This window comes from Oncorhynchus kisutch, linkage group LG28, assembly GCF_002021735.2.
Source record: "Oncorhynchus kisutch isolate 150728-3 linkage group LG28, Okis_V2, whole genome shotgun sequence".
Lineage (NCBI taxonomy): Eukaryota > Metazoa > Chordata > Actinopteri > Salmoniformes > Salmonidae > Oncorhynchus > Oncorhynchus kisutch.
The window spans coordinates 2,433,906-2,715,402 of record NC_034201.2 but is presented as its reverse complement, the minus strand read 5'-3'; the positions used below and the strand labels follow the sequence as shown (position 1 = coordinate 2,715,402).

The window sequence follows — 281,497 nt, the reverse complement described above, 5'->3', positions numbered from 1 at the left end:
TCAAATCCCCGACACGTTCCGTCGGGCGAATTCCATGCAAAAAGCACCAACACAGCAACTCCCTCATTTCTCTCTCCTCCAATTTCCCCATTAACTCCTTCACAGTCTCTGTTTCGCTCACCTCCAACACTGGCTCTGGTTCTGGTCTCCTCCTTGGCTCCTCACGATAAACAGGGAGAGTTGGCTCAGGTCTATCTCCTGACTCAGCCACTCTCCCTCTGAGCCCCCCCCCAATAAATTTCTTGGGGTGACTTTCGGGTTTCGCTCTGCGCCGCCGTGTCTGTTTCTCCAACTCCATTCGCCTATAGCCCTCTTCGCACTGCTCTAGCGAATCCCAGGCGGGCTCAGGCACTCTCTCTGGGTCGGCCGCCCACCTGTCTATTTCATCCCACGTCGTATACTCCATGCTACATTCCTCCTTTCGCTTTTCCTGCTGTCGCTGCCTGTTACCACGCCGCTCGGTCCGTGTGTGTTGGGTGATTCTGTAATGGCGTTCTTCGTTTGTTGAAAGAGAGTCGGACTGAAATGCAGCGTAGTGGTTACTCATGATTTTAATGAAAAAAGTGACGATACATGAAATAACTTATGAATACAAAAAACAACAAACGGAACGTGAAACCTAATTACAGCCTGGTGAAACTACACAGAGACAGGAACAATCACCCATGAAATACAAAGCGAACTCAGGCTACCTAAATACGGTTCCCAATCAGAGACAAAGTGAATCACCTGACTCTGATTGAGAACCGCCTCAGGCAGCCAAGCCTATACAACACCCCTAATCAGCTAATCAATGTTTGACATGTTTCTACGAACTTTACGGATACTATATGGAATTTCCGTCTGCCCGGTCGTGACCGCTCGAGCCTGTGGATTTCTGAACATAACGCGCCAACCAAATGGAGGTATTTTGGATATAAAATAATCTTAATGGAACAAAAGGAACATTTATTGTGTAACTGGGAGTCTCGTGAGTGCAAACATCCAAAGATCATCAAAAGTAAGCGATTCATTTTATTGCTTTTCTGACTTTTGTGACCAATCTACTTGGCTGCTAGCTGTTTGTAATGTTTTGTCTGCTGAGAGAGATGTCCTTACATAAACACTTAACACACGCAAAAAAGCTTTTTTGAAATCTGACATGCCAGGTGGATTAACAACAAGCTAAGCTGTGTTTTGCTATATTGCACTTGTGATTTCATGAAAAAGTAAATATTTTTAGTAATTTAATTTGAATTTGGCGCTCTGCAATACTGCAGATGTTGACAAAGATGATCCCGCTAACGGGATGGGTTCATCAAGAAGTTAAAAGGTTAAGGTTGGGGTTAGGGGAAGTGTTAGCGAAAAGGGTTAAGGTTAGGGGAAGGGTTAGCTAAAAGGGTTCAAGTTGGGGTTATGGGAAGGGTCAGCTAACATGGTAAGTAGTTGCAATGTATCTAAAAAAAAAGTAGTAAGTAGTTGTAAAGTTGCTAGTTAGCAAACAAAGTTGTCCGTGATGAGATTCGAACTCGCAAAGTTTTGGTACGCCTGACCAACCACCCTACTTTTGTTTTGGATTAAACAACCGTCTGTCTTATGTTACCACACAAAGCATAATACTGTATATTATACTAATTTCAGTATTTCTGATTATACATGTACTATGTTACGTCTTGTCTATGAGACCAGGCTGAATGTAGGGGAATATAAAACTAATGACCATCAATCTAATTATCTAATACACTCGTTCAAACAGGCATCACTGTCCACTCACGTTTATCAATCTAATGATCCAATAACTCGCATGTACACGCACGCATACACCAAGTTTACCCCTGTTAATGTCAGACTAAAGGCATACACTCTTCTAACCTTCTAACACACTCTTCTAATGGTGGGTTAAGAGCACAATCAAAAATCGTTTTGGGCACTGTCACTGAATGCGAAAAGACCTGGGGTTGAGTCCCTTTCAGTCTTCCCCCCGAATTTGCCATACAACGTTCTACTGTGTAGCCTAGGCAAACTTGTAAAAAAAACTGTGCATAATGGCAATTATTAACGACCTTATCCGTGGTGCTTTACCAACATGTGTCCCATGTCAAACTACTCTCCAAATTAGCTACAATACCGCTATTTTGCAGCCCATTATAAATCTATAGTGGCACACTAGATCGAGTTCCCTGTAGGTTAACCTGTAGGATAATCGCACATTGCACAGTGGGCAAGTGAAAGTAAATTATAGGTATTAACGGCAGCGTAGGAATGAACAATGAAGCAGGGGTGGGAGGAGAGGCAACTCAAACACTCCTGCATGCGCAAAGCAGCTGATCTGAGGCACTGTTTGAATATATTCATGGGTGGATTCTCCCTCTCTTTAAACTGTCAATTATCTAAATATAGGCCTATTAGATCAATTATGATAGGCTATATACAGTACCAGTCAAAGGTTTGGACACACCTACTCATCCAGGGTTTTTCTTTATTTTTACTATATTCTACATTGTAGAATAATAGTGAAGACATCAAAACTAGGAGATAACACATTGAATCGTGTAGTAACCGAAAAAGTGTTAAACAAATAAAAAAATATTTTATATTTGAGAATCTTCAAAGTAGCCACCCTTTGCCTTGATGACAGCTTTGCACACTCTTGGCATTCTCTCAACCAGCTTCATGAGGTAGTCACCTGGAATGCATTTCAATTAACAGGTGTTCAAAACCTGAGGTGACAAGGTTGTTTTGTCCCTAAGCAAGGCATTAACCCACTGTTCCCCAGGCGCCGAAGACGTGGATGTCGATTAAGGCAGCCCCCCGTACGTACCTCTCTGATTCAGAGGTTAAATGCGGAATACACATTTCAGTTGAAGGCATTCAGTTGTACAACTGACTAGGTATCCCACCTTTCCTTTCCTTTCCTTGTTAAAAGAACATTTTTATTTCCTTCTTAATGTGTTTGAGCCAATCAATTGTGTTGTGACAAGGTAGGGATGGTATACCGAAAAAAAGCCCTATTAAGACCAATTCCACATTATGGAGAGAACAGCTCAAATAAGCAAAGAGAAATTACAGTCCATCATTACTACTGGATCGGTGTCCCGAAATCGGGCTGTTGCTCAATATGCGATAATGGTTTTTTATTAACATTTCTTTATTTCACCTTTATTTAACAAGGTAGGTCAGTTGAGAACAAGTTATCATTTACAACTGCAACCTGGCCAAGATAAAGCAAAGCAGTGCGACAAAAACAACAACACAGAGTTACACATGGAATAAACACACTTACAGTCAATAACACAATAGAAATATCTGTATACAGTGTGTGCAAATGAAGTAAGGAGGTGAGGCAATAAATAGGCCATAGTGGCAAAGTAATTACAATTTAGCAATTTACACTGGAGTGATAGATGTGCAGATGAGGATGTGCAAGTAGAAATACTGGTGTGCAAAAGAGCAGAAAAACAAAAACAAAAATGGGATGAGGTAGGTAGTTGGTTGGATGGGCTATTTACAGATGGACACTGTAAAGTCCATGGAGAATAAGAGCATCTCCTCCCAGCTGCCCACTGCACTGAGGCTAGGAAACACTGTCACCCCCGATAAATCCACTATAATTGAGAATTTCAACAAGCATTTCTCTACGGCTGGCCATGCTACCCCTACCCCGGTCAACTGCCCGGCACCCTCCACAGCAACCCGCCAAAGCCCCCACCATTTCTCCTTTACCCAAATCCAGATAGCTGATGTTCTGAAAGAGCTGCAAAATCCGGACCCCTACAAATCAGCCGGGCTAGACAATCTGGACCCTTTCTTTCTAAAAATGATTTGCAATAATTGTTGCCACCCCTATTAATAGCCTGTTCAACCTCTCTTTCGTGTCATCTGAGATTCCCAAAGATTGGAAAGCTGCCACGGTCATCCCCCTCTTCAAAGGGGAGACACTCTACACCCAAACTGCTATAGACCTATATCCATCCTACCCTGCCTATCTAAGGTCTTCGAAAGCCAAGTTAACAAACGATTACCAACCTTTTTGAATCCCACCGTACCTTCTCCGCTATGCAATCTTGTTTCAGAGCTGGTCATGGGTGCACCTCAGTCATGCTTAAGGTCCTAAACGATATCATAATCCCCAGCGATAAGAGACATTACTGTGCAGCCGTATTCATCGACCTGGCCAAGGCTTTCGACTCTGTCAATCACCACATTCTTATCAGCAGACTCAACAGCCTTGGTTTCTCAAATGATTGCCTCGCCTGGTTCACCAACTACTTCTCTGATAGAGTTCAGTGTGTCAAATCAGAGGGGCCTGTTGTCTGGACCTCTGGCAGTCTCTATGGGGGTGCCACAGGGTTCAATTCTCGGGCAGACTCTCTTCTCTGTATACTTCAATGATGTCGCTCTTGCTGCTGGTGATTCTCTGATCCACCTCTACGCAGACGACACCATTCTGTATACCTCTGGCCCTTCTTTGGACACTGTGTTAACTAACCTCCAGACAAGCTTCGATGCCATACAACTCTCCTTCCGTGGCCTATAACTGCTCTTAAATGCAAATAAAACTAAATGCATGCTCTTCAATCAATCGCTGCCTGGACCTGCCCACCAGCATCACTACCCTGGACGGTTCTGACTTAGAATATGTGGACAACTACAAATACCTAGGTGTCTGGTTAGACTGTAAACTCTCCTTCCAGACTCCCATTAATCATCTACCATCCAAAATTAAATCTAGAATCGGCTTCCTATTTCGCAACAAAGCATCCTTCACTCATGCTGCCAAACATACCCTCGTAAAACCGACTATCCTACCGATCCTCAACTTCGGCGATGTCATTTAGAAAATAGCCTCCAACACTCTACTCAACAAACTGGTTGCAGTCTATCACAGTGCCATTCGTTTTGTCACCAAAGCCCCATATACTACCTACCACTGCGACCTGTACGCTCTCGTTGGCTGGCCCTCGCTTCATACTCGTCATCAAACACACTGGCTCCAGGTCATCTAGAAGTCTCTGCTAGGTAAAGACCCGTCTTGTCTCAGCTCACTGGTCACCGTAGCAGCATCCACCCGTAGCACGCGCTGCAGCAGGTATATTTCACTGGTCACCCCCAATGCCAATTCTTCCCTTTGCCGCCTTTCCTTCCAGTTCTCTGCTGCCAATGGCTGGAATGAACTGCAGAAATCCTTGAAGCTGGAGACTCATATCCCCCTCACTAGCTTTAAGCATCAGCTGTCAGAGGAGCTCACAGATCACTGCACCTGTACATAGCCCATCTTTAAATAGCCCATCCCCATACTGTATTTATTTATCTCGCTCCTTTGCACCCCAGTATCTCTACTTGCACATTCACCTTCTGCACATCTTCCATTCCAGTGTTTAATTGTTATATTGTAATTATTTCGCCACCATGGCCTATTTTATTGCCTTACCTCCCTTACCCTACCTCGTTTGCACTCACTGTATATAGACTTTTTTCTACTGTATTATTGACTGTATGTTAGTTTATTCCATGTGTAACTCTGTGTTGTTGTATGTGTCGTACTGCTTTGCTTTATCTTGGCCAGGTCCCAGTTGTAAATGAGAACTTGGTCTCAACTAGACTATCTTGTTAAATAAAGGTGAAATAAAAATATATATATTTTTGAATCTACAATGTAGAAAATAGTCCAAATAAAGAAAACCCTTGAATGAGTGGGTGTGTCTACATTCTTGACTGGTACTGTAGGTTATAAAGAAATAATCACTTGTCTGACATGACTTGGTTGGTAGCTTAGCATATTATCTCCTTTCACTATCCATCTACAGTGGGGCAAAAAAGTATTTAGTCAGCCACCAATTGTGCAAGTTCTCCCACATAAAAAGATGAGAGAGGTCTGTAATTTTCATCATAGGTACACTTCAACTATGACAGACAAAATGAGAAGAAAAAAATCCAGAAAATCACACTGTAGGATTTTTTATGAATTTATTTGCAAATTATGGTGGAAAATAAGTATTTGGTCAATAACAAAAGTTTATCTGAATACTTTGTTAAATACCCTTTGTTGGCAATGACAGAGGTTAAAAGTTTTCTGTAAGTCTTCACAAGCTTTTCACACACTGTTGCTGGTATTTTGGCCCATTCCTCCATGCAGATCTCCTCTAGAGCAGTGATGTTTTGGGGTTGTTGCTGGGCAACACGGACTTTCAACTCCCTCCAAAAAAATTCTATGGGGTTGAGATCTGGAGACTGGCTAGGCCACTCCAGAACCTTGGGGCAGCCAGCGGAAAATACAGAACATAGGGGTTGTTATTGTTCTCTAGTTGCGCTGTGATTGGCTCAATGTTCATTCGCTCATGGGGACGCTACATCACCGCAAAACATACAGGGAGAGATAAAACATTCAAGCCACTTGGGTGCTGCCATTGAGCTACAATCGAAGTGCCCATCCAAGAAGGCTCAAGGGCATTGTCCACAGATAGAACGTGATTTGACTTTATTTTATCTACATTAGCTTTGATTGGACTAATCATGTCAACATCATACTTTTGAAATCTTAGCTAGCAAGCTTGCAGTTATCATCATGAATCAAGTCGACAATCTACTGTCAAATCCTTTTCAATCCTTGTTATATGAAGAGAAATTATAGATAAAACGTGACGGTGTTCATCAGCCATTGGACATAAACAACAAGTTGGAAATCGCAAATTCAACAATGAGTTGTTTGGAAGGAATCAGCGGCTAACTGCAAGCATTGCAAAGCAATCACTAGTCTGCTATTCAGTGGAGTGGGTTTGTGGTCCAAGTCTTGGTTTAAGGGTCTCTTTTCCAAGCTTAAAACGATAAACATTGAATATTGGTCATGCTGTCAATCCAGCATGCTGTCAATCAGCATGACTTCTGCCGTGCTCAAAACAACTGGAAACTCGGAACTGGGAATTATCAGACTTCAGTGAGTTCAAGACAACTGGGAACTCGGAAAATAACAAGCTCCGACTGGGATAATACATTTTTGACAATCTTCCATTTTGGGGCAGCAGATAGCCTAGTGGTTAGAGCGTTGGATCGAATCCCAGAGGTGACAAGGTAAAAATCTATCAGTCTGTCCCTGAACATGGCAGTTAACCCACTGTTCCTAGGCTGTCATTGTAAATAAGAATTTGTTCTTAACTGACTTGCCTAGATAAATAAAGGTTCAATAAAAAAAAATGCAACATTTTAAAAATTCAATTGTAAGTAGGGAACTTTGGCCTCTTCCTTGAGCTCCGACCTGAAGATCACTGATGTCATCATGATTCAAAAAAAAATAATCTTAGTTTCCAGTTGTCTTGAAAGCACCACAAATCCAGAGAAGGCCAGACTTTGATGACCAAATTTGAAAACAAAATTTGCCACGAAGGACCACCGCGCCACCTTGCTGTTCAAGTGAGCACAGCACAACAAGGTGAGTCCAAAAATGTCTTGTATGCTGCTGCATAAATTATGTAATATACCAGGGAGATATGTATACTGTAGCTAAGAAAGTAATGCTAATTGTATGTTGTGTAGTAAGCTGTTAGTAGCCCATGTGCCTCACCGTAATAATTTGGTCCCTTTTCCCTACATAATTTAGCCTACTGTTCTGACTTGGTGGTGCACATGTAGCCTATAGACTGCTTTAGAGAAATGCAATCATTGAATATTGTAAGAGCTTTCATTGTCTGCTTATATACCCCCTTTATGTATCCCATGGTTCTGACTTTGTGTACAGGGAGAATACTGTAAGAACTCTACCGCTGCACATTTCAAAAGTGCTGAATAAATAGTTATATTAAATAGTTATATTGACTACGTTGGTCCTACCTCACTCATTAATGTCTTAATCGAAATTACGGATTGCCTCGTATCTGCTCGTCATCCCCTCATGCCATAGTTTGTACATCTCAATTCTCAGTAGAAACCACATTTGTTTAAACAAGTCAGCCATATCAGCTGTTTTTTTAAAGGCAGTAAATGAGGCTGAATGAACTGTTTCGCCCGACAAGGCTCTACTGATAGACAGGTGTAGCAGTTATAAGCTGTTGGGACTCTGGTGTTGGGACAGCTTTATGTAGGCCCTAAGAGTTTGTGGGCACCGTTTGTCACCATTACAGTGCAATTCATATATTGTTTAGTGTGGTGTTGTGTAGTGGATTTTCTGTCATGCATCAAAACTATTTGGGGGGGAGTTTTCCCCACCAAGACTTACATGCTAAAATCGCCACTGTCCATGACAGGGGTTTGAGGCAGCTCTAGAACCCGACAGGGACATGCAATACGTGCATGCAATACGGATAAAAATAAGAGATAAAAGTAACAAGTAATTAAATAGCAGCAGTAAAAAAATGAATAACAACAAATACAGGGGGGTGCCGGCACAGAGTCAATATGCGGGGGCACCGGTTCATAGAGGTAGTATGTACATGTAAGTAGAGTTAATTAAAGTGACTATGCATAGATGACAACAGAGAGTGGCAGTGGTGTGGAGAGGGGAGGGGGGGGGGCACAATGTGAATAGTCTGGGTAGCCATTAGACTAGATGTTCAGGAGTCTTATGGTTTGGGGGTAGAAGCTGTTTCGAAGCCTCTTGGACCTAGACTTGGCGCTCCGGTATCGCTTGCCGTGTGGTAGCCGAGAGAACAGTCTATTACTAGGGTGGCTGGAGTCTTTGACAATTTTTAGGGCCTTCCTCTGACACCGCCTGGTATAGAGGTCCTGGACTGCAGCAAGCTTGGTCCCAGTGATGTACTGGGCCGTTCACACTATCCTCTGTTGTGCCTTGTGGTCGGAGCCTGAGCAGTTGCCATACCAGGCAGGGATGCAACCAGTCAGGATGCTCTTGATGGTGCAGCTGTAGAAGCCAAATATTTTCAGTCTCCTGAGGGGGAATAGGTTTTGTCGTGCATGCTTCATGACTTGGAACATGTTACTTTGTTGGTGATGTGGACACCAAGGAACTTGAAGCTCTCAACCTGCTCCACTGCAGCCCGTCGATGAGAATTGGGGCGTGCTCGGTCCTCTTCTCCTGTAGTCCACAATCATCTCCTTTGTCTTGATCATGTTGAGGGAGAGGTTGTTGTCCTGGCACCACACAGCCAGGTCTCTGAACTACCTATAGGCTGTCTAATTGTTGTCGGTGATCAGGCCTACCACTGTTGTGCCATCGGCAGATGTAATGATGGTGTTGGAGGCATGCCTGGCCATGCAGTCATGAGTGAACAGGGAGTAACAGGAGGGGGCTGAGCACGCACCCCTGAGGGGCCCCTTGTGTTGAGGATCAGCATGGTAGATGTGTTGTTACCTACCCTTAATTAACAACTGGGGGCGGCCTATCAGGAAGTCCAGGATCCAGTTGCAGAGGGAGGTGTTTAGTCCCAGGGTCCTTATTGATGAGCTTTGAGGGCACTATGGTGTTGAACGCTGAGCTGTAGTCAATGAATAGCATTCTCACATAGGTGTTCCTTTTGTCCAGATGGGAAAAGGCAGTGTGGAGTGCAATAGAGACTGCATCATCTGTGGATCTGTTGGGGTGATATGCAAATTGGAGTGGGTCTAGGGATTCTGGAATGATGGTGTTGATGTGAGCCATGAAAAACCACTTCATGGCTACAGACGTGAGTGCTACGGGTTGGTAGTTATTTATGCAGGTTACCTTAGTGTCTTGTGCACAATCACTATGGTGGTCTGCTTAAAACATGTTGGTATTACAGACTCGGACAGGGAGAGGTTGAAAATGTCAGTGAAGACACTTGTTAGTTGGTCAGCGCATGCTCACAGTACACGTCCTGGTAATCCGTCTGGCCCTGCGGCCTTGTGAATGTTGACCCATCTAAATGTCTTACATCGGCTGCGGAGAGCGTGATCACACAGTCTTCCAGTACAGCTGGTGCTCTCATGCATGTTTCAGTGTTATTTGCATCAAAGTGAGTATAGAAGTAGTTTAGCTCGTCTGGTAGGCTCGTGTCACTGGGAAGCTCTCGGGTGTGCTTCCCTTTGTAGTCTGTAATGGTTTGCAGGCCCTGCCACATCCGACGAGCGTCAGAGCTGGTGTAGTATGACTCGATCTTAGTCCTGTATTGATGATTTGCCTGTTTGATGGTTCGTCGGAGGGCATATTGGGATTTCTTATAAGCTTCCGTGTTAGAGTCCCACTCCTTGAAAGCAGCAGCTCCAGCCTTTAGCTTATTGCGGATGCTGCCTGTAATCCATGGCTTCTGGTTGGGGTATGTACTTACGGTCACTGTGGGGACGACGTCATTGATTCACTTTTTGATGAGGCCAATGACAGATGTGGTGTACTCCTCAATGCCGTTGGAGGAATCCCGGAACATATTCCAGTCTGTGCTAGCAAAACAGTCCTGTGGCTTAGCATCTGCTTCATCTGACCACTTTTTTATTGATCTAGTCACTGGTGCTTCCTGTTTTAATTTTAGCTTGTAAGCAGGAATCAAAAGGATGGAATTAGGGTCAGAATTGCCAAATGGAGGGTGAGGGAGAGCTTTGTATGCATCTCTATGTGTGGAGTGTAGGTGGTCTAGAGTTCTTTTCCCTCTGGTTGCACATTTAACATGCTGATAGAAATTTGGTAAAACTGATTTAAGTTTCCCTGCATTAAAGTCCCCGGCTACTAGGAGTGCCTAGTTGAATACAGCTAATTCAATGCTATCTTAGTGCCAGCCTCTGACTGTGGTGGTATGTAACAGCTACAAAGAATATAGATGAAAACTCATTCGGTGGGTAATGTGGTCTGCGGCTTATTATGAAAAACACTATCTCAGGCGAGCAACAGCTCGAGACTTCCTTAGATATCGTGCACTAGCTTTTGTTTACAAAAATACATAGACCGCCGTCCCTTGTCTTACCAGATGCTGATGTTCTACCGGTACATCGTATAACCAGCCAGCTGTATCTTTCTCCACCTTCTCTTCACGCAGATCGCTGGGGTCAGGACCTGTTCCCGAGGGAGCCTTATATCCTCTGCCTTGGGCTTATCAGAGTCATGAAACTAGAAAAAGGATTCTGCTAGTCATTGGTGAGTAATCACAGTCCTGTTGTCGAAGTTATTTTCAGTCATAAGAGACGGTAGTGGCAACATTATGTATAGAAAGAGTAAAAAAATCATTTAAACAACGCAGATAAACAAAAAAACACAATTGGTTGGGGGCACGTAAAACGTCTGCCTTCTGCTTCGGCGCCATCTTACATGGTGGTGAATGTTGCAACACAATCTCACACTCAATTCATGCAAATATGTACAAAATGTATTTTGTGGCTTAATTCATGTGAAAATACAAAAAAAATGTTTTGACTTCATTCGTAGGAAAATACACATTTTTGTGCGACCTCATATGAAAATACATTTTTGGGGGGCAAACTTTGTAAAAATCTTTTGAAAGTTATTGGAGAAATGCAGAAAACAAACCCGTTAGCAACCCAATATTGTTAATCAACCAGTGTCACCGAAATACTTATATAATAGTAGCCTTACGTTTATTTTCTGTATTTTTATTAATGCCAATACTGTTTTCTATGCTTGTTTTCACTTAATACTTTGGGGTACTGGTGCTATGTCAGATTTTATGAGGGTCGCCAAAAAGCTGTATTTGTCTTTCTTTTTCGAGTCTCTGATATTTATTATAATCCACGGGACAACCAAAAGATCACAAGGTCAGAGTCCAGGAGGTACAGAGTGGCAGGCAGGCTCGAATTCAGGGCAGGCAGTGTGGTCAGGCAGGTGGGATCAGAGGCAAGGCAGGCAAGGGTCAAAACCAGGGGGACTAGCAAAAGAGAGCTAAGAAACAGCAGGAGCATGGAAAAACACACTGGTTGATTTGACAAGACAAACTGGCAACAGACAAGCAGGGAACACCGGAATAAATACCCAGGGACTAATGGGGAAAACGGGTGACACCTGGAGGTGGGTGGCGACAATCACAAAGACAGGTGAAACAGATCAGGGCGTGACAGGTATTTGATTGGGGAATGGGGATACAGTTTCATGGTGGGAAATTAATTAATCAATAAATCTGTGGAAACAGAAGACCACAAAAAAAATTCCCCTGGTGCAACCACATGGTGTTTGCACTATAACGAGTTTGGACTATGATCAATTAAGCCATATCAACGCAGTTAAACAGGTTAATGTAAAATAATTAATTATGCTGGCTTACATTTATGGAACATCCAAGGCCGTTTCATGGTGATTATTATGGTCGTGTCAATCATGTTATATACTTAAACTATTGTAACAAGGCATATGCCAGCATTGTAGGACTCCTGCCTCTGCCCAGAGGCCTACTAGGCTTTCATGGCAATGGCCGTTAGAGTTCACTTTGCCACGAATGAGCCCTGGTTAGAGTCCCTGTTGCAGCTTTCAATTTCTTCCGCTACACTGGTGGCAGTGTTGGGATCACTTCCAGCTCACGTCTAGTTATGTGATCTAGTGGTGGGAAGCATTCTGTTTTTCAACATTGTGTTGGGTGTAATTACATTGATATATCTAGTGAACAATGGATAAGCAACAATGGGTGTGACAGATAGAAGTAGTCACTACAGGTGTGATCAAAACTTACATCAAAGTTGCCTGAAGCTGAATGGAAAGTGCTATGCCCTGTCCAGTTATTCAGAAGAAAATCCTCAGTGACTGTCTAATTTACCAGTGAAGTCAACTTACCAGTGAAGACCTAAAACAAACACATTCTACACATTTACAAACTACCTGTTTAAAGTGTTATTACAACCATGGTGTTCTTCTGTTACTGAAGCTTACACATCAAATAACCTGACAATGATGGGTAGGCAAATAATGTAAGTGTGTTGTGCAGCAAAACACAACTATCTTTTTTTTAGGATGCAAACCAGTAATATGATTCAGTTGATCCATCCTGTTCTGATCTAATGAGATGGATGTACGTAGGATTTCCTACGGCCTAGAATTGAGGCCATTCCTAGTCATGAAGGACAAAGCTAGGCCCGTCTTGGTTCTTATTGGCGAAGACTGCACTCAAGTTAGTATCATGTTTTAGGGAATGCCCAGATGCAGACAGTGTCGAAGTAACAAAAGTTTATTACTAGGACAGGGGCAGGCAAAACAACAGGTCAAGGGCAGGCAGAGGTCAGTAATCCAGATCAGAGTCAAAAGGTACAGAACCGCAGGCAATCTCAGGGTCAGGGCAGGCAGAGGTCAATAATCCACGGTGGTGTGACAATGGTACAGAACCGCAGGCAGTCTCAGGGTCAGGGCACGCAGAGGTCAATAATCCACGGTGGTGTGACAATGGTACAGAACGGCAGGCAGTCTCAGGGTCAGGGCAGGCAGAGATCAATAATCCATGGCGGTGTGACAAGGTACAGAACGGCAGTCATGATCAGGGTCAGGGCAGGCAGAATGGTCAAAACCGGGGAAACAAGAAAACAGGAACTATAGAAAAAGACAGGAGCAATGTGAAACCACTGGTAGGCTTGACAGACAAAACGAACTGGCAACAGCCAAACAGAGAACACAGGTCAGCAGCAATACATTGGGGATAATTGGGGAGATGGGCAACACCTGAAGCGGGGTGGTGACAAGCACAAAGACATGTGAAACAGATCAGGGTGTGACAGTTAGGGGTTATGAGACTCTCCTATAGCACTTTGCCCAACGTGTTGTTAATAAAACCATTTTCAGGTGATTTAACTTGTATAATTTTTATAGGGCTATGAAACCCATAGCCGAATGACTTTAGACTGAGCATTTTTCACTGGAAAATTCTGCTGACAATGAACATAGCTTAGGGTTAGTGTATTTAATCAATTTCTGAATCTCTTATTCCACTATTCTCAACATCTTATAGGTTGTAAATAAGCTTTTTTAAGTTGATATAACGTGTATCATTATTATACTGTAGGGCTGTAAATACATGTGTCTAACATAATTTCAAAGCTTAACATTTTATTAATCCAGGTGCTGTGTCAGATTTCAGAAAGGCTTTACGTCAAAAGCAAACCATGCGATTATCTGATGAGAGCACCCAGCTAACAAAAGTATTATTAGCATTTTCCAACCAAGCATTAGCGTCACAGAAGTCAGAAATAACAATAAAATAAATTGCTTACCTTTGAAAATAATACTCTGGTGGCAATGCCAATTGTCCTAGCTCCACAGTGAATGTTAGTTTTGTTTGATAAAATCAATTTTTATAGCCTAACACGAAACATTTGTAAACCGCTTGCGTCGTGATTTCCGTCTCATTCAACTTTGGACGAAACATTCGTGGTAAATACACACACTAAACACATGTTTATCCAGTCATGGTTGGTTTCATTGCAATCCTCTGTTTGTTAGTAACACAATCACACTTGATGGCTCTTTTCCCGGGACATATTGACCGAAACAAACCGATTTGAAGACACCAATCAATGACCTCATTGCGCACCAATGGTAGGAGCGGTCTATCGTTGATTGACTGTATTTTGGCCCAATGACCACTGATCATCTTGAAATCTAGCTTGGAAGATAGCCAATGAGCTGAGGTAAACAGCAGTATTGTCACGTTCTGACCTTAGTTCCTTTGTTTTGTCTTTGTTTTAGTATGGTCAGGGTGTGAGTTGGGGTGGACAGTCTATGTTCTTTTTTCTATAATTTGGGATTTCTGTGTTTGGTCTGGTATGGTTCTCAATCAGAGGCAGCTGTCAATCGTTGTCCCTGATTGAGAACCATACTTAGGTAGCCTGGTTTCACCTTTGAGTTGTGGATGATTATTTTCTGTTCAGTATTTTTTGTATTCACCGTTCAGGACTGTTTCGTTTCGTGTCGTTCTCGTTATTTTGTTTTGTGTTCATGATAATACATTATCAATATGGACACTTACCACACTGTGCATTGGTCCTATCTCTCCTACTCCTCTCAGAGGAAGAAGACGAGCGTTACAGAATCACCCACCAACCAAGGAACAAGCAGCGTGGTAATGGGCAGCAGCAGCGATCTCCAGAATCCTGGACATGGGAGGAGATTTTGGATGGCAAAGGACCCTGGGCACAGGCTGGGGAATGTCGCCGCCCCAAGCCAGAGCTGGAGGCAGTGAAAGCGGAGAGGCGGCGATATGAGGAGGCAGCACGGCAGCGCGGCTGAGACGAGAGGCAGCCCCATTTCTTGGGAGGGGGCACACGGGGAGTGTGGCTAAGTCCGGTAGGAGACCTGAGCAAACTCCCCGTGCTTACCGTGGAGAGAGGTGGACCGGGCAGGCACCGTGTTATGCTGTGAGGCGCACGGTGTCCCCGGTGCGCAGGCATAGCCCGGTGCGCTACATAGCAGTGCCTCATATCGACCGGGCTAGAGTGGGCATCGAGCCAGGTGCCATGATGCCGGCTCAGCGCATCTGGTCTCCAGTGCGTCTCCTCAGCCCGGAGTACATGGCACCAGCCCTATGTATAGTGTCCCCGGTTCGCCAGCATAGCCCAGTCCGGTCTATTCCACCTCGCCGCACTGGCCTGGCTACGGGGAGCATCCAGCCAGGTAGGGTTGTACAGGCTCGGTGCTCGAGACCTCCAGTGAGCCTCCACTGTCCGTTCTATCCGGTGCCTCCTCCACGCACCAGCCCTCCGATGGCAGCCCCCCGCACCAGGCTGTCTCTTCGTCTCCTCCCTACAGGTGCTCCCGCCTGTCCAGTGCTGCCAGAGTCTTCCTCCTGTCCAGAGCTGCCAGAGTCTTCCTCCTGTCCTGAGCTGCCAGAGTCTCCCGTCTGTCCTGAGCTGCCAGAGTCGCCGGTCAGTCAGGAGCTGCCAGAGCCGCCGGTCAGTCAGGAGCTGCCGGAATCGCCCTTCACTCCGGAGCAGCCGGAATCGCCCTTCACCCCGGAGCTGCCGGAGTCTCCCGCCTGTCCGGTGCTGCCGGAATCTCCCGTCCATTCGGGACCCGCTGCTAGGGTCCTCAGTCCGAGGTCGGCGGCGAGGGTCGCCGCTCTAAAGAGGCTACGGAGGCAGGTTAAGAGGCGGACAAAATCTATGGTGGAGTGGGGTCCACGTACCGCGCCAGAGCCACCACCGCGGACAGACGCCCACCCAGACCCCCCCCTATATGTTCATGTTTTGCGGCCGGAGTCTGCACCTTTGGGGGGGGGGGGGGTACTGTCACGTTCTGACCTTAGTTTCTTTGTTTTGTCTTTGTTTTAGTATGGTCAGGGCGTGAGTTGGGGTGGGCAGTCTGTTCTTTTTTCTATAATTTGGGATTTCTGTGTTTGGCCTGGTATGGTTCTCAATCAGAGGCAGCTGTCAATCGTTGTCCCTGATTGAGAACCATACTTAGGTAGCCTGGTTTCACCTTTTTAGTTGTGGGTGATTATTTTCTGTTCAGTGTTTTTTGTATTCACCGTTCAGGACTGTTTTGTTTCGTTCTCGTTATTTTGATTTGTGTTCATGATAATACATTATCATGAACATTGGTTCGCATTGGTCCTCCTCTTCTTCCACCTACGACGAACGTTACAAATATGTAATGGTTATACGTTCGAAGAGTGTCAAAATATTGTCTGTGAGTATAACAGAACTGATATTGCAGGCGAAACCCTGCGAAAAATCAAACCAGGAAGTGGCTTCTATTTTGAAAACTCCATGTTCCATAGCCTCCCATTGCTCCATTTAAAGGGATATCAACCAGATTCCTTTTCCTATCGCTTCCTCAAGGTGCCAACAGTCTTCAGACATCGTTTCAGGCTTTTATTTTGAAAAATGAGCCAGAACGATAACACCATGTCAAGTGGTCACATGGGTTTTACTCGTGCAACAGACTTTGGATAGGTATTGCTTTTCACTCTCCTACTGTGAAAGACATTTGCAGTTGATATATTATCGATTATAAAAAAACGTTTGACACATTTCTGTGGACATTACGGATATTATTTGGAATTTGTCTGCTTTGTCGTGGCCCTTTCCTCTGGATTTCTGAACATAATGCGCCAAACAAACGGAGGTATTTTGGATATAAAGATAATCTTTATGGAACAAAAGGAACATTTGTTGTGTAACTGGGAGTCTCGTGAGTGAAAACATCCGAAGATCATCAAAGGTAAACGATTAATTTGATTGCTTTTCTGATTTTCATGACCAAGCTACCTGATGCTAAGTGTACTTAATGTTTTGTCATGCGATCAATAAACTTACACAAACGCTTGGATTGCTTTCGCTGTAAAGCATAATTTCAAAATCTGAGACGACAGATGGATTAACAAAAGGTTAAACTGTGTTTTGCAATATTGCACTTGTGATTTCATGAATATCAATATTTTTAGTAATATTATTTGACTGAGGCGCTATGCTATTCAGCGGTTGCTGATGACAATTATCCGCTTAAGGGATGGGTAGCGTCAAGAAGTTAATTCGCCATTGAAAATCATACTTGACGGAGCTACGAGTGTTAAGCATAGCAGTACATAGTGAAGAGCATTTTTAGAAATGTTATATTTTAAAATTATGGTGAATAAATCAGGAAAAGCTAAATCAAAGTCTAGATATACAGATGCAACCCAAATTATAGAAGAAATTGATAGAGAAAGCGAGTTGCTTCAGGAAGATGAATCTTTCTGTGTGTGTGTGTGTGTGTGTGATATTTTTATTTTTTTATTTTATATAAACATGGAATGGAACAGCACTTCACCATAGTGATTATGTTCCGTGTACTCTATATAATACACCTGTTTATTTTACGTGTTGATACAGGGCCCATACGTGAAAGTATACTTACTGAAACAATTTTTTTCTCCCACAGTGGCAGTGATTTTGATTATGCGCCACTAATGTCTAGGTGTCCATCCCCCTCTGAAGCTTGTTCATCCAGCCGGACCACTGCTGTCTTTGGCTTCACACCTACCCTGCCATCTAGAGGTTTGAAGTCAGTGACAAAGAAGCGGAGGTGGGGAAGACAGAAATCTGCAGACAGAGGGCCAGAGGGTCGTTGGCACTCTGTGTTGGAAGATGATGCGGAACCAATTCCATCATTTTTTAGACCAAAAAGGCAGCCAGGACCTCAACTAGACATGACTGCAAAGTACAGCCCCCTTCAACTTTTTCAACTGTTTTTCACCTCATCAGTTGTTGATTCTCTGGTGGCGAACACCAATAAGTACAGGGCTAAGAAGCAGGCAGGAAAGAAAGAGGCGTGGAATACCATTTCCATGTCAGACCTTTTCTGCTTTCTTTCACTGGTCATTTACATGGGGCTAGTGAAGTTCAAAACTCTGAGGGACTACTGGAAAACGTCAGCTCTCTATCAACTGCCTTTCCCCACCACTGTCATGTCTTCTTAAAGGTTTCTGACTATCTCACGGGCGCTTCAAATCAGTGACCCAGAAGTTGATGGGGAGAATGACAAGAAGAGAGGCACAGTTTCATAGGCTCTGCAAAATCAAACCTCTCTACCCCAGCATCGTTGAGGCCTGCAAGACCTTTTTTCAGCCTGCCCAGAACCTGTCCATCGATGAGAGGATGGTAGCCTCAAAGGACAGAATCAGCATCAAACAATAAATGCGTAACAAACCAACCAAATGGGGTTACAAACTGTTTGTTTTGGCTGATTCTGTGTGCCTACACTTGAAAATGTTTTGTTTATGAGGGGAAAAACAGTTTTGCTACTGGTAATGGACTGAGTTATGATTCCGTTGTGGAGTTATTGTATTTTCAACTGCTGGGGAAGGGCTGCAAACTGTTTGTGGACAACTTCTACAAAAGCCCTACCCTTTTTACAGAGCTGAGGAAGCTGGAGATGTGGGCCTGTGGCACCATTCGGACCAACAGAGTTGGCTTTCCAAAAACAAAGGTGAACAACATGCCTAAGCGGGCTGAGCGGGGTACCATGCGATGGATTCGTGAAAATGGCCTGCTCTTTGTAAAGTGGATGGATACCAGAGAGGTGGTCATGTGCACAACTATCCACAAGTCCTTCAGTGGCGATCACATCGTCAGGTGTGTGAGGGACAGTAGCGGGACAAGGACCACAAAAAAAATTCCCCATTCCAGCTGCTTTGAAGGACTACAACAAGGGCATGGGAGGTGTGGACCTGTCAGATGCACTGATAGGATACTACAATGTTCTCCACAAGACCACGAAATGGTACAATACATTTTTCTATCATTTCATTGATATTGCTGTGGTGAATGCCTTCATCCTCCAGGAGGAAATGTCTGAGAGCTGTGGACAGCCCCCCATCTCACAGCTAGCCTTCAGGGAGCTGCTCATCCAGGAGCTTGCTAGCTACAGCAAGTCCACTGTAGCACCTTCTGTCCCCTCTACCTCTGTCCCTTCTGCTCCAACCAGTGGTGTTCACCTGTCCAGATTAATCTCTGCAGGCATGAATGTGCCTCAGGGCAAAAAGGGCACAACGACGTCTCCCTACTGTCACAGGAAGTGCCCCACCACCTGCACCACCTGTTCAGTAAGCCTCTGCTTTACAGCAGAAAGAGACTGCTATGGGCCACGGCACCAGCAGCACAATATTTAGTAGAGGACTGAGGGTCTTCACAATATTGTAAATAGAAAATGTGTAAATAGTTACCCTTGTAATAATTTTTTTTTAAATTATTATTATTTTTTAAATATTTTGTATATATATTTTTGGGGTGTGTGTTAGAATAGCATTTATGTATTTTGTACATAGTTATTTCCTTCAAAATGTATCACTGTACCAATTCGGCCACTTGGGTACATTTGTATGGGACACCTGGGTGACTTCATGCTCAATGTCGTTCATTTTTTAAAGTCTAATACTTTGCTCAGCTATTGTTGCCATCTTATGTTCTTCATTCAAATCATCCCCAGCATCCTATCTGTATGTTTGGCTGTTCTTGGTCATTTGAAAGATGCAGCAACAATAAAAAACAGAAAAAGTATGTTTATTTCCTTGTATTTTCTTCCACCAGATCTAAATTTCATCAATTTTAGAATAAGACTGCAACATAACGAAATGTGGAAAAAAGTAAAGTGGTCTGAATACTTTCCGAATGCACTGTACATAGAGTCATGACTTCATGGAGCTCTCTTCCACATCAGTTAACTCACGCTAGCAGTGAAATCAGATTTTTTTTAAACTAATAAAACAACACCATGGCACAACACAAACTGTGAAGAGACACACACTAGTGATGCGCAGGTCAGCTTTTTGTTCACCCGCACCCGCCTGCAATTGCTAATAACCTATCCACAACCGGCCCACTATATGTGACTCGTTTCAGGAAACTAGGCTTGTGTCGCACTTCACAGGAGCGGCATTTGAACGTCAACATTTATTTTGAATCAAAATGTGTTTTTCACATGCCTTAATAACAAACTTGTGTTCCATCCATAAATATGAAGATAAAAAATAATTATGAGCCTAGTTGGTTTCGGCAATGGAAAAAGGCAGGAATCTTCCCGCTAGCCATTGGCTGAGAAATGGATGGGCTAGACATGCCGGGAGATGAGTTTGGATTGGCCTGCCATGTAGCATGCTTCTGTCTATAAAGTGAGCTGTTCAGTACTTTCTACCGCACCATTTTTGAAAGATATAACGTTAGCCATCAAGAACTACAAAAGTTTTGCTACTTTTCTCAACATTGATGCCCTGAATTTAGCAGGCACTATCGACGGATCAGTTATGAGCTACTTTCTGCACACACCTCGATCAGTGTGAACTGGAATGACTTGACACAACGCTGGCCAAATAAGATGTAGCTACAAACAGACTGAGTTAAATGGTTCCAGTCTGTTGTGAAGGTATACCTGTTGTATACAGGTAAGAGTCTAGCTATATTTTTCAGATATAATTTTCTAATTTTGTCAGTAATTTTTATTGCAAGTTAAAGCATACTGTTAGTTAGCTAGCGAACGTTAACTTGCTGGCTTGCTAGCTAACGTTACGTGTATGATCTATGTAGTAATATTATTTGTTTGCATTGCTAGTTATAGGCTAGCAAGCTAACATTGAACCTAGTTTGTTAGCTTTAGCTACCTGCAGATTCATACTACAGCTATGACAATGTTTGTATTGGTAGTAGTATTAGTTGGGATTTTGCCGGTTCATTGTCTAGCTAGCTTGCTAGCTACACAAAATACTCCACTTCAGTCATATTATTACATGATCCATCATGTATTGCATTTCATGAACATTTGTACAGTACATGTTCAGACAAAAGTGACCCATCCACTTAGCTAGATGTGGCTTGGGGGTGGTTAAGAGGGTGTGAATGATTCTGAACAGGTGTAGACTAAACTGCTCTCCAGTAGGTGTACCAAAGATTCAAGGGCCAAATTTCTCAAAGCAGAATTACTTTCCTATTGCTCCCCCAACTGCAGTGTATGATACACAATTTTCCACTGGTGGAAAAAGTACCCAATTGTCATACTTGTAACGACCGATGCTGTAGATGAGAAGCAGGTACAGGGAGTTGAACATTTAATGAACGGACAAGTGACAGAACAGGAACAGCATTAAAGCAGGGGAAACAAAATGAGCTGACGACAATAATGCTGAAGTGGGGAACAACCTCGGGAACAGACAGATATAGGGGAGGTAATGAAAGCAGGTGATTGAATCCACCAACGATGTTAGGATGAAACAGTCAGAGATCACCAAGCGCAACATAGCTTCTGCGTGTAAATCAGCTAGAAAGATGTGTCGGCATCAAGTAATTGTCTCTGGCCCCCTCCCAGTTAGGGGGAGTGATGAGCTCTACAGCAGAGTCTCACAACTCAATCGCTGGTTGAAAACTGTTTTCTGCCCCTCCCAAAAGATAGAATTTGTAGATAATTGGCCCTCTTTCTGGGACTCACCCACAAACAGGACCAAGCCTGACCTGCTGAGGAGTGACGGACTCCATCCTAGCTGGAGGGGTGCTCTCATCTTATCTACCAACATAGACAGGGCTCTAACTCCTCTAGCTCCACAATGAAATAGGGTGCAGGCCAGGCAGCAGGCTGTTAGCCAGCCTGCCAGCATAGCGGAGTCTGCCACTAGCATAGTCAGTGTAGTCAGCTCAGCTATCACCATTGAGACCGTGTCTGTGCCTCGACCTGGGTTGGGCAAAACTAAACATGGCGGTGTTCGCCTTAGCAATCTCACTAGGATAAAGACCACCTCCATTCCTGTCAGTATTGAAAGAGATCATGATACCTCACATCTCAAAATAGGGCTACTTAATGTTAGATCCCTTACTTCAAAGGCAATTATAGTCAATGAACTAATCACTGATCATAATCTTGATGTGATTGGCCTGACTGAAACATGGCTTAAGCCTGATGAATTTACTGTGTTAAATGAGGCCTCACCTCCTGGCTACACTAGTGACCATATCCCCCGTGCATCCCGCAAAGGCGGAGGTGTTGCTAACATTTACGATAGCAAATTTCAATTTACAAAAAAAATATGAAGTTTTCGTCTTTTGAGCTTCTAGTCATGAAATCTATGCAGCCTACTCAATCACTTTTTATAGCTACTGTTTACAGGCCTCCTGGGCCATATACAGCGTTCCTCACTGAGTTCCCTGAATTCCTATCGGACCTTGTAGTCACAGCAGATAATATTCTAATCTTTGGTGACTTTAATATTCACATGGAAAAGTCCACAGACCCACTCCAAAAGGCTTTCGGAGCCATCATCAACTCAGTGGGTTTTGTCCAACATGTCTCTGGACCCACTCACTGTCACAGTCATACGCTGGACCTAGTTTTGTCCCATGGAATAAATGTTGTGGATCTTAATGTTTTTCCTCATAATCCTGGACTATCGGACCACCATTTTATTACGTTTGCAATTGCAACAAATAATCTGCTCAGACCCCAACCAAGGAACATCAAAAGTCGTGCTATAAATTCACAGACTACACAAAGATTCCTTGATGTCCTTCCAGATTCCCTCTGTCTACCCAAGGACGCCAGAGGACAAAAATCAGTTAACCACCTAACTGAGGAACTCAAATTAACCTTGCGCAATACCCTAGATGCAGTTGCACCCCTAAAAACTAAAAACATTTCTCATAAGAAACTAGCTCCCTGGTACACAGAAAATACCCGAGCTCTGAAGCAAGCCTCCAGAAAATTGGAACGGAAATGGCGCCACATCAAACTGGAAGTCTTCCGACTAGCTTGGAAAGACAGTACCGTGCAGTACCGAAGAGCCCTTACTGCTGCTCGATCATCCTATTTTTCAAACTTAATTGAGGAAAATAAGAACAATCCGAAATTCCTTTTTGATACTGTCGCAAAGCTAACTAAAAAGCAGCATTCCCCAAGAGAGGATTACTTTCACTTTAGCAGTGATAAATTCATGAACTTCTTTGAGGAAAAGATTATGATTATTAGAAAGCAAATTACGGACTCCTCTTTAAATCTGCGTATTCCTTCAAAGCTCAGTTGTCCTGAGTCTGCACAACTCTCCCAGGACCTAGGATCAAGAGAGACGCTCAAGTGTTTTAGTAATATATCTCTTGACACAATGATGCAAATAATCATGGCCTCTAAACCTTCAAGCTGCATACTGGACCCTATTCCAACTAAACTACTGAAAGAGCTGCTTCCTGTGCATGGCCCTCCTATGTTGAACATAATAAACGGCTCTCTATCCACCGGATGTGTACCAAACTCAGTAAAAGTGGCAGTAATAAAGCCTCTCTTGAAAAAGCCAAACCTTGATCCAGAAAATATAAAAAACTATCGGCCTATATCGAATCTTCCATTCCTCTCAAAGATTTTAGAAAAGGCTGTTGCGCATCAACTTACTGCCTTCCTGAAGACAAACACTGTATACGAAATGCTTCAGTCTGGTTTTAGACCCCATCATAGCACTGAGACGGAACTTGTGAAGGTGGTAAATTACATTTTAATGGCATCGGACCGAGGCTCTGCATCTGTCCTCGTGCTCCTAGACCTTAGTGCTGCTTTTGATACCATCGATCACCACATTCTTTTGGAGAGATTGGAAACCCAAATTGGTCTACACGGACAAGTTCTGGCCTGGTTTAGATCTTATCTGTCGGAAAGATATCAGTTTGTCTCTGTGAATGGTTTGTCCTCTGACAAATCAACTGTAAATTTCGGTGTTCCTCACGGTTCCGTTTTAGGACCACTATTGTTTTCACTATATATTTTACCTCTTGGGGATGTTATTCGAAAACATAATGTTAACTTTCACTGCTATGCAGACAAATAACTGCAGTACATTTCGATGAAACATGGTGAAGCAGAGATCCTAGTTCTCGGTCCCAAGAAACAAAGAGATCGTCTGTTGAATCTTACAATTAATCTTCATGATTGTACAGTCGTCTCAAATAAAACTGTAATGGACCTCGGCATTACTCTGGACCCTGATCTCTCTTTTGACGAACATATCAAGACCGTTTAAAGGACAGCTTTTTCCCATCTACGTAACATTGCAAAAATCAGAAACTTTCTGTCCAAAAATTATGCAGGAAATTGAATCCATGCTTTTGTCATGTTAGTTAATTCTCTGACATTTCTTCTGTTACTGCAAGTTATTGCTAGTTTGACTACCAGAGGGCATCTTTGAGAAACATTTGATAGTATTCCGTATTGGCATTACCAGAGAATTTAACATTTTTGTAATAACATAGTACATGGAATTGATTTTAAGAAATTTGGCTTAATTAATTTGATTAATATTATGGTGTTTCCATTCAGAGAAAAATAGTTGGTTTGTAAATTCTGATTGCTTCGCTCTCGGAGCTCACACCGTGGAGTAGGGTTGATTTGGCCGTGGAGTAGGGTTGATTTGAGCATTCTGGCCTTACAACTTCTATCAAGCACCCAAGCTAACGTTGGCTAGCTATTTCCAGACACAAATGAGACCACTCTGACCATTTTACTCGCCCTAGCAGAGCTGGTAATGCAGTTTTCATGTTAACCAGAGCGTTGGTGACTGTAAATGTAATGCTGGAAACAATTTAATTCTGCTTTTTTCCGACGTTTATTGACACCAGCCATATTCAACGGGTGTTGGGCGCTCGTAAAGTAATTATTCTGCACTCTGGTATACTCAGACAAGAGTGCTCTGAAATCCGTCTAGATAGTAGGCTGGACACATGACATATTTAACAAAGTTATTTTCTGATAAAAACTAGTTCATTGCATCCGCCGTGGAGCCCAATTTTATAATATGACCATATTTCCCAGCTGCTTGCCGTCGTTTTGAAGTAATCACAAAAAAACAGGCCTTATTTTAGTGCATTTTTCCCCCTGCCAGCTCCTATTAGTTCTATTGAGCACCGTGGCACCAACTCTCCTTCCGAACGTTTTATTCCCAGCTTATTGTTCAACGTCACAATGCCTGCTTCGCTATTGTTTGCAATGAGACCTGCTCACATTGTTTTGTAGTTAAAATGTAAACAACAAAAATAATATTGGAATGGTCTTCCCATTGTTTCCTATGGGGGAAATATAGGCATGTCTGTCTATTTCGCCAAATATCTCGCAATGTCACCTACAAAACAAGCAAGATTTCTGGCTCTCACAGACCTGTAACTTCTTCTTTAAGAGGCTCCTCTGTCCTCCACTCGTTATCTGTATTAATGGAACCTGATTGAACTTGTTATCAGTATAAAAGACACCTGTCCACAACCTCAAACAGTCACACTCCAAACTCCACTATGGCCAAGACCAAAGAGCTGTCAAAGGACACCAGAAACAGAATTGTAGACCTGCACCAGGCTGGGAAGACTGAATCTGCAAAAGGTAAGCAGCTTGGTTTGAAGAAATCAACTGTGGGAGCAATTATTAGGAAATGGAAGACATACAAGACCACTGATAATCTCCCTCGATCTGGGGCTCCACGCAAGATCTCACCCCGTGGGGTTAAAATGATCACAAGAACGGTGAGCAAAAATCTCAGAACCACACGGTGGGACCTAGTGAATGACCTGCAGAGAGCTGGGACCAAAGTAACAAAGCCTACCATCAGTAACACACTACGCCGCCAGGGACTCAAATCCTGCAGTGCCAGACGTGTCCCCCTGCTTAAGCCAGTACATGTCCAGGCCAATCTGAAGTTTGCTAGAGAGCATTTTGATGATCAAAAGAAGATTGGGAGAATGTCATATGGTCAGATGAAACCAAAATATAACTTTTTGGTAAAAACTGAATTTGTCGTGTTTGGAGGACAAAGAATGCTGAGTTGCATCCAAAGAACACCATACCTACTGTGAAGCATGGGGGTGGAAACATCATGCTTTGGGGCTGTTTTTCTGCAAAGGGACCAGGACGACTGATCCGTGTAAAAGAAAGAATGAATGGGGCCATGTATCGTGATATTTTGAGTGAAAACCTCCTTCCGTCAGCAAGGGCATTGAAGATGAAACGTGGCTGGGTCTTTCAGCATGACAACGATCTCAAACACACCGCCCGGGCAATGAAGGAGTGGCTTCATAAGAAGCATTTCAAGGTCCTGGAGTGGCCTAGTCTGTCTCCAGATCTCAACCCCATAGAAAATCTTTGGAGGGAGTTGAAAGTCCGTGTTGCCCAGCAACAGCCCCAAAACATCACTGCTCTAGAGGAGATCTGCATGGAGGAATGGGCCAAAATACCAGCAAAAGTGTGTGAAAACCTTGTGAAGACTTACAGAAAACGTTTGACCTCTGTCATTGCCAACAAAGGGTATATAACAAAGTATTGAGAAACTTTTGTTATTGACCAAATACTTATTTTCCACCATAATTTGCAAATAAATTCATAACAAATCCTACAATGTGATTTTCTGGATTTTTAGTTGAAGTGTACCTATGATGAAAATTACAGGCCTCTCTCATTTTTTTAAGTGGGAGAACTTGCACAATTGGTGGCTGACAAAATACCTTTTTGCCCCACTGTAAGTCTTGGCAGCGAGCACGTTTGTCATCGATCGCTAGACCAGAAATAGAAGTTTAGATTTTTTTCCCCTACTTTTTCATTATGCAGACATAAGCACAGTTGACACCATTGAGGTGCGGATGTTTACTTTCTACACAAGTTGTTTTTGTCCAGTTTCGTCCGACGAACAGATTGTAGTGGTAAAATAAAAAGCGATACATTTTTTATGGAATTCTAAGCATCACTCCAGTCAAAACAGGCTATGTGAACGTTTGATTCCATTAATTTGCTATTGTTCCAAGTTTGGCCAACGTTCTTGAGCCATTTTTCAGCCTTTGGTGAATTTTGGCTCATTCTATTGTCCAGCCTATAGATAGCCAGAGCAAATTTACGAAAGCACCCGAATGTCCATTGAGAAAGCACAACGACTATACCATTTAGCTAAGAATGACGAGAATAATCAAGTCAATAAACGTTGGGTAGTTAGCCTATAGTTAATATACTGGCAAGTTTTATGTATAACTACTAACGTTAGGTAGCTAACTAACATACCGGTACATACTGCTGTAATGATATGCTATGTGGTTCGTAAGGACAGTGTAGCTAGCAAATTGTCAGCCAACATAACGTGTAAAGTAACTTGCTTGTGGGCGTGCTGGCAGGATATGGCAGCACCTTCGGTTGTGCGTCAAGAATTCTGCATACAGTAGCACGTTTGTATGAAGGTGTGGTTATTCACAGGCAAATTGTTATATGTTATGGATGTACATTGGTGTCTTTTTGTCGAGAGCAAAACCTTTTTCATTTCCAATCAAAAATAAATCTTCTGAAAGCAACTTTTTTCCAACAAAAAGGAAGTCAAAGTGGAAACCTAAGAAGAAGACATCTCAGGAAAGCAGCACTGGGCTGTATTGACGTATCCTAAAAATGACATGTGCTGCTTTGAATTGAATGGTCATATCTCAGTTATTGTTTTCATATCTATAAAAATAAGCTGTTTTCTTTACTTTACACTTTACAGCGAGCTGACCAAGGGATCGAAAATGTAGATATTGCCAGATGTTCACTGTCTGAGGAACAGGCCGTGGAAGCTTTATTGCTGGCAAAAGTGTCCATAACCAGAGGTAATTAAACTGTTCTGTGTTATTTTTCTCCATCTCTGCCTGTCTTGTTGTACATGGAACCTGTCTCACATGCATTAATTTAAAAACCTTAAGATGTCAGCTGCTAATTTTCAGATTTACACCACAAAAACACACCCATTTTCACTGGACCATCTGTTGCTGCCAAGTCATGATTTCCCTGGGGGTTAGTCTTGCAATAACCAAGTGGTGAGACACATAGCCCTCTATATTTAAATGTTTCAGGTACACTCCGATACGTGTCTGCGTCACATGCAGTATCTCCTATTGACATTATCTTCTATTGTTTGTCCTCATGTGTCTGTTTTTCAGCATAAAGTACTCTGTAGCCACTTAGTGTGGACTTGGTGACTCTGTCTTCTACGCCTCTCTCCCCACCACACCATATGTGAATTGAAGTACAGATTGAACTTGTATTGATAATTATACAAATATCATAATTATAATGCATTTAGGTATTTATAACACCTGGATAATGAACTTCTTTCAATAAAGCGTTTTACATTCTCCTCTGGTTTAAATTAAGTATCTCATTGAAATACTATCCCGTGTCCTCAGATTAATGCAGATGAAGGGAGTTAGATATGCATAGTTTTTTTTCTGTATATACGAATTACAAATCAATAATGTTTATAGTCTATTGCATAGTTACAATGTGTAATCATTGATGTCCCAGGAGCAGGAGTGGTAAACATTGTTGAAGTGTATAATTGTAATATATACATGCAGACACAGCATCATTCAAATAATGGAGTTTGATATGACTGAAAAAGAGATTCATACCTGAACCGCACCTTTATTTGCCAAGGAAGAGTACATGATCAGTGAATATATTCAATGTACATGCTACAATGTGGGAATCTCATGTGTGGTAATAACTACAGTACATGTGTACTTGCATCCTTGGCACAATAAAGTTATTATATTCTACTCTATCCATAGGCTTCATTAATGCCATTCAGACATGTTGTTACAACAACTATGATAGCTGAGGTTCATAGATTGGTAGGAATATTAGTTAGCTACACAGTAAGCAAGTAAATAGTTAGCTAGCTATGTTACTTCAGCTGCATTGCAAGGCAAGCTTACACAATTGTACATGACATTTGCAGTGAATGCTTTAGCTAGCTAGATTCTTTACATCCACTGTTTCACAAGAAGACAGCCTGGTTTGCTGGTTTTCTCAGGAGACCCTAAAACATTAAACAACACGAATTACAAATTCATTCTCTTAACACTAGGTAGCTGGCTAATGTTAGCTAGTCAGATAACTTGCTAAATAGAGATTTTCGTAAATTAACTTTATGACAAAAAAATATGCACAAACATTTGTCTCTACATTAACTAACATATTCCTCTCAATTGTACAGTTTTTGCTTGACTCGTTATGATGTCATAACAACTTACATCTGGTTCCACTGTAATGTTTTGTCAGCCATCTTTGTTGAAGAACGCCACAAGGCAAGGGCTCGTGTCAAAATTCGTCATTGGAGCCACTCGATATGATTGGTCATATAAAAACCTTGGGACCCAAATGCATAATGAGTGCTCTAACTCCCCCTTGTGGTGGGCTGGAGCAATGAAGCCCTGATGCTGGGTACCTCTACGTCCCGCAGTGTAAGCTCGCAACTTTAAAGGAGGAACCACTGTATGTGTCTAAAAACCATTATCCCCAAAAAAGTTCAATCACATTTACCACAAAAACCAAGATATGAATACTGTCGTATTATTTGTATAATTACTCTTTTTTGGATTCACAGACTTCACCCTCCCAACACCTCTGATGAATATAACAGGAAACTTGTTCGATCACCATGCACCGCAAAATCTTTCTGGCTATAGATACAGAGAACATTAACACATTATCATCAACATGCCAGAGGATATACCAACTGGACTTGGGTCTCTGCTGGGAGTTTCCCTCATATTTAGATTTTTTCATTCTGCTTTGCCACTAAAACATAATAAACACTGACAACTAAAATATTGTGTTATTGTTGTTATGCGTATTATTAACATTGGTGTAAAGTACTTAAGTAAAAATACTTTAAAATACTACTTACTGTAATTTGTTTTGTGGGGTATCTGTACTTTATGTTACTATTTATATTTTAGACAACTTTTACTTTTACTTCACTTACATTCCAAAAGAAAATGATGTACTTTTTACTCCATACATTTATCCTGACACCCAAAAGTACTCGTTACATTTTGAATGCTTAGAAGGAAAGAAAAAAGGTAAAAATTACGCACTTGTTCAACACATGTTCATCCCTTCTGCATCTGATATGGCGGTTTCATTGGTTTCCTCCATTTAAGAATTGTTAGGTTCTAAATTAACCTTGTAATAATTCACAGATGATTAGTGTAATAATTCTGATAGGGGTCAGCTCGATAGGGATCAGGAATAGAGATCAGTAGGGGATAGCTAATTACTATTCTTCAAATCTGGCGCCGAGGGAATAAATTGTAATTTTATCCCGTGACCCGGTATGGCTCAGTCTGATATAAATTCACTGATAAGGATCGGCTTTCAGGGGTCAGAGATATAACATGTTGTTTTGTCTTGTTTTGTCTATTTGTAACTGTTTATGTTATGTTAAAATGCAATGTGGTTGTAATTGTTTCCATTAAGATTGTTGGTGGTTAGATAGAGGGAGAGAGATAGAATTATAATAAGGGATATTGGCTAAATCCGAAACTTCTATATTGTATGTACCTATTAACATAGGTACATGTATAAATGTATAATCAGGAACGAAATGACTGATGTATAATTGAAATAATAACTGAATATAATATTTAAATATTGAGACTAAATAGTCGAATAGATCCCTTGGTTGTGCGCTCCACAAATGCTATACCAGCCCATGCGTTTTTTCTCAACCTGAATATACGAAGGAGAAGCTCTGAGATAAGGCAGAGTACGAGCAATAGTGTCTCTTCGAATACATCGTGGGTATTAATCAACGTCGGGCGAAGTATATGCTAACTACATTCAGATAGAAGGAGAGAATTTCGATTAAAACTACGATTAAATTCCGATTGAATTAAATTAAATTACGTTTAAAGCAAATTCACAATGGCGACTCCCAATACTCCAAAGCTGAGGTTTAATGAGTTCCTAGAACAAAAAATTGAATATAGATCAGGGGGAAAGGAACGATGGACGCCTATAAAGAAAGTTTGGGAGGGATTGAAGTTAAGATGGACACAAGCAGGTTATCTAGGGGGGTGGCCGCCAACAGGGGCCCAGCTGAAAACAATGGAATGTGAGTTGAGAGGGACGTAGCAGGAGGCCAGAGACAAGGAAGCTGAAAGAAATAAAAGCCATGTATTTAAGAACCAAGGGACCAAACAGAGAATGAACAGAAGGCGGGGCCATTGCGTCTCCCACTGGTCTGCTTACTGGCGTAAATGAAGATTTGTGAAAATCAAATCCTGTGCATGAAACACGCTTGATATTCAGTCGGGGACTAATATCGATATGAATGAGGTCGGGGACAAAGCGAGTGTGGTACATTAGGTGTTTCAGTTGGAGCTGGAACCGGTGAGAATGTTGAGAAAGTCGCAGGCTTGCTGATGAGAGTTATATCATAGAATATTGAGGGGGGTGCATGACTGTTGGAAAGAGTGTTAAACTCTATTAACGCAAAATTCTTTTTGCGGATTTATATTATGAGGTTTGAACTATACTAATGTTGTAGAATTACATAATCAACATCTGAACATACTTACGTTAAACATTAATTGAGCCACTGAGTAATAGATAAGCTGTACACTAGGTACGGGGCGAAGGGTGTGGTCGATGTAAGACGGGAGTGGTGTTCTAACCAAATGCTGAGAAATAAGGTAGATTTATTTAGTTATTTTAATTCATTTACACAAGTACTTCCCGGGTATTGATTTTGGTTTGATTGTTCAGATAACATCATTGAAATTAAACAGGAGGTCAAAGTATACTAACATTAGAATCTGTTTTCATTATGGAGAACAATGAAAGGCCCGCAGAGTGGATTGCAGGCTGAGGTTTTTATGTTAAAGGGACAGTGCACATTTATCACAGTTGTGTGTGTCTGTCTAATGGCTGGGTATTTAAGAAGTATGTTGGGGAGACAATTTGGAGAAACACGAATAAGACATGAAACATCGAGACAAATTATTTGAGTTTGAGGGGATTATCATAATTATTAGGTTTTGTTTTTGTAGTAAATGTTTGGGTTAAGGGGATTTCCATGTTCCCAGAGACATGATATTTTAAAGAGGCACGCTCACATATGGAACCTTTAGGAGTTTTTTATTTTATGATTTTTAATTACACAAGTAATTTTTATTTTATTTTAAGGATAAAGGGTTCTTTAATATGTCTAATATGGTATGGAACACGAATGTGGGGGGATGGTGTAACCCGTGACCCGATTTCATGGCTCTCTCGGGTGGTCCAATCAGCCACAAGGGGGTGCCATTTGAATAATACATTTGTGGTCATTTTATTTTTAAGGTAACTTAATTATAGTGGAGTTTACTTAACCTATATAAAGACTTTAGAAATTGCCACCATAGACATGTTTTTCTAAAAATACAAATTTAGATAAAGCCAAACAGTGAGACATTTAGTTAAAATGTGGAAACATGGGAAAAGGCAGACAGATGAGCCCTCCCCCGCACTGCAGAGACCTTGACGGTTGGAGAGCAGAGAGGAGAAGTTTTAGAAGGGAGCCAGGACGAGCAAAGATAACGGAGTGTGTAGATAACAGTCACTGAGTGGAGACAAAAGGGAGAATTGGACATGTGGGAAATTAAAGGGGCGCTCCTACATGATAATGTCAGAACAGAAGGATAATATACTAATCTTACCTAAGTCATTATTTAGAGTAGGTAAGGTTGTTACCTGGGCATAGCCAGGTATCAAAAGGGGGATAGGTAAATTGTGGTCTAGGATAGGATGGGGCCTATTGGATAAGAAACTAATATTTAAAAAAAATATAGTTAACAAATGGGCATAGAAGTTAAAGATAGAATCAGATAAAACATGAGAAACTGTTTGTTAACCAAGCCTGTATGTCCAGCATTTTATGCATTATAGGTGAACTGCAGGTGAAGTCACTCAATCCAGTCCCAGAGGCTTGTTGGGGGGACCATACCAAGGTCTCCCGGTGACAGCTAGCTCAAAGAGCTACCCGGATTCATATCGCACGGTGGGAGGGTAAGACACACTGACACTATCGAACAATAAACAGTGTTCGAGAGAAGAACTGGAATTAACAGAATTCCGGGGGCCATCTCTCGAATGAAGAAAATCCTCCCTGTCCTGTCACCCCTGTTTTTGTTCATAGAAGTGAAGATGTGTCTGGCTCTTGCTAAGTGATGTGTTCTCGGGGAAAGGGTGGGGCTTCACATGGAAGCTGTTTGTCTGAGCTGTCTTATCGTGGGTGACATCCCAAATAACACAGCTCCGGATGAATCAGTACCCGAAGCCTCAGCTGGTTTGACCACCCTGGCTCACGGGTTGACAGAAAACACTGGGGTGGATACTTCTCTGATTAATGGGGTTTGATAGTATGTTTAGAAAATGGGGAAAATATTATGATCACTGTACTATGGGCTACATTCACCTGTGTGACTGTTTTAGTTTTATGGGGCTGTTGTCTAATTCTCTGTGTATGAGGCCTTATTTCCAGGACTCTGGAGAAATCGATGGAAATAGATGGTGATGTACCAGCGGATTCCAGGTTCTGACCCGTGGAGTGCTGAATGTATGTCTACAGAACAAGTGGACGAAAATTATAAATGAAATTATATTAAATTGGGAGGGTGTCCGTATGGGGATTACAGGATAACCGACTTGGGACAGTTCTGGGATTGGAAGAGAGGGTATCCTTATAGCATAGGGGATCCCACAAAGGTGGATAGGTTTTCCATAATATGGGAAAACCTGGGAGCACTGTTGAACTTTGTAAAGGTGATGAAATCCTACTAACCATCAAAACTATTAAGCTCTCTGATGCAGGCACTTACACCCTCGGACTACAAAGGACCGGGACAGACACGATGGGTGTGTTTTCTATTAAGGTGCTGCCAAAACCAGAGGTCCCAGATGAACCAGGGCCTCTACCACCCCTCTACCACACTCCTCTACCACCCCTGGACCGAACCTGCCACCACTGTGTTAAAAAATCCCATTCAGGTAATTAATGTTAGACTATTCAGCTATTGATCAATTAGGCACTGAGACTGGTGTTATTGGTAGGGACAATTTGTGGCTTTCTTATATGAGGTATACAGTTAAGACCCTGAAAAGAAAGGACTGCATGAGTTACATGAAACATTGGTCATGATAGACCTGTTCTGGCTACACACCCATTTGCTATAGGAGAAGGAGAGGGGTGGTTGTGTATTCTGAGAGGTTTTTACCTGGTTGAGGCCAATTCAACTCTCTGTTCCTCTTTGAGCCTTGTGTTTCCTACAGTACCTCCTCATCGGGCCCCTTGGGGTGTTGGGGCATATGGGGGCAATTACAGTGGCATCACGGGTACAGGTAATGGCATTGATTATGGGAGATTGCCTGAAGCTGATTGCAGTAGTAACATAACCATTAATTCCACTTGGCCAGTTACAGGCCTAAACCAAACTAGTGGTCTGGCTGATGTGTGGTGGATCTGTGGACCCAAAAGAGTGCTGAGACCCATTCTTAGAGGAGACTGGCAAGGTACGTGTGCTCTGACCAGTTTGATAATTCCACTGACCATTGTTGATGTTACTGCTGAACAGCTGTTGGGTTCTGTATCCAGGGGACCTGAAAACATTCCATCCCATGGGAGACATAGAAGTAGTGCTCCATGGACAGAGGATGTAGTTGACATACACACTAACCTGTTGGGAGTGCCGGTGGGGGTTCCTCATGAGCTTCAGGCCTTGGGCAGGAATGATGGATTATAGGTCCAGCCATAGTGGATGCAAGACAGACTGCATGGATTCATTACATCTACTATGATCAACAGCGTTTTGTTAATTACCCCCGTGATGCACTCACTGGTATGTCTGAACAGTTTGAGGCCACATCTAGGGTTGCCAGACAGAATAGACTTGCTTTGGATATGCTTCTTGCCAGTCAGGGGGGCGTATGCAAGATGTTCGGTGAACAATGTTGCACGTATATTCCTAATAACACCAGTCCAGATGGTAGTATATCTAAGGCCCTTAGTGGGCTTGATGCACTATCTGCTGAGATGAGGACCATGGCGGGGGTGGAGGAGTCTGGCCTGTTCTCTTGAGTGGGAGCCTGGTTTTGGTAAGTACACTAGAATGGTGGTTACTGGATTTCTGACCCTAATTTTTGTATTTTTGTTATTTGACGTGTTGTGCTGCTTGCATCATACCGTGTTTCAAGAAGTCTGTTACAGATGTGGTGAAGGCTTCAGGCATGATGATTCCTTTGCTTGATGCTCCAGTTGGAGATGCTGATACTGAAGCATGCTTTCAGGGGAGGATGAGACTGACTGAGGATGACCCATGGTATGCTGTGGGTGAGGTAGTAGAATAAATCTTACACCACCACAGTTCCTTGTTATACATCTTTATGATGGGTTTTCTTTCCAGTATGTTTGTTCTCCCTGTTGTGAAGGTTTTGAGTCCCTGGGTGGCATGAAGCCCAACTGGTGCAGGATAGGAGTAGCTGAGAGGACCAGATGGTTTATAATAATGCTTTGCTTTGCTTTACTCTGTTTTCCATGACCAAAGTTTTATCCGGTATCTTACATGTCAATAAACAATAAAGTGTTATCCTGTTTTTGCTAAGTGACACCCTTGTGGGTGTCAAAAGGGGGACTTAAATTTCACACCATTTTTTTTTTGTTCTGTTTTTGAATGAGCTGTTCTCTTTTGACATGAAGGTATTTTAAACTCTGTGACTGTTATATGATTCATTGCTGAATTTTTGTTCACACCTTTGGGGGTGTGAAAAAGAGGGATTATTGGTTCCTGTGTTTTACATTATAGCCATTACCATATATATGATTGAATATTATCTGCTGTTGGCTTGTGTTGATGTATGCAAGTGTTATGCAACATAGCTGACTTGAAACATTGTTAAAAGTGTCAGGGCCAGGGGACTTTCTCATGCTGAAAATAAAATATATATACAGAAGGGAGGGCACATTCAGAGCGTGGGGTTGCGAGAACAAGCGGTCTTTTGTTAGATAACAGGAGCCAGGTGTGTGATAACGGTATGGAGCATGAGAGCCTGGCTGCAACTTCTCTTATGACATTCCAGAATCGCATTGCAGTAGATATGCTACTGGCGGAGAAAGGTGGAGCTTGTACTATGTTTGGTGAACAGTGTTGCACTTTCATCCCTAATAACACAGCCTCCGATGGTAGCTTGACCATGGCCCTAGAAGGTTTGAGGACGCTTAATGGTAAAATGAAATCTCATTCTGGGATGGATACCTCGATGTGGGACTCCTGGATGAGTGCGTTTGGTAAATATAAAACCCTGGTGTCCTCCATTTTGGTATCCATTTCGGTGTTCGCTGCCATTTTAGTTCTCTGTGGATGCTGTTGCATTCCATGCATCCGTTCCCTTGCCACTAGGGTTATCTCTAGAGCCATTGACCCTTCCTCCCCCTCCCAGATGTTTCCTCTGCTGGATAAAGACCTACTTGAATTCGAGGATGAGGAGGAGAGTGCCTATTTAGGTTTACATTATATCTGCTGTTGCCTTATGGGGATGTATGTATGTGTTATGCAAGTGGATCATTCCGCCTGACTTGCCTAGTTTAAGTCACATCTCTTTGGAGATGTGAAGAGAGGGAATCACAACTTTTTCCTGCGGGAAAAAAGTTGGCTTATGTAGACAAGCATTTTACTTTTATTTTGAGCTGTTGTTCTCCGCTCTGTTAAATGAGGGTTGTAAGTTCCTAGGTGGCTGGTAGCCAACTTAGTACATAGTGGGATTGAATGGAGAACATGATGTAATACATATATCTATTTCTGTTTAATACCGTGCCTTATTTCATAGTCCCCTTGGGAGAAGTTTCTCTTTGTGTCTGGATCCAGTTAGGTTGTGTCACGTCTCTGGTGAGACGTGAAGAGAGGGTTTTGTAGAGAAATGCTATTTCTTATGCAGGTGACCAAACTATTGTTGATAAAGGGCTACAACTCAGAGTAGAGCCTGTGGGGTCCCCTACAGGATAGCTCCCGCATTACACTAATGGCCAAAACCAGCGCACACACACATGATCTCCGTTGTAGCTGAACGTTGAATGCCCGAAGAGGATTCTACGATGACGGACAGACAACTGAGCCAATGGCGGAAGACTACAGACTACACCCCAGCTGAACCAATCCAAAGATCCGATCTTCCAGAATCAACCTACTTTCTGTTCTATATATAAGTGGTGTACTGATTGTATCGGCCTCTTCTTCGTCTGCGTTTCCGTACGAACCAGCGGGAGAGCCGTAATTACGCTGTTCTAGATATCTTCACTCTGAATAAACTGTAGCTTGTCATACAATTTACCACCTTGTCTGAATCGATCCTTGACCGACTCGCCCGTCTACATATCCAATTTCTAACATTAGTAAAGCTCAAATCAAGTTTTTTCACCCATTGGATCATACAGCTGCAAAGATAAAGACATGGTTCCACCAGTGGTAGTATGTACTGTATATACCCCCATTTGGGTGACATCCTCATTCTCTCTAAACATTACATCTTTATTGCAAGGCAGAAAATTAAGTGATGCGAGCCATAAACTGTTCCTTCTCCATTAATGTGACCTGAACTGACCTCGACCCCCTTCCTCACTAAACCACAACTCTCCACTATTGTCAGTGCCTGCCACATGATTGCCCTTCCTTTACTCAGTACATTCCCCCTGCAGATAACCATTAACTTCTGGTGTAGAAACTAGACTATGGTACTCAATATTCCAATAGGATACCTGATCATTAACAATATTTCAAGTTTAGAACTCATCAGAATGATGGAGGACACTGTGTTCTTGGGGACTTTCAATGCTGCAGAAATTTTTTGGTAGCCTTCCCCAGATCTGTGCCTCGACACAATCCGGTCTCGGACAGTTCCTTCGACCTCATGTTTTGGTTTTTGCTCTGACATGCACTATCAACTCTGGGACCTTATACAGTATAGGTCCAAATCATGTCCAATCAATTGAATTTACCACAGATGGACTCCAGTCAAGTTGTTGAAACATCTCAAGGATGATCAATGGAAACAGGATGCACCTGAGCAAAATGTTGAGTCTCACAGCAAAGGGTCTGAATAATTATGTAAATGTTTTTATAAATTAAAAATGAAATGTTTTAATACTTTTGCAAAATGTTCTAAAAAACTGTTTTTCGCATTATCATTGTGAGGAATTGTGTGTAGACTAATGATGAAAAATGTGTATTTAATCCATTTTAAAATAAGTCTGTAATGTAATAAAATGTGGAAAAAGTTAAGGGGTCTGAATATTTTCTGAATGCACTGTATAGCCCGCTAGCTGTCTGAATCGCTGTGTCTCCGGCTCGCCTAGCTACTCACTGGACCCCTATGATCACTCGGCTACGCATGCCTCTCCCTAATGTCAATACGCCTTATCCATTGCTGTTGTTGTTAAACCAGGTGACCTCACCAGGTTTAAATGATGTTTCTAGAGGCAATATCTCTCTCATCGTCACTCAATACATAGGTTTACCTCCACTGTATTCACATCCTACCATACCATTGTCTGTACATTATGCCTTTAATCTATTCTACCATACCCAGAAACCTGTTCCTTTTACTCTCTGTTCCTAACGTAATTGACGACCAGTTCTTATAGCCTTTAGCCGTACCCTTATCCTACTCTTCCTCTGTTCCTCTGGTGATGTAGAGGTTAATCCAGGCCCTGCAGTGCCTAGCTCCACTCCCATTCCCCAGGCGCTCTCATTTGTTGACTTCTGTTACCGTAAAAGCCTTGGTTTCATGCATGTAAACATTAGAAGCCTCCTAACCTAAGTTTGTTTTATTCACTGCTTTAGCACATTCTGATGTCCTAGCTGTGTCTGAATCCTGGCTTAGGAAGACCACCAAAAACCCTGACATTTCCATCACTAACTATAACATTTTCGGACAAGATAGAACTGCCAAAGGGGGCGGAGTTACAATCTACTGCAGAGAGAGCCTGCAGAGTTCTGTCTAACTATCCAGATCTGTACCCAAACAATTTGAGCTTCTACTTTAAAAAATCCACCTTTCCAGAAACAAGTCTCTCACCATTGCCGCTTGCTATAGACCACCTTCTGCCCCCAGCTCTGCCCTGGACACCATATGTGAATTGATTGCCCCAGAGCTCGTGCTGTTTGGTGACCTAAACTGAGACATGCTTAACACCCCGGCTATCCTACAATCTAAGTTTGATGTCCTCAATCTCATACAAATGATCAATGAACCTACCAGGTACAACCCCAAATCTGTAAACACGGGCAACCTCACAGATATCATCCGAACCAACCTGCCCTCCAAATACACCTCTGCTGTCTTCAACCAGGATCTCAGCGATCACTGCCTCATTGCCTGTGTTCGTAATGGGTCTGGTGTCAAACAACCTCCCCTCATCTCTGTCAAACACTCCCTAATACACTTCAGTGAACAGGCCGTTCTAATCAACCTGGCCCGGGTATCCTGGAAGGATATTGACCTCATTGCATCAGTAGAGGATGCCTGTATTCCTTAAAAGTGTTTCCTCACAATCTGAAATAAGCATGCACCATTCAAAAAATGTAGAACCAGGAACAGATATTGCCCTTGGTTCACTCCAGACCTGACTGCCCTTGACCAGCACAAAAACATCCTGTGGCATCCTATTAGCATTGAATAGCCCCTGCGATATGCAACTTCTCAGGGAAGTTAGGAACCAATATACACAGGCAGTTAGGAAAGCAAAGACTAGCTTTGTCAAACAGAAATTTTCATCCTGTAGCACAAACTCAAAAAAGTTCTGGGACACTGTAAGGTCCATGGAGAATAAGAGTACCTCCTCCCAGCTGCCCACTGCACTGAGGCTAGGAAACACTGTCACCACCGATAAATCCACGATATTTGAGAATTTCATTAAGCATTTTTCTACAGCTGGCCATGCTTTCCACCTGGCTACCCCTACCCCAATCAACAGCCCTACACCCCCCACAGGAACTTGCCCAAGCCTCCCCCATTTCTCCATAGCTGAGGTTTTGAAAGAGTTGAAAAATCTGGACCCCTACAAATCAGCCGGGATAGACAATCTGGACCCTTTCTTTCTAAAAAATTATCCGACAAAATTGTTGCAACCCCTATTGCTAGCCTGTCCAACCCCTATTTCTAGCCTCTCTTCTGTATCGTCTGAGATCCCCAAAGATTGGAAAGCTGCCGCGGTCATCCCCCTCTTCAAAGGGGGGATACTCTAGCCCCATATTGCTACAGACCTATATCTATCCTACCCTGCCTTTCTAAGGTCTTTGAAAGCCAAGTTAACAGACAGATCACCGACCATTTCGAATCCCACCTTACCTTCTCCGTTATGAAATCTGGTTTCTGAGCTGGCCATGGGTGCACCTCAGCCATGCTCAAGTTCCTAAACTATATCATAACCGCCATCGATAAGAGACAATACTGTGCAGCTGTATTCATCGACCTGGCCAAGGCTTTCAACTCTGTCAATCACCACATTCTTATCGGCAGACTCAACAGCCTTGGTTTCTCAAATGACTGCCTAACCTGGTTCATCAACTACTTCTCAGACACAGTTCAGTGTGTCAAATCGGGGGCCTGTTTTCCGGACCTCTGGCAGTCTCTATGGTGGTGCCACAGGGTTAAATTCTCGGGCCAACTCTTTTCTCTGTATACATCAATGATGTCGCTCTTGCTGCTGGTGATTCTCTGATCCACCACTACGCAGAAGACACCACTCTGTATACTTCTGGCCCTTCATTGGACACTGTGTTAACAAACCTCCAGACGAGCATCAATGCCATACAACTCTTCTTCCGTGGCCTCCAACTGCTCTTAAATGCAAGTAAAACTAAATGCATGCTCTTCATCGCTACACACACCTGCCCGCCCATACAGCATTACTACTCTGGACGGTTCTGACTTCGAATATGTGGACATCTACAAATACCTAGGTGTCTGGTTAGACTGTAAACTCTCCTTCCAGACTCACATTAAGCATCTCCAATCCAAAATTAAATCTAGAATCGGCTTCCTATTTTGCAACAAAGCATTCTTCACTCATGCTGCCAAACATACCCTCGTAAAACTGACCATCCTACCGATCCTCGACTTCAGCGATGTCATTTACAAAATAGCCTCCAACACTCTACTCAGCAAATTGGATGCAGTCTATCACAATGGTTCCAGGTCATCTATAAGTCTTTGCTAGGTAAAGCCCCGCCTTATCTCAGCTCATTGATCACCATAGCAGCACCCACCCATAGCACGCGCTCCAGCAGGTATATTTCATTGGTCACCCCCAAAGCCAATTCCTCCTTCGGCCACCTTTCCTTCCAGTTCTCTGCTGCCAATGACTGAAAGAACTGCAAAAATCACTGAAGCTGGAGACTCATATCTCCCTCACTAGCTTTAAGCACCAGCTGTCATAGGAGCTCACAGATCACTGCACCTGTACATAGCCCATCTGTAAATAGCCCATCCAACTACCTCATCCCCATACTGTTATTTATTTTGATCCTTTGTACCCCTGTATCTCTACTTGCACACTCATCTTCTGCACATCTATCACTCCAGTGTTTAATTGCTATATTGTAATTATTTTGCCACCATGGCCTATTTATTGCCCTACCTCCCTTATCCTAACCTCATTTGCACACACTGTATATAGACTTTTTCTATTGTATTATTGACTGTATGTTTGTTTATTCCATATGTAACCCTGATTTGTTGTTTGTGTCGCACTGCTTTGCTTTATCTTGGCCAGGTCGCAGTTGTAATTGAGAACTTGTTCTCAGCTAGCCTACCTGGTTAAATAAAGATGAAATAAAATAAATACAAATAGCGCCTCACAATCACCACACATAACATCCTATTTTTCCACTTCACCAAATCTTTCCCAAACGTTACTTTTCCAGCCCTCCCTTCTCTTTACTTTCAACTCTCTACTTGCTCTCTACTTGCAACTGACATTTTTCCATCAGTGGATCCACATGAACTTTTTCTGCAGTTCCGAAAAGCATATGGCGATTGGCGTTTAGGCTATTAGGTTCAAGTTTTAAATTTAATGTTGTACATTTGTAATGGTGGAAAAATTTAAATGTGTATAGTGCAGAATGTCTTGTGTGATGTATTGTTGTATTTATGATATAGACTTTTGTTTTGTTTCTGTTTGGACCCAAGGAAGAGTAGAGACTGCCTTGGAAGCTTCAGTTTATGGGGATTCTAATTTTACTATGCAGATAATTGTGTTTTCAATGCAGATGTGTTGTGTACTTATACAGTACAAGAGCAAGGTAATGTTCATAAGAATGTCTTTACTTCAGCATCATCAGGTGGCCTGCATACAGCTCCATTCAGTGCACAATCAATGGCTGTGTTCAGGCGGTAAGCCTAACTAAACCGACTGTAGATGAAAGTCAGGTGAGTGAAGTCGGGGGCGGTGCATCTGCGAATGCCGAAATTCGGACAATGGTGGTTTTCCAACCACACGCCTCAGCAGATCAACATGGCAGTGTCAACACAGCTGCTATTGGTTATAGACGTTTTTCTGTATAAATGTCGAACACTTTTCTATACCCCCAAATCACACACACGAACTGAAAACATAATGTGTGTACAATTAAATGGTTAGAGAGGTCTCATATCACTTTCATTGGTGGAACCTGTAGTTTAAGAATAGCGGAAAAGTTGGTTTCTGTTTCTGTCACGTCTTTGGCGAGGATCAAACAAAAACACCGTAATAATTGGTCGACAAATAGTGCCTCCCACAATGCAGGCGATGCAGGCGATGTCTGCATGGTGCAGTTGGTGAGAAGCAACTGCAGCAACTTGAATGTGACTTCATCAATAACTGCATGACCTTTGATCGCATGATTTTTGTAAAGTTCATGCAGTCAACATGTAGTCGCAAATCTGACAATATTTATAACCATAATGGAACACACTTTGAAAGGCAAATTGATCAGCTCGAACGCCTCACTTGACTCACTCATACAACAGAGTACCAAACTAAGCTACACATAACAGCAGCGCCATCTACTGTACTCAGTAGGAAACATCACGTAACACCGTAACACGGTAAGGGGTTGAGTTTGGATCCGCCTGCCTTTGACCATTGCTTGACACAGATACAGATCTCCTAATACCACTTGGGTAAATTTGAGAGACGATTCATCTACACCAGTCTTGATAAAGATAATGTTCTGTCTTTGGGCATACCATTGGAACACCATGTGTAGAACACATTGGCTGCACATTTTGTTATCTTCTATTTCTAGTATAGCTCTAGATCTATCGAACAAATTCTTAGCCTTAAGGCTCAATTTGGTAAGTCACACTAAGCTAAGGCGCTATAAATTAACTGTGTGTCTTCTAAGTCTATGACAAAACAGTAATGGATATGGCAAAACATTTACTGTTAGAGGTGTAATTACGTTGGTAACCAGTTTATAATAGCAATAAGGCACCTTGGGTGTTTGATATACAGCCAATATACCACTAAGTCCTTAGGGGGTGTGGTATATGGACAATGTACCACGGCTAAGGGCTGGGTCCAGACACTCAGTGTTGCATCTTGTTGCTTAAGTATATCACACAGACAGTATATCTGTTTTTAGATCAGTGGTACAATACACAATGGTTTTTCCTCACTGAACATAGGCTCTGAAAATAAGTGGCCCACTTTTTACACTTTTGATTAGTAACCCTTTGCGCCAAGCAACATTTTTTGTGTACATAGACCCTTGAATTTTACCACGATTGTCATGACAACCCACTGACTGAATTACCATCGTGCTGTAATGATATCAATTCACTGCTGTCACTGTTGTGTGGACAGCTGTGCAGGACATAGATGGATGTGGAGGCATAGGGTAAGAAGAAATAGCAAGTCATATTAGCACATTCATGAATATAGTACACAGTATGTGTACCATAAATTAGATATTTTTTTCAGGCAATTTCCTGGACCCAGGTTAAGCATATTACTGGACTAAAACGCTCTTTCAATGGAGATTCTCCACTGACCATGCTTTCTAGTCCAGGAGAAGGTTTACTCTGGTCGTGGGGAACTAGCCAGTATTATCCATTAGTGTACACGATCTTTAGATTGTATCTCTCCCTTTCTAATCTTACACTATATTCTATATAATATACTGTATGTCGACATGCGGTTCAGTACACTGTTTAGTACACCAAAATGAATCAGTTGGACGGGAATTTGACTTCTACAGGCAGGCCCGTTTTGTTTCCCGGGACCTGTTGTGTGCTTGTGCATGCATTTGTTAATGGGTGTTATAATAAAGATCATAGGCAGCTCATGAGTTTCGAGTTTGGGGAAGCTTCCAATTTATCCTACCATTTTGCCTATCTGCGTGCCAGTTATGATAATAATAACGTTTTCGTTTCTCAAACGCATTGTCACATGGTTAATCATAGAAATCTGAGTTCAAATGACACATTGATGCTCCATTGGCAGCTTGTAACGGTCGTCGTATGAAGGAGAAGAGGAGGACGTAAATGCAGCGCGGTAAGTGTCCATATTGATAATTTATTATCATAAGAACACTAAACAAAATAACAACGACGAATGAACGAAACAGTCCTGTCTGGTGTAGACACAAAACAGAAAACAATCACCCACGAAACACAATAGAAAACAGGCTACCTAAATATGGTTCTCAATCAGGGACAACGATTGACAGCTGCCTCTGATTGAAAACCATACTAGGCCAAACACAGAAATAGCAAATCATAGAAAAACTAACATAGACAACCCACCCAACTCACGCCCTGACCATACTAAAACAAAAACATAACAAAAGAACTAAGGTCAGAACGTGACCAAACCCAACTCACGTCCTGACCATACTAAAACAAAGACATAACAAAAGAACTAAGGTCAGAATGTGACACAGCTAAAGAAATCAGCGCATGGAACTCAGAGATAGCCTACAGGCCAATGCAGCGGTAGGCCTATAACTTCCATCGTCAACTAATTCATAAACAGTGGGGCAAAACAAGTATTTAGTCAGCCACCAATTGTGCAAGTTCTCCCACTTAAAAAGATGAGAGAGGCCTGTAATTTTCATCATAGGTACACCTCAACCATGACAGACAAAATGAGGGAAAAAAATCCAGAAGATTTTTTATGAATTTATTTGCAAATTATGGGGGAAAATAAGTATTTGGTCACCTACAAACAAGCAAGATTTCTGGCTCTCACAGACCTGTAACTTCTTCTTTAAGAGGCTCCTCTGTCCTCCACTCATTACCTGTATTAATGGCACCTGTTTTAACTTGTTATCAATATAAAAGACACCTGTCCACAACCTCAAACAGTCACACTCCAAACTCCACTATGGCCAAGACCAAAGAGCTGTCAAAGGACACCCGAAACAAAATTGCAGGCCTGCACCAGGCTGGGAAGACTGAATCTGCAATAGGTAAGCAGCTTGGTTTGAAAAAATCAACTGTGGGAGCAATTATTAGGAAATGGAAGAGATACAAGACCACTGATAATCTCCCTCGATCTGGGGCTCCACGCAAGATCTCACCCCGTGGGTGAGTCCCGCCGCCAGGGACTCAAATCCTGCAGTGCCAGAGGTGTCCCCCTGCTTAAGCCAGTACATGTCCAGGCCCGTCTGAAGTTTGCTAGAGAGCATTTGGATGATCCAGAAGAAGATTGCGAGAATGTCATATGGTCAGATGAAACCAAAATATAACTTTTTGGTAAAAACTCAACTCGTCGTGTTTGGAGGACAAAGAATGCTGAGGTGCATCCAAAGAACACCATACCTACTGTGAAGAATGGGGGTGGAAACATCATGCTTTGGGGCTGTTTTTCTGCAAAGGGACCAGGACGACTGATCCGTGTAAAGGAAAGAATGAATGGAGCCATGTATCGTGAGATTTTGAGTGAAAACCTCCTTCCATCAGCAAGGGCATTGAAGATGAAACATGGCTGGGTCTTTCAGCATGACAATGATCCCAAACACACCGCCCGGGCAATGAAGGAGTGGCTTCGTAAGAAGCATTTCAAGGTCCTGGAGTGGCCTAGCCAGTCTCCAGATCTCAACCCCATAGAAAATCTTTGGAGGGAGTTGAAAGTCCGTGTTGCCCAGCAACAGCCCCAAAACATCACTGCTCTAGAGGAGATCTGCATGGAGGAATGGGCCAAAATACCAGGAACAGTGTGTGAAAACCTTTTTTTTTTTACCTCTGTCATTGCCAACAAATGGTATATAACAAAGTATTGAGATAAACTTTTGTTATTGACCAAATACTTATTTACCACCATAATTTGCAAATAAATTGTCATAGTTGAAGTGTACCTATGATGAAAATTACAGGCCTCTCTCATCTTTTTAAGTGGGAGAACTTGCACAATTGGTGGCTGACTAAATACTTTTTTGCCCCACTGTACATCGGCCTAAAATGAACAAATAAAAACAGTAGAAAATATCCTGATGAAAATGCAGGTTCTTACAATTGCATGCTGTTTCACTACTCCGCCTGTCTGACTCCCTTTCTATCTGTCTTGATTTAAGCTATCTCTAGTAAGATAAATGTATATAACCAAATTACATGGATTTATGGTACATTTACTAAACCAACTGGTTACATATGTAATGGGGAATTTATTTTAAAAAAAAGAAACAATCAAAGGGAAAACAATTCAGACAATTATATATGCAAGGATTGGCGGGAGACAGCGGAGCACATTCTGGAGAGACTCCCATATCTTCTCAACCTTCTTCTTGTCTCAACATTTTAAATTATACTCAATACAGATGATCTTTACACATTTAAGAAGCTTTTCACTGACAGACTCAATAATCAGCTAGCCTACTGCCATGCTCGCAGTAGGCCTAGCTGATTAGTCAAGCTATCTGGTAAAGTAGTTTGAATGATTTTATTTAGACAGTAGTAATTATATAATGTTGTCAAAACATCAATTTACTTTAGGGGAAGACAACATCCAAACTGTGTAACAGGGTTGGTTATGTTTCCACTTGCCTCCAAAGAAAGGTGTATTTAATGTTCAAGCATTCTTATTGGTTGGTTCAACTCTGATGTCCATAAGGCGTGTTGTGATTGGCCCCGCTTGCAGATAGGGGGATATTGCTAACGTCAGGTCTTCCCAGTATGAATGTAAATAAGTGTGTTAACTAGCATACACCGACATAATGGTCACATAAGCGCACTGCTAACACAGTTGTCTTCATGCTACAGATTTTGCCATTGACAGCCATCAATACCGTTAAGCCCTGCACAACTAACATGCTGTTTCCTATTTAACAACAGCAATAGAAATAAATGATGCTCAACTGGAACCACTGGCTGATGTGATTTATTTGGACAAAACACAACGCAAGGAGAGTACGATTTACATCTGTTACACGTGCACTGTGCACCTCTCAACTTTCCTTTTTTATTTGCCTGTGGCTGAAACCAGAGATCTGTGTATAATGACGATATGGTCATGTCTCCATCCTAACAATGCGAGTCGATGTCCCAAAGGCGGGAATGCAGGCGACAAGCTTAGGTCTGCATATCATGCCCATAGAAACACATTTGGCTTATTCAGGACAGATTTTCGCTAGAGTTAGCTACTTCCTCTCTGCTGAAACTAGCGAGCGAAGCGGCGTCCCACTGTTTTACAACATGTAGCTAATCTATCTGATTCTGTCTGACATGACATGCCATACTCCGTTTGTCCAGACAGCATTGGATTCATAGTCTACAAATATGGAAGCAGAGGGGCGCTGCTTCGCTCGCTCGGATGCTTAATCTGAGACTGATGCGTCTTTCTGTCAGCGCTCGTCTCGGTGAGTGAGAGAGAGGGCCTCCTTACCCAAGAAGAAATGAAGAGCTGTTAAAACTCCCAAGAAGTTAGAGGAGTTCACTCTTCCTGAAACACACACTCCTCCTGAAACACACATACATACGCACAGACACACACACTTCACATGTTCTAAAACTGTCAACACGCCAATATCTTCATTATTACACTGAACAAAAATATACATGTGAAAGATTTTACTATGTTACAGTTCATATAAAGAACCATATAAACCGAACTGCAGTCAGGTCAAGACCCTGGTGAAGACAACAAGGACACAGATGAGCTTCCCTAAGACTTTTTCTGACAGTTTGTGCAAACCCTCAGTTTCATCAGCTGTCCGGGTGGCTGGGCTCAAACAATCACGCATTTGAAGAAGCCGGTCCTGGGCTTGCGTGGTTAGATGTTGTCTGCAGTTGTGAGGGCGGTTGGACGTACTGCCAAATTCTCTAAAAATGACATTGGAGGCAGTTTATGGTAAAGAAATTAACATTAAATTCTCTTCGCTTTGGTGGACATTCCTGCAGTCAGCATGCCAATTGTATGCTCCCTCAAAACTTGAGACATCTGTGGCATTGTGTTGTGATGATGCGGTCATCCTGTCTGGGTTGGCGCCCCCCCTTGGGTTGTGCCATGGCGGAGCTCTTTGTGGGCCATACTCGGCCCTGTCTCAGGATGGTAAGTTGGTGGTTGAAGATATCCCTCTAGTGGTGTGGGGGCTGTGCTTTGGCAAAGTGGGTGGGGTTATATCCTTCCTGTTTGGCCCTGTCCGGGGGTGTCCTCGGATGGGTCCACAGTGTCTCCTGACCACTCCTGTCTCAGCCTCCAGTATTTATGCTGCAGTAGTTTATGTGTCGGGGGGCTAGGGTCAGTTTGTTATATCTGGAGTACTTCTCCTGTCCTATTCGGTGTCCTGTGTGAATCTAAGTGTGCGTTCTCTAATTCTCTCCTTCTCTCTTTCTTTCTCTCTCTCGGAGGACCTGAGCCCTAGGACCATGCCCCAGGATTACCTGACATGATGACTCCTTGCTGTCCCCAGTCCACCTGGCCGTGCTGCTGCTCCATTTTCAACTGTTCTGCCTTCTTATTATTCGAACATGCTGGTCATTTATGAACATTTTAACATCTTGGCCATGTTCTGTTATAATCTCCACCCGGCACAGCCAGAAGAGGACTGGCCACCCCACATATGCTCTCTCTAATTCTCTCTTTTTCTCTCTCTCTCGGAGGACCTGAGCCCTAGGACCATGCCCCAGGACTACCTGACATGATGACTCCTTGCTATCCCCAGTCCATCTGACCGTGCTGCTGCTCCAGTTTCAACTGTTCTGCCTTATTATTATACGACCATGCTGGTCATTTATGAACATTTGAACATCTTGGCCATGTTCTGTTATAATCTCCACCCGGCACAGCCAGAAGAGGACTGGCCACCCCACATAGCCTGGTTCCTCTCTAGGTTCCTTCCTAGGTTTTGGCCTTTCTAGGGAGTTTTTCCTAGCCACCGTGCTTCTACACCTGCATTGCTTGCTGTTTGGGGTTTTAGGCTGGGTTTCTGTACAGCACTTTGAGATATCAGCTGATGTACGAAGGGCTATATAAATACATTTGATTTGATTTGTTGTGTGACAAAACTGTCAATTTTAGAGTGGCCTTTTGTCCCCAGCACAAGGTGCACCTGTATAATGATCGTGCTGTTTAATCAGCTTCTTGATAGGCCACACCTGTCAGGTGGATGGATTATCTTGGCAAAGGAGAAATGCTCAATAACCGGAGGCTGTAATCGCTGCCAAGGGTCTGAATACTTATGTTAATGTGATAATTCAGTATTTTTATTTTTTTATACATTTGCAAAAAATTCTAAAACCTGTTTTTGATTTGTCATTATGGGGTATTGTGTGTAGATTTATGGGGGGGGATTACATTTTAGAATAAGGTTGTAGTGTAACAACATTTGGAAAAAGGGAAGGGGTCTGAATACTTTCCGAATGCACTGTATGCTTTTTTTGCAGATGGAACATTTTCAGCTAAAGAAACATGAGCTTTGACTCTCCTTCTCTCTGACCACCCATACAGCAGACTGGACATATTCTGGAAGTCTGCACTGTGTCTGAGCATAGACTGTCCTAAAATAACACTTGACTATCTGAAAGTTGTAGTATGTTTAAAATGACTTTTTTAACCAAACTATAGTAGGTGTATTGTAATGATTTGAATTCAACATATGGGTTGTTCTCCTTACATTGAGCTGGACAGCAGAAACAGCTAGAGAGGAAATATTTGAGAGTGGAGAAAGATGAATTGCATGATGTGAAACTTGACTTCTGGCTTGTCAATTGGTTAAATAATATTTAGCTGAAAGATTTTAGGCGGTATGGAAAGAGGACTGATGTAGTTCAATGTAAGGATGCAAAGAGTCACCCATTTTACCCATGGTCATACTGTACTGTTGTCACACCATCCCACTCTCGACTGCAACTCTTTCAAAGGTTGTTGTTGTTGTCCTAAATTACATTCTTAATTATTTCACCCCTTAGAGAAAATAACCATATTTAATCAATACAAATCTTGAAATTCTGTATGATGACAGGCCCTAGAGAAGGAGACACTGGAATATGATATCTGGGCTGGAAATGGGAAACAGATGACTATCCATCCTCCTCTTCCTCTCTTCTGTCTCTCCCCCTCTCCTGCTCTTTCTGCCATCAGACTCCCAAGAGTCCCTTCTACCTCTCTTCTTTCTTTTTTCAATTGAGACCAGATTTTTCCTTTCCTTCTCTTCATGACATCTCCTTCACTCCTCTGTTTCCTTTTCGTCTAATAACATTGGGACTTCTCCACTTTTTTTTGAGAGGGAAGTTGTTGCGGCCGTGAGGCCTGTTTGGTGGGGTGGCTGATTGAGAACATTCATTCCAGGTCTGGTTCTCTCCCTAACACAGACAATGGTGCTTTCATGTCAGTCGGCTGAATCTCCAAGTCATGCCAAGGTCTTAAATTAGCAAAGAGATGCCTGCCAGCTCCCCGCGTTTGATACTATTGATCATAACATCCTTGTTGACTGGCTGGAGAGGTGGATGGGAATCTCCAGCGTTGCCCTCAACTGGTTCAGGCCATATTTAGAGCTGTGTAAATAGTGGACAGAACATACATTGGGTTATTTTTGACCCAGCCAGTTGGTTCACTTAGTTGGCTTATGGAGCTATAATCCACCAGGTCAGATCAGAAGACTGGAGGTATGGCTTGGTAGGGGGAGGGGGGGAGTAAATGTAATTCCGGTTCACCTGTTCTGTTCTATTGTTAGTACATGTTATGGTTGAGCACTGACACTTTTGTAGCTAATGGTGCTTGCTAAAGATGAGTTCCTAACTATCTGAAAGCCACTTCCCTACTAAGCCAAGCCTCCAGTCTTCTGATCTGACCCGGTGGATCATAGCTCAAAAACCCGGCATCAAAAACCCAACTGAAAGAAAACATTGGATTGTCTGTAAACCAACTGGCAAGGTAAAAATAGCACACATATGTTCTGTCCAATATTTAACCAAATTGCTTTTAACCCAGCATTTTGTAGAGTGTGGGTGGTTGAGTATCGTCCCCAGCACATATTCACTATAGTGTCCCTCAGGGGTCTATTCTGGGCCCCATCCTATTTTCCCTATACATGCGCAATCACAACGTTCAGTTTCACTGCTATGCGGATGATACACAGCTTTATTTACTAATCAGACCCAGTGACCAAGATAGCGTAGCTACCCTTCACAACGGTCTTGCTGACATCAAATACAGTGCCTTGCGAAAGTATTCGGCCCCCTTGAACTTTGCGACCTTTTGCCACATTTCAGGCTTCAAACATAAATATATAAAACTGTATTTTTTTGTGAAGAATCAACAACAAGTGGGGCCCCAACAGGACGTGGAACAACATTTATTGGATATTTCAAACTTTTTTAACAAATCAAAAACTGAAAAATTGGGCGTGCAAAATTATTCAGCCCCTTTACTTTCAGTGCAGCAAACTCTCTCCAGAAGTTCAGTGAGGATCTCTGAATGATCCAATGTTGACCTAAATGACTAATGATGATAAATACAATCCACCTGTGTGTAATCAAGTCTCCGTATAAATGCACCTGCACTGTGATAGTCTCAGAGGTCTGTTAAAAGCGCAGAGAGCATCATGAAGAACAAGGAACACACCAGGCAGGTCCGAGATACTGTTGTGAAGAAGTTTAAAGCCAGATTTGGATACAAAAAGATTTCCCAAGCTTTAAACATCCCAAGGAGCACTGTGCAAGCGATAATATTGAAATGGAAGGAGTATCAGACCACTGCAAATCTACCAAGACCTGGCCGTCCCTCTAAACTTTCAGCTCATACAAGGAGAAGACTGATCAGAGATGCAGCCAAGAGGCCCATGATCACTCTGGATGAACTGCAGAGATCTACAGCTGAGGTGGGAGACTCTGTCCATAGGACAACAATCAGTCGTATATTGCACAAATCTGGCCTTTATAGAAGAGTGGCAAGAAGAAAGCCATTTCTTAAAGATATCCATAAAAAGTGTTGTTTAAAGTTTGCCACAAGCCACCTGGGAGACACACCAAACATGTGGAAGAAGGTGCTCTGGTCAGATGAAACCAAAATTGAACTTTTTGGCAACAATGCAAAACGTTATGTTTGGCGTAAAAGCAACACAGCTCATCACCCTGAACACACCATCCCCACTGTCAAACATGGTGGTGGCAGCATCATGGTTTGGGCCTGCTTTTCTTCAGCAGGGACAGGGAAGATGGTTAAAATTGATGGGAAGATGGATGGAGCCAAATACAGGACCATTCTGGAAGAAAACCTGATGGAGTCTGCAAAAGACCTGAGACTGGGACGGAGATTTGTCTTCCAACAAGACAATGATCCAAAACATAAAGCAAAATCTACAATGGAATGGTTCAAAAATAAACATATCCAGGTGTTAGAATGGCCAAGTCAAAGTCCAGACCTGAATCCAATCGAGAATCTGTGGAAAGAACTGAAAACTGCTGTTCACAAATGCTCTCCATCCAACCTCACTGAGCTCGAGCTGTTTTGCAAGGAGGAATGGGAAAAAATGTCAGTCTCTCGATGTGCAAAACTGATAGAGACATACCCCAAGCGACTAACAGCTGTAATCGCAGCAAAAGGTGGCGCTACAAAGTATTAACTTAAGTATTAAGTTTAGCTAAATAATTTTGCACGCCCAATTTTTCAGTTTTTGATTTGTTAAAAAAGTTTGAAATATCCAATAAATGTTGTTCCACTTCATGATTGTGTCCCACTTGTTGTTGATTCTTCACAAAAAAATACAGTTTTATATCTTTATGTTTGAAGCCTGAAATGTGGCAAAAGGTCGCAAAGTTCAAGGGGGCCGAATACTTTCGCAAGGCACTGTATAAGATGTCTGACAATGTTTTCCAGCTCAATGATAACAAATCAGAGGTTGTTTTATTTGGCCCCCACCTGGCTAGAATCCAGATTGTAAATCATCTTGGACATTTGTCCACCAATATAAAGCCTACAGCCAGAAACCTTGGTGTCTTCTTTGACCCTGACCTAAACCTTGAGCTGCATGTAAAGAAGGTTGTCCAATCCTGCTTTTATTATCTAAGATATATAGCTAAAGTCAAGTATTTTATTTTAGTCACTGATCTGGACAAAGTTATGCATGCTTTTATTTACTCAGTGTCACGATCGTCATATGGAGGGGACCAAAGCGCAGCGTGGTGTGAATACATTCTTCTTTATTGAAGGAAGAACACTTAAACAAAACCATAAGACGAACGTGAATGCTAACGTGCCACTGAGCTAACGTATAACATAGACAACTAGACATAGATAATAACCCACAAAATACCCAAAGAAGATGGCTGCCGAAATATGGTTCCCAATTAGAGACAACGATAAACAGATGCCTCTAATTGAGAACCAATCTAGGCAACCATAGACCTACATAAACACCTAGATAGTAAACGACCCTATAAACCTACAAAACCCCTAGACAGTACAAAAACACATACATCACCCATGTCACACCCTGACCTAACCAAAACAATAAAGAAAACAAAGAATACTAAGGTCAGGGCATGACACTCAGGCCAAGATTATGGTAACTTTTTGTGTCAGTGGAGGCTGCTGAGGGGAGGATGGCTCATAATAATGGCAAAGAGTCAATGGAATTGTATCAAACACATTAAAGATGTTGTTTCCATATGGCTGATACCACTCTATTGTCCAGCCATTATTATGAGCCGTCCTCCCCTCAGCAGCCTCCACTGCTTTGTATACATGTCTCAGTCAAAAATCTCTCCATCGTCTACAGTTAGTTTAAAATTCTGCATCTCAGCTTTTAAAAGGCACCAGAAAATGTAACCATATCACACCTACAGTTGAAGTCAGAAGTTAACATACACCTTAGCCAAATACATTTAAACTCAGTTTTTCGCAATTCCTGACATTTAATCCTAGTAAAAATTCCCTGTTTTAGGTCAGTTAGGATTGCCACTTTATTTTAAGAATGGGAAATGTCAGAATAATAGTAGAAAGAATGATTTATTTCAGCTTTTAATTATTCCGTCACATTCCCAGTGGGTCAGAAGTTTTCATACACTCAATTAGTATTTGGTAGCATTGCCTTTAAATTGTTTAACTTGGGTCAAACATTTGGGTGAATTTTGGCCCATTCCTCCTGACAGAGCTGGTGTAACTGAGTCAGGTTTGTAGGCCTCCTTGCTCGCACACACTTTTTCAGTTCTGGTCACACATTTTCTACAGGATTGAGGTAAGGGATTTGTGATGGCCACTCCAATACCTTGACTTTGTTGTCCTTAAGCCATTTTGCAACAACTTTGGAAGTATGCTTGGGGTCATTGTCCATTTGGAAGACCCATTTGCGACCAAGCTTTAACTTCCTGACTGATGTCTTGAGATGTTGCTTCAATATATGCACATAATTTTCCTGCCTCATGATGCCATCTATTTTGTGAAGTGCACTAGTCCCTCCTGCAACAAAGCATCCCCGCAACATGATGCTGCCACCCCCGTGCTTCACGGTTGGGATGGTGTTCTTCAGCTTGCAAGCCTAGACCTTTTCCTCCAAACATAACGATGGTCATTATGTCCAAACAGTTCTATTTTTGTTTCATCAGACCAGAGGACATTTCTCCAAAAAGTACCATCTTTGTCCCCAAGTGCAGTTGCAAACTGAGCAGTTGCTTCTTCTTTGCTGAACGGCCTTTCAGGTTATGTTTCAGGTTATGTTGATATAAGACTCGTTTTACTGTGAATATAGATACTTTTGTTCCTGTTTCCTCCAGCATCTTCACAAGGTCCTTTGCTGTTGTTCTGGGATTGATTTGCACTTTTCGCACCAAAGTACGCTAATCTCTAGGAGATAGAGCGGTATGATGGCTACGTGGTCCCATGGTGTTTATACTTGCATACTATTATTTGTACAGATGAACGTTGGTACCTTCAGGACTTTGGAAACTGCTCTCAAGGATGAACCAGACTTGTGGAGGTCTACAAAAAAAATTCTGAGGTCTTGGCTGATTTCTTTTGATTTTCCCATGATGTCAAGCAAAGAGGCTCTGAGTTTGAAGGTAGGCCTTGAAATACACCCACAGGTACACCTCCAATTGACTCAAATTATGTCAATGAGCCTATCAGAAGCTTCTAACGCTATGACATAATTTTCTGTCATTTTCCAAGCTGTGTAAAGGCACAGTCACTTTAGTGTATGTAAACTTCTGACCCATTGGAATTGTGATACAGTGAATTATAAGTTAAATAAACAGTTGTTGGACAAATTACTTGTGTCATGCACAAAGTAGATTTCCTAACCGACTTGCCAAAACTATAGTTTGTTAACAAGAAATTTGTGGAGTGGTTGAAAAACTAGTTTTAATGATTAAAACCTAAGTGTATGTAAACTTCCGATTTCAACTGTATTTTTGCTTCTCTACACTGACTACCAGTCACTTTTAGAATAGATTTTAACATTTTATTAGTCACGTTTAAGGCTAGTCTAGCCCCATCCTATATCTCGGATGTTATTTCTCCCTATGAGCCATGACACAGCCTGAGATCCTCTGGCAGGACACTGTTGACTATTCCAAAGTCTTGGTTGAAAACAAAAGGAAATATAAGATGAAAAATTGCCAGAGGTGATCAGGTTTGCAGATTCTGTGCCTCTTTTTAAATCCCCGCTGAAGACACACTTTTATAAAGATGTTTATAATATACAGTAGGATTTCTATGTATGATTTTAATTTGCTATCTTTATTCATTCTCTTTCCTCCTGTCTTTGTTTCTTTGTTAGTAATTCTATTTTATTTTATGCTGTGATGCACATTGTTACTTGTATTGAAAAGTGCAATACAAACACAATTATTATTATTACTATTATTATTATTATTATCATTATAGCATAGTATGCCAGCTTTTTAAGGCAAGAGCAATAAAATAAAGTCTGTAAATGTAATATTTCACACAGTCTTCTATGAAAAGAAAATATTCACTTTAGGAGTTACTGTAGGCTAAATGTAATCCTATTTTTAATGTCTTCTTTCAAGATGGGAGATGGAGAGGAGGGGACTGTGATGGGAGACAAACACCACTGTGGCTTTGAGCTGCATGTTGTCCCCTCTTTTAGGAGTTTTGGTCGTTGACCTGTCAGGTACTTGATCAAAGGGTCAGTCAAGAACTTTGAGAGGAAGAGGAGGTTTCGATCACCCCTTTCAATACAACTTCTCACTTTATATGCATTTTATCACATTGAATTAGATTGGTGATGCATGTCACTGCCACGTTATCCTTGTAAGCCTTATGGTGTTTTATGGATGTAAATCACACTTTCTTCATCGTGCCACTGACTGAACCCCCAAGTCTCTGGAAGCAACAAAGACATTGGGTGCTGGCACACCCAAATGTATGATCACACGAAAGAACGCTCACATTGGTCGAAAAGCACTGCCAGAGAAAATGCAGAGAACAAACTGGTCTTGCTGCCACGGGCTTTGTGTTATTTTTAGATCATGCATAAGAAGACCAACTTCTGATTTGCATTAAAATACACCATAATACTTTTGACAAGACATGAGCAATTAGCCACAGTTCACACCTTGTCTGCCATATATAAGGCTGCATTTACACAGGCAACCTACTGTAAAGATAGCCTGCAGAGTTCTGTCCTACTATCCAGGTCTGTACCCAAACAATTTGAACTTCTCCTTTTAAAAATCTACCTCTCTAAAAACAAGTCCCTCACCATTGCCGCCTGCTATAGACCACCTTCTGCCCCCAGCTGTGCTCTGGACACCATATGTGAACTGATTGCCCCCCATCTATCTTCAGAGCTCGTGCTGCTAGGCGATCTAAACTGAACATGCTTAACACGCCAGCCATCCTACAATCTAAGCTTGATGCCCTCAATCTCACACAAATTATCAATGAACCTACCAGGTACCACCCCAAAGCCGTAAACATGGGCACCCTCATAGATATCATCCTAACCAACTTGCCCTCCAAATACACCTCTGATGTCTTCAACCAGGATCTCAGCGATCACTGCCTCATTGCCTGCATCCGTAATGGGTCAGCGGTCAAACGACCTCCACTCATCATTGTCAAACGCTCCCTGAAACACTTCAGCGAGCAGGCCTTTCTAATCGACCTGGCCGGGTATCCTGGAAGGATATGGATTTCATCCCGTCAGTAGAGGATGCCTGTAAAAAAAAAAAAAAAAAATGCCTTCCTCACCATCTTAAATAAGCGTGCCCCAGTCAAGAAATTTAGAATCAGGAACAGATATAGCCCTTGGTTCTCTCCAGACCTGACTGCCCTTAACCAACACAAAAACATCCTATGGTGTTCTGCATTAGCATCGAACAGCCCCCGTGATATGCAACTTTTCAGGGAAGCTAGAAACCAATATACACAGGCAGTTAGAAAAGGCAAGGCTAGCTTTTAAGCAGAAATTTGCTTCCTGCAATACAACCTCAAAAAAGTTCTGGGGCATGGTAAGTCCATGGAGAATAAGAACACCTCCTCCCAGCTGCCCACTGCACTGAAGATAGGAAACACTGTCACCACTGATAAATCCACTATAATTGAGAATGCTGAGGTGCATCCAAAGAACACCATACCTACTGTGAAGAATGGGGGTGGAAACATCATGCTTTGGGGCTGTTTTTCTGCAAAGGGACCAGGACGACTGATCCGTGTAAAGGAAAGAATGAATGGAGCCATGTATCGTGAGATTTTGAGTGAAAACCTCCTTCCATCAGCAAGGGCATTGAAGATGAAACATGGCTGGGTCTTTCAGCATGACAATGATCCCAAACACACCGCCCGGGCAATGAAGGAGTGGCTTCGTAAGAAGCATTTCAAGGTCCTGGAGTGGCCTAGCCAGTCTCCAGATCTCAACCCCATAGAAAATCTTTGGAGGGAGTTGAAAGTCCGTGTTGCCCAGCAACAGCCCCAAAACATCACTGCTCTAGAGGAGATCTGCATGGAGGAATGGGCCAAAATACCAGGAACAGTGTGTGAAAACCTTTTTTTTTTTACCTCTGTCATTGCCAACAAATGGTATATAACAAAGTATTGAGATAAACTTTTGTTATTGACCAAATACTTATTTACCACCATAATTTGCAAATAAATTGTCATAGTTGAAGTGTACCTATGATGAAAATTACAGGCCTCTCTCATCTTTTTAAGTGGGAGAACTTGCACAATTGGTGGCTGACTAAATACTTTTTTGCCCCACTGTACATCGGCCTAAAATGAACAAATAAAAACAGTAGAAAATATCCTGATGAAAATGCAGGTTCTTACAATTGCATGCTGTTTCACTACTCCGCCTGTCTGACTCCCTTTCTATCTGTCTTGATTTAAGCTATCTCTAGTAAGATAAATGTATATAACCAAATTACATGGATTAATGGTACATTTACTAAACCAACTGGTTACATATGTAATGGGGAATTTATAAAAAAAAAAAGAAACAATCAAAGGGAAAACAATTCAGACAATTATATATGCAAGGATTGGCGGGAGACAGCGGAGCACATTCTGGAGAGACTCCCATATCTTCTCAACCTTCTTCTTGTCTCAACATTTTAAATTATACTCAATACAGATGATCTTTACACATTTAAGAAGCTTTTCACTGACAGACTCAATAATCAGCTAGGCCTACTGCCATGCTCGCAGTAGGCCTAGCTGATTAGTCAAGCTATCTGGTAAAGTAGTTTGAATGATTTTATTTAGACAGTAGTAATTATATAATGTTGTCAAAACATCAATTTACTTTAGGGGAAGACAACATCCAAACTGTGTAACAGGGTTGGTTATGTTTCCACTTGCCTCCAAAGAAAGGTGTATTTAATGTTCAAGCATTCTTATTGGTTGGTTCAACTCTGATGTCCATAAGGCGTGTTGTGATTGGCCCCGCTTGCAGATAGGGGGATATTGCTAACATCAGGTCTTCCCAGTATGAATGTAAATAAGTGTGTTAACTAGCATACACCGACATAATGGTCACATAAGCGCACTGCTAACACAGTTGTCTTCATGCTACAGATTTTGCCATTGACAGCCATCAATACCGTTAAGCCCTGCACAACTAACATGCTGTTTCCTATTTAACAACAGCAATAGAAATAAATGATGCTCAACTGGAACCACTGGCTGATGTGATTTATTTGGACAAAACACAACGCAAGGAGAGTACGATTTACATCTGTTACACGTGCACTGTGCACCTCTCAACTTTCCTTTTTTATTTGCCTGTGGCTGAAACCAGAGATCTGTGTATAATGACGATATGGTCATGTCTCCATCCTAACAATGCGAGTCGATGTCCCAAAGGCGGGAATGCAGGCGACAAGCTTAGGTCTGCATATCATGCCCATAGAAACACATTTGGCTTATTCAGGACAGATTTTCGCTAGAGTTAGCTACTTCCTCTCTGCTGAAACTAGCGAGCGAAACGGCGTCCCACTGTTTTACAACATGTAGCTAATCTATCTGATTCTGTCTGACATGACATGCCATACTCCGTTTGTCCAGACAGCATTGGATTCATAGTCTACAAATATGGAAGCAGAGGGGCGCTGCTTCGCTCGCTCGGATGCTTAATCTGAGACTGATGCGTCTTTCTGTCAGCGCTCGTCTCGGTGAGTGAGAGAGAGGGCCTCCTTACCCAAGAAGAAATGAAGAGCTGTTAAAACTCCCAAGAAGTTAGAGGAGTTCACTCTTCCTGAAACACACACTCCTCCTGAAACACACATACATACGCACAGACACACACACTTCACATGTTCTAAAACTGTCAACACGCCAATATCTTCATTATTACACTGAACAAAAATATACATGTGAAAGATTTTACTATGTTACAGTTCATATAAAGAACCATATAAACCGAACTGCAGTCAGGTCAAGACCCTGGTGAAGACAACAAGGACACAGATGAGCTTCCCTAAGACTTTTTCTGACAGTTTGTGCAAACCCTCAGTTTCATCAGCTGTCCGGGTGGCTGGGCTCAAACAATCACGCATTTGAAGAAGCCGGTCCTGGGCTTGCGTGGTTAGATGTTGTCTGCAGTTGTGAGGGCGGTTGGACGTACTGCCAAATTCTCTAAAAATGACATTGGAGGCAGTTTATGGTAAAGAAATTAACATTAAATTCTCTTCGCTTTGGTGGACATTCCTGCAGTCAGCATGCCAATTGTATGCTCCCTCAAAACTTGAGACATCTGTGGCATTGTGTTGTGATGATGCGGTCATCCTGTCTGGGTTGGCGCCCCCCCTTGGGTTGTGCCATGGCGGAGCTCTTTGTGGGCCATACTCGGCCCTGTCTCAGGATGGTAAGTTGGTGGTTGAAGATATCCCTCTAGTGGTGTGGGGGCTGTGCTTTGGCAAAGTGGGTGGGGTTATATCCTTCCTGTTTGGCCCTGTCCGGGGGTGTCCTCGGATGGGTCCACAGTGTCTCCTGACCACTCCTGTCTCAGCCTCCAGTATTTATGCTGCAGTAGTTTATGTGTCGGGGGGCTAGGGTCAGTTTGTTATATCTGGAGTACTTCTCCTGTCCTATTCGGTGTCCTGTGTGAATCTAAGTGTGCGTTCTCTAATTCTCTCCTTCTCTCTTTCTTTCTCTCTCTCGGAGGACCTGAGCCCTAGGACCATGCCCCAGGATTACCTGACATGATGACTCCTTGCTGTCCCCAGTCCACCTGGCCGTGCTGCTGCTCCATTTTCAACTGTTCTGCCTTCTTATTATTCGAACATGCTGGTCATTTATGAACATTTTAACATCTTGGCCATGTTCTGTTATAATCTCCACCCGGCACAGCCAGAAGAGGACTGGCCACCCCACATATGCTCTCTCTAATTCTCTCTTTTTCTCTCTCTCTCGGAGGACCTGAGCCCTAGGACCATGCCCCAGGACTACCTGACATGATGACTCCTTGCTATCCCCAGTCCATCTGACCGTGCTGCTGCTCCAGTTTCAACTGTTCTGCCTTATTATTATACGACCATGCTGGTCATTTATGAACATTTGAACATCTTGGCCATGTTCTGTTATAATCTCCACCCGGCACAGCCAGAAGAGGACTGGCCACCCCACATAGCCTGGTTCCTCTCTAGGTTCCTTCCTAGGTTTTGGCCTTTCTAGGGAGTTTTTCCTAGCCACCGTGCTTCTACACCTGCATTGCTTGCTGTTTGGGGTTTTAGGCTGGGTTTCTGTACAGCACTTTGAGATATCAGCTGATGTACGAAGGGCTATATAAATACATTTGATTTGATTTGTTGTGTGACAAAACTGTCAATTTTAGAGTGGCCTTTTGTCCCCAGCACAAGGTGCACCTGTATAATGATCGTGCTGTTTAATCAGCTTCTTGATAGGCCACACCTGTCAGGTGGATGGATTATCTTGGCAAAGGAGAAATGCTCAATAACCGGAGGCTGTAATCGCTGCCAAGGGTCTGAATACTTATGTTAATGTGATAATTCAGTATTTTTATTTTTTTATACATTTGCAAAAAATTCTAAAACCTGTTTTTGATTTGTCATTATGGGGTATTGTGTGTAGATTTATGGGGGGGGATTACATTTTAGAATAAGGTTGTAGTGTAACAACATTTGGAAAAAGGGAAGGGGTCTGAATACTTTCCGAATGCACTGTATGCTTTTTTTGCAGATGGAACATTTTCAGCTAAAGAAACATGAGCTTTGACTCTCCTTCTCTCTGACCACCCATACAGCAGACTGGACATATTCTGGAAGTCTGCACTGTGTCTGAGCATAGACTGTCCTAAAATAACACTTGACTATCTGAAAGTTGTAGTATGTTTAAAATGACTTTTTTAACCAAACTATAGTAGGTGTATTGTAATGATTTGAATTCAACATATGGGTTGTTCTCCTTACATTGAGCTGGACAGCAGAAACAGCTAGAGAGGAAATATTTGAGAGTGGAGAAAGATGAATTGCATGATGTGAAACTTGACTTCTGGCTTGTCAATTGGTTAAATAATATTTAGCTGAAAGATTTTAGGCGGTATGGAAAGATGACTGATGTAGTTCAATGTAAGGATGCAAAGAGTCACCCATTTTACCCATGGTCATACTGTACTGTTGTCACACCATCCCACTCTCGACTGCAACTCTTTCAAAGGTTGTTGTTGTTGTCCTAAATTACATTCTTAATTATTTCACCCCTTAGAGAAAATAACCATATTTAATCAATACAAATCTTGAAATTCTGTATGATGACAGGCCCTAGAGAAGGAGACACTGGAATATGATATCTGGGCTGGAAATGGGAAACAGATGACTATCCATCCTCCTCTTCCTCTCTTCTGTCTCTCCCCCTCTCCTGCTCTTTCTGCCATCAGACTCCCAAGAGTCCCTTCTACCTCTCTTCTTTCTTTTTTCAATTGAGACCAGATTTTTCCTTTCCTTCTCTTCATGACATCTCCTTCACTCCTCTGTTTCCTTTTCGTCTAATAACATTGGGACTTCTCCACTTTTTTTTGAGAGGGAAGTTGTTGCGGCCGTGAGGCCTGTTTGGTGGGGTGGCTGATTGAGAACATTCATTCCAGGTCTGGTTCTCTCCCTAACACAGACAATGGTGCTTTCATGTCAGTCGGCTGAATCTCCAAGTCATGCCAAGGTCTTAAATTAGCAAAGAGATGCCTGCCAGCTCCCCGCGTTTGATACTATTGATCATAACATCCTTGTTGACTGGCTGGAGAGGTGGATGGGAATCTCCAGCGTTGCCCTCAACTGGTTCAGGCCATATTTAGAGCTGTGTAAATAGTGGACAGAACATACATTGGGTTATTTTTGACCCAGCCAGTTGGTTCACTTAGTTGGCTTATGGAGCTATAATCCACCAGGTCAGATCAGAAGACTGGAGGTATGGCTTGGTAGGGGGAGGGGGGGAGTAAATGTAATTCCGGTTCACCTGTTCTGTTCTATTGTTAGTACATGTTATGGTTGAGCACTGACACTTTTGTAGCTAATGGTGCTTGCTAAAGATGAGTTCCTAACTATCTGAAAGCCACTTCCCTACTAAGCCAAGCCTCCAGTCTTCTGATCTGACCCGGTGGATCATAGCTCAAAAACCCGGCATCAAAAACCCAACTGAAAGAAAACATTGGATTGTCTGTAAACCAACTGGCAAGGTAAAAATAGCACACATATGTTCTGTCCAATATTTAACCAAATTGCTTTTAACCCAGCATTTTGTAGAGTGTGGGTGGTTGAGTATCGTCCCCAGCACATATTCACTATAGTGTCCCTCAGGGGTCTATTCTGGGCCCCATCCTATTTTCCCTATACATGCGCAATCACAACGTTCAGTTTCACTGCTATGCGGATGATACACAGCTTTATTTACTAATCAGACCCAGTGACCAAGATAGCGTAGCTACCCTTCACAACGGTCTTGCTGACATCAAATACAGTGCCTTGCGAAAGTATTCGGCCCCCTTGAACTTTGCGACCTTTTGCCACATTTCAGGCTTCAAACATAAATATATAAAACTGTATTTTTTTGTGAAGAATCAACAACAAGTGGGGCCCCAACAGGACGTGGAACAACATTTATTGGATATTTCAAACTTTTTTAACAAATCAAAAACTGAAAAATTGGGCGTGCAAAATTATTCAGCCCCTTTACTTTCAGTGCAGCAAACTCTCTCCAGAAGTTCAGTGAGGATCTCTGAATGATCCAATGTTGACCTAAATGACTAATGATGATAAATACAATCCACCTGTGTGTAATCAAGTCTCCGTATAAATGCACCTGCACTGTGATAGTCTCAGAGGTCTGTTAAAAGCGCAGAGAGCATCATGAAGAACAAGGAACACACCAGGCAGGTTCGAGATACTGTTGTGAAGAAGTTTAAAGCCAGATTTGGATACAAAAAGATTTCCCAAGCTTTAAACATCCCAAGGAGCACTGTGCAAGCGATAATATTGAAATGGAAGGAGTATCAGACCACTGCAAATCTACCAAGACCTGGCCGTCCCTCTAAACTTTCAGCTCATACAAGGAGAAGACTGATCAGAGATGCAGCCAAGAGGCCCATGATCACTCTGGATGAACTGCAGAGATCTACAGCTGAGGTGGGAGACTCTGTCCATAGGACAACAATCAGTCGTATATTACACAAATCTGGCCTTTATAGAAGAGTGGCAAGAAGAAAGCCATTTCTTAAAGATATCCATAAAAAGTGTTGTTTAAAGTTTGCCACAAGCCACCTGGGAGACACACCAAACATGTGGAAGAAGGTGCTCTGGTCAGATGAAACCAAAATTGAACTTTTTGGCAACAATGCAAAACGTTATGTTTGGCGTAAAAGCAACACAGCCCATCACCCTGAACACACCATCCCCACTGTCAAACATGGTGGTGGCAGCATCATGGTTTGGGCCTGCTTTTCTTCAGCAGGGACAGGGAAGATGGTTCAAATTGATGGGAAGATGGATGGAGCCAAATACAGGACCATTCTGGAAGAAAACCTGATGGAGTCTGCAAAAGACCTGAGACTGGGACGGAGATTTGTCTTCCAACAAGACAATGATCCAATACATAAAGCAAAATCTACAATGGAATGGTTCAAAAATAAACATATCCAGGTGTTAGAATGGCCAAGTCAAAGTCCAGACCTGAATCCAATCGAGAATCTGTGGAAAGAACTGAAAACTGCTGTTCACAAATGCTCTCCATCCAACCTCACTAAGCTCGAGCTGTTTTGCAAGGAGGAATGGGAAAAAATGTCAGTCTCTCGATGTGCAAAACTGATAGAGACATACCCCAAGCGACTAACAGCTGTAATCGCAGCAAAAGGTGGCGCTACAAAGTATTAACTTAAGTATTAAGTTTAGCTAAATCATTTTGCACGCCCAATTTTTCAGTTTTTGATTTGTTAAAAAAGTTTGAAATATCCAATAAATGTTGTTCCACTTCATGATTGTGTCCCACTTGTTGTTGATTCTTCACAAAAAAATACAGTTTTATATCTTTATGTTTGAAGCCTGAAATGTGGCAAAAGGTCGCAAAGTTCAAGGGGGCCGAATACTTTCGCAAGGCACTGTATAAGATGTCTGACAATGTTTTCCAGCTCAATGATAACAAATCAGAGGTTGTTTTATTTGGCCCCCACCTGGCTAGAATCCAGATTGTAAATCATCTTGGTCATTTGTCCACCAATATAAAGCCTACAGCCAGAAACCTTGGTGTCTTCTTTGACCCTGACCTAAACCTTGAGCTGCATGTAAAGAAGGTTGTCCAATCCTGCTTTTATTATCTAAGATATATAGCTAAAGTCAAGTATTTTATTTTAGTCACTGATCTGGACAAAGTTATGCATTTATTTACTCAGTGTCACGATCGTCATATGGAGGGGACCAAAGCGCAGCGTGGTGTGAATACATTCTTCTTTATTGAAGGAAGAACACTTAAACAAAACCATAAGACGAACGTGAATGCTAACGTGCCACTGAGCTAACGTATAACATAGACAACTAGACATAGATAATAACCCACAAAATACCCAAAGAAGATGGCTGCCGAAATATGGTTCCCAATTAGAGACAACGATAAACAGCTGCCTCTAATTGAGAACCAATCTAGGCAACCATAGACCTACATAAACACCTAGATAGTAAACGACCCTATAAACCTACAAAACCCCTAGACAGTACAAAAACACATACATCACCCATGTCACACCCTGACCTAACCAAAACAATAAAGAAAACAAAGAATACTAAGGTCAGGGCATGACACTCAGGCCAAGATTATGGTAACTTTTTGTGTCAGTGGAGGCTGCTGAGGGGAGGATGGCTCATAATAATGGCTGGAATAGAGTCAATGGAATTGTATCAAACACATTAAAGATGTTGTTTCCATATGGCTGATACCACTCTATTGTCCAGCCATTATTATGAGCCGTCCTCCCCTCAGCAGCCTCCACTGCTTTGTATACATGTCTCAGTCAAAAATCTCTCCATCGTCTACAGTTAGTTTAAAATTCTGCATCTCAGCTTTTAAAAGGCACCAGAAAATGTAACCATATCACACCTACAGTTGAAGTCAGAAGTTAACATACACCTTAGCCAAATACATTTAAACTCAGTTTTTCGCAATTCCTGACATTTAATCCTAGTAAAAATTCCCTGTTTTAGGTCAGTTAGGATTGCCACTTTATTTTAAGAATGGGAAATGTCAGAATAATAGTAGAAAGAATGATTTATTTCAGCTTTTAATTATTCCGTCACATTCCCAGTGGGTCAGAAGTTTTCATACACTCAATTAGTATTTGGTAGCATTGCCTTTAAATTGTTTAACTTGGGTCAAACATTTGGGTGAATTTTGGCCCATTCCTCCTGACAGAGCTGGTGTAACTGAGTCAGGTTTGTAGGCCTCCTTGCTCGCACACACTTTTTCAGTTCTGGTCACAAATTTTCTACAGGATTGAGGTAAGGGATTTGTGATGGCCACTCCAATACCTTGACTTTGTTGTCCTTAAGCCATTTTGCAACAACTTTGGAAGTATGCTTGGGGTCATTGTCCATTTGGAAGACCCATTTGCGACCAAGCTTTAACTTCCTGACTGATGTCTTGAGATGTTGCTTCAATATATGCACATAATTTTCCTGCCTCATGATGCCATCTATTTTGTGAAGTGCACTAGTCCCTCCTGCAACAAAGCATCCCCGCAACATGATGCTGCCACCCCCGTGCTTCACGGTTGGGATGGTGTTCTTCAGCTTGCAAGCCTAGACCTTTTCCTCCAAACATAACGATGGTCATTATGTCCAAACAGTTCTATTTTTGTTTCATCAGACCAGAGGACATTTCTCCAAAAAGTACCATCTTTGTCCCCAAGTGCAGTTGCAAACTGAGCAGTTGCTTCTTCTTTGCTGAACGGCCTTTCAGGTTATGTTTCAGGTTATGTTGATATAAGACTCGTTTTACTGTGAATATAGATACTTTTGTTCCTGTTTCCTCCAGCATCTTCACAAGGTCCTTTGCTGTTGTTCTGGGATTGATTTGCACTTTTCGCACCAAAGTACGCTAATCTCTAGGAGATAGAGCGGTATGATGGCTACGTGGTCCCATGGTGTTTATACTTGCATACTATTATTTGTACAGATGAACGTTGGTACCTTCAGGACTTTGGAAACTGCTCTCAAGGATGAACCAGACTTGTGGAGGTCTACAAAAAAAATTCTGAGGTCTTGGCTGATTTCTTTTGATTTTCCCATGATGTCAAGCAAAGAGGCTCTGAGTTTGAAGGTAGGCCTTGAAATACACCCACAGGTACACCTCCAATTGACTCAAATTATGTCAATGAGCCTATCAGAAGCTTCTAACGCTATGACATAATTTTCTGTCATTTTCCAAGCTGTGTAAAGGCACAGTCACTTTAGTGTATGTAAACTTCTGACCCATTGGAATTGTGATACAGTGAATTATAAGTTAAATAAACAGTTGTTGGACAAATTACTTGTGTCATGCACAAAGTAGATTTCCTAACCGACTTGCCAAAACTATAGTTTGTTAACAAGAAATTTGTGGAGTGGTTGAAAAACTAGTTTTAATGATTAAAACCTAAGTGTATGTAAACTTCCGATTTCAACTGTATTTTTGCTTCTCTACACTGACTACCAGTCACTTTTAGAATAGATTTTAACATTTTATTAGTCACGTTTAAGGCTAGTCTAGCCCCATCCTATATCTCGGATGTTATTTCTCCCTATGAGCCATGACACAGCCTGAGATCCTCTGGCAGGACACTGTTGACTATTCCAAAGTCTTGGTTGAAAACAAAAGGAAATATAAGATGAAAAATTGCCAGAGGTGATCAGGTTTGCAGATTCTGTGCCTCTTTTTAAATCCCCGCTGAAGACACACTTTTATAAAGATGTTTATAATATACAGTATGATTTCTATGTATGATTTTAATTTGCTATCTTTATTCATTCTCTTTCCTCCTGTCTTTGTTTCTTTGTTAGTAATTCTATTTTATTTTATGCTGTGATGCACATTGTTACTTGTATTGAAAAGTGCAATACAAACACAATTATTATTATTACTATTATTATTATTATTATCATTATAGCATAGTATGCCAGCTTTTTAAGGCAAGAGCAATAAAATAAAGTCTGTAAATGTAATATTTCACACAGTCTTCTATGAAAAGAAAATATTCACTTTAGGAGTTACTGTAGGCTAAATGTAATCCTATTTTTAATGTCTTCTTTCAAGATGGGAGATGGAGAGGAGGGGACTGTGATGGGAGACAAACACCACTGTGGCTTTGAGCTGCATGTTGTCCCCTCTTTTAGGAGTTTTGGTCGTTGACCTGTCAGGTACTTGATCAAAGGGTCAGTCAAGAACTTTGAGAGGAAGAGGAGGTTTCGATCACCCCTTTCAATACAACTTCTCACTTTATATGCATTTTATCACATTGAATTAGATTGGTGATGCATGTCACTGCCACGTTATCCTTGTAAGCCTTATGGTGTTTTATGGATGTAAATCACACTTTCTTCATCGTGCCACTGACTGAACCCCCAAGTCTCTGGAAGCAACAAAGACATTGGGTGCTGGCACACCCAAATGTATGATCACACGAAAGAACGCTCACATTGGTCGAAAAGCACTGCCAGAGAAAATGCAGAGAACAAACTGGTCTTGCTGCCACGGGCTTTGTGTTATTTTTAGATCATGCATAAGAAGACCAACTTCTGATTTGCATTAAAATACACCATAATACTTTTGACAAGACATGAGCAATTAGCCACAGTTCACACCTTGTCTGCCATATATAAGGCTGCATTTACACAGGCAACCTACTGTAAAGATAGCCTGCAGAGTTCTGTCCTACTATCCAGGTCTGTACCCAAACAATTTGAACTTCTCCTTTTAAAAATCTACCTCTCTAAAAACAAGTCCCTCACCATTGCCGCCTGCTATAGACCACCTTCTGCCCCCAGCTGTGCTCTGGACTCCATATTTGAACTGATTGCCCCCCATCTATCTTCAGAGCTCGTGCTGCTAGGCGATCTAAACTGAACATGCTTAACACGCCAGCCATCCTACAATCTAAGCTTGATGCCCTCAATCTCACACAAATTATCAATGAACCTACCAGGTACCACCCCAAAGCCGTAAACATGGGCACCCTCATAGATATCATCCTAACCAACTTGCCCTCCAAATACACCTCTGATGTCTTCAACCAGGATCTCAGCGATCACTGCCTCATTGCCTGCATCCGTAATGGGTCAGCGGTCAAACGACCTCCACTCATCATTGTCAAACGCTCCCTGAAACACTTCAGCGAGCAGGCCTTTCTAATCGACCTGGCCGGGTACCCTGGAAGGATATGGATTTCATCCCGTCAGTAGAGGATGCCTGTAAAAAAAAAAAAAAAAAATGCCTTCCTCACCATCTTAAATAAGCATGCCCCAGTCAAGAAATTTAGAATCAGGAACAGATATAGCCCTTGGTTCTCTCCAGACCTGACTGCCCTTAACCAACACAAAAACATCCTATGGTGTTCTGCATTAGCATCGAACAGCCCCCGTGATATGCAACTTTTCAGGGAAGCTAGAAACCAATATACACAGGCAGTTAGAAAAGGCAAGGCTAGCTTTTCAAGCAGAAATTTGCTTCCTGCAATACAACCTCAAAAAAGTTCTGGGGCATGGTAAGTCCATGGAGAATAAGAACACCTCCTCCCAGCTGCCCACTGCACTGAAGATAGGAAACACTGTCACCACTGATAAATCCACTATAATTGAGAATTTCAAGAAGCATTTTTCTACAGCTGGCCGTGCTTTCCACCTGGCTACCCCTACCCCGGTCAACAGCACTGCACCCCCCACATCAACCCGCCCAAGCCTTCCCCATTTCTCCTTTTCCCAAATCCAGTCAGCTGATGTTCTGAAAGAGCTGCAAAATATGGACCCCTACAAATCAGCCGGGCTAGACAATCTGGACCCTTCTTTCTAAAATGATTTGCAATAATTGTTGCCACCCCTATTAATAGCCTGTTCAACCTCTCTTTCGTGTCGTCTGAGATTCCCAAAGATTGGAAAGCAGCTGCGTTCATCCCCCTCTTCAAAGGGGGAGATTCTCTTGACCCAAACTGCTACAGACCTATATCTATCCTACCCTGCCTTTCTAAGGTCTTCAAAAGCCAAGTCAACAAACAGATTACCGACCATTTCGAATCCCACCATACCTTCTCCGCTATGCAATCTGGTTTCAGAGCTGGTCATGGGTGCACCTCAGCCACGCTCAAGGTCCTAAACGATATCTTAACCGCCATCGATAAGAAACAATACTGTGCAGCCAGATTCATTGACCTGGCCAAGGTTTTTGACTCTGTCAATCACCACATCCTCATCGGCAGACTTGATAGCCTTGGTTTCTCGAATGATTGCCTCGCCTGGTTCATCAACTACTTCTCTGACAGAGTTCAGTGTGTCAAATCGGAGGGCCTGTTGTCCGGGCCTCTGGCAGTCTCTATGGGTGTGCCACAGGGTTCAATTCTTGGGCCGACTCTCTTCTCTGTATACATCAATGATGTCGCTCTTGCTGCTGGTGATTCTCTGATCCACCTCTATGCAGACGACACCATTCTGTATACTTCTGGCCCTTCTTTGGACACTGTGTTAACAACCCTCCAGACGAGCTTCAATGCCATACAACTCTCCTTCCGTGGCCTCAAATTGCTCTTAAATACAAGTAAAACTAAATGGATGCTCTTCAACCGATCGCTGCCTGCACCTTCCCGCCTGTCCAACATCACTACTCCGGACGGTTCTGACTTAGAATATGTGGACAACTACAAATACCTAGGTGTCTGGTTAGACTGTAAACTCTCCTTCCAGACTCACATCAAACATCTCCAATCGAAAGTTAAATCTAGAATTGGCTTCCTATTTCACAACAAAGCATCCTTCAATCATGCTGCCAAACATACCCTTGTAAAACTGACCATCCTACTGATCCTCGACTTCGGCGATGTCATTTACAAAATAGCCTCCAATACCCTACTCAATAAATTGGATGCAGTCTATCACAGTGCCACCGTTTGGTCACCAAAGCCCCATATACTACCCACCACTGCGACCTGTACGCTTTCGTTGGCTGGCCCTCGCTTCATACTCATTGCCAAACACACTGGCTCCAGGTCATCTACAAGACCCTGCTAGGTGAAGTCCCCCTCTTATCTCAGCTCGCTGGTCACCATAACAGCACCCACCTGTAGCACTTGCTCCAGCAGGTATATCTCTCTGGTCACCCCCAAAACCAATTCTTCCTTTGGCCACCTCTCCTTCAAGTTCTCTGCTGCCAATGACTGGAACAAACTACAAAAATCTCTGAAACTGGAAACACTTATCTCCCTCACTAGCTTTAAGCACCAGCTGTCAGAGCAGCTCACAGATTACTGCACCTGTATATAGCCCATCTATAATTTAGCCCAAACAACTACCTCTCCCCCTACTGTATTTATTTATTTATTTTGCTCCTTTGCACCCCATTATTTCTATCTCTACCTTGCACATTCTTCCACTGCAAATCTACCATTCCAGTGTTTTACTTGCTATATTGTATTTACTTCACCACCATGGCCTTTTTTTGCCTTTACCTCCCTTATCTCACCTCATTTGCTCACATTGTGTATAGACTTATTTTTTCTACTGTATGTTTGTTTTTACTCTGTGTTGTTGAATGTGTCGAACTGCTTTGCTTTATCTTTGCCAGGTCGCAATTGTAAATGAGAACTTGTTCTCAACTTGGTTACCTGGTTAAATAAAGGGGAAATCAAATTATAATAAAAACCCAATTCTGATATTTCTTTCACAAATTGGTATTTGCACAATCAGATCAGCTCTAAAAAATATCTTATGTGAAAAGTCATAACACAAGTAAAATCTTTCTAAAATAGTGTGTAGACACTGGAGTTTTTTGTCAAACAAGAGCAAATTGAGAACACTGCTGAGTACGTATCTCCTGTCACACCCTGATCTGTTTCACCTGTCTTGTGCTTGTCTCCACACCCCACCAGGTGTCTCCCATTTTCCCCATTATCCCCTGTATATTTATACCTGCGTTTTCTGTCTGTTGCCAGTTTTCTGTCTGTTTCCCGTTCGTCTTGTCTCATCAAGTTATCCCAGCGTGGCTTCCTTCGCTCTAGTTTGTGGTCTACTCCTCCCGGTTCCGACCTGTTTTTTGCCTGCCCTGACTCTGACCCTGAGCCTGCCTGCCCTGACCCTGAGCCTGCCTGCCATTCTACACCTGCCTGACTCTTATTAGGATTACTGATCTCTGCCTATCCTGGACCTGACATTTGTCTACCCCATCTCTGAGACTCGAACCATCTGCCTTCTGTGTCTGCATCTACATATATTCCCAAAATGTCAAAATTGTTCTTAGTATTTTAATGATGTTAAATGCTGCAAAACTGAAGATTTTTTAAAATGAGATATACAATCTATCTAGCAGGAGATTTAGAAAAAGAGGCTCAATTTGCGTCAAGACCTTGATCTTAGATCAGATTTAGCTCCTCCATAATCACATTTGAAGATGTCTCAATCTATCGCTCTAATCGGGCACAGACACAGTGACTGAGAGAAGAGAACACTGTTACGCTGTGTCTCTCAGGCTCATTTTAGAGTAATACTAACTAAAGCAACTAAAGACTAATAGTTGCATCTGAGACAGTTAGGCAGACCTGGTTTAAGTATGGGGATGTACTGTCTATAGTCTATCCAGCTGTCAAAGACATAGATGAAAACCAAAAGACACTGCAGAGCAGGCAATAGGATAAATCCATTTGACTATAGATCTCAACGTAGCAGAACAAGAGGGAAATGCAACATGACCTTTGCCTTATGGGTGCCTGGACTGCGCTCCCGTACCTCCTTGTCCGTCCAAATAAAATATAGAATTATTGATAATTTATGTGACCGAGACACACGCGGACAGAAAGATGCATCAATCTCGGATAAAGCATCAGTGCGAGCTAAACAGCGCCCCGCTGCCTCCGTATGTATAGACCATGTATCTGATGCTGTCTAGACAAACAGAGTATGGCATGTCATACTTTTTCTGTCCAGAATGTATCAGATACATGGGGTACTAAAGTAAGACAGAGAGGTGTTGTTTTTCTCCCTAGTTTCAGCAGAGAGGAAGAGGCAAACTCTCACAAAAATCTGTCCTGAATAACCCTTTGCGTACACTACCATGCGGTGCCGCGAGGTGAACGGAAGGAGAGCGGTGAGAAGAGGAATGGCTGGGGGACCGTTGGGAGGCGCGAACTTGGCATGGGAGGCCGTGAAAAAGTTCAGCATTTCCCAACTTTATGCAAATCACCAGCGGGGTCCGCTGGGCATTGACCAATCATATCGAGTGGTTCCCATGATGAATTTGAAGCTATGCGACCAAAAGCTGAAGACTTTCTTCATCAAAGATGGCAGACGAAAATACTAGGATGGAAGCAAATGGAAGTAATTAAAACATCATAATGAATCATGTAAAAAATGTACAGTTGAGAGGAATATGCAGGCTAGCTAACATTAGCCGGCTGGCTAGCTAGCTTTATGCGCGTTATGACATCAGTTTGAAATTGTCATTTGTGTTTAATGTTTTAGGGACTCCTGAGAAAACCAGGCTGTCATTTTGTGGAATTAAAGAATCTAGCTTGCTAAAGCATTTACTGCAAATTGAATGTACAATTTTGTAAGCTTGCCTTGCTGATATTTGCCATGCAATGCAGCTGAAGTAACGTAGCTAGATAACTATCTTCTTGCTTATTGTTTTGTATGAGGATAAAAAATTACTGTATGCTTATGGATGTGTAGCTAGCTATGTAACCAATCTGTGTATGGACCCTAAAACATTTGGTATAAATATTAGTTCAGAACCTAGCTATGAATCTCAGCTATCATAGCCGGTTGTATAGACTTAAAAACCTTCTGAATGGCATCAACGAAGATTGTGGATTGAGTAGAATATAATATAACTTTATTGTGCCAAGGATTCAAGTGGTATATGCATGTAGTTATTACCAAGCATGAGATCCCCACATTGTAGCCTGTACATTGGATATATTCACAGATCACGTACTCTAGCTTGGCAAATAAAGGTGTGGTTCAGGTATGAATCTCTGTGAGGCATTCTTTTTCAGTCATATCCAATACCAGGAGAATCAAACTCTAGTCTTTGAATGATGCTGTGTCTGCATGTATGTATTACAAGTATACACTTCAACAGTGTTTACCAATCCTGATCCTGGGACATCAATGGTTACACATTGTAACTGTGCAAAATACTAATAACATGATTTAACTAGTTAAAGGCTGATTTGTAATTCATATATATATATAGAAACAGAACTTAAAAAACAACATCCTACACTTCCTATGCATCATGTAAATACTCTAAAACAGGTTCATTTCAACCAGAAGAGAATGTGAAAAGTGTTATTGAAATAAGTTATTTATCCAAGTGTTATAAATACATAATACATGCATAAAAATATAATAATTGTAATATTATACTATAAATACAAGTTCAGTACGTCGATGCGCAGCGTGTGATTAATAAATTACAGTGCTACTAAACTGAATATTCTCTCAGTTCATCACAATTACATAATAGTGTCTCCTATCCAGCCTTGGGCCCCCAGGTGAGGTGGTGATGACGGGACTGGGGGTTGGCATCCTCTCTCACATCAAAACACAGCTAAAGACGAGACATATGGAGAGAGAGAGAGAGAGAGCATGATTAAGCCTTGTGTTTTTTTTATTCTAGCACTGTCAGTCATCATAATCATCAGGAGGTGAAATGCAAAACTGACCTTGGATCATTAATTCTGGGACTACTACATCTCTATCTGTATTTCAAAGTAAAGCATATTTTAAATAATACTTCCTGTTGACCCAACCAAGTGACCTCTCACGTCTGATCATGTTGTGCACTCTATGTAGCCAGTTCAGATGCGGGAGGGGTTCACCAACACAGCTGATATACAGTGAGGAAATATCACATTTACATAAGTCCCTTTACTAAATACTCTGTTGAAGCACCTTTGGCAGCGATTACAGCCTCGAGTCTTCTTGGGTATGACACTACAAGCTTGGCACACCTGTATTTGGGCAGTTTCTCCCATTCTTCTCTGCATTCTCCTCTCAAGCTCTGTCAAATTGGATGGGGCGAGTTGCTGCACAGTTTTTTTCAGGTCTCTCCAGAGATGATCAGTCGGGTTCAAGTCCGGGCTCTGGCTGGGCCACTCAAGCACATTCAGAGACTTGTCCCGAAGCCAATCCTGTGTTGTCTTGGCTGTGTGCTTAGGGTCGTTGTCCTGTTGGAAGGTGAACCTTTCCCCCAGTCTGAGGTCCTGAGTGCTCTGGAGCAGGTTTTCATCAAGGATCTCTCTGTACTTTGCTCCATTCATATTTCCCTTGATCCTGTCTAGTCTCCCAGTTCCTGTCGCTGAAAAACATCCCCACAGCATGATGCTGCCACCACCGTGCTTCACCATAGAGATGGTGCCAGGTTTCCAACAGGCGTGACGCTTGGGATTCAGGCAAAAGAGTTTAATTTTGGTTTCATCATAACCAGATAATATTGTTTCTCATGGTCTGTGAGTCTTTAGATGCCTTTTGGCAAACTGTCAAGTGCCTTTTACTGAGGAGTGGCTTTCGTCTGGACACTCTACCATAAAGGCCTGATTGGTGGAGTGCTGCAGAGATGGTTGTCCTTCCAGAAGGTTCTCTCATCTCCACAAAGAAGCTTTTTCAGAGTGACCATTGGGTTCTTGGTCACCCCCTGAGCAAGGCCCTTCTCTCCCGACTGTTCAGTTTGGTCGGGTGGCCAGATTTAGGAATAGTCTTGGTGGTTCCAAACTTCTTCAATTTATGAATGATGGAGGCCACTGTGTTCTTGGGGACCTTCAATGTTGCAGAAATGTTTTGGTACACTTCCCCAGATATGTGCCTGGACACAATCCTGTCTCTGTGCTCTATGAACAATTCCATCGACCTCATAGCTTGGTTTTTGCTCTGACATGCACTGTCAAATGTGAGACTATATCGACAGGTGTGTCTTCCAAATCATGTCCAATCAATTGAATTTATCACAGGTAGACTCCAATCAAATTGTAGAAAGGATGACCAATTGAAACAGGATGTACCTGAGCTCAATTTCGAATCTCATAGCAAAGGGTCTGAATACTTATGTAAATAAAGATTTCTGTTTTATATTTTTAATACATTTGCAAAAATTTCTAAAATCCTGTTTTCGCTTTGTCATTATGGGTATTGTGTGTAGATTGCTGAGTTTTAAAAAAAAGTAATCCATTTTAGATTAAGGCTGTAACGTAACAAAATGTTGAAAAAGTCAAGGGGTTTGAATACTTTCCGAATGCACTGTAACCTATAGGATTGAGGGAAAGGGATGAAGTGAAGGAGAGAGACTGTTATTTAGAAAATAAAGTAGTTAAAGAGAGTGTTCAACAGGAGTCTGTGTGTGTGGCCTCACCTGGTGTCCACACTAACTGACTGCAGAGTACTTTATTCTGAAAAACATGCACAGACACATGAGGACAAACAATATAGTGTAGGTATGTAAATAGAAATAACAAAGTGTCTTACTATTCTCTATGGTTGGTCCTCTTTATTCTTTGAAGGTGGAAGGAGCCACAGTTATACGCCCGAGCCTGCTTACTGCACAACACAATCCTTCAATCAGATTGATACACAAGTGTGTAGGTGTGGGTTATAAGTTGTTTCATTGTTCTAAATTTTTGCAATATGGGTGACTATCTTAAAATAACCTGTTTTGTTTTTGTACATACATCACTCTTACCCAAACAGCACCCTCACCTGAGAAGTATAAATCAAAGGGAGAGAAACTGGGGATTGAATAACGGCATTTGACATGGTTAAGTAAATGGAAGAATACTTTTATTGCTTTTATTAAAAGAGCGTTTAGTTGTGCATAGTGTATTCTATGGCAACAAGGGGTTGCCAGGGAACAGCGCCCTCTTCGAAGAAGTAGGAGGTAAAGAAGATCTCCTGCACATGGATTGCCTCCCATCCCGCATTGTTGGCCCCCATCTGTGCAATATCCTGCAGAGCAGCAGACCTCTCCTCTGGTACACGGTGGAGAGCTGCAGGTCCCCTCCGGGTCTTCGTGTCCATCCTCATGTAGTTATGCAGGGCACAGGTAGCCTTCACACACGACTGAAATCCCCCATGAGATAGCCCTGGTCACACTTGTGACAATGCACCCAACCGTGCAGTGTCCTACACGGTAACTGTAGGCAATTGTTTTGTAAGAATCTCCAATTGCAAGGTATGTGTAGGAATATGGAAGATAATGTAATTGTTAGACTTTTACATCACCGGGTAATTGTGGATTACTAATGTATGAGATGTCTTATAACAAATCATGATAGCATTGGAGAGATTGATGCATGTGAACAACTGTGTAGCATGTGACAACAGCAGGATCGTATCAAGGATAGCATCACAAATGAATACATAAATACTAGTTGAAGCTTGATGAGTTTATCAATTGAATCAGCTGTATAGTGCTAAGGCAAAACCAAAAATGTGCACCCCTTTGAGGCCCAGGACTGAGAACCACTGCTCTCAATTGGGACCTCTTCATCTGCAGACAGGTTTTCACTGCTCTCTGTATCTGAAGACAGAAAACATCACAAGAAACGGGCTTCATTATACTCATATTAGACAGCACTGAATATTATGTTGCTATTATCTCTGTCCTCAGTTTTTCTTTATAGGGACTGGAACTACACAAAAGTACCTGCCCTATCCAGAATAGCCTGCTCTCTCTCTTTTTTGACAGATGGAGCTGCTATCCTTTCACCCTCTTCCATGGCTGTTTGCTAGCTACCTACAAATGCATTTGGAGTTTGTGTTTTAAATTTACAATGACAAATACATCAAGATAGCTAGCTAATATGAAGTTAGGTATTTAATATTTAATTGACTTGGCTAGCTATCGATACAGTATGTAAAGTTGGTTAGCTAGCTACGTTAGCAGCTCATTTGAGTTAGCCTGCACTGTAGCTAGCTAGCTAATAATACATATTTTTGTTTTTTACATTTTCAAAATGTATTTACTTACTTGAATAGGTTCTCCCAGCCATGTGGACAATTGGAGATAGGGCAGCAAAGTTTTTGGTCACCAGAGTGGTTTAGAGCGTATTACTATTTACCTGTGAATACATTTGTTTAATAAACAGACCTTCATACAAACTTGCTATGCTGAATTCTTGACGCACAATCGAATGTGCTGTTATATGCTGCGAGCCACTCTGGGTGGCTGGAGCATCATGCAGTAATTTACTGCATAATAGTGTACACGAGCCGTAAACCCAATGCGTTTTAATGGGCATAATATGTCGACCTAAGCTTGTCGCCTGCATTCCTGCCATGGGACAATGACTCGCATTGTTAGTGTGGAGACATGAGCAACTCCTCATTATATACAGATCTCTGTTTTCTGCCACTTGCAAATTAAACGGGTGCACAGTGCACGGTTCGGATGCTGGCTTCCCCTAAAGTAAATTGATGTTTCTCAAAAATGTACAATTACTCCTTTCTAAATACATTTATTCAAAATACTTTACCAGAGAGCTGTATTTAGCCACAGATGATCATTATTTAAAAAAAATTTAACATTTAAAAAGCATCATTATTTTAAAAAAAATAGCTGTGGATTGTTTCAAAAAGTGCTTAGGCCTATGCCTATTTGGGAAGCCAGCGATTTGTGTCCCGCTGGTCGTTGGAATGACGTGAGGACCAAAGCGCAGCGTGGTGAGTGTTCATCATATATTTATTAAACCGAGAACACGAAACAAAATAACAAAGGCGAAACGAAACAGTTCTGAAAGGTGACATACACGTAACAGAAAATAATCACCCACAAAACACAAGTGGGGAAAAGGCTACCTAAGTATGATTCTCAATCAGAGACAACTAACGACACCTGCCTCTGATTGAGAACCATACCAGGCCAAACGCAAAAAACAACATAGAAAAAGTAACATAGACAACCCACCCAACTCACGCCCTGACCATACTAAAACAAAGACATAACAAAAGAACTAAGGTCAGAACGTGACAATTTGGGCAACGTGCATAGCTGTAGGCATAACTGATTATTGAGTTAACGCTGTCAGTGAAAAGCATCTCAAATGTGTGAAGATAATGTGTCTTGGGTATAATTAAAAATTTTGAGACAAGAAGAAGGGAAGTGGTGTGTGGCAAAGATAAGGGCATCTCTCTCCCGAATCCATGCACTCAGCTCTCCAGAATGTGCTCTGCTGTCTCCTGCCAATTCTTGCACGTTCATTGTTTCATTGTGCGAATTGTTTTCCCTTTGATTGTTTATTTTTGATAAATTCCCCATTACATAAATGCACCATTAATCCCTGTCATTTGGTTATATACAGTTATCTTAATGCATGTATTACTCATTTACCGTTCTCATTCTTGGAGTGGAAACGTTGTTTCCAGAGTTCACAACCTGCTACACTTTTGAGAAATACATTTTGGTTTATTTCACAACCAGTGTTCCCTGAAAGGAATGTTGGCACTGAACAATTGTCCGGTCTGCTGAGTGCAAACTTGAATGTTGTGAAGATTCTGTTCAACTTCTGGCGCATGTTAATTGTGAACACCAAGGCTGTACCTGCTTTAAGTTACAGTTATAACAGTGACCAAGTAGCCTGCTGTGGCTATTTGATCGTAGTGTAGGCATATCAGAGTGGCCTACCATCAAAAACAATGAAGAAAATGCATCCCATAATATTTTTACATGGAAATAGCTGTTCTATCATTTAGCCTACAGTAGCAGCCAATGTGTGGTGTTCAGTGTAGGCTTACATTTCGTGAGACTTGACATTAACCTGTTTATCCAATTGTCCTTCAGGCAAGGTGACTGAAAATGTGTTGTTTGATGCAAGAAACCACTTAACAAAATAAAGTTAATTATTATTTCCATACCATTATTACAGAGAATAAGAGGAATTATGCTTCCCTCTGCTTATTGGCAACTTCGCTTATTCAAGCCTGTTTCAATATACAAGACTGCCTCTTTAAGACAGAAAAAAAGCTCTTTACCTGACTCGCTTTTCAAAGATGGTAAGAAATGCACACATTTTGTGCTCTTTAGGAAGCAACCACTCCCCCATTGCTAACTAGAAATTAGCTATAACTGGGGGCCTCCCGAGTGGCGCAGTGATCTAAGGCACTGCCTCGCTGTGCCACTTGAGATTCTGGGTTCAAGTCCAGGCTCTGTCGCAGCCGGCCTTGACCGGGAGACCCATGGGGCGGTGCACAATAGGCCCATCGTCGTCTGGGTTAGGGGAGGGTTTGGCCTTGTCCCATCGTGCACTAGCGACTCCTGTGACGGACACAGTCGCCAGGTTTACGGTGTTTCCTGTGACACATTGGTGTGGCTGGCTTCCGGGTTAAGTGGGCATTGTGTCAAAAGCAGTGCGGCTTGGTTGGGTTGTGTTTTGGAGGTTACGCGGCTCTCGACCTTCACCTCTCCTGAGTCCGTACGGGAGTTGCAGCGATGAGACAAGATTGTAACTAAGAAATGAGCTATAACTGGGCTAATAACTCATTTAGTAGCAAAGAATGTGAACACCTGCACACATGGCTACTTGCAGCTCTCACCTTGATCGCAAAACAAGCGCATCTACTCCCAACCACTCATGCTGTAAACACAGTCCATTTCAAAGGAATGGCACAGATCCATACATGGCAACGGTCTATTTGCATATATGGATACTGCAGCTCTGATTGGTTATGCCGCACTGGTCTGTAGAGTACAGGCTGAGCCTTTAAATGAGCCTGTCAATGCAATAGAAGCCTGCAAGAAAATCTCTTGCATACTTTGTTTTGCATACTTGCATAGTTCGTTTTGTTTTGGTATGTTGCATTGAAAGTGACTAACATTGGCAATTCCTACAGTAGAGGGAAACATTGATAGTGTTATCTAGAAAGTTACATCTCGGGCTTCTCTGTGGCAGTCCAGGGGAGATGAGCGCCCGGGCACGCTCGCAGCTTAGAGGGAACATTGTTCATAACCATCATTTAGGCGTTTTGTAAATGTTTTCATTGTCTTTTGTTTGGAGGGCTCCATGTGAGCAATGAGCATGTGTGTGGTTTCTCTGTCCTGATAATGTTGAGGGAGCGTGTGCACCTGAGCACACCAACCTGCTGAGTTGATACAATGTTGCACTTCACTAGCAATAGCTGAAATCGAGACAGATAGAAAGGGAGACAGACAAGCAGAGTAGATAGATTCTTGCGATTGAAAGAACTAGAATTCTTTTATTTGTCGGCTTTAGGTCTGTAGATAGGTAGAAATTGTAGAATCAATTGTAAGCTTCCCCAAACTTGAAACTCCTGAGCTGCCTATGGTCTTTATTATAACACCCATTAACAGAATTTGTGACTAAAATGTGTGAAATAAACGGTCCGCCTATAGAAATCAAATGCCCATCCAATTGATTTGTTTTCGTGCAGGCCCTTACCTACAGCGCCTCGTGTGACTCAGTTGGTAGAGCATGGTGCTTACAATGCCAAGGGTAATTTAATTCCCACTGTGGTTTTATGCACGCATGCCTATAAATTGCTATGGATAAAAGTGTCTGCTAAATGGTATATTATTATTGTTATTTCAGCATGACAAGAATCAGAGCACGGCGTCTGCCTGTAGATCATATCAGCTCTAACTCTTAGAGGAAGAAGATGAAGTCATGAAGTGTTGTCACTGGTTTCGTGGTAATTCATTAACACCAGTAACAGTTGGAGAATGACTGTTTTTGAGTTATGCTGTTCTATGTCAGTACGTACTGTATCTCTATTTTTCCCCTCTGGGTTATTTCCTCATTTTCAACTCCAGTGGTGTTGATTTTCAGAAGATATTTTTGGCAGCCAGATCGTGTCAGTTAATGGTGCCAGAGTGCCACATAATAATCTGATCACCTTCGAAAGCAGATAAACAAAAAACTGAGCGAAAGTAAGAGGACAATGTACAGGTATGAATATGGTATGTCGTAAAACTATTTACAGTATCTTTCTCCAAGCCTGTTGTGCTGTAATATCAGTTTGATTTACAGGACCAGTCAAAAGTTTGGAACACCTAATCAATCAAGGGTATTTTCATTTTTTATATTTTCTACATTGTAGAATAGTAGTGAAGACATCAAAACTATAAAATAACACATATGGAATCATGTAGTAACCAAAAACATGTTAAACAAATCAAAATATATTTTAGATTTTAGATTCTTCAAAGTAGCAACCGTTTGCCTTGATGACAACTTTGCACACTCTTGGTATTCTCTCAACCAGCTTCATGAGGTAGTCACCTGGAATTAATTTCAATTAACAGGTGTGCCTAGATAAAAATGTATTAGTGGAATTTCTTTCCTTATTAATGAGTTTGAGACAATCAGTTGTTTTGTGACAAGGTAGAGGTATACAGAAGATAGCCCTATTTGGTAAAAGACCAGTCCATATTATGGCAAGAACAGCTCTAATAAGCAAAGAAAAACAACAGTCCATCATTACTTTATGACATGAAGGTCAGTCATTCCAAAAAATATATACAACTTTGAAAGTTTCTTCAAGTGCAATCGCAAAAACCATCAAGCGCTATGATGAAACTGGCTCTCATGAGGACCGCCACAGGAAAGGAAGACAAATCAAATCAAAATCAAATCAAAGTTTATTTGTCACGTGAAATGTCACGTGAAATGCTTACTTACAGGCTCTAACCAATAGTGCGGAGAGAAAAAAGGTATGTGTGTGTGTGTGTGTGTGTGTGTGTGTCGGTAAGTAACTAAATAAAGCAACAGTAACAATACATTTGAAAATAAGAGTAGCAAGGCTGTATACAGACACTGGTTAGTCAGGCTTATTGAGGTAGTATGTACATGTAAGTATGGTTAAAGTGACTATGCATATATGATGAACAGAGAGTAGTAGTAGTGTAAAAATGGGTTGGCAGTGGTGGGACACAATGCAGATAGCCCGGTTAGCCAATGTGCGGGAGCACTGGGTGGTCGGGCCAATTGAGGTAGTATGTACATGAACGTATAGTTAAAGTGACTATGCATATAAAATAAACAGAGAGTAGCAGCAGCGTAAAAGAGGGGTTGGGGGGCACACAATGCAAATTGTCCGGGTAACCATTTGGTTACCTGTTCTGGAGTCTTATGGCTTGGGGGTAAAAACTTGAGAAGCCTTTTTGTCCTAGACGTGGCACTCCGGTACCGCTTGCCATGGGGTAGTAGAGAGAACAGCCTATGACTGGGGTGGCTGGGGTCTTTGACAATTTGTAGGGCCTTCCTCTGGCACAGCCTGGTGTAGAGGTCCTGGATGGCAGGCAGCTTTGCCCCAGTGATGTACTGGGCCCTACGCACTACCCTCTGAAGTGCCTTGCAGTCGGAGGAGGTGTGATGATGTGGGGGTGCTTTGCTGGTGACACTGTCAGTGATTTATTTGGTATTCAAGGCACACTTAACCAGCATGGCTACCAAAGCATTCTGCAGCAATACACCATCCCATTTGGTTTGTGCTTACTGATACTATCATTTGTTTTTCAATAGGATAATAACCCAATACACCTCCAGGTTGTGTAAGGGCTATTTGACCAAGAAGGAGAGGGATGGAGAGTTGCATCAGATGACCTGGCCTCCACAATCCCCCGACCTCAACCCAATTGAGATGGTTTGAGATGAGTTGGACCGCAGAGTGAAGAAAAAGCATCCAACAAGTGCTCCGCATATGTGGAAATTCCTTCAAGACTGTTGGAAAAGCATTCCAGGTGAAGCTGGTTGAGAGAATACCAAGAGTGTGCAAAGCTGGCAAAGGCTGGCTACTTTGAAGAATCGAAAATCGAAAATATATTTTGATTTCTTTAACTCTTTTTGTGGTTGCTACATGATTCCATATGTGTTATTTCAAAGTTGTGATGTCTTCACTATTATTCTACAATGTAGAAAATAGTCAAAATAAAGAAAGACCCTTGAATGAGTTGGTCTATCGTTTGACTGGTACTGTATATGTTTGGTTCAATGGAAAACATATAAATAGGTTAATAGTTCCTGCATATTTATAACAGGTGTTATAAATTAGTTATTATATTTCATCCTTGTTAAAGCTTAACTGGAACTGATTTGCTCTCATTAATTCCTTCTAGTGTGTGTATATCACATCTATGCACTTTGTTGTTGTGTGTGTGCTGTATTTTGCATGTGATTTGTGGCTAGAAAGGGTACATCTATTTGGGTGGTTTTTTTGCTCACACAATGACCCTCGGAGACAGAGCTGATGGTGGGGAGAGAGAAATTATCTGATAAGTGAGATTTGATAGGGAGAATCATTGGACCCAATGTGATTAGGCGGGTCAGTAATTAAATAAAGACGATTGTGTAAGGATTTGCCCGTGCGTCATGGACTTGGCTCCATGTCCTGGTAAGACCTAGACAGAACCCATCAGCATATCTTGCGAGTACAAGCATAGAGAGTAGCCTGATGAGCCTTAGAGTAAAGACTGATTACTACCGTACCTAGAAATGATAACTTCCTCTCTATAAGAATTAGAATATTATTAATATGTACAAGACAGGATACAGAACCATGCATTCTTCACAGCCATCACCGTGAAGATGTCTTCCTAAACAAAGTCATAACATAATAATAATATATGTAAATAAGCAGACGCTTGTCATGCGTGCATAATTCTTTTCATGTGAGTGGCGCCGTGAATCGAACCCACAATCCTGACATTGCACGCACCATGCTCTACCAACTGTCTTGAGGTATCAAAAGGAAGATGTCCATAGACAGGCCTTAATAACTTGATGTTGAATTGAATGAGGCATGGAATTATTATTTTCAAATGGTGAGTTAAATACACAGTTCAAAGAGAACATTTGAATTTCACTTAATTTACTGGTGTGTTTTGTTCAAAGCCACTACAAATGCTCCCTTGTCTTCCGACCAAGGCATAGCGTGGTTCACATTAGTGTTTCAGGACACACCCTGAAATATCCAAAGACGTACCATGAAATGTCCTAACACACAAGCTTTGTAGTCAAATCCGTTTTCTGATTCCAAACCCAGCAGTGGCGTGCGTTTCCAAAGAGCTCTATTTTCATGTCATCTGACCATAGCACAGCCTTGAGTTTGATAAACTTGGATAGGAACTGGTGCTATTGTCAGACGACATAAAAATAGAGCTCTTTGGAAACGCACACCACTGGTGGGTTTGGCGTTGAAAAACAGAAGCATACAGTACGTACGCAGAAAAGTACCTCATACCTATGGTCAAATATGGTGTGATGGGACTATTTTGCTTCCACTGTTCCTGGACCCATTGATAAGGTTCAACAATGTGAACTTCACCAAGTACCAGGACATTTTAGCCAAAAACCTGGTTGCCTCTGCCAGGAGGCTGAAACTTGGCCGCAAGTGGATCTTCCAGCAAGACAATAACCCCAAACACAAATCAAAATCCACAAAGAAATGGTTAATTGACCACAACATCAACATTTTGCAATAGTAATCTCAGTCTTCCGACTTGAACCCCAATGAAAACCTGTAGTTTGAATTGAGGAGGGCAGTCCATACATGTAGAAAAAGGATATCAAGGATCTGGAAAGATTATGTATGGAAGAATGGTCTAAGATCCATCTCATTTTCTTATGTAATTCTCAGTGTCATTATCCTCGCAAGGGGAGGGTACTAGAGTATTGAAACATGGGGTGCCAATAATATTGATCCCTATCTTTCTGAGATTTTAAAAAGTACTTGTTAAACAAAATATCTTTCTCTGAGCAATTGAATTAGTATAAAATAATATAATTTCCAGATTCTTTTTTGAGCATACGTAGCTCAGTTTATTTGTTATTCATTTTATACAGTCTTTTTTGCTCTTCTTTATCAAGGGTGCCAATAACAATTGCCCTGACTGTATATGAAAAGACACAATCACATTCGGAGCTTTCAAGAAAATACTTAGGCCTTGGCTACATCCCATATGGCACACATGTATTTCCTACATAGTGCACTACTTTTGACCAGAGCCCTATGGGGTTCTGGTCACCACATAGGGAATAGGTAACATTTGGGAGACACCCCTACAGTACAGTTCAGTCCGCTTGTCCCCCAAATGGTAGCTCATTGAGACCTATGAGAGCTCTTTTGTTACATAAAATAGCAGTGATTACTCCCTTTCTTCTCCTCCCTGCTCTCAACAATGGCCTCTACATTCCCCCTCCATTTCTCATCCTGGAACCTTTAATAGCCAGCACCAATTACCAGACACTCCATCAGCTCTCCTGTCACAAGTTCAGGATGGGTCTGATAAGATCTCATGACACAGTCCTGAACATATGTTACAAATCATGTTAACCTTTCTTCTAAGAATGTATAATAAGGCCATTCTAAGAATCTCACACATCACAAACTATACTGAACAAAAATATAAACGCAACATGCAACAATTTCAAAGATTTGACTGATTTACAGTTCATAGAGGAAAATCTGTCAATTGAAATAAATCCATTAGGCCCTAATCTATGGATTTCACATGACTGGGCAGGGGCACAGCCATGGGTGGGCCCAGCCAATCAGAATTAGTTTATCCCCACAAAAGGGATTTATTAAAGGAAATAAAGAAATACTCCTCAGCACCCCCCCTAAGACGATCCCACAGGTTGAGAGGCCGGATGAAGTGGCCTTGGGCGGACGTGGTTACACATGGTCTGCGGTTGTGAGGCCTGTTGGATGTACTGCCAAATTTGTACTGCCAAAATCTCAAAAACGAAAAATAAAAAACTTTTTCCATGAACTAACTTAAACTACATTAACATTGTTTTTTTTCAAGTAACAGATAAGGGACTTTTGTTCCCCCTCTCGGAAACAATCAGAAATTATGAAATTACAACCAGAGCGAGACAGGGCTACGCAGAAAGATTCATGGTAGAGAAATTAACATTTAATTATCTGGCAATGGCTCTGTTGGACATTCCTGCAGTCAACATGCCAATTGCACGCTCCCTCAAAACTTAAGACGTCTGTGGCATTGTATTGTGTGACAAAACTGCACATGTGGCCTTTTATTGTCCCCAGCACAGCATGCAACTGTGTAATGATATTGCTGCTTAATCAGCTTCTTGATATGCCACACCTGTCAGGTGGATGGATTATCTTGGCAAAGGAGAAATGCTTACTAACAGGGATGTAAGCAAATTTGTGGCCAAAAAATTGAGAGGAGCTTTTTTTTGCATTTGTCAAATTTCTGAGATCTTTTATTTCAGCTCATGAAAAATGGGAACAACACATTACATGTTGCGATTATAGTTTGTTCATTATACTTTACACTTTATCCATGGATCAGTGATCTCTTCTCATCATACTGTGCATGGTATACAGGGACCTGCCGAACCAGCCTGCCGAACCAGTCTCTCCCCTTCCCTGCCAACCGCAAGCACCCTCATGGGATATATGGGTGTGAGGCTGTCAGCTCCCTGTCCCATGGCCTTAGCAGTAGCAGCACCAAGCCTGCCTGGGCTTGTCTGGATGAGGATGGATCCCCTTAGCAGTGATGAAAGACCTTCCTCTGGGCTTTTCAACCCGCACTTGAACAGCATCTTTAAACACCTTTACTGAAGACTAACAGCTGGTGCCAGAGCCCCAACTCCCCAGTCTGGGTGTGCATCCCAAATGGCACACTATTCCCTTTGTAGTGCACTTCTTAGGACCAGGGCCCATATGGCCCTGGTCAAAAGTAGAGCACTATATAGGGAATAGGGTGCCATTTGGGACTCGACTTGTGTGTGCCTTATATAGTTACTGTACTGTGTCTATGTCGGTACTGTAGCCAAGTTCTCCAGTGTCATACTAACTGACTGACTGACCCTCCCCCCAATTATAATTGTTATAAATATTATCATTATGTTGTTATTCTTATTTACTTACCTTTTAAGAACCCCACAGGTGCTCTGACACTCACGGCCCACTTTGCTAGATACCATGGGAGTCATCACTGATGCTCACAGCTTGCCGATGTATAATTTAACCAAGGGCTTTTGCTGCTCTGTTCTCCTTCCTCTAGCTTGTCTTTACATCAGCAGACTACTAATACATGCTCCATTAGTATCTCAGTTGTGTAAAAAAAAAGAAAGAAAAAAAAAACAGTATTGTCGATTTTCAAAACAGTATGGTGATCAACCAGAGACAACGATTAACAGCTGCCTCTGATTGAGAACCATACCAGGCCAAACACATAGAAGTACAAAACATAGAATGCCCACCCCAATTCACGCCCTGACCAAACTAAAGCAGAAACATAAAAAAGGAACTAAGGTCAGGACGTGACATAACACTTGACTTTTTCAGCACCTACTAGCACTGAATTTGCTGATAGCTACTTCATTGAGGAAGAATATACTTACTATGTCTGAGATATGCGCTTGTCCCTCCTAGCTCTCTTAGGATGAATGCACTTACTGTAAGTCGCTCTGGATAAGAGCATCTGCTACGACTAAAATGTAAATGTAAACATTTAAGACAGAACTCTGTGGCCTTTTGCAAAACAGTACATGTGTTTTCAAAATGAATTTGCTTTCATCAAAACTATGCTGTCAAAAGAGCAAATACTTTAATCAAAAGAACACAACTGCCTGCAAAAAAATGTACGCAGCCATATCTCGAGTCCAAGTAGATCAATACATTTTCTTTGAAGTCACTAAATCATGATTATCAAAATGTAAATACTACTATCCAAAGGTGCAGAATTATTCATAATTACTCTCCTTATATGCATATTTCAGCAAACAATTTCATGCACATCAAAGCAAATATTATTCCTGATCAAAAATACAATAGAAAAAAAAGGAATTTTGTGTCGGATTCATACAATGGTATCATCAAAATGTAATTCCATGTATTCAATACAAAGGCTGGTTTGCTCATAGTTTTGTAGACTTTCCATTGGTGCAAAAAAACACAATGGAAAATAAGGTGAATACAATGAAGGTGCACAACTGATATGAATGTATAGGCCTCAAACTACACCAAGCAAAGCTCTATAATGGAAGGTCACAATGTCAAAGATGATGACTTAGAAGCAACCCAACACATGATAACAATTAGACAGTCCCCACTGCCTAGAATGGATTGCCGGAAACATGGAACACAAATGATCTTCAGATGTGTTATGTAACAATGTGTTAATATTCTGTGAACACAGCAGTGAATTGTGTTTACACTGATTCCATTTGCATTTAACGTTTTGTAAAAGATATGTAAGTCAGGTACTAAGGCAAGAAAATGATCAGAAGTTCTCTAAAATGTATTTGAGCATTTGATCATTGCTGTTCTGCTGTAGATATGTCTAAACACAGATCCAAAAAGTTATTGTACGCAATTGAGAAAAACTGTAATTTATGCTCATTCAGGGCTGAAAAGCAACATAAAATATTATCCATAGTATACATGACAATATTTATATCAGCAAAGTATCGGAAATATTATATTTCTAATACACACAATACTGTAGGTCTTATGTGTTCGCTACATGGGTATTTCTCTGAGTTTGCACACTATTCAATGTCCTAAAGCAATTACACACTCAAACTATCCTCTGGTATTTTTATCAGTAGGCCACTGTTGATACAGTCCCAAAATGTTTTCCAAAATGCATCATGTGACGCAAAGCGCACTTTACATGTTGAGTTTATATTTATGTTCAGTATACATTTTTACATTTTTACTTCTGTTGTTGAGGCTCTGGTGTCCTCAGGGCTCTGGTGTCCTCAGGGCTCTGGTGTCCTCAGGGCTCTGGTGTCCTCAGGGCTCTGGTGTTCTCTACCAGATGAAGCCCTGGGCGGTGGTCGTCACTAGCTGGCATATCAAATTCATAAACCCTGCCTATTTCTACAATTATCTTCATAAAATCGGATTTTAAACCTAACCTTAACCCTAACCTTAACCACACTTCTAACCTTATGCCTAAACCCTAACCTTAAATTAAGACCAAAAAGCCAAATAAATAATTCATAAACGTTTATGACATACCCAATATTGACTGTTTATGTTGACCATTTCCATGGTTGCACCCCATGATGACCAAGAGTATAACATTTATGTCCCTTTGATGAATTCTTCATGAGCCAATCGGAGACTGGAGTGACAAAATTGAAAGACAGTATATCTCATTGTATCATATCCACTGGGTACACCACACTATTTCGACATGGATAATTGTGTAAGTTTTGGTTGAGACAATGATATTGCAACCCATATTTTCCTCTCAAAGAGACAGCCAAAAGTTAGTTGAATTTCCATTGTGGTATTACTATGGTTTTAAACATCTTAAAAGCACAACCAAATACCAATGGAAAAACAATGTCAGATTTTTGGTTTATTTATACAACAGAATAAGTTGTTATCGTTGTGCTTCATCGAATATCAGAACCAAAGAACCTGGATTGCAGTTGAGATTACATTAAAAGTACATTCTGCAAGTGATGAATACCGTTTAAGATTCTGTGCAGATTATTACAGAAATTGTGAAGATCTCCACATACCTGTGACGACCTATATGATTACATAGGAATAAATGTATAGTTACAGTAACCGCAAAATATGACCATGGATGCGTTACACATTTACAGTGCCTTGCAAAATTATTCACCCCCTTGGCGTTTTTCCATTTTGTTGTATTACAACCTGTAATTCAAATGGATTGTTTATTTGGATTTCATGTAATGGACATACACAAAATAGTTAAAATTGATGAAGTGAAATTTAAAAAGTTACTTGTTTCAAAAAATTATTTAAAAAAAAAAACGTAAAAGTGGTGCATATGCATATCTATTCACCTGTTTTACTATGAAGCCCCTAAATAAGATCTGGTGCAACCAATTACCTCCAGAAGTCACATAATTAGTTAAATAAAGTCCACCTGTGTGCAATCTAAGTGTCACATGATCTGTCACATGATCTCAGTATATATACACCTGTTCTGAAATGCCCCAGAATCTGCAGCACCACTAAGCAAGGGGCACCACCAAGCAAGTGACACTGAGCTCTCCAAACAGGTCAGGGACAAAGTTGTGTGTGACACTGACAAGTGACACTGACACTGGGCACCACCAAGCAAGTGAACAAGGAGCTCTCCAAACAGGTCAGGGACAAAGTTGTGGGGAAGTACAGATCAGGGTTGGGTTATAAAGAACGATCCAAAACTTTGAACATCCCACGGAGCACCATTAAATCCATTATTAAAACATTTAAAGAATATGGCATCACAACAAACCTGTCAAGAGAGGACCACCCACCAAAACTCACAGACCAGGCAAGGAGGGCATTAATCAGAGAGGCAAAAGAGAGACCAAAGATAACCCTGAAGGGGCAGCAGAGATTGGAGTATCTGTCCATAGGACCACTTTAAGCCATACACTCCACAGAGTTGGGCTTTACAGAAGAGTGGCCAGAACAAACACGTTCATTACTATGGGACACAGCATGGTAGCAACACAGCAGCACAACAGCACCTCTCACTCAAGCCCTTGTCTTTTTGTTGTCTTATGTTCCACCTACCCCAAATGTTCCAAGAATATTCCTATTATGTTACTGTATGTCTCACAAGTATTTTTTAGATTTCATTATCAACAAATGCAACAAAATTACAGTGATTGTAAAATGCACAAAAATCAACAGTGTAATGTTTGGATTCAGGTGAACTGTTGTGTCCTCGCCTTTAGTCTAATAATTTTCCGATAATCTCCAAACTGTTCCTTTTTAATTGGTACCATGGTTATGCTTTCCATATTTATTCTGTGAGAAAATAAGATGTCTAAAGATTAGTGATGTTACGGTTCAAATGGGAGCTCCGAGGCATGAGTCGAAATTGCTAAGTAGCTAACTCCGAAGCAGTGTTCCGATGCGTGTATCACTTTATCAGAAGTACGTAATCAATGATGTACAAAGCTTCATTTGATCACATGCTTTTACAAAACCTCTTCAGGACACCGTACTTACAAATATAGTTCTCGAGTTTGTACAATTAGTTTAATCTGATCAGTAGCTTAGCAGGTATAGTACAAGATGGCGCCGGAGGGTAGGGCTGCCGTCTTATCGGCTCTTAACCAACCATGCTATTTTGTTTGTTTTTTCGCGTTGTTCGTTTTGTACATAATGTTGCTGCTACCATCTCTTGCTACCATCTCTTGCGGGCTCCTATGCATATTTGTAAACAATAGCTGGTGCACGATATCTAAGGAAGTCTCAGGGTTTTGCTCGACTGAGGTAGAGTATCTCATGATAAGTTGTAGACCACACTATCTACCTGGAGAGTTTTCATCTGTATTTTTCGTAGCTGTCTACCACCACAGACCGATGCTGGCACTAAGACTGCACTAAATGAGCTGTATAAGGTCTTAAGCAAACAGGAAAACACTCATCCAAAGGCAGGGCTCCTAGTAGCCGGGGACATGCAGGGGAAACTTAAATCAGTTTTACCTCATTTCTATCAACATGTTAAATGTGCAACCAGAGGGAAAACATTCTAGATCACCATTACTCCACACACAGAGACACATACAAAGCTCTCCCTCGCCCTCCATTTGGCAAATCTGATCATAAATCTATCATCCTGATTCCTGCTTACAAGCACAAATTCAAGCAGGAAGCACCAGTGGCTCGGCCTATAAAAAAGTGATCAGATGAAGCAGATGCTAAAATACAAGACTGTTTTGCTAGTACAGACTGGAATATGTTTCGGGATTCTTCTGATGGCATTGAGGAGTACACCACATCAACCATTGTCTTCCAAAAAGGGTTCTTCAGATTAAAACGGTTCTTGGTAAAACCCTATCCCTCCGCAAAAGAACCCTTTTGGAACCCTTTTTCCTAATAGTGTACAGGCCAATTCCCACGAGTGTAAAGGGTTAAAGAATCAAATCAAACATTAAATGCACTTTAAATAATGTTTGATTTTATTTAGTGTTATTCTTTAACTTACATTTGGGGTTGAAATGGAGATGTAAATCCAACATATCAATTATTAATTTGTAGACAAACTGGATTTAAAGCCTACTAGGTCAGTGGTACAAATGGAACTATCCAAGTTGAATTTACATCTTCTTCAAATGCTTATATTTGTTTACTTTGACACCTAAACATAATTCAGAATCATATAAGGGCTAATTTCAATCTGTATCTGTCATGCCTGCTCTTGCTCCCCCTCCCTGGCGCTCAAAGGGTCCAGGCTCCCCAGCATTATGCACTCTTGCTACCATCAGTACGCACACCTGCCCTCCCCCATCACGTGGGTCAGCAACTATTGGACTCACCTGGACTCAATCACCTGTATTATTACCTCCCCTATATCTGTCTGTTCCCAAGCTCTATTCCCTGCTTCAATATAAATGTCTGTTTGTCTTTGCATACCCGGTTCTGATGCTGTCGCTGTCCTGTTTGATGTCTGTTCCCAATTAAATGTTCTACTCCCGTATCTGCTTAAACCTCTCCAACACCTGTCCTTACAGTATCACTGAATTTCAAAGTGATTTGGAAACTACGCTCACAGTAACCAGAATACTTAGCACCCTAACCACCGCTCATTTGGATTAGAAAAACAATATATATTTACACATAGATGTCTTTCTCTGTCGTATCTCTGTTGAAACCAATCGATCTGTCTATGGGTAGTGGCTCGATGTAAGGCTCTGGTTGTCCAGAATTATGTTTTTTAACAAACAAATTTTTAACAAATTAATACAAACTGAAAAGCTGAAATCAAGTCAAGTCAATAAGTATTCAATCCCTTTGTTATTGCAAGCCTAAATAAGTTCAAGAGTAAAAATCTGCATAACAAGTCACATAATAAGTTGCATGGACTCATCTTGTGTGCAATAATAGTGTTTGAAATGATTTTTGAATGACTACCTCATCTCTGTACTCCACACATACAATTATCTGTAAGGTCCATCAGTCAAGCAGTGAATTTCAAACACAGATTCAACCACAAAGACAATGGAGGTTTTCCAATACCTCGCAAATAAGGGCATCTATTGGTAGATTTACAAATTTAAAAAATCTGACATTGAATATCCCTTTAAGCATGGTGATGTTAATAAGTACACTTTGTATGGTGTATCAATACACCCAGTCACTACTAAGATAAAGGCGTCCTTCCTAATTCAGTTGCCAGAGAGGAAGGCCAATGGTGACTTTAAAACTGTTGCAGAGTTTAATGGCTGTAATATGAAAAAAACTGAGGATGGATCAACAACATTATAGTTAATCCACAATACAAACATAAATGACAGAGTGAAAAGAAGGAAATCTTCACCTTTCAGCAGAAGAATAACCTAACACACAAGGCCAAATCCACACTGCAGTTGCTTACCAAGAAGGCAGTGAATGCTCTGGAGTGGCCAAGTGGAACTTTTGATGTAAACCAACTTGAAAATCCATGGCAAGACCTGAAAATGGTTGTCTAGCAATGATCAACTATCAGTTTTAGCTTGAAGAATTTTGAAAAGAATAAATGGGCAAATGTTGCACAATCTAGGTGTCGAGAACACACATACTGAGACAAAAGGGCGCTGTTTCGCTCACTCAGATGCTTCATCTGAGATTGATGCATCTTTCTGTCCGCACGCGTCTCGGTTAAATAAATTATCAATATTTAGATATTTTATTTGGACAGGTAAGGATGTGCGGTAGGGCACCCCAGGACCCCTAAGGCCCACACATAATGCCCCTGGGCTACTCTACTGTGAAGTCAGACTATTAGACATTGTATGTAAAACTTGACTATGAAGCAGTACTGTTTGTCTCTCACTGCCAGACCTACACCAGATCTCAAGACCATCACGAATAGAGCTCCTAATTAATGGTTAATTGCTGTGACAGTTTTAGGAGCTGGGAATATTTAATTGTGTAGAGCCCTCAAACTCAAACTTTGGACTTCGAAGCCAGTTCCACTGCAGTTCCTCATTGTTCTCCTCAAATCATGGGCTGATTTAGACTTGGGACACCAGTAGGGTAAGATTTGAATACCACTGGTGTTGAGAAACAACAAATGACAGGTGGACTGCAACTCTCACTGATAAAGGCAGTTGAATGTTGCATATAGACGGAACAGTAAATGGTGCACCAGATTTCCGGAGCGAAGAAGCCACTGCAACTCTTACTGCCAACACACATTTCACTGGGTTTAAATTCCCACACTCAGAGGGGAAGAAAAAAGCTGATTTATTTTTTGTGATGTGGGGGTATCTACTGATTAATAATAATAGCTAATCATGCTGACTACGCCAAATGTATTCGTGGGGTAATTCGTGGGGTATTCTGTACTGTGATCCCCAATGTTACATGTTCATGCCTATTGCTGCATGAGGGCTGAAAGTTCCATTTCGACTGAACACAGTCTTTCCTGTTCTCTACAAAATAAATGAAATTACCATAACAACACCCATGGCACCCCTCATGTTGTTGCCCGGAAAGCCAGGTACAACATATCTTGCATTAGTACAGGTCCGGGGTAGGGTTTGGCCGGGGTAGACTGTAAGCTGACTTGCCAAAGTTAAAGAAAGGTTCAATAAATAAATAATAAATACAAATATTTGATTGACATACAACAATACAACACTGTAACCAGGTTATGTACTCTTTATCCTCACATGAGCAACAATACAGTCACTCAAGTCTTTTAAGTGCGTCATTTCCTTCAAAAGGATCCTGTCTGCTTGACTGATTGAGTTTCCTCAACCCCATCCTTAAATCAACTTCCCTTTGTCAGCGCCGGGTTACCGTGACAATGGAACAGACATTCCTAAAACATGTACAGCGTTCTTTCTGTTGTCATTGAATAATTGGTTGGCTCCCCTTTGGAATGTGAATCCGCAAGACGATTTACTAGGTATATTTTGGCTGATTCACAAGTCAAGTGACGTCTTAAGGGGTGGTGACATAAGCCGCCATAAGCCGCCCACAGTCCCACAGTCCAAATGTTTTCAACCTGACTCAAACAACCATATCATGACAGTTAATATACAATCCAAACAAAACAAAGAACATACCTCCCTTGCAGCGTTATCATTCTGACTCAATACACTGTAATATAGTATTATATATTATTGTACAAAAGACTGTGTCCATTTGTTTTCTTCTTCATAGACTTTATATCTATCAATCGTCTGTGTACATGTGCATGTACATCAACCACCTTATCCTGGTCATCCTAAGAGCATAGCTGAAGCTGGAGGCTGGTGGTGGGTTGAGGATGGGTCTGGGCTGTGGCCATGCCTGTGCACACTGCTCTCCCCATTAAAGTCTAGCTCCAGCAGCCGTGGTCTAATTCCCTGGCCCTGTGCTGGGGCCACACCAGGATATTAGCCGTGGCTCCCATCCCGCTGTGAGACTCCCTCCCCAGCCCCCTGTAGCCCGCTGCCAGGCCCCATGCGGCACCTCCTCCTGTGGAGGAGAGAGTTGTCTGTTGACAGTTGTCTGTCCTTATGATCTAAACCTGATGTCTGGAGCCTTATCTCCGTCAACAATCAACACTGGGGTGCATTAAAGCTCAAATCTGGGATTCAAAATACAACAAAACGGCAGCCCGGCATCGCCACTTGACCATTACACAGATGACCAGATCCTAGATTGTAGCTTTAACCAGAGCCCTGGATGGGGACGGTCGGTCAGCTGGCTGGAAATGTAAAGAGAGGGTTTGTTATGACCCCTTTCACTCAATTAGGAGGAGCAGGGTAGAGAGGAGGACAGAGAGGAGACACAGGGGGAGAGGAGGCACAGGAGGGGGTAGGAGGAACAGGGAGAGAAGAGAAGAGAGGAGAGGAGGAGATAAGGAGGCACAGGGGGAAGAGGAGGCAGGAAGAGGGTGGTAGGAGCAGGAGGGGGTATAGAAATAACGTGGAAGAGAGGAGGAGGTAGGGAGAGAGGAGTACAGCAGGGGGGTCTAGTCTGCCTGTCAATAACATTTAACATATTTAACCTTCGTCAGAGATAATGGCTGAGCAGCAAGCAGCGACGCTCGTCTGATCTGTCTCCTGCTGTGACTGCTTTTGTCGCTGCCTTTCACAAATACAGACTAAGAGAAGAGTTTAGCTAAAATATAGTCAGGACTCCCTCTCTCCACTATGCGGAGGGAAAAGATCTGTAACCAGAGTGACTGACTGGATGTCCATAAAACGTTAACACTATGGCCAACCGGACTCCCCACTTACTCACAAGATCATGGTTCGGTAGCATGAATGGTAAATGTGACCACCTCCATCTCCCATCATCACAACAAATTGAAGTGGTGGTGGTGCACAGTGGGGTGGGGAGAGAGGATGTGCACGTGCACGTGCATGTGCAGTCATGCTTGTGTGTGCATCCATGCTTGCATGGGTGACCAACCTCTACTCCCACTCCACACTCTCCCCTGCCGCAGGTGGCCACCTCTCCCCCATCAACCAATCAGAGGTCTGGATCCACTCTGCGGCACACCCGTCTCTTTGAACAACAACCAATTAAGGTGTTTTATTGTCGTCCGCCTCCCCGCTGCTAAATGGCTCTCAGTACACTTGACTGACCAATCTCACCGGAATTAATTGAGTGTGAAACGGGCAGCATCTGGTAATCTGACGATTAGAGAGGGAGGGAGAGAAAGAGAGTGGGGAAGTGAGAGAGGGAGGTAGAGAGAATGAGGGAGAGAGAGAAATAGAGAGTGAAGGAAGGGGAGGGAAGGGGCTGATGGGGAGATGAGAGATAGAGTGGAGGGAAGGAGGTGATAGAATGGTGAGTAATGGAGAGTAGAGTGTAGCTTTAATACCAAGGCTTTCTCATTTTTACTCTTTTAAAACACAGTAATTATCTATTGTTTGATCATTTCTTTTTCTTTCATTGTTGGAGATGGATAGATCAATGTTTCTTGTTATTTGTTCACCTCTTGAGTCCATTAGTGTTTTAAAGTAAATTGCACAGAGAGCTTATTAAATTATGTTTGTAATTGGATGGTAAAAGGCATCCTACCTTCAAGATCTTTGTGCTTTTCCAAACTTAGAAGGAAAGGTTTCTCTTTTGTGTGATAGAAACCTTATGTTATCTTTGTTCAGTTTAGCCAAATGAATAGTGTGAGATACAGTGTTTCTCTTCACATAGCACAGCTTGTATATAACTAAAAGCACCCTATACTGTCCTTTCAATGCTGCGCTTGAAATAAGTATATTATAAGTCATTAAAATAGTTTGAAATAAAGCTAAGTTTTTATGGGCAAGATATTTCCCAAATTCTGAAATCCTCCCTGGTCTTTGTGGTTGAATCTGTGTTTGAATATCACTGCTTGACTGAGGGACCTTACAGATCATTTGTATGTGTGGGGTACAGAGATGAGGTAGTCATTCAAAAATCATGTTAAACACTATTATTGCACACAGAGTGAGTCCATGCAACTTGTTAAGCACATTTTTACTCTTTATTTACTCTTATTTAGGCTTGCCATGACAAAGGGGTTGAATACATATTGACGCAACACATTACAGCTTTACATTTTAAATGAATCCAAATACATCATTCCACTTTGATATTATTGTGTGTAGGCCACTGCCAAACAAATCTACATTTGAACCCATTTTAAATTCAGACTGTAACACAACAAAATGTGGAAAAAGTCAAGTGGGTTGTGAATACTTTCTGAAGGCTGCACTTTATTTTTCTCATAGAAATAACACAATTCTCCATGCACATTCATTTCCAAATTTATAAGAGCTACTAATACGAGCTAGGTAAATTAGTAAGCCGTTTGGGTAAAGGGATTGTAAATGTAAATTCCAACTGTTTTACATCTATTTTACCTTACAATCGCTGGAGATACAGTTGAAGTCGGAACTTTAAATAGAACATTCAAACACAGTTTTTCACAATTCCTGACTTTTAAACCAGGTAGAAAATCCCTGTCTTAGGTAAGTTAGGATCACCACTTTATTTTAAGTATGTGAAATGTCAGAATAATAGGAGAGAGAATGATTTATTTCAGGTTTCATTTCTTTCGTCACATTCCCAGTGGGTCAGACGTTTACATACACTTAATTAGGATTTGGTAGCATTGCCTTTAAATTGTTTAACTTGGTTCAAACGTTTTGGGAAGCCTTCCACAAGCTTCCCACAATAAGTTGGGTGAATTTTGTCCCCTTCCTCCTCCTGACAGAGTTGGTGTAACTAACTTAGGTTTGTAGGCACCCTTGCTCGCACATGCTTTTTCAGTTCTGCCCACAAATGTTCTATAGGATTGAGGTCAGGACTTTGTGATGGCCACTCCAATACCTTGACTTTGTTGTCCTTAAGCCATTTTGCCACAACTTTGGAAGTATGCTTGGGGTCATTGTCCATTTGGAAGACCCATTTGCGACCAAGCTTTAACTTCCTAACTTTCCTGCCTCATGACGCCATCTATTTTGTGAAGTGCACCAGTCCCTCCTGCAGCAACCCCCACAACATGATGCTGCCACCCCCGTGCTTTATGGTTGGGATGGTGTTCTTTGGCTTGCAAGCCTCCCCTTTTTCCTCCAAACATAACAGTTATATTTTTGTTTCATCAGACCAGAGGACAGTTCTCCAAAAAGTACGATCTTTGTCCCCATGTGCAGTTGCAAACCGTAGTCTGGCTTTCTGATGGCGGTTTTGGAGCAGTGGGTTCTTCCTTGCTGAGCAGCCTTTCAGGTTATGTCGATATAGGATTCGTTTTACTGTGGATATAGATACTTTTGTACCTGTTTCCTCCAGCATCTTCATACGGTCCTTTGCTGTTATTCTGGGATTGATTTGCACTTTTTGCACCAAAGTACGTTCATCTCCAGGAGACAGAATGAGTCTTCTTCCTGGGCGGTATGATGCCTGCGTGGTCCCATGGTGTTTATACTTGCGTACTATTGTTTATACAGATGAACGTGGTACTTTCAGGTGTTTGGAAATTGCTCCCAAGGATGAACCAGACTTGTGGAGGTCTACAATTTATTTCTGTGGTCTTGGCTGATTTCTTTTGATTTTCCCATGATGTCAAGCAAAGAGGCACTGAGTTTGAAGGTAGGCCTTGAAATACATCCACAGGTACACCTCCAATTGACTCAAATTATGTCAACTAGCCTATCAGAAGCTTCTAAAGCCATTACATAATTTTCTGGAATTGTCCAAGCTGTTTAAAGGCACAGTCAACTTAGTATATGTAAACTTCTGACCCACTGGAATTGTGATACAGTGAATTATAAGTGAAATAATCTGTCTGTAAACAATTGTTGGAAAAATTACTTGTGTCATGCACAAAGTAGATGTCCTAACCGACTTGCCAAAACAATAGTTTGTTAACAAGAAATTTTCTGGAGTGGTTGAAAAACAAGTTTTAATGACTCCAACCTAAGTGTATGTAAACTTCCGACTTCAGCTGTAAATGTCAAACCAGTCATAAGGCAGAAAACTGAAGCATATCAACATATCACCTTTTCCACAGTGAAGTTTATGACATGCTGGCTGTTATAGTGTGGACACTATATAAATAATGACATTGAATATGTATTGTACTTACCTGCAGTATAGTATGATTGCTATTCATGTGTGCATGGTTATTATTGGCATTGACCGTAAGACTTTTCCCCTTGGATGATATCATCACCCCGAGTCGAATCTGTACAATGCGACTCTACCACATGTTGAGTGGCCTGTATTGTTTGGCTGTATTTGTACCATTTGTACATCGCTGTACACTTTTTATTTCTTGGGTTGAAAGTAAAGGAAAGTAATATTAAAATGCATGTGGGCATTCCTTGTCAAGTTACTACATTGGCCTTATACAGTGCCTTGAAAATGTACATGGTCCCCATCCAAATCTACACATTTATGAGTCTCGCAAACTACTTTTTCCATCGAGTTTTTATGCAGAGTAAAGTCATATCGTATAAACAAATGTAATCACGAACAACTGTGATGGAAACAGGAAGTTTCGCTGTAATTTTATAAATGCTGAGAGATCTGTTTGTTTGTTCGACATGGAGCAAATGCCGTTAATGCGCAAATGCTGATATAATAGGCCGCCACAGTGGATGCGTCATAATACTAATAAAACTGTACTTACTTGTAAATCAAATCAAATTTTATTTGTCACATACACATGGTTAGCAGATGTTAATGCGAGTGTAGCGAAATGCTTGTGCTTCTAGTTCCGACAATGCAGTAATAACCAACAAGTAATCTAACTAACAATTCCAAAACTACTGTCTTATACACAGTGTAAGGGGATAAAGTATGTAAATATGTACATAAGGATATATGAATGAGTGATGGTACAGAGCAGCATAGGCAAGATACAGTAGATGGTATCGAGTACAGTATATACATATGAGATGAGTATGTAAACAAAGTGGCATAGTTAAAGTGGCTAGTGATACATGTATTACATAAGGATGCAGTCGATGATATAGAGTACAGTATATACGTATGCATATGAGATGAATAATGTAGGGTAAGTAACATTATATAAGGTAGCATTGTTTAAAGTGGCTAGTGATATATTTACATCATTTCCCATCAGTTCCCATTATTAAAGTGGCTGGAGTTGAGTCATTGTCAGTGTCAGTGTGTTGGCAGCAGCCACTCAATGTTAGTGGTGGCTGTTTAACAGTCTGATGGCCTTGAGATAGAAGCTGTTTTTCAGTCTCTCGGTCCCAGCTTTGATGCACCTGTACTGACCTCGCCTTCTGGATGATAGCGGGGTGAACAGGCAGTGGCTCGGGTGGTTGATGTCCTTGATGATCTTTATGGCCTTCCTGTAACATCGGGTGGTGTAGGTGTCCTGGAGGGCAGGTAGTTTGCCCCCGGTGATGCGTTGTGCAGACCTCACTACCCTCTGGAGAGCCTTACGGTTGTGGGTGGAGCAGTTGCCGTACCAGGCGGTGATACAGCCCGCCAGGATGCTCTCGATTGTGCATCTGTAGAAGTTTGTGAGTGCTTTTGGTGACAAGCCAAATTTCTTCAGCCTCCTGAGGTTGAAGAGGTGCTGCTGCGCCTTCTTCACGATGCTGTCTGTGTGAGTGGACCAATTCAGTTTGTCTGTGATGTGTATGCCGAGGAACTTAAAACTTGCTACCCTCTCCACTACTGTTCCATCGATGTGGATATGGGGGTGTTCCCTCTGCTGTTTCCTGAAGTCCACAATCATCTCCTTAGTTTTGTTGACGCTGAGTGTGAGGTTATTTTCCTGACATCACACTCCGAGGGCCCTCACCTCCTCCCTGTAGGCTGTCTCGTCGTTGTTGGTAATCAAGCCTACCACTGTTGTGTCGTCCGCAAACTTGATGATTGAGTTGGAGGCGTGCATGGCCACGCAGTCGTGGGTGAACAGGGAGTACAGGAGAGGGCTCAGAACGCACCCTTGTGGGGCCCCAGTGTTGAGGATCAGCGGGGTGGAGATGTTGTTGCCTACCCTCACCACCTGGGGGCGGCCCGTCAGGAAGTCCAGTACCCAGTTGCACAGGGCGGAGTCGAGACCCAGGGTCCCGAGCTTGATGACGAGCTTGGAGGGTACTATGGTGTTGAATGCCGAGGTGTAGTCGATGAACAGCATTCTCACATAGGTATTCCTCTTGTCCAGATGGGTTAGGGCAGTGTGCAGTGTGGTTGAGATGTATGTATGATGGCGCCGACAGAGATGGTCGCCTCGCTTCGCGTTCTTAGGAAACTATGCAGTATTTACATTACGAACAGGAATACGAATTTCCCGAAGCGGATCCTCTGTTTGGACCACCACCCAGGACAATGGATCAGATCCCAGCAGGCGACCCAAAACAATGGTGCCGAAGAAGGGGCAGACAGAGCTGTCTTCTGGTCAGGCTCCATAGACGGGCACATCGCCCACCACTCCCGAGTGTACTACTTGCCAATGTCCAGTCTCTTGACAACAAGGTAGATGAAATTCAAGCAAGGGTGGCCTTCCAGAGAGACATCAGAGATGGTGACATTCTCTGTTTCACGGAAACATGGCTCAATCGGGATATGTTATCAGAGTTGGTACAGACACCTGGGTTTCTTCATGCATCGAGCCGACAAAACAAACATCTCTCTGGTACGAAAAAGGGCGGGGGTGTATGCCTTATGATTAACAAGTCGTGGTGTGATCATAACAACATATAGGAACTCAAGTTGTAATGAGGTCTGTGTGTAGCTGGTGTAGTCAGGAGCAGGACAGCAGATATGAGTAAATAAACATACTTTACTCAACATATACAAATGCAATACAAAAAAGAGAGCCTGCATAAACGGACCTTACTACATACAAACAATTACTCACAAACAGACATGGGGGAACAGAGGGTTAAATAATGAACAAGTAATTGGGGAATTGAAACCAGGTGTGTAAGACAAAGACAAAACAAATGGAAAATGAAAAGTGGATCGGCGATGGCTGGATGGCCGGTGACGTCGGTGACGACCAACCGGATTCCACGCTTCAAGATTGCTTCGAATATGTGGACTGGGATATGTTCCGAATAGCCTCAGACAATAACACTGATGTATACGCTGATTCGGTGAGCGGGTTTATTAGCAAGTGCAATGGTGATGTTGTACCCACAGTGACTATTAAAACCTTCCCCAACTAGAAACCGTGGATTGATGGCAGCATTTGCATAAAACTGAAAGCGCGAACCACTGCTTTTAATCATAACAAGGCGAACGCCACCAAAACCTGCGGGCTCTCCTTCACCGCAGCCAACGTGAGTAAAACATTTAAATGCGTTAACCCTCACAACGCTGCCGGCCCAGACGGCATCCCTAGCTGCGTCCTCAGAGCATGCGCAGACCAGCTGGCTGGTGTGTTTGCGGACATATTCAATCAATCCCTATTCCAGTCTGCTGTTCCCACATGCTTCAAGAGGGCCACCATTGTTCCTGTTCCCAAGAAAGCTAAGGTAACTGAGCTAAATTACTATCGCCCTGTAGCACTCACTTCCGTCATCATTAAGTGGTTTGAGAGACTAGTCAAGGATCATATCACCTCCACCCTACCTTACACCCTAGACCCACTCCAATTTGCTTACCGCCCCAATAGATCCACAGACGTTGCAATCGCAATCACACTGCCCTAACCCATCTGGACAAGAGGAATACCTATGAAAGAATGCTGTTCTTCGATTACAGCTCAGCATTTAATACCATAGTACCTTCCAAACTCGTCATTAAACTCGAGACCCTGGGTCTCGACCCCGTCTTGTGCAAATGGGTCCTGGATTTTCTGACGGGCCACCCCCAGATGGTGAGGGTAGGAAACAACTTCTCCACCCGCTGATCCTCAACACTGGGGCCCCACAAGGGTGCATTCTCAGCTCTCTCCTGCACTCCCTGTTCACCCATGACTGCGTGGCCATGCACGCCTCTAACTCAATCATCAAGTTTGCAGACGACACTACAGCGGTAGCATTGATTACCAATAACGACGAGACGGCCTACAGGGAGGAGGTGAGGGCCCTCGGAGTGTGGTGTCCGGAAAATAACCTCACACAACGTCAACATAACAAAGGAGATGACCGTGGACTTCAGGAAACAGCATAGGGAGCACCACCCTATCCACATTGACAGGACAGTAGTGGAGAAGGTGGAAAGTATCACCGCCTGGTACGGCAACTGCTCTGCCTAAAACCGTAAGGCTCTCCAGGGGGTAGTGAGGTCTGCACAACGCACCACCGGGGGCAAACTACCTGCCCTCCAGAGGACACCTAAGTCACAGGAAGGCCAGAAAGATCATCAAGGTCAACAACCACCCACTCCACTGCCTGTTCACCCCGTTATCATCCAGAAGGCGAGGTCAGCACAGGTGCATTAAAGCTGGGAACAAGAGACTGAAAAACAGCTTCAATCTCAAGGCCATCAGACTGTTAAACAGCCATCACTAACATTGAGTGGCTGCTGCCAACATACTGACTCAATCTCTAGCCACTTTAATAATTAAAAATTGGATGTAATAAATGTATCACTAGTCACTTTAAACAATGCCACTATATTTAATGTTTACATACCCTACATTCCTCATCTCATATGTATATACTGTAATCTATTGCATCTACTGCATCTTACCTATGCCGCACGGCCATCACTCATCCATATATTTATATGTACATTGTCTTATTCATTATTTTACACTTGTGTGTACAGTGCCTTGCGAAAGTATTCGGCCCCCTTGAACTTTGCGACCTTTTGCCACATTTCAGGCTTCAAACATAAAGATATAAAACTGTATTGTTTTGTGAAGAATCAACAACAAGTGGGACACAATCATGAAGTGGAAGGACATTTATTGGATATTTCAAACTTTTTTAACAAATCAAAAACTGAAAAATTGGGCGTGCAAAATTCTGCAAAAATCACTGAAGCTGGAAACTCATATCTCATATCTCCCTCACTAGCTTTAAGCACCAGCTGTCAGAGGAGCTCACAGATCACTGCACCTGTACATTGCCCATCTGTAAATAGCCCATCGAACTACCTCATCCCCATACTGTAATTATGTATTTTTCTTGCTCCTTTGCACTCCAGTATCTCTACTTGCACATTCATCTTCTGCACATCTACCATTACAGTGTTTAATTGCTATATTGAAATTACTTCGCTACCATGGCCTATTTATTGCCTTTATCTCCCTTATCCTACCTCATTTTCACACACTGTATATAGACTTTTTCTACTGTATTATTGACTGTACTGTATATGTAGGTCTATGGTGGCCTGAATTGGTTCCAAATCAGAGACAGCTGTTTATCGTTGTCTCTGATTGGGGATCCTATTTAGGTTGCCATTATTCCATTTTGGTTTTGTGGGTTATTGTCTTTGTGTAGTTGCATGTCAGCACTCGTTATTATTAGCGTCACGGTCGTTTTTGTTAGTTTGTTTAGTGTTCTTTGTAAATAAAGAAGAATGTATTCAAATCAGGCTGCGCATTGGTCTATATTGTTACGACGAATGTGACAGAATAACCCACCATAACAGTAACAAGCATTGTGAAAAGGAGGAGCAGACTTGGGAGGAGATTTTGGACAGAAAAGGATCCTGGACATGGGAGGAAATACTAGATGGAGCAGGACCCTGGACACAGCCTGGGGAGTATCGCTGTTCTAAGGAGTAGAAATACCAGAGAATAGAGGAACTGCGACGATATGAAGGTACACGGCTAGCACGGAAGCCTGAGAGGCAGCCCCAATAAAAATATTTGGGGGGGCACATGAGGAGATTGGCTGAGTCAGGTAGGAGACCTGATACAACTCCTCGTGCTTACCATGGGGAGCGTGTAACTGGTCAGGCACCGTGTTATGCAGAGATGCGCATGGTGTCTCCAGTGCGCTATTCTAGCCCTGTGCACTCTATTCCAGTTCCTCGCATTTTCCGGGCTAGAATGGGCATCCAGCCAAGACGTATTGAGCCAGCTCTATGTTCTGGATCTCCAATGCGTCTCCACGGTCCAGTGTATCCTGTGCCTCCTCCCCAGACTCGCCCTGAGGTGCGTGTCACCAGTGCCAACACCAGGCACCAGGCTTCCTGCGCGCCTCCAGAGCCCTGTACGCCCTGTTCCTGCTCCTCGCACTCGCCCTGAGGTGCGTGCCTCCAGCCCGGTACCACCAGTTCCGGCACCACGCACCAGGCTTCCAGTGCGCCTCCAGGTTCCAGTACGCCCTGTTCCTGCTCCTCGCACTCACCCTGAGGTGCGTGTTCCCAGCCCGGTACCACCAGTGCTGGCACCACGCACCAGACCTATAGTGCACCTTGGCAGTCCAGTACGCCCTGTTCCTGCTCCTCGCACTCGCCCTGAGGTGTGTGTCCCCAGCCCGGTACCACCAGTGCCGGCACCACGCACCAGGCCTACAGTGCGCCTCGGCAGTCCAGAGCGTCCGGCGACAGTACCCAGTCCAGAGCGTCCGGCGACAGTTCACAGAACGGAACCTCCAACGACGGGCCACAGTTCGGAACCTCCAACGATCAATCAGCAAAATGTATTTATAAAGTCCTTTTTACATCAGCAGATGTAACAAAGTGCTACAGTGGTTGTTTCTTTAAAAGTTGAGTCATACTGCAGCACACCTTGCGGGCTGCTGCAGCATTCTGTAGCACGTTATCTAATTTTAATATTTTCTGTTAATGCAAGTTAGTGCTAGTTTGACCACCAGAGGGCATCTTTCAGAAGCATTTGCTAGTTTTCCATATTGGCATTACCAGATAATTTAACACATTTTTTTGTAATAACATAGTACATGGGATTGATTTTAAGAAATTGAACTTCATTAATTTGATTAATATTATGGTGTTTCTATTCCTATTTTTTTTTTATGAAACCGGGAGTAGCCTACAGGATTGGAGGATTCTAAAATCGTTTGCCTTCTTTAGACAACTTTGTTCCAATATTTCTGTAAATCAGTGATATTTATTCCCATAGTAATTCGTTATGGATCCATAACTAAATCAACATCTGCATTTTGAAATAGTATTTGTATCATTATTTTATTGAGAGAGAGAAGAGTAGACAAGAGACCACAACAGAAAAGACTGAGACAGCAACAGATGAGGGCAGACAAGAGAGACAGAAATAGACGACACAGAGAAAACGATGGGAGAAGCAGAGCAGGGTTGAGCACACAGTAGACTGTGTCACCTAAAGCTGCTCTATGGATTCTAATTACTGCACAGTGTATGTGATAGAGAGAGAGAGACAATGTTTGCGTCAACGGTGTGCTTTAGGACTGCATGGACACCACAGAGCGGGCTGTGTGAAGGAAAAGCTTCTGAAAGGTTGGCTGGACCAGCACAGGAGAGTTTTGAATAGTTCAGTCTGTATGTGTTTCGCTCTTTCACTGAATTGTAAAAGCAAGCAGAGCAGAAACTGGCTACTCTTTAGTTTACTGATGTATCTGGCAAGGTAACTGCTGTTTAACTTAACAGAAAAAAACGAAACTAGTCCTGAGCTAGTATTGTAACTGACATGTACAATAACATTAGCTAATGTGTCATCCCCTCTCCACTGAGGTGAATGAATTAGCTGTGCTAGCTATTACCACAGCTAGGTCAGATCTAGCCTCTAGCTAGCTAACTTTCAGATATGAGGTGACTATTATTACTATCTAACAGCTGTTGTTTATATGGAAATGTTTTGTGTCCTTTGTTCTGTCCAGTTTCAACAGAAGCAAATTAACTTTGTTAGGTTTTGCCAGTTGATGCACCACTTGAGAGAGAGCTGGCCAAAAGTTGGCTAACGTTAGCTATTCTTTTTGCCTCAACCACACTAGACCTGAATCAAAAGATGAAACCATTGGACAAAAGATTAAAGACCGATATTCAGAAGTCTTTATTAGGCAGTATGGCATGTAACGTTACTGATGACAGTTTTCCTAGCTAAATCCCAAATTTTTACACTGACACGGTAATAAACAGCTCTAATGTTACAGGCTTCACTGTTATGTTGCACAGTAGAGGTCTGCGCGGGACTGATTTCTTCATACCTCTCCTGCCCACACCTGCAGCTTTTCATACCACACCCCGCTTTCTGCCAGACTCCCACCCACTACGGCAAGAACTGGTCCCAAACTAAACCGCAGTGTTAGTTAGCCTAACCTATGTGCATATTTGTGCCTTTTCAATGTTGATTATATTTTTAAATTGCACTTCGACTCACGCTGGTTGTGCGCCCTCCACTTCTTTCTATTATCAATATTTATTTACAGACACTAGTAAACTACAGTCTAATCATATTTAAGTTAATTTCATATTTAAGTTAACTGCCATGTGTTTATCTGCCCATGTAGGCAGCCTACTCTGTTTCAATGAGACCACACATACTAGGTGCACTTGAACTCTCACGCCCAACTAGACGAGGTAGGTTACTGAATTTGAAGCAGCGAATTCTGAGTGTGTGAATAATGCGAAAAGGAATATGTGCTTTTAATACAATAGGTAGACTAACACATACAGAGCAGAAAGAGGACCGTTTCCAAATAATCTGTGGAACAACAAAAATATTTTCATCAATATTTTCAGGTCATCTGTCTCACCACCCGCTCCTGCCCGCTGAATGAAAATGCAGCAGGGAATGCAACCCTCTAGTGCAGTCAGTACACAACACTATGCTCATCATTTCTTAGCAGGATCAGATGGTGACAGGGGTCCCAGCGGGGTCAGACCGCCAGGGAAGACCGGTCTACGGAGCTCAGGTGAATTTGACAGTATATTAACAATATCAGTGAATGATACAAGGTTCCATCTTGAATTGATGGGTAGACCTACAGTAGCTACAGGACAGCAGCTTAAGCTTAAAGTTAGAGTCTAGTATCTGGGAATAATGGTCATTTCAATTATTGAACCATTGATTCTACTCTTGGTTAATATCATGTATAAATGTACACCAAGGTAATTCTTTATCATGCCTCCTCTTAGGAGCATCACATGGTGACAGGGGTCTCAGCAGGGTCAAGCAGCCAGGGAAGGCCAGTCTGTGTGATAGCCTTGCGGAGGGAATAGCTGCACTGTTTGTATTCCGTCATGTTACCAGACACCTTGCCCTGATTAAAAGCAGTGGTTCGCGCCTTCAGTTTCACACGAATGCTGCCATCAATCCACGGTTTCTGGTTAGGGAATGTTTTAATCGTTGCTATGGGAACGACATCTTCAACGCACGTTCTAATGAACTCGCACACCGAATCAGCGTATTCGTCAATGTTGTTGTGTGACGCAATACGAAACATCTCCCAGTCCACGTGATGGAAGCAGTCTTGGAGTGTGGAGTCAGCTTGGTCAGACCAGCGTTGGACAGACCTCAGCGTGGGAGCTTCTTGTTTTAGTTTCTGTCTGTAGGCAGGGATCAACAAAATGGAGTCGTGGTCAGCTTTTCCGAAAGGGGGGCGGGGCAGGGCCTTATATGCGTCGCGGAAGTTAGAGTAACAATGATCCAGGGTCTTTCCACCCCTGGTTGCGCAATCGATATGCTGATAAAATTTAGGGAGTCTTGTTTTCAGATTAGCCTTGTTAAAATCCCCAGCTACAATGAATGCAGCCTCCGGATAAATCGTTTCCAGTTTGCAGAGAGTTAAATAAAGTTCGTTCAGAGCCATCGATGTGTCTGCTTGGGGGGGGGATATATACGGCTGTGATTATAATCGAAGAGAATTCTCTTGGTAGATAATGCGGTCTACATTTGATAGTCAAGGACCATATCACCTCCACCCTACCTGACATCCTAGACCCACTCCAATTTGCTTACCGCCCAAATAGGTCCACAGACGATGCAATCTCAACCACACTGCACACTGCCCTAACCCATCTGGACAAGAGGAATACCTATGTGAGAATGCTGTTCATCGACTACAGCTCGGCATTCAACACCATAGTACCCTCCAAGCTCGTCATCAAGCTCGAGACCCTGGGTCTCGACCCCGCCCTGTGCAACTGGACTTCCTGACGGGCCACCCCCAGGTGGTGAGGGTAGGCAACAACATCTCCTCCCCGCTGATCCTCAACACTGGGGCCCCACAAGGGTGCGTTCTGAGCCCTCTCCTGTACTCCCTGTTCACCCACGACTGCGTGGCCACGCACGCCTCCAACTCAATCATCATGTTTGCAGACGACACAACAGTGGTAGGCTTGATTACCAACAACGACGAGACGGCCTACAGGGAGGAGGTGAGGGCCCTCGGAGTGTGGTGTCAGGAAAATAACCTCACACTCAACGTCAACAAAACTAAGGAGATGATTGTGGACTTCAGGAAACAGCAGAGGGAACACCCCCCCATCCACATCGATGGAACAGTAGTGGAGAGGGTAGCAAGTTTTAAGTTCCTCGGCATACACATCACAGACAAACTGAATTGGTCCACTCACACAGACAGCATCATGAGGAAGGCGCAGCAGCGCCTATTCAACCTCAAGAGGCTGAAGAAATTTGGCTTGTCACCAAAAGCACTCACAAACTTCTACAGATGCACAATCGAGAGCATCCTGGCGGGCTGTATCACCGCCTGGTATGGCAACTGCACCGCCCTCAACCGTAAGGCTCTCCAGAGGGTAGTGAGGTCTGCACAACGCATCACCGGGGGCAAACTACCTGCCCTCCAGGACACCTACACCACCCGATGCTACAGGAAGGCCATAAAGATCATCAAGGACATCAACCACCCGAGCCACTGCCTGTTCACCCCGCTGTCATCCAGAAGGCGAGGTGAGTACAGGTGAATCAAAGCTGGGACCGAGAGACTGAAAAACAGCTTCTATCTCAAGGCCATCAGGCTGTTAAACAGCCACCACTAACATTGAGTGGCTACTGCCAACACACTGTCAATGACACTGACTCTACTCCAGCCACTTTAATAATGGGAATTGATGGGAAATGATGTAAATATATCACTAGCCACTTTAAACAATGCTACCTTATATAATGTTACTTACCCTACATTATTCATCTCATATGCATACGTAGATACTGTACTCTATATCATCGACTGCATCCTTATGTAATACATGTATCACTAGCCACTTTAACTATGCCACTTGGTTTACATACTCATCTCATATGTATATACTGTACTCGATATCACCTACTGTATCTTGCCTATGCTGCTCTGTACCATCACTCATTCATATATCCTTATGTACATATTCTTTATCCCCTTACACTGTGTATAAGACAGTAGTTTTTTGGAATTGTTAGTTAGATTACTTGTTCGTTATTACTGCATTGTCGGAACTAGAAGCACAAGCATTTCGCTACACTCGCATTAACATCTGCTAACCATGTGTATGTGACAAATAAAATTTGATTTGATTTGATTTTGTGATGGAGTTGAGGTGAATCTTTACAGATACAACACTTTAATCTCTCTGTGTAGCAAATACGGGACAAGCCAGATGCTATTTTAAGGCAGTCTGACATACCTCCAAAGTTGATTTCCAAACTGGATCAAGAGTTGATAGGCTTTTCCCAATGACACAAAACATGCAAAACAAAAATTGAGGAAGATCTGGTAGAAGCTATTGATGATGATGAATGGATATAGGTATGTTTGAATGACCAGTCATGTTCATATAATCTCAGACATAAATTACTGCAGTTTAAGACCATCCATAGAATGTACTATATGCCAGTGAAACTGAATAACAGTGTACATGCACTCAGAAATGTCATTCCTCTGCAGGAGGTGTAAAACACAAAAGGGGACATATTTGCAGATGTTATGGTCTTGTGAAGGCTGGCTGAAGGCTGGCTGAAAGAGTATGTACTTGTATCTCAGCATGTCTACAGATTATCCCTTGTCCCTGTTTTTGTTTGCTTGGAAATGTTGATACTGGAGACAGTTATCTGAAGAAACTGTGTAACCAATCATTTATAGTGGCTAAGAAATGCATTGCCCTTAATTGGAAGGTTGGTTATCCTACCACAATGTCAAGTTATGTATCACTAGATTTGATTTATTACAAGATTAAGGGTATACTGGGCAACTTTCATAAGGTCTGGATGCCTTCTAGGGAATACAGTACGACTAAAGGTGTCTGTATTGAAAACCTGCCCAAGTCAGGGGAGATAACCTTTTAGGCAATATCTAGCTGCTGGGTTGCTCTGCCCTGGCCCCGGGGGTCTGACGTACTGTGGGTTGTCACTCTGGCCTTGAGATGTTTCACTAACATCCTAAAGCTGAGTGGGGTGTGTTGGGTTGGGGCACTGCAGGGTGGTGGACCCCTAAGAACAGGACGACCCAGCTATATTGTGTGCAAGTAAAAATAGCTCTACAGTACTCTTAGGCCAATGTGTCACACCCTGATCTGTTTCACCTGTCTTTGTGCTTGTCTCCACCCCCCTCCAGTTGTTGCCCATCTTCCTCATTATTCCCAGTGTATTTATACCTGTGTTCTCTGTTTGTCTGTTGCCAGTTTGTCTTGTCTTGTCAGGTCTTACCAGCGTGTTCCCATCTCCCTGCTTGCTCAAGTTCTGTTCCCTAGTTTCCCCTGTTCTGACCATTCTGCCTGCCCTGACCCCGAGCCTGCCTGACATTCTGTACCTACCTGACTCTGACCCGTTTACGAACCTCCCCACTGGGCAGCGGGCCACCCCCGTAATCTCCCAGCCTACCCCAGTGTCCCGAGAACCCCACTTACCTCCTCCGGAGCACTATGCTGGAGATTCCAGAACCTCCCATTGCTCCCTCATTTTCGAGCTGCAGCCTTCTTCGTTCCCCTCGAACCATTCGAGGATAGCGTACATCATAACGCTGATGTCTAGGAGGGTACTCACCTGGGCCACGGTGGTGTGAGAGCAACAGTCCACCGTCTGCCTCAGTCTGGAGGGGTTTGTGGAGGAAGTTCAGAAGGTGTATGATTCTCCGTTGTCCGGGAGAGAGGCTGCTCCAGCTACGTCAAGACTCTCATAGTGTGGCAGACTACATGGTGAATTTTCTTACGTTGGTGGATGAGAGTGCCTGGAACCCGGAAGCATTGTTCGTCATGTTCCTTCGCGGATTATGGGAGGTGATCAAAGATGAGCTCACAGCCCAGGAGCTGTCCATGGACCTTGACTCCCTCATAGCCCTGACCATCCGGATCTATGGGCGGCTTCAAGAACATAGGAGGGAGAGGGAATCTGTGCCCTGTTGTTCTCGTTCGCTCTCGATTCCCACCTCGCCTCCGAAGAATCCCGGAGACCCCCGAAGTCCACATGTCCGAGTGAATCCGACGTCATCCGAAATTCCTCGGGAATCACTGAGGGCTGCCAACTCGCCTCCTTTGGAGTCCATACACCTGGGCAGGGCTAGGTTGACTCTGGCTGAGCGCTTAAATCAAATCAAATCAAATTTTATTTGTCACATACACATGGTTAGCAGATGTTAGTGCGAGTGTAGCGAAATGCTTGTGCTTCTAGTTCCGACAATGCAGTAATAACCAACAAGTAATCTAGCTAACAATTCCAAAACTACTACCTTATAGACACAAGTGTAAGGGGATAAAGAATATGTACATAAAGATATATGAATGAGTGATGGTACAGAGTGGCATAGGCAAGATACAGTAGATGGTATTGAGTGCAGTATATACATATGAGATAAGTATGTAAACAAAGTGGCATAGTTAAAGTGGCTAGTGATACATGTATTACATAAGGATGCAGTAGATGATATAGAGTACAGTATATACGTATACATATGAGATGAATAATGCTTACGCTGACTCCACACGCAGAGCCATCTATATTGTGGAGCTACGGGACATTTCATAGCTACCTGCCAATTAAAAACCAAGAAGGGGCGAGTACTCTGGTGATCTGTATGGCCCACTTTTCCTCTCCCCTTACTCACATCCCTTTCCATGCCATCCTGCTGTGGGGGAACCAGCCGAAATCTCTCTGGGTACTCATCGACTCTGGGGCAGATGAGAGGTTTTTTTGGACGCTACCCTGGCATCCGAGCTGAGCATCCCCACTCAGCCCCTTTCCATTCCCTTGGACGCTAGAGCAAGAGGAAGAGGTCGGCATACCCTCGGCCCAGATGTTTGTCTGCCGCTGTCGTCGTACCTGGAAGAGAGCCCGGCCGGCTCTTCTCAAGACCACCTCCAGGTATCGATGACAAGTGGACCGCCACCGGACCCCGGTTCCCCGGTATCGTCTCGTGCAGACGGTATGGCTGCCCCTCCGGGTGGAGTCCCACAAACTTTCCCCCCACTTTATCGGCCCTTTCTCCATCTCCAAGATCATTAGCCCCTCTGCTGTTCATCTTCTGTTGCCCCATATTCATCCCACTTTCATGTCTCACAGCCCTTTGTCTCCTGTTTTTATTTAGACTGTTTTCTACATTGTAGAATAATAGTGATGACATCAAACTATGAAATAACACATATGGAATCATGTAGTCACCAAAAAAGTGTCAAACATATCAAAATATATTTATATTTGAGATTCTTCAAAGTAGCCACCCTTTGCTTTGATGACAGCTTTGCACACTATTTGAGCTGTATGACAGGTTGGAACTTGGAAGGAAATTGTGTTGGGAGAAAGTTGAGTTATTGACTAGAATGGTGGGGGTCGGGTGTGCAGGCGGCTTGGGCTGGCTGGTCGGTCTGGCTGAAATTTGATATAGAGGATGTCTTAATAAAGATAATCAAAAGACTATTTTTTCAAGTTGTTAGACGATTGGTTAAAGCTGCAACACATTTATTATTGAATTACCTTTGTTCTAGTTCAGTCTTGTTAATCACTTAAACATATTTAATATTGATCTCTTACCTAACTTGATGACCCTCACAGACATTTTTGCTTACATTGTGTTCTAAATAGAGACGGCATGTTGGATTGTGTGAAAATGCAGGAAATTCTCTTTAGATGCCCAAGAAATTCTGGGGGAGGAGCCCAAGACCCCCATCAGGTTATGTGGTGCCCCTGGCTGTAGATTTACGTGTTCCAGAGTAGAGAGACTCACAGTAGATACTGTAATTGAGTCCTGGAAGTGTCTGCTGTGGCAGGTGGCAAGGTGCAAGTTACCTCAAAGTACACCAAATTCATGCATTTAGTTGTTGAAATTCCTTCTTTTTTTGTGAACCCCCCTTTGGGCTAAGCTACCAATGTCTTCAAATCCTAGAAACACCCCTGGCAAGAACTGATCCATTCAAATACGGCATTCTATTAGAACAACATTACCGTTGGTTCCTTATTGTGATAATTGTCACGGGATACTAGGAGTGGTGGGTGGAATCAGGCGCAGAGAGCAGGGTTCCTTAGATCTCAATTTATTCTCCGGCGCACAAAACGGTCACGCCAACATACAGGGCGCATACAATTGACCAGCCCAAACACAGGACCAAATAGTCCAGAGAATACTCATACGAAAACCAACATACGACAGAGTAACAAAAAACAATCCCGCACAAAACAAGGGCGGGACAACCTACTATATATAAGGACGCTAATTAAACTAAAATACACACAGGTGAAACTAATAAGACAAAACCAAACAGACAAACGAAAAAAGGGATCGATAGTGGCTAGTAGGACGGTGACGACTACCGCCGAGCACCGCCCGAACAGGCAGGGGAGCCAACTTCGGCGGAAGTCGTGACAATAATTCCATAAATTCAACACACAATGCAGGTCTGGAATGTGTAAACTGAAACACTTTCCCCGTAACAGCCCTAACCCAATCACTCAAAATGAACTTGAAGAAAGGCAAAGAAAAAAAGGTATAGAGAAAAGGAGGGGGGGTGGGGTTGTTCTCCAGATACACTGCCCCAGCTAGTGAACCCATCTTCCCTGTGCTGTGTCCTCGAGTGCGCTCTGGAGATAGCTCTCTGGCCCTGTCTTCTTCTCTCCCGCTGGGGAGAACATATGGGCGGCATGTGTGCTTGGTAGTGCTGCGTGTCTATCCTGCACGAGCAGGTCACATTCCTCTAGAGCCAATTCTCTTCTGACGCCCCTGTCAATTTCTCTGTCTGAGACTGGGGGGGCAGGGGCCTGAGAGCCCTCCACATATAGTGCCGGAGAGGATGTCTGCTGTTTTACAGGCACATAACCAACTGTGCTATTTTTTTTCTTCTTTTTTCGCATTGTTTGTACCTCATTTTGTACATAATGTTGCTGCTACTGTCTCTTATGGCCCAGTACATCACTGGGGCCAAGCTTCCTGACATCCAGGACCTATATACTAGGCGGTGTCAGAAGAAGGCCGAGTGCCAAGTCTAGGACCAAAAGTCTCCTTAACAACTTCTACCCCCAAGCAATAAGACTGCTGAACAACTAAAATAATAAAATGGCCACCTGGACTATTTACATTGACCCCCCCCCCCTTCCTATACCCCCTGCATATAGCCTCGTTATTGTTCTGTAAATGTATTGTCACTTTTTGATTCATTAGATTTTTTTACTTTAGTTTATTTAGGAAATATTTTAGTAACTCTTTCTTGAGCTGCATCACAAGTCCTCAACTGGCAGCTTCATTAAATAGTACCTGCAAAACACCAGTCTCAACATCAACAGTGAAGAGGTGACTCTGAGATGCTGGCCTACTAGGCAGAGTTGAAAAAAAAAGCCATATCTCAGACTGGCCAATAAAAAGAAAAGATTAAGATGGGCAAAAGAACACAGACACTGGAAAGAGTAACTTCACTGTTGACGTTGAGACTGGTGTTTTACGGGTACTATTTAATTAAGCTGCCAGTTGAGGACTTGTGAGGCTTCTGTTTCTCAAAGTAGACACTCTAATGTATTTGTCCTCTTGCTCAGTTGTGCACTGGGGCCTCCCACTCCTCTTTCTATTCTGGTTAGAGCCTGTTTGCACTGTTCTGTGATGGAGTACACAGCATTGTACGAGATCTTCAGTTTCTTGGCAATTTCTCGAATGGAATAGCCTTCATTTCTTAGAACAAGAATAGACTGACGAGTTTCAGAAGAAAGTTATTTGTTTCTGGCCATTTTGAGCCTGTTATCGAACCCACAAATGCTGATGCTCCAGATACTCAACTAGTCTAAAGAAGGCCCGTTTTATTGCTTCTTTAATCAGTACAACAGTTTTCAGCTATGCTAACATAATTGTAAAAGGGTATTCTAATGATCAATTAACCTGATGGTTGCTGATAATGGGCCTCTGTTCGCCTATGTAGATTTTCCATTAAATACAGTGCCTTGCGAAAGTATTCGGCCCCCTTGAACTTTGCAACCTTTTGCCACATTTCAGGCTTCAAACATAAAGATATAAAACTGTATTTTTTTTGTGAAGAATCAACAACAAGTGGGACACAATCATGAAGTGGAAGGACATTTATTGGATATTTCAAACTTTTTTAACAAATCAAAAACTGAAAAATTGGGCGTGCAAAATTATTCAGCCCCCTTAAGTTAATACTTTGTAGCGCCACCTTTTGCTGCGATTACAGCTGTAAGTCGCTTGGGGTATGTCTCTATCAGTTTTGCACATCGAGAGACTGACATTTTTTCCCATTCCTCCTTGCAAAACAGCTCGAGCTCAGTGAGGTTGGATGGAGAGCATTTGTGAACAGCAGTTTTCAGTTCTTTCCACAGATTCTCGATTGGATTCAGGTCTGGACTTTGACTTGGCCATTCTAACACCTGGATATGTTTATTTTTGAACCATTCCATTGTAGATGGAATTTTGCTTTATGTTTTGGATCATTGTCTTGTTGGAAGACAAATCTCCGTCCAAGTCTCAGGTCTTTTGCAGACTCCATCAGGTTTTCTTCCAGAATGGTCCTGTATTTGGCTCCATCCATCTTCCCATCAATTTTAACCATCTTCCCTGTCCCTGCTGAAGAAAAGCAGGCCCAAACCATGATGCTGCCACCACCATGTTTGACAGTGGGGATGGTGTGTTCAGGGTGATGGGCTGTGTTGCTTTTACCCCAAACATAACGTTTTGCATTGTTGCCAAAAAGTTAAATTTTGGTTTAATCTGACCAGAGCACCTTCTTCCACATGCTTGGTGTGTCTCCCAGGTGGCTTGTGGCAAACTTTAAACTACACTTTTTATGGATATCTTTAAGAAATGGCTTTCTTCTTACCACTCTTCCATAAAGGCCAGATTTGTGCAACATACGACTGATTGTTGTCCTATGGACAGAGTCTCCCACCTCAGCTGTAGATCTCTGCAGTTCATCCAGAGTGATCATGGGCCTCTTGGCTGCATCTCTGATCAGTCTTCTCCTTGTATGAGCTGAAAGTTCAGAGGGACGGCCAGGTCTTGGTAGATTTGCAGTGGTCTGATACTCCTTCCATTTCAATATTATCGCTTGCACAGTGCTCCTTGGGATGTTTAAAGCTTGGGAAATCTTTTTGTATCCAAATCCGGCTTTAAACTTCTTCACAACAGTATCTCGGACCTGCCTGGTGTGTTCCTTGTTCTTCATGATGCTCTCTGCGCTTTTAACGGACCTCTGAGACTATCACAGTGCAGGTGCATTTATACGGAGACTTGATTACACACAGGTGGATTGTATTTATCATCATTAGTCATTTAGGTCAACATTGGATCATTCAGAGATCCTCACTGAACTTCTGGAGAGAGTTTGCTGCACTGAAAGTAAAGGGGCTGAATAATTTTGCACGCCCAATTTTTCAGTTTTTGATTTGTTAAAAAAGTTTGAAATATCCAATAAATGTCGTTCCACTTCATGATTGTGTCCCACTTGTTGTTGATTCTTCACAAAAAAATACAGTTTTATATCTTTATGTTTGAAGCCTGAAATGTGGCAAAAGGTCGCAAAGTTCAAGGGGGCCGAATACCTTCGCATTATACTTGCAGGCTCTTCCTACTGAGTGAATGGCACTAGGAGGACCACACACAGGTGTTTCCTGTAATATTAAAGATATATGAAATAGTTTTATAAAGGTTGAAGACGGTCCGAGATTGATATGGGCTGATCAACGTTTCATATAGTCCAATTTGGGGTGTTACTTTGGCTTTGGGTTTGAGTTTGGCTGAGGAATTAAATATCTTCTCTCCACATCCTGATCTGATGATTAAACCCAAGACTGAAGAGAGTCATGAGAAGGTCACTGCAGTGCAGACCTGGTTTCAAATACTATTGGAAATCATTTCAAATACTTTAGCTGTGTTTGATTGAGCTTGCCTGACAAAATGGAATCAATAGAATTATAGTGTCCCAAAAGTGTAAAACCATCTTTAGTCTGCATTCCAGGCAGGCTAAAGCAAACGCTCAAAGTATTTGAAAGATCGAAACATTTCAAATCGTATTTGAACTCAGGTCTGCTGAGGTTTAGATCTGAGAACACATTCTGCATGGATTTCCAACAAGAGCCTGTAGAATCTAAATGAATCTAGCACCATTATAACTACATTATGTGTGTATAACATTGTGCCAATAACTGGAGAAGAATGTAGTGTACTCTAGATTAGGGATGTGAAGGGGTTGGGTGTCTGGTGAAAAGGTGCAAAGTACAGTGAGTAGGAAAAAGCAGCTTGCTATAGGGGTTACAAAGAGAGAGTGTCCACCAATTAATTATACAATGAATAGACAGCCACAAATATTTTCAGTGAGATCATTTATATATACATACGGCTTCAACCAACATCTGCAAAAAGATTTTTTTCACAAAATCTTACTTGTTGCATTTTTTTTGTAAATATGGCGCAGATAGAATAGTGTCAGGCACTTGCTCCTCGAGGTTCCAAGAAAGCACCATGGTGTAGCTGGCTGGTCTGAGTTGTCACTTCTCCCCTTTAAGATATGACTACTTATTAAAGGGGAGGGTGGTTGTATGTTTTTTTTAACACCAAGGCAAAAGAATAGCAGGCAACATTTACATACAAGTCAGGATAAACATGAACCAATAACAATTTAAATGTAATGAACACTCACCAGAAACAACTACAGTCAACACTAACTCATCAACATTGATTTTAAGATCAGCATCAACATTGCACAATAACCATTGACTTTAAGATTTGCCTGTGTCAAAATACAGTGCTTTCGGAAAGTATTCAGACCCCTAAACTTTTTCCACATTTTGTTACGTTACAGCCTTATTCTAAAATGGATTAAATAGTTATTTCCCCCCTCATCAATCTATACACAATACCCCATAACTACAAAGCAAAAACAGATTTTTTTATATGTAAATATCATATTTACATAAGTATTCAGACCCTTTACTCAGAATTTGGTTGAAGCACATTTGGCAGCAATTACAGAGTCTTCTTGGGTATGACGCTACAAGCTTTGCTCCGTTCATCTTTCCCTCGATCCTGACTAGTCTCCCAGTCCCTGCCGAAGAAAAACATCCCCACAGCATGATGCTGCCACCACCATGCTTCACCTTAGGGATGGTGCTAGGTTTCCTCCAGACATGACACTTGGCATTCAGGCCAAAGAGTTCAATCCAGGTTTCTTCAGACCAGAGAATTTTGTTATTCATGGTCTGAGAGTCCTTTAGGTGCCTTTTAACAAACTCCAAGTGGGCTGTCATGTGCCTTTTACTGAGAAGTGGCTTCCGTCTGGCCATGCTACCATGAAGGCCTGATTGGTGGAGTGCTGCAGAGATGGTTGTCCTTCTGGAAGGCTCTCCCATCTCCACAGAGGAACTCTGGAGCTCTGTCAGAGTGACCATCGGGTTCTTGGTCACCTCCCTGACCAAGGCCCTCCTCCCCTGATTGCTCAGTTTGGGCGGGCGGCCAGCTCTAGGAAGAGTTGGTGGTTCCAAACTTCTTCCATTTAAGAATGATGGAGGCCACTGTGTTCTTGGCGTCCTTCAATGCTGCAGAAATGTTTTGGTACCCTTCTGCAGATCTGTGCCTCGACACAATGCTGTCTTGGAGCCCTACGGACAATTCCTTCGACATCATGGCTTGGCTTTTAGATCTGACATGCACTGTCAACTGTGGGACCTGACATAGACAGGTGTGTGCCTTTCCAAATCATGTCCAATCAATTGAATTTACCACAGGTGGACACCAATTAAGTTGTAGAAACATCTCAAAGATGGCCAATGGAAACAGGATGCACCTGAGCTCAATTTTGAGTTTCATAGCAAAGGGTCTGAATACAGATGTAAATAAGGTATTTCTGTTTTTATTTGTAATACATTTGCAACAATTTCTAAAAACCCGTTTTTTCTTTGTCATTATGGGGTGTAGATTGATGAAGAAAAAAAGTAATTTAATCCATTTTAGAATAAGGCTGTAACGTAACAAAATGTGGAAAAAGTCAAGTGGTCTGAATACTTTCCGAATGCACTGTATAATCATATAAGCAGTTAACAATTATAGATACAGTTTCCAATCAGAACTCAGAATGTCAACTCTCTATTCTTCAAACAAACAAGAGCTATTTTACAATATATATTCTGGGGTCCGGAATTATTGGATCCCTTGATAAAGATGCACAAAAAAGACTGTATAAAATAAATAGTACAAATGCTGAGCTATAGTGTATAATAAAAAATGTTATGTAAAGGAAAGGGGTCAAAATGATTGGATCCCATGCTTTCAATAGTCCAGCACCCTCCCCTTGCAAGTATAATGACACTGAGCCTTAAAAAAAAAGATATATAATGAGATTGGTGAACAAATTGGGAAGGACATTCCGCCATACAAAATCTTTCCAGATCCTTGATATCATTTGTCTGTGCTTATGGACTGCCCTCTTCAATTCAAACTACAGGTTTTCAATTGGGTTCTCAAGTCCAGAGACTGAGATGGCCATTGCAAAAATATACATTTTGTGTCCAATTAACCATTTCTTTGTGGATTTTGCTGTGTGCTTGGTGTTATTGTCTTGCTAGATGATCCACTTGCAAAGACATTTCAGCTTCCTAGGAGAGGCAACAAGGTTTTTGTCCTGGTACTTGGTAAATTTCTGATGCCGTTGACCTTAACAAGGGCCACTGGACCAGTGGAAGGAAAATAGTCTGATAACGTCAAAGATCCATCACTATATTTTACAGTAGAGTCAATGTATTTTCTGCATTTGCACTGTTCTTTCAAAGGCCAAACCCACCAATGGTGTGTGTGGCCAAAGAGCTCTATTCTCATGTCATCTGACCATAGCACCGCCTGGAGTTTGCTAAACGGCATTGGTACTTGGATTGGAACCGGTGCTATGGTCATATGGCACGAAAATAGAGCTCTTTGGCCACCCACACGAGCATTGTGTTTGGCCTTCGAAAGAACAATGCATATGCAGAAAATACCTCATCCATAAAAACAAAATTGGAGCATACTTTATTGAGCATACTTTATTCAAAGAAACATATCTTTATTAAGAGATCCAATAATTCCGGACCCCACTGTAGATCATTTGTAATTCATAAACAAATCTCATTGTACTTTTATGGCAAATCTCAGACAAATATCAAAATACATTTGACTTTCCATACATAAATTAAGAAATGTAACAGGCCCAAACACTTGTTTATGTTTGAGGATAAGCAGTTTTCTGTCAAATCTTTACAGTCAAAACTAATTATACAAAACACTTCAGCAACTACAAAACTTTAGAAGTGCAACATTGTAAACGTAAATTGGTCCGACTTTTATTCACGTTATCGTTTGTGTATATGTTGTTTACGAAGTCAATTTCAAAATGTCTACTTTCACTTATTCGTTTTTTTATACAAACAGCAGCTAAGTAACAATGTCAGTTTCCAAAAACAAAAAGAGCACTTAAATCATTGCATAATCTATTAGCTGAATACTTCATTTTTTTGTTGAGTATCTAAATCAAATCAAATAGTTACAAAAAGTTAAGATAATAATAATAATAAAAAGATTTTATACGATATAATTTTCTCAAGAATGATGATCTGAAAACTGGAACTAACATAGTGTGTCGGTCCCAAATGGCACCATATTCCCTATGTAGTGTACTACTTTTGAACAGAACCCCATGTGCACTATATAGGGAATACGGTACCATTTGGGATGCAGGCAGTCTCTCACAATAGGGTCTGTGTAGGTACTGCATACCCTATCTTAAATGTTTCATTAATTTCAAATAATCTACATATTAATTTCTTATTATTTACAGTGAGGTCACATGCTGAAAGTAGGTAAGGGGTATTGTTTTGAGAGAAGAAAATGGAATCAACAAAAAGTGAAAGAAGAAATATATTATATCACTCAGTACACATATAGCTGGTAAGGTTTGTGAATGGTCCATCGTAACATCAATAACATGTCCATCCATACTGTATATCAAGAAAAAAGGTATGGATCATATTTTACATACCCAATCCCCATGTACTGTGACAGAACGGTGAGAGGTAAAATAAGTTGAGGTATGAGTGTGTGAGTGTGCGTTAACTCATCTTAAATTGCATTAATTAAACATGTTTAGTAAACAGCCAAGTGGGGGAGAGGCTGGTAAAGAGGGGAATCCATTTAGACCTCAAACTCAAATGAGATATTAATCTGGGGAACAAACAAGAAAGCATCTTGTGGGGCTGATATACAGTAGATCCCGTGCCTGGAGTTTGAGACAGCTGATTTAGGTTAAGTCCCAAATGGCAACCTATAGGTGCAGACTCTACCAGGTTACTCCAGCACTACACAGATTCTCACAGGTCACTCAGGGAATTATTATAAACTACAATGCAAAGTCTAGTAACAAATAAAGCCTTGACTTTCCAAAACTTACTTACATAAATCTGAGATTATAAAAGGTGCAGTGAATCAGCACACTGACTCTAAAACATCAGGTTATTTAGGTTACACGTTTTGGTGTGTGACAAAAAAAAAGGAGGAAGAGAGGGAGGGTTGCTAGGGAGGAAAAAAGCTCAAATCCTGTGTTCTGCTGTTGAGCACTGTTATGTGAGATAAACTAGAGTCCATTATCAGCCTCTCAAATTATCACTGCCCTCCTAATGCATACAGCGCCCTCACACCCACAGACAGAGAAGGAGAGGAAGAGGGGGCGAGAGCGAGAGATGAAGAGAGGAATTGAGAGTAATAAGGCACAAAGAGAGGTGAGTTAGAAAAGGGTAGGAGAGTGGGAGGGAAATGGTGGGAGTGAGAAAAGGGAGTCAGGGATGCGAGCTGAATGAAGGCCAGGGAGAGTGTGATCGTCACAATCAGATAGATGATGATTAGAGAAAAGTAGATGGAATTAGGAATCGTAACTCGAAAGAGACGTGAAGGGCAAGAGAAGGGAAGAGTGATGAACAGCTGAGGAAAGAATAGCCTGAGGTGTTAGATGAGTAACCACTTGCTGCACTTCTCTGATTTGTCCTGTCACTAAAATACATATATATATATTATCACTGAACTAGTCTGATTTGTCCTATCACTGTGACTTTGTTATCCCTATGCTGGCCTGGTTCCTGGGTAGATGGTTCAACATAGCATATTGGTCATTTGAAAGGTAATGAGAGGCAATGAAAAGGGAATTTTAAATGCACACAGAGAAAGGTGTAAGAATAATACAAATGTAAGAATATTCCTTTTCACAAATATACACACAGTATACATTACATATGTTTGAAGTATTTTAGCATATTTTACATCCCTAATATTTTATTCATACATAATATGCCAAATGCTTTTTGACAACCTTGTTGAAAAGCACCCTGAAGGGCGGGACTGACCCCACTTGAATGTAGAGTAGAACAGACTCCATTCCAGTTGTTTTTGAAGAGCTAAAACTAGCCCTGATCTTGTGTGATTTTGACACTGAACATAAAAAAGAAATACACTTGCAAAAACATCATGTGAGAGCCCAAAAACATCATGTGAGAGCCCAAAAACATCATGTGAGAGCCCAAAAACATAATGTGAGAGCCCAAAAACATCATGTGAGAGCCCATAAACATCATGTGAGAGCCCAAAAACATCATGTGAGAGCCCAAAAACATCATGTGAGAGCCCAAAAACGATAATAACACAATAAAAACAAAATATATTTCACAACAAAACAAAGCTTTTTGTAAATTAGGCTCCAGCTTCTTCCAGGTTCTGTTGAAGTGAATGACATTGTGCCGAGTCGGGCGCTGCTGTATTTACAAAGCCAACTTCAGGCGAGACGTTCCCTCCAAACAAGCACAGTCTCAGCCAGCCCCGATTCACTCTCTAAGCCCTTCCCCTTGGCCCTTACCCTTCGATCTTCGCAAAATGCATTATTTCTTCCACCTTACAGATCTGCAATGGATAGTGAGAGAATTGGGACGGGCTGATGATAGTGCTGTGGAGAGGGGCAATGGTTTCCTTAGACCTTTCCATTCTCTTAACGAAGGCCAGTGTCGAAAGGTGAAAAATCTGAAAAACCACGCATGTAAAACCATTAATAACTGCATTATCCATGGGTTTCAGGTTTTCAAAACATTTACCACACATGGTTTGAGACACTCACCCACAGAATACTATATTATATTTACACTGTCAAATTATACTGTATCTCTATACACTCACCTGTCTGAGAGGTGTGTGTCCTAGCCAGACACCCAGCTGTGTGTGGTGGTCTTCACCCCAACCCCCTGACTGAACCCCTGAGAGGTTACCATGGGGTCAAAGTTGAAGTCCAGCGAGTCTCCATCCATCAGCGTGTCATGAAGAACAGACTCCATGTCACACTCGAACCTCTCTATGGACATGTCGTCTAGATCACTAGGCAGCCTCTCCTGATGATGGTTGTGATATTGGTGGTGATGGTGAGCCTGGGGATGACCAGAGCTGTGGCCGTGGCCTGGACCTGGCCTCACATAACCATTAGCACTGCTGCCGTAGCTGGGTGGAGGAGCTCCGCTGTGGTGGGGACTGTGGTTTTGGTGGCCTGAGGCTGGGTGACCACCACCACGTGGCTGCTGCTGTAGCTGGTGGATGTGTGTCCTGAGGCTAGCAAGACGGGCTGGGCCCCCGGCGTGGTTCAGGCTGGTCAGGGGAATCAGGCCACAGCTGTTCATGGAGGGCCCAGAGGGGGGAGGGCCCTGGCTGTGGAGGGGCCGCGGGTGAGGGTGAGGATGTAACTGAGGGTGCTGTGGGTGTTGCTGAGGTGGGGGACTCATTATCTTCACCCCCCCGTGCCCCCCTACCTGCACCTGGCTGCTGTAGTTGGGAAGCATCCGCCCTCCTCTTCCTCTCCCAGACTGGGACACTACAGTCTCCATGGAGGGCATGGCCTCCCCACCACAACAAGGGTCGGCTACGTCAGAGGTCAACAGCTCCTTGAGTAGCCCAGCAGGGCAGTTGTAATGGCTCAGGAAGGGTGCGAAGGACCCTGGCGACTTGCTCTCTTGCAGCGTCTGCATGGGGATGGGAGAGAGATGTGGGCTATTCATCCCTGGCCCGGCCTGGCCGTAGTGGCACTTCCTATAGTCCTGCTGTTGGGGCTGGGGGTGAGGGGTCATGGAAGGGGAGCTATAAGGGCTGTTCTGAAGCTTGGAGGAGGGAGAGGACCGGGAGGAGTCAGGCCCAGACCCAGGACCACCGCCTACCCCCAGCTGGGTTTGATTCTTGGGGGACAGCAGGTTGAGGTTGTCAAGGAGGCTATCCATCACGTTCTCTGTTCCGTGGTGACCGTGGTGATGACCACCCATGGAGTCGACCAGGCCCACCTCTGATAGGCTAGGCAGGGTGGTCATGGAGGTCATCTTAGGCCCCACCCCTCCGGGGTAGCCCATGTGGATGTCGGCCTCTGATAGGTCGACCTCCTGTTCCAAGAAGGGAGAACGACGGCCAGAGAGGGTGGAGGCGTCGGAGCTGGTGCGCGTCCGGAAGGTAGTCCAGGCCTCGAAGTCGTCGTTGCTGTGGCTATGGGAGTTGGGGCTGCCGAGCCACTTGGAGTACTGGAAGCCTCCCGGGCTGTCTGCACCCCCATCCACCTGGAGAGCCACCTGGCGAGAGGAGAATCACAGAGGTGAGCTCAGGTAGACAAAGGTACGCGGGTGGACAGGCCCCTGACACAAGGCTAAAAGAAAAACTCAGCACATTAGGTAGAGAATGCTTTAGTTCCAGCACCTTCAGATTCAGCAGCATACCACCCTGCATCCCACTGCTGGCTTGCTTCTGAAGCTAAGCAGGGTTGGTCCTGGCTGGTCCCTGGATGGGAGACCAGATGCTGCTGGATGTGGTGTTGGAGGGCCAGTAGGAGGCACTCTTTCCTCTGGTCTAAAACATATTCCAATACCCCAGGGCAGTGATTGGGGACACTGCTCTTTGTAGGGTGCCGTCTTTTGGATGGGACGTTAAATGGGTGTCCTGACTCTCTGCGGTCATTAAAGATCACACGGCACTTATCGTAAGAGTAGGGGTGTTAACCCTGGTGTCCTGGCTAAATTCCCAATCTGGCCCTCAAACCATCATGGCCACCTAATCATCCCCAGCTTACAATTGGCTCATTCATCCCCCTCCTCTCCCCTGTAACTATTCCCCAGGTTGTTGCTGTAAATGAGAATGTGTTCTCAGTCAACTTACCTGGTAAAATAAAATAAATTCAACAGATTAACCTACACTGAGTATACCAAACATTAGGAACACCTTCCTAATATTGAGTTGCAACCCCCCCCCCCCTCCATCTATGTCTCAAGGCTTAAAAATCCTTCTTTAACCTGTCTCCTTCCCTTCATCTACACTGATTGAAATTGATTTAACATGTGACATCAATAAGGGATCATAGCTTTCACCTGGATTCACCTGGTCAGTCCGTCATGGAACCCATGTTGGGTTGTTGAGATGACCAAAACATGGGTTCATTTAACCATCAATTGGGTTATATTCACTTTGATGCTGGGTTGATCCAGAAGGGTATTTTGTAATGTAATCCATTGGTTATTTTCAGGAGGTGTGTCTTATTAGGGTAGTGGCTTTCAGATAGTTATTTTCACCACCTAAGTTAATGTAATTTGTGTTCATCATTTTAAGTTGGTATTTTCATGAAATATGTTTGCACATGGCATATTCTAATATAATATTAATAGCATCAGTATTTACATATTGTAAATCTAAGGGTGCTGGTGTCGGTATATACATAAAAGACAAGCTTTTGGGGACCATGCTTAAGGCCTACCTCCAGGATTTCAGGTCTAGCCACAACACTGTCATAGAAACATTGAAGGTTCTGAATGATGTTCACTGTGTCATGGATAGGAAGCAGCATTGTGTATCTGTATTCATAGACCTGTTGAAGACATTTGAAACTGTGGACCATACTGTCCTGGTGCAGAAATGGAAGTGTATTGGGATTACTGTGTCATGCTCTGGAGTGGTTCGTGAACTACCTGTCAAATCGAACCCAGTGTGTTAAGCAGATGATTGTAAGTCGGACACCATAGAGTTGTGATCGGATGTGCCTCAAGGATCACCTTTAGATACCCTGTTGTTTTTAATATAGATCAACAACATTGGGAGACATATTGAGACAGCTGATGCACATTTTGTATGTGGATGACACTGTGCTCTATTCAATTGGCAGCAGCTTGACTTTTCAAAAAGCTCAAACAGCTTTTAACATCATTCAACAGAATCTGTACGATTTTAAGCAAGTTCTGAATTCCTCTAAAGTAAAATGCATGTCCCAAGTGGCGCAGTGGTCTAAGGCACTGCATTGCAGCGCTTGAGTCGTCACTACAGCCTCGAGAGACCCATGAGACAATTGGCTCAATGTTGCCCGGACTATTGGTGGGTTTGGCTGGCCGTAATATCCTTGTCCCATCGCGCTCTAGCGACTCGTTGTGGAGAACTGGGTACAGCAAGCTGACTTTGGTTGCCAGCAGGACGGTGTTTCCTCCGACACATTGGTGCTGCCGGATTCCGGGTTATGCGAGCAGTGTATCAAGAAGCAGCGCGGGTTGGCAGGGTCCTGTTTTGGAGGATGCATGGCTCTCGACCTTCGCCTCTCCAGAGTTCGTAGGGTAGTTGCAGCGATGGGACAAGATTATAACTACCAATTGGTGAGTAAAAGCAGTAAAAGTACAAAAAAAAAAAATATATAACAATAATAATTGTAAAAAAATATATACAGTACCAGTCAAAAGTTTGGACAAACCTACTCATTCAAGGGTTTTTCTTTATTTTTACTATTTTTTACATTGTAGAATAGTGAAGACATCAAAACTATGAAATAACATATGGAATCATGTAGTAACACAAAATATATATATATATATATATTTGAGATTATTCAAAGTAGCCACCCTTTGCCTCGATGACAGCTTTGTACTCTCTTGGCATTCTCTCAACCAGCTTCCCCTGGAATGCTTTTCCAACAGTCTTGAAGGAGTTCCCACATATGCTGAGCACTTGTTGGCTACTTTTCCTTCACTCTGCAGTCCAACTCATCCCAAAACATCTCAACTGGGTTGAGGTCAGGTGATTGTGGAGGCCAGGTCATCTGATGCAGCCCTCCATCACTCTCCTTCTTGGTCAAATAGCCCTTACACAGCCTGGAGGTGTGTTGAGTCATTGTCCTGTAGAAAAACAAATGATAGTCCCACTAAGCGCAAACCAGATGGGATGGCGTATCGCTTCAGAATGCTGTGATGTCCATGTTGGTTAAGTGTGCCTTGAATTCTAAATAAATCAAAGACAGTGTCACCAGCAAAGCACACCCACACTATCACACCTCCTCCTCCATGGTTCACATGGGAACCACACATGCCGAGATCATCCGTTCACCCACTCTGTGTCTCACAAAGACACAGCGGTTGGAAACAAAAATCTGAAATTTAAGACAGATTTCCACCAGTCTAATGTCCATTGCTTGTGTTTCTTGGACCAAGCAAGTCTCTTCTTATTATTGGTTTCCTTTAGTTGGGGTTTCTTTGCAGCAATTTGACCATCAAGGCCTGATTCACGGAGTCTCCTCTGAACAGTTGATGTTGAGATGTGTCTGTTAACTTTAACTCCGTGAATCACTTATTTGGGCTGCAATTTCTGATGCTGGTAACTCTAATTAATTTATCCTCTGCAGAAGAAGTAACTCTGGGTCTTCCTTTCCTTTGGCGGTCCTCATGATTTTTAAACTTTTTTTTATTTTTAATTTTACCTTTGTTTAACCAGGCAAGTCAGTTAAGAACAAATTCTTATTTTCAATGACAGCCTAGGAACAGTAGGTTAACTGCCTGTTCAGGGGCAGAACGACAGATTTGTACCTTGTCAGCTCGGGGGTTTGAACTTGCAACCTTCCGGTTACTAGTCCAACGCTCTAACCACTAGGCTACCCTGCCGAGACAGTTTTGTCATAGCGCTTGATAGTTTTTGCGACTGCACTTGAAGAAACTTTGAAAGTTCTTGAAATTTTGCAAAATGATTGACCTTCATGTCTTAAAGTAATCGTTTCTCTATGCTAATTTTAGCTTTTCTTGCCATGTTCTTGCCATGGGACTTGGTCTTTCACCAAATAAGGCCATCTTCTGTATACCATCCCTACCTTGTCACAACACAACTGATTGGCTCAAACGCATTAAGAAGGAAATAAATTCCACAAATTAACTTTTAACAAGGCACGCCTGTTAATTGAAATGCATTCCAAGTGACTACCTCATGAAGCTGGTTGAGAGAATTCCAAGATTGTGCAAAGTTGTCATCAATGCAAAGGGTGGCTACTTTGAAGAATCTCAAATATAAAATAAATGTTGATTTGTTCAACACTTTTTTGGTTACTACATGATTCCATATGTGTTATTTCATATTTTCGATGTCTTCACTATTATTCTACAATGTAGAACGTAATAAAAATAAAGAAAACCCCTTGAATGAGTAGATGTGTCCAAACTTTTGACTGGTACTGTGTATATAAAATACATGGTATTTTCCAACACTAAACACTCTGAAAACCATGTACAGTGGGGCAAAAAAGTATTTAGTCAGCCACCAATTGTGCAAATTCTCCCACTTAAAAAGATGAGAGGCCTGTAATTGTCATCATAGGTACACTTCAACTATGACAGACAAAATGAGGGGGAAAAAATCCAGAAAATCACATTGTAGGATTTTTAATGAATTTATTTGCAAATTATGGTGGAAAATAAGTATTTGGTCAATAACAAAAGTATATCTCAATACTTTGTCATTGCCAACAAAGGGTATATAACAGAGGTCAAACGTTTTCTGTAAGTCTTCACAATGTTTTCACACACTGTTGCTGGTATTTTGGCCCATTCCTCCATGCAGATCTCCTCTAGAGCAGTGATGTTTTGGGGCTGTTGCTGGGCAACACGGACTTTCAACTCCCTCCAAAGATTTTCTATGGGGTTGAGATCTGGAGACTGGCTAGGCCACTCCAGGACCTTGAAATGCTTCTTACGAAGCCACTCCTTCATTGCCCAGGCGGTGTGTTTGGGATCATTGTCATGCTGAAAGACCCAGTCATGTTTCATCTTCAATGCCCTTGCTGATGGAAGGAGGTTTTCACTCAAAATCTCACGATACATGGCCCCATTCATTCTTTCCTTTACACGGATCAGTCGTCCAGCCCCAAAGCATGATGTTTCCACCCCCATTCTTCACAGTAGGTATGGTGTTCTTTGGATGCACCTCAGCATTCTTTGTCCTCCAAACACGACGAGTTGAGTTTTTACCAAAAAGTTATATTTTGGTTTCATCTGACCATATGACATTCTCCCAATCTTCTTCTGGATCATCCAAATGCTCTCTAGCAAACTTCAGACGGGCCTGGACATGTACTGGTTTAAGCAGGGGGACACCTCTGGCACTGCAGGATTTGAGTCCCTGGCGGCATAGTGTGTTACTGATGGTAGGCTTTGTTACTTTGGTCCCAGCTCTCTGCAGGTCATTCACTAGGTCCCCCATGTGGTTCTGGGATTTTTGCTCACCGTTCTTGTGATCATTTTGACCCCACGGGGTGAGATCTTGCGTGGAGCCCCAGATCGAGGGAGATTATCAGTGGTCTTGTATGTCTTCCATTTCCTAATAATTGCTCCCACAGTTGATTTCTTCAAACCAAGCTGCTTACCTATTGCAGATTCAGTCTTCCCAGCCTGGTGCAGGCCTGCAATTTTGTTTCTGGTGTCCTTTGACAGCTCTTTGGTCTTGGCCATAGTGGAGTTTGGAGTGGGACTGTTTGAGGTTGTGGACAGGTGTCTTTTATACTGATAACAAGTTCAAACAGGTGCCATTAATACAGGTAACAAGTGGAGGACAGAGGAGCCTCTTAAAGAATAAGTTACAGGTCTGCGAGAGCCAGAAATCTTGCTTGTTTGTAGGTGACCAAATACTCATTTTCCACCCTAATTTGCAAATAAATTTGTTAAAAATCCTACAATGTGATTTTCAGGATTTTTTTCTCTCTCATTTTGTCTGTCATAGTTGAATTGTACCTATGATGAAAATTACAGGCCTCTCTCATCTTTTTAAGTGGGAGAACTTGCACAATTGGTGGCTGACTAAATACTTTTTTGCCCCACTGTAATTACTACCTTGGAAGGACATTCTATATTGCAAGTCTAAACTCACAAATATCTGTGAGTTTGGGTGGATGAGAAGTTGAGCTTCACCACCCATCTAGAGAACCTTGTTAGGAAACTCAAGCTGTATTGGTTTTTATTACTGGCACAAAGCTTGTTTTTTTCCGCTAGAAAATGGTTGATTCGTTGCACTTCTCTCTCTGTGTGTTGGACTATGGTGACACTATTTATGTGCAAGCCTCACACTCTACACTGAAGGCTCTTGACTCTGTGTATCATGCAGTACTTTGTTTTTGTCATCAGTCAGGGGTGTCTTACTCACCATTGTGATCGCTACAGTGCTGTCAGGTGGACATCACTAGCAACATGCAGGCTCAAACTCTGGTACATTCTTATTTACAAGGCCATTTTAGGAAAACTGCCATTTTATCTACAGATATCCTCTCTTCTAGCTCAAAATGAAAACACATACAACCTCAGCTCTCAACCTTGTTTCATGCTAAGAGTCCCGAAAATTTAGAGCCGAGCATGGAATAAGGTCCTTTCATTACTCAGCCCTCAGTCTTGGAATTCCATCCAAGCCAGCCTAAAACTCCAGGACCTAGTGTCGTGGGAGGACTTCAAAGGATAAATAGATTAACAGGTTGTTGAGAAATTTAGTTTTTCCTAGTTGTCACCTGATGTCAGTTGTTTGCATTGCCTTACATAAAGAAGCATGTTGTTTTACTTCACACACACCACACACATGCCTGCACGCGTACGCACACACACACGCACGCACACACACTGTTTGTTTACTGCTGTATTTGTGCTGTTGCCAGTGTCTTCTGTCTGTGTTGTCCGTTTTGTCTTAGATTGTTTGTTCCTTTAGTTTTTTTTATCCCAGGCCTTTTGTCTCTTGCCAGGCCATCACTGTAAATAACAATTTATTCTTGACTTGCCTGGTTGTGTTTGACTTGCCTGGTTGTGTTTGACTTGCCTGGTTGTGTTTGACTTGCCTGGTTGTGTTTGACTTGCCTGGTTGTGTTTGACTTGCCTGGTTGTGTTTGACTTGCCTGGTTGTGTTTTGACTTGGCCTGGTTGTGTTTGACTTGCCTGGTTGTGTTTGACTTGCCTGGTTGTGTTTGACTTGCCTGGTTGTGTTTGACTTGCCTGGTTGTGTTTGACTTGCCTGGTTGTGTTTGACTTGCCTGGTTGTGTTTGACTTGCCTGGTTGTGTTGACTTGCCTGGTTGTGTTTGACTTGCCTGGTTGTGTTTGACTTGCCTGGTTGTGTTTGACTTGCCTGGTTGTGTTTGACTTGCCTGGTTGTGTTTGACTTGCCTGGTTGTGTTTGACTTGCCTGGTTGTGTTTGACTTGCCTGGTTGTGTTTGAACTGCCTGGTTGGGTTGTGTTTGACTTGCCTGGTTGTGTTTGACTTGCCTGGTTGTGTTTGACTTGCCTGGTTGTGTTTGACTTGCCTGGTTGTGTTTGACTTGCCTGGTTGTGTTTGACTTGCCTGGTTGTGTTTGACTTGCCTGGTTGTGTTTGACTTGCCTGGTTGTGTTTGACTTGCCTGGTTGTGTTTGACTTGCCTGGTTGTGTTTGACTTGCCTGGTTGTGTTTGACTTGCCTGGTTGTGTTTGACTTGCCTGGTTGTGTTTGACTTGCCTGGTTGTGTTTGACTTGCCTGGTTGTGTTTGACTTGCCTGGTTGTGTTTGACTTGCCTGGTTGTGTTTGACTTGCCTGGTTGTGTTTGACTTGCCTGGTTGTGTTTGACTTGCCTGGTTGTGTTTGACTTGCCTGGTTGTGTTTGACTTGCCTGGTTGTGTTTGACTTGCCTGGTTGTGTTTGACTTGCCTGGTTGTGTTTGACTTGCCTGGTTGTGTTTGACTTGCCTGGTTGTGTTTGACTTGCCTGGTTGTGTTTGACTTGCCTGGTTGTGTTTGACTTGCCTGGTTGTGTTTGACTTGCCTGGTTGTGTTTGACTTGCCTGGTTGTGTTTGACTTGCCTGGTTGTGTTTGACTTGCCTGGTTGTGTTTGACTTGCCTGGTTGTGTTTGACTTGCCTGGTTGTGTTTGACTTGCCTGGTTGTGTTTGACTTGCCTGGTTGTGTTTGACTTGCCTGGTTGTGTTTGACTTGCCTGGTTGTGTTTGACTTGCCTGGTTGTGTTTGACTTGCCTGGTTGTGTTTGACTTGCCTGGTTGTGTTTGACTTGCCTGGTTGTGTTTGACTTGCCTGGTTGTGTTTGACTTGCCTGGTTGTGTTTGACTTGCCTGGTTGTGTTTGACTTGCCTGGTTGTGTTTGACTTGCCTGGTTGTGTTTGACTTGCCTGGTTGTGTTTGACTTGCCTGGTTGTGTTTGACTTGCCTGGTTGTGTTTGACTTGCCTGGTTGTGTTTGACTTGCCTGGTTGTGTTTGACTTGCCTGGTTGTGTTTGACTTGCCTGGTTGTGTTTGACTTGCCTGGTTGTGTTTGACTTGCCTGGTTGTGTTTGACTTGCCTGGTTGTGTTTGACTTGCCTGGTTAAATAAAGGTGAAATGAAATCAATAAAAATAAAGGTTGAATTAAATTAAAGTTCTAAATATGCCAACATTTGAATATGCATAGGCTTCAAGGAACTCATACAGTTGTGTACGCCTCATTAAAGCTACAAAACCGTCAGTGTTCAAGCTTAACATGTGATAACAATACAACAGTAGAGATGAACCGGAATGACGTTAACTCTCACATGTAGCCAAAAATAACTATCTGAAAGCCACACCCTTACTAAGCCACGCCTCCAATCTACTGATCTGACCCGCTGGGTCATATCTCAATAACCCAGCATCAATAACCCAACCTTGCTCTTTTTAAAGAAAACGACCCATCTAAGTGACCCAATGCCTGCAACCCAGCAGTTGGGTTATCCATACAACCCAGCATTTTGTTTTTGGTGTGGTCTATGTTATTCACTCTTCCATATTGACAAACAAACACTGTAGAGGTTCTAAAAATGAGGCTAATAATAAACCATCTCCATTCTACTCCTTCCTACCTTCTTCTTTGCAGCCCGTCCTCTGCTCTTGGTGAACTTGCTGTTGTTGTCCATGGAGGCAGCTCTACGTCGGGGGGACTTCCCGCTCTTCCCTCCCTCGGGGTTCAGCATCCACCAGGAGCTCTTCCCTGTCCCCTCATTCTGCACACGAACAAAACGACTGTGGAGGGACAGGTTGTGGCGGATGGAGTTCTGGAGGAGAGAGTTTTGATTTAACATCCTAATAGACATTTGCAAATAACACCATTCAGGCTTTCTGTGTCTTTAAACGTTTTAGGATATACTGTAAATTGCTTAAAGGAGTTGCTCAAATAATGTATGATCTCTGATTCCCCAATGATGGTGCAAATTTGTTTTCCTCAAAAGTATTCTTCCATTACAGAATCCATATCTACCTGACCTAATCTCCCCCATAAGACAGTTGACGGTGTGATGTGTCAGTGTGTGTTTGAGGGAGCACTTCAACCAGAAACACCACAGCCCCAGCTGCTCAATAGGAGTTACAAAGAGGAGACATTACCTATTGGGCTTGAAGGGGAAAACTCATCTGTGAGTTTTGTCATACGAGGAGGAGGTGCAGAGTGAAATCAAAATAAACAGACCAGACAGACACACACACACACACACACACACACACACACACACACACACACACACACACACACACACACACACACACACACACACACACACACACACACACACACACACACACACACACACACACACCCTCCCTAATGATATTTTGACTAGCCAGCTTTTTCCACTCACTCCCAGACAAGACCGCTGTTGGCAGGGCCCCCTCTCTGGTGGGGGAGGGAAGGAGAGAGGGGGAGAGAGGGGCATGTGGGCAGAAGGATCAGGATGTGGTGGTATCATTCAAACATTTCTGTAAATATTTGGCCTCCTGCACACAAACATACTGTTAACACAACAAATTCTCCAGTGTTAAATTTGTTAAAATAATAATTAACACTGAGTGTTAAATCAAAACTGAAAGTGTTGAGTCTGTGAACTAGAGGTCGACCGATTATGATTTTTCAACGCCGATACCGATTATTAGAGGTCCAAAAAAAAGCCGATACCGATTATTGGAGGACCAAAAAAAACGGTCCCAATTATTATATATTATTTAAACAATTTTATTTGTAATAATGACAATTACTACAATACTGAATGAACACTTATTTTAACTTAATATAATACATCAATAAAATTTATTTAGCCTCAAATAAATAATGAAACATGTTCAATTTGGTTTAAATAATGCAAAAACAAAGTGTTTGAGGAGAAAGTAAAAGTGCAATATGTGCCATGTACGAAAGCTAAAGTTTAAGTTCCTTGCTTAGAACATGAGAACATATGAAAGCTGGTGGTTCCTTTTAACATGAGTCTTCAATATTCCCAGGTAAGAAGTTTTAGGTTGTAGTTATTATAGGAATTATAGGACTATTTCTCTCTATACGATTTGTATTTCATATACCTTTGACTATTGGATGTTCTTATAGGCACTTTAGTATTGCCAGTGTAACAGTATAGCTTCCATCCCTCTCCTCGCCGCTACCTGGGCTCAAACCAGGAACACATCGACAAAAGCCACCCTCGAAGCAGTGTTACCCATGCAGAGCAAGGGGAACAACTACTCCAAGTCTTAGAGCGAGTGACATTTGAAACGCTATTAGCGCGCAACCTGCTAACTAGCTAGCCATTTCACATCGGTTACACCAGCCTAATCTCGGGAGTTGATAGGCTTGAAGTTATAAACAGCGCAATGCTTGAAGCATTGCGAAGAGCTGCTGGCAACGAAAGTGCTGTTTGAATGAATGCTTACGAGCCAGCTGGTGCCTACCACTGCTCAGTCAGACTGCTCTATCAAACCATAGACTTAATTATAAATTAATAACACACAGAAATACGAGCCTTAGTTTCTGGATTCGACCATATTAATGACCTATCTCGAAAACAAGACGTTTATTCTTTCAGTGAAATACGGAACCGTTCCATATTTTATCTAACGGGTGGCATCCATCAGTCTAAATATTCCTGTTACATTGCACAACCTTCAATGTTATGTCATAATTACGTAAAATTCTGGCAAATTAGTTTGCAATGAGTCAGGCTGCCCAAACTGTTGCATTTACCCTGACTATGCGTGTAATGAACACAAGAGAAGCGACACAATTTCACCTGGTTAATATTGCCTGCTAACCTGGATTTCTTTTAGCTAAATATGCAGGTTTAAAAATATATACTTCTGTGTATTGATTTTAAGAAAGGCATTGATGTTTATGGTTAGGTACACGTTGGAGCAACGACAGTCCTTTTTCCCGAATGCGCACCGCATCGATTATTACGCAGGACACGCTAGATAAACTAGTAATATCATCAACCATGTGTAGTTATAACTAGTGATTATGATTGATTGATTGAAAAAAAAAAAAAAAAATTTAATCAAAATATATGCAAATTCTACCGAACTGTTTCGGCTGGGAATCACGTGGACGCATTTAGGATATCCAACAGCTGGAATTTTTATTCATCTGTAATTTAGGGTTAGGAATGTTGTGCGGAGACTACCTAAGGCATTTAAACAGGAACAAACATTTCAGTAACAGCTACAAAAAACTGATTGGATTAGTTTAGATTTCTTTTTGTGTATTATAAGATTCATCTATCAATCAATGCACAAACATAGATATTGAAACAAACAATTCAAAAAAATCTACCTGCAATAGAGCATGCTGGGAAATATGATAATGATGGGCTGAAGTAATGTGTATGAGTTTCAGGTACCTGTATTAGGATAAAACTAGGCCCTCAAAATAAGTCCTAATGAAATATGGATAGTATTGTGTTAAATATTTTTTTTTTAATGATAACATATTTGCTTAGGATCTTACTTGGTGAATTCCATAGGACCAAAAACGGATGAATGCCACTACCAAAAGGCAAGGCACTCTGGGAAATATTTGAATTAGTCTTTACACTAAGCAGTGTGTTAAATTAACACTGTTCTGGTGTCTATGTGGGTCCACAGACTCAACACTTTCAGTGTTAATTTAACAATCTGTGTTAATTCAGTTGTTGTTTTTTTACCCTGGAGAATTTGCTCTGTATATATTGAGTCTTCCTGTGTTAAAGAGCACTGATTTGTCTTTCTCAGTATAGTTTCTATTCTATAACTACTACATCACCTTCAGAGGTGGTAGAAGGTAATATAAGGCTCTCCAGAGGGTAGTGAGGTCTGCACAACGCATCACCGGGGGCAAACTACCTGCCCTCCAGGACACCTACACCACCCGATGTCACAGGAAGGACATAAAGATCATTAAGGACAACAACCACCCGAGCCACTGCCTGTTCACCCCGCTATCATCCAGAAGGCAAGGTCAGTACAGGTGCATCAAAGCTGGGACCGAGAGACTGAAAAACAGCTTCTATCTCAAGGCCATCAGACTGTTAAACAGCCACCATTAACATTGAGTGGCTGCTGCCAACACACTGACTCAACTCCAGCCACTTTAATAATGGGAATTGATGGGAAATGATGTAAAATATATCACTAGCTACTTTAAACAATGCTACCTAATATAATGTTTACATACTCTACATTATTCATCACATATGTATATGTATATACTGTACTCTATATCATCTACGGCATCTTTATGTAATACATGTATCACTAGCCACTTTAACTATGCCACTTTGTTTACATACTCATCTCATATGTATATACTGCACTCAATACTATCTACTGTATCTTGCCTATGCCGCTCTGTACCATCACTCACTCATATATCTTTATGTACATATTCTTTATCCCCTTACACTTGTGTCTATAAGGTAGTCGTTTCGGAATTGTTAGTTAGATTACTTGTTGGTTATTACTGCATTGTCGGAACTAGAAGCACAAGCATTTCGCTACACTCGCATTAACATCTGCTAACCATGTGTATGTGACAAATAAAATTAGATTTGATTTGATTTGGATTTGATTTATAAGAAGCAGCTCTTTCTGTCTATGAAGGGATGGCTAGTTGAGGTGACTTGAGGACAAATGGATAGAATGGAGATTCAGGGTCTAACAAGTCAAATACCATGCCTTAAACCTTCCCTTACACCCAAACACAAAAAAAGCACAGATCATAATCTCCTCTTAGCTTTACTGTACCTTATGAATGCCCCGCACCATTACTCCTAGTATTCAGGATCTACTGATCCCCCTAACACTACACAGCTGATTCAAATACAAACTTTACTGTACTTTATGAATGCCCAGCACCATTACTCCTAGTATTCAGGATCTACTGATCCCCCTAACACTACACAGCTGATTCAAATACAAACTTTACTGTACTTTATGAATGCCCAGCACCATTACTCCTAGTATTCAGGATCTACTGATCCCCTAACACTACACAGCTGATTCAAATACAAACTTTACTGTACTTTATGAATGCCCAGCACCATTACTCCTAGTATTCAGGATCTACTGATCCCCTAACACTACACAGCTGATTCAAATACAAACTTTACTGTACTTTATGAATGCCCAGCACCATTACTCCTAGTATTCAGGATCTACTGATCCCCTAACACTACACAGCTGATTCAAATACAAACTTTACTGTACTTTATGAATGCCCAGCACCATTACTCCTAGTATTCAGGATCTACTGATCCCCTAACACTACACAGCTGATTCAAATACAAACTTTACTGTACTTTATGAATGCCCAGCACCATTACTCCTAGTATTCAGGATCTACTGATCCCCTAACACTACACAGCTGATTCAAATACAAACTTTACTGTACTTTATGAATGCCCAGCACCATTACTCCTAGTATTCAGGATCTACTGATCCCCTAACACTACACAGCTGATTCAAATACAAACTTTACTGTACTTTATGAATGCCCAGCACCATTACTCCTAGTATTCAGGATCTACTGATCCCCTAACACTACACAGCTGATTCAAATACAAACTTTACTGTACTTTATGAATGCCCAGCACCATTACTCCTAGTATTCAGGATCTACTGATCCCCTAACACTACACAGCTGATTCAAATACAAACTTTACTGTACTTTATGAATGCCCAGCACCATTACTCCTAGTATTCAGGATCTACTGATCCCCTAACACTACACAGCTGATTCAAATACAAACTTTACTGTACTTTATGAATGCCCAGCACCATTACTCCTAGTATTCAGGATCTACTGATCCCCCTAACACTACACAGCTGATTCAAATACAAACTTTACTGTACTTTATGAATGCCCAGCACCATTACTCCTAGTATTCAGGATCTACTGATCCCCTAACACTACACAGCTGATTCAAATACAAACTTTACTGTACTTTATGAATGCCCAGCACCATTACTCCTAGTATTCAGGATCTACTGATCCCCCTAACACTACACAGCTGATTCAAATACAAACTTTACTGTACTTTATGAATGCCCAGCACCATTACTCCTAGTATTCAGGATCTACTGATCCCCCTAACACTACACAGCTGATTCAAATACAAACTTTACTGTACTTTATGAATGCCCAGCACCATTACTCCTAGTATTCAGGATCTACTGATCCCCCTAACACTACACAGCTGATTCAAATACAAACTTTACTGTACTTTATGAATGCCAGCACCATTACTCCTAGTATTCAGGATCTACTGATCCCCCTAACACTACACAGCTGATTCAAATACAAACTTTACTGTACTTTATGAATGCCCAGCACCATTACTCCTAGTATTCAGGATCTACTGATCCCCCTAACACTACACAGCTGATTCAAATACAAACTTTACTGTACTTTATGAATGCCCAGCACCATTACTCCTAGTATTCAGGATCTACTGATCCCCCTAACACTACACAGCTGATTCAAATACAAACTTTACTGTACTTTATGAATGCCCAGCACCATTACTCCTAGTATTCAGGATCTACTGATCCCCTAACACTACACAGCTGATTCAAATACAAACTTTACTGTACTTTATGAATGCCCAGCACCATTACTCCTAGTATTCAGGATCTACTGATCCCCCTAACACTACACAGCTGATTCAAATACAAACTTTACTGTACTTTATGAATGCCCAGCACCATTACTCCTAGTATTCAGGATCTACTGATCCCCTAACACTACACAGCTGATTCAAATACAAACTTTACTGTACTTTATGAATGCCCAGCACCATTACTCCTAGTATTCAGGATCTACTGATCCCCTAACACTACACAGCTGATTCAAATACAAACTTTACTGTACTTTATGAATGCCCAGCACCATTACTCCTAGTATTCAGGATCTACTGATCCCCTAACACTACACAGCTGATTCAAATACAAACTTTACTGTACTTTATGAATGCCCAGCACCATTACTCCTAGTATTCAGGATCTACTGATCCCCCTAAAACTACACAGCTGATTCAAATACAAACTTTACTGTACTTTATGAATGCCCAGCACCATTACTCCTAGTATTCAGGATCTACTGATCCCCCTAACACTACACAGCTGATTCAAATACAAACTTTACTGTACTTTATGAATGCCCAGCACCATTACTCCTAGTATTCAGGATCTACTGATCCCCTAACACTACACAGCTGATTCAAATACAAACTTTACTGTACTTTATGAATGCCCAGCACCATTACTCCTAGTATTCAGGATCTACTGATCCCCCTAACACTACACAGCTGATTCAAATACAAACTTTACTGTACTTTATGAATGCCCAGCACCATTACTCCTAGTATTCAGGATCTACTGATCCCCTAACACTACACAGCTGATTCAAATACAAACTTTACTGTACTTTATGAATGCCCAGCACCATTACTCCTAGTATTCAGGATCTACTGATCCCCTAACACTACACAGCTGATTCAAATACAAACTTTACTGTACTTTATGAATGCCCAGCACCATTACTCCTAGTATTCAGGATCTACTGATCCCCTAACACTACACAGCTGATTCAAATACAAACTTTACTGTACTTTATGAATGCCCAGCACCATTACTCCTAGTATTCAGGATCTACTGATCCCCTAACACTACACAGCTGATTCAAATACAAACTTTACTGTACTTTATGAATGCCCAGCACCATTACTCCTAGTATTCAGGATCTACTGATCCCCTAACACTACACAGCTGATTCAAATACAAACTTTACTGTACTTTATGAATGCCCAGCACCATTACTCCTAGTATTCAGGATCTACTGATCCCCTAACACTACACAGCTGATTCAAATACAAACTTTACTGTACTTTATGAATGCCCAGCACCATTACTCCTAGTATTCAGGATCTACTGATCCCCTAACACTACACAGCTGATTCAAATACAAACTTTACTGTACTTTATGAATGCCCAGCACCATTACTCCTAGTATTCAGGATCTACTGATCCCCTAACACTACACAGCTGATTCAAATACAAACTTTACTGTACTTTATGAATGCCCAGCACCATTACTCCTAGTATTCAGGATCTACTGATCCCCTAATACTACACAGCTGATTCAAATACAAACTTTACTGTACTTTATGAATGCCCAGCACCATTACTCCTAGTATTCAGGATCTACTGATCCCCTAACACTACACAGCTGATTCAAATACAAACTTTACTGTACTTTATGAATGCCCAGCACCATTACTCCTAGTATTCAGGATCTACTGATCCCCCTAACACTACACAGCTGATTCAAATACAAACTTTACTGTACTTTATGAATGCCCAGCACCATTACTCCTAGTATTCAGGATCTACTGATCCCCTAACACTACACAGCTGATTCAAATACAAACTTTACTGTACTTTATGAATGCCCAGCACCATTACTCCTAGTATTCAGGATCTACTGATCCCCTAACACTACACAGCTGATTCAAATACAAACTTTACTGTACTTTATGAATGCCCAGCACCATTACTCCTAGTATTCAGGATCTACTGATCCCCTAACACTACACAGCTGATTCAAATACAAACTTTACTGTACTTTATGAATGCCCAGCACCATTACTCCTAGTATTCAGGATCTACTGATCCCCTAACACTACACAGCTGATTCAAATACAAACTTTACTGTACTTTATGAATGCCCAGCACCATTACTCCTAGTATTCAGGATCTACTGATCCCCTAACACTACACAGCTGATTCAAATACAAACTTTACTGTACTTTATGAATGCCCAGCACCATTACTCCTAGTATTCAGGATCTACTGATCCCCTAACACTACACAGCTGATTCAAATACAAACTTTACTGTACTTTATGAATGCCCAGCACCATTACTCCTAGTATTCAGGATCTACTGATCCCCTAACACTACACAGCTGATTCAAATACAAACTTTACTGTACTTTATGAATGCCCAGCACCATTACTCCTAGTATTCAGGATCTACTGATCCCCTAATACTACACAGCTGATTCAAATACAAACTTTACTGTACTTTATGAATGCCCAGCACCATTACTCCTAGTATTCAGGATCTACTGATCCCCTAACACTACACAGCTGATTCAAATACAAACTTTACTGTACTTTATGAATTCCCAGCACCATTACTCCTAGTATTCAGGATCTACTGATCCCCCTAACACTACACAGCTGATTCAAATACAAACTTTACTGTACTTTATGAATGCCCAGCACCATTACTCCTAGTATTCAGGATCTACTGATCCCCTAACACTACACAGCTGATTCAAATACAAACTTTACTGTACTTTATGAATGCCCAGCACCATTACTCCTAGTATTCAGGATCTACTGATCCCCTAACACTACACAGCTGATTCAAATACAAACTTTACTGTACTTTATGAATGCCCAGCACCATTACTCCTAGTATTCAGGATCTACTGATCCCCTAACACTACACAGCTGATTCAAATACAAACTTTACTGTACTTTATGAATGCCCAGCACCATTACTCCTAGTATTCAGGATCTACTGATCCCCTAACACTACACAGCTGATTCAAATACAAACTTTACTGTACTTTATGAATGCCCAGCACCATTACTCCTAGTATTCAGGATCTACTGATCCCCTAACACTACACAGCTGATTCAAATACAAACTTTACTGTACTTTATGAATGCCCAGCACCATTACTCCTAGTATTCAGGATCTACTGATCCCCTAACACTACACAGCTGATTCAAATACAAACTTTACTGTACTTTATGAATGCCCAGCACCATTACTCCTAGTATTCAGGATCTACTGATCCCCTAACACTACACAGCTGATTCAAATACAAACTTTACTGTACTTTATGAATGCCCAGCACCATTACTCCTAGTATTCAGGATCTACTGATCCCCTAACACTACACAGCTGATTCAAATAATCAACTAATCATCAATCTTTGATCATTTGAATCAGCTGTTTAGTGTTAGGGGAAAGTTAGGGCAAAAACCAAAACATGCACCCCTTGGGGTCCCGATGGCAGAGTTTGGGAAACCCTGGTCTACCATGTCAAATACCAAGCCTTAAACCTTAAAACATATGTCCCTCTAGCTCTGGGGTTACAGGACAGGGCTCTGCGCAGTGGGCCTTTAATACACTTTAAGTATGGTTTGGGACCTGAGATGTTTTGATACCATAATCAGTAAAGGATCCCTGTAGCCCTCCACCCTGACTATAACCTTGTTTACAATCTACAAAGATGTGCAGGTCTTTGAGGTGTGCACTCTGAGCCAGAGATTAAGGTGCTAGTTGCTAGCGTGGCAGTGTGATTTAAAAAGAAACAAAATAGAGAGGAGTATTTTCTTCAACATTTCAGTCACAACACACACTGCACACAAACAACCAATGGTTGTAATCCTCTTCACAATAGCTCTTAATAACACGTTTCCTGTAGGGCTCCACCCTGTTTCACCTGTACAATCCTTTACTCCCCCTCACACACACGCACACACGCACACACACACACGCACTCACACACACACACGCACACACACACGCACACGCACACACGCACACACACACATAAACACACACCTACAAACACACACACCCTAACCACATACACCATCAAACAGAGAGAAAATATAAGCGAGAGATAAAGTACAAAGGGGGGGAACAAAATGTTTTTAAAAGGTATTCTTTCGTTTTTAAAGGAGGGCCCGGGCTGTGTTACAAGAGACACCCAGAGAAATAGTTTCAAGAGATCAGTAAATTGAAATAGTTCCCCACCCAAACCATTCCTCTTTCAAGAAAATGTACTGCGGCTCTTTAATTATTTGTTATTCTTATCTCTTACTTTTTCTTTTTTTCTCGTTGGTATTTTCTTAACTGCATTGTGGGTTAATTAAGGTCTTGTAAAAAAGCATTTCACTGTAATGTCTACAAATGTTGTATTTGGCGCATGTGACAAACACAATTTGATTTGATTATTTGACAGTCGGATAAGTTATAATTCACAACCACATAGCTATATGTACAGTATAATCTCACCACCCAGAACCAAATTTCGCGGTGCATGTTTTCCAGTCACAAGAGACCCAACTTGGCTAGACCAGTGGGTTCTGTGAGGCAAGATCTGATTAGCCTGGATCTACTCGAAGGGGGTTTGAGTAACACTTTCTCTTCATGACTCACTTCCACTCTGTGTGTGTGTGTGGGTCAAATCAAAGTTCATTGGTCGCATACACAGATTTGCAGATGTTATTGCTATAATGCTTATATGTCTAGCTCCAACAGTGCAGTAATATCTAGCAATAGAATATCAAAACAAGCAATTCACACATAATCTGCCCCACAGAAAAATATATATAGGGTGAGCCATTACTATAATACAGTATATACATACAGTGTAAGTGGGTGAAACAGTATGTAAACACTATTAAAGTGGCCAGTGTTCAATGACTATGTACATAGGGCAACAGTCTCTAAGTGCAGGGTTGAGTACCCAGTGGTAGCCGGCTAGTAACAGTGGCAAAAGTTCAGGGCAGGGTACTGGGTGGAGGCCAGTTAGCTGTTTAACTGTCTGATGGCCTGGCGGTGATACAGCCTGACAGGATGCTCTAATGGTGCATCTGTTGACGTTTGTGAGGGTCTTAGGGGCAAAGCCACATTTCTTCAGACTCCTGAGGTTGAATAGGCGCTGTTGCGCCTTCTTCACCATGCTGTCTGTGTGAAGGGAACATTTCACGTTGTCAGTGATGTGCGCGCCGAAGAGTTTCTGACCATCTCCACTGCGACCCCATCGATGTGGATAAGGCTGTGATCTCTCTGCTGTCTCCTGTAGTCCACAATCAACTCCTTCGTTTTGTTAATGTTGAGGGAGAGGTTATTTTCCTGGCACCACTCCGCCAGGGTTTTCACCTCCTCCCTGTAGGCTGTCTCGTCATTGTCGGTAAATCAGGCCTACGACTGTTGTGTCATCAGCAAACTTGATGATTGAGTTGGAGACATGCATGGCCAAGCAGTCATGGGTGAACAAGGAGTACAGGAGGGGGCTGAGCACGCACACCTGTGGGGACCCCGTATTGAGGATCAGCGTAGCGGAGGTGTTGTTGCCTACCTTCACCACTTGGGGGTCGGCCCGGAAGGACGTCCAGGACCCAGTTGCACAGGGAGGAGTTCATTGGCAGCTCAATGTTGTTTTCCTCGAAGCAGGCAAGGAAGATGTTTAGCTCGTCCAGGAGTGAGGCGTCGGTGTCCCCAACGTGGCTGGCTTTTCCTTTGTAATCTGTGATTTTCCCTGCCACATATGTGTCTGAGCCATTGAATTGTGACTCCACTTTGTCCCTGAGTGTCGTGTGTGTACTTGTTCTTATATCCTTGTAGGTACTTGAAATCCCCAAATGTGCCCACAAGGATAGAAAACAAGGAAAATTCTCCCTATTGAGTACAAAGGCTATTTTAAGCTCAGGGGTTAGGTTTTGTGTGTGTGTGTGTGTGTGTGTGTGTGTGTGTGTGTGTGTGTGTGTGTGTGTGTGTGTGTGTGTGTGTGTGTGTGTGTGTGTGTGGATGGGTTAAGTTGAAGAAAGTAAGTATTGGAATAAGAGCTTAATTAAAGAGGATCATCAATACAGTGGTTGTAGAGAATGGGAACCATGGTAACTAAGCCTTGAAGTTTGAAGAGACTCACCTGTTGAAACGTATGTGTCTTATGGGGGGAGACGTTTACCAGGAGGCTTAAATGAACACACACACGTTTGTTTTACTTTCCTTGTGGGGACCAAACAATTCATTCCCATTCAAAATCTTTTAAAAAAAACAGCCTAACCTTAACCCCAAATCACTGACCCTAACTCCTAACCCTAACTGTAACCTTAACCCCAAATCACTGACCCTAACTCCTAACCCTAACTGTAACCTTAACCCCAAATCACTGACCCTAACTCCTAACCCTAACTGTGACCTTAACCCCAAATCACTGACCCTAACTCCTAACCCTAACTGTAACCTTAACCCCAAATCACTGACCCTAACTCCTAACCCTAACTGTAACCTTAACCCCAAATCACTGACCCTAACTCCTAACCCTAACTGTAACCTTAATTGTAACCCTAAACCTAACCCCTAAGCCTAAAATAGTATTATTTTCTTGTAGGGACCAGTAAAATGTCCCCACTTGTTTGAATATTCCTTATTCAAAAACCAAATACACACTATGTGACCACTTTACTTTTTGTTTTGTTTTAGTTAACAGCAGAAAAAAATGCTGGCTTAAAATCAACGCAATTTGCCTTATTTAGTAAACCAGCACTGGCTAAATATTAGACAGGGTTATTTTGACCCAGCAGCTGGGTCTTTTTTTATGTAATCAATAGGTTATTTTTCCCCACCCGTGAGAGTAAATGTCATTCTTGTTCATCATGTTAATTTGGTACACTGCCAATGTCATTAAATATTTTTTTTACATGACATATTCTAAAATAATATTAATAACATTAATATTTACATATTGTATAAAAGTGGTAACTATCCCAACTTTGGGATTTTCATAGGCTTTAAGAAACTCCTACAGTTGTGTAAGCCTCATTAAAGCTACAAAAACAGGCAGTTTTCAACCTTAACATGTGATAACCATACAACAGAACAGATGAACCGGAATGACTTTACTCTCACGGACGTCCAAAAATAACTATCTCAAAGCCATGCCCCTACTAAGCCACGCCTCCAATATACTGCTCTGTCCTGCTGGGTCATATCTCAATAACCCAGCGTCAATAACCCAGCATCAACAACCGAACCTTGTTCTTTTTAAAGAAAATAACCCAACTCAGTGACCTAATGCTTACAATCCAGCAGTTCAGTCATCAAACAACGTAGTTTTTTTTCGGGTAAGGGGCAACAACAGCACATACTAGGAAGAAAGACTGGAGGGGGAAGAATAAAAGAAAGCTATAATTCACTACCTATTATCATTTATGTAATGGAGAAAAATAGAAAGTCTTTAGGAAATGAACACGATTCTCCTAGCTACCCACAGAAGAGAGGAGGCTACCACGGGGCAGCAGGTAGCCAAGTGGTTAGAGCGTTGGGCCAGTAACTGAAACTGTTGCTGGATCAAATCCCCGAGCTGACAAGGTCAAAATCTGTTGTTCTACCCCTGAACAAGGCAGTTCCCCGGTAGAACGTCATTGTAAACTGACGTGCCTAGTTAAATAAAGGTAAAAAAAACAGACAACATAGAGAGACATATGGGTATAAAGAAAGAGGACAGAAGCTAAGGAACATAACAGCGAAATGAAAAGAAAGTCCCTGATGAATTAGCTCTATTTTGGCAACCCACTGGACACAAATGTCTAGTTTTGATTTGCATTTGATTGAGTTGTCAACTAACGTGTAATCAATCAAAATAATTGGATTTAGTTTAAAAGTTGGGTGAAAAAAATACAAACATTCCCAAAATTCCTTTACGTTGATTACTTTTTTGTTGTTGAAATGACATGGAAACAACGTTGATTCAAGCAGTTTGTGCCCAGTGGGAAAGACATGGGCAGATTGACACAACCCCTCGCTTTGTAGCCTGGATCCAGTTCTGTTTGTGCTTGTCTTGTCTTGTCGACTCCTATAGGAACCAGGCTACTCTTTCTGTCCCTCTGTAGTCAGTCTGTCCCTCTCCTACCTAAACACACAGCCTGTACCATTACAGAAGACAACAAGGTCAAATTACAAGGACTGACAGACCGATTAGACACACAGTCTGTCTGCCTCTGACGCACGCACGCACGTGCGCACACACACACACACACATACACACATATAGACTGTCTAGCCAAAATCTTCCCAGCACGCTATAGTATCAACTTACTGTTGTGATGCAGCAGGACACAGGGAACAGAGAGAAAGACCAAAACAAGACAGGCGACAGAAAACAAAACACCCACCCACCAACCACCCAGGGAATTTCCCAAAACAACCATGTGGACTGAGGCTGAGCTAGGCTGAGACACCCCTCTGTACATCAACCCAGATGTACCAGACCACAGGATTCTGCATGGATACAAACACACACACACACACACACCCATGCACGCATGCACACAGATACTGACTCTTGGAATGAACAACAATAGAATGATTATCCAAATGAGGCACAAGAATATCCATTTCGGTTTACGATTAACAACAGTGAAATTCTTCCATGTTTACTCACTCACAACATGATTCATAATACAACAATGAGCTGGGTGTCTCCTGAATTGCTCACATTCAGTTCAATCTATACTACACAACCTTTCTTCTCCATTCTCCCCCTTCTTATTGCAACTTTCCATGGATATATGGAACTACGACTCAAATCCCAGTGCCAGGCACAGATTTTTTTCTTTTTTTCTTTTAAACCTTAAACAAAACCTTAAAGGGTAAGTTCACCAAAATTAACATTTGGGTAGTTATAATGTATTTATTGAGGTCCTAAAAATGTATTGTCTCATTTTATAATTTCATGTCTGTTGAATGATGAGCAAAACCTGAAATTCCTACTGTGTTTTGTTTTTTCTTTATGGACAGTCATTTTCAGCGACCTACAGTACCTTCGGAAAGTATTCAGAACCCTTGACATTTTCCACATTTTGTTAGGTTACAGCCTTATTCGAATATTGATTATACCCCATAATCACAAAGCAAAAACAGGTATTTTGAATTTTTGATCATTTATTACAAATAAAAAAACTGAAATATCACATTTACATAAGTATTCAGACCCTTTACTCAGTACTTTGATAAAGCACTAATGGCAGTGATTACAGCATTGAGTCTTCTTGGGTATGATGCTACAAGCTTGCACACCTGTATTTGGGGAGTTTCTCCCATTCTTCTCTGCAGATCCTCTCAAGCTCTCAGGTGGGATGGGGAGCATTGCTGCACAGCTATTTTCAGGTCTCTCCAGACATGTTTGATCGGGTTCAAGTCTGGGCTCTGGCTGGGGCACTCAAGGACATTCAGAGTCCCGAAGCCACTCCTGCGTTGTCTTGGCTGTGTGCTTAGGGTCGTTGTCCTGTTGGAAGGTGAACCTTCGCCCCGGTCTGAGGTCCTGAGCGCTCTGGAGCAGGTTTTCATCAAGGATCTCTCTGTACTTTTCTCCGTTCATCTTTGCCTTGATCCTGACTAGTCTCCCAGTCCCTGCCGATGAAAAAAATCCCCACAGAATGATGCTGCCACCACCATGCTTCACCATAGGGATGGTGCCAGGTGTGATGTGACGCCAAAGACTTCAATCGTGGTTTCATCAGACCAGAGAATCTTGTTTCTCATGGTCTGAGTCTTTAGGTGCCTTTTGGCAACATCCAAGCGGGCTGTCATGTGCCTTTTACTGAGGAGTGGCTTCTGTATGGCCACTCTACCATAAAGGCCTGATTGGTGGATTGTTGCAGAGATGGTTGTCCTTATAGAAGGTTCTCCCATCTCCACAGAGGAACTCTGGAGTTCTGTCAGAGTGACCATCAGGTTCTTAGTCACCATCTTGACCAAGGCCCTTCTGCCCCGATTGCTCAGTTTGGCCGAGCGTCCAGCTCTAGGAAGAGCCTTGGTGGTTCCAAACATCTTCCATTAAAGAATGATTGAGGCCACTGTGTTCTTGAGGACCTTCAATGCTGCATACATTTTTTGGTACCCTTCCGCAGATCTGTGCCTCAACCCAATCCTGTCTTGGAGCTCTACAGACAATTCCTTCAACCTCATGGCTTGGATTTTGCTCTGACATGCAATGTGAACTGTGGGACCTTATTTTTTATTTATCCTTTATTTAACTAGGCAAGTCAGCTAAGAACAAATTCATATTTACAATGACGGCCTACCCAAACCCTAACCCGGACAAAGCTGGGCCAATTGTGCACCTCCCTATGGGACTTCCAAACACAGCTGGTTGTGATACAGCCTGGAATCGAATCAGGGTCTGTAGTGATGCCTCTAGCACTTAAATGCAGTTCCTTAGACCACTGCGCTACTCGGGAGCCCCCTTATATAGACAGGTGTGTGCCTTTCCAAATCATTCCAATCAATTGGATTTACCACAGGTGGACTCCAATCAAGTTGTAGAAACATCTCAAGGATGATCAATGGAAACAGGATGAACCTGAGCTCAATTTTGAGTCTCATAGCAATGTGGCTGAATACTTATGTAAATTAGGTATTTCAGTTTATTTATTTTTTTACAAAAACATCTAAAAACCTTTTTTTGCTTTGTCATTATGGGGTATTGTGTGTAGATTGATGAGGGGAAAAATGATTTAATAAATTTTAGAATAAGGCTGTAACGTAACAAAATGTGGAACATGTCAAGGGGTCTGAATACTTTTCAGAATTGACTGTATATCCATCGTTTTTTGTCAAAATTGCTCAGACTCTGTAGATTTGGTTGGGGATCATTGATGGACAATGATATTTAAATCTTGTCTCAGATTTTGTAAGCAGATTTAAGGCAAGACTGAGACTAGACCCCTCAGGAACACTCAACACCTCTTGGAAAGCCATTCTGGGGTGTCTTTTGCTTAAACATTTGTGTAATTATCCCGCAGAAAAAAAAACTATCCCAGGATTTTCAGAAGACTGATGTGGACTTTCCTCTAACTTTTCATCTAGGGTTTACTCCTCTTATATTTATTTTGACCCTAACAAACTCCTCAGTCCCTGCTGGTGCAAGCATACCCATAACATGATGCTGTCACCCCAAAAAAAATAATTACAAAAAATCCAATTCAATCCTGTTTAGATGACATTTTATGGCAGGGAAATACAAAAAAGGTAAAAGGGGGTGTAGACCTTCTATAAGTACTGTATATCCCAAAAACAGTGCCCAAGAGGTAAACTCCTCTGTAAGAGAGGGCTGTTTCAGGCCCCTACGAAGGCTGTCACCCTCACCATTATAAATAAACATAATTGTCCCAATGATCTGCCAGGATAGCGTTGACGGGTGGTTGCCCAATGAGCAAAGAGCATGACACCCTTGCCCGAGCTCTCGTTCAATCCAAGTACATGTGCAACGTGCGTACTGGACAACGACAGGGACATCTTTCTGGGGAAGGCGACAGTCGAAAAGAAATAGGCTCCAAGGTGCGACAACGAGAAGTCGGCCAAGGATGGGGTTAGGTACATTAACCTGAAAAACCTTGGGGCAGATTGTGAGCATGAACAGTGGTTGGTAGAGCGCAGTCAAGACACAATCACTTTAGGGATGCCAAGGGTAGTAGTAAAGAAAAAGACTGATGAATATTACATCTCCACTCTTCTCAGCGGCTAGTAGCTGCTGTGAAAGGATCTTAAGCACAATAGACACATCACAGGATGAGTTAAAGGCTTAGAGACTGGGTGTAAGCGATGTGCCTCCCCTAGAAGTGACATATTTGTTTGGGATAAACTGTATTACTGTCAGGGCCTTGGCAGGCCCGAAAAAGAGGCTAGAGGACCTGACAACATTTTCAGGAGCATAGCACCCTGGAAAACAGAGGAACGATCTGTTTAGTCATACCACTTTTTCAAGAAAACGCATCAACTGTAAAACAGAGAGCATGACTCATGGGGCTGGCACTAATATTCCCTCAAAAAAAATTGGGCATAGCAAATTTCATGTCTGCTGAATGCTAATTTGAACATTGTGAAACTTCCGGCGCGCGTTTACTGTGAACACTGAAACTACTGTGGCTATTTGATTATAATGTAGGCCTACCAGATTGGCCTAACATAAAAAACAATCTAGAAAAATGCATCCCATGACATTTTAACATGGAAATAACTGTACTATCTTCAGCCTACAGTAGCAGCAAATGTGTGGTGTTCAATGTAGGCCTACATTCCATGAGACTTTTGAAAAAACAAACATGCAGGGCTTGACATTAACCTGTTCATCCACTTGGCCTTCAAACAAGGTGATTGAAAATGTTGTGTTGTTTGATGCAAAAAAAAAAACATTATGTATAATTATTTTTTATTCCCATACCATTATTACTGAGAATCAGAAAAATTATGCTACCCTCTGCCTATTGGCTACTTAGCCTATTGGCTACTTGTTGCAAAATACAACACTGCCCCTTTAAGCTCTTACCGGACTTGCTTTTCAAAAATACTAGAAATGCACACATTCTGTGCACTTGTAGGAAGCAACCACTCCCCCATTGTTGACTAGAAATTAGCTATAACTGGGCTAATAACTCACTAACTGGCAAAGAATATGATCAAAACAAGCGCATCTACTCACGACAACTCATGCTGTCCAGTTCAAAGTGAATGGCACAGATCCATATATGGCAATGGATATTTGCATTTAGGCCTACTGCAGCTCTGATTGGTTATGGTGCACCGGTCTGTGTAGAGTAGTGCATGGTCAATCTGACGTCTGCATTGGATGTACAGCATTTACGGTGATATGGCTTTAGCAGAAGTCAGGGCATTCAAACTTCTTGCGCTTCGCCGAGCAGCGGGCCTCTGGAGGCCTGGCCTCTGGAGTCTTCGCAATTGTGTCACACCATTCATACGGCACCTCCAACCACATTTTCGGATCAAGCATAAATTGGCTTTGAGTCGTGCATGTCAATGCAATAGAATCCTACTCCAATGCAGTCTGCCTGCAAACCAATCTCTTAGCTTTGCATAGTTCATTATGTTTCAGTATGTTACATTGAAAGTGCCTACAGTGGTTGCTCCACTAAAAGTTTTGCGATTACTTAAGAGGTAATTTGTGGTTTAGTACGGTACCCTGCGTCACTACTTCATTGCTCCAGACCAGCACAAGGGGGAGTTAGAGCACTGGTTATGCTTTTGGGTCCTACTGTGTCTCTAACTGACAATGAATGGGTGACATAAACCTAGATAGAAACTGATAATTATGCACGACTTCAGTATTACTTACTAAAACTGTTGTTACACTAAGGTTTTTATTATTTTATTTTGCTAGGATTCTTTTTGTTCTTACTGTAGTACAATGGGAGTGCCTTGCAGTTCTCCAGCTGAATCCACTGAAACAGAGGTGGGCGTGTGAGGTTCAAGGAACGAGGGCAGGGGGCACGAGATGGGCCGCAGAGCCACGCACAGAAGACGGACCTAGCCCATGCGGAACAGATCAACACTTTAAGGGGCATTGCACTAATAATGGAGCTGACTAGGGGAAACGTTCCCTCTGTTCTTAGTGCCAGTCTGCCTGTTCAAACTAAAACAATGTAACTAATAATGGAGCTGACTGGGGGAAACGTTCCCTCTGTTCTTAGTGCCAGTCTGCACGTTCAAACTAAAACAATGTCATTAATAATGGAGCTGACTGGGGGAAACGTTCCCTCTGTTCTTAGTGCCAGTCTGCACGTTCAAACTAAACCAATGTAACTAATAATGGAGCTGACTGGGGGAAACGTTCCCTCTGTTCTTAGTGCCAGTCTGCACGTTCAAACTAAAACAATGTCATTAATAATGGAGCTGACTGGGGGAAACGTTCCCTCTGTTCTTAGTGCCAGTCTGCCTGTTCAAACTAAACCAATGTCATTAATAATGGAGCTGACTGGGGGAAACGTTCCCTCTGTTCTTAGTGCCAGTCTGCCTGTTCAAACTAAAACAATGTAACTAATAATGGAGCTGACTGGGGGAAACGTTCCCTCTGTTCTTAGTGCCAGTCTGCCTGTTCAAACTAAACCAATGTAACTAATAATGGAGCTGACTGGGGAAACGTTCCCTCTGTTCTTAGTGCCAGTCTGCCTGTTCAAACTAAACCAATGTAACTAATAATGGAGCTGACTGGGGGAAACGTTCCCTCTGTTCTTAGTGCCAGTCTGCACGTTCAAACTAAAACAATGTCATTAATAATGGAGCTGACTGGGGGAAACGTTCCCTCTGTTCTTAGTGCCAGTCTGCACGTTCAAACTAAAACAATGTCATTAATAATGGAGCTGACTGGGGGAAACGTTCCCTCTGTTCTTAGTGCCAGTCTGCCTGTTCAAACTAAACCAATGTAACTAATAATGGAGCTGACTGGGGGAAACGTTCCCTCTGTTCTTAGTGCCAGTCTGCACGTTCAAACTAAACCAATGTCATTAATAATGGAGCTGACTGGGGGAAACGTTCCCTCTGTTCTTAGTGCCAGTCTGCACGTTCAAACTAAACCAATGTCATTAATAATGGAGCTGACTGGGGGAAACGTTCCCTCTGTTCTTAGTGCCAGTCTGCCTGTTCAAACTAAACCAATGTAACTAATAATGGAGCTGACTGGGGGAAACGTTCCCTCTGTTCTTAGTGCCAGTCTGCCTGTTCAAACTAAACCAATGTCATTAATAATGGAGCTGACTGGGGGAAACGTTCCCTCTGTTCTTAGTGCCAGTCTGCACGTTCAAACTAAACCAATGTAACTAATAATGGAGCTGACTGGGGGAAACGTTCCCTCTGTTCTTAGTGCCAGTCTGCACGTTCAAACTAAACCAATGTAACTAATAATGGAGCTGACTAGGGAAACGTTCCCTCTGTTCTTAGTGCCAGTCTGCACGTTCAAACTAAACCAATGTAACTAATAATGGAGCTGACTGGGGGAAACGTTCCCTCTGTTCTTAGTGCCAGTCTACACATTCAAACTAAACCAATGTAACTAATAATGGAGCTGACTAGGGAAACGTTCCCTCTGTTCTTAGTGCCAGTCTGCACGTTCAAACTAAACCAATGTAACTAATAATGGAGCTGACTAGGGAAACGTTCCCTCTGTTCTTAGTGCCAGTCTGCACGTTCAAACTAAACCAATGTAACTAATAATGGAGCTGACTGGGGGAAACGTTCCCTCTGTTCTTAATGCCAGTCTGCCTGTTCAAACTAAAACAATGTCATTGATAATGGAGCTGACTGGGGGAAACGTTCCCTCTGTTCTTAGTGCCAGTCTGCACGTTCAAACTAAACCAATGTCATTAATAATGGAGCTGACTGGGGGAAATGTTCCCTCTGTTCTTAGTGCCAGTCTGCCTGTTCAAACTAAACCAATGTAACTAATAATGGAGCTGACTGGGGGAAACGTTCCCTCTGTTCTTAGTGCCAGTCTGCCTGTTCAAACTAAACCAATGTAACTAATAATGGAGCTGACTGGGGGAAACGTTCCCTCTGTTCTTAGTGCCAGTCTGCACGTTCAAACTAAAACAATGTCATTAATAATGGTGTGAAAAATGCCCCGTATATATGAATTCGGAGGGCAGATATTATTAAATATTAAACCATTAGATCTCTCACTAAAGGCGTCACTAAAAAGTTATACTTAAATCAGAACTGGATTTAACGAAAAATGTAATGAAAAGCACACATTTGTAAATCCCAAACTCTAAAGTAATTGGAAAGGTGAGCAAATTATTTGCGACATTATGGTTACAATAAAGAATGTAAACAAGATGTGTTTTTATATAAAGTAGTGATGGACAGCTGGTGGCATTCTGAAAAGAGGTTTTCAAACACTTGTAGCAGATTAGCAGGACAATAGACTCTTTACAGCCCGGGCTACTATAGGTGTGAACATTCCCCTACCTGCAAAAAAAGACATTGCGACCAAAGAGAACATACCAAATGGAGATTGTTTTCATCAAGCCAGCTTCTTTCTATGGTCCTACCCATTCCAAGAGTAGGACCGTAACCACGAGAGGACTTGAAAATGAGCCGGAGCTGAGAGAATCACCGAAACTAAAGATATTTATATAACCTTTTTTTTCTTCGTACCTTTATTTAACTAAGCAAGTCAGTTAAGAACACATTCTTATTTACAATGAAAGCCTAGGAACAGTGGGTAAACTGCCTGTTCAGGGGCAGAACAACAGAGTTGTACCTTGTCAGCTCAGGGATTTGAACTTGCAACCTTCCAGTTACTAGTCCAACACGCTAACCACTAGGCTACCCTGCCGCAGGAATACTGTGTAATAAAATCGATAATTAAATAAAAGTTAAATAAATCAAATAAATGTAAATGATTGTGTACTAAAAACGTGAATGTTGTTTTGCAGAGCATACAAACATGCCGACAACCCTCCGTGGAGATCAGTGGACAAAGGGCTGGACAATGGGCCGGACCGAAAAAACACATTGTTACCAAGAAAGTGTTTCGTTTTGCTAGATTCTTAAAATGTGTACGCAGCATTTGTGTATTGAAGTCACTTTTAATTCTTAATTGATCTACCGTTTCTATCATAGGCCACTGTAATCGATGGGGGCTCAGGGCGGTACCATTCTGTTCATCTGATGAAGGTGCACATGGATCAGATTCAAACTTTGAAGACCGAGATCGAATCATTGAAGGCAGACCAGCAGAAAAATAAACATTATCGTGGGGCAGAGATACGGGCGACAGCTGATGCATTGGTCCAGGCGGCATTGGCAGAAAGACAGGCGGAGAATGACGCGTTGAAGAGGGTAAGGAACGAGATGGAGTCACAATCCATGCAAGGCACACCTCTGAGCTCTGGAACTCCACCTCCGACAGGCAGAGTCAATATACCTGGTGGGTTCATCAGGTCGTCGGTTCACCCTGACATTTCCATTCCTCTTCTGACAACAGAACTTGACCCATCAGGCACAGCAAGGGCCCGGACGGCCGTTATGCTGTTCTGCTGTAGACTAATAAACAAATGCAGGTGGCTTATACCTTCAAAATGCTTTAAATGCATTATTCTCCAAATGTAAAAGCATATACTATACAGTACTCTATTTCTTCATCAGCATCTTTATGCTTTCATTAATAAAATAATGATAAAAATACTCTTTCAAAATGCCAATGTTTATTTAGTTATGGCTCCATAACGAATTACTATGGGAATAAATTACACAAATATTGGAACAAAGCTGTCTAATGAAGGTAAACAAATTGTTCCTTACTGGAAAATACTCTTTCAAACACACACGGTCACGTTGTACAGCACCATTATGGCTATTAGCAGGGTATATTTTGGCCTTTATGGGCGGCACACAATTGGCCAAGCGTTTCTCTCCCTCTAAAAACAGACATAAATGTTTTTAGAGGGATGTTTTAATGTTTTACTTTGGTTTTTAAATTCAGATTACAATCGCTCACTTTCGTTTTCATTATGGGCTATTAGCAGGACAATATACCTTTTACCAACACCTTCTGTATTTTGATACTTTGTGGATGGGGCTCCCGAATGGATTGGGGCTCCCGCAGTGCAAAATACAGTGGGGCAAAAAAAGTATTTAGTCAGCCACCAATTGTGCAAGTTCTCCCACTTAAAAAGATGAGAGAGGCCTGTAATTTTCATCATAGGTACACTTCAACTATGACAGACAAAATGAGGGAAAAAATCCAGAAACTATCTGTCATAGTTGAAGTGTACCTATGATGAAAATTACAGGCCTCTCTCATCTTTTTAAGTGGGAGAACTTGCACAATTGGTGGCTGACTAAATACTTTTTGCCGGGAGACCCATGAGGCGGCTTTTGGTTTTAATTTAGAATTCTCCAATCCCCTATATGTAATTATTGGTGGAGAGTCACTTCATATTTCAATATACTGTAGGCGACATGAGTCCCACTAGTGTTGAGTTATGTGCTCTTAAAAGTGGTGTAGGTCTTATTTATTTAAATAGCATATTGAAGATAGAAGCAATAGGATTTTAAGCAATAGCCTACAACTATTTTAGCACCATTTCGTGCTGCTCTGAGACAAGCATGGGGACTGGTCTTGATAAATCACTTTGATTTTCACTGAATCTCCGTTTGGGTATTGGTTAAACTACAATTATACAAATAGGGTGTAGAAATGTTATGCTCTTAGTGTAACCTTTATTTAACTAGGCAAATCAGTTAAGAACTAATTCTTATTTACAAGGACAGCCTACCCCTTCCTCCCCATTGGGGAATTGAACCCCAGTCTCCCGCATGCCTGCACGACACAGGGATTCTTTCGTCACATTTTACAGCAACATATTTTCCGTTACATCGTAACGGAAACCCAGAGGGTTTTTAGTTTTTCTTCGAATATAAACACCATAATATTAATCAAATGAATTAACCAACAATTCTTAAATCACTCCCATATACTATGTTCTAACAAAAAAACAAATTGAAGGCTATCAAATGCTTCTCAAAGATGTCCTCTGGTGATCAAACTAGCACTAACTAGCATTAAATGGTACCAGTGGTTGACACTTAAATAACGTGCCATAGAATTCTGCGGCACCATGCAAGCTGTGCCGCAATACGCTGCAACTTTTAAAGGACGAACCACTGTAATATTTCATTAATTTGAGCACAATTGCCACAGCAGAGTGAAACGTTGACATTGTTAACTAAAGGGGAAAACTATGGAAAGTTGAGGGATGTTCAATCTCGTGCGTCTCTGCATGGGCTGATATTTAATCTGCGTGGCAGTCCGAAGGGGAGCTGCGATGAGGGGGAAGTCCTCTTCCCGTGCTCCGTGTAGACGGAAAAGGGAGGATGGGCAACATAGAAGGAAAAGCATATGGCATCACCCGATTTCATGGGTGTGTCAGCTCTCCCACGCCAAATGGCATGGTCACCGTTTTGAGGGTGGGGTCTTCCAGGGCCCTCACAGGGTCATAGCTTCTACCAGGCTGCAGCAAGTCAGTCCAGATACATGCGGGAAGCGGTCTCTCTCGGGGTTTCGGCACTACGTAAGACGTCAGGCAATGTAGCCAAAGGAAGAAGGAAATGACTACAGCGTAGTATTCCTGATCCTGGGCAGTAGGACAGCTAGCTGACTGGTATGCCTTGGACCTGCTCAATGGAGGGTTGTCAAAAGCAAAGATATATCCTCAGCCGCTCACTCCCTAAGACCCAGAAAGTGAAGTAATAAATTACTATACTGATTGATCGCTAGCTCAATGGAGAGTGTTCTCCATAACAGAGCCAAGTCATCTTCGCCATATAGAGGGGGAAAAAAGCTCCCTCAGAGCCCCGTAGAACGGGGAAGCGAATATGGCAGCGCCCTCCAGTGGGAAAACTGGAGCGATGCATCTCAGCTGCTGCACAGAGAACAGGATTTTGATCTAACGGAGCCCTGCCTTCCCGCTGCTGCGAAACACGGAGAGGGGAAGGAGTGGCAAACATTAAACCCAAAAGAGGGAGAGTAGTGCAGGGAGCCATGGGCTTTGCACTATATCCTCTTCAGCCACCAGGGCCGTGCCCCCTTAGGGGAGTTAGAAGAGCAGGACCCTGATGCGGCTGCAGCGTAGGACTGCTTAACTACACTTTTGATCTGTGAGGCTGGGGCGAGATGCAGGGGCCGGCAGAAGTTGAAGGCTTCGTCTTCTTTCTTGAGCATGTTACACTTCTGCTGCATGGTGGCGACAGTGGGCCCGAACAAATTCTTGGGTGTCACTGGGGCATCCAGGAGGTCCACCTTTTCTTTGTCTATAAAGCTGGACAGGCTTAACCAAAGTGCCTTTTCTCCCACCACCTCAAGGCTCATGGTATGACCACAGCCTTGAATGGCATTACGGGAAGTGCAGAGCAGTGGTGTGAAGTACTTAAGTAAAAATACTTTAAAGTACAACTTATGTTGTTTTTGGGGTATCTGTACTTTACTATTTATATTTTGGACAACTTTTACTTCACTACATTCCTAAGAAAATAAAGAACATTTTACTCCATACATTTTCCATGACACCCAAAAGTACTCGTTACATTTTAAAGATTCACGCACTTATCAAGAAAACATCCCTGGTCTACCCTATTACCTCTGATCATTTGTAAATTATGTCTGAGTGTTGGAGTGCACCTGGCTATCCATAAATAACTAAAAAACAGAAAACTGTGACGTCTGGTTTGCTTAATATAAATCATTTTAAATTATACTTAAATATATTTTTGCAATTACATTTATATTTTGATTCTTAAGTATATCTAAAACCAAATACTTTTAGACTTTTACTCAAGTAGTAGTTTACTGGGTGACTTTCACTTTTACTTGAGTCATTTTCTACTAAGGTAGCATTACTTTTATTCGGGTATGACAATTGGATACATTTTCCACCAATGGTGCAGAGGGTTAGGTCTGTTATCATATTTGTACTTTGTATTTGTAATTATTATGGATGACTATTATTATGGATGACCACTGCCAAGGCATCAGCTACTCTTCCTGGGGTCCGGCAAAATTAAATCAGTTATACAATTTTAAAAACATTACTATACATTTCATAACAGATTTCACAACACACTAAGTGTGTGCCCTCAGGCCCCTACTCCACTACCACATATCTCCAACATAAAATCCATATGCACGTGTGTGTATAGTGCTTATGTTATCGTGTGTGTGTATGCATATGTCTGTGTCTATGTTTGTGTTGCTTCCATAAGGTGTATTTTAATCCGATTTTTAAAATCTTTTAAAGATTCTACTGCTTGCATCAGTTACCTAATTTGGAATAGAGTTCCATGAAGTCATGACTCTATGTAGCACTGTGCACCTCCCATAGTCTGTTCTGGACTTGGGAACTGTGAAGAGACCTCTGATGGCATGTTCTTGTAGGGTATGCATGGGTGTCTGAGCTGTGTGCTAGTCATTTAAACAGACAGCTCGGTGCTTTCAACATTTCAATACTTCTCACAAATCCAAGTATTGATGAAGTCAATCTCTTCTTGACTTTGATATGTATATTATAAATGTTAGGTCTCTGTGTACATCCAAGGGCCAGCCGTTCTGCCCTGTTCTGAGCCAATTGCAATTTCCCTCTTTGTGGCATGTGACCACATGACTGAACATTAGTCCAGGTGCAACAAAACTAGAGCCTGTAGGACCTGCCTTGTAGATAGTGATGTTAAGAAGGTAGAGCAGCGCTTTATTATGGACAGATTTAGCTACTGTCGTATCAGTATGTTTTGACCATGACAGTTTACAATCCAGGGTCACCCCAAGCAGTTTAGTCACCTCAACTTGCTCAATTTCCACATGATTTATTACAAGATTTAGTTGAGGTTTAAGGGTTAGTGAATGATTTGTCCCAAATACAATGCTTTTTTTTTATATATATATATATATATATATTTAGAACTAACTTATTTCTTGCTACGCATTCTGAAACTAACTGCGGCTCTTTGTCTAGTGTTGCAGTCATTTCAGTCTATCACAACACAGGGCGAGACACAGATGTGGACACAGGAGGCAGATGGTTTGAGGCTCAAGGGGCAGGCAAGAGGCAGGTCGAGGACAGGCAGAAGTTAACCAGGTCAGAGTCTAAAAGGTACTGGGCGGCAGGCAGGCTCGAGGTCAGGGCAGGCAGAATGGTGAGGCAGGCGGGCTCAGTGTCAGGGCAGGCAAAAAGCCAGAACTGGGAGGACTAGAAAAACAGAGACTAGGAAAAAGCAGCACGGAACAACACGCTGGTTGACTTGACAAGGCAAGATGAACTGGCACAGACAAACAGAGAACACAGGTACAGTATAAATACACGGGGGATAATGGGCTGTCATTAGTAAAGATTTTTAAAAGTAAAAGGCCTAGACAGCTGCCCTGGATAATTCCTGATTCTACCTGGGTTATGTTGGAGAGGCTTCCATTAAAGAACACCCTCTGTGTTCTGTCAGACAAGTACCTCTTTATCAATAATATAGCAGGGGGTGTGAAGCCATAACACATAAGTCTTTCCAGCAGCAGATCACGATCAATAATGTCAAAATCCGCACAGCAGTGTAACAAATCAGCCCCCACAATCTTTTTATCATCAATTTCTCACAGCCAATCATCAGTCATTTGTGTAAGTGCTGTGCTTGTAGAATTTCGTTCCCTATAAGCGCGCTGAAAGTCTGTGGTCAATTTGTTTACTGTAAAATAGCATTGTATCTGGTCAAACACCATTTTTCCCAAAACTTTACTTAGGATTGGTGACAGGCTGATTGGTTGGGAATTTGAGCCAGTAAAGGGAGCTTTACTATTCTTAGGAAGCGGAATGACTTGATTGCTTCCCACCAGGGCTGAGGGCACAAACGTTCTAGTAGGTTTAAATTGAAAACATGGCAAATAGGAGTGGCAATATCGTCTACTATTAAGATGTCAGACCCCAGTGGCTTGTCAATGTTGATAGACGACAAAAAAAATTCACCTCTTCCACATTCACTTTATGGAATTCAAAATTACAACGCTTGTCTTTCATAATTTGGTCAGATATACTTGGATGTTTAGTGTCAGCATTTGTTGTTGGCATGTCATGCCTAAGTTTGCTAAACTTGCCAATTAAAAAATAATTAAAGTAGTTGGCAATATCAGTCGGTTTAGTGATGAATGAGACATCTGATTCAATGAATGGAGCTGAATTTGCCTTTTTTCCCAAAATGTCATTGAAGATGCTCCAAAGCTTTTTACTATCATTCTTTATGTCATTTACTTTTGTTTCATAGTGTAGTTTCTTCTTCTTTTTATTCAGTTTAGTCAAATGATTTCTCAATTTGCAGTACGTTTGCCAATCGGTTGTGCAGCCAGACTTATTTGCCATTCCTTTTGCCTCATCTCCCTGAATCATAAAATATTTAAATTCGTCATCAATCCACAGGGATTTAACAGTTTTAACAGTCATTTTCTTGATGGGTGCGTGCTTATTAGTAACTGGGATGAGCAATTTCATAAATGTGTCAAGTGCCGTGTCTGCTCCTCATTACACAACACGGACCAACAAATATTGTTTACATCAGCAACATGGGAATTACTACAAAACTTACTGTATGATCCGATGGATCTGGATACTGTTTTCAAGCACATTTCTGCAGCATTCATAAAAATGTGATCAAAACATGTTGATGACTTCATTCCTGTGCTGTCCTGACTGATAACCTGAACCTGAAGCTGTTTTTTTGAGTGGGCAGCTTGATGAAAGCCAGTCAATATTTAAGTCACCCTGAAAATATACCTCTCTGTTGATATCACATACATTATCAAGCATTTCACGTGTTATCCAGATACTGACTGTTAGCACTTGGTGGTCTATAGCAGCAGATAGTCAAAATATGAAAGTCATCTGTTACGAACAAGTTATTCATTTCATGAACCTTGTGTCTTAAGCTACACGTTAACATGGGCTATTTTGAGCACTTTTCTGCGATGATTTCTTGTTTTCAATGCTTTACTTGGAAGCTTAGCAGAAGTAGATATTCTCATGTTATTTATGTTAGTGCAGGGTGAGCTGCAAGCAGGGGAATTCCTACTAGGACCCACCGCCTCAGTGCGAACAACATAAATCTGGTCAATAGGCACATAACTGCTGCATACAATAGCTGTACGATCTGCAGAGGCATTCATGGCAGTTAGAGGGACATAAATTAGGTTACTTACATTGTGCCTACCAACGCTCCTGGTATAATGTACATTTGCTAAAGCATTATGACAACTCAGTGACACAATGGTAGGATTTTAATGAGCTGGACTTGGGCCATTGAGTCATTGCCTCAACACAGCCTTATAATGTTGTGTAAGGATCCAGGAACACGAATGATTTGGGTGGATCCCATCCTCCTTATAAAATGGGTTTTGTTTCCAAAAGGTATCGAAATTGTCAACAAAAGCTACACCCATTGTGCTGCAATAATCACGTAGCCAGTTGTGAAGAGAAAGAATCCTGCTAAAGCGTTCAATGCCACAATTCAGAGAGGGCACAGGGACAGATATGATGGGTATTTTATTAGTGTCTAGCAGAGGGTCAATCAGCTCTTTAAATCCAGTTTCAAATGTTCAGAACTGCCCTTCATAATGTAATTAAAACCCACATGTCCTGAGGTAGTACATTCAGGAGCAGCTTAGTAATGTCATTTACTCGAGCTACGGGATAGGACATTGTTTTTGCACCAGTCAACAGTCACATTTCTTACCATGGAGCTGCCCAAAATCATGGTTGGTGAGAAGGATGACATGATAACATGAGCCCGCAGCTCCCGGAGTAGGCAGAGCGGCCGCAGATACAGGTACCCTCTGCGACGAAGGTGCAGGAAGATCAGGCTCCAGGGCGTTGAAACTATTCGTTGTTTGTATCCGCTCCGGGCCTCTCATTGGGAGTGTAGACAGCTTTGCTGGAGGCTGCTGTTTTCGACTTCCACGGCTTGTGACATGTGACCATCGTTGATTGCCATGCTCCTCTTGCTGTACTCCTTCAACTCTGCCATCAGATGGGGAAGGAGAGGCAGGAGATGGCTCCCCTGGCGAACAAACTCCGGGGCATACCAGTTAGACGGATAACAACAAACAACTTGGCGGAGATGCTTCCAACAAGCGTGAACGCCTTCCAGCCACCAGCGTAGAAAAGGTCAATATTCCACACTGTGTTTTCCCCAGTTTCGTACGTAGGCTGGCGACGTGCGTGATCAAGGAAGCCCTCAAGCCTATAATCCTCGGCAAGCAAATAATTGCCGCATTGGAACTCGGAGTGATCCAGTTTGTCCCGAAATCAAAGCAGAATAGATACAGCTCTTACAGCACTTGAGCTGTTCATTTACTTCTCCAGATAAAGAGGGCTCCATTGTAAAACCTATCTTGGACAAATTTCGTTAGCTTGATGGTTAGCAGCTTAGCGGCCCTGTCAAGCAGACTTCAACCTGTCAGTTCAGCGGGATTCCGGGACAAGAAATAGCGTTCCTAGCTGTTAAAAGCTAACCGCGTCACGGAATCCATGCAAAAACAGGTTCAGTATTTATATTTAACGAAGATGTTTCAGTCAACAATAACAAACCGAGTGAGTGTTTTCCAGCATACAGTTTTCAGCTGCGCACTCTGATGACGTTCTGATGATGCAAGCTATTGGAGTAGGGGCAACTATAGCAGTGGGTGTGGGCTGCAGAGGCTCTGAATTGAAGAGGGCAGTCTGTAAGCGCAGACAAAGGATATCAAGGACACAGATCTCCTCCCAAGCATCTGGATCTAGGGTGTCCGAGTCTAAAAGCTTCCCCACCACCTCCATTAGCTCAGCCCGATAAGCCAACAATTGGGGGCAAAAAACTAAATGTGCACCCAAGGGGTCCCCAGGATTGAATTTGGGAAACCTTGCCTTAAAGGACCTTTAGCACTGACGAGAGATGGCCAGTCGCCTGCAGACATGGAGGAGCCTAAACTGCTCTCGGGGCCATCAGATCTGCAAGCCTGTGAGGGCGGGAGAATGGGTTCATCAGCCCCCACCGCCTGAGCTATCTTGAGGATATCAGTGAGATTTACCCCATCATCGTCCTCATCATCCCCTAGCTCGCCTTCTCCTGACACTACATCATCAGAAAGTGAGGGGAGGGAGTCGAGGCTCAGGGTAGCGGAGCCTCGTTTTCGCTGTTGGCTCGGAGGTGAGAGGGACTATCGAGATGATTGCTCATTTAATCTTCCTCTTAAGACCCGACCGAGTCAGCGATTTGCAGTGCTCATAGGACTAAGGCTTGTTGAGCACCTCTTGAGCGTGTTCCTTTCACAAGTAATTGATGCATTGAGGGTGGGAATCCTTACCCGCAATCATGGATCCGCAAGCGCAAGAATGTGGTGGTTCGAGTGCTGGGCTCATCCTGGGATGCAATAGCATTGGTCACTGTGAGGAACAAGTCTTGCTAGGAGGACAAAACAACGCCTGTTGTAAGAACAACGTGTAGACGGCATAGGCTAGCTAGATAGAAGCCTTGTGGCTGATGGCTAGCGAAATGAAATGTAGCTCATGTAAACAGCGTTATAAGCTAGCTGGTTAGGAGCCTTGCGGCTGGTGGCTAGCCTAAAGTAGCTTGTGTAAACAGTGTTATAAGCTAGCTAGTTACCAACAAGCTACCAACAATGAGCTCGGTAGAACGCTATAGCCACGAGGCTCGTGGGGCGTTAGCTAGCTAGCAACTACCTCATGGTGAAGGTGTGCTGTAGCTAGCTTAGTGCTGGCTGAAGGAAACCGTGTGGTGGCAGAGTTAGCCTTCAGGTAGGACCTGTGAGGCTGAGACGGTCGGTTCAAACAAAAGGGTGAATGTTTTTTTATATGATTTATTTCACCTTTATTTAACCAGGTAGGCTAGTTGAGAATAAGTTCTCATTTACAACTGCGACCTGGCCAAGATAAAGCATAGCCATGTGAACAGATAACAACACAGAGTTACACATGGAGTAAACAATAAACAAGTAAATAACACAGTAGAAAAAAAGAAAGAGTCTATATACATTGTGTGCAAAAGGCATGAGGAGGTAGGCGAATAATTAAAATTTAGCAGATTAACACTGGAGTGATAAATGATCAGATAGTCATGTGCAGGTAGAGATACTGGTGTGCAGAAGAGCAGAAAAGTAAATAAATAAAAACAGTATGGGGATGAGGTAGGTGAATTGGGTGGGCTATTTACCGATGGACTATGTACAGCTGCAGCGATCGGTTAGCTGCTCAGAAAGCAGATGTTTAAAGTTGGTGAGGGAGATAAAAGTCTCCAACTTCAGCGATTTTTGCAATTCGTTCCAGTCACAGGCAGCAGAGAACTGGAAGGAAAGGCGGCCAAATGAGGTGTTGGCTTTAGGGATGATCAGTGAGATACACCTGCTGGAGCGGGTGCTACGGGTGGGTGTTGCCATCGTGACCAGTGAACTGAGATAAGGCGGAGCTTTACCTAGCATGGACTTGTAGATGACCTGGAGCCAGTGGGTCTGGCGACGAATATGTAGTGAGGGCCAGCCGACTAGAGCATACAGGTCGCAGTGGTGGGTGGTATGAGGTGCTTTAGTAATAAACCGGATGGCACTGTAATAAACTGCATCCAGTTTGTTGAGTAGAGTATTGGAAGCTATTTTGTAGATGACATCGCCGAAGTCGAGGATCGGTAGGATAGTCAGTTTTACTAGGGTAAGTTTGGCGGCTTGAGTGAAGGAGGCTTTGTTGCGAAATAGAAAGCCGATTCTAGATTTGATTTTAGATTGGAGATGTTTGATATGAGTCTGGAAGGAGAGTTTACAGTCTAGCCAGACACCTAGGTACTTATAGATGTCCACGTATTCTAGGTCAGCACCATCCAGGGTGGTGATGCTAGTCGGGCGTGCGGGTGCAGGCAGCGAACGATTGAAAAGCATGCATTTGGTTTTACTAGCGTTTCAGAGCAGTTGGAGGCCACGGAAGGAGTGTTGTATGGCATTGAAGCTCGTTTGGAGGTTAGATAGCACAGTGTCCAAGGAAGGGCCAGAAGTATACAGAATCGTGTCGTCTGCGTAGAGGTGGATCAGGGAATCGCAAGGCAACATCATTGATATATACAGAGAAAAGAGTCGGCCCGAGAATTGAACCTTGTGGCACCCCCATAGAGACTGCCAGAGGACCGGACAACATGCCCTCCGATTTGACACATTGAACTCTGTCTGCAAAGTAGTTGGTGAACCAGGCAAGGCAGTCATTCGAAAAAACAAGGATACTGAGTCTGCCGATAAGAATATGATGATTGACAGAGTCGAAAGCTTTGGCCAGGTCGATGAAGACGGCTGCACAGTACTGTCTTTTATCGATGGCGGTTATGATATTGTTTAGTACCTTGAGCGTGGCTGAGGTGCACCTGTGACCAGCTCGGAAACGAGATTGCACAGCGGAGAAGGTACGGTGGGATTCGAGATGGTCAGTGATCTGTTTGTTGACTTGGCTTTCGAAGACCTTAGATAGGCAGGGCAGGATGGATATAGGTCTGTAACAGTTTTGGTCCAGGGTGTCTTCCCCTTTAAAGAGGGGGATGACCGCGGCAGCTTTCCAATCCTTGGGGATCTCAGAAGATATGAAAGAGAGGTTGAACAGGCTGGTAATAGGGGTTGCGACAATGGCAGTTTCAGAAATAGAGGGTCCAGATTGTCAAGCCCAGCTGATTTGTATGGGTCCAGGTTTTGCAGCTCTTTCAGAACAATGTAGGTTAAGCTAGACGAGAGGTGAGCTAGCAATGCTACCGTGTTGTAGGTAGAGTATGCTAATGAGGATAGCTTGCTTCTTCATGAGCTAGCCAAGTTGACCTGAGTCTAAAATAGCTACCAACTGAGACTGAGAAGTAGAAAAGCCATTTCTACACCAAGCAAAAACCTTGCGGTATTTACTCACTTCTAACAGGGTGAAGACCTACGCTCTGCAGTGATGTCCTTCACAGTTCACTTGTGAGCAGTTAAGTAGGAAATCAGGGATCCTGTCGTGCTGAAGAGAGCTAGAGAGTAATGCTCTTCAAGAAGAAGAGAAGTGAGAATAACAATAGGGAGGGAGAGTGGCTCCTTCGTAGGAGCAACGATCAATCTCAGAGCTATTTCCCAAAACCTTTTGTTAGTAAAGTTGCACCTACCTACCATGATTTATCGACTGACTCAAAAAAAACAAAATTAATGCCGTATGTCGCACAGCAAAAGTTGAGTGGGGATGAACGGATTGGTTTCAGTCAGTTCAGTCAGTCATCCTAATGAGCCGTCCGCCCTCCGCAGCTAGCTTATGCTTATGGCTAGAAATATCAGCAACAATTTGAAACTTGTTTGCCGAAGTTGGGACTTGGGAGTTTTCAGAATCATTCGGTTTTTATCAGACTACAAAACAATAAATGTGCTTTAGCTGTCACCCTGGCCTGCTATTAGCTACACTATTCTAGCTACGTCCCTTTAAGTTACTGCAGTACAGCAGTGCTGGGCAATCAAGACTCGGGAGCGAAGAATTCACCCCGTGTTGTTGTGTTGCCGGGTTGCAGCGCAAACTCTCCCCATTGAGCAGTAAACTGTATCACGTGACATCCAGATGGTTACTACCAATATTACAAGTTATTTATCGTGTAGGCTGCTATTCTACTCTAAATATAATCAAGTAGGATGGAATAAATTGGCCATGCACGTTAGCTACCACCAGCGACATGTGATCCAGCTGCCCGGTGAAGCAAGTGCAACTGCTACCCAGTGGGAAGCAACTTCATATATACAGTCATTGGAAGCAACAATGGAAGCACATAGAATTAGGAATCAAAATACTAGAATGGACATGAACCTTCCTATGATGGGATAAAGGTCAGCCATTTTGGTCAGGGAGTTGGTCAACCATGGTTTGCCAGTGCTGTGATAAGATATTGTCACCAGTGCTGTGAAAAGACAAATAAAGAATATGAAGAATTGATCTGCACTGTATGTTTGTTAGATAGCTAGCCAGACAGTTTTAGAGGAATGATTCCATTAATTTTCAAATTAACTGGCAATATGCCAACAAGTTGATGATAGGACTCAGACAAGTTATAAATGCAACAAGTACTGATCTTGTATCATATAATAGTACTCACAGCTTTCCAAAAAAGCAGAAATGCAGACATTTATGGTCTGTTTACATCAGTTTAGGCTATTTATACAGAACATTTGTATAAAACCCATATAATTAAATGACAATATTTTAGGTTGACAATAATTCTATTACCTAATTTATAAAATATCCCATGCTTTTTATTTTCCTGCATAAGTAAAAATCTGGATTATGCCTCTAATACCATTCATTCCAATTAGACAATATGGCTGCCATTTTCCCCCCATTCTGGAACGTTGCTGGTTTATGACATAGACACTCTAGTAATTTAAAAGTGTCTCAATGGGGAAGCATTTCGATCCAACACCATTGCACTGGTCATTCACACCAGCTTGTCATTACGTTAGCTAATTGGTATGTCAAGGTGAAATTCCAGTAGGTGACCAATACTACAAGTAATTTTTCCCTTCGCCTCTAGAAATAAACATCACTTCTATTACAAGTTGTATCTAGCGCCATTCTGCTGATGTTGCTAGCTGGGAACTAATTGAAACATATCCATTTGTCCCACTCAATTCTCAGCTGCGTGACATCATCAATCTGGAGAAGGGTGCAATTCGGCGCATTCCTGCATGTGGGCATTCCTGCATCATCATGAACCCCTCTTTATACTTATATTAGTACATCTTTAAGCTAGGACAGTTAGGAGGTGGGGAACTCCAGTACATTAGGTGCCATTAATGGAAAATAAATTTGGATGCCAGCCGCCAACAACCCCCACAGAAGAAGGGGCGGGGGTAACAACGGTAGCTAGCTAGCCAGCCATGCACCGGTACACAGTGTCCTTCACCCCCGCCTGTCGGGCACTGTTTTCCTGCAGTTCTATTAAAGGTGTCCAGGACACTGTCTACCAGCGAAAAAACTAAGATAATACTTTTGTTTGCCTTTTGACCCATGTTCAATAGTATCACACGCATGAAGATGTGCTCAAGAGTGGGGGGAGTTGACTACAAATACGAATGATCTAGAATGCCATTGTATGCTTTAGCGTTAAGATTTCCCTCCACTGGAACTAAGGGGCCTAGCCCAAACCATGAAAAACAGCCCCTGACCATTATTCCTCCTCCACAAAACTTTACAGTTGCCACTATGCATTGGGGTAGGTAGCGTTATCCTGACATCTGCCAAACCCAGATTCATCCGTCGGACTGCTAGATGGTGAAGCGTGATCACTCCAAAGAACGCATTTCCACTGCTCCAGAGTCCAATGGCGGTACACCACTCCAGCTGACGCTTGGCATTATGCATGGTGATCTTAGGCTTGTGTGCGGCTGCTTGGCCATGGAAACCGATTTCATGAAGCTTCCGAAGAACACTTCTTGTGCTGATGTTGCTTCCAGAGGCAGTTTGGAACTTGGTAGTGAGTGTTGCAACCAAAGACAGACATTTGTTAAGCACTGTGCTTCAGCACTCGGCAGTCCCGTTTTGTGAGCTTGTGTGGCCTACCACTTTGCGGCTGAGCCGTTGTTGCTCCTAGACATTTCCACTTATGGCCCTTATATATAGTTGATCGGGGCAGACATTTTATGAACTGACTTGTTGGAAAGGTGGAATCCTATGACGGTGCCACGTTGAAAGTCACTGAGCTCTTCAGTAAGGCCATTCCACTGCCAATATTTGTCTATGGAGATTACATGTCTGTGTGCTCGATTCAGCAACAGGTGTGGCTGAAATATCCGAATCCACTAATTTGAAGGGGTGTCCACTGTCCACATACGTTTGCATAAAGAGTGTATGTTTATATTTGGAGCTACATCCATGGTAACAAGTATTAAATGACAATGGTGGTCATGTCAACTAGTTAAAAAACGTGTGGCAAGCTACAGAGAAGCATATGAGATCTAATCTTAAATGGCATTCATACTTTCCAATATGGCATAATAAAGAATTCTCAGCGTGTAAGAAAAAGCGTTTATATCAGATTCTTAGTCTAAGAAGTCTATCTATACTTTCAAAGACATGTTCTATGTGAATGGACTCCTCAGTTTCCAGGAAATCTGCCACTGTTTAAATGTCCCAGGTTCATCATTTTGTGTTTACCTTCAACTCCGCCTATCCATGCGAGTCTTTGGAGTCCCCTGGGGAGCAGAATTAGCAATACACCCATTGGTCAAATTTCGAATGGACAGACACCCCTCAAAAGGAGTTGTACTGTACCTATAGATAAAAAATTATGTCATTCGATCCAATAGTGAGGAGGCTTTGTGATGACTCTGATTTGCACTTGTCAGAGCGCCAACAGAGAGTGTGGATGGCAGGAACCACAGCTGCTAAAAAAAATATTGTGTAAAGGTGGATTCCACCTCATCAGTTACCATTGCAATAATGGCAATAATGGCTGCTCACATTTAACTCTCCACGGCCAGGATACACAGGGCCAAGGTGTCCACTCTGGACACATGGAAAAAAGCAGCAGCGCACATTTAACTCTCCACGGCCAGGATACACAGGGCCAAGGTGTCCACTCTGGACACATGGAAAAAAGCAGCAGCGCACATTTAACTCTCCACGGCCAGGATACACAGGGCCAAGGTGTCCACTCTGGACACATGGAAAAAAGCAGCAGCGCACATTTAACTCTCCACGGCCAGGATACACAGGGCCAAGGTGTCCACTCTGGACACATGGAAAAAAGCAGCAGCGCACATTTAACTCTCCACGGCCAGGATACACAGGGCCAAGGTGTCCACTCTGGACACATGGAAAAAAGCAGCAGCGCACATTTCTGAACTCTTAACCAATGAGCCTTTATATCCATGAATGTGTATTAATAATTTGTAACTATTTCTGAGGCTATATGATGTATTGTTCAGTAGATTTACTATGTAATATAAATTTATTTGCTTTTATCATATATATATATTTTCTTATATATCTATAAATCTATTGTATAAAAAAAAATATATATAACAATAAAAAATGAATGCATAAACTTAACATAACTTGTTTGCAAGATTTATATTCTCAAAACATCTTTGCAACAACATCATTGCCCGCCGTGCTTGAAAATGAAGTCACAGTATCTGAACTACATCTAATTTTAGCAACAATCAAGTTGAACAAAGAAGAGATATTACTCCCTAACCAAGCAAAGAAGCTCCTCTGTGATTGTCCCTGAAACATCCCATCCAGTCAGACAGGAAGTTAGCCCCTAACTTTCATGTGTGCCACTTCAGGCAGGAAGACTTGTCAAAGGGTTGAGGGTGGAAGAGGGGAAAGCAAAGGGATAAGGGAGGAGAAAGGGAAAGAAGAGGAACAAGCTAGCAGGGTCAGCATCCGACCACTGTAAAGACTGCTGCCCCCTAAGACACATTCACACAGCAAAGGAGGTATTCACGCAGCTAAATCAATAGTGTATATTTAACTCTGAAAGTAATATGTACACTATTGTCTGTGAACATGTGAGTCCCACTGTACTGGTGTTAAAATAACACTTTCTGTTGCAGTGTTCCCCATTGTAATCTGATGCGGTAGCACAAAAAGGGGCTCTGAGGACACCTCTTTCGCTGGATCAGCACACACCGTCACCACTGGCTCCGCCTCTTGAGTGGGGGCCGGATAGCTGGCCCGAGGAGATGCCTTGCATTCGGGCACCGCCCCCAGAAGGGGGAGAGAGTGGGCCATCGACGGAACGAGGAAGAGCTAGAGTAGCAGTAGCAGTTGAATGGGTTAAACTGATGCAAGAGTTGGGGATAGAGGATGCATCTGTCATTAGTAATGGTTCACAGTAACATGTCAAACTAACCCTTTACAGAAATAGCTCGCCACAAGGTTAGAATGTGACTCAGCGCTAAAGCTGACCTGGTCCCGAAAAGAGTATATAAGGAGAGTGCCTTCATTAAGAGGGCATGATAGTGCTACTTGACTTATCACCGACAGACAGCTCGTGATACTTCAACTATCATCAACCTAAAAGGTAATATCTGACTTTCATACTCTAGAACAATTGTATCTCTTGACTTCTGATTTCTGAACGAGACATACTGAGACAAATACCCTCCACACTCCTCGTGCTGAATAAATCAACCTCCTAACCGAGGTGGATGAATAGCAAAAGTGGTGTTATAATGGGTTTTTGTCTCGAACCGTTCTCTTCACTAATCAGTAAATCATAGTACAAACTTCTAGTAGGAGACACAGATACTAAGTGATTGGATAAGCCTCTGGAAGAACATACTCTTTGGGGACCAACCAGGTCAACCTGCGCTAAGGTAATTAACTGCTTGTTGTAATACATATATAAGGTAATTAACCGCTTGTTGTAATACATATATAAGGTAATTAACCGCTTGTTGTAATACATATATAAGGTAATTAACCGCTTGTTGTAATACATATATAAGGTAATTAATAGTAGTACGTGTTTTGATGATGTTTGATGTTATAAATTAAGGACAAAGAAGAAACTGTAATAACGTGTACAACTGTGTGACTTGCAAACATTGAATAAAAAGTAGAAACTAGACCCAAAACCCTAGGGGAGAGAACGCCTCTGACACTCCCGTTCTAGGGGAACAAGTCTAGTTTCTACACTAAAGACAATATGATGGTTTGGACAGAATAATCATTTTATTGTAACAGGTATCCTCTATATTAATACTCAAGTAGTATTAGTTGACGGGCATAGACTATAAATCGTAACTAAGGTACAGCTTGCCTGAGTCTAGATATAAGAGCATACAAATGGAAAGCGAAAGCAAAGAGAATTGGAATAGAAATGGGAAAACTAAAAAAAAAAAATATTAAAACCATAACTAGGTTATTATCTGTATGGGTAATTTATTCATTTAAGTCTGATCGATATTATCTAAGATCCCGAAACCAACGTAACGGCACCACATAAGGCTAATCTCCGAATAAAAGGGCAGGATACATAACCAGGCCAGTCCGGCGGGCCTGTGAGTCACCTGTTAGCCGGGTGACATAAGAACTTGAGTGAGACGACTTGTAATCACTCTCGACGGGGGTACCTTTAACGGTCCTATAGCAAAATCCCCTACCGCGACAAATCTTAAAGTGTTCTAAGAAACTCGATTGTGGTGTTTGCAAAGCTCTACTGTAAATTAATACGCAACACCTACAGTGTAAAACATAACACTTGATTTAGAGTAAACTTGACTCAATTTGCTTAGTACGGACTTTTCAGTGTAATAAATTAAAAACTGTAGTTTTACAGTAAATAATTTTTGGGTGTTGTTTGGTGTAAAGTATAACTTGCATATTTCTCGGTGATCCTTTTCTTTTTGAGTAAATTGTAGAGTTAACACCCATGACTGTATTCGTTAGTGACAAAAACATGGCTGTTGAATTCTTTCCTGTAAAGCTGTAATATGCAACTTTTCAGACAACCATACCAAATGCACATAGAAATAAATGTAAGTTATAGATCTGTAATTCTCAATGAAAGCAAGTCTAAAAAACTGGGGATATGTTCTTTTTGAGCTATATCTATGCTTCCCGATCTTAAGTTTTTGCGTCTTTTACTTAAGGTACACCAGCTTCAAACAGCTGAAAAAACTATATTTGTGTTTACGGAAAAAACATTTCACAGCGGTTTACGTTGGAACAATAATTCTCCACACTATTCACTGAATGGACAAATCATTAGGAACACCTTCCTAATATTGAGTTGCACCCCCCCAGGAGCATCCAAATTATTTTGATCAACCTTGAGATGCCACTACATGTTGATTGCAGTCCACCTATGGCCAATTGTTCGGGCATGACTTAGAAAGAAACACAACTGTCTATATATACAGTTGAAGTCAGAAGTTTACATACACCTTAGCCAAATACATTTAAACTCAGTTTCACAATTCCTGACATTTAATCCAAGTAAAAATGTCCTATCTTAGGTCAGTTAGGATCACCATTTTATTTTAAGAATGTGAAATGTCAGAATAATAGTAGAGAGAATGATTCATTTCAGCTTTTATTTCTTTCATCACATTCCTAGTGGGTCAGAAGTTTACATACACTCAATTAGTATTTGGTAGCATTGCCTTTAAATGGTTTAACTTGGGTCAAACGTTTCGGGTAGTCTCCCACAAGCAGTTGGGTGAATTTTGGCCCATTCCTCCTGACAGAGCTGGTGTAACTGAATCAGGTTTGTAGGCCTCCTTGCTCGCACACGCTTTTTCAGTTCTGCCCACAAATTTGATAGGATTGAGGTCAGGGCTTTGTGATGGCCACTCCAATACCTTGACTTTGTTGTCCTTAAGCCATTTTGACACAACTTTGGAAGTATGCTTGGGGTCACTGTCCATTTGGAAGACCCATTTGAGACCAAGCTTTAACTTCCTGACTGATGTCTGGAGATGTTGCTTCAATACAGCCACATAATTTTCCTACCACGTGAAGCCATCTATTTTGTGAAGTGCACCACCCCCAAAACATGATGCTGCTAAACCCGTGCTTCACGGTTGGGATGGTGTTCTTCGGCTTGCAAGCATCCCCCTTTTTCCTCCAAAGATGACGATGGTCATTATGCTAAACAGTTCAATTTTTGTTTCATCAGACTAGAGGACGTTTCTACAAAAAGTACGATCTTTGTCGCCATGTGCAGTGGCAAACCATAGTCTGGCTTTTTTATGGCGGTTTTGGAGCAGTGGCTTCTTCCTGCTGAGCGGCCTATCAGGTTACTGTGGATATAAATACTTTTGTACCTGTTTCCTCCAGTATCTTCACAAGGTCCTTTGCTGTTGTTCTGGGATTGATTTGCACATTCGCACCAAAGTACGTTCATCTCTAGGAGACAGAACGCGCCTCCTTCCTGAGCGGTATGACAGCTGTGTGGTCCCATTGTGTTTATACTTGCATACCATTGTTTGTGCAGATGAACATGGTACTTTCAGGCATTTGGAAATTGCTCCCAAGGATGAACCAGATTTATGGAGGTCTACAAAGAAGACCTGATTTTGAAGGTAGGCCTTGAAATACATCCACAGGGACACCTCCAATTGCCTCAAATTATGTCAATTAGCCTATCAGAAGCCTCTAAAGCCATGATATCATTTTCTGGAATTTCAGTTTAAAGGCACAGTCATTTTAGTGTATGTAAACTTCTGACCCACTGGAATTGTGATACAGTGAATTATAAGTGAAATAATCTGTCTGTAAACAATTGTTGGAAAAATTCCTTCTGTCATGCACAAAGTAGATGTCCTAACCGACTTGCCAAAACTATAGTTTGTTAACAAGAAATTTGTGGAGTGGTTGAAAAACGAGTTTTAATGACTCCAACCTAAGTGTATGTAAACTTCCGACTTCAACTGTATATATTTTATATTTAACTAGGCAAGTCAGTTAAGAACAAATTCTTATTTACAATGAAGGCCTAGGAACAGTGGGTTAACTGCCTTGTTCAGGGGCAGAACAACAGATTTTTACCTTGTCTGCTCTGGGATTCAATCTAGAAACTTCTCAGTTACTGGTCCAACGCGCTAACCACTAGGCTACCTGCCGCCCCTACGAGCGGGAGATAAGGTCCAACAGTTGACAGTGCATGTGAGAGCAGAAACTATACCATGACGTCCAAGGAACTGTCAATAGGTCTCTGAGATAGCATTGTGATGAGGCATATACTGTATCTAGGGGAAAGGTATAAAACAATTTCTAGAGTGTTGAAAGTTTCCAAGAGCACAGTGGTCTCCATCATTTGGAAATGGAAAAAACTACCTAGAGCTGTCCGTCCGACCAAACATAGGAACCAGAAAAAAAGGACCTTGGTCAGGGAGGTGACCTTGAAGATTGCTGTTCATTGCCGCTCCCCATCTAACTTAACATAGCTTGAGAAATCTGAAAGGAGTAATGGAAGAACATTCCCAAATCCAGATGCTGAAATAGTTTATGTGTTGGAGGGCTAGGGTCAGTCTGTTATATCTGCTGTATTTCTCCTGTCTTATCCGCTGTCCTGTGTGAATTCAAGTATGCTCCCTCTAATTCTCTCTCTCCCTCTCCCTCCCCTACCCTCCCGGAGGACCTGAGCCCTGGGACCTTGCCTCAGGACTACCTGGCCTGATGAGTCCTTGCTGTCCCCAGTCCACCTGGTCGTGCTGCTGCTCCAGTTCCAACTGTTCTGCCTGCGGCTATGGAACCATAACATGTTCACCGGACGCGCTATCTTGTCCCGGATCTGCTGTTTTCGACTCTCTCTCTCTACCGCACCTGCTGTCTCTACCTCTGAATGCTCGGCTATGAAAACTGACATTTACTCCTGAGCTGCTGACCTGTTGCACCCTCTACAACCACTGGGATTATTATTATTATTTGACCCTGCTTGTCATCTATGAACGTTGGAACATCTTGGCCATGTACGGTCTTAATCTTAATCCGGCACAGCCAGAAGAGGACTGGCCACCCCTCAGAGCCCAGTTCCGATCTGGGTTTCTTCCTAGGTTCCTTCCTTTTTAGTTAGTTTTTCCTAGCCACCGTGCTTGTACATCTGCATTGCTTGCTGTTTGGGGTTTTAGTCTGGGTTTCTATATAGCACTTTGTGACATCAGGTGATGTAAAAAAGGGCTTTATAAATACATTTGATTGATTGATTCATACAGACATACCCATACTCAAAGCTGTAATCACCCCCAAAGGTGCTTATACAAAGTATTGACTCCTAAGTAATTTAGATATTTCTGTATTTCAGTTTTAATAAATTTGCAAAAATACCTACTAAAATGTTTTCACTTCATCATTATGAGGTGTTGTGTGTAGATGGGTGAGAAAAACAATTGAATTGATTCTGAATTCAGGTTGTCACAACAACATTTGGAATAATTCCGGGGTATGAATACTTTCGAGAGGCACTGTAGGTAGAAAAGCCCAGATCTAGGGTGAAGACAGGGGGCTGGGGGCGATAGAGAGAGAGTGTGTAAGGGAGAGGGAGAGGGAGGTTGCAGGGTTCGAGGCACGGACAGGGAGGGAGAGAGGCGGAGGGAGGGACAGAGGGAGGGAGAGGGGAATGGTTTGCCGGTGAGAGGGCCGGGGTCCATGAGTTCAGAGTGAGCTGAGAACAGAGCAGAGCAGAGCTCCTCGGCGGGCGCTGACAGACAACAAACAGGCTTGAACAGGAGAAGGAGGAGAGGGGGGATGGGAGGAGCGGTGAGGGGAGGCCTCAGACGTGACTTGCTAGTTCGACTGGCTCGGGCCGTCTGGCGTCTGCGTGACTCACTGAAATACTAAAATTGAACCCCCTTTCTGAGGCTGACTCCTACTTGGGTGTGTGTGTGTGTGTGTGTGTGTGTGTGTGTGCGTGTGCTCTGCTCTTCTCCACGGCTAGCTGTGGGCTGGGGCTCCATTAAGAAAAGACTCCCAGAGCTGAAGCACGTCCGGGCAGGCCTACTGTAGTGCTGGGCAGCCTGCCCGGGCCAGTCAGCACCACAACACGAGAGAAAAAGAGAGAGTGAGTGAGTGAGTGAGAGAGAGAGAGAGAGAGGGAGGGGGGCAAGTAAGATAAGAGAAAGAATGAGAGAGGACCACAGGAGTAGGGTTTGTAGTAAACAAACAGGATGAAACTGCACAACAAGAAACACTACAACTAGTGTAATACTAGTGTATTATTGTTACTACATTATACTGTATAAATGAGGGTCTTGTCACACCGACTGTGTCTGTGTTTACTTGTGCTAGAACTTCCTTCAACACCCTGGCCTGGTGCCTACCAAGTGAGTACTGTATCTTTTCCACTCTCTCTTCCTTCCTCTCTCTCTCTCTTTCTCTCCCTCTTTCACTCATACACACAGTAAAACATGAAACACAGGACGTGAGTCATTTGAAAAGGCTTGAGAATTGAGAGAGAGAGTTGGCAGTTTTATCTTCTAATCATCCAAATCACAGAGAAAAACCCAAACACAATGTTATCTGGTCTTTGCCTGCATGCATGAATGCATGTGTGTTACATTGTGCAGGTGCGTGCGTGCGTGCATGTGTTACTTAATGTGTGTGTGTGTGTGTGTGTGTGTGTGTGTGTGTGTGTGTGTGTGTGTGTGTGTGTGTGTGTGTGTGTGTGTGTGTGTGTGTGTGTGTGTGTGTGTGTGTGTGTGTGTGTGTGTGTGTGTGTGTGTGTGTGTGTGTGTGTGTGTGTGTGTATGACTACTGACTAAGTATGGGTCCATGGTGAATGTGGCAGCCGTTGGGGATCCAAGGAGTGATCGCCATTCCCCTTGGGGGATAATCCCTAAACTGAGACAGGTCTCGCCTCACTCCACAGGACACAGCAGAGGAGGCCTTCACAACATCATTGACTCTGGGCTGGGGTTGTCCCGTCCTCTTCAGACACAGTACCCTGAAATGTCAACCCTCCGCCAAAAAATACCCTATGAGTCATTTGAGGCAACCCATGTTCAAAACAAAACTAGAGCCAACGTCACAGGCTGATAGATAGATATGGGAGATTAGATCAATGATAGTGTGAACTCCAATCCTTTAGATCTGTTTTCACCTACGGACAGAACCTTCTGGTCTTTTCTGAGTGTGAGTATCTGTTTTTCTGTATCTACAGTGCCTTCAACAAGTATTCACACTCGTTACTTTATCCACATGTTGTTGTGTTACAGTCTGAATTTAAAATGGATTCAATTTAGATTTTTTTGTCACTGGCCTACACACAATACCCCATAATGTCAAAGTGGAATGATGTTTTTCAAAGTGTTTTCTTGAGTTAATAAGTATTCAACCCCTTTGTTATGGCAAGCCTAAATAAGTTCAGGAGTTGAACAGTGAATTTCAAACACAGATTCAACCTTTCCAATGCCTCGCTATTGGTAGATGAGTAAAAAGCAGCCATTGAATATCCCCTTTGAGCATGGTGAAGTTATTAATAACATGTTTGAAGGTGTATCAATACACCCAGTCACTAGAACGATACAGGCGTAACTCTGAGAAGAAGGAAACTGCTCAGGGATTTCACCATGAGGCCAATGGTGTCTTTAAAACAGTTACAGAGTTGAATGGCTGTGATAGGAGAAAACTAAGGATGGATAAACAACATTGTAGATACTCCACAATACTAACCTAATTGATAGAGGGAAAAGCCTGTACAGAATAAAAATATTACAGAACATGCATCCTGTTTGCAACAAGGCACTACAGTGATTCTGCAAAAATGTGGCAAAGCAATGCACTTTTTGTCCTGAATACAAAAGTATTATGTTTGGGGCAAATCCAATACAACACATTACTGAGTACCAATATCCATATGTTCAAGCATAGCGGTGGCTGTATCATGTTATGGGTATGCTTGTCATTGGACTGGGGAGTTAAGCACAGACAAAATCTGGAAAAATCCTAGAGAAAAACCTGGTTCAGTCTGCTTTCCACCAGACAGTGGGGAGATGAATTCACCTTTCAGCAGGAAAATAACCTAAAAGACAAGGCCAAATCTACACTGGAGTTGCTTACCATGAAGACAGTGAATGTTACTGAGAGGTCGAGTTACCATTTTATTTAAATCTATGTCAAGACTTGAAAATGATTGTCTAGCAATGATCAACAACCAATTTGACAGACCTTGAAGAACTTTGAAAAGAATAATGGGTAAATGTTGCGCAATCCAGATGGGGAAAGCTCTTCAGAAAGACTCACAGCTGTAATCACTGACAAAGGCATATTGATTCAGGGGGTTGAATACTTATCTAATCAAGACACATTAGCACAGACAAAAAAAAGACAATTAAATCCATTTTAATCCTACTTTGTAACACAACAAAATGGGAAACATTTCAACAGGTGTGAACACATTCTGAAAGCACTGTATCTGTATCTATGCACTCTTAGAAAAACTGGTTCCAAAAGGGTTCTTTGTGTTCTTCAAAGAACCATGGTCTTAGTGACAACAGACCTAGATATGGGGGGAGGTTTTAGTGGGTGGAATATATAGAACAATTGGAGGTTTACAAAGTTGCAGCTACTGTAAGCGTAACAGTGCAAATTATTATGGTACAGCTGTATGGTGCTTTTTATGGTAAGTTGACAAACATTGGTTGTGGTAAGTATAATTCAAACCTGGGTATCATTATGGTAAGTGGGGAAATGAGTATAGCAAGTTATAATTGTAATGGCTTAGCAGATCATAAAAACGAAGATACATTTTTACATGGCTAAAAGAAAAATAATATCATATCTATTGTTTACAGGAAACTCATTCTACAAATATAGATGAGGTTGGGTGGGAAAAGGACTGGGAGGGAGAAATATATTTTTGTCATGGGCAAAGAAACTCAAAAGGGATGATTCTACTAATTCATAAAAATGTTGATCCGATTGTGCAAACAGATTCGCAACGAAGTTGGATTATTTTAAATATGCTATTGGACCAAAAACAGATCTGGATAATTAATCTATATGGGCCAAAGAATGATGAACCATACTTTTGATATATATATAATAATCTATTGAGCTCACAAGCAACAAAATAATCTATTATTATGGTGGGAGATTATAAATACTGTTTTAGTACCTCAATGGATCGTAAAGGAAATAATTCTACAAACTATCACCCTCATGCACTTAGGGAGATCACACAGATCATGGATACAATAGAAAAAGTGGATATATGGAGGTTGAAAACCCCTGACCTAGTGAGATATACATGGTGGAGGCTTAATCAAGCTAGCCATCTTGATTACTTCCTGATCTCGTTCTTGCTGGCATCAAAAGTTTAAAAAAATATTAACAGGAGACCGAATGCGATCGGACTACCATCTAATTGGCCTCCATATAACTCTTACAGAATTTCCACGTGGACGGGATATTGGAAATGTAATCAAAGTCTATTGGACGACAATTTGTTCTTAACTAAGACAAAAAATTAATAACATACTACTGGTCAAAAGTTTTAAAACAACTACTTATTCAAGGGTTTTTCTTTACTTTTACTATTTTCTACATTGTAGAATAATAGTGAAGACATCAAAACTACGAAAGAACACATATGGAATCATGAAGTAACAGAAAAAGTGTTAAACAATTTCTTCAAATAGCCACCCTTTGCCTTGATGACAACTTTGCAGTAGCAAAAACCATCAAGCGCTATGATGAAACTGGCTTTCATGAGGACCGCCCACAGGAATGGAAGGCCCAGTTACCTCTGATGCAGAGCATAAGTTCATTAGAGTTACCAGCCTTAGAGATTGCAGCCCACGTGAATGCTTCACAGAGTTCAAGTAAAAGACACATCTCAACATCAACTGTTCAGAGGAGACTGTGTGAATCAGGCCATCATGGTCAAATTTCTGCAAAGAAACCCCTACTAAAAGGACACGAAAAAGAAGAAGAGACTTGCTTGGGCCAAGAAACATGGGAAATGGACATTAGACCGGTGGAAATGTATCCTTTGGTCAGGAGTCCAAACTGGAGATTGTTGGTTCCAACCTCCGTGTCTATGTGAGACAGTGTGGGTGAAGGGATGATCTCCACATGTGTGGTTCCCACCGTAAAGCATGAAGGAGGTGGTGTTATGGTGTGGGGGTGCTCTGCTGGTGACACTGTCTGTGATTTATTTAGAATTCAAGGCACACTTAACCAGCATGGCTACCACAGCATTCTGCAGCGATACGCCATCTCACCTGTTTTTGGCTTAGTGGGAATATCATTTGTTTTTCAACAGGACAATGACCCAACCCACCTCCAGGCTGTGTAAGGGCTATTTTACCAAAAAGGAGAGTGATGGAGTACTGCATCAGATGACCTGGTGTCCACAATCCCCATATCCAGGCATTTATATATAAATTCTAGTCGTACTTTATCAAAAGCCTTTTCAAAATCTACTATGAAGACGATGCCTTGTATCTTTGATTTTTCATAATGTTCAATTGTTTCAAGTAATTGTCATATATTATCTCCAATAATCTGTCTGATCAGGATGAACAATATCTGGTAAAACCTTTTATTCTATGTTCTATGCATTTTGACAGGATTTTCACATCACAACATTGAAATGTTAGAGGCCTCGAGTTTTTTAAATGGACTGGATCTTTATACTTACAACATAGGTCCTATTTTAGTAGTAATGAAATCAGACCTTGTTGAGAACCTGAAAGTCTACCATTTGTATAACAGTAATTAAAACATGCTATTAATGGATCTATGAGTATATCAAAAAAAGGTATCGATATACAGTGGGGCAAAAAAGTATTTAGTCAGCCACCAATTGTGCAAGTTCTCCCACTTAAAAAGATGAGAGAGGCCTGTAATTTTCATCATAGGTACACTTCAACTATGACAGACAAAATGAGAAAAAGAAAATCACATTGTAGAATTTTTATTAATTTATTTGCAAATTATGGTGGAAAATAAGTATTTGGTCACCAACAAACAAGCAAGATTTCTGGCTCTCACAGACCTGTAACTTCTTCTTTAAGAGGCTTCTCTGTCCTCCACTCGTTACCTGTATTAATGACACCTGTTTGAACTTGTTATCAGTGTAAAAGACACCTGTCCACAAACTCAAACAGTCCCACTCCAAACTCCACTATGGTCAAGACCAAAGAGCTGTCAAAGGACACCAGAAACAAAATTGTAGACCTGCACCAGGCTGGGAAGACTGAATCTGCAATAGGTAAGCAGTTTGGTTTGAAGAAATCAACTGTGGGAGCAATTATTAGGAAATGGAAGACATACAAGACCACTGATAATCTCCCTCGATCTGGGGCTCCACGCAAGATCTCACCCCGTGGGGTCAAAATGATCACATGAACGGTGAGCAAAAATCTCAGAACCACACGGGGGGACCTAGTGAATGACCTGTAGAGAGCTGGGACCAAAGTAACAAACGCCTACCATCAGTAACACACTACGCCGCCAGGGACTCAAATCCTGCAGTGCCAGATGTGTCCCCCTGCTTAAGCCAGTACATGTCCAGGCCCGTCTGAAGTTTGCTAGACAGCATTTGGATGATCCAGAAGAAGATTGGGAGAATCTCATATGGTCAGATGAAACCAAAATATAACTTTTTGGTAAAAACTCAACTCGTCGTGTTTGGAGGACAAAGAATGCTGAGTAGCATCCAAAGAACACCATACCTACTGTGAAGCATGGGGGTGGAAACATCATGCTTTGGGGCTGTTTTTCTGCAAAGGGACCAGGACGACTGATCCGTGTAAAGGAAAGAATGAATGGGGCCATGTATCGTGAGATTTTGAGTGAAAACCTCCTTCCATCAGCAAGGGCATTGAAGATGAAACGTGGCTGGGTCTTTCAGCATGACAATGATCCCAAACACACCGCCCGGGCAACAAAGGAGTGGCTTCGTAAGAAGCATTTCAAGGTCCTGGAGTGGCCTAGCCAGTCTCCAGATCTCAACCCCATAGAAAATCTTTGGAGGGAGTTGAAAGTCCGTGTTGCCCAGCAACAGCCCCAAAACATCACTGCTCTAGAGGAGATCTGCATGGAGGAATGGGCCAAAATACCAGCAACAGTGTGTGAAAACCTTGTGAAGACTTACAGAAAACGTTTGACCTCTGTCATTGCCAACAAAGGGTATATAACGAAGTATTGAGATAAACTTTTGTTATTGACCAAATACTTATTTTCTACCATAATTTGCAAATAAATTCATTAAAAATCCTACAATGTGATTTTCTGGATTTTTTTTCTCTCATTTTGTCTGTCATAGTTGGAAGTGTACCTATGATGAAAATTACAGGCCTCTCTCATCTTTTTAAGTGGAGAACTTGCACAATTGGTGGCTGACTAAATACTTTTTGCCCCACTGTATGTGCTTTCAGTTTGTCCCATTTATTTTCTAGCGATTGAACATTCGGTAGCAGAACGGAGGGCAAGGGCAGATTAGCAACTCGTCGCCTGGTCATCACAAGGCACCTTGATCTTTTGCCTCGAAATATCAGTTTCCTTCTCCAGCGAATCACGGGGATCGGGGCCTGGTCGGGTGTCAACAGTATAACCCTTGCGTTGAAGAAAAACTCTCCAGTTTGAGGTAAGCAATCCCAGTTCTGATGTTTAGAAGCTATTTTTGGTCATAGGAGACGGTAGCAGCAACATTATGTACAAAACAAGTTAGGAACAACGCGAAAAAACAAACAAAATAGCATGATTGGTTGAGGGCCAATAAGACGGCAGCCCTAACCATTGGCCCCATCACAACAGACACCGCTACTGTCTGCATACTCTGGTTGTAAAACTGTCTCTCAAGCACTCAAAATTGGCTAGGATTCACCTCTATTTAATACTGGTCATGCAATTCTGACAAAGTAAAAATATATTCTTAGAATAACCTAATTGACAAGTAACTCCTCTGCTGTCAAGATCTCCCCTGTACACTGAATATTTTAGCCTTACAGATAGATCTTATCCCTGGTTCATTGAAATAGTTTTTTTTTTTTTTGGGGGGGGGGGGGGGGGGGGGTAATTGTAATGTTGCAGGTTAGCCAACCATTCTCCAGGAGAGGTACAGGGTGTGCAGACTTTTGTTTCAGCACTGCTCAAACACACCACATTGTAAAAAATCAGCTGCTAAACAGGACCTTAATAAGCTGACTCTGATGTGTTTTTTTTTACCTTTATGTAACTAGGCAGGTCAGTTAAGAACAAATCCTTATTTTCAATGACGGCCTAGGAACAGTGGGTTAACTGCCTGTTCAGGGGGAGAACGACAGATTTGTACCTTGTCAGCTCGGGGATTTGAACTTGCAACCTTTCGGTTACTAGTCCAACTCTCTAACCACTAGGCTACCCTGCCGCCCCAAAACCCAGGGTTTGAGCAGGGTTGGACCAAAAGCCTGCACACCCAGAAGCTTTGCAAAAAAAATCATGCTCCAAGGGTGGTCCAACAGATTGAAGTCTTCATGAACTGAACTGTTCTCTAACAAAAACAACAACAGCATCATGTCTATGAGCACAAGACATTGAAAATACGTCTTCCTGGTTGCAAAGACGTTAAAAAGATGTTGAAAGGTCGGCTTTTGCTCACTGGGGATATCTTAACAAAACTGAACAACAAGTTGATGGTCGCAGCTGGTTGGCTGCAGTAAGATTAGTGAGGCGTGAGGAGGATCACAGTAACGGTCACAGGTCAAGTCAACAAACAACAAGACCCAGAGACTGCCAGGTGCACCCTGGGTGAGAGAACAACCAATCCACAGAGACTGAATTGACTGACAGCCAATCCATGGAGAGAATACTAACTGAAAGACGCATCACAACCACACTAACTGCAGCTGCCAAAGCATCCCCAGGAGATTCAATCATTCAAGGAGACAAACCAACACATCAACAAACATCACATTGTATTGTCACATTGACTACAAGATTTAGCATAGCCAAACAACCATAAGAGTGTTGGCAAAACAGGAAAAATAAATCTGGGAACATTTCTGCTATTTAACTCTTTCCAGCAGGAGCATTCTAATTTCAAATAATAGTTATGATGGTTTAAAGCCTTAATAACACTGCCATCCAATCACCAATTTCATTTCAGGAAATCGCTATTTACACATGACAACATGAGCTAAAAATACAGTACCAGTCAAAAAGGTTTGGACACACCTACTCTTTCAAGGGTTTTTCTTAATTTGTACTATTTTCTACATTAAAGAATAAAAGTGAAGACATCAAAACTATGAAATAACACATGGAATCATCTAGAAACCAAAAATAGTGTTAAACAAATCAAAATATATTTCAAATTTGAGATTCTTCAAAGGAGCCACCCTTTGCCTTGATGACAGCTTTGCACACCCTTGGCATTCTCTCAACCAGCTTCACCTGGAATGCTTTTCCAACAGTCTTGAAGGAGTTCCCACATATGCTGAGCACTTGTTGGCTGCTTTTCCTCGACTCTGCGGTTCAACTCATCCCAAACCACCTCAATTGTCTAAGGCACTGCATCTTAGTGAAAGAGGTGTCACTACAGTCCCTGGTTTGAATCCAGGCTGCATCACATCCGGCTGTGATTGGGAGTCCATTAGGTTTGGCCGGGGGTAGGCCGTCATTGTTCTTAACTAACTTGCCTACTTAAACAAAGGTTAAATAAATAAATTTAAAATAATTGGGTTGAGGTCGGGTGATTGTGGAGGCCAGGTCATCAGATGTAGCACTCCATCACTCTCCTTCTTGGTCAAATAGCCCTTACACAGTCTGGAGGTGTGTTGGGTTATTATCCTATTAAAAAACAAATGATAGTATCACTAAGCGCAAACCAAATTGGATGGTGTATTGCTGCAGAATGCTGTGGTAGCCATGCTGGTTAAGTGTGCCTGGAATTCTAAATAAATCACAGACAGTGTCACCAGCAAAGCACCCCCACACAATCACACCTCCTCCTCCATGCTTCATGGTGGGAAACACAAATGTGAAGATCATCCGTTCACCTACTCTGCGTCTCACAAACACACGGCAGTTGGAACCAAAAATCTCAAATTTGGACTCATCAGACCAAAGGACAGATTTCCAACAGTCTATTGTCCATTGCTCATGTTTCTTGGCCAAAGCAAGTCTCTTCTTATTATTGGTGTCCTTTAGTAGGGGTTTCTTTGCAACAATTCGACCATGAAGGCCTGATTCACGCAGTCTCATCTGAACAGTTGATGTTGAGATGTGTCTGTTATTTGAACTCTGGGAAGCATTTATTTGGGCTGCAATCTGAGGTCCAGTTAACTCTAATTAATGTATCCTCTTCAGCAGAGAACTCTGGGTCTTCCTTTCCTGTGGCTGTGGCGGTTCTCATGAGAGCCAGTTTCATCATAGAGCTTGATGGTTTTTGGAACTGCACTTGAAGAAACTTTCAAAGTTCTTTACATTTTCCAGATTGACTGACCTTCATGTCTTAAAGTAAGATTGGACTGTCGTTTCTCTTTGATTATTTGAGCTGTTCTTGCCATAATATGGACTTGGTCTTTTACCAAATCAGGCCATCTTCTGTATACAATAAATCAATCAATCAATCAAATGTATTTATAAATCCCTTTTTACATCAGCTGATGTCACAAAGTGCTATACAGAAACCCAGCCTAAAACCCCAAACAACAAGCATATATACCACCCTACCTTTTCACAACAGATTGGCTCAAACACATTAAGATAATAATTCCACAAATAAAGTTTTAACAAGTCACACCTATTAATTGAAATGCATTCCATAAAGCTGGTTGAGAAAATGCCAAGAGTATGCAAAACTGTCATCAAGGGAAATGGTGGCTACTTTGAAGAATCTCAAATATAAAATATATTTTTATTTGTTTAACACTTTGGTTACTACATGACTCCATGTGTTATTTCATAGTTTTGGATATCTTCACTATTATTCTACAATGCAGAAAATCGTTTTTTTCTTTTAAATAGAATTTTAAAAACTGGAATGAGTAGGTGTGTCCAAACTTTTGACTGGTACTTGTAGATACAATTGGTTTAGGGTTTTATGGGCAGTAACTTCTTTTTTACTTCAATGAACAGTAACGAAGCAAATCCTCCTAGATCACGTGTCTAACACAAGGCCCGCGCGCCGAATCAGGCCTGTGACACATTTCTATCCGGCCGCTCAATGATTTGGGTTGTCAGTTCATTTTGGCCCGCTTCCATACAGCCCGCCATGTGCTGCACTACAAGTCACAGCAAGCACTGCCAACGTGCCACACACCCACCCATACTCGAGCCAGCCAGTGTGCTGTATCATATCATCACTAATGGCACTGACTGAATCTTCTACCGGACCGAAAGTTTAAAGGTGTTGTAGGCTACATGTCCATGTCTCTGAGTGCACCATACATTCAACCGCACCGGTGATCCATGCAGTGCAAAAAGAAAAACATGTTTTAAGTTTAAATGTTACAACAAACCAGCTGCGTTTTTGTTATTTGGAGTTATTAAATATTTTGGGATTAGAATCGTATCATATTACGCACATTTACAAGCATAACAGCAAAGGCTAGACAAATAGTATTTATCTCTTGTTTTAATATGCTAAAACGCTACATACTATGTACATAAGTGGACATTATAAAGGCCATATTTTTTCTAATAAAACAACGGCCAGTTTGGGTCGCAGTTGTGTGCACGATTTTTTTTGGGTACAAACAAACATAATAGGCTATGTCTGGCCCACAAATTCGTTGTTTTTTCAATGTGGCACTTGCGCTGATTGAGTTTGACACCCCTGTCCTAGGTGACTGTAAAGAGATTCGAAATGGAAACCAATTGGATCAGTTGAGGTAAGACAGTTGTTAAATTGACATTGGCAATGTTGTATCAATAATGTAACTTGAAAGACAAAATTATAATTTTTTAAAAGTCTGCATATGCAGCGCTGAAAATGTTGGTTGCAACGCTACTTGAAGAGGCAGAAGCCTGCGTTAGCTATTGCTCTAGCTAGCTATCCTCTCCCTCCGTTTCTGAATTAATGTGTGCCTATTTCTTTCTAGCTGGCAAAATAAGCGAGCTACATTTTCTTTGTGGCCTACCATATGTCGTTAACATAACTACGTTTATCGCAGTAAATAGCCTAAGCCTAGACAGTGATAGTTGCAAGAAAAAACAAGGGAGAGGAGAGAATTAACCTCCTGTTTCATTTGCTGCTGGCTTGCTAATGTTCACTCAAATACGTTATGTAGCACTTTATTGGATCACTCCAATATGGTATCCTTCTGTGCGGCAGGATACATTCCGAGTAAGGATTTTCAGATTAGTTCCGTGTACCTTGTACCAGGTAGTGCTGCGGCTGACCTCCTTAAATAGCTGCCACTGCACTACTTCCACCTCTTCCTCTTCCTCTTCCTCTTCCTTTTCCTTTTCCTTTTCTCATTCCAAAGAGGATTCGCTTGTTAAGAGCTCTATGTTAGCGTGTATAAACGCAGAATTATACCCGCTGCTATTCAATAGCTTGGCTTGTGCCATCTCGTTTGGTGTTTGTCTTTGTTTTAATTACTCGTGACAGTTCACCAACCTGGGCGGTACTCGGTTTGGTCGACCAGTATTGCGGCGCTGAGGGGTTATCCTAGTTGTCTGTGTAACTTGTCTGTCCACCGTAACCCTCCTGGTTTAAGCTAGTTCAACGAGAGGTGACCATTGCAGGCCTAAAGCACAAAGTTATAAGCACACTTTCCCTTAATTCCAGCCAACCTGAACCCCAACGTATAAAGCAAGAAAATAAACTATAAACGTGGCGTGAGTTACAGCCGACCCACACGTATAAAGCAAGAAATAAGATTGTCTCATACACTAAGGCCGATACTGCAGGTCCGAAAAAAATGTTCACTATTATACAGTATTGCGCAGTGTTTACTATAGACATAGTATGTTTCATTGTTGGCTTAATTTTTTTCCACAAGGAAAAGCTACATACAGCCTTACACATCTCTCCTTCAGATAGTGTATGACACAAAGGCTAATACTGTAGGTCCGTAGTGATCTTTATCATACAGTATTGTGCAGTGTATACTATAGACACAGTCATATTACACTGTAGGCTTCATTTTCCACTATTAGGCTGGGTATATGCTAGCCCCACCATAGTGAAATTACACTTTTTCACACAGTGGGTAGCTGTGTTGTGATAGTTTTCTGTTAAACTCCTTTACAGTACAGACACTAACTATCCTAGTTTCCCTTAGAAACTCCCATAACAGCTCGATTACACTGCTGGTCTTACACAGTGTGTAGCTGGAGTTTGCAATTTTTTTCTGTTACACTGCAGGATATACACCACCCTTCTCTTCTTTCCACAGAAAGAAACTACCATATCCAGTATTGTTTCGCCTTGAGAAATGCAAGGTGTCCCTGCCCACAGGCAGCGGACTGCGTTTTAAGAAGGGTCGCAGCAGTCATCCTGATTTGCTTGGCGCTGGCATTTGCAGCTTCTCACAGGCCCAAAGGCCAAACTCGGAGAGGCAAGTGTGGTCCCCATGGGTACTAAATACAGTGATGGAAAGTTCCGAACTCCAATTCTGATGCCGGCCATCACTATAGTTCTGGCTCCTCTAATGTCTCAGGGTCTTCTACTGTCCTGGTTGACTGAATGTTTCCTAATGAGTTCAGATGAAAGGAGTGTTGTCCTCCATCCTAACCCCTCATTCTGGCCAAGGGTTCTGTCTGACAGACATGTTAACCAGCCATTACAGTCCAGGCATCCCCCAGTGTGTTGTGCCCAGCTAGGGCAATGGACACTTACTTTTCACAGACACAGGCAATATGAAAGCTTTATCAGTTTTAATTTACTATGATGAGAGAGTTCTGGACCAGGACCTATCCGAACAGACTCTCACATTGCAAGGTGGACACTAACTGCAGCATTTCGTCTGGACTGCCGACATTTGCCTTTTTGCTGGGGTGACACATTCTACTGGAGTAGCTGCCTTACCTGGACGATTGGCTAGTCTGTGCCTCATCCTGGGAGCAGGAGCGCATTCTACTAGAGGAGTAGCTAAATCGTGGGAGAGTTCCCCTCAATGACATTTGCGCCTCGGCCAATTGAGCATGATCTAGGTACTATCGAGTCAATGTTGACCCCGCCAATGAAGTCGGTATAGCTTTGCTGGGTGTTGCCTCCACTTCCCTGCGTGGGGACGGAGGGACACAGCAACTGTGACGGCCCTAAACTCAATCCTACAGGACTTTGCTCTCCGTCTGGCCCAGACCGAGTTCACAGATTCATCTGGTATTGTGATAGCATATTGGAGTGATCCAATAATAATTCATAATGAAGGTTCCGTATGTAACAACCGTTATGTGAGCTATTGAATCACTCCAATCCGCTATTGAATCACTCCAAGGCCACGCTAACATTTGGCTGATGGAGCAGAAAGAGTGAAACTTAAATGTACTGGAAGTCTATTGGCTTTGTTACAGGAATGATAGAAAGGACAATAGGACATAGTTTGTTTGTGTAGCACCTGAATGTGAAGGCAAGCGGTTATGCATTGTAGGGGACCGAAATTGTTTTAGGTTGTGGCAGTCCTGGTAGTGTGAACCATTGCAGACATAGCCACCAGTAAAGGTAACTATCAAACATGTCTACACTGACAACCGTCTAGGGAATAGGGTACTATTTGGAACGCAGCATTAAAAGATTATAAACTATTGTTCCTCCTGTGAAGGATGAACCCGGCGTTGGCCTCCACTAAGCTGACAGAGGAGCTGGGTCGTGTGAGAGGTCTGGCTGTCAGACAGAGATCCCGAGGAAGGCATCCCACAAGCAGATGGGTCAGTATGTCCAAACATGATGCAATTATTAAAGATTATACTCCACATTAATGTTGAATAGAATAGACTTGTGAAACCAGATTGACCACTGTGCTCACACTGGTATCACTTCACCTCACTTGCAGTGAAACAGTTTGTGAGCTTGCAAGATCAGGCTGGTTTAGGGAGATTATGCTTGATGCCATGCCAACTGATGCCTCCCCCAATGGGACTTTCCTGATTAAATAAAGGTTCAATAAATACAAGTAAAAAACGCTAAAATGTGATAAATCACTAATTGACTTATGAAAATGGGGTTTGCAAAGATGGGTGTACTAGAGGTCGACCGATTAATCGGAATGTCCAATTAATTATGGCCGATTTCAAGTTTTCATAACAATCGGAAATCGGTATTTTTGGGCGCCGATTTGCCGATGTTATTTTTTTATTATACCTTTTATTTAACTAGGCAAGTCAGTTAAGAACACATTCTTATTTTCAATGATGGCCTAGGAACGGTGGGTTAACTGCCTTGTTCAGGGGCAGAACGACAGATTTTCACCTTGTCAGCTCAGGGGATCCAATCTTGCAACCGTACAGTTAACTAGTCCAACGCAATAACAACCTGCCTCTCTCTCGTTGCACTCCACAAGGAGACTGCCTGTTACGCGAATGCAGTAAGCCAAGGTAAGTTGCTAGCTAGCATTAAACTTATCTTGTAAAAAACAATCAATCATAATCACTAGTTAACTACACATGGTTGATGATATTACTAGATATTATCTAGCGTGTCCTGCGTTGCATATAATCTGACTGAGCATACAAGTATCTAAGTATCTGACTGAGCGGTGGTAGGCAGAAGCAGGCGCGTAAACATGAATTCAAACAGCACTTTCGTGTGTTTTTCCAGCAGCCCTTCGTTGTGCGTCAAGCATTGCGCTGTTTATGACTTCAAGCCTATCAACTCCCGAGATTAGGCTGGTGTAACCGATGTGAAATGGCTAGCTAGTTAGCGAGCACTAATAGCGTTTCAAACGTCACTCGCTCTGAGTCTTCTGGTAGCTGTTCCCCTTGCTCTGCATGGGTAACGCTGCTTCGATGGTGGCTGTTGTCGTTGTGTTGCTGGTTCAAGGACGGAAGCTATACTGTTACACTGGCAATACTGAAGTGCCTATAAGAACATCCAATAGTCAAAGGTTAATGAAATACAAATGGTATAGAGGGAAATAGTCCTATAATTCCTATAATAACTACAACCTAAAACTTCTTACCTGGGAATACTGAAGACTCATGTTAAAAGGAACCACCAGCTTTCATATGTTCTCATGTTCTGAGCAAGGAACTGAAACATTAGCTTTCTTACATAGCACATATTGCACTTTTACTTTCTTCTCCAACACTTTGTTTTTGCATTATTTAAACCAAATTGAACATGTTTCATTATTTACTTGAGGGTAATTTTATTTTATTTATGTTTTATATTAAGTTACAATAAGTGTTCATTCAGTATTGTTGTAATTGTCATTATTACAAATAAATAAATAAAAATCGGCTGATTAATCGGTATCGGCCTTTTGGCCCTCCAATAATCGGTATCGGCGTTGAAAATCATAATCGGTCAACCTCTAGTGTGTACTGTAGGCTTTGTGGAAACAACAGGTTCAGATAGGGATGCAGTCTAATGGTGGACTCTAGTTTCATTAGAAAACAAACATACGGGTTTCTTATCTGTCTCCACAATCTTTGCTGAAATTTCTGAGGCCCTGATGATATCCCTCTCTACCCGGGGGAATGGAATGGGGTTCACATGGCTGAGATTTGGTAAAGAGGTTAGAGGACTGGAGTCTTGTGGAGATAAGAGAACAAATAGAGAGAGAGAAAGAGAGGACACAGTCACAGCTTACATAGATAAGTTCACAATGTCAGGCTGAATGGGCTAACCACATCCTGATGTGCTATTCCTGTACGTAGTACCTCTCTTTTCTCTATCTCGCTTTGTATTACTCTCTGTTTTTCCCCCCTCTTTTTTTCTCTCTATGCACACATTAGATAACCCAGGAGCAAACTGAAAATGACTGAAACAGAGGGTTGAGCAGAAAAGCAAAGAGAAACAGAGAAAGAGAGGGCAGGCTTGGTTTGTGTTAAGGGACTGTAAAGAGGCCAGCAGTGAGGCGTGTGCACGGTGGGTGCTGATGAAAAGCACTCTTCTTGCACAATCTGGAGAGAGAAAGAGCTGAATGTCACCTCCAATAGACCCAAATGGCACCCTATTTCCTATATAGTGCACTACTTTTAACCAGAGCCCTACCGGTCCTGGTCAAAAGTAGTGCACTACAAAGGGAATAGGGTGCCATTTGGGACGCAGATTCAATGGTCCTAGTATAATGCAGCCTGCTCCTCTCCTCTGTGAACACTAAGCAACATGATGTCCGTGTCCCAAATGGCACTGTATTCCCTATACGGTGCACAACAAGTGCACTAAGTAGTGAATAGGGTCAGTGCCATTTGGGATGCCTCCTCTCCTCAGTGAACACTAAGCAACATGATGAGTGACCTATTTCTGCAAGCCCTGCAAATTGGCTTGGTAAAAACAGCCAGGGAGGAGAATCATAGTCTCACAGAGAAAGAGCATAGTCAGGTTGAAAACAGCAAGGCTTTATCGGGCACCATTAGTACGGTCACTTCCCATAATGAACCTAAAGTCTTGTTTTACTAGCCTAGAGAGTCTAAAGGCTGATATAAGCTTTAGTCCGTTGATCTATTCACGGGCATGAGCATGAGTCCGATTTTTTTTTTTGAGCAGCACACACCTTTAAGTAACATGATACCCTCACCGATCCGTGTTTCATAGACTCACATTCACAAGGGGGCGATACAAGAGTTTTTAAACGTTTTTTTTTGTGGTGAAAGCAAGGAAGAGTCGGCTTCCCTTACTAGTAGTAGCTAGCTGGCTTTAGCCTGGCTAAAAGCATAGCAAGCTAGCTAGCCTTTTTCGCTTCCCACATATCCATGTGAAATAATCAAATTTATAGTTAAATATAATATGCCCTGGGTAATATTCTTATACTTTCCATTGTAACCTACATTATCCCAATTTAATTTGCTGCTTCAACGTATTCGCTCCCATATCAGCTAAAAATAGAATATCATAATTTTTGTCACAGATTTTTTTTTAACATGGCTACAGCTGTTTTCACATTGTAAAGTAGCCTAGAATCACATAGTAATCACTTCTAAACAAAATACCTTTTGGGGGATTCTAATAAGGCTACAATTAGGGCCCAAATTAAATCTGTTCGATTTTTGGACCAGATTACGTTTTTTCCCCTCCAAATTCAGTTTTCTCCATTTAGTTTTTCCAAGTCTGTTTTTCCCCATTCTTTTGTTTTTTTGCTCTCAAATGCACACTTTTTAAATGGAAAAACAACTAAATTGGATGTTCTAAGTTCACGACAATGCTTAAACCACATCAGGTGACCACCTTTGACGTCAATTGAAGTCAATTGATTGGTTAAAACTGTTTCTGTGGCGCTCATGTGATTTCAGAGTTTGCAAAACAAATGGACACTGAAATTATGCAAATAAGCCTTCATCTCATCATTAGCATCATTGTTAACAGCTACACAAAGTGTAGACTAGAGATTAACATGGATAACCAGGATTCCGGGACTTCTTCACATTTCCCGAAAAATTCATTGACAAGACCCGGGAAATGTCAATACATTTCTGAATATTGTTGAATTCCGTTTTAATGTCTGGTTTCCGTGATTCCGTCGCCGTTCTCCACAACACAGATTTTATAGGACCCTGTTTGAACAGTCGCTGAAATTATATTTGGTTATTAATGCAAAATAGGCTACATTGATGTATAGCCTACATAGATCAGATCAAGGAACCAAGCGAGTTGGTAGTGAAATACAGCTTCATTGCCTTACACAACACTGCCCCCACGGCTGCGCAAGGGATGATACGGCGCATGCCAATTTTTATGTGGCATAGGAGTACGTCGAATGTTGGAGCGTAGTACAAGATACGACATTGCAACACTGCACTACGCTCCAAATCTTGCGTCTCCTTAGGGTATAAATACCCCTTAAGAGTAAATGCTGCTGCTCATATCGATACTGAACAAAAATATAAAACGCAACACGCAACAATTTCTAATATTTTACTGAGTTACAGATCATATAAGGCAATCAGTCATTTGAAATAAATAAATTCGTCCCGAATCTATGGATTTCACATGACCGGGCAGGGGCACAGCCATGGGTGGGCCTGGGGGGGGGGGCATAGGCCCACCCAGTGGGGAGCCAGGCCCACCCAAACAGAAGTAGTTTTCCCCCACAAAAGTTCTTTATTACAGACAGAAATAATCCTCAACAACCCCCCGTAGTGGGTTAAATTTCCGGGACCACCCGTACGTAAAATGTATGCACGCATGACTGTAAGTCATGTTGGATAAAAGCGACTGCTAAATGGCATATCTTATTATATTATTATTAGGTCTATTTGCACAATAATAAGGCTTCAGCCTTAGTTCCACAAGCTGAAGCTAATGCCTAGACAGAGATAGTCAGACTTGTAAAAGTTCTAGTCTGAAGCTAAGGCATAAATTCTAGGCAGAGATATTCCGATCTATAATCTCTGACTGGGCCTAATTTAGAAAATTAATGACTCACATGTGTCTACTTCCAGAGTAAAAAGGCCAAATAGTTTTAACAGGATTGAGCTTTAATCTCAGTCACTTTTGATTATTAGTTTTTTTTCTTCACACAACGTCATACTCTTTGTCACCCTTCCCTGCCTCTCTCTTTTTCTTTCTCTCTGTCTCTCTCTTTTTCTGTCTATGTTCTCCCTCCCTGTTTCTCTCTCCCTCTTTCTGATTTATATAATAGATGTTAGAAGACCAGATTTTTTGTGTGTGTGTGTGTGTGTGTGTTGGACATGGGTACATGACTAAGTGTGTGTGTGCTGTGATAGCCTGCAATACTCTGTGTGCCAGAGCAGTGTTATGCCAGACAAAGAAAGAAAGAAAGAGAGCCAAAGAGAGAGAGAAAAAGAGAGCAAGAGACTTTAGCTTCCCATTGGGCTTGTTTGTGGGCAGGTCAGTCAGTGCACTCCACTCCCTTCTCCATCATATCCGCTCAGGAAGTGCTGGTAGGTGCTGATATGGCCCTTCTGACTGCCAAACACAGGAGACAGTGGCCTCCTAAAGGGCACAATGGACAGACTGGGCGGTGTGTGCGGTGTGTGTGGTGTGTGTGTGTGTGTGTGTGTGTGTGTGTGTGTGTGTGTGTGTGTGTGTGTGTGTGTGTGTGTGTGTGTGTGTGTGTGTGTGTGTGTGTGTGTGTGTGTGTGTGTGTGTGTGTGTGTGTGTGTGTGTGTGTGCGCGTTGCGTGTACCAGTGAAGTTGGAGGGAAACATCTAAAAGTCTGAGTCAGGAAGAAGGGACCTCTACTGCCCTTTGAAGATGGCAGCCATATTTAATGGTCTTAGAGAATGCCTGGTTCTACATCCAACACAGGCTCTTAAAACCAAACCTCTCCAGAGAGAAACGTGCAAGTGGCCATCTCAACATCTGCAGATGTCTATATGATATTCAACATCTTATTATTATGACACATCTCAGTTGGCAGTGCTGAAGCCCACTTCAAGTTTGAAGAGTAGTGGGAATTTGAACTGAGAACACTGAAGAATGTGTGAGGAGGGTTGGGAGAGGTAGGAAGCAGGAAAACTCAGAACTTCCCTGCATTTTTATTTCCGCTTGCCTTCGTTTCACCTCAAATGCACCCGGGCAGACAGGCACACTGACTGAGTTCAATGTGAGTTTCTATAGTGTGTTTTTGCCTTGTCTAAAACAATGTCTAACCTCAACATATTGCTACCAACACATGCAGTACCAGTAAAAAAGTTTGGACACATCTACTCATTCAAGGGTTTTTCTTAATTTGAACTATTTTCTACATTGTAGAATAATAGTGAAAACATCAAAACTATGAAATAACACATTTGGAATCATGTAAGTCACCAGAAAAGTGTTAAATCCAAATATATTTTCTATTTGAGTATCTTCAAAGTAGCCACCCTTAGCCTTGACGACAGCTTTGCCTTGTTCCTTTGTGGAATTTCTTTCCTTCTTAATGTGTTTGAGCCAATCAGTTGTGTTGTGACAAGGAAGGGGTGGTATACAGAAGATAGCCCTATTTGGTAAAAGAACAAGTCAATATTATGGCAAGAACAGATCAACTAAGATAAGAGAAACCACAGTCCATCATTACTTTAAGACATGAAGGTCAGTCAATGCAGAACACTTTAAGAACTGTGAAAGTTTCTTCAAGTGCAGTCGCAAAAACCATCAAGCACTATGATAAAACTGGCTCTCATGAGGATCACCACAGGAAAGGAAGACCCAGGGTTACCTCTTCTGCAGAGGATAAGTTCATTAGAGTTACCAGCCTCAGAAATTGCAGCATAAATAAATGCTTCACAGAGTTCAAGTAACAGACACATCTGAACATCAACTGTACAGAGGAGTCTGCGTGAATCAGGCCTTCATGGTCGAATTTCTGCAAAGAAACCCCTACTAAAGGACACCAATAAGAAGAAGAGACTTGCTTGGGCCAAGAAACATGAGAATCTACGCGTGTGTGGAACCCACCGTGAAGCATGGAGGTGTGATGGTGTGGGGGTGCTTTGCTGGTGACACTATCAGTGATTTATTTAGAATTCAAGCCACACTTAACCAGCATGGACACCACAGCATTTTGCCACACCATTGCGCTTCGTGAGACTATCATTTGTTTTCAAAAGCGGAAATAAAAATGCAGGGAAGTTCTCAGTTTTCCTGCTTCCAACCTCTCCCTCCGGGTCAGGAGGATTGGCAATCTTCAATGTTCTCAGTTCAAATTCCCACAACTCTTTAAGCTTGTGACTGTTACTGTATGTGCATGTTATGTGTGTTTTGGAGTGTCTGTGTGTATGTGTACAACTCTGATTGTGCATACAGACAGTGCAAAAATAAAAGTAAATACAAGGGTCAACTCAGATGGTCTGTGTTGCCATTTTGTTAGTTATTTAGCAGTCTTGTTTATTGGGGATATAAGCTGTTCAGGAGCCTGTTGGTGCCAGCATTTTTGTTTTATATATATTTTTTTACCTCTTTTTCTCCCCAATTTTGTGATATCCAAGTGGTAGTTAGTTTTGTCCCATCTCTGCAACTCCCATACGGACTCGGGAGATGTGACGGTCAAAAGCCTCCCCCGAAACACAACCCCGCCAAACCGCACTGCTTCTTGAGACACTGCTTGCTTAACCCGGAAGCCAGCCGCACCAATGTGTCAGAGGAAACACCATACAGCTGGCAATTGATGTCAGCATGCATGCGCCCGGCCTGCCACAAAGAGTCGCTAGAGCGCAATGGGACAGGGACATCCCGGCCGGCCAAACCCTCACCTAACCCAAACGACACTGGGCCAATTGTTGCTTCGCCTCATGGGTCTCCCGGTCGCTGCCGGATACGACACAGCCTGGGATCGAACCCGGGTCTGTAGTGACATCTCTAGCAAGCCGATGCAGTGGTTGGTGTCAGACTTGACGCACAGGGACCGCTTACCATGCGGAAGCAGAGAGAATAGTCTATGGCTTGGGTGGCTGGAGTCTTTAAAGATTTTCTGGCCCTTTTTTCCTTTCACACCGCCTGATATAGAGGTCCTGGATCGCAGGTAGCTCGGCCCCAGTGATATACTATGCTGTCCGCGCCACCCTTTGCAGCGCCATGTGATCAAAGGTGTTGCGGTTGCCATACGAAACAGTGATGCCGCCAGTCTCAATGGTGCAGCTGTAAAACTTTTTGAAGATTTGAGTGCCCATGCCAAAATTTTCAACCACCTGAGGGGGAAGAGTCACTGTTGCGCCTTCTTTATAAGTGTGTGTGTGGACCATTTTAAGTCCTTAGTGATTTGGAACTGCAGCCCTGTTTTTCTGGGCATGGTCTAATTGATTCAACAAATGAAAAAAAAAACATATCAAAGTTGAGCTATTTTTAATGAACCAAAAAATCTCTAGTTTATTTCTGGTTGCTTATCAAAATTAGCAAGCTAAATCATTGATCCTGCTTTGTAGTATAGTCCTCTGTATATTCCACTCACACAACTTCAGACCAAAACACCATTCATCATGCACTTTGAATATAAAAATATGAATATATGAAGTAGTAATTTTTTTATTTGTAATTTATTTTATCTGCACCTGCGCACGATGATATTAATCAAAACTAATGAATACACGGTCACATTTCTATTTGTTTTACACTGTAAACATTTTTATTTAATTGGTTTGTTGAGCACTTGAACCCAAACGTGCTTCCTTCTAGACTAGAGCAACAAATAGGGATGTTTTAATCTCCTGGAAACCCTGAGAATAGGGTCCAGAAAATATAGTACAGAGATAATAATGACCTTGTGTACTAGGGGGTTTCTATCTAGGACTGTTGTATATACTGTTGTATATCTATATATAGCATTGAGCTGTGATAAACTGGGTAAATCAAGATGTAGCCTACATTGATTCACGAGACAGGTGAATGAGGGAGGCGAGGGAGATGAAGTGAAATAAAGTTTTTGGTGACAATCAGCTTTGAAATCAGCATATTTTGTTATATGCTAGGTTAGTGAATTGATGTTGCTTCAGCTGTAAGCGAGACATTGTTTTGCGAACAGTAATGAACAGTTAAAAAATGTCTACATGCCATGTTCCATTATTCAAGTGCGTTAATTTCAGTGCAGCCTGAGTGGGTGGCTAACAATGCAGCCCAGAAAGATCTAGCAATGAATGAGGAAGTGCAGCAGGCCTTTTGCTCTTCGCGCTACAAAGGGGCTGCGCTGATAGACAGACTTGATCCTCTCAATCACGAGACACATTTGACAGAAGTACTGAACGTAACGAAAATTCTAGTACTGAAACGTAATATAGTTTGTATCGAAAAAGCACAGAAGTTTTGGTATACCGTGCAACACTACTTTCTATATGGACAGCAGTGATGTAGTGGAGGGTAAAGGCATGTAAACACCTTTGAGTGAGTGAGTGAGTGAGTGAGTGAGTGAGTGAGTGAGTGAGTGAGTGAGTGAGTGAGTGAGTGAGTGAGTGTGTGTGTGAGTTAGTCTGCCTGCTTGCATTCCAGCCTGTATCTATGTGTGTGAGGCTGATGTCTGAAAGAGGCTGTACAGCAGTAATACAGTGCAGGGTCTATGGTCTATGAGGCAGGCTGTGTGAGGCTGTGGAATGTGTGGCACGCGGGGCCGTTGCATTGTCCTCTAGTTCCAGCCAGCAAGCGACAGGATAATCACCTCCCTATCAACTCCATATACCCGGGGCCCTGGGGGGCCTCTAGGCCACCACTAACAATACAACACACATTGCAGCACTGCAAGTAATTATGAGGAACAGGGATTCATCGGGCTGGCTGGGGGCCCACAGCTCAGTCCATTAATCTGGCTGGGGTTTCAGTGGGCTGTGAGAGGGCAGACAGACTGGAGCAACATGGGGTGGTTTCTATAGCAGACATTATGATGGTGGTCTTGACTGAGTAGTAGGACGGATGAACTAGTTGGATGCAACTATTGTTTTTGTTGTTTCTCTATAACTACAGTACCAGTCAAAAGCTTGGACACACCTACCCATTTTTTTTTTTACTATTTTCTACATTGCAGAATAATAGTGAAGTCCTCAAAACTATGAAATAACACATATGGAATCATGTAGTAACCAAAAAAGTGTTTAACAAATCAAAATGTATTTTATATTTGAGTATCTTCAAAGTAGCCACCCTCTGCCTTGATGACAGCTTTGCATTCTCTCAACCAGCTTCACCTGAAATGCTTTTCCAACAGTCTTGAAGGAGTTCCCATATATGCTGAGCACTCGTTGGCTGATTTTCCTTCACTCTGCGGTCCAACTCATCCCAAACAATCTCAATTGGGTTGAGGTCAGGTGATTGTGGAGGCCAGGTCATCTGATGCAGCCCTCCATCACTCTCCTTCTTGGTCAAATAGCCCTTACACAGCCTGGAGGTGTGTTGGGTCATTGTCCTTTTGAAAAACAAATGATAGTCCCACTAAGCACAAACCAGATGAGATGGTGTGTCGCTGCAGAATGCTGTGGTAGCCATGCTGGTTAAGTGTGCCTTGAATTCTAAATAAATCACTGACAGTGTCACCAGCAAAGCATCATCACACCTCCTCCATGCTTCACGGTGGGAACCACACATGCCGAGATTGTCCGTTCACCTACTCTGAGTTTCACAAAAACACGGCGGTTGGAACCAACAATCTCAAATTTGGACTCCACAGACCACAGATTTCCACCGGTCTAATGTCCATTGCTCGTGTTTCTTGGCCCAAGCAAGTATCTTCTTCTTATTGGCCTTTAGTAGTGGTTTCTAGTAGTGGTTTTCTTCAATTCAACCATGAAGGCCTGATTCACAGTCTCCTTTGAACAGTTGATGTTGAGATGTGTCTGTTACTTGAACTCTCTGAGGTGCAATTTGAGGTGCAGTTAAGTGCCGATTTCTGAGGCTGGTAAACTCTAATGAACTTACCCTTTGCAGCAGCGGTAACTCTGGGTCTTCCATTCCTGTGGCGGTCCTCATGAGAGCCAGTTTCATCATAGCGCATGATGGTTTTTGCAACTGCACTTGAAGAAACTTTCAAAGTTCTTGACATTTTCCGTATTGACTGACCTTCATGCCTTAATAAAGTAATGATGGACTGTGGTTTTTCTTTGCTTATTTGATCTGTTCTTGCCATAATATGGACTTGTTTTTTTTTACCAAATAGGGCTATCTTCTGTAAACTACCCCTACCTTGTCACAACAACTGATTGGCTCAAACGCATTAAGAAGGAAAGAAATTCCACAAATTAACTTTTAACAAGGCACACCTGTTAATTCAAATGTATTCCAGGTGACTACCTCATGAAGCTGGTTGAGAATGCCGAGAGTGTGCAAAGCTGTCATCAAGGCAAAGGGTGGCTACTTTGAAGAATCTCAAATATGAAATATAGTTTGATATGTTTAACACTTTTTTTACTACATGATTCCATATGTGTTATTTCATAGTGTTGATGTCTTCACTATTATTCTACAATGTAGAAAATAGGGTATGAATACTTATGTAAATGTAATATTTCAGTTATTTCTAAAAACCTGTTTTTGCTTTGTCATCATGTGGTATTGTGTGTATATTGATAAGGGAGCATAGCCTAACAAAATGTGGAAAAAGTTGAGGGGTCTGAATAGTTTCCAGAGGCACTGACTCTACGCACATGCACACACACACACACACACACACACACGCTCACATACAGTACAATTTTAATTGATGCTGTAAATCATACATCCTGATAGCTATTCACCTTACCCCTATACCGCAATCACTACTGTATCCCTGCACATTGTAAATATGGTATTGGAACTGACCCTATATTAGGGTTGGGTGGTATCCAGATTTTCATATCATCCCATCCTTCTCTCACCCCATGATTTATGTTAATACTGGTTTAGTACACAAGTGGGTGCCAAAAAAAAAGACCAAAAAAAGCCCATTGGGCATTTATTACCAGAATGATAACAAAATGTGCACAAGTAATAGCGAATTTGCATGTAGGCTGCTAGCTAAATATGCTAACGAGCACAAATGAAAATAAACAAATTGCAAAAACAGGCAATCCAGCTCATAAAGTTATATGTATATATAGGTTGGAGCTACCGAATGTCATTTTGGATTAGTTTGGACATTTACAAGCAAATGTGAATGAGATACATGCAAATGAACAAAGTTTTGACGCATGCAGTACTGTCTCTCCAGCAGCATGTCTACATCCTGTGTCTGTGTGGAGTCTGTAGTCGCTAGGGCAAAAGGCCTGCCTGCTCTGCTCAGAGAAGAGGGGGGAGGAGCAGAGGGGGTGAGAACGGAGAGGAGAAAAAACGCAAGGAAATCAAGATAACAGTGGCAGCTGTACAAATAACTCATCCAAAGGGCTTTGCCTTCTCAAACACGGCAGTAAGCTAACACAACATGATGCCCTGTCACCTTATTAATTCAGCCACTTACTTAGATAACATGACCCCTAGAATAACTTGCTAACACAAAATGCATGTTTTTCACGCAGGAAAAAAAGATGAACGCTTTGTGTTTTGTAAACAGAGACCTAAAATGCTTCTTATTGTAATTTCTGCTCGGCATCAGACACATGTTGTGCTTCAGTTGCACTTCTAAACTCGGATGAGAATTCCCTTACCGATTTTTCTCAGGTAAAATGCAAGATTAACTTTAAACAAAACATTAGGAAATGTAGCTGGCTACATTATTTCTATGGCAGGCCTAACCATTATACATATGATGGCCATGCATCGTGTTTGCACAAAATACCTTGCTTTTTATATTGTAATCTCATTCACTTCTGTGGCTACCCCTGTCAATACACAGCTAGGACCACCTTACAAACAAACACATGACTGGCCACACTGTTCTGGGGAACTAAGTAAGCTTCATAATGTAAAATAATGTGACAGGTGAAATAAGAACGCGATCTGCTTTATCTCCTAATGCACTGGTTCTCAATCCTGGTCCTGGGGACCCAAAGGGGTGCACATTTTTGTTTGCCCTAGCACTACACAGCTGATCAAAATGGCTTTGATGATTTGAATCAGGTGTGTAGTGCTAGGGCAAAAACAAAAACGCGCACCCCTTTGGGTCCCCAGGACCAGGATTGAGAACCACTGTCCTAACGCATTGCACCAGTTGACTGCAGGTGTTTACTTAAAAAATAGCCACAAATATAAAAATGTATTGGAAAACTTCAAAGAAATAGTTAACAGTATTGAAGGTATTGAAAAACAATCCCGTGGCTATTTCCAAATACCCCGGTATACCACCCAAGCCAACCCTGTATATAGCTTCTTACTTTCTCATGTTCTTATTTTATTGTTTTGATTCTACCTTACATTATTTTTAGTACTACATTGGTATTGTTTACTACCTTGTTGGGTTTAGAGCTTGCAATTATGGCATTTCCCTGTACGTGTGCACGTGACATTAAAACTTGAAGTTAGCTGGCTAACTCATTGATCCTGCTTTGTAGTATACCCCTGTGGTGTTGTAATGATTACATTTTAGTAATTTAGCAGACAATCTTATCCAGAGCGACTTACAGTAGTGAGTGCATACATTTTCGTACATGTATTAAAAACAAATTTCAGACATGGTCTTCAGGGATCTCTAAGGAACCCAAACCCCACCCCCAAAAATACAAAATAAACATGAACAGGAAGTTAGTCTCACACACACACACAGTTACAGAGCTGCTACACGTGTGGCTGGCGATGGCTCAGATCACAGCTCATTGAGAAAAACACTGAGTTCCAGGAAGATGCCGTTCATGGCGTGGTGCACTCACTCTTTCTCTCTCTCCCCCTCCCTCCCTTCCTCCCTTTGGCGCCTAGCCCCAGCCTCCAGGGCCTCCAGGCTAACCCAGGGGAGAGAGAGAGGTCCCAGCGGGCAGGCTGGCGGGTAGGCAAGCGGCGAGACAGGGCTGGCTGCTCTGGCAGGGCAAACGGCTGGAACGCCCAGCTGGCACACACAGACACACAAACACTGATGGGTAATAAATAAGCATCGCGTGGGGAACACAGGAAGCTCCACCCACCTCTAGTAACTTCTGCCCTCCCCCAACCACACACACACACACAGAGTGGAGAGCAGCATCCACCCCGAACACCTTCCACCTCCGATAGGGTGGAGTTCAGAATCCACCTTCTACCCACTAGAGTGGCGGGGAGTGGTGTTATCACAAAGAGTAAAATAACACCCTCCTCCCTGGTGATACTATCACCATTATCATCATTATTATTACTATCAGCATCGCTGGAGGTGGCATTTGGGAATCATTTACCCCACCCTATATTGTTTCCGTATTACGGTAGTATGAATACTGTACATACCAGATATATACAGTGCCTTGCGAAAGTATTCGGCCCCCTTGAACTTTGCGACCTTTTGCCACATTTCAGGCTTCAAACAAAAAGATATAAAACTGTATTTTTTTGTGAAGAATCAACAACAAGTGGGACACAATCATGAAGTGGAACGACATTTATTGGATATTTCAAACTTTTTTAACAAATCAAAAACTGAAAAATTGGGCGTGCAATTTTATCTAGCAACTTCTAGAACAAATCTAGGAAACAATAGCGATTCTCACTGAAAAATAGTGGCTCGTGCCTTTACACACTGGGCGACATGTGACCATAGCACGAAATAAGCATACGTTATTGACATTCAAAAGTGCATTTCTATAACACCATAAGCATGCATAACAATGTATTTACATGCTACAGAAACTATTAACCCCCCAAAAACTATTAGAAAACAATGATTTTTATTGCTAAATATGACTCGGTAAACTGAAAAGTTTTTGCCAGCTAGCTAGAGTTGGCAAGTTTGCTGGTCCTTCTGTTGGATGTACGTGCTGATGTATCACCACGCAGGCTATGTTTTCTGTTATTGGTCAACAACGGCAGCACCACTTCAGAAATAGAATAGATTTCTATTTTCTCCGCCTCGGCTTGTGCATGCCTTCACAGGCATGAGCACCGCTGACAGTGCCGCCTGGATAGAATTTTGCCCCCTCACCTAGGCTTCATTGAAAATGAATGGGCCACCCCACACGCCGCGCACTGTCTGTTAGCGACTTAACTCCTCTCTCCCTCCTTGCCTCCCTCTCTCCTTAACTCTCCCTCCCCTGTGCTTCCCTTCTGCCTCCCTACCTACTCCCTCCCTCTCTATCTCACCATCTCCCTTCCTCCTCTTGCTACCCCTACCTCCCTACCCTTCCCTCTTCCCCCCCTCCCACCCTGCCTGGCCCTTATGTTTTTCAGGACGGAGGAGATACGAACACACGGCAGGCCGGTGCTATTTTCCAGCCAGTCAGCAGGATGTGCATCATAGTTCATTGTGGGGGACGAACCAAGGCACCGACCGAGCTGCTGCTGTTTTTACAGGAAGGGGTAAAAATAACCAATCGCCAAAGGTTCCACCATCCGGGACTTAGGGCCGGGGCTGGGGCCAGGGGGTTGGGCCGGCATAACATGACATGAAAAACTCCTGTTATGTTTGTTTGTTTGTTTGTTTTTAGATTAAAGGAGAACAGCCATTTGCACACAACAAGCAAGGATGCTCTTTGAGGTTGTGTTCCCGGATCTTTTGTCAAAGTGCTGTATTTATTTTGTTATTAACAGGTTATAATCACCTGAAATCTAATTTTCAGCCACTAAATGTATGCCATGCCTATGCGGTATTTGTCATAACAGTATTCTTGTGTTTTATTGTTGGTTGACAACATAGTAGTAGTACCAAAGACATGACCTCAGTTCATGCCAGCAGACTGACTTAGCCACACAAACGCCCAAGCTGCAGCTCTCCCTGTGTCTCCAATGAGTGGGCCTTTACTGCAGGACAGGGCTCAAACAGGAGACTTTGTGGTCATGAATGGTTAAGGCGCTTGATTCCAATCCTTAGAGTTCATGGTGACTACATGCAATGTCACACAACCGACCCTTCACACTCCCAACTCCGTCACCCCGTGGCCAACAACACGCATGCACGCACAAACACTCCCTCACCCCGCCACCCACGAATTTTCCACGTGATGCAATGGCTTGTACTGAGTTTTGGTCACATAGCAGCTTACACACTACAGACAGACAGATGGACGCATTCATAAACATACAGGCATGATGTGCTTACATACAGTGCCTTCAGAAAGTATTCCGACCCTTTTACTTATTGTGTTACAGCCTGAATTCAAAATAGATTAAATGTAAAAACAAATATTTAAAAAATATTAACCATCTACACACAATATCCCATATCCCATTTAGAAATTATAGCACATTTTTTTCATCCGAAATACAGTATTCACAAGAGTCAATATGTTAGAATATTTTCTGGTAAGTCACTAACAGCTTTGCACACCTGGATAGTGCAACTTTTTAGTTTTTATTCTTCAAGCTCTGTCAAATTGGTTGTTGATCATTGCTAGACAACCATTTTCATGTCTTGCCATAGATTTTCAAGTAGATTTAAGTCAAAACTGTAACTCGGCCTCTCAGGAACATTCACTGTCTCCTTGATAAGCAACTTCAGTGTAGATTTGGCCTTGTGTTTTAGGTTATTGTCCTGCTGAAAGGCGAATTTATCTCACAGTGTCTGGTGGAAATCAGACAACCATGTTTTCCTCTGTGCTTAGCTTCATTCCGTTTTTTTGTGTGTTTTTTTTTTACCCATAACATGATGCAGTCACCACTATGCTTGAAAATATTGATAGTGGTACTCAGTAATGTGTGTATTGGATTTGCCCCAAACATAACACTTTGTATTCGTGGAAAAAAGTTAATTGCTTCACCACATTCTTTGCAGAATCACTGTAGTGCCTTGTTGCAAACAGGATGCATGTTCTGGAATATTTTTATTCTGTACATGCTTCCTTCTTTTCACTCTATCAATTAGGTCGTATTGTGGAGTATCTACAATGTTGTTTATCCATCCTTAGTTTTCCCCTATCAAAGCCATTGAACTCGGTAACTGTTTTAAATTCACCCTTGCCCTCATGGTGAAATCCCTGTGATTTCCTTCCTCTCCTCAACTGAGTTAAGAAGGACAGCCGTATCTTTGGGTGTATTGATACACCATACAATCACTACAAAGTGTAATGAATAACTTCAACATGCTGAAAGGGATATTCAGAGTTCTTTTTTTCTTCATGTTTTGTCCTTCATCCCTTCTACCAATAGAAGCCCTTCTTTGCGAGTCATTTGGAAAACCTCCCTGGTCTTTGTGGTTGAATCTCTGTTTGAAATTCACTGCTCGACTGAGAGACCTGACAGATAATTGTATGTGTGGGGTACAGTGATGAGGTAGTCATTAAAAAATCACGTTAAACACTATTATTGCACACAGAGTCAGTCCATGCTACTCATGTGACTTGTTAAGCACAGTTTTACTCCTGAATATATTTAGACTTGCCATAACAAAAGGGGTTGAATACTTACTAATTTCAGCTTTTAATTTTAATTCATTTGTACACATTCCACTTTCACATTAGTCAAGGGGTGTGAATACTTTCTGAAGGCACAGTATATTACATTTGTTTTAGGCCTATTTGATGACTTTATTATTTAATTCCAAGTCAACATATCTATATAGAGCTGCTGCCTATGCTGTCTGACACAAATCACTATTTTAGTAGCTCTTCAAAGTAAATAAGGCATACTTTTATGACTGCTGAAAACCAACTATCAATCTTAGATCAAGTATAGATACCTCACGAAGCAACTGCTCTCTATACCTCTCAATCGCACTGTCTTCTGTCTCTTCTCTCCGTCTCAGACCGGACAAGGAGGCTCGCAATAGATTATGGCCATTATAGTTCATTAACACGTTTTCTGTGCTAAACTATGTAGAATATTGGCCTGTTGGAAAATGCAACTCCCTACTACAAATCACACAGTTCAGGCTTGATCTGATTTATCTTTAGAGAAACTGCACATTGCCCTCACAGAAAACCCCCTGAACAAAATGGAATTCAAATAATTGAACCGATGTCAGTTAAATCGCTCAGCACTAGCCATTTGGGACACCGACCTGAAAGGCCAAGCTGTTGAGTCCGCACAGGAAACTAGAGGACATGGACGACGCAGGGATATGAGCACACAACTCTGGAATTCAAGGATGTTTGATGCCCCCTCCCCCCTACATTGATTGAGGTGTTTGTGTTGCCTCCTGTTATTGTTAAGACTGAGGACTCAGAAAAAGAAGAACATTTAATTGAGTAAAAATAAGCTCTGTCGCTACTAGCAGCACCAAGCGCCCCTAACCCACGACTCACCCCCATGTTCAAAAAGAAGAGAGGCTATAGATGAATAATTTAGAATGAAAAGGAGGAAAAGGCTGTCTTGTAGCTAGGGCAGTAATTCATAAAGCGGCCATGCAGTGACCAAGTTGTTTTGTTTCACACAATGGAAACTGATTTGTTCAGCACCGTCAGTCACGCATAGCTCTGCAGGCATTTCCTGACTCACTATTGGTGTTTCATCTCACAGAAGTGACATTAAACTCCTAAACACTTAGGCTGCTAGGCATATACTGCAAAAAGTAGATTGAACACAGCACAAGTAAAGCACAAAATGCTGTGGGAGATGAGTTAGCCTTCATTTCTGAGTCCATGTTTCATGTCTGTCTGTCTAGCTGTGTGTGTCTGTCTGGGGCAACCTGTCATTTCTGTCTGTCTAAATGTGTCTGCATCTCCTCTTCTGTTTGTAATTCCATCTGTATCTGGTCTAAGTAGACGGCTCTCCCTATCCTATCATCACCACTGAGCTGACTAACTACCTACGCACGGCAGCAGACTTTGGCCCAGGGCATTCCAATTCCAGTAAATGTTTTTGTTTGCGTAATGTCTCTTATAAGACGAGTCACCCCATCTGAACTCACACATCCATACTCACACTTAGCCTACCCACGGCGGTGCCTCGGTCGGTGCTGCAAAAGATAGCGTCGGAAAAAGGGGGGGAAAAAGGTGTTTTGACTGATAAAGAATATTACCGTCCGTACGAGAATATGTATATATTTCGTTACATTCCTTTCGCACTGAGGAATGTTTTGAGTGACAAAATACAGTATGTGGGCCTTTTTATTTAACAAGCACAAACAAGCTGTTAAGGATTATAGATCAGCACTCCTAGTCCTACTCTGAAATGCTGAAATACACGCCAGCCTGCTCTAAGCTCACAGTGCTGTAGTAAACGAGAGAACGTTCTGTGCCAGCATTACGATAGCTCTTATTGAACTGGCCTAGTGCCAGACCACCTCCACAGAGGCTTATGTTACTTAAGGTATTTCTACAACCGTCTAGTCTAGTGTCTGCTGCTCACCAAATCAGCCGGTGGAGGAATAGAGCTGAGTAAAGCTTTCTCTGATTGACTGGATGTCTGTCTGTAAGGCACCACAACAAACTCAAAGCCTGGTAGAATTGACAACAGTGCGTTTAGGTGCCAACAACCTGTATGCCAAATCTTTCCATGACCAACTCTGAACACACTCACTGTTTGTTGTGCTCCTCTTGTCCTAGAATATCATAAGGCGAATAGTGTTGACTGATAGTGTTTTTGTTTTAGATAAGCCTGCAGCGGGGCTCGCTCTCTTTAGTATTCCAACAGATGTCCTATAACTTGTTTGTTTCGAGAGAAGAAGTCAGTAAAATTAGTGACAGAAGGGAGGACAAAGCACGTGGTGCATCACTGGAGAGGGAGGGAGAATCTCTCCCCTCACTCCTCTGGACTTCAAAGGTTACTGGGGTACCTAGGTTCATCCAGCGACCAGCCATATCAAGGCTGACTGATAAACATTTGCACAGCCACCAGAAGCAGTGTCCTTTGCTACATACACAGTGCTGTTGAAGAATATGGACAAGGACACAGAGTACACCACTACTTATATAAACAAGGGTGTGTATGTGTGTGTTAAGAGTTTCAAAGGAACAAAATGTTCAAGATTGACACACAAACAAACCATAGCATCATGGACACTGCCTATAGGCCTAGTTAAACTGGGTCAAAAAGGAATCTGTAAGAAAACATTGCATTTAACCTGGTTTAGAAGGACAGTCAATACAATGTGCTGAAATGATCATTATAGGCAGTGTAAATTATTTTGGGACATTTCTTTAGCAAGTCTAAATGACGAAGACAAACCATTGTTCAGTCCTTTAATACTGGTATAGTGTAGCTACAGGTACTCTGATTAAACAGATATATTGCTCCCTCACTGCTCCCTCACTGCTCCCTCCTAGTTTCCGTTCTTTGCCAACACGTCTTGAACAGAAACTAAACACGACCAGCATTAATTCTAATGGGGTGGGGTAAAACTCGGAATACACATACAGCCAATAGGAGTGCAGTGCCACCCCAAATGGGCACGGTGCCTATAAAGTCACCGAGCGGGTTTGCCAGTCGCATTCCTTTCACTCCAGTAACAGACTCTCTCTCTCTCTCTCTCTCTCTCTCTCCCCCGCCAACCTCACACTTAGAGCCGTCACTCACCCTAGTCAGGGGCTGTATGTAGCCTATCAAGCGTCTCAGAGTGCTGGTTTAGGATGAGTTTACCTTTAAGATCACAATGGATAAGTTGATATGGACAGGGGGTTTGCCAGTCGCATTCCTTACACTACAGTGACCGACACACAGACAGACACATACACGCAATTCAGGTGGAACGGAAGTTGTTACACATTCAGTTATTTGTCAATATATAAATCTAAAACCAATGAACCAGCACAGAATGGGGCTCCCGAGAGGTGCGTTGGTCTAAAGCACTGCATCTCAGTCATAGAGGCGTCACTACAGACCCTGGTTCAATCCCGGGCTGTATCACAACCGGCCGTGATCAAAAGTCCCATAGGACGGCACACAATTGGCCCAGCGTCGTCCGGGTTAGGGGAGGGTTTGGCCGGGGTAGGCCGTCATTGTAAAATAAGAATTTGTTCTTAACTGACTTGCCTAGTTAAATAAAGGTTCAATCAAATAAATGATGACATGACTTTGATACAGAGATTTAAATCACACTTCCCCTAGGTGTTTTTTTGTACCTGATCTCTGGAACCTGCTGCTCTCCTCTCTCCTTTTTCTCTTTCTCTCCTCCTTTCTTTCTTTCCCAGGGGCCTGCTGAGAGACACTTAACTGTTTCACAGTCAATGATTTACACTCGGGAGTGGAGACAGACCGCCAAAGCTCTGCTGGGCTGAGCCCATCATAACTGTACGCTGGACTGAAAAGAAGACAATAATATAATAGTCTTCCTATACTAGAGGGGAACTTCAAAGTGAACCACAACAGCAGTAGCACGAAATGTGTGAGCAGCAGGTTAGCTTTCCTGAATCAATAACAATTCTACTCTCTCTCTCTCTCTTCCTTCTCTTTCTCTCTGTCTGTCTGTCTTGCTTTTTGTTCCTTCTCTCTTTGTCTCGCTGCTTCATTGGGAAGGGCTAGTGAGCAAGCATTTCGCAGTAAAGTGTATTCTAGCGCATTTGACAAATCAAATTTGATCTCTGATACATATGCCCACAGCTACAGCTTAAAAGTGGATCCACAGAAACATCCCATGACCTCATGGAATGTTGACACGGCGCTGTCTCAAGGGGAACGTGGGCAGATGTTTTGTGGCAGCACGCATAGGCAGACCTTGACTGTTACGTCTTGGAACACACCTCTGGAGTACCTCTCTCACAGGTAAACACAGGTAACTCTCCACATCTATTTTTATCCTGAAGAATGGAGGGGCCCCTGACGTCCATTAGAGTAACATAACAACCGCAAGACTGCTATGCTAAAACTTCAGCTATGTAGTGGGTTGAATGAGCGACACTAGTGATGCACCGATATTACATTTTTGGCCGATACCCAAGATTTTCCTTGCCAACAAAAAACAATACCGATAACCGATATTTAACATTTTAGCTGCCTTTTAAGCATTCTAGTACAGTTAAATAGTTAACACACACACAGACGCAGCAGTCTAAGGAACTGCATCTCAGTGCAAGAGGCGTCACTACAGTCCCTGGTTCTAATCCAGACTGTATCACATCCGGCCGTGATTGGGAGTCCCATAGGGCGGCGCACAATTGACCCAGTGTCATCCGGGTTTGGCCGGGGTAGGCCGTCATTGTAAATAGGAATTTGTTCTTGACTGACTTGCCTAGTTAAATAAAGGTTACACACACACACACACACTGACAAAAAGTTATTTTGTTGGCATTTACGTATGTCCCCAATACCAGTAAAACATAATCAAAACCTATTTCTTTCACTAACTTGCTGTGCTGTTGCGTTGTTAATTTGTTCAGTAATTTCATTCTCAACCAGGATGTCTATGGAACGCCATTTGGGTCTTTGTGTGTCAAATAAGCTTGTTGACCAATTAGGACCTGAATATGACTGCATGTCACAATTTAACGCCTTCATACATTTTTTACGTAGTTATTACACATTGATTACACTATCACTCATATTTCATATGTCACAACGATTAATCGATACGTATGCTATGATGCTGGTAAAGTTGTCTCGCACACCTACAGTTCTGGTCATAAAAAAAGCTAGCTAGCTTATGGATGCAAACAATGTTCCCCAAAAACATAGAAAAACGACAATGTTTCAGTAGCTATAGTTAGCTAGCTAACTATATAGCTAGGTGTCATCTAAAATAACCCTAATTTATAAGACAGTTCTTATTTGATTAATGGTGGTCGGACCCATATATGTGAAGCTAGCCACAATAAGGATTAGCCACAATAGAGGACTTTGTGGTTAGCCTTCAAAATAAAGTATGGCATAATTCTACTATTTGCATTTATTTGCATCACTGTCAATAACATACTTTTGCAAAATCCACTATTGTGCCTAATCTTTATTGTGGCTAGCCAGATGATTATAACGTTAGCTTTGGGCAACAGGGTTAAGTAGCTGGCTAGTTATTTATTTTCATGAACTGAAGTTCAATTTCAATAGGCGAACAACAAGTGGCAACCTAGCTAATACTTAATCACAAGGATTCCTAAATCATTGCTAAGAATAATGAAAATAACTGCAGTTTCTACTGGTCAATGTTTTCAGGTTGGTTGTATTGGTGCTAGCTAGGTTCCAAGCGAAAGCTAGCTACCCCAGAAGTTGTGGTCAAACAAATTGCTTTATTATCAACGTGGCCGGTGTTTGCAGACTTTTTTGTACAGCTTTGACAGTGCTACTGTATATTTTTTGACACGCAAAGACCCAAATGGTGTTCCATAGTATGTATGTCGTGAAGCTAATAGCAGTGACGCTATCCCTATGCAACTTCGGTATGGCAACATCTGAAAAATAGTGCACTTGGTAGTGTGTACCGGTGCCTTACCAGTCGGCGAAAGCGAACATCACCCACGACAGAGAACAGTTGATTGTCAAGGGCAATGAATTCCATTATCTTGGCTGTAATGGCTTTCACCTTTGAGTTGACTCGCTGAAATGTTCTTACTCTTTCAAATGACTGCTCAATCCACACAGCAGACATAGTGGGCTAGGTTAGGAATGCTGTGTTGCACGTGTAGGGCAGAATTTTACGTGCCGTCATTACGTTATATAGGTATGCACGTCATTGGTTTTGCACATCAGCGTTAAACTAGACATCATCCGATACCGATATTGGCATTTTTAGCTAATATTGGCCGATTCCAATATGTTCACTGATATATCATGCATCCCTAAGTGACACGGTTATAAAGGCACAGTTACAATTACACAGTTACCTGTGCCTGTGAGAAGGCCCCTATTCGTATCCTTAGATACAACATTAAACAAACCATTTATAAATGCCTTATTTTAAATTGTATTACCATAGCTAAGTCTTTTTAGATGATTTGTGAAGCATCTGTGTAGTACTTATGAATAGTTTATGAATGCTCTATAAAGCATTTATGATAAGCAAGATGGTCCACCTTTAATTGAGAGATGTGCTCTTCACTGGAAGAGATCATCAGTCTGTGTAGACAGAATTAACACTCCAGCTTTGAGAAACAAGTCAACTTGTCTGAATTTGTCAGAGGGATTCATGCTCTCCGTCACTGCAACGGATTTCCATCATATCGATTCTGGAGATGTCGTTTTTGAGGTCAGTGTAGATCTGCATTTAAAATCTACCAGGTAGGCCAGTTGAGAACAAGTTCGCATGATTGTTGCTAACACTCCGATGTTCAGACAAAGGGAATGAAATAGTCTATAATGCGCACCACAGCAGCGCTCAACTCAGACAGAGGTGTGTAGTCTACTGTAGCTGCTGGCAAAGTAATTCAAAGCCTATATCACTCAGGTGCAACTTTCCAGTGCTAATATTTTTGCCATGTAAGGTTGTTATTAAAACAAAATCAACCCCATAGTAGAGTAGTTTACCTATTTACCTAGTCTGCTTGTTGTGTGTTCAGTGTGAGAGAAGCATTCCTCGAGGTGCTTTCAAGTTGCGAGAGCCATAGGTAGGGAAACATGTGTTATGACAAGCAGTCAATGCGTAATTCTTAATGCAATCACCGGGAAAACACTTAAAATCAGTTTTGGCTAATGTATTTTGAAAACAGTTTTAGCTTTTTGGTTAAAAAGAAAAAGAGGGTCATCCAAGTTCTCCATTGCTACCACTTTATTTAAACCTGAGTTTCAAGCATAGTGTACTTTTGGGTGAACGTCGGGAACCAAATTGCATAATTTGACTTCCTGATTTGCGTCAATCAAATCAGGGACCCCCTTTCCCCCTCAGAACAGCCTCACTTCATTAGGGCATGGACTTCACATGGTGTCGATAGCATTCTACAGGGATGTTGACTCCAATGCGTCGCACAGTTGTGTCAAGTTGGGTGGATGTCCTTTGGGTGGTGGACCATTCTTGATACACACGGGAAACTATTGAGAGTGAAAAACCCAGCAGTGTAGCAGTTCTTGACACAAACTGGTGCCCCTGGCACCTACTACCAAACCCATTCAAAGACACTTAAAAATACTTAACCTGTCTTCTCCCTTTCATCTACACTGATTTAAGTGGTTTCAACAAGTGACATCAATAAAGGATCATAGCTTTCACCTGGGCAGTGTATGTCCTGGAAAAAGTTTTTCTTTATATTTTGTGTACTCAGTGTACTTTGCAATAGAAACCCAAAATATATATTTGAGTGAATAATAATTAATAATGATGCATTTACATTTATAATACAAAATAATGTAATAAGGATGTAATAACAAATCAGGATGTTCTGTCCAATAGAGTAAATGCATCAGTTGGGCTACAGATGATAATGCTTATTGCTAATAGCAAATCTGATAACATAGGGAGGACCACGGACCCACTAAGAAAGTGGACTGGAATTGGTCAAGTAGGCCAACAAAATGATCATCTTTGTTACATGAGGGAAAGTAAACTTGGCCCCAGACAATCGATCTAATATACACATTTTTAAGTCACTGCCCCGTGATCTCCAAATACCCCCATCTATCCGTGATTCTGCACTGCGGGACATTGTGGCTCGTAGTGAATTAATGACCTGGGACACAATTTAATTGACTTGACACAGGGTAGCCTATAATTCAGGGACAATTCATAACGTGATGGCTGTAAAATAGGCCTACATAATGTCATATTAGATATTACGCGTTAATGGATGCTTATTGCTTGCTTACCTTCCAACCTGCAGAGCTATTACTGTCTCCTTTATCCTTAAAATATGGCACGCTCTTCACCATCCAGTCATAGATCTGAGACAAGGTGAGTCGCTTCTCGGGTGAGCTCTCTATCGCCTTGGTGATGAGGTCCGCGTAGGACATATTCCCCCACGCGTTCCGACGCGACGAGCTGCTTTTCCTCTGCGCAGCGGCGGCAGCAGCGGCCACCGAATTTGACCCGACGGGGGACGAGAGCGGGGGCACCTGTTGCTGGTGTGGCAGCAGAGTACCCGGGTGTTTCTGTAACTGCTGTGGATGATGTTGCTGCTGTTGCTGGTGTATGCATTTCTCCTGGCATTGAAAATCATTGCACAAAACGAGCCGTTTCTCATCCTCCTGGTAGTCCTCTGACTCCTCTAACAAACTGAGGTTACTAATGTATTCGACAGGCTCCTGCTTGACTGCAGGCGCCGGTGAAGATGTGTTCGAGCTGGCGGGTTCGATGAACTCCGGTCGAGGCAGAGGCCAGGTGCATGACCGGGGGCGGGAGAGCGGCTCGAAATCCGGGTCAATATCAACCAACTGTTGCGGCGGTGGTAATTCTGCCATCTCGAAAAGCAAACGGGCAAATAGCGCAACTGTCACATAAAGACACTCAATGAATCGACCAGTCCAGGCACCAAATGTAAAAGTGTAGAAACCGTCGTCACTTCTTCACGAACTCTCAGATAGAAGGCACTGGTTGATAACGGCCGGTGGTTTACGATGAAGTAATACAAAAAAATGTTTAGCTCCTTTATCTAAAACTGCGCGGTTACAGTTCAAGTGTATCCGTGTTCTGTTCGTAGCATGTATATCACGCTTGTCGATGTCTACTGTCAGTGTCAATCACGGTTATACTAAATTACCTTTTGTAAATCCTACGAAGTAAACTGGTAACAGACATTGGGTAACACCCACTAGGTCCTTGAGTGACAGTGAGTGGCCACCAATGATAACCCTTAGGCCTGTGTCTATAAAGTAAACAGGACATGGCTTTTACATTGCCTAATGCATGCTTCTGATCTTATTCTATCGAGAACAATATTTCCCACCCTGAAAACAGGGGCCAGGGCAGTGAGTTTAAACGTTTAAACATGGAAAATATTGAAGGAAGTGCAAGCGGTTAGAACAATGTGTTTTTGAGTTATATCTATTTTTTTTGCCCATGTCTTAGGGGAAAGTTGTCTGGGGTGTCAATGTTATTAAGTATTGGACTACTTTATAAAATGTTGGACAAGTCTTGGATTTATAAAAGTATATACAAAGTCTAAGGGAACGTGTAGTATTTTCTGACAGAAAAAAAACTACATTTAGTAAGATTTAGATATATCCATACTGGTTATCCTTAAGCAAACACATTTTTGAAGGGGCAGAATGGGCAGAATTCATATTTTTTGGTTGTTATTCAATAAAAACAGAAACTTTATAAAGGGTTCCCCCTGAAGAATAGTGTGTTAAACCATTTCATACATTTTTACTTTGGCATTTTGGTACTTGACTCTTTAAACCTAAAAAATAGGTATCTTATTTTAATTAAATAAATAAAATATCGAAACAAAATGGTATTGCACATCTCACTATTAATATCCTCTTTTTAGTTTCGCACTCCCTACCCAAATCACCCTAAAGTATCTCAAAATTGATTGTGTAATTCAATTAAGTTACTTATAGATGATTTGGATATGATTCTGGAAAATGCTAATATAGGTACCATTGTCTTGCTTTGGATTGCCCTGGGGGTATTTTGTCCCACTGAAGGCCGGACATTTTTCCCCAAACATACTCACTTTAAAATGTTACTATTTCATTAAACACTTATTCAAATGTCTCTCTCTCTAACCAAGTGGATTATTTCTCTTTAGGCTCTCCTAATGTTATGTAAAAAAGTTTATAGATCTAACTTCATTACATTATATATAAAACTTTTTTCTAAATGACAAAATATTAGATCAATGTACCTCAAATGGTTTGTTGGAGTAGCTTATAAAGTTCAGACCGATGACATTTTTAGTTGAGCAAGACTATTGGTATCCAGGGAAAGTTTGAAGAAAGTGACATAAATAACTTTGTCACTTTGTGAGAATTACAGGATGGCATTTAATCACTCTTCTTTTAGGGTGCTGCTATAGGCCAGCAAGTACAAAATGTCAGTATCTGGAGAATGTGTGTGTGATGTTAGATAAGGTCTCTAATGCGAACAGAGACATTTTCTTGGTGACCTGAACAATGACTGGTTATCATCTAGTTGTCCTCTCAAAAGGAAGCTTCTTACTGTGACTAATGCCTGTAACATGACCCAGGTTATCACTCAACCAACTAGTGTATACCAATAGTGTTGGACCGGTGACATCAACTTGTATTGACCATATATTCACCAATACTGCAGAACTTTGCACCATAGCAATATCAGTTCCCATTGGCTGTAGTGACCATAACATTGTGGCAATGACAAGGAACCCCAAAGGCAGGGCCTAAAGTTATTTATAAGAGATCGTACAAAATGTTCTCTCATGACTCTTTTGTTGAAGAGGTAAAAAAAGGTATGTTGGTCTGATTTGTATGAGGAGAATACAGATGCAACACTTGGGAGTATTTGTTAAATTATTCTTGCCCATTGTTGACAAAATGCACCTCAATAACTGGGCAAACTGTTAGAGCCCCCTGTATATCGATGATGAATCAAGAAATGATGCAACAAAAAAGTGTCAAACAAGTCAGGCTGCTCAGCTGATTGGTTGACATACTTTCAATAGAGAAATGTTGTGAGTGAACCTAACAAAAAAAGATTTTATTACAAAAACAAGATAAATTACATAAAAAAACAATGGGAAAAGACTTAAGTATATATTATGGGCAAAAAAACAATTCATCTCCATTTATTGAAGTTTATGGGTAATTTATAACAAAAACCTTTTGATATAGCCAATCATTTCAATGACCATTTCACTGGTAAAGTGGCCAAACTGACAAGTGAAATGACACATTGAACCATCATATTTGTGTATTGAAGATCTAATAATGAAAGAGGAAGGATCGCCATTTTGAATTTGGTCAAGTTTGTGCGAAATGGGTGGAAAAAGTTATCCATCAATAATGGTAAGCCACCAGGTATAGACAATCTATATGGGAAACTATTGAGAATGGTAGCAGACTGTATTGCCACTCCTATTTGCAATGTCTTTAACCCAAACCTAAAGGAGTGTGTCCACAGGCATTGAAGGAAGGTAAACCAATTCCACTACCTAAAAATAGTAAAGCACTCATTGCTGGCTCTAACAGCCACCCAATCAGTTTGTTGCCTGTTCTTAGTAAACTGAAGGAGATAGTGTTTGAACAAATACAATGCTGTTTTTTAAGGAACAAGTTAACTACAGACATATAGGGAAGGGCACTTAACTTTGTACTAAACAGACGCAGATAACTGATGATTGACTCAAATAAATGGATAATAAGATAGTTGGATCTGTATTGTTAAATTTCAGTGCAACCTTTTATTGATCATTTGTTATTTGAAAAAAACTCACTTGTTATGTCTTTACTGTGACTGTTAGCCATCACATGGTTGGATAATTACTTATCAAATAGAATAGACTATTCTTCAATGGAAGCTTATAACAGATATGTACAGTGCGGTATCCCTCAGGGAAGTTGTCTTGGGACATTACTCTTTATTTTTACAAATAATTTGCCACTTGTCTTACAAGAAGCTCAAATGACGATGTATGCTGATTGCACACTCTATACATCAGCACCTAAAGCCAGTGAGCTCACCAAGACTTAAAAATGAGTAAGTCCATGTCATAATGGGTAATTAAAAATAAACTGGTCTTAAATACATTTAAAACCAAAAGCACTGTATTTGGTTCAAAGCATTTTCTTTGACCTAAACCTCAACTGGAGTTGTGCATATAAGGTGTGACCATTGAACAAGTTGAGGAAGCTAAACACTAATGGTCAATTATCATAGTCAAATCATATTGAAAAAGTTGTGAAGATCGGGAGAGGTATGTCTGTTATAAAAATATGTTGTGCATTTAACGTAAAGATCAACTGTACTTGTTGTTTAGGCTTTGCTCTCGTCCCATTTTGATTACTGTCCGGTAATATGGTCAGGTGCAGCAAAGAAATACCTAGCAAAGCTGCAGCTGGCTCAAAACAAAGCAGCACACCTTGCCCTTATCTGCACACAAAGAACTAACATCAATAGCATGCATGATAGTCCTTCATGGTTTAGAAGAGAAGTAGTACATTTTTCTCATCTTTTTAAATGTCTAACCACTTGTATAATCTATTGCATACACTTCAGACACACAGTACCAGTCAAAAGTTTGGACACCTACTCATTCAAGGGTTTCTTTATTTTTACTATTTTGTACATTGTAGAATAATAGTGAAGACTTCAAAACTATGAAATAACACACATGGAATCATGTAGTAACCAAAAGTGTAAAACAAATCAATATATCTTATATTTGAGATTCTTCAAGGTAGCCACCCTTTGCACACTCTTGGCATTCTCTCAACCAGCTTCATGAGGTAGTCACCTGGAATACATTTAAATTAACGGGTGTGCCTTGTTAAAGTACATTTGAGGAATGTCTTTCCTTCTTAAAGCATTTGAGCCAATCAGTTGCGTTGTAACAAGATAGTGGTGGTATACAGAAGTCCATATTTTGGCAAGAACAGCTCAAATAAGTTAAGAGAAACAGCAGTCCATCATTACTTTAAGTCATGAAGGTCAGTCAATCCAGAAAATTAAGAACTTTGAAAGTTATCGCAAAAACCATCAAGCGATATGATGAAACTGGCTCTCATGAGGACCGCCACAGGAAAAGAAAACCCTGAGTTACCTCTGCTGCAGAGGATAAGTTCATTAGAGCTACCAGCCTCAGAAATTGCAGTCCAAATAAAAGTAACAGACATCAACGTCAACTGCTCAGAGGAGACTACATGAAATCAGGCCTTCACGGTCAAATTGCTGCAAAGACACCACTACTAAAGGACACCAATAATAAGAGACTTCCTTGGGCAAAGAAACATATTAGATCGGTGGAAATCTGTCTTTTGGTCTGATATGAGTCCGAATTTGAGATTTTTGGTTCCGACCGCCGTGTCTTTGTGAGATGCAGAGTAGGTGAACGGAGGAGGTGTGATAATGTGGGGGTTCATTACTGATGACACTGTCGTGATTTAATTAACATTCAAGGCACACTTAACCAGCATAGCTACCACAGCATTCTGCAGCGATACGCCATCCCATCTGGTATGCGCTTAGTGGGACTATCTTTTTTTTTTTTACAACAGGACATCTCCAGGCTGTGTAAGAGCTATTTGACCAAGGAGGAGAGTGATGGAGGGCTGCATCAGATGACCTGATCACGACATATGCCTAGTTTCCTGAAATTAGTCACATATGAATAGTGTGTAAATATTATTTTTGTTGTCTCTTGGTGTCTTTCCTTTGAATTTAATGTATATCATATGTTGTTCTTGTCTATTACTGTTCTGTACAGTATTTATGTGGACCCCAGGAAAAGTAGCTTCTGCATGTGCAGTAAGTAATGGGGATCCTCAAACTAAACCCGGGGGGGGGGGGGGGGGGGCATTTAACCCCAAGCCACCCTAAATACTATTCATTATTGTTACTTTATTTTATTTGTGTATCCTTTACAAATGTAAAAAAATATGTTGAAATTTTAGATGTAATAAACAGTTAAAACATTGGTTGAAATTGTGTTTGTTACAAAATATTGCACTTCGATAAGATTGCACTAGACACTGATATTATTCCAATGACAGGTCACTAGTGACCGAAACCACCTTTTTAGTTGCTCTGCATGCAAATCTCTAAAAATAATTGTGTTTAGGTTAATGGTACGATTTTGCATATTCACATTGTATCACATGCATGAACCCCCACATACTGTATGTCACACCTGTCGCCAAAGAACAGTCAGTGATTATTCCTTTCATAGTAGTCTGGTGGCAAGTTGTCTTCTGCAAGACAGCGAGAGGGAGGACAGGTGAATAAAAACACAAAAGGATAGGAATACAGGTAGCCTGATCCCAGATCGTTTGTTAAGCAAGGGAGTTGGCAAGAGCACAATGGTTTAGCATGACAATGAGTTTGCATGATAGCATAAACAGACTGCCACAGGCTAGAACGCAGGTGACTGACTCAGAGAATTCAGAAGTATAAAATCTTTCATTAGGGCCTAACATTACCACTGCTGAGTAATTACCTGAGCACACTGTCTGACCACATAACCCTGCCTAGACTCAGTTGTCGTCCCAAATGGCACCCTATTCCCTAATTACTGCACTACTTTTGACCAGGGCCCACAGAGCTCTCGTCAAAAGTAGGGCACTATGTAGGGAATACGTATCAGTCATTTGGGACTCAATACCTTCAAGTGGTACCTGTCTATCCCTGTCACCTCTACTGCCCTCACACAGGCAATTACACCATTGGCTAAAATAGTAACCCTGTGCTTGACATCTGTACCTGTATTTGTGTCTGGTCCTTAAACTTCTGCACACAGTATTTGTCTGTCATCGTAAATCAAGCACAAGAATAAGCTGGAACATGTGCTCTAGTGATTGAGCAGCAGGTGACAGAAAGCAGAGCAGTCACTTCAGGTTACAATAGTGCCACCTTGTGGGAAATTCCCAGATTACATTGTTGAACCTACTATGTAGTGACGGTTTACTCATAACCTGCAGTTATGAGTCTCTTATGCCCTAGGAATAAGCGACACAAGTGGTCGCTTAAGGTGGGGAGGAACTCAGTCGAGGTCTCAATTTACTGTTGAGAGTTAGAATAGTACATTTGGTTGTGCGTCAGCAAGTTTTTCAATTGTTATGTCAGTCACTAAGAGTCACTCAATTAGCCCATATCAGCTAACATGTTTTAGATAGGTAATTAGCCTAGCCAGCTATTTAAACTTGTCGTAATCATGGCCGAATTACCGACGGGGAAGGAAGGGCACTTGCCCAGGTGCCCTGACCTCAAGGGGGCCCACATTGATTTTGTTAGTCACTAACATGGCATAAATCATGGCACAATGTGGAGAATATAAGGAAATTAACTCTAAAATTGCGCCCTCGTGGCAGTATGTGTAGAATTACAGGAAATTAACTTCAAAACTTGAAATGTTTCTCTGCAGAGCCAGGACAAAAGTAACATGGGGTGAAAGAAACAATCCCATTTTCTCAGATAACAAGGTGGAATGATATAGTGAAGTTAACACGTTCCTACTGTGGAGGACGACCTCACTGCAAAAAAACCTGCCAAGTCTGACCATGTTCCCCGAGTAAACAAAACGTGGTTTTGATCAATGTACGTTTTTTAAAAACACACCCAGAAGTGTTTTTCAGTTGTAGAGTTGTGTTTAGTTTAAGGTTCCAAACATGTTCTTTTCTTAACCCATCTAGTGGCTAAATGATAGCACAGGTTTCAAGGACCATGCTAGCTAGTATTGGGAGTTCGCCTGGGAGAAGTTACAGGAGAGACGAGTTGTACGAAAGTAACATTGTAAACTTGTGTAACGGATGTGAAACGGCTAGCTTAGTTAGCGGTGGTTCGCGCTAAATAGCGTTTCAATCGGTGACGTCACTTGCTCTGAGACCTTGAAGGGCCGAAGCTTTTGTGGAGCGATGGGTAACGATGCTTCCTGGGTGACTGTTGTTGATTGTGTGCAGAGGGTCCCTGGTTCGCGCCCGGGTATGGGCGAGGCACGGTCTAAAGTTAAACTGTTACACTTGGAATAAAATGTAATAAACGTTTAAGAAGAGGCCATTGTGTCTCTAGTTCATGTGGCTTTTATAATTTTACTCAAGCAAAATATCAACAATGACATGACATTAGAATTATGCCTTAATCATTTGACTTGATGGATCAGCTTCCAACATATATATATATTTTTTTTTTATCGACAGGTTAGTGGTTAAAAAATATATCTTCATGATTCTGAGGGCCAGTTAACTTATGTCAAGCCATGGAAATGTGATAAGCATGATGAGTTTGCCATTTGTGAAGAGAATAAAGACATTCTATCAAGACACATGGAGCGCACATGACAAGGACCGCTGGAGCGCACCTGATTGGTAGGGCTAAGCATAAAGTCATTAAAAATTGTGAAATACATCTACTACATTCCCATTAAAGGGAGGAGAAAAATGTGATACATTTTAGTCCGGTTAATATTGTAGGCAAAATATTGTGGTTTCGCAACATTGTGATGTTGACACAGCTCATTTTATTAAAATGTTTAACCTATAGCGTGAATTATTCAAATAGACACAAACATGAAATTATGTCTAATGGTGCAGCATGTTTTTAAAGTAACAAGCAATACATACCGGAAACACTGAGATAAGAGACATTGTGCACTTCTCACCAGCTGTTACTCCTCTTCCAAGGCTGTGTTATTCCCACCATGCCGGCAGGTACAAAAGTAATGTTGCGGTAGTTCTGTTGTCGGCCTATTTAATTTCAACTAATTTCCCTTAACCCTGAAATTACAGTTGGTAATGGTAGAGGACATATATAAGCTGTTGGGTCATAAAATATGGTGCCTCCACCTCTATCGATCTCAGAGTAATTTTTAAACCCTTTTTCTCCCAACTCCCCAACAGGCTCGGGAGAGGTGAAGGTCAATATATGCATCCTCCAAAACATGACCCGCCAAGCCACGCTTCTTAACACCTGCCCGCTTACACCGGAAGCCAACTGCACCAGTGTGCGGGTGGAAACATCGTTCAACTGACGACTGAAGTCAGCCTGCAGGCACCCGGCACACCACAAGGAGTCACTAAAGAGCGGTGAACCAAGTCAATTTATATATATATATATATATATATATTTAAAGATATTCTCACATAGGTTGTAGCTTAGACCTTCGACCCACATCTAAGATTGTGTTGAGACAACATGCTCTTGAATACAGGGTGGGCGTCATGTTTTGTCTGATAAAATGTACTAAAATGGGAATACAATTTAAATGTAAACTTTCAAATGGTATCACAAAGCTGGTTGTAAGTTCACACAGAATGTTGACTTGAATGGGAATATCTGTTTAAAATTATACTGACAATCCTCCCTAGGAAACCTATTGAAATATAGATAACAGAACAAACATGACCATTGAAGTTGACATTCAATAGTGCGTGATAATCTTTGGTAGTAATTATAAGTTACTAATCACTACCACAAAGAATTTAGCTGGTGTACCTGGTCTGAAAGGATAGGTCCAGTCTATGAATTATATTTCTATGAGTTTAATGACGGCGGGCACAACGCAAAAACTTCAGATGTGAAATAGGGTCTAAACTACAGCATATGCGAATATGAGAAGAAAACTAATCTGAGTATGCATTTTTAGTTAATTGACATTAAAAAAAAATTACATTTTAGACATTTTGTAAAAATAAAACACGGTCTTCAATAAATAAATTAATTTGACAACACTTGATAATCTTACAAATTATATTAAAATCAACCTTTTATATTTTCCAATAATGAAGACAAGCACTTATGTCCTGAATGTTTTGGCATTCAGGTTCAAAAAGCCACATTCTGACCACTTCTTCCATTTCCTATGTGAAGTTTTATTTAAATCAAAAGTGATGATGTCAAAAAGTGATTCAATTCTAATGAATTTACCCAATGTAAGTTTACATTCTGAATTGAAATGGAATTGACCCCAACCCTGGTAAATAACATTACACCCTAAGAAGAGCGATGCAACATTTGTTTGCAGTCTTTTAGAAGTCAAATAGACATCTTACAAATTATTCAGCCTCCTAAGGTAATATAATATTATTTGTATATTATAACATTTGGGGATGAATTTACTTTAGGACTCAAAGCAACTCCCTTTCATTGAATCATGTGCCAAGTGCTATCATTCTTCCAATCGTGTCACACAATGGAACTGCTAAGTGTTTTCAGAACAAGACCGTAATTAGTAGGTATTTGCTTTCATTGTTTTTTTCACCCTCCTAACCCCCCTTTCCTGTAAAAACTTTTTACGGGTGAACATAATGTCGCAATGACTGAGTAAATATATACGACTAAAAGCAATTTGGCATCGGGAAACTTAGAAGTCCTGTGTAAATTTAGGATGTACAATTTTTTTTACCATAGCCCATAGAGGCCCTGGTCAAATGTAGTGCACTATATATAGGGACAAGGTTGCCATTTGGGACACATTAACACTGATTTCACTGCTGACCTGAGAACTGTGGAAAAACAACATCCATCGTGATCCCAGGATAGGAAACTAACACTGTGAAATTGTTTATAGGAACATTTCACACAACAATTGTAAAGGAGAATGTTTTTATACTCTTAACCTTAAGGCCTTTCTATTAAAAACATTCTACAAAACACTCTCCCTCTATCCTGTTTGGCTTACAGTGAGGTTACTAAGGCCAAAACCGATCAAGCCCTTTTTAAAATAATTTCTTATTGACCGGGTAATAATGTTTTCCGAGAATTTCACAGGAACACAAAAACACTTAAGAGTCTCACCTGTCTTAAAAGAAATCCTAGCAGCAAACAAGACTTTGAAAACAGTGTTTATTTCAATAACATCTCAATAACAATAGCTATTTTGAAGCTAAATCTAGCAGTGCCGAGTTCAATGTGTCAATTAAATGTATGTAATAGTTATTCTTTAAATTGCACACAGAGTGCACAGCACGAGGACGGATCCATTTGAAGCACACAACGCGTTTGCTATATACACTGCTCAAAAAAAATAAAGGGAACACTTAAACAACACAATGTAACTCTAAGTCAATCACACTTCTGGAAATCAAACTGTCCACTTAGGAAGCAGGAGGCGCTATCAATTAGGAAGTTAGGAGGCGCTACCATGAGACAGGCCAGTAACATCACGAGACATGGAGGAGGCCGTAGGAGGGCAACAACCCAGCAGCAGGACCGCTACCTCCGCCTTTGTGCAAGGAGGAGCAGGAAGAACACTGCCAGAGCCCTGCAAAATGACCTCCAGCAGGCCACAAATGTGCATGTGTCTGCTCAAACGGTCAGAAACAGACTCCATGAGGGTGGTATGAGGGCCCGTCGTCCACAGGTGGGGGTTGTGCTTACAGCCCAACACCGTGCAGGACGTTTGGCATTTGCCAGAGAACACCAAGATTGGCAAATTCGCCACTGGCGCCCTGTGCTCTTCACAGATGAAAGCAGGTTCACACTGAGCACATGTGACAGACGTGACAAGAGTGTGGAGATGCCGTGGAGAACGTTCTGCTGCCTGCAATATCCTCCAGCATGACCGGTTTGGCAGTGGGTCAGTCATGGTGTGGGGTGGCATTTCTTTGGGGGGCCGCACAGCCCTCCATGTGCTCGCTAGAGGTAGCCTGACTGCCATTAGGTACCGAGATGAGATCCTCAGACCCCTTGTGAGACCATATGCTGGTGCGGTTGGCCCTGGGTTCCTCCTAATGCAAGACAATGCTAGACCTCATGTGGCTGGAGTGTCAGCAGTTCCTGCAAGAGGAAGGCATTGATGCTATGGACTGGCCCGCCCGTTCCCCAGACCTGAATCCAATTGAGCACATCTGGGACATGTCTCGCTCCATCCACCAACACTTTCACCAACGCTTTAGTCCAGGTCTGGGAGGAGATCCCTCAGGAGACCATCCGCCACCTCATCGGGAGCATACCCAGGCATTGTAGGGAGGTCATACAGGCACGTGGAGGCCACACACACTACTGAGCCTCATTTTGACTTGTTTTAAGGACATTACATCAAAGTTGGATCAGCCTGTAGTATGGTTTTCCACTTTAATTTTGAGTGTGACTCCAAATCCAGACCTGTGATTTTGTTGTCAGCAAATTCAACTATGTAAAGAAAAAAGTATTTAATAAGAATATTTCATTCATTCAGATCTAGGATGTGTTATTTTAGTGTTCCCTTCATTTTTTTGAGCAGTGTACTTCTCCTTGATCAGACACCAACAGTGGAATTGTCAAGGTAGAGAAACGGCACGGTGTGTATAGTTAAAGAGTCTCTGAACAACCAAAGCAATACATGGTGTATCCGATTAAGGGCTATACCAAGGTCTCTGTTAACCATCTCCATTGGTTCTCTCATGGGAAAATACCATCCAATCTCTTGAGTGACAGTTTTCAGGAGGGGGGTGTGTCTGTCATTATTGTTTTAGTATACTGATCACCCTAGCCCTGAGACAAGGCTGTCATGCCATAGGAGTCTACAACCCTTAAATCCCATGTTAGCATTTGTGTGATCATAAATTACTTAAAGATTGTGTTTCTCTTCAATTTTGCCAACACAGTTCAGTTGAGGTAAACCTCTGCCTCCTTGAGGACCTCCTCTTTCTGCTGAAAGTAGTCCCTGAACCAGGCTATATGTTCTCTCTTTTGCTGTATTGTGTAGTAGGGATTTTTAGCCAGGCCCGAGACCACCAGCTCCATGAAGTGTCTGACAGGTCCCTGGCGTGGGAAGCCTTCCTCCAGGTGTTTCTCCAGGAACACGTGCTCATGGAAGGGCACCTGGGCCTCCGCCTCAAGACCTGAGACACAGGTGGGAGAAAAGGGGATTGGGGTCAGAGAAGAAAAACAAAACACTTGTCGAATCATGCCCAAACTGTCTTTTTCTCAGTCTCTCCTTCAGTCAAATTGATCACATTCATAAAGCCTTTCTTTATATCAACAGTTGTCTGTGCTATATTTTTTTACACATTTTTTATAAACATAACCTTTATTTAATTAGGCAAGTCAGTTAAGAACAAATTCTTATTTACAATGACGACCTACACCGGCCAGTAACCCGGCCTAGACTCCAAAGAGTGCGCAAAAGTGCAGTGGCGAGGAAAAACTCCCATCAGGAACTCACCAGCTTCATTGTTAATTGGATACTGCCACAGCCTGCCCTCTTTGGTCCACTGGATCATCTCCTCAAAGCCATTACGAGGCATTTGATTGGTTGACAGGGCCACTTGATCGGCTAACTCCATGTCCCATAGGGTCGGAACAGCTATATCTGTGTCTGCCTCTGGTTCAGTGCTCGGGGTGAAGATGTTCAGCCTTTTCCCTGAAAATAGACTTCTCCTGACAACCACAGGGTCAAAGGGCAAGGGTCAAGTTCAATCAAGCACTATTAAATAATGTCTAGACAAAGACTACCCACACTAAAAGACTTCCTGGATGTGCCAGAATATTGTTGGAATAGTTTGACTGATTTATTTAGGGTTATTGTACAATTTAAAAGACACAGAAGACAGAGGTTAACACATGAAAGCATTACACAAGGCTCTGATGAAGGCGATTACGACGAAACGTAAGCCTGCCTCATCAATAAATAATAATCTATATGCAGAAACAGAGCGCTACTTGTTCTTTGAGACATTTAATTATGAATGAAGACAGGACATTTTTGCTTCAGCACTATAGTCTTAGCTATGTCCAGGGCATTATCCTTACCTCCTCCGTAATCCACCATCCAACTCTGCAGTGATGCCTCTATCATGGGTGTAGCCCCTCCCATCTTCATCAAAGCGGATCTGATTGGCCGGCCGGGCGTTCTGCCTGCCATTGGGCTTCTTCCCGACCTTCATGTCAGCAATGATAACCCTAAAACAGTGATATCTTCATTAGATTGCATATCTGCTTGTTTCATGGCTGTTAGATTACACTATGGACCTCTACAGCCAGGGAATAAGACTCCAATTATAGTTAAACTTTACTTCTATAGTAAACGTATCTAGAGCAACTTGCAATCAGTGCATTCAACTAAAGCAAGTAAAACAACCACAATCCTTGCAAGTTAAAACCGTCAGAAATATCTGCCAGGTGCTAAATCAGTGCTAGTAAGAGTAAATGAGAAGACACTTGCCCAATGTTGTTGACGTCCCCGTTCTTCTGTGCCTCTCCGATAGCTTCATGTTGCCTCAGCTTCTTCAGCAGCTCTGACTCAGCCTGGCTTTGGTTAGGTAAAGTAGCTGCAGCAGCAGAGACAGCAGCAACCAGCTCAGGGCTCAGTGTCTCACTGCACACACACAAAAGGGTGAATTTGGTAGAAGGGTGAGACTAGATATATGGCCACCTATTGTGAAAACAGGTGTATCAATAGAAGCAGTTGGATCTCAGCGGAAGATAGAAAAAAACAGAATTACGAGTCGACCACGGCACAAGTCTCCTCACCTTGGGGCAGGTGCTGGTACGTCAGCCATGCCAGTGGCCTCCTGGAACATACTGGTGGTGCTCTCCATAGCTGCTGGCATGGGCCTGGCAGCAGTCTCAGAGGTCCTCTGCACCTTTAAGGGCTTAAACTTCCTTTTGTTGGTCACCTCGACCTTCATGGCCCCCAGGAGGTCCAGCAGACTCTCCTTCCCACTCTTCACAGGCTGAATTTCATCCTTGGGGGGGGCTTCTGTCTGTTGTTCCTCCTTATTGACCTCTAACATCTGCTCCTCTACAACTTTGTCTCCCTCTTTCTTTACATCTACAACATCTTCAGTTTTAACCTGGATCTCAACAATTGTTTCACCCTCCTTTACTACCGCCATTGTTACTTCTAGCTTTTGTTTAACCTCCTCTGTTTTACTGGCTAACATGATTTCTTTCATTTCCTCAATCTCCTTTACATCCTCCAGCTTTACTTCTGGAATGGGCAAAAGTGCTGTTTTATTCTGGATTTCTTCCATTTTCTCACTATCCATCTTAACTGGAATTTCCTCTATGTTGCTCTCCTTTACAGCCTCCATTCTTACCTCGAGAATTGGCTCAACCTCTGTTTTAATCTGGATTTTTTCTTTGATTTTCTCACTCGCCTTTGCTGCCTCCACCTTTGATTCTAGTTTTTTCTCAATCTCTTCTGTTTGTATAAGAATTTCTTCCATTTTGACACTCTCTGTTACTCCCTCCATTTTCACCCCTACTCTCTGCTCGCTCTGTTCTGCTACCATTTTTACATAATCTTGTAGCTCTATGACCTTCTCTCCAACCATCTTTACTGCTACCTTCTGCTCACCATCCTTCAATGCACTATTTTCTTCCTTGGGAGGGAGAGGCCCCTCTTTCTTTTCACAGTGGATGACAGAACTTGTGCCAAATGCATTGAAGACCCCTCCATTCGTAGCTCTGGGTGAGGGAGAGAGACCGTGTAAGCACAAGAAACATTAAAGCTAAATACTCTAACTTGCAAGACAGTGGCCCTCAAAGACATTGTGCTGCACTAGTACTGAAACCATGTAGACTTGCGATAGTTTGCTACATGGCTGCAAAGTGAGAATAGATTAGATCTTTATTGTAGATAAAGATGAGATGTTCCAGGATTATGCGGCAGATTTGCGAAGGTGGCATTTTCAGAGGTAAACTGGCCAAGACCACCAACAACACATAAAATCTCACATAATTCTTCCCAAAAACAATTACAGTTCTCTCAACAATCGCAGTGCCCACTTAGTCAAAGGCAGGGACGCAAAATATTGATCTTGTCCATTCCCAGCGGGGCTCTCCGGGGGGCTGTTGGCAAGACGCATCGCTGTTGTGTTCCAACATTCCGTCAAAACATTTTACATACATCCTGTAGCAGATCTAGCAAATGGCAGCCTACAGCAGCCTACAGGCTGGAGATCAAATGTATGACAATGTAATGAGACAGAAACTTTTTACATCCTGCAAGCTTCTCAGATTAGCTCATTTTTTATTTGATTGGCACACAAACAAATAAAAAATGTGCTGACATGTTAACAAACAGGACAGGTTAAAGTAAAATATACAATATGGAATGGACAATCAGGCTACTCACAACTGATGTCCAGGAGTTCCATCCCGTAGGCTAAATTGTCATGATCAGTGGTTTCATGCTGATCACTTAGCAAATAGGCTCAGGATAACTCCTCCTGATAAAGTTGTGTATCTGATATTCTGAGCTTAAATAGCCACAGCAATCAGGACTAATAAAGCCAATGGTCATTCATAAAATTCCATTGCGGGCAGAAATGGCAGGCTACATCCCAGTAAACAGACTGACGACGTCGTCGTTTTTTTTAGGGGGGTTACAAAACGGTAGATTTACATTTCAGGCAACGCTGTAGGCCAGGGATGGGCCTACATGGGGGAAAAAAGCGCCGAAGTCTTCAGAAAGCCTCAGTTTCCCATCACTAGTGTGTTAGCTTTATGGCTCTCTAAGGTTGTTTAGCTAGCTGATGTTAGCTACTGTAGCTTGATTGTGCAGTTGTCATCAGACAACCTTGTGGAGGGTGATATGTGAACTTACCTGCAAATGGGCAGTAAAACCATACCACATTTCGACGACCTTAACCATGCCTCGCGGATGTACACAGGTAATGCACGATTTCTAACCGGACAGACGGACAATAGTAGTATTCTATACATGATTGCTCTTCACAAACGCCTACAATGTCGTCCATACACGTTTCCTCCTTGTGCGACGATCAAACTGTCCGTAGTGAAACAAATGTTTAAATAATGTTTCCGCTCGACATTAACCACATGGAAGGGGAATGAGGGTGTGCAAGGGCTGTGTTAGCTTCTTTGGTGAGTGGTTCCAGTGATGAAGTCGAGAATGCAAAGACGTGCGGTCTTTCTTACCGAATTCTGATGTGCACTTCGAACATATTAGAATAACTGTCCACATGTACTTTTCCTCAGCCAACAAGACGTGTAACAATCAGCAAAATCACTAGTCTATGTCAATCTACTGTAGTATAACAGTTTAGGCTACCTATTATATTGGTCAACTTGTAAAGAAATAGCCTGGCTCCGTGTTGAACGGTCATCCAACTCGGGAACTCGAGCCTCTGGAGCTCCGACTTTCTGACCTGAAGATCACTGACGTCATGATTTTACCTGTATATTTTCGTGTTCCCAGTTGTCTTGAAAGCACCACAAGAAGCTGCAGTAGCAGCAGCACTTGCTCTGTCTGACAGATTTTCCCCTAAAGGCTCTGTATGCTTATGATAAATAAGATACATAATGTACACATAAAGCAATTTAATTCGACTAAAGTATGCAATTTAACCGATAAGCATGACCAGTCAAATGTATTTCCATAAATGAATAGGCTAAAAAGCATTATTTCCCAATGGGATTTTTTCTTCTTCTCCTGGCCAATTTTATTTATCTGCTTTTCAACCAAAAAAATATCGGACAAAAGCCTAACGGCAACTACATTGTTTATAAATACTGAAATTAAATATCAGTTTTGGTGTCAGGCGTGTCCTTATAGACTTTTGCAGTTGAGGAGCGTGTAAATGTGTGAGTAGTCATCTTCAATAGCCTCCCTTTGGCGAGGAAACACAAGCGTATCCTACCTGAAGGGTTTTGATATCTGCCACACCCCATGTCGGAGGAGAAAAGCATGCACACATTTACTTATCATTGCATCTACAAAATGTATTACGCAACGAACTTAATTTGTTTTGATCACTTTACACATTTATTTTGGGATCTACCCCCTGTAAAAGTAATTTGCTTGATGCGCGTGAGTGGAAGACGCGTGAGGAGCTTCTAATTTAATGCAAGCGCATTTTCGTCCACGTTAACTCTCCTCCGTTACCGTTGCCATTTTAAAAAGTAGGCAAGAGAGGGTGGAGGAGAGATGATGCAGGAGTTGAGAAAATCTCATTTAGAAAATCCCAATGACCTTTGCAGTTTTTGGACGGAGGAGGTGCGATGACTCTTAGCGTAAGAATGGCGCTGTTAAGATCTGAGATGTGTCTCCTGTGTATACACATTCGTTCGATGTGTACATACATACGTCTCCTGAATACAAACCAAGTAATGTGACTTATAGGTATTTATGCTCTCTTGAGAACCTTGATGATCTTGAAATGGCGTCATGCCGCAGTGGTGAGCGGCGCTCTGAGGTTGAGCCAGTCCAGGATGAAGTGGGCCTACCTGCAGCGACAGGTGTAATGTGAAGACTTCTAACGTTTGCCCTGAGTGTCCTACCAGAGATGGAAAGAGTGGATTCCTGCATTGTGGCCCACCCATATATTGTGTCGGGCTGAGTAAAGGACAAACTGGGAATGATTACATCTGTGAAAGTTTCTAGGAGTGGAATTGTTTTAATTTTTTTGTGTATCCGCCTCCCAGAGGAAGCGGCCGATTTGAATCACACAGCTTGGAGCTCAACCTGTGGTGTGCTTTGTTTTCCGTAGCAGGGCGCCTCAAAAATGGGTGATCAGGGGGGTAGCATTGAGTGTAGAAGTGGATCCAATTAAAGGAAAATTCCTAGTGTTTGTGACGCCTGCCGTTTGATGAGACAATGGCGAGACAGAATACCCTGTATGTCTTGTTGAGCTTTGACACAGAGTTTCTTCCTAATAAGGTAAGATTAGGTTATAATTGCTATTCTGTGAGGGCCTATATTCTGAACCCCGCTTCAGTGATTTAGGTGCCAAGGATTCGATCATGTTGCAGCTGTAACAGGGTTATATTGGTGATTCCCCTTGCGACTTTATTGTTAAACCAATGGGTTTTTGGTTTGAGATTGTCTTGCCTTCACCTACTCAACATGGCATTTTATTGGCTGGTTTGCGTAGCTTGCTTACGAGGGGGGATGTTCCAGTTAGAATCGTCCCAGTGAACAAGCACCAAACCAGCGGTAAGTTGTTGGTTGCAAAGCACTGTACATCAAAAGTGATTTTTATACTCTCAAGTGATGATTTAAATGTACAAATTATATCAAATTGTTTGTAAATGTTGGAGAATATTTGTTGTGCATTTTGTTGTAAAGAATTCCCGCCAGTACTAGCTAGCAACTTACTGTGTCTGGTGGGGGGGGGTTCATATATTTTGTACAGTGCGTGAGTGCAGAGTTGGATGGTGAGACGTGCATTGCATGACGTGCAATTTTGTGCCGTTCCTAACAGGTACATTGTTAAAGATATTATATTGTATATTGTAATTGTATTATTTTGGTAACTAGCCCAGTGAACAAGCACCAAACCAGCGTGCGTGAGTGCAGAGTTGGATGGTGAGACGTGCATTGCATGACGTGCAATTTTGTGCCGTTCCTAACAGAATAAAGCTACATGACTGGTGCTACATAATGGAGTTCCGTGTCGATGACTGATTGTACACAACGCAAGAAGAGCACTGTTACACAGCAGTGTGTAGAAGGGAGATCCTACCATGTGAGAAATGTGTAGGGGGGAGCAGTCAGAGGGAGTGTACAGTTGGGATAGAGAAAGCACTGTGTGTCAACGATGGGGGTGCCCATACAAGCTGGGTATCCAAAGTGCCCTGTGTGAGAGAGACAGGTTGAGATTGCCAGAGTTCGAAAGGGGCAGAAAGTTTCCTATTTTGAGGCAGTGGAGAAAGTAGAGGATAGCCAAGGGTGAGTGAGTCGACCTGGAGCCCCCAAATGAGTAGGCCTGAAGAGAGAGAGCTAGAGAGGATGCATTTTAGTAAGGTTGGATTGATTGCGTTTACAGCCATGGTAATCAACTGCACTGCACTGATAGAGTGGAAATCACAGAGATAGATGTGGTAGTTGCTGCAGCAGAGAAAAATGTGTGTGTGAGAGATTTTAGTCTAGAAGATCTACAGGAAGTTTTGAGAGAAGGGGTTCCATCCTCCCAGGTCGACGGTCTGGTGTAGGATAATTTAGGGCCAAGTAGTGGGATGGGGTGGTGGATTTTTGGGCATAGTGTATAGGTGCAGGGGTAGTGCAATTTCAGTTTTTCCCATTCCCTAATTCCCTTTATTTTTTGGTTTTGTCATAATGTGGAATGCACATTCCGAACTGAGAAAGGCAGTAATACAGCAAAAAGTGTCTAGTCTGGCGGAAATTCACAATAAGAAAAATAAGAAATTCCATTGGACAATGAATGGAGGAACGTATAACGCCCCACCCAGCATGCTGCATCACGCAATCCCTTCTCAAGGTCAGGGTATGAGTCGAAACCTGCTTATTTTTCAGTGGAGTGTATTCACGAATGCCAAGGGAAGCCAGGCTTCCCAAAATAGGGAAGCCAGGCTTCCCAAAATAGTTGAGGAAGAAAAATATATATATTTAATCTCTGTGTTTTCATAATTTTCCTTCAATTCTCAAGAGGCTGAAACAGCACCCCTCTGTCTCTGTAAGTGTAGTCTATCTATCTTATGCTGTCTGGTTAAAAAGAGTATGACATTGTTGCCGCCCATAGCTTTGAATGCAGGGGAAGTCAGCGAGCATTTGGCCTCCCTTGATAAAAAAAAAGTCTAAAATAATAGCGTTGCGCTAAACTGAGTGAGCTCAACTGTGAATGGTCCTGGTGCACCAAAAATAAGTGTCAAAGGAAGCCAATTTGGTTTTGTCTTCACTCCTATCACATCACATTGAGAGCATAGAAACAACTTGAATTGTTACATCTCGTTGTGGTGTTGTCCTCCGGCTAGCTAGCTAGCCAAAATTGTCCCTTTCCTAAATTAGCCATGGTGCACCAGGACCATGGATAGAGATGGGATTTGGACTAAAGGTTTTACTTAGTTCTCTGTACTGGCTAATGGTTATAACGGCGATTCTGATCCGAACATAAATTCATACAATGTGCCCCTGGACTGATTGGATGGAAGTTCAATATGTAGTTAGATGTAGAAGGCTTATGTTAACTAGCTAATGTTGCCCATGACAGGGAGTTAGGCTAGCGAGCAAGCATTTTAGCCAGGTAGCCTAGAACAACAAAAAATAAAAGCGTTCACTGTATGACAGAGTCATAGACTGCTTCGTCAACGTAAAAAAGAAGAGGATTAAATTGGTGTTTCTCCCCAATAGGGTGAGTCAATGTGTTTTTTCTACTTGCACACACACATACACGGAAATCAGAACCTTGGACAGCCACATCATATTTAGCTTACATTGTTTGGACTAAATTGTTTTTGATATCTTTTGTCATTGTATTAGATTGGTGAACTGGAATAGAGGATGCAGCTCCTGTTTTCTTTGTGACTTGCGGTAACTCTCCTGGTTCTAAATCAATAGTTATTTAGTAGTCAGAAAATGTCAGAAACATTAACTTGATTGACCATGCTGTATGTCATGTAACTGTTTGTTACATTCAATATATGATGTGGACTTTAACTGACAGAGGTTGCTTTCCGGTGGCTGCAATGTCAAACAAGCCCAATGTCCATGCTAAAACGGGTTATAGCCATGAGTCCTCTATGTATATCTATCTAAAAAAAAGAAAGGCACAGCTCCCATAAATAGTTTATTTCAAAGTTGCCGAAATGCGAAATACACGTATATCAGTGTATTCGTAACAACCATTAAGAAACTTCTATTCGATCAAATAAACCTCACGTAGCAAATTATCAATTACAATTTTTGTTGACCAAATTCGACACATTGACCTCCATACAAAAAATGACTCACTCTCCGTGGCGTTATTTTCGTGGACAGATTTTGGGCGGAGTAAAACTATCTCGCTTCGCCTCTTCCTCTCTGTCGAAACGCACGTTTGAATGATATGGCCTTGGATGCTGTGTCTCTAGCAACCTTTTCTACGTAGCATCAAAGGTACGTCGGAATGAGAGAGTAGTGTTCTATATGAAGCTAAATAAATGTAGAGAACTCGAATGAACCCTGCCGTTAGCAGTATAGGTAGGTAGCTAGCTAGCTTACATCATCGCCGTAATATATGTAGCTACTGCTAAAAGCTAGCTCCCGTTTGTCCTTACATTCGATGCATTGCCAGCTGTTAATGTTGTAGCTTGCTTAGCCGGACACCCGAGTCATTTTCACCATTCTTGTTCAGATCGCAAACTAACTTTTGATATACCAACACGATTGCCGCAATGCACTGTACAACAGGAGTGAAATAATGGCTTATGGTGTCAGACTCGGCGCACTCGAGAGCGGTTTTCACAGTTAATACCGTATTAATTTATATACACAATCTATGGTTTCAATCTATGTGCTGAGCGTGACAGTCGCCTTCTCTGACTCCTTGAACTTTTGCACCAGTTTCTGCTTCGAATGAAGAGTGATGACAGACTCGCAAATTGAGACTTGCATTGGAATTGTGAATGGACAGCTAATTATAAGTTATTCACTCTATTAGAGTTACATGTGAACAATAGAGGAACTGTGATTTACTGCCTCACTTGTCGTGGGAAAAACAACTACCATGGTGAAATGGAGTGACATTTTTGTCAATGTTTTATTAAGGTGCGATCTATACTGTAGCTTAAATAAGAATTTGTTCTTAACTGACTTGCCTAGTTATTTATCGTTTTTCTACTGTACCCACATCGTATTTCCGATTTTTTTTTTAATGGTGAGTGATAACTGGTTTAACATGTAATAGTAGCTTTGTCGTTTTTTTTTGTACAGTGAGTATTTACTGTATATGGTTGTTTCACAGATTGGCATTGCAGTAGGCACTGTACCATAATAAAGGAGGAACCCTTCTACAGGTAGTTCCAGATCTCCACCTCAATGGCCCCACACCCAGTGGTGCAGGCCATCATTGACCTCTCAGCTGGAGCTATAGGTAAAGTAACAGTTGCAAAGCACAGTTTCAGGGGGCCCAAATTATTATTTTGTGTTTTTGCCCCTAATGGGGCAGAGACAAAAATGTGCAGTTTCATAGCTAATCTCATGCTATTTTTAAAATGTTGCTATGAGACTGAGAGAAAATGTAGCTGTTTTAGAGCTCTTGCGATTCTTGTAACTAGCTGGAACTCCATAAGACACGATAAAAGGCATTTCATTTGTACAATTATTGTCCAACAAGTGTTTAATGGCCTTGATTGTTTAATTCTAATATGGAATTATTCAAACTTAATATCCATTATTGCCTGTTTTCTTGAATGTTAAACACTTTTTTGCAGTGTTTGAAATTGGGATCCTTTGCTCTGGACAAGGACATTTCCAGCCATAGAGCCAACATGGGAATGAATAATATTGAAAGTATATAGAAAATTCCAAAAACAATTTTTTTCTTATAAAAGTCCCCTAAATAAACATTTTTTAACTCAAATTATGCCCCCAAAAATTACATTCTACTATTTAAAAAAAAAAAGTTTCCCTGCTGGAGAAGGACTGTTTGAAGAATCTCTGAGCTAATTTCCTGCTTTTGTAAACATTTTGACATGAGGCTGAGGGAAAATGTTGCAGGTTTTAAGCTAACTTCCTGTCATCCCTAACCATTTTTGTCATAGCATATGAACATGTCATAAACCATCTGGGGGGCCCAAAAGCTCGTGGGCCCCCGCCTTGTGGGGGCTGCAGCGGTGTGTGCTACGCCAGTGTAAAGTAACAACATTATACTGTAACATCAATATGAATATCCTAGTCCCAGGTCTGTTTGGGCTGTATGGTCAATAAAGAAGAATGTTGGGGTCCCTTTGAATAAAACGCATCACACACTTAAAAAAAGAAAGGGAAAACTCGGTGCACAGCAGTGTCTAGTTCGGGGTGCTGGTTTAGCACAAACAACTAGTATTCAAACATTATTTGGTATTAAAAAAAAAACTTGTTTTCGTAGGAAAACTAGCCTAGTTTAAAAAAGGAAGTAAGAGAACCACACACTAGAAAAGACGGATGACGTGACCTTTGTTCTATTCATTTACATTTTTATTTTGCAGTGCAGCAGTGATAAACGCATGCAAAATAAGAAATTAACTAAAGTCAACGTTTGTCACCTGTCTTTTTAGAAGGGAAAATCTGCAGTTACTTACTATTCATTTTTACTTAAATTTATATTTACCCATTTGATTCTTGAAGACTATAACTTATAAATGCCGCATGAGCATAGTTCAACTGTTTTACCCCATCAGAACCCCAGAAATAAACATGTTTTACTCTATTTGTAAACAGATTTTAAATGTAAACACACACTGTATATAGCCTCAACATGATTTAAAAATTGTGATATCATGGATGGTCAGTCCTTGCATCCATAGCCCTGTTTATGAATTTGATAGTGGTTACATACAGCCTCGTCCCTCAGCTTTGTCGGGAAGTATGCTTTGTTATTGTTTCTACTGCGGCTTGTCCCTTTTTAAGTGTTTGGTTTTTGAATACTTATCACAATAATAAGGTTGCAAATCCTTATTACTTACACTTATTGCACACCAGTGGTCTGGATGGCCAAGATGGAGATGAAATATCTCAACATTTGACTATTTGTGTAACTACATCTGAGTAAATGTTCTTGAGAGCTTGACCTAACTATTGTAATGTAATAGCAGTAGCAATGCTAAAAGGTGTCCATTGTTCAGAGTCCTCACCTGATCTAGCAGGACACTGACTGCTGACTATTGCCTTCCCCCAGCCGGGCCCTTTGTTTCCAATGGCTGTGATCACTGTCACACACACTATCACAAAGCCCACTCTACAGATCCTTATCAGTGTAAAATGTGGGGGAGGGTAAGCGCTGAATCAGAGCTGAACTTTAGATACAAGGAATCCTACTTCTTTAGTGTAACTTTGCATGATGAAAGATGACCCCACACTTCTCTTTGTAATCATAAGGTTCAGGTTTTGTTGTCAACTCCTATGAAGTGAAATGGCTCCTTTTAACTGTCCCCACTCCACACCCTACCCAGGAGGTACAGCGTGTGTGCTGAGCGGTCAGCCCCTGGACACAGCCAAGGTGAAGATGCAGACCTTTCCCTCCTTGTACCGAGGCTTTGTCCACTGCTTCTCCTCCACATACAAGTATGTAGCTTCTTTTTAAAATTATTTTTATTTTACCCCCCTTTCTCCCCAATTTCGTGGTATCCAATTGTTAGTAGTTACTATCTTGTCTCGCTACAACTCCCGTACGGGCTCGGGAGAGACGAAGGTCGAAAGCCATGCGTCCTCCGAAACACAACTCAACCAAGCCGCACTGCTTCTTAACACAGCGCGCATCCAACCCGGAAACCAGCCGCACCAATGTGTCGGAGGAAACACCGTGCACCTGGCGACCTGGTTAGCGTGCACTGCGCCCGGCCCGCCACACAATGAGAATGTAGCTTTGTCTGAGGCTCCTGCCCTATGGGACATTCTGGCTGTCTCCTGTTTCTGTAGCATGAGGCAGTTTTAATATAAAAGTACAACCCCTGGACAGGACAGAACGCTAGTCTATCACAGGTCCATGTTAAAGTACAGTGCATTTGGAAAGTAATTCAGACCCCTTGACGTTTTCAACATTTTGTTATGTTACAGCCTTATTCTAAAATGGATAACATTTTTTAAAGTCCTCATCAATCTACATGCAATAACACAATGACAGCAAAAACAGTTAAAAAATAAAAATAACATACAAATCTTAAACAGATACCTTATTTACATAAGTATTCATACCCTATGCTATGAGACTCCAAATTGAGCTCAGCTGTATCCTGTTCCCATTGATCATCCTTGATGATTCTTCAATTTGATTGGAGTCCATCTGTTGTAGATTCAATTGATTGGACGTGATTTGGAAAGGTCTATGTAAGGTCACACAATTGACGGTGCATGTCAGAGCAAAAACCAAGCCATGAGGTTCAAGGAATTGTCCATAGAGCTCTGAGACAGGATTGTGTCGAGGCACAGATATGGAATAAGGTACCAAAACGTTTCTGCAGCATTGAAGGTTCCCAAGAACACATTGCTCTCCATCATTCTTAAATGGAAGAAGTTTGGAACCACCAAGACTCTTCCTAGCGCTGGCCACCCGGCCAAACTGAGCAATCGGGGGAGAAGGGCCTTGGTCAGGGAAGGTGACCAAGAACCCAATGTTCAGTCTGACAGAGCTCCCGAGTTCCTCTGTGGAGATGGGAGAACCTTACAGACAGACAACCATCTCTGCAGCACTTCACCAATCAGGCCTTTATGGTGGAGTGGCCAGACAGTACTCAGTACTTTGTTGAAGCACCTTTGGCAGCGATTACAGCCTAGAGTCTTCTTGGGTGTGACGCTAAAAGCTTCGCACATCTGTATTTGGGGAGTTTCTCCCTTCTCTGCAGATCCTCTCAAGCCCTGTCAGGTGGGATGGGAAGCGTCGCTGCACAGCTATTTTAAGGGCTCCAAAGATGTTTGATCGTGTTCAAGAGTGGCCCTGACAAGGACATTCAGAGACTTGTCCCCAAGCCACTCCTGTGTTGTCTTGGCTGTGTGCTTAGTGTTGGTCCTGAGCGCTCTGGAGTAGGTTTTCATCAAGGATCGCGCTGTACTTTGCCTCATTAATCTTTCCTTCAAGCCTGACTAGTCTCCCAGTCCCTGCCTCTGAAAAGCATTCTCACAGCATAATGCTGTCACCACCATGCTTCACCATAAGGATGGCGCCAGGTTTCTTCCAGATGTGACTCTTGGCATTCAGGCCAAAGAGTTCAATCTTGGTTTCATCAGACCAGAGAATCTTGTTTCTCATGGACAGTCCTTTAGGTGCCTTTTGGCAAACTCCAATTGGGCTGTCGTGCCTTTTGCTGAGAAGTGGCTTCTGTCTGGCCTCTCTAATATAAAGGCGAGATTGGTGTCCTTCAGTAAGGTTTTCCTATCTCCACAGAGGAACTCTGGAGCTCTGTCAGAATGACCATCAGGTTCTTGTTCACCTCCCTGACCAAGGCCCTTCTCCAGCAGCCAGCTCTAAGAAGTGTCTTGGGTGTTCCAAAGTTCTTCCATTTAAGAATGATGGAGGCCACTGTGTTCTTGGGACCTTCAATGCTGCATACTTTTTTTTGGTACCCTTCCCCAGATCTGTGCCTCGACATAATCCTGTCTCGGAGCTCTACGGACAATTCCTTCGACCTCATGGTTTGGTTTTTGCTCTGACATGCACTGTCAACTGTGGGACCTATATCGACAGGTGTCCCTTTCTCAATTATGTCCTATCAATTGAGTTTACCACAGGTGGACTCCAATCAAGCTGTAGAAATATCTCATGGATGACCAATGGAAACAAGATGCACCTGAACTCAATTTCGAGTCTCATAGCAAAGAGTCTGAATACTTATGTAAATAAGGTAGGTCTGTTATTTTGAATAAGTTTGCAAAAAAGGTATAACCTGTTTTTGCTTTCTTATTATAGAGTATTGTGTGTAGATTGATGGGGGGGGGGGGGGGGAATACCCTTATCTATTTTAGGGTAAGGCTGTAATGTAACAACGTGGAAAAGGTCAAGGGGTCTGAATACTTTCCGAATGCACTGATGGATGTAATGTATTTTGACTAATATGGATGACATGAAGTATTTTGTCTGCCTGTGGTTGTTTTTATAGTGTTGTAAACAATATCTTGTAAATTGTTCTAATCTGGTGGAGTGGCACTTTAATAAACTACTCTAAATTGTACAGACAGGTGGGTCTCCGAGGGCTCTACCAGGGTACCAGCCCAGCCCTGATGGCTAACATCGCTGAGAATTCTGTCCTCTTCATGAGCTACGGATTCTGCCAGGAGGTGGTTCGCACAATGGCGGGACTGGGAACGGAGGCTCCACTCAGGTAAGGAAAGATACTAGGATGTGTAGGCCTAATTGAATGCTCGCTCTCTTTCAGTAGTAGGCATACCATCTCCTACTGTATGTTCTCTCTTTCTCTATATGTCTCTGTCTTTCAGTGACATGCAAAAAGCCTGTGCTGGGTCGGTTGCATCCATCTTCTCCTCTCTGGTCCTGTGCCCCACTGAGCTGGTCAAGTGTCGTCTTCAAGCCATGTACGAGATGGAAGCGTCTGGCAAGATCGCAAAGGGCCAAAAGTGAGTGTTTAAAGGCCCAGTGCAGTTAACATTTGTCCTGGGTTTTGTATCATATTGTATAACAGCTGATGAAACTAACACTGTAAAAGTGTTATTTCCTGATTAGTTACTGGTTGAAAATACAATCTACATGGGACCTTCTAATCAGCAGATTTTGCATGAGTGGAGCTTCGACAGGCGGTAAATGAGTTAATGTTAGAGGTCGACCGATTGAATCGGCATGGCCGATTTAAAAATAAATAACTTGAAATCGGCCAGAATTTATTTTTCATAACAATCGGTAATCGTCATTTTTGGATGGCGATTATGGCCGTTTACAGGCTGACCACCTGTTACGCGAGTGCAGCAAGGAGCCAAGGTAATCTTAACATCATCACTAGTTAACTACACATGGTTGATGATATTACTAGGTTAACTAGCTTGTCCTGCGTTGTATACAAATTAACAGGCACCGCATTGATTATCATTGAATCACAGCCTACTTCGCCAAACGGGGGATGTTTTAACAAAAGTGCATTCACGAAAAAGCAACAATCGGTGCACGAATGTACCTAACCATAAACATCAATGCCTTTCTTAAAATCAATACACAGAGGTATTTTTTTTAAACCTGCATATTTAGTTAAAAGAAATGTATGTTAGCAGACAATATTAACTAGGGAAATTGTGTCACTTCTCTTGCGTTCATTGCACGCAGAGTCAGGGTATGTGCAACAGTTTGGGTCGCCTTGCTTGTTGCGAACTAATTTGCCAGAATTGTACATAATTATGACAACATTGAAGGTTGTGCAATGTTACAGCAATATTTAGACTTAGGGTTGCGAACCGTTCGATAAAATATGTAACGGTTCCGTATTTCACTGAAAGAATAAACGTTTTTGTTTTAGAAATGATAGTTTCCGGATTGACCATATTAATGACCTACGGCTCATATTTCTGTGTTTATTATATTACAATTTAAGTCTATGATTTGATAGAGCAGTGTGAGCGGTGGTAGGCAGCAGCAGGCTCGTAAGCATTCATTCAAACTTTACTGCGTTTGCCAGCAGCTCTTAGCAATGCTTTAATCACAGCGCTGTTTATGGCTTCAAGCCTATCAACTCCTGAGATTAGGCTGGCAATACTAAAGTGCCTATAAGAACATCAAATAGTCAAAGGTATATGAAATACAATTAGTATAGAGAGAAATAGTCAATGTGTCATAACTACAACCTAAAACTTCTTAACTTGGAATATTGAAGAACTGGGAATATTGAACCACCAGCTTTCTTATGTTCTGAGCAAAGGACTTGAATGTTAGCTTTTTTACATGGCACATATTGCACTTTACTTTCTTCTCCAACACTGTGTTTTTGCATTATTTAAACCAAATTGAGCATGTTTCATTATTTATTTGAGACTAAATAGATTCTATTTATGTATTATGGTTAAAATAAGTGTTCATTGTTCATTCAGTATTGTTGTAATTGTCATCATTACACACATATATATATAAATCGGTATCTGCTTTTTTGGGTCCTCCAATAATCGGTATTGAAAAATCATAATCGGTCGACCTCTAGTTAATAGACCAATAACAGAGTTCCAAACCTCTCTGCCAATGGGCGAGATCGTTTTGCATCGCCTAGTGCTCAGGGAGGGCAGGGTTTGCACATTTTAGACCTTTCCATTGGTCCTAAAGTGAGATCTCCACACACCCGGGGCAGCGAGCAATGCAAAGCAAACTTGCTTAGACCTTTCCATTGGTCCTAAAGTGAGATCTCCACACACCCGGGGCAGCGAGCAATGCAAAGCAAACTTGCTTAGACCTTTCCATTGGTCCTAAAGTGAGATCTCCACACACCCGGGGCAGCGAGCAATGCAAAGCAAACTTGCTTAGACCTTTCCATTGGTCCTAAAGTGAGATCTCCACACACCCGGGGCAGCGAGCAATGCAAAGCAAACTTGCTTAGACCTTTCCATTGGTCCTAAAGTGAGATCTCCACACACCCGGGGCAGCGAGCAATGCAAAGCAAACTTGCTTAGACCTTTCCATTGGTCCTAAAGTGAGATCTCCACACACCCGGGGCAGCGAGCAATGCAAAGCAAACTTGCTTAGACCTTTCCATTGGTCCTAAAGTGAGATCTCCACACACCCGGGGCAGCGAGCAATGCAAAGCAAACTTGCTTAGACCTTTCCATTGGTCCTAAAGTGAGATCTCCACACACCCGGGGCAGCGAGCAATGCAAAGCAAACTTGCTTAGACCTTTCCATTGGTCCTAAAGTGAGATCTCCACACACCCGGGGCAGCGAGCAATGCAAAGCAAACTTGCTTAGACCTTTCCATTGGTCCTAAAGTGAGATCTCCACACACCCGGGGCAGCGAGCAATGCAAAGCAAACTTGCTTAGACCTTTCCATTGGTCCTAAAGTGAGATCTCCACACACCCGGGGCAGCGAGCAATGCAAAGCAAACTTGCTTAGACCTTTCCATTGGTCCTAAAGTGAGATCTCCACACACCCGGGGCAGCGAGCAATGCAAAGCAAACTTGCTTAGACCTTTCCATTGGTCCTAAAGTGAGATCTCCACACACCCGGGGCAGCGAGCAATGCAAAGCAAACTTGCTTAGACCTTTCCATTGGTCCTAAAGTGAGATCTCCACACACCCGGGGCAGCGAGCAATGCAAAGCAAACTTGCTTAGACCTTTCCATTGGTCCTAAAGTGAGATCTCCACACACCCGGGGCAGCGAGCAATGCAAAGCAAACTTGCTTAGACCTTTCCATTGGTCCTAAAGTGAGATCTCCACACACCCGGGGCAGCGAGCAATGCAAAGCAAACTTGCTTAGACCTTTCCATTGGTCCTAAAGTGAGATCTCCACACACCCGGGGCAGCGAGCAATGCAAAGCAAACTTGCTTAGACCTTTCCATTGGTCCTAAAGTGAGATCTCCACACACCCGGGGCAGCGAGCAATGCAAAGCAAACTTGCTTAGACCTTTCCATTGGTCCTAAAGTGAGATCTCCACACACCCGGGGCAGCGAGCAATGCAAAGCAAACTTGCTTAGACCTTTCCATTGGTCCTAAAGTGAGATCTCCACACACCCGGGGCAGCGAGCAATGCAAAGCAAACTTGCTTAGACCTTTCCATTGGTCCTAAAGTGAGATCTCCACACACCCGGGGCAGCGAGCAATGCAAAGCAAACTTGCTTAGACCTTTCCATTGGTCCTAAAGTGAGATCTCCACACACCCGGGGCAGCGAGCAATGCAAAGCAAACTTGCTTAGACCTTTCCATTGGTCCTAAAGTGAGATCTCCACACACCCGGGGCAGCGAGCAATGCAAAGCAAACTTGCTTAGACCTTTGCATTGGTCCTAAAGTGAGATCTCCACACACCCGGGGCAGCGAGCAATGCAAAGCAAACTTGCTTAGACCTTTCCATTGGTCCTAAAGTGAGATCTCCACACACCCGGGGCAGCGAGCAATGCAAAGCAAACTTGCTTAGACCTTTGCATTGGTCCTAAAGTGAGATCTCCACACACCCGGGGCAGCGAGCAATGCAAAGCAAACTTGCTTAGACCTTTCCATTGGTCCTAAAGTGAGATCTCCACACACCCGGGGCAGCGAGCAATGCAAAGCAAACTTGCTTAGACCTTTCCATTGGTCCTAAAGTGAGATCTCCACACACCCGGGGCAGCGAGCAATGCAAAGCAAACTTGCTTAGACCTTTCCATTGGTCCTAAAGTGAGATCTCCACACACCCGGGGCAGCGAGCAATGCAAAGCAAACTTGCTTAGACCTTTCCATTGGTCCTAAAGTGAGATCTCCACACACCCGGGGCAGCGAGCAATGCAAAGCAAACTTGCTTAGACCTTTCCATTGGTCCTAAAGTGAGATCTCCACACACCCGGGGCAGCGAGCAATGCAAAGCAAACTTGCTTAGACCTTTCCATTGGTCCTAAAGTGAGATCTCCACACACCCGGGGCAGCGAGCAATGCAAAGCAAACTTGCTTAGACCTTTCCATTGGTCCTAAAGTGAGATCTCCACACACCCGGGGCAGCGAGCAATGCAAAGCAAACTTGCTTAGACCTTTCCATTGGTCCTAAAGTGAGATCTCCACACACCCGGGGCAGCGAGCAATGCAAAGCAAACTTGCTTAGACCTTTCCATTGGTCCTAAAGTGAGATCTCCACACACCCGGGGCAGCGAGCAATGCAAAGCAAACTTGCTTAGACCTTTCCATTGGTCCTAAAGTGAGATCTCCACACACCCGGGGCAGCGAGCAATGCAAAGCAAACTTGCTTAGACCTTTCCATTGGTCCTAAAGTGAGATCTCCACACACCCGGGGCAGCGAGCAATGCAAAGCAAACTTGCTTAGACCTTTCCATTGGTCCTAAAGTGAGATCTCCACACACCCGGGGCAGCGAGCAATGCAAAGCAAACTTGCTTAGACCTTTCCATTGGTCCTAAAGTGAGATCTCCACACACCCGGGGCAGCGAGCAATGCAAAGCAAACTTGCTTAGACCTTTCCATTGGTCCTAAAGTGAGATCTCCACACACCCGGGGCAGCGAGCAATGCAAAGCAAACTTGCTTAGACCTTTCCATTGGTCCTAAAGTGAGATCTCCACACACCCGGGGCAGCGAGCAATGCAAAGCAAACTTGCTTAGACCTTTCCATTGGTCCTAAAGTGAGATCTCCACACACCCGGGGCAGCGAGCAATGCAAAGCAAACTTGCTTAGACCTTTGCATTGGTCCTAAAGTGAGATCTCCACACACCCGGGGCAGCGAGCAATGCAAAGCAAACTTGCTTAGACCTTTCCATTGGTCCTAAAGTGAGATCTCCACACACCCGGGGCAGCGAGCAATGCAAAGCAAACTTGCTTAGACCTTTGCATTGGTCCTAAAGTGAGATCTCCACACACCCGGGGCAGCGAGCAATGCAAAGCAAACTTGCTTAGACCTTTCCATTGGTCCTAAAGTGAGATCTCCACACACCCGGGGCAGCGAGCAATGCAAAGCAAACTTGCTTAGAGCTTTCCATTGGTCCTAAAGTGAGATCTCCACACACCCGGGGCAGCGAGCAATGCAAAGCAAACTTGCTTAGACCTTTCCATTGGTCCTAAAGTGAGATCTCCACACACCCGGGGCAGCGAGCAATGCAAAGCAAACTTGCTTAGACCTTTCCATTGGTCCTAAAGTGAGATCTCCACACACCCGGGGCAGCGAGCAATGCAAAGCAAACTTGCTTAGACCTTTCCATTGGTCCTAAAGTGAGATCTCCACACACCCGGGGCAGCGAGCAATGCAAAGCAAACTTGCTTAGACCTTTCCATTGGTCCTAAAGTGAGATCTCCACACACCCGGGGCAGCGAGCAATGCAAAGCAAACTTGCTTAGACCTTTCCATTGGTCCTAAAGTGAGATCTCCACACACCCGGGGCAGCGAGCAATGCAAAGCAAACTTGCTTAGACCTTTCCATTGGTCCTAAAGTGAGATCTCCACACACCCGGGGCAGCGAGCAATGCAAAGCAAACTTGCTTAGACCTTTCCATTGGTCCTAAAGTGAGATCTCCACACACCCGGGGCAGCGAGCAATGCAAAGCAAACTTGCTTAGACCTTTCCATTGGTCCTAAAGTGAGATCTCCACACACCCGGGGCAGCGAGCAATGCAAAGCAAACTTGCTTAGACCTTTCCATTGGTCCTAAAGTGAGATCTCCACACACCCGGGGCAGCGAGCAATGCAAAGCAAACTTGCTTAGACCTTTCCATTGGTCCTAAAGTGAGATCTCCACACACCCGGGGCAGCGAGCAATGCAAAGCAAACTTGCTCAGTAACAGCAAGTTTTCCCCTCCCCGCTCAGACCACTCCAAGGCAGTCCTAGCAAAAATCTTGCTTGACTTTTTTTCTTTTTGACCATATTAATGGAAAACTATTACAGTAAGTTACTTAATTGTTACCCAGAAATGAATATAACGTCTGCTTTGGGCCTTTTTTAAAGGATATTTGCATAATTACTTACATTTTTCACTTAAGTTTTGCTACTTTAAAACATTTTTTTGTTTTCCTGTTTAGTTTAGAGTGCTTCCAAGGTTGTGTAAACTATTCTTACAAAATGACCATCTTTTGATTTTCATATTACCTCCTTATAAAATAGCTTTTCTACCTCTGAACTGGAGGAGTGGTCCGGTATGGCTGAGTTTGTAAAACTGTAGCACTAATAGTACCACGGTTGTTGGTTCAATTCCCGCAGGGATCCCATACAAGTTTTAAGTATGTTGTTTACAGTATCACTGTTTTGTAAATCGCTTTCCATAAAACTTCACATTTTCTCTCTCTTTCTCACTTTCTCTGCCTGCAGCACGGTGTGGTCAGTGGTGAAGTCAGTGATGAAGCAAAATGGTCCTACAGGGTTTTTCACAGGCCTGACCACAACCATCGCCAGAGAGGTGCCCGGGTACTTCTGCTTCTTCGGGGCCTACGAGCTCTGCCGAACCACCTTTGCTGACAACATGAAGTGCAGCAAGGATGACATAGGTACTGTAGTGTTACTTAACTATTAAGGGATGGCAAGTAGCCTAGATGTTAGAGTCCTGGGCCTTCCGAGGGGATGGGATAAAGGAGAAGGCTTTTAAAGATTAATTGTGTAGCAATATACTTGATTGGGATTTCTTTTGGGATTATGTCGCAATTGGCCAATGTAAAGCAATCACCTTTTGCGCCAAACTCTCTTTCCAAAACATTCAACCTAATTTGGTTAGCTTGTTAGAAAAAAACACATTATGCTTATGGCTGTGTTCCTGATGGCTATGTGTATGTTACAGGAGTGGCCCCTATTGTGTTCAGTGGGGGTTTCGGGGGTGCATGCCTGTGGCTGGTGGTCTACCCCTTTGACTGTGTCAAGTCTCGCATCCAGGTCATGTCAATGATAGGGCGCCAGGAAGGTTTCTTCAAGACCATGATGACTATCATGAGGACTGAAGGTAGGCACTGTGTGGGATGTTTTATGGTTTTGGGCAACGTTTTTAAACAGGAATGTCTTTACAATTCATATCTTCAAACATAGATAATTAATCCCCCCCCCCCCAAAAAAAAAAAATAGTTTGAGATACAGATGTATAATTTGTTCTCCCTGCATGTGATGTGCTTGTGGGGGATCGACCAAGCCAACATTCTGACTTTGTAAAAATCAAGCAAGATGCATCACTCCTCTTACACGCTTTGTTGAGGACAGTAGGAAATATTATCCTTTCATGTCTTTCCCTTTTTGTTTAGGTGTAAGGGCGCTCTATTCTGGTTTGACTCCCACCATGCTCCGCACGTTCCCCGCCAACGGAGCCCTGTTCCTGGGGTACGAGGCCAGCCGTAAGTTCATGATGAAACAGTTTGACAGCTGACCTGGTCCTCCTCCGACAACGATGTCCCCCATCTCTTTTTTTGCCTTGTCATTTGTACTGGTTAACCCTACTACGTTGTCGTTAACCTCCTACAACACTCCGAACTGGTTGAAATGACCTGATTTCAATGAGTTCTGGTTGTAAGTGGGTTGAGCTTTGCCCGCTGGGTTGGGCTCGGAACCCACACTCCTCAGAGAAGCATTGTGGCTAATATTATGTTTTTAGATACTTGACTTAAATGTGAATAAACAATGAGTGAACAAAATATTAGGAACCTAATATTGAGTTGCATCCCCTTTTGCCCTTAACAGCCTCAATTCGTTAGGGAATGGACTCTACAAGGTGTTAAAAGCGTTCCACAGGGATGCTGGCCCATGTTGACTCCAATGCTTCCCAAAGATGTGTCAATTGGCTGGATGTTCTTTGGGTGGTGGACCATTCTTGATACACACAGGAAACTGTTGCACATGAAAAACCCAGCAGCATTGCAGTTCCTGACACACTTCAACCGGTGCGCCTGGCACCTACTATAGTACCATTCCCCGTTCAAAGGCACTTAAATCTTCTCTGAATGGCATACACACACAATCCATGTCTCTATTGTCTCAAGGCTTTAAAATCCTTCTTTAACCTGTCTCCTCCCCTTTGTCTACACTGATTGAAGTAGATTTAACAGGTGACATCGATAAGGGATCATAGACTGACCGGGTGAATCCAGTTGAAAACGATGTCATGGACCTAATTCTTTGTACACTTGGTGTAAGGTTGATATACAGGATGCATTCCCAGACCTGATTTGAAACGGGATCAAGGTCTGGAAGTGGAGTATTTAGTGTGTTATTTTTTTACAGTATTAATAAAATACATGTTATTTTATAAAGCCCTTTTTAAATTAGCATTTATCTGTGGTACGTCAGAGCAGAATCTCAGAATAGTCATAATCTATTTCTTGATCTGCGAGAGGGGTATACTACAAAGCAGAATAAAGGAGTTCGACAGTTAACTTGGTTATATATTCAGAATTAAAAAATATATATATATATTTTAAAGAAATAAGATTGAAATGTGCATGGTCTAATTGACTCCACAAACAAAAACACATACAGTGGGGAGAACAAGTATTTGATACACTGCAGATTTTGCAGTTTTTTTTACTTACAAAGCATGTAGAGGTCTGTAACTTGTATCATAGGTACTCTTCAAATGTGAGAGACGGAATCTAAAACAAAAATCCAGAAAATCACATTTGTATGATTTTTAAATAAATAATTTGCATTTTATTGCATGACATAAGTATTTGATCACCTACCAACCAGTAAGAATTCCAGCTCTCACAGACCTGTTAGTTTTTCTTTAAGAAGCCTGCATGTTCTCCACTCATCACCTGTATTATCTGCACCTGTTTGAACTCATTACCTGTATAAAAGACACCTGTCCACACTCTCAATCAAACAGACTCCAAGCTCTCCACAATGGCCAAGACCAGACAGCTGTGTAAGGACATCAGGGATACAATTGTAGACCTCCATAAGTCTGGGATGGGCTACAGGACAATAGGCAAGCAGATTGGTGAGAAGGCATCAACTGTTGGCGCAATTACTAGAAAGTGGAAGAAGTTCAAGATGACGGTCAATCACCCTCGGTCTGGGGCTCCATGCAAGATCTCACCTCGTGGGGCATCAATGATCATGAGGAAGGTGAGGGATCAGCCCAGAACTACACGGCAGGACCTGGCAATGACCTGAAGAGAGCTGGGACCACAGTCTCAAAGAAAACCATTAGAAACACTCTATTCCGTCATGGATTAAAATCCTGCAGCGCACGCAAGGTCCCCCTGCTCAAGCCAGAGCATGTCCAGGCCCGTCTGAAGTTTGCCAGAGGAGGAATGGGAGAAGGTCATGTGGTCTGATAAGACAAAAATATAGCTTTTTGGTCTAAACTCCACTTGCCGTGTTTGGAGGAAGAAGAAGAAGGATGAGTACAACCCCAAGAACACCATCCAAACCGTGAAGCATGGAGGTGGAAATATCATTCCTTGGGGATGCTTTTCTGCAAAGGGGACAGGACGACTGCACCCTATTGAGGGGAGGATGGATGGGGCCATGTATCGCGAGAACCTCCTTCCCTCAGTAAGAGCATTGAAGATGGGCCATGGCTGGGTTTTCCAGCATGACAATGACCCGAAACACACACCCAGTAAGAAGCATCTCAAGGTCCTGGAGTGGCCTAGCCAGTCTCCAGACCTGAACCCAATAGAAAATATTTGGAGGGAGCTGAAAGTCCGTATTGCCCAGTGACAGCCCCGAAACCTGAAGGATCTGGAGAAGGTCTGTATGGAGGAGTGGGCCAAAATCCCTGCTGCAGTGTGTGTAAACCTGGTCAAGAACTACAGGAAACGTATGATCTCTGTAATTTCAAACAAAGGTTTCTGTACCAAATATTAAGTTCTGCTCTTCTGATGTATCAAATACTTATGTCATGCAATAAAATGGAAATTAATTACTTAAAAAATCATACAATGTGATTTTCTGGATTTTTGTTTTAGATTCCGTCTCTCACAGTTGAAGTGTACCTATGATAAAAATGACAGACCTCTACATGCTTTGTAAGTAGGAAACACTGCCGATTTTGCAGGTTATCAAATACATGTTCTCCCCACTGTATCTAAGTGTAGCTTTCTTAAAGAACCATAAAATGATCCGTTATTTCTCTGTTTATCAAAGTTAGCTGGCTAATGCATTGATCCTGATTTGTAGTATACCCCTGAGTTGTTACTGTTCTTTTGTGGTCTTGTCTGTCTACTGCAGAAGGGCAATGCATCTACACAGCCAACCATTATTTTCCTCCTATTCTCAACACTCCACCGGAGTGGACCTGACCCGAGGGGTATACTACAAAGTGGGCTCAATGACTTAGCTAGCTAACTTTGATAAACAACCAGAAATAACTATTGATGTTCTGATTCATTAAGAAAGATGTGTTTTTTGGTTGTTGAGTCAATTAGACCATGCCATTTCAAGCTGATCCTTCAACAAAGAAAATACAAAGTTATTTCAGAATATTTAGGTAGGGTAACTCATTGATCCTTTGTTGTATACCCCTCTGGCTTACTTGTCATAGTGCTGGTACACGATTGAGAAAGGCACTGTAATAGTACTGTATTTTCCAGCCATTTCAAGAAAACAGCACTCGTTTTTCAAATGCATTTCAATACTGCAGCCGGATTGCCTTTATGCCAAGTTCCCTGAAATGTAACTCCATTATTCAAATGTTCAGTGTTTTTCTGTCCTTTTTTAGTCATTAATATTGGTAACGCTTAACATTCAGTTGCTCTTATACCTGTGTAATAATGCTGTGTATTAATAGTAACATTGTGCTAACATGTTATACGTCAGTAACTGCGTTCTAATTGATTTGGGCAGTTTTGTAATTACATAGGGGAGGAATTGTGGGTGAAGTGTTACCTTGTTATTGTTGTTTGTCTATTAACCACTATTCTTCACCTTGTTTGTCATGTACTGTAATGTTATATTGTGATGTGCCAAACCATGAAATTCTCAGCTTCAAGCAACACCGACTAAGTATCATATCCAAACTGCCAATTGCAATGATCTGCCGGAGGTATCATTCCATTGTCAAATATTCCTTAAACAAGCCTTTACACTTTAGACATTTTAAATATGCAATATTTATTTCAAATAAAGATGCATATTCTTTCATTCATGTTCAGGAAATTATCAGGACCGAGTAGCCTATTATACTATCCTACTGTAAAGAGTACAATAATACTGTATAGAGTAAAGAATACGAACTGTATGTGTTGGGGGAATATAGTTTTTGTATTGTAATTACATGACTTGCATTAAAAGTGTCACTGCAGGACAAAGATGTGGGACATCTCATGTGCTGCGTTCAGTACTTCACACCCCTTGACCTTTTCCACATTTTGTTGTTACAGCTTAAATTAAAAATGTAGATTTTTGATGTCACTGGCCTATACTCAAATGTCATAGTGGAATTATGTTTTTCAAAATGTTGACAAATTAATGAAAAGCTGAAATGTCTTGAGTCAATAAGTATTTTATGTCAAGTCTAAATAAGTACAATTATTTGTAAGGTCCCTCAGTCGAGCAGTGAATTTCAAACAGATTCAACCACAAAGACCAGGGAGGTTTTCCAATGCCTTGCAAATAAGGACGTCTATTGGTAGATATTTTTTAAAATCTGACATTAAATATCCCTTTAAGCATGGCAAAGTTATTAATTACACGGGATGGTGTAGCAATACATCCAGTCACTATAAAGATACAGGCATCCTTCCTAGTTGCCAGAGAGGAAGGAAACTGCTCAGGGATTTCACCATAAGGCTAATGCTTTAGGGTGTTTGCTACCTTGATCTGCGCAAACGAATCCTAGACCTGCTTGAGTAGTGGGTCCAAGATCCGGGACCAGAGTACCATGTATTCTGACTGACGTGGCAGTGTGAGTCGCGTGGACTTTTTTGCCTGTGGTAAACAAGCTAGCTCGCTGATGTCATGTAAACTGTTATTTTTAGGTTTTGTGGAATCAAAACATATTCTGTAGAATTATAACAAAAGCTCCAGGTAACCAAACCAGGGTACCGAATTTCAGATGTGATAATGCCCTAATAGTTAGAGTTTACTGGCTGTAATAGGAAAATACTAACCTAATTGACAGAGTGAAAAGAAGGAAACCTAAAAAATATTCCAAAACTTGCATCCTGTTTGCGATAAGGCACTAAAGTAAAACGGCAAAAAATATGACAAAGAAATTAACTTTATGTCCTGAATGTTTGGGGAAAATACAGCACAACACACAACGGAGTACCACTCTAAATACTGTATATTGTTTTCAGCAATAGTAGCAGTACTTATTCAATTTATGAGAAGGTGTTACAGCAGGTCGCACGCACGGGTCCACATATCGACATGCCCGAAGTTCCTCAACTGAAGGTTCTTCCATTGAAGACCACCTAGCATAGCGGCTTACCGCTCAAGAAACGCTAGTGGACTGATGAGCGATTGTCGACATTCGGCATGCCAATGATCTGCCACCGGAGGACAGACCGCGGCAAGCCACTGACGGCGTGCCACCAAAAAATACTGGCGGATCGACAGGTCATTGTTAGCTGGGGATCAATAACCAACTTAACAGATCTAGAATAATTTTCAAATAATAATGTGTATATATTGTGCAATTGAGGTGTGCAAAGCTCTTAGAGACTTTCCCAGATGTAATTGCTGCAAAAGGTGATTTTAACATGTTTTTAACTCAGTGGGTTAAATACTTATCTAATCAACATATATTAGTGTTTTATTTTTCATTCATGTTTTACAAATGTTAGAATTTCTATTCCACTTGGACTAAAAATGATAATTAAATAAAATTTTATCCCACTTTGTAACACAACATTTGGATAAAAGGGGTGTGAATACTTTCTGAAGGCACCGTATAATGCATTAATTCATGCCTCTTGTAATGGAGAATAGACCATCATTAACCATTACTTAGTAATAGACTCAATTAGTAGAAATCATACATTTGTCTCTCTTATTTTCAACAGAAAGTGTCCTATGTATCAATACAATGGAGAAGAGAGCACAAATAGAATGTAAGAATAAAAAAGATTTCATTTTATTTCAGAAAATGTGTACAATGCATGTATATAATGAACACAGAGAATTTATATGGTATATTATATGCTGCACCACTGAATAGCAATTGCATGTCACTGAAGAGTTTACTGGGAAAATTCTGAAATGACACCAATCCATGTATCGGACAAGGCGTTATTTTTGTTAAAAACACATTTAAACACTTTATACATTTGCATCTAACTATACTGACAAATGGTAATTTGGTGTACGGCTGATATGCGGTTGTCTTACCTGCCTTAGTTGAATTCACTAACTGTAGTCACTCTGAAGAAGAGTGTCTGCTAAATGGCTAAAATGCTAATTTAGAAGGGATATCACATTGCAAACATTAAAATAAGGGAGAATGTTGTGCATCACATTGCAAACATTAAAATAAGGGAGAATGTTGTACATCACATTGCAAACATATTGAAGCCAATGTCTCTCTTGGTCCACTTAGAGGCGCCAGTCAATCCACCATGGATGGAGAGTAGAGTAAGAGTCTTCCTTCCATTAAATAACCTGCTTGGGACAAGATTAACAATTTAATAAGGAAACTTTCCCCACAGCGAAACAAATTTAATAAGGAAACTTTCCCCACAGCGAAACAAATTTAATAAGGAAACTTTCCCCACAGCGAAACAAATTTAATAAGGAAACTTTCCCCACAGCGAAACAAATTTAATAAGGAAACTTTCCCCACAGCGAAACAAATTTAATAAGGAAACTTTCCCCACAGTGAAGGACTATTCAGCTCTCTAGAAGACAATACTATAAGAGTTAATTGGACTCCTTTTCCTATAGCGTATAACTTTTCAGCAGTGTAGGCTATAGCTGATACATTTTAAGGATTTACATCACATCAATAACATTACATTTAAAAATGTACTTAATTGAAGAAAATATTTCTATTAAATCCAATGATAACTGTCTCACAAACAGGTGTAAGGGACCCCTCCCCTTCCATACCCCTTTGTTGGTGCAGGTTCCACAGAGGCATCCAAAGAGCCCGTTGATCATCTGGGTGCAACAGAGCACCAGCTGCAGAGAGCTTGTCACCAGCAGGATGGCAAACAGCCCAATGTTAAACTCCACCACGTTTTTAGGCGCTGTGCACAATCCCCACAGATCACGGTTGTTCAGGTAACTGTCCTCTCTAATGGGGAAAGCCAGAGAGGGTTGTAATTCATTATAAGCATAGTGGTGGTTGTGTGTGTGTGTGTGTGTGTATGTGTGTGTGCGTGCGTGCTTGTGTAAGTTAATGAGTGTGTGTTTGATCTATGAAGACACTAACCTGTCTTTGAAGGGAGTTGTCCAGAGCAACAGCACTCTACAGTAGGGCCCATTAATCAGGCCAAGCATTGCCACTATGAAACTGTAGAGGGCGCCAGCAACCCCGACCGCAGCAAAGGCAATGGAGAGGAACATCTGTGGAAACAAGATTAGTTCAGTTTTAATATATTGGTCTTTCAGCATTATTACAGGTTCTTAAATAAAGTTATAATTAAAAAAACACAGAATTACAATAACAAATAATACATGTTAATTTCAAAGTGCAAAAAAATTATGATGACTATCTTATTTAGTATTTCCTGTTTTCTTTGCATCCTATCATGTATGATTCCTTCCTTTCTTTCTTTCTCTCTTGCTCTGTCTCTCTATCTACCTTACTCTCTCTGTATCTGTCTCTGTCTATCTGTCTCTGTCTATCTGTATCTCTGCATCTGTAGCTCTGATCCTTTTGTAATATTTCGAAAGTAATCTTTCAATTCCCTGTTCTTCTTTTTAGAGTTTTCTAGTCTTTTAGAGTTCACCAGTTATCATTCTTATAGACTTCTCCAGTGTTTTCTTGCCTGTAAAGAGGACTTACCCCGCAGCGGTTGGCACAGCATCCCTGCTGTCCAGTAACATGGATGTACAATGCTGGGACCAACACCTGGAAAGGGAATGGGCAAGGAAATCAGTACCATGCATGTAACCTCAAGGACTTTTATCCTGGTTAAGTAAAGGCTAAATTTAAAAAATCAACATTTGACAATAACAACTATTTGCATTTGAACAAGGCAATACAAGTGGTTGAATGTGAGAATGGTTGAATGTTTTTATTTTTGTGTGTGAATTATTTTGTTGCTCTTGTTCTTGAATGAATGAGGCAGTAGTAGGAAGGTCCAGCAAATGTGCACTTTGATAAGGGCTGTGGTGAGCTTCTTGGCAAATAAAGCAGCATGATTCACCAGATTACTTACATATCACACTGTAGTTTGTCCCTAACCATGTAAAAATCTAAAAACTAGTAGAAAACACTCAAACATGCAAACCATATTTGAATCACTGGCCCCCTTGGATAACTTAACTGTGTCAACTCATGGGTGACTCCCCATTATACATATACTTGTGAATCATGTGGAACCTAACAAGGGTTTCATCAATACACAAAACAAAGTCCATATGACATTTCTCTGACATTCTCATATGAATGGTTATGGGGGATTTCCCAATGGCTTGCACTTTAAAAAATGTTGCATAATTAAATTAAACACCATTCATTATTTAAGAAGAAAGAACTTACCATTAGTCCCCCTCCAACCAGTCCTCCCATGTACTTCACCTCTTCTGTGATGTATCCGTCTTTGGCGTAACTGGTCTCCCAACCCGGGAAGAACAGTATGATGTTACAGATGATTGAGATGACTGCCAGTGGGTATAGCGTCACCCCGATACACCGGGAGCATTTACCTGTACACATCCTATCTGCCACGTACTGTTTGACTTGTCTTAAGAACTGTGCAGCCAATAGGTTTGAGACCCTTGGACGATGAGAGCCTTGAACATTCCAAAAGAAAAACAGGGTTCTTTCAGTTAGGTATAAAGTTGTAAAACAAACTCTTAGAATTCCACAAAGGGTCTTTTCTGATGAAAACAATCGTCTTGTCCACTCACCTTTTTTTCTCTCTACCTGGTGATGTACGGGGGAATAGAATACATACTAGGTGGGAGGAGTGGTTTTGTGTGGGTGTAATAGTGTACTGTGAGTCATAGTAAAGCAAAGGCTATAATTGGACACCTATTCTTCACCCAACACGGCTGGGGGACTTTGAATGGCGTCATTTATGTCAAATCGATTATGGTGTTATGATTAACACTAGAGGTTGGCATGGTTTCCTTTGGTGATAAACACCAAACCATAGTCAGAATAGGGTACCTGAGAAATAACCTACGAAGCCTCCAGACTACAGTTATTTGTCTGTTTAGTATGCCCCCATTGTCACAATATTCTCTAATGAATAAGAGAGGGTAATTGTTTTTGTGTTGTTCTGCTTCTTTCAAATCTTCCAAGCTACACTGAATGTGTTCCGCCAGTGTGTGTTTGTATTGTCTATCTGAGTTTCTGTAAAAACCCCACTCCTTGTGAACTTTGGACCGGTAGTGCATGATGCTGTAGATGGGAGGGATACAATAAGTCTTTGACATCAGCAGTAAAACATTAACAAGTGACTGGTTAAACATTAATAAGAGACTGCACACTGGCCATGGTGAGCTAGGATAAAGGAATGTCATTCACCACTTACAAATATTAGCCGTTTTGAGTTGAGCAACTGTAACTTCCAAATTGAGATGTTAATCGGAAACATTTGTGTGCACCGCTAACCAAAGATTTCTCAGTTACACACTCAGTAATATGATTTAGTCTGTCATTATAGCATGATGAGCAATGAGCATCCTTTTGATTACAAAAAAAAGGATCTGACAAAAACCAAGAGGCCGACATGTAAGCTTGAATAAAAATAAGTGATACTAGCAAAAGCAGTGTGTAGGTTTCTCTTTTCTTTGAAGATTACCACGAGTTAAAACCTGTGAGTAGTAATTAAGGGAGCTCTTTGGTGTTAGCGCAGGTGACAATTCTAAGGAGAGAAAGTTTTTGTAATGTTACCCGCAATGTTCCCCAGATGTTTGAGTGTCCAGTTTTCTGTTAGTTAGGGGAACCATCTAAGTATGTGAGCAAAAATCTCCTGAGAACCTATTTAGAATGTTTTGGCATTAGAGTTAGGAGAACATTCCCTAAATGTCAAACAGAACTTACCCAGAACGTGGTTGCCATGTTCTCAGAATATCCAATATTAATGTTCTAGACACGTTTCATTGGAACATTGCAAAAACATTCATGTGTCCAGTTTTCTGAGGGTTAGGACAATATTCCATCAATGTCCCACCAAATATTTACAGAACATGGTTGCCATGTTCTCAGAATATAAGATATTAATGTTCTAGACATGTTTCATGGGAATGTCGTAAGAACAATTCCTGTCTCCAATTACCTTTAAAGTAGCTGTCCAGTGGTTTCAGATTTATGATATATGACCTATAATTACTTCGAAAATGAGTGAGATAGTTTTCCTTCCAACATTTTAAAGTATGTTAAAAAGCAACTGTTCTGTGTTGGAATGGTGTAGGTGTACCCCAACAACAGATGGTGTGGGCGTATACCGGTCATTACAAATATTCAAGCAAGTAGACCTCTGATTGGCCAGCTCATCCTGCTCTAGACCGCTGATTGGCCATGGCATCATATTCTATGAGGAAATAGCAAGCATTTTTTAAATGGTCTCTTTGCGATGTTTGACGTTGGGTTTTTGAAGTGTTTTTTTCCCCTACAATTTATGCTTTGGCCACAAATACGAGTATAGGATGAGTCAACAACATTATTTGGCTATGAGTTAATGGAAAATGAACTTTTAAAGTGAGATTTTCACTGGACAGTTACTTAAAACATATGCCGTTCTGTAGATTATGTCTAGTTCCCAGCTTGTTTAGGGGACACCCCCTTTAAAAAAAAATATAGGACATCGCCTGATGGTCTCAAAGAAACATTCTACAGAAGAAAAAAAAACAGTTTCTTTACATACCACCCTTTGTTACCTTGCCAAGTGCATCAAGGTGTCATGCATCCCGCCGATTACAGAATCTCCGACCTTAACTATGGAGTCAGCAGGAAAAGGTACCCTGGCCATTGAGGTGGTGGAGCGCGTCCAGGAGCATGCAGGTATGCTTCACCATCTTGGCGCTGTCATGGATCATGTTGTCCAGACAATGGACCGCTGGGTGAGACAGGGAGTTTTTCCAGCGCCTCCACTAGCACAACAGGTGTTTCTCCTGAGTGCCCCTTTCCCGCATGAACCCAGTGGGATCAGTCTTTCCTTGCCCCAGGAGTACGACGGGAGGGCTGCGAACTGCCAGGGGTTCTTGTTGCAATTAGACCTCTATCTGGCCACCGTCCACCCGGCTCTATCGGACCGTGAGAGGGTTTCCGCCCTCGTCTCGTGCCTCACCGGGAGAGCCCTGGAGTGGGTCAACGCCGTGTGGAGAGAGGGAGATGTGGCGTTGGACCAGTTTGAGGAGTTCACCCGCCGTTTTCGGGCAGTCTTCGACCACACGCCCGAGGGTAGAGCCATCTGAGGCAGGAGACGAGGAGCGCCCAGGAGTTCACCCTGGAGTTTATGACCTTGGCTGCCGGCGCGGGATGGAACATCTGGGCCCTGATCGACCATTACCACTGCAGTCTGCAGAAGGACGTCTGTCGGGAGCTGGCCTGCAGAGACACCACCCTCACGTTTGACCATCTGGTGGACCTGTCCATCCGGCTGGACAACCTGCTGGCTACTCGCGGTTGTTCAGATCGGGGTCTGGTGGTTCCATCCTCCCGCACCCCCTCTCCGATACCCATGGAGCTGGGAGGGGCAGGGCGCAGGGAGACTGAAGGGGGTTCCCGCTAATAAACCATCTGTGGCCGCAGAGGTCACACTGCCAGTCGGTGCCAGGTTGGTTCCTCTGGGAATCAAGGCAGCAGGCAGGGCGCTCTGGCGTCACCCCAGGTGAGCCGGCACCATTCTCACCCAGAGCCCTCTGTTGCACATATGTTTGTCTGTTACGTTCCCTGAGTTTTCCCCACATTCCCAGCAGAAGGAGCTCGTCGATTCAGGCGCAGCTGGGAATTTTATTGATAGCCTATAGTTTAGGGATCCACATTGTTCCCGTGGATGTGCCCTTCCCCGTTCCCCGTCGACCGTTAGGATCAGGGTTGATTAGGGAGGTCACCGCTCTTTTGGGCATGGTGATGCAGGGAGGTCATACGGAGATAATTAGTCTCTTCCTTGACTCTCCTGCATTTCCCATGCTGCTGGGCCTACCCTGGTTAGCTTGTCATAACCCCACCGTTTCTTGGCCACAGAGGGCTCTCACGGGGTGGTTCGAGAGTGCTCAGGTAGGTGTTTAGGGGTTTCCGTTGGTGCTACTATGGTGGAAAGTCCAGACCAGGTCTCCACCGTGCGCATTCCCCATGAATATGCCGAGTTGGCTCTCGCCTTCTCCAAAAAGAAGGCGACTCAATTACCACCTCATCGACGGGGCGATTGTGTGATAGATCTCCTGGTAGACGCTGCACTTCCCAGGAGTCACGTGCATCTCCTCTCACAGGCGGAGACGGAGGCTATGGAAACATATGTCTCCGAATCCCTGCGTCTGGGGTACATTCGGTCCTCCACTTCACCCTGCTCGTCGAGGTTATTTTTTGCGAAGAAGAAGGTGGGAGGTCTACACCCGTGTATAGACTATCGGGTCTGAATCAGATCACTGTGAGGTATAGTTACCCGCTACCGCTCATAGCCACAGCGATAGAGTCAATGCACGGGACGTGCTTCTTCACCAAACTAGATCTTAGGAACGCTTACAACCTGGTGCGTATCCGAGAGGGAGACGAGTGGAAGACGGCTTTCAGTACCACCTCTGGGCACTATGAGTACCTCGTCATGCCGCATGGGTTGATGAATGTGCCATTAGTCTTCCAAGCCTTTGTAGACAACATTTTCAGGGACCTGCACGGGCAGGGTGTAGTGGTGTATATTGATGACATTTTGATATACTCCGCTACACGCGCTGAGCATGTGTCCCTGGTGCACAGAGTGATTGGTCGCCTGTTGGAGCATGACCTTTACGTCAAGGCTGAGAAATGCCTGTTCTTCCAACAGTCCGTCTCCTTCCTAGGGTATCGCATATCCACCTCAGGGGTGGAGATGGAGAGTGACCGCATTGCAGCCGTGCGTAATTGGCAGACTCCCACCACGGTAAAGGAGGTGCAGCGGTTCTTAGGGTTTGCCAACTACTACCGGAGGTTTATCCGGGGTTTTGGTCAGGTGGCGGCTCCCATTACCTCACTGCTGAAGGGGGGCCCGGTGCACTTGCAGTGGTCAGCTGAGGTGAACAGGGCTTTTAGTCACCTGAGGGCTCTCTTTATCTCGGCTCCCGTACTGGCCCATCCGGATCCCTCTTTGACGTTCATAGTGGAGGTGGACCGTCCAGGGCTGGGATAGGAGCGGTGCTCTCTCAGCGCTCAGGTACGTCACCGAAGCTCCGCCCCTGTGCCTTCTTCTCGAAGAAGCTCAGCCCGGCGGAGTGAAACTATGATGTGGGGGACCGGAAGCTGTTGGCTGTCGTCAAAGCCTTGAAGGCGTGGAGACATTGGCTTGAGGGGGCTAAACACCCTTTCCTCTTCTGGACTGACCACCGCAATCTGGAGTACATCCGGGCGGCGAGGAGACTGAACCCTCGCCAGGTGGGCCATGTTTTTCACTCGTTTCGTGATTACCCTCTCTTACAGACCAGGCTCTCAGAACGTTAAGGCAGACGCATTGTCCCGGCTGTATGACACGAGGGAGCGGCCCATGGATCCCACTCCCATACTCCCCGCCTCTTGTCTGGTGGCGCTGGTAGTGTGGGAGCTGGACGCGGACATTCAGCAGGCATTACGTGCAGAGCCCGCTCCCCTCCAGTGTCCAGCTGGGCATCTGTACGTTCCGTCTACTGTCCGTGACCGGCTGATCTATTGAGCCCACACGTCACCCTCCTCTGGTCATCCTGGGATCGGTCGGACGGTGCGCTCTCTTAGTGGGAAGTACTGGTGGCCAACTTTGGCTAAGGATGTGAGGGTTTATGTTTCCTCCTGCTCGGTGTGCGCTCAGTGTAAGGCTCCTAGGCACCTGCCCAGAGGTAAGTTACAACCCTTACCCGTTTCACAACGGCCGTGGTCACACCTGTCGGTAGATTTCCTGACTTCCTCCTTCACAGGGTAACACCACGATCCTGGTCGTTGTGGATCGTTTTTCTAAGTCCTGTCATCTCCTCCCTTTGCCCGGTCTCCCTACAGACTGTGGAGGCTCTGTTTACACACGTCTTCCGGCACTACGGGGTACCTGAGGATATAGTGTCTGACCGAGTTCACGTCGAGGGTCTGGAGGGCGTTCATGGAACATCTGGGGGTCTCGGTCAGCCTTACCTCAGGTTTTCACCCCGAGAGTCATGGGCAGGTGGAGAAAGTTAACCAGGATGTGGGTCGGTTTCCGAGGTCTTATTGCTAGGACCGGCCGGAGGAGTGGGCAGCGTTCGTGCCCTAGGTAGAGATGGCCCAGAACTCTCTCCGCCACTCCTCCACTAATCTCTCTCCCTTCCAATGTGTACTGGCGTATCAGCCAGTTCTGGCTCCTTGGCATCAGAGTCAGACCGAGACTCCTGCAGTGGACGACTGGTTCCAGTGCGCGGAGGAAACATGGGACGCTGCCCATGTCCACCTTCAGCGCCCGTGCTGCTCCAAAAAGTTGGCGCAGACCTTCACCGCAGTGAGGCCCCGGGGGACCGGGTCTGGCTCTCGTCCCGAAACCTGCCCCTCCGCCTCGCAATCCTTTCCGACCTGCACATTTCTCAGTAGTTGGTATTCAGACTAACCTTATTCAGTCACATAACGTGCTCTGCAGGTGTAGCTACTGTACCGTGCGCTATATATTTAATTCAACCACTGAAAACCATCCCACTTGCTGGCCAACAAATGTTTGAGGAGTTTTTATTCAATAGGGTTTTAAGTACATTTACACTATATGTATATAGAAAAGTCTGTGGACACACCTTCAAATTAGTGGATTTGGCTATTTCAGCCACACCCGTTGCTGACAGGTGCATTAGATCGAGCACACAGGCATGCAATCTTCAAAGAAAAACATTGGCAGTAGAATGGCCTTACTGAAGAACTCAGTGACTTTCAATGTGTCACCGTCTTTCAATGTGGCACAAGTCAAGTCGTCAAATTTCTTCCCTGCTAGAGCTGCCCCGGTCAACCGAAAGTGCTGCTATTGTGAAGTGGAAACATCTAGGAGCAACAACGGCTCAGCAGGGAAGTGGAAGACCACACAAGCTCACAGAACGGGACCACCGAGTGTTGAAGCGCGTAACGTGTAAAAATCATCTGTCCTCGGTTGCAACACTCACTACAGAGTTCCAAACTGCCTCTGGAAACAATGCCAGAGGCACTGTTCGTCGGGAGCTTTATGAAATGGGTTTCTATGACCGAGCAGCCTCACAAGCCTAAGATCACCATGCGCAATGCCAAGTGTCGGCTGGAGTGGTATAAAGCTAGCCGCCATTGGACTCCGGAGCAGTGGAAACACGTTCTCTAGAGTGATGAATCACGCTTCGCCATCTGGCAATCCGACGGACTAATCTGGGTTTGGGGGATGCCAGGAGAACGATACCTGCCTGAATGCATAGTGCCAACTGTTAAGGATTGGTGGAGGAAGAATAATGGTCTGGGGCTGTTTTTCCATGGTTCAGCCTAGGCCCCTTAGTTTCAGCTAAGCATTGTCACAATGCCCATGTGCACAAAGCGAGGTCCATACAGAAATTGTTTGTTGAAATCAGTGTTGAAGAACTTCTCTGGCCTGCACAGAGCCCTGACCTCAACCCCATCGAACACCTTGGGGATGAATTAGAACATCGACCGCGAGCCAGGCCTGATCGCCCCAACATCAGTGCCCGACCTCACGAATGCTCTTGTGGCTGAATGGAAGCAAGTCCCCGCAGCAATGTTCCAACATCTAGTGGACAGCCTTCTTAGAAGAGTGGAGGCTGTTATAGCAGCCTCCAGTCTCATATCAGTGCCCATGATTTGGAATGAGATGTTCGACAAGCAGGTATCCTCATACCTTTGGTCATGTAGTGTATCTTAAGCCATCCCTTTAAATACGGTGTACCTTTTAGTTTTCTTGACAGACTCACTAGAATATAATGAGAGAACGGGTTCAGAATATTATGGACAAATGTTACGAATCCCTTTTGGCCCGACAGTCTAGGGGGGATGGTAATGAGACCCGTAACATAACTCATGCAAATTATAATTGTGACAAAGTAAAAGTGTGAACGAAATAACCAGGACAACTGAAATCTACCGTCAAACTTAAAGTTTATTTATAAACACACGGTAATGGGGGGGAGCAGGAAAAGGGGCTGAGCTGGACCCAAGGAAAGAAACAATAAATATACAAAAACACCCCTAAGCTAGACTAGCCTACTTTAACAACAGCTAACTAACCAAAAATACAGTGAGTGGTCCGCCCAGTTCTAACTAGTGTATTTAACAAAGTTCACCTACGGGTAGTGTATGCCCATGGGCGACTTGTCTTGGTTTCCCCTTTTCCCACCAGCAATCAAACACAAACACCATAACCAAAAACAATACTCACAGGTGATGACAAAGTGCTATGAGGTGCTCAAACAAAAGAGAGGTTAAGACACAAAGCAAGAGTGAAACACAGAGACCTACAGACATGGCATTTACAGATAGATATTGAGCTAGCTCTAGAGCAAACAAATGATGGGGTTTTTAAACCATGGGGAAGGAACTGTGATAGGGTAGGAAATAGGAGGAGGTGTGTCTTCTGATTGATGATTGATTGTTGACTGATTGGGGAGTGATGATTTTCACCTGTGAGGGGAGAAGGAGAGAAAAGAAACACACACACAGGATACACACACACAGGATAACTGTATCCGTAACAACAAATGAAAGAAGAAATCTAAACATATGCATATACGTCTTCGTTTCAGCACCAATTGGTAGATTGAAAAATACTCTGATCTTGTAGAGTATTTAGGGATATGAAAGTATCATACATGTATAAAATCAGATTTACAAACAAAATATATTGATGCATCAAAAATACAGTGGTTTGACTTATCCTGGAACTTGCCATATTCAGGTCTTCAACCCATGGTAATGTTGGAAGATTAGTGTACATATAATTATAAAAGGGAGAATAGTGTAATTCAGCCAATATACCCTCGTCTATTGCCTGCACTTGCCTGCACTAACCATCTGGTTCAAACTGTTACGGCTACGTTCTCCGCTCCATAACAATGTAATTTATGTATTATTATCAACTGTTACTAATGATCCTCACCAACAACCACATGGCTGTGATGGCATTTAAAGAGGAAGCAAATGAAGTTAAACAAAACAATGTAATTCAATTGAATGATAATGTAGGCGTTACCAACTGAAGGGACCTAACAGTAAATTGGAGCATTGGCCTGTAACCAAAAGGTTGCTAGTTTGAATCTCAGAGTCAACTTGAGCAAGGCACTCCAGGGTCGCTGTCAATTATGGCTTATCCCTGGCCATTACCTCACTCTCTGAGGGTGTTTTAGGGGAGGGGGATATGCAAAAACATATTTCCATTTCACACCACACACTTGTACAGGTTAAACACTTGTACATGTGTGAAACGGGACAAATATAAACATCCCCTATTTGATGTGTTGTTATCAGGCCTAATGATGGCCAATATTGATAGTGGCTAATATTTAACATAATAGAAAAAGGAAACAGAGAAATTCGGGGTAGACTATGATTAAGACATTCGAGAGTGCCCATCACTGCAAGCAGTGGCAACCAGTCATTCAGAGCAAATGGGGCAAATTAATACTAATTTGTTTGCTTACAATATAACAAAAAAATGTCATTGAGTTAATAAAGCTACATACAAACATGGTCTCTTTTTTGCTTTCTTGAGTAAGGCAGCTCCAAAATGCAGGTGTTTCAGCCTAGCTCAGTGCTTTCTGTAGTGGTGGTGGGGCAAGCCAGCAGAAAATACAGAGCGTTGCGCCTGATTGGCTCAGTTTTCTGTCACTCATGGGACAGTACATCACCCACAAGCCTAAGGTTAGAGCTCAAAAATGTTTGCCCCTTGGGTTCTGCCATAGAGTTATATTAGAAGTGCCCATCCAAGCAGGCTCAAGGTCATCGGCCACAGAATGACATCAAATCACAGCCTTGATTGGACTTGAAGTCTTAGCTAGCAGTCATGATCATAAATCAAGTCGACAATCTACTGGCAAATCCTTTCTAATCCATGTCATATGAAGATAAATAATGAAGCGAAATTATAGATAAAACGTATCGGTGCTCATCAGCCATTGGACATAAACATTACACAACAAGTTGGAAATCGCAAATTCAACAATGAGTCATTTGGAAGGAATCAGTGGCTAACTGCAAGCAGTGCAAAGCAATCGGTAACAGTAGCCTCCTATTCAATGCAGCTGTGTGTTTTTTCCCACCATAAATGCAGAGAATGCCAGACTTTGATGACAAAGTTTGATGACAAAACCGTCGTGCCAACTTCATGTTCCAGTGAGCACAGCACAACAAGGTGAGTCCAAAAATGTATTGTATGCTGCTGCATAAATGATGTAATATGCCAGGGAGATATGTATACTGTAGCTAAGAAAGTAATACTAAGTGTATGTTGTGTAGTAAGACATTGTTGTTAGTAGCCCATGTGCCTCACCCTAATAATTTGGTCTATTTTCACCTCTTAATTTCGAGGCTGAATTAATTGTTTCACTGCCAGATAAGGCTCCGCTGATAGCCAGGTGCAGCGGTGGTAAGGATTCACTCCATTGTGCTGGAAAGAAAGCTCTGCCTTTGGGACAGCTTTATGTAGGCCCTAACAGTTTGTGGGCTTGCTCGTACCTATCTTTCCGATTTGGTCCTGCAGTACATACCTACACGTACGCTATGGTCACAAGATGCAGGCCTCCTTTACTGTCCCTAGAATTTCTAAACCTCAACCTTTAAGTCTTTATTGAAAACTCATCTCTTCAGTAGGTCCTATGATTGAGTGTAGTCTGGCCCAGGAGTGTGAAGGTGAACGGAAAGGCACTGGAGCAACGAACCGCCCTTGCTGTCTCTGCCTGGCCGGTTCCCCTCTCTCACTGGGATTCTCTGCCTCTAACCCTATTACAGGGGCTGAGTCACTAGCTTACTGGTGCTCTTCCATGCCGTCCCTAGGAGGGGTGCATCACTTGAGTGGGTTGAGTCACTGACTTTATCTTCCTGTCTGGGTTGGCGCTCCCCCTCGGGTTGTGCCGTGGTGGAGATCTTTGTGGGCTATACTCGGCCTTGTCTCAGGATGGTAAGTTGGTGGTTGAACATATCCCTCTAGTGGTGTGGGGGCTGTGCTTTGGCAAAGTGGGTGGGGTTATATCCTGCCTGTTTGGCCCTGTCCGGGGGTATCGTTGGACGGGGCCACAGTGTCTCCTGACCATCAACCTGCTAGCAGACTCTGCGCCTCTCCGGAGCTGCGTCTATTCCCTGTCGGTGGCTAAAACCAAGGTTCTAGAGAGGAGTACATCCAGGAGGCTTATCAACAGGGTTTTATCTGTCCATCCACCTCCCCTGCATCAGCAGGCTTCTTCTTCATGGCCAATAAGGAGGGTGGTCTACGTCCATGTATCAACAACAGAGGTCTTAACTCCTTCACCACCAAGTACCGCTACCTTCTACCGTTGGTACTGGCCTTCATTGACAGCTCTGTGGGGCCTGGTGTTTTACTAAACTGGATCTGCGGAGTGCCTACAATCTGATCCGCATCCGTGAGGGGGATGAATGGAAGACAGCCTTCAGCACAATGTCTGGGCATTACGAATACTTGGTGATGCCTAATGGATTAGCCAATGCTCTGTCAGTGTTCCAGGCATTCGTGAACGAGGTGTTCTGGGACATGCTTGGGTGTCAGGTGGTCGTGTATATCGTCTACATCCTGATCTACTCGGCCACCTTGGAGGATCATATTGCCCATGTCCGGGTAGTCCTGGGACTGTAGATTCACAACTTATCATGTGAAATGGGTGATGGACATCCACATATTAATACATACCATACGAAACGGAACACATCATACTAAATGGAGTGTCTCGGATTTACTTACAGAATAATATGAAATGTTCTGAGACCAGTATGGTCCTACTCTCGACCAAAAGACTGTGACTTGTCTGATAATCAATCAATGTAATTTTGTTTCACTAAATCTCGGTCTGTATGTTTGGTTAATTGATCTCTGGCTAGACAAGCAGATGTGGTAGCTTATTTATTAGTTTGCTAATCTATCACTGGTAAGAAACATTTAGCATGGGAAATGTAGCCTAAATCAAGTGTATTATTTATCTATTGACTCACGGAGTAGCCTTATATAGTCTTATATAGGGCCTATGATATTTTCCTATACATGACAAAATACAGATATAACATTTCCCCCGCTTCTCTGCGCTATCTTGTATTGCTGCCCATATGAGAGCTTCGGTAAAGAATGTGTGATCAACAAACAGTATGAGAGTAGATATGGATATTTTTTTACTAAACAGAGTTGGTCCCCGTTAAGATACCTTGATGTTTAAACAATTTCCTCTCTTCATCTCCCTGTTATTCATTAGCTGATTCACTATCTGTATAACACAGGAGGTTGGTGGCACCTTAATTGGGGAGGACGGGCTCATAGTAATGGTTGCAATGGAATAAATTGAATGGTATCGCACTCAAACGCATGGTTTCCATGTGTTTGATACCATTCCATTCACTTCATTACTATGATCGGTCCTCCCCTTAGCAGCCTCCTGTGCTGTATAGGCCTAATCCTATTTTGCCAAATAGGAAATATTCTGTCATTTGTTATAGGTTATCTAGCAAGCTTAGCAACTTTAATCATATGACCTACTCATTCAAGGGTTTTTCTTTATTTGTACTATTTTCTACATTGTAGAATAATAGTGAAGACATCAAAACTATGAAATAACACATGGAGTCATGTTGTAACCAACATTTTTTATTCAAATCAAAATATATTTTATATTCGAGATTCTTCAAATGGCCACCCTTTGCCTTGATGACAGCTTTGCATGCTCTTGGCATTCTCTCAACCAGCTTCATGAGGTAGTCACCTGGAATGTATTTGAATTGACAGGTGTGCCTTCTTCAAATGTTATTTGTGGAATTTCTTTCCTTCTTAATGCATTTGAGCCAATCAATTGTGTTGTGACAAGGTGGTGTAGGGGGGTGGGGGGTTATACAAAGGCAGTAAATGTCTTTGCTAGGTAAAGCTCCACCTTATCTCAGCTCACTGGCCACCATAGCAACACTCACCCGTAGCACGCGCTCCAGCAGGTATATTTCACTTGGTCATCCCCAAAGCCAACACCTACTTTGGCCTCCTTCCTTCCAGTTCTCTGCTGCCTATGACTGGAACTAATTGCAAAAATCACTGAAGTTGGAGACTTATATCTCTCTCACTTACTTTAAGCGTCAGCTGTCAGAGCAACTTACCGATCGCTGAAGCTGTGTAAATAGCCATCTGTAAACAGCCCATCCAACCAACTACCTACCTCAAATCCATATTTGTTTTTCTGTTCTTTTGCACACCAGTATTTCTACTTGCACATCCTCACCTGCACATATATCACTCCAGTGTAAATTGCTCAATTGTAATTACTTCGCCACTATTGGCCTATTTATTGCCTTACCTCCTTACCTCATTTGCACACACGGTATACAGATTTTTCTATTGTGTTATTGGCTGTACGTTTGTTTATCCCATGTGTAACTCTGTGTTGTTGTTTTTGTCGCACTGCTTTGCTTTATCTTGGCCAGGTCGCAGTTGTAAATGAGAAAAATATTTGGTAAAAGACCAAGTCCACATTATGGCAAGAACAGCTCAAACAAGCAAAGAGAAACAACAGTCCATCATTACTTTAAGACATGAAGGTCAGTCAATATGAATCATTTCAAGAACTTTGAAAGTTTCTTCAAGTGCAGTCGTAAAAACCACCAAGCGCTATGATGGAACTGGCTCTCATGAGGACCGCCACAGGAATTGAAGATCCAGAGTTAACTCTGCTGCAGAGGATTACCAGCCTCAGAAATTGCAGCCCAAAGAAATGCTTCACAGAGTTCAAGCAACAGACACATCTCAACATCTTTTCAGAGGAGACTGTGTGAATCAGGCCTTCATGGTCGAATTACTGCAAAGAAACTGCTACTAAAGAACACCAATAAGAAGAAGAGTCTTGCTTCAGCCAAGAAACACGAGCAATGAGCAATGGACATTAGACCGGTGGAAATTTGTCCTTTGGTCTGGAGTCCAAATTGGAGATTTCTGGTTCCAACCGCTGTGTCATTGTGAGACGCGTTGTAGGTGAACGGATGATCTCCGCATGTGTATATTTCCCACCGTAAAGCATGGAGGAGGAGGTGTTATGGTGTGGGGGTGCTTTGCTGGTGACACTGTCTGTGATTTATTTAGAATTCAAGACACACTTCTGCAGCAATATGCCATTCCATCTGGTTTGTGCTTAGTGGGACTATCATTTGTTTTTCAAAAGGACAATGACCCAACACACCTCCAGTCTGTGTAAGGGCTATTTGACCAAGTAGGAGAGTGATGAAGTGCTGCATCAGATGACTTGGCCTCCACAATTCCCTGACCTCAACCAAATTGAGATGGTTTGGGATGAATTGGACTGCAGAATGCAGGAAAAGCAGCCAGCAAGTGCTCAGCATATGTGGGAACTCCTTCAAGATGGTTGGAAAAGCATTCCAGGTGCAGCTGGTTGAGAGAATGCCAAGAGTGTGCAAAGCTGTCATCAAGGCAAAGGTTGGCTATTTGAAGAACACTTTTGTGGTTACTACATGATTCCATATGTGTTATTTCATAGTTTTGATGTCTTCACTATTATTCTACAATGTAGAAAATAGTAAAAATAAAGAAAAACCCTAGAATTAGTAGGCGTCCTATAACTTTTGACCGGTAGTGTATATATATTTATTGTTTTGTACCCATTGCCTAATTTATGAAGGCCAATAACCATGTATTTCTTTTTGTTTGCGAGTTATTTGCTTTCCCCATGGGGATGGATGACAAATCCATTTTACATGCTTGTTATATTCTTTAAGAGTATATTGATGCGCCTGTGCAGCATAATAAAATAAATCCCCATCAAAATCATTCAGTTTTAGATACAGATATCAGTTTTAAATAGAGATATCAGTTTTAGATACAGATATCAGTTTTAAATAGAGATATCAGTTTTAGATACAGATATCAGTTTTAGATACAGATATCAGTTTTAGATACAGATATCAGTTTTAAATAGAGATATCAGTTTTGGATAGAGATATCAGTTTTAGATACAGATATCAGTTTTAGATACAGATATCAGTTTTAGATAGAGATATCAGTTTTAGATACAGATATCAGTTTTAGATACAGATATCAGTTTTGGATAGAGATATCAGTTTTAGATAGAGATATCAGTTTTAGATAGAGATATCAGTTTTAGATACAGATATCAGTTTTAAATAGAGATATCAGTTTTAGATACAGATATCAGTTTTGGATAGAGATATCAGTTTTAAATAGAGATATCAGTTTTAGATACAGATATCAGTTTTAGACACAGATATCAGTTTTAGATACAGATATCAGTTTTAGATACAGATATCAGTTTTAGATACAGATATCAGTTTTTTGCATGGGCTGCGTCTAAATCCGCAGTATCCGACTTCCGCATCCACAGTCAGACCATGAGACATCCCGAAAATCGGTCTTCTCACGAAAATGCCTGTAGCATCTGAAGTCAGCAACGCTTGTTAAAATAGTACTATAAACTACCCAGCTAACAATTCTAGGGAGAGAGAACATTTTTGTAATGTTTCCCGTAATGTTCCTCTAATGAGTATCCAGTTTTCTGTTAGTTAAGGCAACATTCTATTTTACAATGTTAGCAAAAAACCTTCTGAGAACCTTTTTAGCATGTTTTGGCATTAGAGTTGGGGGAACATTCCCTTAATGTCAAACAGAGCATACCCAGAATGTGGTTACCATGTTCTCCGAAAATACAATATTAATGTTCTAGACTCATTTCATGAGACATTGCAAGAACATTCGTATGTCCATTTTTCTGAGGGTTAGGAGAATATTCCATCAACGTCACACAAAACATACATAGAACATGGTTGCCATGTTCTCATAATATTAAGATATTAATGTTCAAGAATGTTGGAACGTTGCATGAACATTCCGGTGTCCAACGATGTTTAAAAACACAGGACATTCTGTCATGGTCCCCTGGAGATTTTTGTCTAGTTGTCTATTTTTTTGGACGTCGCCTGATGATCTCAAAGAAACCTTCTCAGCCCAAAAAACGAGTTTCATTACATATTGCCCCTTGTTACTGTTGCAGAGTGTTACGGTTTTCTTCTGGTGAAAGAGAGGAGGACCAAAATGCAGCGTGGTTATTCATAAACAAAAAACAATAAACGTAACGTGAAAACCGACAACAGTCCTAACTGGTGCAAAACACAGAGATAGGAACAATCACCCACAAAATACCTAAAGAATATGGCTGCCTAAATATGGTTCCCAATCAGAGACAACCATAAACACCTGCCTCTGATTCAGAACCACTCTAGGCAACCATAGACTTTCCTAGACTACTTAACTAAACACAATCCCATAAACTACAAAACCCCTAGACAAAACAAACCACATAAATCACCCATGTCACACCCTGGCCTGACCAAAATAAAGAAAACACAAAATACTAAGGCCAGGGATCCCCCCCCTCCCCAAAAGGTGCGGACTCCCAGCTGCACACCTAAACCCATAGGGGAGGGTCTGGGTGGGCGTCTGTCCACGGTGGCGGCTCTGGCACTGGCACTGGACGTGGACCCCACTCCATCATAGTCTTTGTCCATCTCCTTAGCGTCCTTAGATTGGCGACCCTCGCCGTCGACCTTAGCCTACTAATCTTAACAAAGGGCCCCACTGGACTGAGGGTCAGCTCCGGACTGAGGGGTAGCTCGGGACTGAGGGGTAGCTCAAGACTGAGGGGTAGCTCAAGACTGAGGGGTAGCTCAAGACTGAGGGGTAGCTCAGGACTGAGAAGAAGCTCAGGCAGGTTGACGGTTCTGGCAGATCCTGGCTGATCCTGGCTGACTGGCGGATCCTGGCTGAATGGCGGATCCTGGCCGAATGGCGGATCCTGGCCGAATGGCGGATCCTGGTCGAAAGGCGGATCCTGGCCGACTGGCGGATCCTGGCCGACCAGCGGCTCTGGTGGATCCTGGCCGACTGGCGGCTCTGGCTGCTCCATGCTGACTGGCGGCTCTGGCTGCTCCATGCTGACTGGTGGCTCTGGCTGCTCCATGCTGACTGGCGGCTCTGGCTGATCCATGCTGACGGGAGACTCTGGCGGCTCATGACAGACGGGAGACTCTGGCGGCTCATGACAGACGGGAGACTCTGGCGGCTCATGACAGACGGGAGACTCTGGCGGCTCATGACAGACGGGAGACTCTGGCGGCTCATGACAGACGGGAGACTCTGGCGGCTCATGACAGACGGGAGACTCTGATGGATCATGACAGACGGGAGACTCTGGTGGATCATGACAGACGGGAGACTCTGGCGGCTCATGACAGACGGGAGACTCTGGCGGCTCATGACAGGCGGGAGACTCTGGCAGCGCTGGACAGGCGGGAGACTCCGGCAGCGCTGGACAGGCGGGAGACTCCGGCAGCACTGGACAGGCGGGAGACTCCGGCAGCGCTGGACAGGCGGGAGACTCCGGCAGCACTGGACAGGCGGGAGATGGCTTTTTTACATCTACGTAACATTGCAAAAATCTGAAACTTTCTGTCCAAAAATGATGCAGAAAAATTTATCCATGCTTTTGTCACTTTTAGGTTAGACTACTGCAATGCTCTAATTTCCGGCTACCCGGATAAAGCACTAAATAAACTTCAGTTAGTGCTAAATACGGCTGCTAGAATCCTGACTAGAACCAAAAAATTGTATCATATTACTCCAGTGCTAGCCTCCCTACACTGGCTTCCTGTCCAAGCAAGGGCTGATTTCAAGGTTTTACTGCTAACCTACAAAGCATTACATGGGCTTGCTCCTACCTATCTCTCTGATTTGGTCCTGCCGTACATACCTA

The 281,497-nt window shown here is 42.4% G+C and overlaps 4 protein-coding genes across 5 annotated transcripts; 1 reads left to right on the top strand and 3 right to left on the bottom strand.

Moving 5' to 3' along the window:
• Positions 1-120,644: 120,644 nt before the first annotated feature.
• LOC109872797 (forkhead box protein O1-A) lies at positions 120,645-221,538 on the bottom strand. The gene is made up of 4 exons (XM_020464133.2): positions 220,614-221,538; positions 136,488-136,679; positions 126,517-127,937; positions 120,645-126,363 (listed from the first exon to the last, which is right to left on the bottom strand). Exons 1-3 carry the CDS (start codon positions 221,202-221,204, stop codon positions 126,537-126,539), a joined length of 2,184 nt encoding a protein of 727 aa, XP_020319722.1. The 5' UTR covers positions 221,205-221,538; the 3' UTR covers positions 120,645-126,363; positions 126,517-126,536.
• Positions 221,539-230,166: 8,628 nt separating this feature from the next.
• On the bottom strand, positions 230,167-237,433 carry mrps31 (mitochondrial ribosomal protein S31). 2 transcript variants are annotated; one of them, XM_020464394.2, is made up of 6 exons: positions 236,909-237,102; positions 234,829-235,767; positions 234,521-234,673; positions 234,109-234,258; positions 233,522-233,736; positions 230,167-233,198 (listed from the first exon to the last, which is right to left on the bottom strand). In XM_020464394.2, the coding sequence occupies exons 1-6, from the start codon at positions 237,025-237,027 to the stop codon at positions 232,963-232,965; spliced, it is 1,812 nt and encodes a 603-aa protein (XP_020319983.1). In that variant the 5' UTR covers positions 237,028-237,102; the 3' UTR covers positions 230,167-232,962. The 2 variants fall into 2 exon arrangements, with proteins under 2 accessions (XP_020319983.1, XP_031663979.1); XM_031808119.1 differs by lacking the exon at positions 236,909-237,102 and adding an exon at positions 237,244-237,433 and having other exon boundaries at positions 231,202-233,198.
• A 4,592-nt stretch (positions 237,434-242,025) lies between these two features.
• slc25a15b (solute carrier family 25 member 15b) lies at positions 242,026-255,957 on the top strand. Its single transcript, XM_020464452.2, has 8 exons — positions 242,026-242,158; positions 243,006-243,134; positions 245,194-245,305; positions 247,909-248,055; positions 248,171-248,308; positions 254,657-254,832; positions 255,120-255,278; positions 255,571-255,957. The coding sequence occupies exons 2-8, from the start codon at positions 243,080-243,082 to the stop codon at positions 255,690-255,692; spliced, it is 909 nt and encodes a 302-aa protein (XP_020320041.1). The 5' UTR covers positions 242,026-242,158; positions 243,006-243,079; the 3' UTR covers positions 255,693-255,957.
• Positions 255,958-261,318: 5,361 nt separating this feature from the next.
• Positions 261,319-264,418, bottom strand: tm4sf21a (transmembrane 4 L six family member 21a). Its single transcript, XM_020465116.2, has 6 exons — positions 264,290-264,418; positions 263,919-264,172; positions 263,220-263,285; positions 262,644-262,777; positions 262,319-262,505; positions 261,319-261,871 (listed from the first exon to the last, which is right to left on the bottom strand). The coding sequence occupies exons 2-6, from the start codon at positions 264,093-264,095 to the stop codon at positions 261,863-261,865; spliced, it is 573 nt and encodes a 190-aa protein (XP_020320705.1). The 5' UTR covers positions 264,096-264,172; positions 264,290-264,418; the 3' UTR covers positions 261,319-261,862.
• Between the last annotated feature and the right edge of the window lie 17,079 nt (positions 264,419-281,497).

Excerpts from the sequence above, each read along its gene's own strand:
- LOC109872797 (XM_020464133.2), bottom strand. The coding sequence starts at position 221,204 with ATGGCAGAATTACCACCGCCGCAACAGTTGGTTGATATTGACCCGGAT. Across the intron at positions 136,680-220,613 it reads ATAGCTCTGCAGGTTGGAAG|AACTCCATCCGCCACAACCT; the intron begins GTAAGCAAGCAA and ends TCTCTCCTCCAG. Across the intron at positions 127,938-136,487 it reads GACGGGCTGCAAAGAAGAAG|GTGGCTCTCCAGGTGGATGG; the intron begins GTAGGAAGGAGT and ends TCCTCTCGCCAG.
- mrps31 (XM_020464394.2), bottom strand. The coding sequence starts at position 237,027 with ATGTATAGAATACTACTATTGTCCGTCTGTCCGGTTAGAAATCGTGCA. Across the intron at positions 235,768-236,908 it reads GTTTTACTGCCCATTTGCAG|AGCTACGAATGGAGGGGTCT; the intron begins GTAAGTTCACAT and ends TCCCTCACCCAG. Across the intron at positions 234,259-234,520 it reads GGGGACGTCAACAACATTGG|GGTTATCATTGCTGACATGA; the intron begins GCAAGTGTCTTC and ends TCACTGTTTTAG.
- slc25a15b (XM_020464452.2), top strand. The coding sequence starts at position 243,080 with ATGGCCCCACACCCAGTGGTGCAGGCCATCATTGACCTCTCAGCTGGA. Across the intron at positions 243,135-245,193 it reads CCTCTCAGCTGGAGCTATAG|GAGGTACAGCGTGTGTGCTG; the intron begins GTAAAGTAACAG and ends CACCCTACCCAG. Across the intron at positions 245,306-247,908 it reads TGCTTCTCCTCCACATACAA|ACAGGTGGGTCTCCGAGGGC; the intron begins GTATGTAGCTTC and ends TAAATTGTACAG.
- tm4sf21a (XM_020465116.2), bottom strand. The coding sequence starts at position 264,095 with ATGTGTACAGGTAAATGCTCCCGGTGTATCGGGGTGACGCTATACCCA. Across the intron at positions 263,286-263,918 it reads TGGTTGGAGGGGGACTAATG|GTGTTGGTCCCAGCATTGTA; the intron begins GTAAGTTCTTTC and ends TTCCCTTTCCAG. Across the intron at positions 262,778-263,219 it reads GCTGTGCCAACCGCTGCGGG|ATGTTCCTCTCCATTGCCTT; the intron begins GTAAGTCCTCTT and ends TTGTTTCCACAG.